This window comes from Rhinolophus sinicus, chromosome 14 (assembly GCF_057876585.1).
Source record: "Rhinolophus sinicus isolate RSI-liver-muscle chromosome 14, RSI-T2T, whole genome shotgun sequence".
Classification (NCBI taxonomy): Eukaryota; Metazoa; Chordata; class Mammalia; order Chiroptera; family Rhinolophidae; genus Rhinolophus; species Rhinolophus sinicus.
Window position 1 is genome coordinate 33,186,954 of NC_142514.1, and position 288,358 is coordinate 33,475,311.

Here is a 288,358-nt window from a genome sequence, read left to right on the forward strand (position 1 = left end):
CCAAAGAGATGGCTGTTGATAAACATACCTGGCGGGTGGACCACCGTCCTGGTTAGACATAGTTACCAACCCAGGAAGCCTGGATTGGTAAGTACATCTAATGCTAGCCAGAAAGGACCAGGTTCTGGAGAATGAAGTCTAAACCACCAGCAGCAGAACTAGGTGGAGAAGCCAACATGTTTGCTGTCCTGGAGTTGACAGGCATTTTTTATACATCAGGTAAGGGGAAGAAAGACGTAAGTTGTTTTGAAAGAGTTTAAATTGCCTATAGATAAAGGGGATGGGAGAAAGTGAAGTGGGGCTAGTTCTGAAATAGGTGCAGAATCTGTTAGGAAGAAATGTTTGCTGTTTTGGATTGGTTGTGGGCAACACCCTGGAAAGTTCATGCATAAGCAAGAAGTGTAGGCTCCTGGGGATCAGTGGTGCCCAGTTATTCTCTTTAAGATAATTGCGGAAGTAGCCCCTTGGAGGTTAATTCAAAGTTTCAACATACACTCAGGAATGTAAGCAGTCTTTGTTGGTTTTTCCCTGCAGTTGTTAACTGATTAACCTCTCTCTCTCTGCTTTTCACCCTCTGGCCTGCTGCAATCAATTGAGGACATCTCAGAATTTTCTCCTTGTCAGTAGAAACCACGAAACTTAGGGTCTGAAAGGTAAGGAAGGCATTACAAGAAACTGGAGGGGAGCAAACAAGGCAGGCAGTCCCCAGGAGACAGCTGTGGTGCAGACCATGGGGTACCATTCCTTCCTGATGATTGTCAGCTGGCAGTTTGTCTCAAGCGACCTCTCACTCACCTCTCATTCCCAAGTCTCTCTGTCCTGATAGTCACTGTGGGCTCACAAAGGCAGACTCAGTGTCCCAGCAGCAGAACACCCACCAGGTGTTCTACAACTAGGACGTTGAATCAGCTAGAAACGGAGGCTCTATTCTGAGTGCCAGAGAATAAGACTGAAGCGTATGGTTTTCCTGTAATTTCTGGGGGTTTAGTTTTCCCACGACCCAGAAATAGGCAACAATGAGAGGTGCGAAAGCCAAGTCAGTGTAGATAGCAAATGTCTTTCAGATCTGAGGCAATTTACATAACAGATCATCTCAATCTGGTTTAAAGAGAGGGAGAAGGGGGAAAAAGGAAGGAAGGAAAGAAGGAAGAAAAAGGGAAGGGAAGGAAAAGAATGGAATGGAACAGAAAGGAAAGGAGAAATTTGGCTCCCCAGAGCTTTTTCAGCATTCAGTTTAAGCAAATATGTGGGCCTTAGGCTTCTTTGTTAATAGGGAAGGTGCTGGGTAGAGGGTTAAAGTAATGATGGCAGAACAACAGGCTCTTTAGAATTTCACAACCGAAGGGCATGTATCAAAGAGGGAAGTGCTGCTCCAGCCACAATGCAGGTTTCGCTCTCACCTGATCTTCCCAGGATCACCTTCATGTAGTCAGGCTCATGAACCATGAGGCTGACCTTGCTTCCCCACGGTCAGTGAGGACAGGCACACGGGAATTCCTTTTCCGAAGCTCTTGTAGCTCCTGCTCCTTTTGGAACTGTAATCAAGGGAAAGACAAAGCAATAAAACCTTTCTCTTTAGGTCCAGGACTTGGAGTGGTAGTTAAGGGTAGGAAGGCCACAGGAGATAGTCTGGATCAATCAGTGATGATTGGGGATTTGGAACTGTTTCTGAGGAGCCGAGCTCTGATCTGATTCTTGCTCCTCACCAAGGCTTGATCTAAGGAAGGAAGGAAATTCCAAGACAAAGACATGAAGGCATAGTGCTTGAGGGAATGGTGAGGAGTTCAGTGCAAGTGAAGGGTAAAAAATGGGTGAGCGGTGGAAAGCAAAGATGGGAGAAAGAGTAGGTGTGTGTGGCATGGAGTCCCAGAGAGCAGTTTCCAGGCTCTTGACCGCACGTGGAAAGGTGCTGGCTCAGGTAGTAGATGGCCATCAGCTGTGACTAGTTGGCTATCAGCTGTAACCAGTTAGCCATTAGACACTAATATAACTGCTGTGGCTATGCTAGGAGTGTTGTTGGTTGGTTGGCAGAGAAGCAGACGCCAGTTTGCGGATCATGTGGCTCCAGCTTCCTGTGTCTCCAACCCAGCCTCCAGTGAGAATATAGTGGTATGACTCCCCTATCTATGGCTCCGTGGGTGTTCCTTTTTGGCCTCACCATATCCTGCATTCTTGTGCGGGGAGCGGGACCTGAGACCCTGCATGACAGCATGTAACTTCTGATGGGCCTTGCATTCCATAATGAGAAAGAGGACTTTTTATAGGCAATATCTATTTAAAACCCATGATGGTTTTGTAGCAAGGTATTGGCATCCCACAGGCCATTGAGTGAAAGATTTCCTGGTGGCAGAGGGACCGGCTCGAAGAAGGTCTGACCTATAACCATGGCAGCAGCATGACTTGAGAGAAGGCGTCAGATGTGAAATATGTCTCAAAGGTAGAGGCAGCAGTTTGTTAGGCAGGACAGGAAGAGAAAGGACCTGTCAACACTTCAGAGAAGTCACCAGTAACCCTTCAGGGACTATAGTGTCAGTTAACTTCACAGGGTACCACTAGGCTCATTATGAAGTCTATGTGGGACCTCGTGAAGAGCCTAAGATTCTTTACAAATACCAAGCACATACCGGAAGCATCCATACTGAGATGGGGTGGATTGAGGGCAAAGGTTTTCTGAGCCCCAAAATAAAGAGAATCGACTTAGGGCTTCTACCCTTACTTTCAAACTATAGGATAATGAAGAGCCTTTGAAACATGGAGGTTGGGTGCCTATTCCACTCTGGAATCGGTGAGATTTGATACTATCTTCATCACTATGCCCTAACTTTCTGCATTGGTCTCGATCCACATCCTGAAGGTGACTTTTTCATATGGGCACAGATATTAGTATCCTTTGTAGATCCTCAGGTGGGTCTCTCTGACTTAAGTAATTTAGCCCCTATCCCAGACATTGAATTTTTTCTGATTTCTCAGCTCAGCCCATTTTAGACTGGCTGACTCCACTCTCTCCTTCCCTACATCCTCCTTTCTTGGCAGCTCATGCATGCCCTCCAACCAGTTCTGAGAAAATTCTGGCCACAAAGGGCTGGCACAAGTGTGAAACAATACTGTTGACCTTAAACAAATAGAAAGCCAGATATTTCACAAGCAAAACGGGTTTATTGAGGAACAACAAATAATTGCAATTTTGGACATGCAGTGCAAGGGTGAAGTCCCAAGAAACAAAGGAGAGGAACCTCTTTTATAGAGAAAAAGAGGAAGTTGGGAGAGCTATTATTTATGAAAAGAGTTCTTTCTGTTGGGCTCTGTTGTCCATGTAGGACGTGAGAGCTCCCCCTTCTGGCCTCCCAACTTCATTTTCAATGAGGTTTCTGTTTATTAATTATTATACTACACAAGCAGGTCCCTTTGTAACAGCTATGAAGAATTGTACACCTGAAATCTATGTAACTTTACTAACAATTGTCACCCCAATAAACTTTAATTAAAAAAATAAAAATAATATAAAAAAGAGCTGAAGCCAAAACCAGGGACCCGGATTTCGTCTCACTTTCACATTTGCTCACCCTGGGGGCTCTCTGCGTCCTTACCTGTGAAATGAATCTTATGTTGCCCTACATTTCACGGAGTGGTTGGGAGGATCAAGCGAGGGAATATTTCTGAAAGTGACATTTCTGTCAGCTCTTATTATTTTCACTTCCTTGTGTTCCAGGTATGGATTTTGTTTTTAATTACAAAGAGTCTCAAAGTCGATCTCTCTCCAAAGTAAGTCATTTTATTTGGAGCAAAAAGTAATTAAAGTCCTTTACTTAATCTTGTTACTTAACTCATTTCTGCACATGTGAACATCCTTCTTTCTGTTAAAAAGCTTTTGGCTATGTCTTTTAGTTCTTTAGGAACACATAAAATAATTTCCTGCTTTCACTTTCTTTCTAGAGGAAAGGCCACCCCACCATTTTCTCAACGGTGGCCTATTGTAGCTGGTTCCTTCAGAGTTTTTGAAAATGCAGGGATTAAAACATTTAAGAAGAGCTTTTGAACCATGGTTAATCATTCACTTAATAAGCATCTACTAGGTGGGAAATATGTGGTAGATAGTAAGCTGCATGACAGTGTCTCTAGCTCTTTGCATATTTGTTTATTGATGGACATACGTATTTGTTTAGTATACATATTATCTATTTAATGTACATTTGTTTAATGACTGAATGGATTAATGACATACCCCTTACTTCCCTTCCCTGCATCTCCCTGCTGGGGCCCTTGTTTCTCTGATAATTACAATATTGAGACATGTCTGGGCTCACCGCTCCAGCACAATGCTCAGTGTTTGGCATTCACTCATTACCTCATTTAATTCTCACAGTAACTGATGATGGTAGGTGCTATTGTCATTTCCATTTTTTACAATTGGAGAAAACGGGGCTTAGAGAGGTTGCCACTTGCTTAAAACCCACATGAATTAGGAGCTATGTTCTGTCCATAGAGGCCGCATATTGCAGGAAGCTGGCCAGCAGTTTGATTTGTAAGTAGATCCGGGACAGAGCAGGATAATTTTTGTAGACATTAATCCACATTTCCCTCTTCCCTGTTCTCATTTAGTTTCGGCTCAATGATTTCTTGTCCTGGGGAATGTTTAATGAAGGGCAGCCAAGGCAGAAAGGCCAGTTTTCTCACTGGCTGAACATATCCAGATTGATTTGCCTAAAAATCTCTCAGATTTGGAAGCATACGTGTTATAAAACATCATTTTTCTTATGCAATTGACAGAGATTACTTAGCAATTATAACATTTCAAGAACCAAACTACAGATGCTGATATATTTGCAGTTCTTCCTCCACCCCAGCTATTTCAAGTGGATGAAAATCTATTACAAAAAAATATAAAGGTTGCAAACAAGAAAAGTAAGCGACCCATCAGAACTATTACCAATTCAATTAATTCTTTGAATAAAATCAGTAAAAATAAAATGGAAAAAATTAATACTTCTGAAAATCTGCTGAGATCATCACAAATATAATATATAGGCAAGCTTTGTAAAATAAGTTCTTCACTAATTTTATTTTGACAATTACCATCTTTGTCTCTATAGTAGAATGCCTTTCTCCATATTAAAAATTAAAAATTATTTAAGTAACACAATGGGATACACAGTTAATAGAGCTAGTACTATTAAATGTGGAAGCCAAAGCAATTGAAAAAATAGAAGTAGTAATACTTATTTATAATTTTGCTAATGTCAAATCACAGAAAAGAATATCTTCATTTTATTTTTAAATTTTAAATAAGCTTGTAAAGACAAAGCATTTCCTTGACTTCATGCTTTGTCAAGTTTTTCTTTAAAGTTTTAAGAATCCATATTTGTTTTGTAGGGTTTCAGTTTATCAAATGGATACCATTTTATTAATAAAGTTATGTGGTATTTACATATGGAAAAATAAGCTCTTTTGTCGTCCATAAAGGAGTTTGGGTCCTGTTTTACAAACTATAGGGACTTGGATATATTTTTCTAATTTTGAATAGGGTCCAGAATTCACTTTAGTTGGAGTAGGTAACTCTGCTCTAAGCTTCAGGAGTTTAAGTCACTTAAGGAATTATGAACAGTCGTAATGTGGAAACATACTCTTAACTTCAACTATTTCGAGTTGGTACATTTAATTTAAAAAAGAAAAGAGAGACTAGGTCTTGAAGTTGTAAAATTGAGTTAATATAATTCAAAACTCTATTATCTGGAGATTTTCAATAGGATTTTCATTTTATTCTATTCTCTGTTATGACATAAAAATACTCCAAAATGTGAAACTCTACATCTGCCCCAACCTTTCCTTCTTCAAGCTCAGTTTTTGCATTACAGATCCCCAACCTCTTTCACTCTGTGAGAAATGGGAGGAGGGAGGAAGAGTGGAGAAGAGAGTCCTGAACTTCCTCCTACTCTCAAATGCCCATCAGGATAGCATCCTAACTCTTCTTCTTCATAGTCAAACATTTCAGAGTTGTTAATACTTTCTCCACAGTCTCAATTAATTACCATCATGTTCACTTCTCAGCCCACCTTATTTTGGCTTCTATATCTATCATTTCAACAGCTCTTCCTATGGTTACAACTGACTTCCTTGACACTAATTCCAATAAACACATTTTAAACTTGATCCTTGTTGTCTCAGGAGCACTGGACATTCACCTTTCATTTCAAGCGACTCAACATGCTCTGCTTGGATTCCACAACACGTGGTGCTCCTGCTTTCTCTCAGACTTCTCTGCTTGCTTTGTTTCCTCTGATGGAGGAGCAACACAATTAGTCACAATCACAGGTTTCCCTGATTCACTGGTTGTGTCATCCAAAGGAACTGGGGAGAACAGCACAATGGGTGTGGCACACAGGTGACAAGGAGGAAAGGAGAAAGGACCTTGGAATTCTCTGTCTGGAGAGATGGGGCTTAGTGCAAGTTGCTTTTCTTTTTTGGATTTAATTTCCTTATTCGTAAGACAGAACAAGGGCTAGTTAATCCATATGGATCCTTCCAATGGTGGCATTTATCCATCGTATTGTATCTCTTTGCTTATCTATCTGTCCCCTCCACCAGACTGTGAACTGTCCCAAGGAAAATCTTACCCTTGGTCCTTCTTTTTTCCTGGCGTTGCCCAGTACTGGCTGGTGTACAAGAGGTAGCAGTGAGGGTGAGGACTGGCTCCGTGCCTCCTTCCTGAACATTTCCATTCTCTTACCCCCAGGCTGTTGAGGAAGAAAATGATGGAACCATGTGCCCTTGTCTCTACATGTAAATTTTACTGGCTTCTCAATATTTCACTGGCTCGCAAACACCCTCAGCATTAACTGTAGAAGTTGTTCCAAATCCCCACTCTGCTCAGGCACTCACTCCTCCCAGCCACTGTCAGGGCAAAATATGCCTCAGAATCCTCTAAGAAAATTGAGGTTATCTGGCTGGCATCAGAGACAAAACTGTCCATTTCCTTCCCCTATCCTGCCTCTTATGCTTCTAACATGTTCCTCCTCCAAAATTACAACTACTGTGTTAATTAACAGCAGCACTAGGTGATCACTACCCAAACTCTCTGTCCCATGGCCCCCTGCTCTCTCTGTTCAGGCCACAACTATATCTTATCTAAATATTGCAACAGTATGAAAACTGCTCTCCTAATTTCAATCTTACACCCCTTATAGATAAATGTTTCCATAAATGTTAAGATCCTGGGACCTGGATTCCCCCAGACTTCCTGGATTCAAAGGTTGATCCTACTTCTTACCCTCTCATGTCCTGTCTGATGTCCTGTCTTACCCTCTGATAGGCAAATTGTCTAATCTTTCTGTGTCTCAGTTTCCGTATATGTAAAACAAGGATAATGGTAATACCTACCTCAAATATTTACTATGAGAATTAAACAACTTACTAGATGTAAATAACTACAAAATAGTACTTGGTATTTTATCTGCTATTATTGTCTTCCAAATAGCTGTCAGAGTGATTTACCATATAACCATGTCACTTTCCTTCCTAAATCCCTTCAGTGGATCCCTATGGCCTTATGTAAAGGCTGAACTCCTTACCTGGGTCTACCATTATCTGTGGTGCTGCGGCTTTCTCACAATCCCCTATCCCCTGTACTATAGCCAAGGAAATTCAATTCAGTGGACATTTGCACAGGAATGACAAGAGAAGGAAGGGATCGCTGCTCTGCTTTTGGATTATTGAGCTGCTTTAAGTATTGAAAGCCAGTCTTTGGCCAGAATAAATAATTTTCTAAATTCCTATATCTCCCAGCAGTGTGCCCTGTTGGAGTAGGTTGTAGAGCTTCACTCTCAGTCAGAGACAGAGGGAACACAGGCAATATGACAAGGAAAGTTTCTACTACATGAAATGGGGCTTGTGGAAAAGTCCTCCTCTTTCAGCCTGATGGACTCAGGCAAGAATTGGCAGAGGTCAGAAAGCCAATGGTCAGGAGAATATCTGCCTTTTACTCTCTAGGCTGAAATCCTGGGATTGAGGATTTGGATAGATTGAGGGAAAAGCTGTGAGCACAGGGGCTTTTGCCTTGCTTCCATCTGGGGAGGAATCTGAGTGAAAATGTCAGGGAAGCAGTGAGGCCTGAGCTAGCACCCTCCAGCCTCTCTTAGGCTCCTGGGTATAGTGCAAGAAGTCCCGAAGTTCCTTTGTTTTCCAAGGAAGGACATGGAATGCAGTGATGGACTGGCCAGGTCTCGAGAGATTAACACCTCCAGCTATAGCCTGAGTGGGACTGGGTCAGCTAAGGAGTCCTCAGGCCCTCCCTCTGCTGAGAGAACTAACTAGAAGTTCACCAACTACATCCTGTTATTTGTCACTCAGCACAAAAGACCCAAGGATCAGACCAAACCAGATCTCACAAAACTGAGCCTAGCCAGGATATCTGAGGTCTTCAGCAGATCACCACCATGCAGTTAGATGAGGGCCAGCATACACCCATCACGATTTGGGTAAGGAGCAGGGCACAGAGGAAGAATCTGAAAAACCAAAATGCCATGAGGTTCCCAGAAGGAACTGTATAAACCAGAAGATTCTGAGACACTGTCAAATGACAACTTCTATTATAAATGAGGGATGAAGGTAGGTAGGAGTTGGGAAGGTTTGGGGAAGAGGGAGCTGAAAGAATGTGTGGCACAAAATGGAATATTCGGGGGCCAGTACTCGGTCCAGATGAAATGATCATCACTGGAGTCAGTCTTAACCATTAACCTGACAAATAAAATCTGGCTCCAGGGACTGGGGTGGGGTCTTGAGGAGTGGGGGGCTGTGACAGGTAGGAGAACAGGAAGTTGTAACAGAGATTGGGTTTATTGTTCACGGCTGTAAACCCAACACCTTACACATGCCTATCTTAGCATCAATGAATGAATGAATACATGTATTGTGGACAATGCCTATAAAAGAGGCTGGGAGTTGGGGACAGCAATTTGAGAAGGCGGGTCTCTTGGATCCTACTTCACCACCTGATAGGTAATAAAAAAACTCATTACTTTCTAATGATTTTACTGCATTTTCTATTATCTATGCTCTTGAGATTATTTATGTCTCTTTTGTCCAGGGCTGGCTTCATGGGCGTGGGACCTGAGCAGTCACACCCAGCCTTGCACCCAGAAAGGCGTGTGCTTGGTTTAATGCTCTGCTGTCATCATCTTGAAATCGTTAGTACATTTTTAACAAAGAGCCCCACATTTTAATTTTGCACCGGGATCTGCAAATTATATGGCAGGCCCTGATTGTTATCTGTATGGTGGAACTACTATACAATGATACACTGCTTAGTATCTCTTCCCCTAATTCAGGACTTAGGGTCCTCTGTTGGCAGCTTGAAATAGGACACGGTGGACATTGGCAAACACTAGAAATCAGAGTGAGCACCAGTTGTAAAATATTTATCAGCATACCGCTGGACAGGCCACACTGTATAAATATAATGATCATGCACGTCCACCCACCAGCCCACAGACCTCTCTGGGTTTCGGTAGAATTTCAGAACAGGGAAAGAAGGTCTTTTTGCCTAGCAGTTTATTATTTATCTATGGCAATGAAGAAAAACGATGACCTCAACCTTGGCAGAATTTCAAAACTGAAATTCAAACCCTTGTGATTGAAAACTGTCATGCTTGCAATAGGACACTCCAGGAGGGTATAAGAAGTCCTCCTGAATGAAGGTTTGCATCCATCGGTAAAGGGTTAGAAGTCCAGGGGGAGCTCGCGCCTGCCTCCTCTGGCCAAGCCTGAGCTGCCTTTCCCACCGCTCTTCCTCCTTCCGGGGGGAAGCAGGAAGCTTCCTGGAGGGCACAGACACGCAGTGGGCTGGGCGCTTCACCCCAAGTGCCGTCTTCAGAAAGCTCAGCCTCTCAGAGACCGCCGGCAATCCTCAGCGCAGAGCGATGGAGTCCTGGCTGGAGACGCACTGGGCGCGGCCCTTTCACCTGGCGTTTGTGTTCTGCCTGGCCCTGGGGCTGCTACTGGCCATCAAGCTCTACTTGAGGAGGCAGAGGCTGCTGAGAGATCTGCGTGCCTTTCCCGGGCCCGCTGCATCCTTGTTCACCGGGCACCAGAAGGTAGATGGAAGGGAGGGGCGAAGGAGAGTGCTGGAAACCTGGCGGGCAGAGAGGCGGCTGTTTCCTTCCCTTCCTCCCATCTCTATATCATACACAGACCACTCTGGCCCAGCTTGTGGCTCTCCGCATCTTTTCAATACTCTAGATTTGCTCCCTCGCAGCCCTACAGGGAAAGAAAGCTTTGGGGGTTGGGAGGGGGCTATTTCCAGAGACTGAATCTGGAAAAAGAAAGCTTGCTGTAACTCAGGTCTGTTCTCTGCTACACCAATGTCTTGCATTTATGTGCTGCATTTTAAAATGCCTTACACATGGATTGCTAAAAAAAAAAAAAAAAAAAAAAAAAGTATTATCTTAATATTAATTGCTGAAAATGTAAAAAATTGGACACAATAGTTGCCAACATTAGTCCCGTCCAACCAGAGAAAATTAACTTTTCTTTTCCTAAGATTCTTGTGAAGTAAGGAGCAGCCCCAGCCAATCACTCAAAAAATACTGATTAAAATTTGTAAGGTAGAGAAATATTGGGTCTCTCCAGTTCTCTAAATCCACTCCCACCCCTGATTCCTTGTTTTATTAAAAACATAAACTAATAATTCTTTTAAATGCATTATTCTCTAAAATCATGTAGAGAACAAAAAGTGAGTTACAGAACTGTTACAATAATGCTACTTTTTATAATTGCTGGTGTATTTCCCTTTATTGGGATCTTTATTTCTTCATATGGCTTTGAGTTATTCTCCAGTGCCCTTTCATTTCACTGTGCAGAACTCCTTTGAGCATTTCTTGCAGGGCAGATCCAGTGGTAGTAAGCTCCCTCAGTTTTGTCTACCTGGGAATGTCTTAATTTCTCCCTCAATTTTGAAGGACAGTTTTGTTGGATATAGGACTCTTGGTTGACAGTCGTGGTTGCTGTGGTGTGTGTGTGTGTGTGTGTGTGTGTGTGTGTGTTTAGCACTTAGAATATATAGCACCTGTCTTCTGTCTTCCAAAGTTTCTGATGAGACATCTACTGGTAATCTTATTTAGGATCCCTTGTATATAAAAAGTCACTTCTCTCTTGCTCCTTTTAAGGTTCTCGTTTTGTCTTTGTCTTTCAAAAGTTTGATTATAATGTGTCTTAGTGTGGGTCTCTCTGAGTTCATCTTACTCAGAATTCACTGAGTTTCTTAGATGTTTATATTCATACCTTTCATCAAATTTGGGAAGTTTTCAGCCATTATTCCTTCATATATTCTCTCAACCCCTTTCTTTCCCTCTTCTCCTTCTGGGATTGTGTGTTGGGCTGCTTGGTGGTATCTTATAGGTCCCTTAGCTCTGTTCACTTTTCTTCAGTCATTATCTTTCTATTTCTCAGACTCAGTACTTTCCATTGTTCCATATTCAAGTTCATGATTCTTTCTTCTCTATGATCGTTTCTGCTTTTGAATCTCTCTGTGGAGTTTTTCATTGCATTTCTTTTTGGTTTATTTTTAGGTTTTCTATCTCTTTATTGGTATTCCTGTTTTTTACATTCCATTCATACATCATTAAAAATTTTTTTCTCAACATTTTCCTTCAGTTCTTTAAACATCTATAAGACAGTTGTTTTAAAGTCTTTGTCTAGTAATGCTGCCTTTGAGTCTTTTTTCAGGAGCAATTTCTGTTGGTTTTATTTTTCTCCTTTGTATGTGCCATATTTATTTGTTTCTTTGTATGCCTTGTGATTTTTTGTTGAAAGCTGGACACTTCAGTCTAATAATATGATAACTCAGGAAATCAGATTCTCTCCCTTCCCCAGGATTTGCTGGAGGTTTTCTGATTGATTGATTGATTGTTGGACGCTCCCTCTGTAACAAGGGTCATCATGAGGTATAAACTTAAGGTCTTCTCAGATCTGAACCTATGCCTTTCCTTGGACATGTGTGGTCACTTTGTAATTTTCCTTGTATATACAATTGAATGTCCTAATCTTTAATGTCTCGCTCTCAAAAGGGAAAAAGAGAAAAAATAACTGGGGGGGCGGGGGGGGGGGGAGAAGGAACCAGCCCATTAAATTCCCTAGAAGTCACTTCAGCCAGTGAGAACAGGAGAGCTTACAACAGTGGGGAGACATGCAACAACAATGGCCACTGGCCTCTTTGTCTGCACCTCTGTGATCAGAAGGAACCAGTGATCAGAACACCAATCCTAATATTTGGAGGACAAGGTACTCCCCCCACCCTGCTCCCACAAGCTGCCTGCAGGTGCCAGTCATGGGGCTGGGGGTGAGGGATAAGTAACCGCTACTGTATGAAGAGTTGAAATTGACCAAAGTTAACTGAAGTATACAGTCCAAGCCTTCCCACTGGAAGTTGCAATCCTTCAATAGATTCCAGAGTTCCAAAATAGGTACATCAGACAGATTATGCCAGTGCAATAGTTGTCTAGCTGGGGAGACAGATTACTGATACTTCCTAGTCTGCCATCTTTCCAGAATTCTTCCACCTTTCTTAATTTTAATCCTTATTATGTGACCCTTTTCTTTTCCTCTAACAGTTTTAAAGTCTTCAATTTGCCTCTGGTATTCTGAAATTTAATTATGATGTACTTAAGTGTGGCACCTAGGCTTTTCTTTTCTCCATTTATTATGACTGACACTTGGCCAGCAATCTTTTTGGTCTAGAAACACATATTCATCAGTTCTGAGAAATTTTTATGTACAATATTTATCTTAGTTTAGGTTTCCCCAGAATAGGCCCTGAGACAAGGATTCAAGAGCAAGTATTTTATTTTGGAGATGATGCCAGGAAACTTTGATAGAGGATCAGGCAGGTGAGATAGGGATGGGAAGGCAATCAACACAGAGTTGGTTCTCAGCCAGTTTACCACTGTGGATACCTGTAGTTTAATCCCACAGGGTCTGGTAGCCAGTGCATGTAACTCAGAGTTATTCTGCCTGCAGAGTAAAAAGAACTGGGGCATTATTAGACTAACTCCTGAGAGTCATTGATGAAACATTGAACCTAGTAGGCATTAAGTTCCCAGCACTTCTGGACTGTATGCAGACAGCAAAGCAGGCGCTGGTGGCCAGGGATAACCCTTAAATTAATAAATGCAGATCTGGTTATGGTAGGCATTTAAGTGGTAAGGATGAAGAGTTAGGGACAGTACACTAATAGTAAATTTCTTTGATACTTTCTCCCCATCATCCTCTCAATTTTTCTCTTCTCTCCTTTTAGAATTTCTATTGGTTTGATATGAACCTCCTGCATTGAGCCTCTATTAAAAAAAACAGATTTTGCTTCTTCATTTTGTCTTCCTACAGTTTCTACTAAAAAAAATTTTTGTTTAATTTGGCTATATAATTTAATTTCCAAGAGTTCTGTCTTATTCTCCATTTAATGTTGTATCAATTACCTTATAATGCATTTTTAAAAATGGTAAAAACTAGTGGCTTAAGATAACAAGGAAGCCAAATTTATCTATATTTTCTTTTATTGTTTGTGCTTTTGTTGTGATATCTAAGAAACCATTGCTAAATCCAAGATTGAATCCTTATGTTTTTTTCCTAAGAGTTTTATAGTTTTAGCTTTTTCATTTAGATCTTTGAACCATTTTGAGTTACTATTTGTATATTGTGTAAGGTAGGGGTCCAACTTTATTCATTTACATGTTGATACCCAGTTATCCCAGCATCATTTGTTGAAAAGACTATTCTTTTCCCCCATTGAATCCTGGCACCTGAGTAAGAAAAACCTAGTCCTCCTCCTGTGTACCTCCTTTACTCTCACATTACTAATCACACTCACACCAGATGTGGCAGTTTTCCCCACACTAAGCAATTCTGTGACACCAGCTGGTGTCAGAATTTAACTAAATTCTGACACTATCTACCTGGAGATAGCATCAGATCCCACAGATTAAAGCTCAATCCATAGAGCTACCCCCAACCCCCTTCAGATGCCAATCGCAAGTCCAGGTTGTTACCTGTGCTTCTGACGAATCAGCTATACATTGGAGGTTTCCATGACCCCCTCCTCAGTTTCGATTCATTTGCTACAATAGCTCACAGAACTCAGGAAAACAGTTTACTTGCTGATTACTGGTTTGTTATAAAAGGATATGATAAAGAATACAGATGAACATCCAGATGGAAGAGATGCATAGGGCCAGGTATGTGGTGAAGGGGCACAGCGTCCACGCCCTCCACTCTCCCAGCACCTCCATGTGTTCATCAACCCACAAGGTTTCCAATCCCTGTACTTTGCAGATTCTTACAGAAGCTTCATCGTGTAAATATGATCAGTCATTAACTTCATTTTCAGCCCCTGTCCCCTCTCTGAAGAATGGGAGGTGGGGCTGAAAACTCTAAGCTTCTCATTATGGCTCGTCTCTCTGGTGACCAGCCTCCATCCAGGATCCCACCAAGAATCACCTCATTAGAACAAAAGACAGTGCTATCACCCAGAAAATTCCAAGGGACTTAGAAACCCTGTATCAGGAACCAGGGTCAAAGACCAACTGTTTGAACAAAGATGCTTCTATTGCTCTTATCACTTAGGAAATTTTGAGGATTTTAGGATCTCTGTGCCAGGAACTGGGGGTAGAGACCAATATATATATGCACATTTTTTCCCCCTATGATCTCACAGCACCTTTGTAAAAAAAAAAAAAAAAAAAATCAATTGACAGTAAACACGAAGGTTTATCTCTGGATTGTCACTTCTATTTAATTGATCTATATGTCTATTCTTACATCAATACCATACTTAATTACTGTTGCTTTATGGTAAGTTTTGAAATCAGGAAGCATGAGTTCTCCTACTTTGTTCTTTTTCAAGACTATTTAGGCTATTCTAGATACTTCCAGTTTCCATATGAATTTTAGTGTCAGCTTGTCAATATTGACAGAAAAAAACTAGCTATAATTTTGATAGGGATTGCATTGAATCTGTAGATGAAGTATTGCCATCTTAACAAGTCTTCCAATCTATGAACATGGATGTCTTTCCATGTATTTAAGTCTTTTAAAATTTCTTTCAACAATATATTGTAATTTTCAGAGTATATGTTTTACACCTCTTTTGTTAAATTTGTTTCTGAGTGTTTTCTCCTATTTGATACTGTTGTAAATGGAATGGTTTTATTTTCATTCAGATTGTTCATTGTATTCATAGTGTTTTAATGTCCATATTCCTCTTGACTGTCACTAAATTATTTTCTGTATTTTAGAGAGGCCTCTATCAGAATTTTGGAGGTTGGAGATGGCTGATATATCAAGATGACTAATATTACCAACCTTGCCTCTTTGCCTTTTTCACCCTTCATCTTACTTTTGATGACTCATCACTCAGACAATCACAAGGAAAGGATGGAACTATTTTACACTGTAACATTTTAGGTACAGTTATAAGGTTTCAGAAGGAAGAGGTATGTGTAGGGGAAATTCCCTACAAGACAACAAGTTTCATTCCTTGCTTTTTTCCAGTCATATAGTCTTCTTGCTATTCCTCAAACATGCCAAGCAGATTTCTCCCTCAGGGCTTTAGATACGATCTTCTTTGGTTGAATGCTCTGCCTGCACTTTATTCAGGCCTTTGAACAAATGTCACTTCTCAGAAAATTCCCTGCCCTTGACAAATCAACATAAAACATGGCCTCCAGTACTCTCTATCCTCTAATTCTGTTTTTATTATCTTAGTACTTATCACTTTTTGACACCATATTGTACACTCCTTTCCTATATACTTCCCTTCTCCCCACGAGCATCTGTGAGAGATCTGTGAGAGAAAGTTCTTTGTTCACTACTATAAACCCAGTGCTTGGCTCATAATAGGTGCTAAATAGCTATTTTGTTGAATGCTCGCATATATTAGGTGTTAAATAAATTCATTCATTCAAAGATCTATTGTCTACAAAGAATGGACCAAATAGATTGACAGTTATTCAGCAGGCCAGTGAACCCCAGCCAGTGTGTGGGACCTAATGTGTGTATATGCAGAGGTGTGTGTGTGTGTGTGTGTGTGTGTGTAATTCAAGGGACGTTTGTGTAACTAAGTAGTAAAGTGCTTGGGCTCCTGAGTTCAACCTGGGTTTGAATCCTTACTACTGGTTGCAGCTGTATGACCTTAGACACATTACTTAACCTCTCTAAGGCTCAATTTCCTCATCTGTAAAATGGAGATTGCAATTGTATTTGCTTCATAGGGTTCCTGACATAAAGATTAAAGAATATAAAACATGGAAAACACTTGGAAGCATCCAACACATAGTAGGGCTTGGTAAACGCTATTACTATTTTTCTGGGGATTAAGCAATTTCCAACTATTTCTGAACACTGTGTCCTGAATATGTGTAATATGTATTTTCAAATGTATTTAATGCTGCTGTGGATGAAACAAGATAAATTCATATATTACATGATTCACAATAGCTTTCTGTCCTTGTGCTGTAGACAGGAATTACTAAAAGTATAACCAAATGCTTGTGGCTGAGGGTGTCCATGACAATTTCTAACCTAAAGAAATAATCCTTATACTAGTCTATAATTTCCATGGGGGCAAATACTTGCCTGTCTTATATTTTTCTGCATCTCTATCACCTCGCACATGTAATAGGCACTTAATAGTCATTTGTTTATTGTTTGCAGATGAATAAATGAGTAAATATGATCATTGTTGGTAAACATCGCTTGTGTCATCAGTGGCTTGATTGTGGGAATATTAGCAAAAAAGAGTCAGCAGCTTTTCAGGAACTAGATTTCAAAGCTTAGAGTCCCTCAGCTTTTTAGGGACCCTAAATGATCCAGGAGGCACTTCATGGGTTAGAGATGCTAGCTCATAGCAGAGGAAATTAGGAGGCAAAGTTTTCCACCTCTCCTGAGGGTAAGAACATACAATCACATGGCAAATTCTGTGTGATTGGTCATACAAGGGAGTTCTTGTCAGTCTTAGGGTGTTTTGCAGGTCACGATTCCTATGGTCATGCTCAAATGTGTAGCTAGGCACACCCAGAAACGTACATACAGTATCCCCCACCGCTACACTTTATAAAAAGCAGATATAAATTAATGTTATTGTCACTCATTTGGTGGAAATATTACCTGAACAATCTGCTTATCAGGCAAAAAGTTCCTTTCTGATGGCAGTATTTGTACTCTGATTTATAAATGTTAGTAGCTGAGAGTTTTGTATATGAGTTTGCATCAGGCTCCATCCACCTGCATAAATGAGTCTTTTACTGTTGTATGGGAAAAGAATTGGATTTTCTTTGTAGATGGAGTTGGCAGTTTTTCGAATGAAGAAGCATTTACTATTAAGGCATGAGAAAGAATCACTTATCAATAATTAGAGAAAGGAAGAGGGAGAGGGAATGGTGAGCTGCACGGTGGGTCATGCTCAACCCACTAACAGTTAGCTTCCCACATAGGAAAAAAATTCTTTTCAGCTTCGAGACGCCATTCCTCATCTAAATGTGTGAGTTAGCAGGTGAGGCAGGGTGTGTGACTTGGTTCTCTTTACCTTCTCAGTTGGGAAAACAGCTCACAGTGTATGTCATTCGGTAGTGACTTGGTTGGGGAGATAACATATTTATACCGAGAAGATAAATACACTAACCTTGTTTAGAATATCATACCCCAAGCTTAGAAATCCTAAGAAAAGCATGTTCACCCACTGCCAGAAATAGGGTCGGGCCCCTCTGCCTGTGTGACCTTATCCAGGCCCTGAACTTGGCTTGTGTCTGTCTGTAAGAGGGGATTTGTCTAGACTGGATGGCATCTGTAATTTCCTTCACTTTTTTCACTTCAGTTACTTGAGGGTGAGAATTTTGAGAAACTTGAGGAGATTGTCGAAAAACACCCATGTGCCTTTCCTTTCTGGATTGGGCCCTTTCAGGCATTTTTCTATATCTATGACCCGGACTATGCAAAGACATTTCTGAGCAGAACAGGTAAGAAAAGTGATGAATCTCAGGAACCTCACCCTCCTAGGAGTGATACGCACAACCCAGAAGCAGGATTCTAAAGGACTTTTGAAGCAAAGATTAGTATTAGGTCTTTGAGAAACACTGGAGGAAGTGTGGAGAGGTTTCCCACCAATCCTGAAGGGCGTTCCCATGTCCCCCAGTCCTTGCTTAGTTCAGACGCCATGGGCCCTTTGAGGTCACTGTATCTTAAAACCCCGCTGGCACCATCTGATCACCAGGGGCTTTCTTTGCCTCTTCTGGTTTTGTGACTTCAGTGTCAGCAATAGCCCCCATCCCAGCCCGTTTCTTGAGCAAGTCTTCAGGGACATTCAGAAGTAGCTCTGCCTGTGCTGGTTCAGCATGTAAACTTGAGTGCTAGATTATTACTTTACCCAGTCTAACCTCTTCATTGTGGCCCAAATTTTGTTTTTGTTTTCTGCACCTTTCTCGACTGTGTTCCTGTTGAGGGCACAACTCCCCCCTCCAATTCTTTTTCAAGGCTTCCATGGTAAATTATAGCACAAAATTAAAATGTCCAGTTTTTGCTCCATCATATTGTAAACTAAGATCTGATATTCTGATGTTTCTTCCCTGTGCCATTTTCTCCATTACTCTTAGCAAAACCTGAGAAAAGATAACAACCTTTCCTGCATTTCCCATTTCCCCAGTTCTCTCCGATTGGTCTCATGTTCACCTCTTAAAGGACAAGAGCTGTAATACACCTCCACATTAGAGTTCACAAGAACCCCAAGAAGCATTTGTACCTCACTTTCTGGTGTTTTCCCGGCCCCTGATCTGAAATTTAATTTGCTTTCCAAAAAGGATATGATATGTTGTCATGTTGTCCCAACTTCCATTTTGGAAACTTTGTGACCTGAGGGCAGCCTCTGTTTCTGTGGAGGAAGTGTAAATAAGGAAATAATCTCAGTTTGTGGACCTGTCCGCCTGGTGGGTTTACCCCACCCCACCTGACACCTGCCAAGGGCTGTAAGGAATGAGCCCCGGGCTCCCTTTTGCTGACTATTTATGGCAAATGAAGAGAATCCTCACTAACTTTGATAATTTTCCTCTAATGCTGTCTTTTGTTTCCTCTGCTTGACTCTGCAGATCCCAAATCCAATTACCTATACAAGTTCTTGGTTCCATCTCTTGGTATGTATATGCAAATGAAAGGATAATCCACTCTCTCACTAGAAGTCCCCTTTCTATGGCAGAGCATTCCAAAGCAACTTAAATAGGAATTCAAAAGTATTGAGAGTATGGTAGATCTACACTGCAAGTTTTCTAGCAGGGTAGGTCACGAGGGAGTGCTAAGGTCAACACAGCACAACTTTGCAGGAATCCTCCTTGTCCATTTCTCTCCCCAAAGTCTCATTCTCAAGCAACCATATATATAAATCGGTCTCATCTCTGTCTTTAAAATTGTAGCCTCACGATCCATATTTTTTATTTTATCCTTTCTTTTTCGTTTTATTGGATCCTTCCCTTTCTTTTTGGAGTTCCTCTGTGTCCATATGCAAATCAGTAAAATTTTGCTCTGAAGTACACTTTGGGAATATTCCGTGAGTACACAAACTAAGCCTTTTAGTCATATAATTGATATTTATATTAGACAAGGAAGGAAATAAATGAAAGAATACAGGTTTTGGATTCAGAGCGACGTGGGTATGAATCCTGTCCCCCATTGACTTGCTGAGTGTGATCTTGGCTAAGTCAATCTCTCTAATCCTCTGTTCCCTCATCTTTGAAAATCTCTGGGTTGTTGTGAGGATTAAATGAAACACTTATGTTCAGCACTTAGTTCAATGGCTGGCATTGTACTAGTTGTACCAGTGCTGGACCATGCGTGACAAGCCTGGTATGTTGTAAGCCCTCAGTGAATGATGGCAGTTATATGTTAGTAAACTTTAAGGTTCTTTTAAAGCCAAATCTTTAATGACCTCCCCAGTAACAGAAAATTGTGAGGCATTAGCCATGATGAGTGTTTTCACTTTGTATCACAGACTAGGGCTCAAGGAGGGGATATGTAGGGACAGAGGGTACACTCTTGTATAGTTCCTTGTGAATTTTGTATTCGCAGTATAGTTTATGGATTGGTTTGGAGTGAGAGAAAATGAATATTTATTGTGTTTCTACTGTGAGCTAGAGACCAGACTAGGTGCCTTATATACACTTTCATTTAATCTGCACAGCAACACAGTGAAGTAGATATTTATTATCACGCTTTATCATTGAGAAAACCAAGCCTCAGGAAGGTTAAGTGATTCACTCAATTATTACACAGGTGGTAACTGATGATTGCAAGATTAGCACTACTCTTATCAGATCAGGCTTCAACACATGAGTTCTTTCTCACAATGCTAAACACATCCATCCCAGAATTAAGCATCAAAACTCACGTCGATGTTAATACGTGACACACTTTGCTATTCCACTGTGTCAGGTGACCTATGCTTCACAGTCCGTGGTGTCTGTGTTCCTCACCTCTCCTTCCTCAACTCATCCAATAAAATGTCATGAGGTTTTGTGTCTTTTATTTCTCAAGGAGAAGGACTACTGACTCTGAATGGACCCAAGTGGTTCCAGCATCGACGCCTAATAACTCCTGTATTCCATTTTAACATCTTGAAATCATACGTCGAGGTGATGGTTCATTCTGTGAACATAATGCTGGTAAGTGAAGGGACAAAAGTGTTCTTGTATGTTGCAAAATTCTTCCAACAGAGAATGAATTAGACATACGAGTATGTTTAGTGGGTAGTGAAAGTGAAAGGGGGATGATTTCTAGAAATTACCCACTGAGCAATAGGTGTTTATGTAAGCCTTTGCTATGGTTCTTTGGGTAATTAAAAAAAGATGAAGATCTGGTTATCTGTCTTAGATATATTTTGAGATGCTCTGACAGTAAACCAGGTACCGAGTAGTACATTCAAATGGTAAGTGCTGTAGGTGACAGGTAAGGAAATCTGGAGCAGCTATAATAGCTTCAGATTCTGAGGAGACTCATGTTTACTAGGAAATATGACCTGGACTTGAATATGTGGATACCATGGAATCTAGATAGACTGAGTTAGCTAGCGCAGAGGTAGGGAGGTTGGAATGGCCTTGCCTGGTGACCACAAATGACCTAGTAAACGGTCAGTGTCTACATTCAAGTCACACACGTGGTTTCCTCCTGTAGATAGCAGAGGGACATTAGGAGCTGACCTGCACCTTTCCGAAGAGCAGGAGGAGGTTGCAGAGGAAGTGTTCCTATGAGCAGTCCCGAATTTATAAATGAGTTCTATTCCAAAACTCCACTTGAACATGACATATTTTTAATTTTTAAATTGTACTTATTTTAAATCAGACAAGTAATTCACTAATATAATTTCATCATAAACACTTCTAACACCACAAAGCCAAAGTTTTCCTCCACCTTCATCTGCAAGCCCATCCCTTTTCCCAAGAGAGAACCACTGTTACCAGCTGATTGACTGGGTTCTCAGCAAGTTCACAGAAGCGGATTTAACGTAAAGTCTGCTGGATTGTGGTAAAATACCCGTGTGAGTTCTCGAGGCAGAGGGCTGGAGGTACAGTTAGAGTGAGATGGGGCATACGCTTCCGATTCTGGCGCTCTGCAGCTTCAGGCACAATTGCATATCAGCCAATGGTGGTATTTGAGTTTATCTCCATTACAATAAATCATTTCTATCTCCCTCACTTCTAAACCCGCATTTCCCTGAGATTCCTCTCACAGCTCCTCCCCCTGCTGAATTGTGCCAAAATGCCTCCAGCTTTGCTCTCATTTCTTCTAAACTCATTTTTTTGTGCTCAGTAAAATTCAACACAATTCAGGATAAAAGCAATTGACTAAACAATTGACCAAAGTAAAAGGCCTTAAAAAGATCTCTTTGCTTCCCCCCCCCCTCCAAATTCTTAGCTCCTAGCTATAGGCATAGGTGCTCAACAAATGTCAGTTGATCTGAGCTTACACACTTAGATTTATTTGTATTTTTACGCAAAGAATGCTTATTGTGATGAATACCTTTTCAACAGGGTACCACTTTGTGGCAGTTTAAGGTAGTGTGAGTATCTCATTTGAGAGGGAGGTAAAGTGGACACAGGCAGCGTTTGGCTGAGAGCCAGCTCCCTGTAGGGGTTCCTGTTCATGGCTTCCCCTATCCCCTACTTCTGAATCAAAAGTGTCATTTTAAATGTTCCAAGTTTATTTTAAGTTCTGGTTATGGTGATTGAGACTAGTGATGGGGTGGGGGTGTCTAGCAGTTTGGGGACTGAAGATGGAGGAAGCCCTGGGGAGACCCCTTATAATTATGGGTATCAGAGATTGTCTGTTTTACTGGAACTCTGGTCTGCTTTAAAGCAGAGTTATGGTAATAATTGAAAGGCCAAAGACACTTAATTCAATCATTTACTGGATACCTGGCTTGCTCCATGCTGTTCCTCACCCAGCAGGGTGCATTTTCCCTCTTCCTCATGCCAAGTAAACACTTGGCTTATTTACTTGTATGACTTACAGCTCCTGCTAGGTCAGGGTTGTCTCCCTTACATCATTAATGGCAGGGTCTGGGAGGAGCTTTGAGATAAAGGCACTTTGATGATGGTGATGTTGTTAAGCTTGACCTCATGTGCCAGGGTAAGTGGGAGAAGATTTGCGGCACTCAGAACACAGTTGTGGAAGTTTCTAAACACATCAGCTCTATGTCCCTGGATGTACTTATGAACTGTACTTTCAGCATGGAGACCAACTGCCAGATAAACAGGTCAGTGACAGGAGGGCAAAAAAGACATTTGTTTGCCATTGCCTAAGCCATTTATTGACATTGCCCCACTTTCTCTCTAGAACCCATGATCGTTATGTAACAGCGATGTCTGAACTCTCCAAAATCATCTTTAACCGCGTGTACAACTTTTTACTTCACTATGACATAATTTTCAAATTTACCCCTGAGGGCCGCCGCTTACTGGAATTAAACAAAATTCTGCATCAGTACACAGGTATTTCTTGGGTTTGGGTTGCCTGAGTGCATAACGGTTTGTGTCTGTGTAGAAGAATAGGCCTCAATGTGAAATGAGGAAGAATTCTTGTTCTTAATGGAGGCTTTATATGCACACTGCGCAAATGAAATACAGGTCCTTGTGAAGAATTTGCTACATCCATAGCAGTAGTCTTTTGAGGAGTTTTCTATATGTTACGCAGTTTTTATTATGTACAATTTTTGTTAATACACATATAACACAAGGGGGCATTTAATATTTCAAAGTATACATGGCATACGGCTTTTCATGCCATGATTGCAGTAATAATGACAAGCTAAAATTATTCATGCAACCTAGGAATCAAAAGGGGAACAGAGGAAACATGGACATACATTCAAAAGAAGGGGGAAGTTGTCCAACGAGTATAAAAGTTTAATTATGGAAGATGAGAAAATTCTAGAGCTCTGCTATACAACATAGTGCCACAGTTAACAATATTGTGTTGTGTTGTGCACTTAAAAATTTGTTAAGTGGGTAAATCTCAGGCTAAGTGTTCTTACCAGAATAAAAAAATAAAGTAAAAGCAGTTTGGTTCAAAACTAAATAGTTTTAGCAAAACAGAGACATAAAAGTTGAAACTGATTAAGCTTTCCAATCAATTCAACATTACTTGTCATGAACACCATAGTAGAGAATGTTTATGAAGTCGTTAATTAATTATTCCTCAGCTCCACTACTTACTAGCAGTGTGACTTTGGGCAACTTACTTACTGCTTTGTCTCAGTTTCATTTGGAAAATGGGAATAAAATGAAAGGTTTGTGGTGATGATTATATTATGTTAATATCTGTAAAGCACTTCAGACAGTTCCTGGAAGTGAATAAATGTTAAATATAATTTAAAAAATATATTTGCCCCAGGAAATTTGCAAGACACACCTACACATGCACACTCATACACAAATATACACACATGAACATGGATATTACATGGAAGACACTCAGATAAGCAGATTAGAAACAATTTAAAATAGCAATGGGCATTATACACAGCAGTAGTTCCCAAACCTGTTCCCATCATGGCCCACACAGAAAATGTTAATATGTATATGGCTCATTGGAGTAAATAGGAGGGGATTTTGTGGCATCTACCTAGGACTTGGTGAAAAGTTCTTTACGTTTTCTAAGTTCTTTACATCAACATTACATAATTATGATGAAAAAAACAAAATGCAAAGGATTAGAGAAAATTTTAAATGTTAAATTTGTTAAGAATAAAACCTCAATTTTTAAAATTTTTATTTAGTAAAAACTATCAATATTTGCCCATTTTTTAAGTGGATTTTTTTTCTTATTGTTGACTTTTGCATTCTTTATATATTTTGGATAACAGTTCTTTATCAGAAATGTCTTTTGCAAATATTTTTTCCCAATATGTGGCTTGTCTTTTCATTCTCTTATGAAAACTCCTGAGCAGACGTTTTTAATTGTAATGAAGTCCAGCTTATTGATTTTTGTTTTCTCTCACGGATCATGCTTTTGGTGTTGTATCTGAAAAGTCACGGCCAAACCCAAGGTCACATATTTTCTTCTATGTGTTTCTGGGAGTTTTATAGTTTTAACAGTTTGGCCTATGATTCATTTTACATTAATATTTGTGAAACATGTAAGATCTCTGTCTAGATTCATCTTTTTTTTGCAGATGAATGTCCAGTTGTTCCAGTACCATTTGTTGAAAAGACTATCCTTTCTCCACTGAATTGCCTTTGATCCTTTGTCAGATAGCTATTGGCTCTATTTGTATGGATCTGTTTTGGGGCTATTTATTTTGTTTCACTGATTTTGTCTCTTTTTTTTTTCACCAATACCAGACTGTCTTCATTACTGTCCTTTTAGAGTAAGTCTAGAATTCGGGTAGTGTCAGTCCTCTGACTGTTTTGTTCTTTAATATTGTATTGACTATTCTGGGTCTTTTGCCATTTCGTATAAACTTTATAATCAGTTTGTTGATAGCCACAAAATAAATTGTTGGGTTTTTTATTGTGATTGTATTGATTCTATAGATCAAGTTAGGAAGAACACCATATTGATTCTTCCTCTTCATGTACATGGAATATTTCTCAATTTATTTAGATCTTTTTTGATTTATCAGGATTTTGTTGTTTTCTTCATATAGGTCTTGTATATATTTTGTTAGATTTATGCTTAAGTACTTCTTGTTTGGTGCTAATATAATGGCATTGTGTTTTAAATTTCAAATTTCAATCATTTATTGGTAGTATATAAGAAAGCAATTTACTTTTATGTATTAACTTTGTATCCTGCAATCTTGCTATAATTGCTTATTAGTCCCAGGAGGTTTCTGTTGATTCTTTGGGATTTTTTACATAGACAATGATGGCATCTATGAACAAAGACAGTTGTCTTTCTTCCTTCCCAATCTATATCTTTTCTTTCTTTTTCTTGTCTTCTTGCATTAGCTATGACTTCTAGTACAAAGTTGAAAGGAGTGATGAGAGGGGACATTTTCACCTTGTATCGGATCTTAGTGAAAAAGCATCTAGTTTCTCACTATTAAGTATGATGTAAGCTGTAGGGTTTTTGTAGATTTTATTTATTAAGTTGGGGAAGTTTCTTCTATATTCCTAGTTTGCTGAGAGGTTTGTTTGTTTAAACAATAAATGGGTGTTGCATTTTGTCACCTTTTTTTCTGCATCTTTTGATATGCTCATATGATTTTTTTCGTTTTTAGCTTATTGATGGGATGGACAACATTAATTGATTTTTGAATGTTAAACCAACCTTGCATACCTGGAATAAATTTCCCTTGATCATGGTGTATAATTCCTTTTATGCATTGTTGGAGTCAATTTTCTAATATTTTGGGGAGGATTTTTGCATCTATGTTCATGAAACATATTGGTTTGTAGTTTTCTTATAATGTCTTTGTCTAGTTTTGGTGTTGGGATAATGGCCGGCCTCATAGAATGAGTTAGGAAGTATTCCCTCTAATGCTATTTTCTGTAAGAGATTATAGAGAATTCATATAATATCTTCCTTAAATGTTTGGTAGAATTCACCAGTGAAGTTATCTAGGCCTCATCCTTTCTGTTTTGGAACGTTATTAATTATCGATTTCATTTCTTTAATAGATATAGGTCTATTCAGATTATCTATCTTGTTGAGTTTGGGTAGAATGTGTCTTTCAAGAAATTAGTCCATTTAGTCTAGGTTATCAAATTTGTGGGCATAAAGTTGTTCATAATATTCCTTTATTATATTTTTATTGTACATATGATCAGTGACAGTCTATTTTCCTTTTTCATATTTTTAATTTGTATCTTCTTTTTTTCTTAGTTAATCTGGCTAGAAATTTGTCAGTTTTACTGATCTTTTTAAAGAACCAACTTTTGATTTCATTGATTTTATCTCTTGATTTCCTATTTTCAATTGTATTGCTATCTGCTCTAATTTTTATTATTTTTTTTCTTCTACTTACTTTGGATTTGTTCTTTTTCTGGTTTCCTAAGATAGAAGCTTAGTTTGTTGATTTTAGATCTTTCTTTTTCTAATATATGCATTCAATACTATAAATTTTGCTCTAAACATTGCTTTCACTGCACCCTACAATTTTGATTAGTTGTATTTTATTTTTACTTAGTTCAAAATATTTTTTCAAATGCTCTTGCGACTTTTTCCTTGGCCCTGTGTTAGAAATGTGTGGTTTACTCTCCAAGCATTTTGGGGTTTTCCAATTATCTTTCTGTTATTGATTTCTATTCCATTTTAGCTTGAGACTATACTTTGTATGATTTCAGTTCTTTTAAATTTTAGGGGTGTGTTTTATGGCCCAGAATGGTGACGGTCTTGGTGAATGTTCTGTGTGAGCTTGAGAAGGAGATGTATTCTGCTGTTGTTAGATGAGGTATTCAATACATTTCAAATAGATCTAGTTGATTGATATTGCTCAGTTCAACTATGTCCTTGCTGGTTTTTTGCCTGCTGGATTTGTCCATTACTAATAGAGGTGTGTTGAAGTCTCCAATTATAATAGTAGATTTATCTGTTTTTTCTTGTAGTCCTATTAGTTTTTGCCTCATGTATTTTGACATTCTGTTGTTAGGGGCATGCATGTTAAAGATTGTTGTCTTCTTGAATACTTGACCTTTTTTTATCATTATATAGTGCCATTCTTTATCCCTAATAATTTCTCTTGCTCTGAAATCTGTTCAGTCTGAAATTAATATAGCTACTTCAGCTTGCTTATGGTTAATTAGCATATCTTTCTCTATTGTTTTACTTTGTAAAAAGTAATGTTGGCATACAGTATTATAATATATTAGTTTCAGGTGTACGACAGTGATTCACATCTATATACGTTATGAGGTGATCACCATGAAAATTCTAGTAATTTTCTGTCATAAACATTTATTATGATATTATTGACTATATTCCCTGTGATGTAAATAAAATCCCCTTATTTATTTATTTATTTATTTATTTATTTATTTTATAAATTTTATTGGGGAATATTGGGGAACAGTGTGTTTCTCCAGGGCTTTTCTTTATATCAGCTCCAAGTCATTGTCCTTCAATCTAGTTGTGGAGGGCACAGTCCAGTTGTCATTTTCAATTTTTAGTTGCAGGGGGCGCAGCCCGCCATCCTTTGAGGGAATTGAACCGACAACCTTGTTGTTGAGAGCTTGTGCTCTAATAAACTGAGCCATCCGGCCACCTTCCCCTTATTTGTTTTATAATGGAAAACTCGTACCTCCTAATCTTCTTCACTTTTTTTCCATCTTCCATATTCCTCCCCTCTGGCAATCATCAGTTTGTTGTCTGTTTCTGAGTCTGTTTCTGTTTTGTTTTGCTTGCTCATTTGTTTTGACCTCAGATTCTACATATAAGTGAAATCATATAGTATTTGTCTTTCTCTGATTTATTTATTTCACTTGGGTAATACCCTCTAGGTCTATCCATGTTATCGCAAATGGCAAGATTTCAATCTTTTTATGGCTGAATAATATTCCTCTGTGTGTGTGTGTGTGTGCGTGTGTGTGTGTGTCACACCTTCCTTTTTTTTTTTAATTGGGGAATATTGGGGAACAGTGTGTTTTTCCAGGACCCATCAGCTCCAAGTCAAGTCGTTGTTTTCAAGCTAGTTGTGGAGGGCACAGCTCACTGGCCCATGTGGGAATTGAACCAGTGGCCTTGGTGTTATGAGCACTGTACTCTAACCAACTGAGCCAACCGGACACCCTATCACACCTTCTTTATCCATTCATTCATTGATGGACATCTAGGTTGCTTCCATATCTTGGCTATTGTAAATAATGTTGCAATGAACAGAGATGCATATATTTTTTCAAGAATTTCTGCGTCGTATGATACTTCTACTTTTAAATTTTTGAGAAATGTCCGTACTGTTTTCTATAGTGGCTGCATCAATGTAGAGTCCCTCCAACAGTACACAAGGGTTCCCTTTTCTTCACATCCTCACCACCACTTGTTATTTGTTATTTGTCTTTTTGATAATAGCTATTTGACAATGTGAGGTAATATCTTATTGTGATTTTGATTTGCATTTCCCTAAGGATTAGTGATGTTGAACATGTTTGCATGTGTCTGTTGGCCATTTCTATGTCTTCTTTGAAGAAATGTCTATTCAAGTCTTCTGCCCATTTATTTAAAATTAAATTTATTGAGGTGACATTGGTTAATTATATTGTATAAATTTCAGGTGTACAACATTATAATTTGACATTATTGTTTACTTATCACCCAAAGTCTAGTTTCCTTTTGTTACCATATTTTTGACTGCCTTTACTCAATTTGCCCTCACCCTCACTCCCTTTCTCCTCTGGTAAGCATCATTGTGTTGCCTGTATCTATGAGTTAGTATTTGTTTTGTTAGTTCATTTGTTACTTTTTAAAATTTATATTCCATGTAATGAGTGAAATTATATGGTTTTTGTCATTTATACCAATATTCCACTTCTTTATCCATTCGCTCATCATTGGACACTTACATTGTTTCTATGTCTTGGCTGTTGTGAATAATGTTGCAATGAACATATATCTTTACAAATTAGTGTTTTCATATTTTGGGGGTAAATACCCAGAAGAGGAATTGCTTGATCATATGGTAGTTCTAGTCTTAATTTAAAGGAACCTCCATACTGTTTTTCATAGTAGCTACACCAATTTACAATCCCACCGGGGTTCTGTTTTCTCCACATTCTCACCAACATTTGCTATTTCTTGTCTTTTTTATACTAGCCATTCTAACAGATGTGAGGTGATAGCTCATGTAGTTGTGATTTGTATTTCCTTAATAGCTAGTGGTGTTGAACATCTTTTCATATGCTTGGAAGGGACTCTGGCTGGGGAAGCAGGTTGGGTGGGAGTATCCACAGGGAAATATCAGGTGGAGCAAATGGTGTTGGAATGGAGAGTGTCAGAAATTAAAAAGAAAGAATAAAGAGAGAGAGAGAGAGAGAGAGAAAGGGAGGGAGGGAGGGAGTGATGGAGGGAGGGAGGGAGGGAGGGAGAGTGGGAGAAAGAGAGAGTGGGAGAAAGAAATGGTGCCTGCCAGTGCTGGGCCAGCTGGTTGGAAGGAGAGTTAAAAAAAAGTGTCACCCACCAGACCTTTTGTCCCCAAAGTTCCAACAGATCCCTTTCTCTCTGGCATTTGCCATAAAATTATTCAATGTATCTCCTTCATATATGACTCAGGCTTTTTTCAAACTGCTGCCTCTGCCCTGGGTCTTGGATCCAGTGAGTTTATATGCAAGCTCTTTAACAGTGGCTTCTTAGTTTCCTACAGCCCATTGACTTCCCCAGATGTAAGCTCTGCTGCTTGTCAAAGCCAGATGTTAGGGGCTCCTCTTCCTGGTGCAGGTCCCCAAGGCTGGGGAGCATGATGTGGGTCTCATACCCCTTGTTCCTTAAGGGGAAACTCTGTGGTTGTTAAATCCCTCCCACTTGTGGGTCACTACACTGGGGTATGGGACCTGACTAGACCACATTTCTGCTTCTCATACCCATCTCGATGTGGCTTTTCTTTATATCCTTAGTTGTAGAAAATCTGTTCTGCTAGTCTTCAGGTTGTTCTCAATGATAGTTGTTCTATACGTATTTGCAGTTTTTGTCCATGGGAGGAGGTAATCTCAGTGTCTTCCTACTGTGCTGTCTTGATCCCCTCCTCCCCTTTTGCTTTTAATCTATATGTATCTTTATAGATTCAAAGTGGATTTTTTATAAATAAAATATAGTTGGGTCTTGCTTTTTAATCCATTCTGACAGTCTCTGTCTTTTAATGGGTGTATTAGAACCATTGATGTTAAAGTGATTGCTGATATAGTTATTGTTTGTTTGTTTGTTTGTCTTCCACTCTTTTTCTGTCTTCTCTGGTTATATTTGAGTATTTTATATGATTCAGTTTTACTCTATTAACATGTAAATTATACTGCTTTTTAGTTTTTTTAGTGGTTGCCCTTGAATTTCATATATATGCATGTATGTATATATTTATGTGTGTATATATATATATGTGTATGTATGTATATATATATAGTATATATATATATATATTCCAAGCCCACTTTCAAGTAATACTTGGAAATACCCTTATAACAAAGTATTTCCAATTCCCAATTTTTCTCCTATACCTTATAACTTTGCTCTTATGTTTTCAATTATCCTTAAGCTGTAATCACTGAATAAGTTATTATTATTTGAACAATCTGTTAGATCAATTAAAATAGGAAAACCAAAATATTTTTTACCTGCATTTATTCCTTCTCTACTGCTTTTCTTTTCTTTATATAGATCTGAGCTTCTGACCTATATCATTTTTCTTCTTTCTAAAGAACTTGCACTGTTTCTTGCAGAGCATGTTTAATGGTGACAAATTCCCTCAATTTTTGTTTGTCTGAGAAAGTCTTTATTTGTCCTTCCCTTCAAAGGGTAATTTCACAGAATTCTAAGTTAATGGGGTTTTCTATCAACACTTTAAATATTTTAGTCTACTCTCTTCTTGTTTGCATGGTTTCTAAAGAAAAGTTCAATGTAATTCTTATTTTTGCTACTTTAAGTTGTTCTCTCTCTCTCTCTCTCTCTCTCTCTCTCTCTCTCTCTCTCTCTCTGTGTGTGTGTGTGTGTGTGTGTGTGTTTAAGGTTTTCTTTTTGCTTTATTTGTTCCAGTTTGAGTATGATGTGCATAGGTGTAGATTTTGGAGAGCTTTCCTGCTTGGTGTTCTCTAATTTTCCTGTATCTGTGGTTTGATGTCTATCATTAATTTTGGACAGATATGTCTTTTATTGTTCCAAATATTTCTTCTGTTTCCTTCTTTTTCTTCTCCTTGGCCCTTTATTTTTATTTTTCTGGTGGGGATAGTTCCTTGATGACTTTCTTTATTTCAGCTATAAAATTAGTCTAAGTTTTCTCTCTCTCCTGGGGTCAATTTTGGTACACTGAATTTTCTGTTTTATTTAAGTTTTAAAATTTATTTGGATAGAAGTAAGTAGTCTCATGATTTTAAAAAAATTTCTATGTGTCAGTAATCATTTTCCCCTTGTCATTTCTTAATTTTTTTATTTATTGGGGAATATTGGGAAACAGTGTGTTTTTCCAGGATTCATCAGCTTCAAGTCATTGTTTTCAATCTAGTTGGGGAGGGCGCAATTCAGTTCCAAGTCAAGTTGTTGTTTTCAATCTAGTTGTGGAAAGTGCAGCTCAGCTCCAAGTCAAGTCCTTGTTTTCAGTCTAGTTGTGGAAGGTGTAGTTCACTAGCCTATGTGGGAATTGAACTGGTGACCTTGGTGTTATAAGCACTGTGCTCTAACCAACTGAGCCAACCACTGCCCATTGTCATTTCTTACTTTATACATTTGTCCTTTCTCCCTTTTCTTTTCATGATTAAGTTAGCTAGTATGTGCCTGTTATGGATTTTTTTTAAGAGCCAGGATTTTGATTTATTAATTTGGTCTATTGTTTTTCTGTTCTTTACCTTATTAATTTTTTTCTTCTTTGTACTCTCCTTTGGTTTATTTTATTGTTTTTCTCTATTTTTTTTAGTCAGGATTTCATGTATTTTTTTCATTATTATAGCTAGTGGGTCCCCCCCCCCCCTTTGGTAATCTACATGTGTGTGTTTACAGTTTATTTATTTATTTTTAATTTATTTATTTTTACATTTAATATTATTTTATATTAACTTCAGGTGTACAGCATGGCAGTTAGACATTTATGTAATTTAAGAAGTGATCCCCCTGACTAGTCTAGTACCCTGGTCTAATAACCTGGCACTATGCAGTTATTACCATATTATTGATTATATTCTCTATGTTTTACATCCTCCTGACTATTTTGTAACTACCAATTTGTACTTTTTAATCCCCTCATCTTTTTCAGCCCACCCCCTAACTCCCCTCCAATCTATCACCCCAATAAATCTAGTACCCATCTGACACCATACATAGTTATTACAATATTATTGACTATATTCCTTATGCTATACCCTACATGACCATTACTACTTTGTAACAACAAATTTGTATTTCTTAATACCTTCCTCTTTTTAACCCACCCCCTAAATCCCCCTTTCATCTGGCAATCATCAAAATATTCTCTGTATCTATGGATTTGTTTCTGTTTTGTTTGTTTATATTGTTCTTTAGATTCCACATATAAGTGAAATCACGTTGCATCTGTCTTTCTATGTCTGACACTCCACTCAGCATAATACCCTCCAAGTCCATCCATGCCACCACAGAGGGCAAGAACCCATTCCCTTCCATGGCCGAGCAATATTCCATTGTATATATGTACCACCGTCCTCTTTATCCATTCATCCACTAATGGACACCCAGGCTGCCTCCACATCTTGGCCATTATAAACAATGCTGCAATGAGCATATGGATACATATGACCCCTTGAAGTGGCATTTTAGGTTTCTTCGGGGGGTGAATACCCAGAAGGGGGATTACTGGATCCTCCTTTGTCTTTTCTTACAGCCTTTGTTTTAAATTATGATTTGTTTAGTATAAATATTGTTACCTTTGTTGTTTGTTTTCATTTTCATGAATATCATTTTTCCATCCCTGAAGAAAAATTCCTTTCAGATGGAAAGGCACACAGAGACTAAAAGTTCAGTCTCGGTGTGCCTTTTCATCTGAAGTTTCTTGTAGGCAGCATATGTAAGGGTCTTGTTTCCTTATCCATTCAGTCACTCTATCTTTTGATTGGAGCATTTAATCCACTTACATTAAAAGTCATTGTTGATAGATAAGTAGTTATTGCTATTTTATTATTCATATTTTTTTATCTTTTTGTCTTAAAAATTCCCTCTAAGATTCCTTGTAATACTCATTTGGTTGTGCTGAACTCTTTTAATTCTTCTTGTCTGGGAACTTCTTTATCTGTTCTTCAATTCTAAATGTATCTTTGCTTGGTTGATTAATCTTGGTTGTAGGTCCTTGCTCTTCATCACTTTGACTATTTCGTGCCAATCCCTTCTGGCCTGCAAAGTTTCTGTTGAGAAATCAGCTGACAATCTTATGGGAACTTTCTTGGAGGTAACTAACTGCTTTTCTCTTGCTGCTTTTAAGATTCTCTCTTTGTCTTTAACCTTTGGCATTTTAATTATGGTGTGTCTTGGTGTGGGCTTCTTTGGGTTCATCTTGTTTGGGACTCTTTGCACTTCCTGGGCTTATATATCTATTTCCTTCACCAAGTTAGGGAAGTTTTTAGTCATTATTTCTTCAAATAGGTTTTCAATTCCTTGCTCTCTCTCTTCTCCTTCTGGTATCCCTAAAATGCAAATATTGTTACACTTGATGTTGTCCCAGAGGCCCCTTACACTACCCTCATTTTTTGGATTCTTTTTCCTTTTCTGACTGGGTGTTTTCTGCTATTGTATCTTTTAAATTGCTGATTCAGTGCTCTGCTTCATCTAATCTTTTGTTGATTCCCTCTAATGTATTCTTCATTTCAGTATTCTTTATTTATAACTTTTTTATGTTTTCTATCTCCATTTTTATGCTTCCTATCTCTTTGTTGAAGTTCTCCCTGATATCATTAAGCATCCCTATAGCCAGTGTTTGGAACTTTGTGTCTGGTAGTTTGCTTGTCTCCATTTTGTTTAGTTCTTTTTCTGGAGCTTTGTTCTGTTCTTTTATTTGGGACATGTTTCTTTGTCTCCCCATTTTGGCTGTCTCCCTGTGTCTGTTTCTGTGCATTAAGTAGAGCTGCTATGTCTCCTGGTCTTAGTAGAGTGGCCTTATGTAGTAGGTGTCCTGTGGGACCCAGTCGTGCAGTCTCCCTGGTCAGCAGAGACAAGTGGTCCAGGTGTGTCCCTTGTGTGGGTTGTATGTGCCCTCCTGTTGTAGTTGAGCCTTGATTACAGTTTGCTTGTCAATAGGAGGGATTGACCCTCAGGCTAATTGATTGTGGAGACTGGCTGTGACTACAGTGGAGGAGCTGTGGTGCAAAAGCTGACCCTACAAAGCAGGGTTCACTTTAGCATGGCTCTGGTACCTGCCAAGTTTGGCCTTTGGGTGTGTCACCCTTGGAAGCAGCCAGGTGATGCTTGAACTTGGTTCAAAGCTGGCCACCAGGCATGCCAACCTTGGGACCTCCTGGGAGGGAACCCACTCAGGTCAAGTTTAGCTGCAGCCTGTGCCCTGCCCAGGCCACCTGGTATGAGACACAAAGCAATCCACAGATGGCCACCACTGGCACTGGGCTTGGAGGTACCTTGAGAGGACAATTTGCGAACTGAGGCAGGCTACGCTAGTGCAGACTTAGGGCTGCTCAGCCAGAGGTAAAGGACACACTGAAGCCAGATACTGCTTGTATGGGTTTTGTGAAACTTTGAGAGATTTTATGTAAGTCCATAATAAAGCCACTGTTAGTGGCTTGAGTCTGCCTGAAAGTTGGGTGGGATGTGGTCTCAGGGGATCACTAGGGTTGAGCAGATGAAAGGTGATAGCCTGCTTGATGGCAACTCAGATATGGCATCTGCCTGCATCTGTCTACATGCAGGGAAAGGAAGGGCTCAACAAAGAAGCAATGGCTTCTGCCAGCTCGTCCCTCCAGGAGAAAGCTGCCCCTCCAGCCCTTACCCTGAGGCTAGACCATTCAGTTCTTCCCCATTAGCCCCTGGTGCCTTCTGAGCTGCTGCCCAAGTGCTGGAGCTCAGAGCCAGTGAGTCCATCAGCAAGTAAGTCTATGCACAGGTCCCTTAAAAGGAGCACCTACTACTGCAGCCACCCTCCAGCTTGCTCAGCTCAATCTCCGCTGGTTTTCACAGCCAGAAGTTATGGGGACTTCTCTCTGTGGCACTGAAACCTTGGAATGGGGAGCCTGGTGTTGGGCTGGGACCCCTCACTCCTCCAGAGAGGACCTCCACAGCCAAGATATCCCTCCCAATTTTTAATGGTCACATGCAGGCGTGGGACCAACTTGTTTCATGTCTCTGACCCTCCTACCAGTCTTGAGGTGGCTTCTTCTGTATGTCTGTAGTTGTAGGGTTTAGTTCAGCTAGACTTCAGGTAATTCTCAATGATGGTTGTTCTGTAGTTTAGTTGTAACTGATGTGGTCCGAAGAGGAGGTGAGCACTCTGCCATCTTGACTGGAAATTGTTTAGGGTTTTTTAAATTGACATAAAATACACAATACATAAAATTTACCCTCTTAGCCACTTTTAAGAGTACTATTCAATGGTATTAAATACTTTCACATTCACATTGTTGTGCCACCATCACCACCATCAATTCCCATGTGTTTTTTCATCTTGCAAAGCTGAAATTCTATGCCTATTAAACAATAACTTCCCATTCTCCCCTCCCCTTGGTCCCTGGCAACCACCATTATACTTTCTGTCTTTATTATTTGGGCTATTCTAAGCACCTCATATAAATGGAATTATACAGTATTTGTCTTTTTGTGCTTGGCTTAATTCCCTTAGCATGTCCTCAAGGTTTCTCCATGTTGTAGCATATGTCAGAACTTCCTTCCCTTTTTAAGGCTGAATATATTCCATTGTATGTGTATACCGCATTTTGTTTATCTATTCATGACTCAATGGACACTTGGGTTGCTTCCATGTTTTAGCTATTGTGAATAATGCTGCTATGAACTTGGTGTACAAATATCTTCTTGAGATCCTGCTTTCAATTCTTTTTGAAAAAAAGGTAGAATTGCTGGATCGTATGATAATTTTAATTTTTTGAGGACCCACCATACTGTTTTCCACAGCAGCTCTGTCGTTTCACATTTTCGCTGACAGTGCGCAAAGGTTCCAATTTCTCCACATCCTTGCCAATGCTTATTATTTTCGGTGCTTTTGATAGTAGCCATCCGAACGGGTATGAGGTGGTATTTCATAGTTTTGATTTGCATTTCCCTAATGATCAGTGATGTTGAGCATCTTTCCATGTGCTTACTGGCCATTTGTATATCTTCTTTGGAAAAATAGTCTAAGTCCTTTGCCCATTTTTGAATTGTATTGTTCATTTTTTGTTGAGTTTTAAGAGTTTTCTATATATTCTGGGTATTGATCTCTTATCAGCTATATGATTTGCAAATATTTTCTCCCATTCTGTGGGTTGCCTTTTTACTCTTTGGATGCAGAAAGTTTTTAAATTTTCATGAAGTTCAATTTGTCTGCTTTTTCTTTTGTTATGTGTGCCGTAGGTATCATAGTCAAGAAATCCTTGCCAAATCCAACGTCATGAAGCTTTTATCGTATGTTTTCTTCTAAGATGTTTATTGTTTTAGGTCTTACATTTAGGTCCTTGATCCATTTTTAGTAAAATTTTGTGTATGGTATTAGGTAAGGGTCCAACATCATTCTTTTGCATGTGGATGTCTAGTTTCCCAGTACTGTTTGCTGAAAAGACTGTCTTTTCCCCCTTAAATGATCTTGGTACCCTTGTTCAAAAGTCATTTGACCATATATGTGAGGGTTTATTTCCGGGTGTCTATTCTCTTCATATATAATATGTCTATCTCTGTGCCAATACCACACTGTTTTGATTTCTGTAGCTTTGTAGTAAGTTTGAAATTAGAGGGTGTGAGTCCTCCCATTTTGTTGCTCTTCTGCAACATTGTTTTGGCTCTTTAGGGTCCCTTGAGATACCATATAAATTTTAGAATGGATTTTTCTATTTCTTACTGCTATTTGTTTTTAAGGCTATAGATTTTCCTTTGTTCACTGATTAAATATATCTCAAGTATTTTGATAAGTAATGCTTCTATTATCTTTTTTTTCAGAAATACTATAATTTCTGTTTGTATTTCCCTTTCATCCAAAAGCTGTTTAATAGAAGGTTCATAAATTTATAGGTGGGAAAAATTTTTAATTTGATTTTTTTAAATTCTAGTTTTCTTGTATTGGCATATTAGAGATTAATATTTCTACTTTATGGAACTTATTAGTGTTTTCTTTCATTTAATATATGCTCAATTTTTGTAAATGTCCCATGTGCTCTTGAAAGGAAGATACATTCTCTATTATTAGGTGTGGTGCTTGATATTTCCCCTTATATGTTTTACCTTATTATTATGTTTAGATCTTCTATATCTTATTTTTGTCTACTGGATCTGTCCTATACTGAGAATGTCATGCTAAAGACTCCTATTACTAATGTGATTCTGCCTATTTTTCCTTGCATCTCCTGTAGTTTCTGCTTTAAATGTGTGCTGCTGTGTTATTTGGTGTGTGTGTATGTGTATAACTCTTATATTTTGTGATATTATGACTTCCAGCCTTTTTTATCAAATATACTTTATCTGGTGTCTGGATTGATTTCTTATCATTTCCATTTGTCTGGTATATTCTTGTCCATCCCTTTATTTTTAGCCATTTTGAATTACTTTGTTTTATGTGTTTTTCTTTCATACAGCACATAGTTGAGTTTTGGTTAATGAACTAATCTAAAAATCTCTTTTATTTTGATAAGCAAGTCATTCCTATTCTTGTTTATTGAAATGCCATATATGTTTGGTCTCAATACTGTCATATTACTGTTTTACTGTGCATATTAGAATTACTGTGTGTATTAGTTTCCTAGGGTTGCAATAACAAATAGTCACAGACTGGAAAACAACACAAATTTACTCTGTCTGGAGTCTAGAAGTCCAAAGTCAAGGTGTTGGCAGGTCCATGATCCTTCTCGAAAACTCCTTCAAGCCTTCTTCTAGGGAAGAACCCTTCTTTGCCTCTTCCTCCCTTCTGGTTGTTGCCAGTAATCCTTGGCATTCCCTGGCTGATGACTGTATCATTCTGATTTCTGTCTGTCTTCACATCGCTGTCTTTCCTCTGCATAGCAATCTTGTTCCTGTTGGGCTGCTATAACAGAATACCATAGACTGTCTGTTAATAAACAACAGACATTTCTTTCTCACAGTTCTGGAGGCTGGGACGTTCAGGATCAAGTTGTCAGTAGATTTGGTGTCTGTTGAGGGCTTGCTTCCAGTTCATAGATGGCTGTCATCTCACTGTATCTTCACATGGCAGAAGGGGTGAAGGGGCTCTCTTGGGTCCAAAGAAGGCACTAATTCTATTTATGAGGGCTTCACCCCCATAACCTAATCACCTCCCAAAGATCCCACTTCCAAATATCATCACATCGGAGATTAGGTTTCAACATATGAATTTGGGGGTACACAAACATTCAGTCTATAGCAGAATCTGTGTCCAAATTTCCCTCTTCTTATAAGCATACCAGTCATTGAATTAGGGCCCACCCTAATTCGATAGGATGTCTCAACTTGATTACATCTGTAAAGACCTTATTTCCAAATAAGGCTAAATACACTGGTTCTGGGTAGACATGAATTTTGGGGGGCCATCATTCAACCCAGTGTACTGGGTTTTTTTCTCTGTAGTATGTCTTCTTTGCTTTTTAAAAATATAAATCTTTTCATATTTAAGAAGGTTTGTATTTTTTGTTCTATGGCTACCACAGTATTTAGTTCTTTCATAGATGCTTAATCTCCTTTCCCTTATTTAAACATCTGCTAACTGGTTTGTCAGTATTTTTCATTGTGGTAAAATACACACAACATAACAGTTATCATCTTCACCTTTTTAAAGCACAGTTCAGTGCTATTATTGTTGTGCAATCATCACCACCATCCATCTCCAGAACTCTTTTCTGCTTACAAAACTGAAACTCCCTACCCATTAAATAACAACTCCTCATTTCACTTCTCCCTCAGCCCCTGGCAACCATCATTCTACTTTTTGTCTCTGAATCTGACTACTCTAGGTACCTCATATGTGGAATCATACAGTATTTGTCCTTTTGTGACTGGTTATGTTTTGTCAGTATTTAATGGTTTCCTTTGACTTTTATTTATTACCTATACAACTATTAGTGATCTTATTGTACTTTCTCCTTTCTCCCTCCCTACTCCTTCTATTTTTAGTTGCATTATTTTCACTTTGAATGTTTATGTGTTATTCTTCTGCCCAGTCCCTATCCTTATTTTAGTCTGAGATCTAGAATTAACTCTATGAAATGTCCACCTCAGTTCTTTAAATGAAGTTTTCCCAGTCATCTCTTGGTTGGATGAAGCTCATCTGCTATAGATTCTTCAGATTGGGCTCACGGGCACAGTATGTTCTGAGTTCGTGCAGGTTTGTAACTTTTTTCATAGACTTGAAGGACAATTTTGCTGAATATAAAGTATTTATCTCAAGGGTCTGATTTCTAGTGACAAAGGCGCTGCTTCAGGTCCTTCTCCAGTCTCACCAGCAACCAGCTGCTTTTCTCTCACGAGCTCAAGTGTCTTCTGTGCCCCTCCTGAAGAGATGCAAGAGATCCACAGCAAACAGTGCAAGCGCCTTAACTGGGTCTTTGTCTTTAATGCAGTGAGAAAGTGAATCAGGGTTCCACTTCTTTTTAAGAGATCATTTTTACTGTTTCTTTCTTGGTTCTCAAATTAAGTAAAACCCGGCTAGTTCTATTTCCCCTGAAAAAAAAAAAAAATTATCTCACACTTTATTTCCTTGAGTTTCTTAAAAATGCTCTAAACTTGCCTTGATTTCATTATTGTTCTAGAGAAGTATGATGCTGGCCTAATTTTCTTACCTTTAAAAGTCATTTGGTCTTTTTGTCTGGATTCTCTGAGTATTTTCTTTTCTCTGTCTTTTATGTTGAATAGTTTTACTAAGATATATATTGGAATTGGTTATTCTGTTCCAATTTTTCCAGGCATAGGGTGGGCCCTTCAATATGTAAATTTAAATTTTCTCTTATTTCCTGAAAGCTTTCTTGGATTATGATTTTAAATATTCTGTTCCATATTTTTTTTTAGACCCTTCAGTTACACACATTTCTTTCCCTGTCTTCCATTTCATTTGATAATTTTTCTATGGAAATATGATATTAGCCTGAGGAAGAAAAGAATGATTGGTCACTTGCACATATATTTGAAATCATCTTAATTATATTATCTGCCTAATTATATAAAGTATATTTTTGGGCTGTTGTGTTTGTCTTTGGAGCTTTGATCAAAGGTTGTCATTGGGTGGGAAAATAAATGTCTCCCAAAATTAAATCTGTTTAAACATGATATACTTAGTTTGATCTCAGGAAATCAGGCAAGATTTAAAGCTATTTATGGGCCATGGCTTTCTCTGTAATTTATTTTACTTTGATTTACTTTGCTGCCACTTTGGTAATGGGGAATTATTATTCTGCCCTAGACCAGATAATCCAGGAAAGAAAGGAGTCTTTCAAGGCTGAGAGGAAGCAGGGTAACACTCAAAAGAAGTACCAAGATTTTCTGGATATTGTTCTTTCTGCCCAGGTAAATCTTTCACGTTTCTGAGCCTGCTCATATATCTAATCGTGAAGGTAGGTGGGTGAGTGGGCAGGATAGGAGATAAAAGCAGTATTGGTCAACTAAATTTAACAATATTTTTGAATTAATGGGTTGGCTCCATAGATTTTTTTTTGTTTTTGTTTATTTTTTTTAGTTTCAGGTGTACAAAACAATGTAATAGACATTTACACCTCTCATAAAGTGATAACCCCCCCCCACAATCTACTATCCTTCTGACATCATATATACCTGTTACAATTCCATTGACTCTATTCCCTATTCTGTACTCCACATCCTGTTTATATATATATATATATATATAAAATTACAGTTGACATTCAATATTATTCAGCTTCAGCTTCAGGTGTATAGCTCAGTGGTCAGGCATGTACACCATCCACGAAGTGATCTCCCTAATAAGACCAATGCCCATCTGACATCCTACAAAATCTTGACAACATTACTGATTATACTCCCCCAAATGTCTTTCATATCCCCGTGACAATATTGTCGCTACCAATTTGCATTTAGAGCTTTCTAATAACCTCACCTTCTCCCTCATCCCCACCCACCGTCCCATCTAGCAACCATCAGTTTTTCTCTCTGTATCTGAGACTATTTCTGTTTAGTTTGTTCATTTATTCTGTTCTTTAGGTTCCACATATAAGTGAAATCATATGGTATTTGTCTTTCTCTGTCTGACTTATTTCACTTAGCACAATGTTCTCTAGGTCCATCCATATTGTTGCAAATGGTAAGATTTCATTCTTCTTTATGGCCGACTAATACTCCATTGTATAAAGGTACCACAGTTTCCGTGTGGCTGCATAGGTTTTGAAGTAAAGATAAAATTCTGCAACTCTGTCACTAGAGAGTCAGATAAGGCTAAGTTTTTTACTGATTTGACAGCATTGGTGACTATCATAAAGATACATGGTAGTTCAGGAAAACACAGGAGAATGGGTCATAGGGTAAGCTGATGAAATGATGATGAGACAGTGCTAGAAAAATCTGGATAAATCTGGCAGGATGGTTGGAGGAAGTCTTTTCAAGGCTTGATTTCCTTATTTAACTTTAGTCCTCCTTAATGATTTGGGCAAAATGTGGCTCATTGTACACATTTGTTGAACTGAATTAGAAATTGAACCTCTCATTGAAAACTCTAATTTCTTCCCTAAAACCATTATTTCGTTGGGGCTGCAAATGTCTATAAACTGACCTTGCCTAAAAATATCTCTACCGTGCTTTCTAGGATGAAAATGGTAACGACTTCTCAGATACTGACGTACGGTCCGAGGTGAACACTTTCATGGTGGCAGGGCAAGACACTGTGGCAGGGAGCATTTCTTGGATCCTCTACCACCTGGCTCAGAACCCTGAGCATCAGGAGAGATGCCGGGAAGAGATCAGGGGCATCCTGGGAGATGGGTCATCTATCACCTGGTAAGATCTGCATCCCTAAACATTTCATCCTACTTCTCATGGGATTTTGCTTTATTCTTTCTTCTGGTACCTTGGTGACTATAGTGCTTCAAGGTATGTGTATATGGAAGCAGAAGAGGCGGGCTACCATTCTGCTGTTTTTCTAGAGGGCCCAAAATTATCCCTTTGCCTTTTGCAAAAGAAGTTCACTCATCCATAAATTATCTGTTTCATTGTTTTTCTAATCAGTGGTGTGTAAATTGTCCTATTTCTTTCTTTCACCCAGGCTCTAATGCATTGGAAATGGGGACTTGATCCCTAGACTTGCATTTAGAGCTTGAATGGTAGTGCTCAAGTGGGGCTCTTCTTCTGAGAGAGCATCTGCATCATGTAAGCTTCCTTGTAGACATTCTCTCCCATCCCCTTGTTCACGCTTCAGGATTGGCTTTGGACTTTGAACATAATACAAAAGGACACACACTGAAGTTGAGTTTAACAAATATAGCTGAGGACATTTTAAGTAATAAGGCACTAAAAATATATGCAAGATTATGTGTGGATTTTGCCCTCAATGACTTCACCCCTTATACAGGACACAGGTCCCCATACAGATAATTAGAGAATAACATGATAAGGGTAACGAGAGAGATATGTACTGGCTACCACAGAGACTAAAAGACAGGTGCCTAACCTGGCATGGGGGGCTTCAAGGAGACTTCCTGGGATATTATACGCCTAAGCTGCCCCTTATAGGGTATGTAGGAGTTAGCCAGGTAGAAAACTTCAACTCCATTTTGCTAGGCTTTGAGCCTATCTTGCTGTTACTGAAGGCCAGGTTATGAATTTTCCCCTTAGACATGCTATTTGGAAAGACCACACATATCCTTGATATAAACCACACTCTTCACCCTAGCTAGATATTTCACATATCATTGTTTTGCTGGTCAACGGGGACAGAAAGGTAAAAATGCTAAGGGCAACCCAGTCCCATGTCTAGGGGGAAAACATCATATTTCAAATGCATAGGGCAACTCAATTAGAACATTTGCAAAGGAAAATTTAAATTTATATGGGTGTAGTAGAGATCTCACTTTTTATAAGAAAATAATAGTCATTTCCTACCATAAATTAAGTGTCTAATCAATACAGCACAAAATGCAGTGTTGATTGGTCATTTTTTATTCATTCATTGAGTTTGGAAACACTGTATACTACCTCTCCAAATTAATTTGATATTTTAACCTTGATTAGGGTAGATATATATATAACGCAAATATTAACCTTTCTTGTTCTTGTTTGGCTTATGTGAAATGTGAGAACAAAAAAGAAATCTTTGCCAGGTGAGAAAACAAAGTCCAGAGGATCTCTTAACTACTCGTTTATTTTAGTGAGAGAAATGGCAATCATGTTGTAGGGAATAAAATATGTTTTTATTCTATAATATGGCTGTGTAGTTACATTTAATGATATTTGTATATAGCAGTCTGAGAATTGATAATATTTTTAGACAGATAATAAAACTATACTGCAAAGAGCAATTTCTGGAAAACCTGGAAAGTTGTTCAGTGTCTCCATTTAACTCCTTGTCAGCCCATTTCTGCATTGGGTTAAAATTCCTCTCATCTTTTTGCACCAGGGCAGCAATGGACAACACTGTTTTTCTTAAATATGCAAAGTGCCAGACTAAGCACAATGAGTCTTTTTATTCTGGGCTCAAAATTAAAATTTCACATTGCTGAATGGCCAAAGTCTGCATTCAAAATAAGTACTCAGAAAAGAAAATAGAAGTACAATAAAGCAAATAGACTAAATACTATATGCAGTCATTTTATTGACTCAACCTGACTAGCTGGGATGCAAATAAAAACCTTATTCTTTTCCTGCCAATACTTCAAACTTGCTATGTGGGGTAGGTTCTTATAATCTCTGGGCTGAGATCTTGAGTGAACCCCATAGTGTTCCCATCCATTTAAATCACAAGAGCAGTCTCATTTCAGTAATTAAACTGTATGATCCAGTGTGATATTCAAAACTTCCAATTCTTATTCACTTGGAGCATCTCCCTCCATCCCAGCTCAGTACTTCTTTGGTCTGGAAGACCATGGTAGGTAAAGGGCTGTGGTTGGCTTCTTCCTGCTGACCAGTTTCTCCCCTACCCTGCTGTTTTAGACTTTCCAAAAATGGTCCCAGGCGGGACAAAGGATAAGGAGAAAGACGTTAGTACTATTATGATCTTGCCCACTGAACTTGGCAGTTATTCAATGCTTCTTTTTACTTTCAGGGGGTATGTCTGTGGGTTTCTCGGAGATTCCCTCACTGGGACTTTGCAGTGGTGATTCATGAGGTAAGGGAATTCTTGTCCTTAGAGTTCCCTTCAAGCTGGTTCAGAGCTCTCTCTCTTTCCGGTTCATTGGTCCATAGGACACACGGGACCATTCTTGCCTTGTCCCTGTTGCTCTTTCCTGCCTCTCCGACTGTTCTGATTCACAGCCTTTCTTATCAGTCCTATGCTTCCCAAACCCCAGGGAGCACATGTCAGATCACCTATGTGATCCTCTTGAAGCCCCTCTTTGCTTAACATGGCAGGGGGCACCTTCCTCCGTTCTCCATAGCATTCCAGCAATGCTCTTTAAAGGATTTTTTTTCTCTCTCTCTCTCAAAACTCTTAAGCCTCCTTTCTTCAATCCTTAGTCATTCCATGTCTTTTCTTGATTTAAGTGATGAGCTAAGGGTTGCAAAATTGGTTTTCAGAAATCTTCTTAGCAAATCCTTTACTGTAACACCTTACTGTATAATGAGGATTTTGGCACCTGTTTGGGTCCTCTTCCTTTGAGACCTCAGCTGAGCCTGAGGCAGAAAGAGTCCCATTGGAACATTCTGTTACATAAACCAATTGGAAAAATAGCTTTAACCTGAGGATGATACTTACCAGGAACAAACATCAGATAGAAAAAGATATATTAATATTTACAGACTGGGTGTGGAGCTGAGTTCCCTGTCCTCCCTCTCTTGTGCTCACAGGGACCAGCTGAGAGAGATGTCATACACCACAATGTGTATCAAGGAGTCTCTCCGATTGATGCCTACCGTCTTTTCCATTTCCAGAGAGCTCAGCAAGCCCATTACCTTCCCAGATGGACGCTCCTTGCCTGCAGGTCTTTGATTTCTTTTCCTAAGTAGTTTGTAGAGACTGTGGGATCCTGGGGAGAGTAAAAAGGCCAGGGGATTTCTCAAGTCTTGGAGAAGTCAAAAGGCAATCTTTACGACATCTGGCTTAAGAGTGGGTACCTATTAAGTAAAAGCTCAGTCGGTAAAGCCTTGATCAGATGTGGGTTTCAGAGACTTTCCTAAAGGCACATAGCCATTTGCAGCAAAGCTATCCCCAGAACCTGTGTTGCCAGAATCAGAATACAGCGTTTCTTCCACTGTGGGACCTTATTTCTAAGATAATCTTTGTTTGGCTGAGTTTCAAACTCATGTGAGACTTCATGGGAGGTAAGCACTATTATGTTTATCTAGAAGACTCAAGGAAAGTCTTTGGCTTCATTATCATAATAATATCACCCTAATAAGTGTGCAGCACTTAATAGTTTACACAGAGCCTTCCAACATATTATCTCAATTTTACCCCTGGAACATGATCTTAGCAGATACTTATATAGTGCTTTCAAGTTTACACAGCACTTTCAAATACTTTTGGTGTAGCCAAAAACCCACGTGGGGGACTCCAGTGTGCAGTTTGCAGTGAGCAGAGCTAGACCTCACTCAGAGGTCCCATGCCAGAACCCAGTGCTCTTGAGAACAACACAGGTTTCTGAGCAGGATGAGTGGGATGCAAAGGGGTCACGTGAGACACCTTCACTTATCTGCTTCAGTGTTCTATTAACTATTGCCATTGGAAACAAGCTAACAGGATTGCTTGTAGCAAATACCAACAACGTGTCACTTACTGTGACTTTGTTGACAGACCAAGAATTATTTCTGGTAACCAAATCATCTCAAATTGTCTCTTCTCTGTCTTTTTTAAATATCCCCAAACTACACGGCTATTTGCCAAAATTCCCTGCCCTCTATGAATAAACAGCACCAGCAGAAACTTTTCACTCAATTTACACAATGGAATTACGCTTCTGTTCTTATGCACCCAAACTATTTGGAGTGGGTGCTTTATAGTGAATTAATAGATGTAGAGTAGTCCCCCCCTTATCCACTGTTTTGCTTTCCATGGTTTCAGTTACCCATAGTCACCCGAGGTCCAAAGCCCTTTTTTTACTTAATAATGACCTCAAAGCACAAGAGTAGTCATGCTGGCAATTTGGATGTGCCAACAAGAAACTGTGAAGAGCTTTCTTAAAGAGGAAAGGTAGAAGTTCTCAACTTAACAAGGAAAGAGAAAAAAGTCTTATGCTGAGTTTGCTAAGATCTATGGTAAGAATGAATCTTCTAGCCGTGAAATTGTGAAGAAGGAAAAGAAATTTGTGCTCGTTTCGCACCTCAAACTGCAAAAAGTATCACCACAGTGCGTGATAAGTGCTTACTTAAGATGGAAAAAAGACATTAAATTTGTGGGTGGAAGACATGAACAGAAAACACATTCTGACGGACAGCAACGTGTTGTACCAGAAAGCATTGAGCCTACATGAAGACTTCAGCTAGGGATCCCCTATAATGAGTTACACCGAGGCATTTACTGCAGTCAGGAATGGTTATACAGATTCAGGAATAAGTTTGGTATTTTATGATCTCACATCATCACAAGAAGTGTGAGTACAGTACAATAAGATATTTTGAGAGACTGTAGTCACATAACTTTTATTACAGTATATTATTATATAATTGTTCTATTTTATTATTAGCTGGTGTTAATCTCTTACTGTGCCTAATTTATAAATTGAACTTTATCATAGGTATGTATGTACAGGAAAAAACATAGTAGATACACGGTTTGGTACTATGCATGGTTTCAGGCATCCACTAGAGGTCTAGGAACATATCCCTCATGGATAAGGAGGCACTACTGTATAAATAATTTCCAGAGGTAGCAGAAAATATACGCATGGGTTATCATTTTGACACGATACCAATAGCTCTTTATGATAGAATCATGGATTCAATAGATCACTGCTTTGAAAACTAAGGAGACATCAAACTGCATCCTCCCATGGCTCCTTCACTGCTGTCATCAGCTACAGCACACAGAGGTCTGCCAGCAGCTAGCTCTTTCCCTTCAGAAGAGAAATCTTTCTGAAGAGTGGTATCACAGTAGCCGACTGCTTGTTCTTTCTCCTGCAATCTCCTATGTTTCTTTCCTTTCTCAGGAATAACAGTGGTTCTCAATATTTGGTGTCTTCACCACAATCCTGCTGTCTGGGAAAACCCAAAGGTATGACTGTCTTACACGAAAATACTTAAAAGAACCAATGCTGTGCAATTGACTTTTTTTTAGCTGTGCTTGGAAGTAGCAAATGATACAGCCAACAAAAATAAATATAGAAACCAAAAATGTAAGACTTTTCCACTAAAGAAAAACTGTCCTTTTCCCCTGTTCCTACTTTATCTTTGTTTGAATGAATAAACTGGCATAATGCCACACAATCTGCTCTAAATTGCCATAGTCATTTACTTAAGAAGCTCTACCAAGCACTACCTAGATATCTGCAAGAGTGTAGAATGTCAATAGTAATTCAGGTAACTCAAATTCCCTTTTGCTGGATGTAACAATCAGGGTTCTGGCGGGAAATCAATGACACACTAGAGTCGAGCAATTTGAGATGTTATGAAGGAACTATTGACAAAGGTATCGGTTAGGGTTTTGGAAAAGCAACATGGAGCAAATAACTATGGAAGTGCTTACCACTTCTAGGCCTGATGGGACAATGGAGAGAGGGTTAGAAACCTGGAGAGAAGAGCTTCCAGGAAAGGCCATGAGACAGGAATTGTGGCCATTAGTAGAACATGCAGCCAACCTGAGATTGCCTGGTAGGGAGGGGCTCAGGGAATAAATACCCCAAATGCTCTCTCCTCCCACCCTACAGATCTCCTATCAGTGCCTTTTCTTCAGTCAAACCCAACAGAACAACATGTGGGTCAGCTTCTTGGAGCCCAGAGCAGAGCAAATTGGAAGGGAGGAGAGAGGGTCTGGAGAGGCACAAAGAAGTTACGGGACATACCTGAGTTCCTTGATTCAGTGTCCTCTAAACTCTAAACACAACGTGTACAAACGCTTCCTTTTACATAAGCCGCTAGGGTTTAACATCTGTCACTAGTAAAAGGAAGTTGGACTGCATGTCTCAGTAACAACTGATCATATAATCATTTGGGCTTGACTTCTAAATAGGTCCACTCTTACCTCCAAAGTGAAAATAATACCACTGGCCATAGTATTTCTGCTTCCTTTTACTTAGTCTGGGTAACAGATTAGTCAATTGAGAAGCCAGCCAAGGTCACAGGTGTAGAGTTGCACGGCCCAAGATGGCAGCCATTAACCACATGTGACTATTGAGCCCTTGAGATGTACTAGAAATATAAAATACACACTGGGTTTTGAAGATGTAGTAAAAAAATGAAATATTTTCTTAACTATCATTTATATTTGGTAGATATTGGAATATTTTCAGTTAAATAAATTATATTATTAAAATTCATTTCACCTTTTAAAAATGTGATTACCAGAATATTTAAAATTACATGTACGGTTCACAATATATATCTGTTGATCGGTGCTAAGCAGTGGCTTAAGAAATGTGTTAATGGTGTTTGGGGGTATTGCCCTCTCATTTCAGGTCTTTGACCCCTTGAGGTTCTCTCTGGAGAATTGTAATCAGAGACACTCCCACTCCTTCTTACCGTTCTCAGCTGGACCAAGGTGAGGACAACCTGAACTTGTTGAAAAGACACAAAAATGTGTACCTGGGGACAGCTTTTTTCCTTTAGCCCCTCCATTCTATAAAGTCTTCCATGGAACCCCACCTTCTCACATGACCATGAGGTAGAACTTACTGCCTATCCGAGCCTCTGAGAGGGGCAGTTAGTTTCACAAAGGACAGTGCCCTTCTCTGTCACATTCTATATAGCCATGCCTCAGAACACTATCCCATGATGCAAGCTGTTGCTCATAGGCTCAATGCAGTCCTCCCCAACACGGGCAGGCTGCGTTTATTCTCTAAAACTAGAAAAAAAAATATTATGTTTTTAAATTTCAGCTTTATTGAGGTATAATTGACAGGTAAAATTGTTAAGATCTTTAAAGTATACATCGTGATGGTCTGATAAACATGTACATTGTAAACAAATTTCTCCCCAAAGTTGATTAACACATCCTTCCCCTCACACATTTATCTTTGTGTGTGAATGAGAGAGATTTAAGTTCTACCTCCTTAGCAAATTACAATTATACAATACAGTGTTATCAACGTAGTCATGTTTTACATCAGGTCCTCACGGGAGAAACAGTTCTATGTGCGACTCCAGGTGCCACCTTGTTTAGCAAGGGCATCACACTGGGAACTCCCAGCTCATACTCTTGCAGGGAACAATGCAAACCCAAAGTACAAAAGTTTGTATGGCACAGAGAAAGAAAACATTGTTTTCCTGTGAACATCAGACTTGTTATTCTAGCATCTTGTAAAAGACTCAGAAGGAACACCATTTCTTCAGGTGTCTCTTATTTTCTCTTGGTGCCTACAGGAACTGCATCGGGCAACAGTTTGCCATGATGGAGTTAAAAGTGGCCATTGCTTTGATTCTGCTCCGCTTCCAGTTGACTCCAGATCCCACCAGGCCTCTTTCTGTCATGCCCCAGATTGTTCTCCGACCCAAGAATGGGGTCCACTTGTACCTGAAAAAACTTTCTTAGTGTTAGAGCCCAGGGTACAATGATTATATATATTTTGTTTTAACGTTAAATTTACAACTAATGGTCCAAGAAAATGGAGAGGAATCAAAGTATGGTGGGAAGGTTAGGGGTAGGTGGTATGTGGGGGTCTCTGTGGAGCTGCATATTATCCAAAAACATTTTGGGGTGACACTCTGTATCACCTAGATCTGTTTCTGTATGACTTTCAGGACTTTACTGTTTGATTTTGGCTACTATTAATGCTATAGACCGACAAGTTTGCTAGATGACATTCATATATGTTCTGTTGTTTTTAAAAATAACTTTTCAGAATTACTCAGTAATAGATGAATGTATTTCCAACAGTAGAAAAACATGTAGAATAAAAAGTGAAAATCTCATTTCAGGTCGCGTATCCCTCCTTCCCTGACCAATCCTATGGCTTTTCCTAAACACAGAATAGTTTGGTGTGCATTCTTTCAGACTTTTTCCTGTATACTTCATATGTATGTATGTATTCTTATAGATGGGATCAAATCCATATTGTTCTTTCCTTTTTCACTCAATAAAAATACATCTCATTCCGAATCATGGCTTCATGATATTCTGTAATATGGATGTACTATAACTTAATTCGTTTGCCATTATGGGATATTTAAGTTATTTGTAGTTTTAAAACACGCTTATTGGCTATTTGTGTTTATCTTTGTTTTGTTCTCTATGACTTGCACATCATCGATTTTTCTTTTCTATGGAGCTGTCTTTTTCTTAATTCCCACAACACCCGAATGAACTGGGAGCTACTAATTATTCATTAAAATATTTAAATAACTGAATGGTATCCTATCTTACCATATATTGTTGAACATTTTGTTTGCTTTAAACACTTTCTTTTAAACAATTTCACTTGTAATTACAGATATAGATTATTACATACCAATATGCCAATTTCATTTATGGATACAGATGTATATACACACAGATACACCCAGACACGTATACACCCACACATGTATACACACACACAGAGACACATACATCATTATGAATTATATTTTATTCCAGGAATGCAATAATTGTTCAAAATTAATTAGCAGATTGACAGATAAAACACAAAAGATGATATTAATATATGCTGGAACACACTGGATAAGAATCAACATTAAATCTTGATTTCAAAATACTTTAGGAGCTGGTGCTTGCAAGAATTTTTTAAGTTTTATAATTCAGAACCCTAGAAACCTGTGGCCTTCTTATTTATCAGTGACTACTTCAAAGCATGCCCCCAATAGTCCATCCAGACTGTGGCAAGGCTGTTCTGGATACCATTGAAGATTTTAAGAAAAGAAAATGAAGAGACACACATATTTGAAAGGAAGAACAAAAACTGTCATCATTAAAGCCAGGAGGAAGTGATTGGGATTAAAGCATGCTAAAATATATGTATCTTTTGAGGGCAGGAGGATTAAAATACCAAATAATTTTAGACTTTTAAGCATGCAAGATAAAAATCTCAAACTTAGACACTAAAGAATAGAAATAAAATATATAAATTCTAAATCTGTAGAAGAAAGCATGGAACAGGAAAAAAATAGAATATAAAAAATTCAACATATTTCCCCCAAAAAAAAATGCAAGAAAGGAGGAAAAAGCATAGGAAAGGAAGGATTAGCTGAAACCACAAAGTAAGATGATAGGAACATGTGCAAATATATCAATAATCAATGAGTGTGAATAGAAGGAACTCATGAGTAAAGACAGAGGTTGTCAGAGTAGATTTTTAGAATATAAGACATTCCTAAATCATTAGGCCACAGAATTATTGAAAATAAAAGGATGGTGTATATAAGCCAGGAAATTGGAGTGGCTATATTAATATTACAAAATAGATTAAGTAAAATAAAACCATTATCTGGGAATAAAAGAGGCATTACACTAAAAAGAAAAATATTCAACACAGTAGGAAACTATAACAAGTCTAAACATGGAAGCAAAATTTAGAAACCTCAAAATACATATCAAAAGATTTATAAAACTACAGAGACATATTAACAAACCCATACTTTTGGTGGGACCTCTCAATATACCAGCTCAAATATTAGTAGACTTTTAACATTTATAATTGTAATATAGTAAAGACAGAAGATTCTAACTAACATTTTTGATTTAATGAATATACAGAACTCAGCATCTAAAAATTAGAAAGAATTCATACTTATGAAAATACAATGGACATTTACAAAAATTGAGCACATGCAACACCATATAATAATTCTCAAAATATTTCAAAGAATTAATTTATTACAAACCATATTCTCAGACAACAGTGCAGTTAAGTCAGAAATCAATAGCAAAAGGTATTGCGTGTCTAGACCCTATTCGTCCGTGCAACTGCAGTCCTAAATTACAGTTTATACAATGAACAATCCCAACAACCAGGTCCAGCACGCCAGCAGCTCTCCTGGATTAGCAATCCGTATATGACAACCCCAGCTAGACCCTCACTGATCTCCAGCTAGACCCTCATTGATCTCCAATGGACACATTTTTTCAGTTAATATTTCAAGGAGCTTCACTATGGGTCAAAAGAGAAAAGGAATGAAAGAAGCATGTAAATCTACTTTTGACACATGCAAAATGTACTATCAACTATCATAAGGATACCTCACACCCATTGGCATAGTTACTATAAAAACAAACAAACATCAAATAGAAAAGAACAAGTGTTAATGAGGATGTGGAGAAATTGGAACACTTGTGCTCTGTTGGTGGGAATGTAAAATGGTACAGCCACTATGGAAAACAGAATGATGTTTCCTCAAAAAATTAAAAATGGAATTACCATATGTTCTAGCAATCCCACTTCTGGGTACATATTTGAAAGACTTGAAAGTAGATATTTGCACACCCATATTTATAGAAATTTTATTAACAGTAGCCAAGAAGTGGGAACAACCCAAAGGTCCTTCAATGGATAAATGGATAAACAAAATGTGCTCTATACATATACTACGTGTTATATATTACATGGAGTGATCCATATAATAATGGGGTAGAGTTGGAAATATCAGTATGAACTCATGTTTAATTTAATATAGACAGTTACATATAGGAATTTATAGATATGAGTATATACCTAGGTTAGCGTACAGACATATATATCTTTGCTCTGTCAGCTAACGGGGCCTAAAAGAAATGACACCCCAGTAGCAATGACCACACCTAGTGCTCAGATATTGCTTTCTAATACCCTTCTCCAATATATGGAACCAAAGATCCCTGAAGAAATGGCTGACTCCAGAATTGGGGCAGAAAATATATGAGATAAGCCTGGCATATCTTGTGCCAGAAAATAAGTTAAACAAAAACAAAACAAGCACTGACAGACTGATATCAAAGAAACACATGAGACAGCTGAAAGAGTTCTCAATAGCCAAAACCAGAACAAGTTGAACAAGATAAATAAGGTTGTATTGCATTATAACCCAAAGTATAAAATAAATTCCCAATGAGTGCATATTGACATACATAAATGGGTAAATAAATTAATAAATGGGAAAAAGAGACAGATCCCCCTTGCAGAAGAATTCCAAATAATTTATGTAGATACTCTGTCCTCAAGGAAGGGAAATATAACTCTCTACTCCTTAGGTATGGGCTGTGCCTAATGACTTCGTTGTAATGAAATTATAAACACGACTCCATTTACAATAGCCCCCAAATTCATAAAATATGTAGGAATAAAGTTTACAGAAACATGTTCAAGCCTATAGACCCAAACTATAAAACTTCGCTAAATAATTCTATAACTCCCATTTCTCTCTTTTTTATAGATCAGATTATTTGATGAAATTTTCCAAGTTTTTCTCTATATTCTAAAACACATTAATTATAGTTATTTTAGTGTCTCTGTCTGGCTTCTCAAATTTGGATCACCTGCAGGATTATTTCTATTGTCTTTTTCTTGTTTTCTTTTGCTTTTTGGTCAATTGGACTGTTTCTTGGCATGTCGGCTGAGTTTTTATTAAATGGCGAAAGTGGTGGTTAATGAGTTGTAGAGACTCTAGTTTGTGTTATCTTTTTTTTCCTTTAGCTTTTATTTACTTTCATTGTTTTTCCAGGACCCATTAGCTCCAAGTCAAGCAGTTGTTTCAATCCAGTTGTGGAGGGCGCAGCTCTCAGTGGCCCATGTGGGGATCGAACCGGCAATCTTGTTAAGAGCACCGCGCTCTAACCAACTAAGCTAACTGGCCACCCTGGGTCTGCGTTATCTTAAAGAGGGTTGATTTATCTTCTGGCAGTCACGTGGAATACTGGCAGAGCCTCATGAGACAATTGAGGGGAAGTAGGCAACTTAGACACAGCATTTCCTTTCAGGGGTTTGCAGGTTGCTTTGCTTTATAGTAGTTATAATTATAACGTACAAGTATTTTGAACCATTGCTCCCTACTATGGAGCCCAAAAAGCTCTAAAGGCACGTACAAAGGTTTGAGGGCCAGGGACATGTAGAGAAAGGGACCAATAGAGATGAGCGTATATAGGATGTGATCCTCAGTTTTCTTTCCAAGACAAATGGGAGAGACATATTATCCAGAACCCATATCTGAAATTCTTTGAACACATTTCCCAATGACCTTGGACACCATTAAGAAGTGTGCCTTCAGTCACCAGGGTAGTGCCCAGTGACTAAAGGACAGGGAGTAAACTCATTCACCATGAGCTATTTCATCCACGAGCGTGCTGTTCCACTTCTTCTCTTCTGATACCTCCACATCCTGCCTGGAAGCAGAGTTTAACAAAACCAAACTCATCCTCCCTGGTCAGCACACTTTCCTGCATCACGATGATCTGGTTTACAGACTCAGCCATCAGAACATCCATTTTAATAAATATTGCCTGGTGGCCCATGAGCACCCAGGTTTGTCTTGGGCTTTGCATTGCCTGAGACCTCCGTAAAGCAACCAGTTGCCTAAGATACAAACCCTGGTGATGGATGAGTCCTCTGTGGTGGTTGGACAAAATGTAGCATACAAGTTGTCCTCAAGAAATAAATGTTAAAAAAAAAAAAAGAAAGAAATGTTACTATATTTCCCCAAGAATAAGATCTAGCCAGACCATCAGCTCTAATGCATCTTTTGGAGCAAAAATTAACATAAGACCGGTATATTATATTATATTACATTATAATATAATATTATATATTATATTAATTATATTATATTATATTATATTATATTATATTATATTATATTATATTATATTATATTATATTATATTATGACCCAGTCTTATATTATATCAAAAGGAGACTGAGCAGGACCAGTTTTAGAATGCCACACACCTAACTTCCAGCCAGGGCTCTCTCTACAAAGGCCACCTCCCCCATCTCCCCAGGGACCTCAAATATGGCCACTACACTCAGACTCCCAACCTGGACAGTCTCTCCTCTCTGCTCTGGAAAAGGAGTTGCTGCTGGTCCTGCGTAGATCTTCCCAGAACTGTGCAAGACCTGTCATCTGGTGGACGTTCACGATATTGCAAGCAATAGAGAGAAAGAAAGAACGGACAGATGGTTGTCAAAAGAGATAGTCCTATACTTCGTGAATGACCTTTTAGAAAGTGTTTGGCCTCGAAACAAATAGGAATCCACTGACACGCGCGCACACACACACACACACACACACAATTTACACAGACCTTCACCCTGACCCCAGACTGAGCTGGGACATCAGGAACGGGTGTGTGGAGAAAAGAAGCATGGGCTTCAGGGATGGAGGCTGAGGCAGTGCTTTCCAGGCGAATGGGAGCCCACCGGACTCAGCTGATCCATCAACCAAGCCTAGTGTCACCCAGCCCAGCTGGCCTGCAGACTAATTCCAGACCCTACTTGGTAAAGAAGGAACTTTGGGAAGAAATGAAACCATTTTTAATACCCTCAACAGGGCCAGGTGACAGGAGCGGGTCTACGGTGGGCAATAGCTGTGAACAACGGGAATGGGCCATTGTTGCTAGGCAGGAGGCTGTGTATGGTGGCCTTGGGTCTACAACATGCCAGGTCTTATGCCAGGGCTTTACCCTGGACTCTTACCACAAATATGAAGTAGACCCTCTTTTTAATGTTCATTTAAGGAAAACAAAACCAAGACCCAGAGAAGTTAAGTGATTTGCTCAAGGTCACACAACTGATTTAAGTGGCTGAGCTGGGACTGGCTGACACATATTTATTCATTCAACAAACACCAAGAACTTATTCTGTGCAGGGACTATGCCAGACGTCCTGGGGATGTTCTGCCCTCCAGAAGCCTCCAGACCTAGAGCATAGCCCACCCAGTGAGCACATGGAGGGAAAGAGGAGGCAGAGGGCCATCCTGAAGGAGGTGAGTCTGGCAGAGGAAACATCCTGGGCCCTGAACAAGAACAGCACTGAGATGTGAAACAGCGTGGGAGGCGAGGGACGGGAGGTGGGAGTAGGCGCAGAGTCTCAGAAGGCCTCCAGTGTGGCGGTCTAGTGGCTGCTCAAGATACTGCAGGCAAAGCAGAAAGGCAAAGTATGATGGCTGTCGCTAACACTCACTGAGCATATACTATATGCTTTCTGTACATACATTAACTCACTTACTCTTCACCACAAACTTAGATGACTGGCATCATTTCACCCTTAGTTTTCAGATTCAGGCGCTGAAGTACCTTTGTTACTCACTTACCCGACCTACACTAATATGAAATTGGCAGGGTGGGATTTGCCCGGGGAAGTCTAGCTTCAAGCCCCTGCCCACAGCCACTAAGCTACACTTGCCTGGAGGAGTGAGGTTTGTCTTGCAGGTGTGAAGGGCTGGATCCTGGTTAGGTCTGTGTTTGGGAAAGGTCTGTCTAGGGGCAGTGTGGAGGATGGTTTGAGTGTGCAGCAAGAGTGAAAATAAAACATCTCCATGTAAGATGGAGACCCGAAGCAAGGGATCTGGGAATGGGGGTAAAGGAGGCGGATTCAGTATGAACCCCACCTCTGGCCTGGGTGGATGGGTGGTGGTGCCACTAACAGGAACAAGGGAATCAGGTTGGTGAAAGATAGGAAGTCCATTATGGACCCAAGGTGTGTGAGGGTTTGTGCAAGAAGCAACTTCAGGGCATGGAGCTGAAGGTGCTGATTTGGAAGTTGATACTTCAAAGGAAGTGATGTAAAGAATGGAGTGGATAAAGTCCCCATGCCATTCCTTCAACAAAAATTTACTGGGGACCTCCCGTATTCCCGACTTGTGCAAGACACTCTACGATAAACAAGACAGGTGTAGTCTGTGTCTCATGGAGTTCAAAGTCACAGGGTTGTTCAGAGAGCAATGCTATGACCAACATGTGAGCCTGGTGAGCTGAGCGTGGGTGGTCAGGAACAGCTCCTCAAAGAAAACGGCTATTCCCCATTATGTAGAGAGCAGAAGGATCACATCAGCCATTGTATCTTGACACAAGAAGTTGGGACTATGGAGCAGTGTCTGCAGGGTACTGGGGGTGAAAAACATTGAGGGGTGAGTGGGAAGGATGGAGGCAGACACAGCAAATGTCAACCACTTCTCTTAGATACCTGAAGGGACGCCTCTCCACTTTCCCACATGTATCTTTCCAAATGGACTGTAGGCACTTTACTGCAATGGCAAGCTTTCTCTATTCTTCCCATTCTCTCTCTCTCTCTCTCTCTCTCTCTCCCCCTCCCTCCCTCCCTCCCTCTCCAGAAAACCCTGTGCTGGAGTGTAATTAGCCATGGGTTTAAAGTCAAAAGACCAGTGTCCAATGCCACTAACTGGCTATGTGAGTTTGAGCAAGTCACCTCCCTCTGAGTTTGCATTTTCTCCTCAAGGCAATGGGCCCAGTTATACAACCTGACAGGAGCTACAGAATGAGACTCTAATCACAAAGCATCCCACAAACCATACCAGCTTACGTGTAAAACCTACTATCACCACCGTCACTGTGCTTGGGTTTGAGGAAAGGCCCTCCCCAGTCTCTTGTTTCAGCTATTTAGCTCTTGGGGCCTGGAAGATTCTTCCATCAGTTTCTCCGACCCCTCTTTCTCTCTTTCCTCTCTTCTCACTGGAGCTCCCTCTCCTCCTTGACCCTTCCCCCTTTGCCATCACCTGTCCTCACAGCCCCAAGCTCACAGCTAGAACCAGTCAAGAGCCAAGTTATTCATATGCAAAGTCCATGTACAGAATTGTAGCTGCCTCAGTAATGCAGAAGGAACCTGTGTAACTAGCCCCGCTGTGGTGATGCCTCTAGTGGTCCAGGAGAGCAGTTGGGTCTAGCATGTTCTGTACCCACCAGCCATGCAGAGCATTTAGCCTGCCTCTCGCCCCATATTGTTACATGACTTGGTCAGGTGCCATCTCCTGCTTGGGCTTCAGATTCCACAATGCAATGTTAGTAAACTGGGCTTAAGGATTTTGCTAGCTGACACACTGTGGTCTTGCATCCAATTCAATTTATCCTATAATAATAATAGGAATTTTAAAAATAGCTAAATTTATTGTGCACTAACTGTGTGCTAGGCACTGTGCTGTGTGTTATGTGTATTGCTTCTTTTAATCTTCACAACATCTTTTATTAGATACCTTTTACTTCCCTCAATTTACAGATGAGTAAACCAGAGTTACTCGAGTGGAGTTGATTTACCCACCGTCACAGATACTAAGTATCAGGGCAGAGTGGTGCTGTATCTGGGCTGCCTGACCCAGACCTGGGCTCTTAACCTCCCACTGTGCATCCAACCTGAAGGCAAAAAAAACCTGGCTCCACTACTAACGGCTCAACTGAGCTTCAGACCTGAACTGTGCACCCAAATGTCCTCCTCCACCCCCTGTAGATATCCCACAGGCTCCTAAATGCCACATGTCTACATAGATGCATCATCATCCCACATATACCCCTGCTTGTCCCCTAGCAACTGCCATTCTCAATGCCACTCACTCGGCTATGTGAGAATCAGAAAAACGTGCCCTTCCCTGCAGGCTGTCACAGGCCCACGCCAGCTGGTAGGGCCTGGTGGAGGCGCCGTCTGCACAGCCTAGTGCAGTGTCCCTGAGTCCACCATCTTCCACATTGCTCAGGACCACACTGGGACTCATCCTTGACCTCTCTCTCTCTCTCTCTCTCTCTCTCGACCTCTCTCTCACTCACTTCTCCAGGGGGCTAAGTTCTCCAGAGAACATGGTCCCAGAAATGGTCATTCCTAATCCTCTGAAATAATGCCCCAGGGTAAAAGCCACTGGGTTCCCAGACCATTTCTGAGAGAAAGGAGGTGTGTCATCAGGACCAGGATGACTAAACAACCAAGAGCCTGGCCCCACCATGCATGGAACCTGAGATATTCATGGCCTTGGCCTCTGGGGCCACAAGGAGGGGGCACTGGAGGCCTGGCTGCCCTTGAAGCCCACAGGAATACGAGCAAGGAGCTGGCACAACCTGTGGGGGTCCCAAGGGACATGCCATGGGAAGGCCTCTGGTCCCAGTACTTAAGGAGCAAGAACCGCACTTGAAGCTCAAGTTCAAAGTCTCTGATGACTCTGCTCTTCCTGCTGGGTGTGCAGCCACCAAATGGCAGCCAATGTTATAGGCAGAAGGAAAGCAGCACCCTCCCCTTCCACACCCCACCCCTCAAAAACAACAACAAAACAAAAACTGAAGGCCACATGATGTGGGCAGTGATGTTCAGGAGGGTTTGTCACTGATCCCAGGACCGTCAACCAGAGAGAGAATCTGAGTGCATGTATGTAGATGTGCCCACGTGTGTGTCTGCCTGTGTGGCGCTAAAGGGTGAAGACAGACTTACAGCTGGACAGGTGACTGAAATTGAGTCCCTTCCTTTAGGTCTCTTCACCACCTCGAGGGTGCCCCTTCCCCTGAGTCCAGCCCTGTCCTGGGGGCCAGTGACACGGACAGGGAAGTGGCCCTACGCCTGCCCTTGAGGAGTTTCCAGGCCTGGGCTGGAGCTGGACACAGACAATTAAACAGACAACAAGGTGAGATGAATGCAGAAATGGCTAGACTAGCCCAGAGAAGCACCTAACCCGGTGGGGGAGGAGCTTCCCAGGGGAGGGGCTTCCCGGAGGAAGTGACATCGAAGCTGAGCCTACAGGGCCTTCTGGCAAGAGCCAGGTGCAATTATAACATATATTACCTCTTTCCTCCCAGCAGCCCTACAGGGAAGACATGACAACCAATTTTACTGACAAGCGAATGGAGTATCTGAATGGTCCCACAAGCAGTGAGGAACACAGCTGGAATTTGAACCAGTTTGCATGATTCTCAAGATCAAACTCTTGGCCACTGTGTGTACTTCCAGGAACTGACAACTGGGGGTAGAGCTGAGCTGGGGGATTCAGGCCCTGGGCCAGATCTGGAAGGGAGGCCGTTGCCTCCTGTCCTAGTCTCAGCAAATCTGATGGCTCCAGCCATCTGACTCACCTGTGAGGTTGGTTCACGGAGACAGAGCAAAGTGTGTGTGACTTGGGTCACACCCCCGTCCCAATGACATTCTGCACCCTCCACCCCACCTCTACCCTGAGCTGGAGGAAATTCTGCCCAGCAGTAGTGGCGATCTGATGGCTCCTTGAAGCACAATAAGCAGCATTTCTGCTCATAATACTGAGAATGAGTAAAGTAATCATGAAAATTATCTTGGTCACTTGACACTCTGTCCTTTAACAGGTGACATTTAAGATAGAATTCCACAGCCTTTTTTTGAAATCAACTCCAGGCTGGAAGTTCCTCTTCAAGTCTAACTGAAGTAAGCTGTACTGCAAACTGTCTTCAGGTCTGCAGTTCCTGGGTGGCGCCTTCAGTCCCTGAGTTTGGGTGTGACCTACGATGTAACCCTGTGAAATTCACTCGTTTTGGGTAGGAGGGGGTAGAAAAAGGAGCATGCGTGTCCTATAGCAGTAAGAGAACCTCCTGGTCCTAGAGCCAAGGCATGGGCAATTTGAGCAGGTGGAGGGATGGGGACTTTCCTGGCCAAGGGTGGCGTCAGGGCAGTTTATACAGGTGTGGAGAGCAGGTGAAAGGCTAACGGGGAGAACCAGGTGGACATAGAGAAAGGATGTAAGATGAAAGGGGACGGTGAAAACTCGGCTCTCGTGGAGAAAAGAGGGAGCCGGGACAGAGACAAGGAGATGGAGATAAAAGCAGAGGCCAAGAGATGCACTCGGAGACAGAAAGAGTGACAGGTCAGAGATCGATAAAGGATGGGAGGGCCTGAGAGCAGACCAGGACTGGGTTGGGAGGTCCTGAATGGGAACAAAGTGCGGGGAGGGAGCCGGAAGGCACGAAGGAGCAGCGGCCATTTGGGAGTTCCTGCGGGCCCAGCTCCGCTCTCCCCGGACCGGGGCCCTCCCCCTCATCTGTCACTCTAGGAGCTCAGAATCGCCCCCACCCCCACCCCATCCTGGCCAGGGGTGGAGAGCTCACCTCCCGCCCGGCCCCAGCCCAGAGGCTCCCGCTCCCCAGGCACTCCGAGAGCCGCCCCCTCGGGACTGGCTGTGCAGCCCCGATAGATGGTGAGGGGCCCAGCTGGTGCGTTATCAGCCTCCTCCAGGAGAGAACCTGAGCCACTCAGCGGCTGCCAGTCTGAGATTAGGCCCCGGGTGGGTCATTAAGCGCCGCCCTGGACCTGGACCTGGCCCAGCCTCCTTTCCCTCCCTCTTCTGACCAGACCGGCAGGTGGGAACTAGCGATAAGGATTGCGGGCTTGGGCGATTCTGGGGCCCGCAGCTTCATGCCCCCTGCCCCCAGTCGGGGCAGGAACATGGAGTGGGGGGAGGAAGGTCAGTGCCAGCCCAGCACCTGCAAGGACCCCCAGAGTTCCCACCATCTTGGTCCTGACAGCATGGGGAGGGGGCTGAGGAGGCCCAGGCAGGGTGCTGGGGGACCGGCCCCAGGAACCAGGGTAGGACAGCAGCTGCTGCAGGCGCCTCCTGGTAAAACTTCACAGGTGAGGAGGACTGGCTTCACTCGCTGCAGGAAGACAGAGGGACTGGGGTGGCTCTGCCTCCAAGCAGGCAGGCTGATGAGGGGCCAGACCCGAACCTACCCCCACGTCTCAGGGACAGATGGGGGCAGCAGTGGGAAGGAATACAGCTTGATGCAAGGAGAATTAGAGCCAGGCAGCCAAAAGTTCCAGACTAGGAGGCTGGAGAGGACGAAAGGGGTATTTGTACTTTAGCAGAGGCCCTTTAGGAACCTCCATCTCTCCTTCAATAAGTGAGAGGCTGGGCTGGCCGGTCCCCTGGCTCTGCCCTCTGGTCTAATCAAGGAAGACTTTCTAGAGGAAGAGGAACCTTGGCTGGGCCAAGAAAAAGAAGTTTGCAGAGTTTAAACTAGCAGAGGTGGGTGAGAAGGCATCAGCCCCTATGAGCAAAAGCCTACAGTGGGAATCACAAGAGCTACAGCCACCATGCACTGAGCTGAAGCTCAGAGAGGGGAGGAGACTTGCCCCATGTCACACGGCAGGGCAGGGGTAGGCCTGAAGCAAAAAGCCTGCCATCCCTCTGCTCAGGGCTCTTCCCCCTGCTGCAGACTGCTAACTAGACCCCAGGGAGGAGAGAAGGGATTATTGGGAATGCAGGTCGGTCTGCCCGAGGGGTATTTTAGTAAAGCCTGAGAACAGCAAAGGAATGGTTGTAATGAAGTGGGAGTGCTGTGACAGGCTAGGATAGGTGGCAGAAGATGTTGGGGGCAAGGTGGACGGCCTCCTACCCTCTACCCCCACTCCTCTGCATCTGGCAGTGCTCTGTTGTCACTCCTGAGACAGAAGCTATTCCTGTAAGAACAATAGTCACAGAGGTGACGGGCCTCCAGGGTCAGCCAGCCCCTAAGTCATGCCTCTTCTCTCCTCTCCTTCCTGCTTCATTCCCACTGGGACCCAGTTCACTGACTGACTCCACCCCCACGCAGGACTGGGAGTCAGTGGTATCGGTGAGTCAGTGGTATCGGTGAGGACGATCCTACACCAGCTCTGGGGTGAGACTGGCCAAACCCTCCACAGAGGGGAAGCTGATCTCACAGAGGATGGTGACTCTACCAAAGTCACACAGCAAGCCAAATCTGGGCTTCCTGAGTCCTAGCCCAAGACCCTTTCCTGGTGCTTCCTATGCCCAAAAGCCCAGAGAAGCCAATGGGAGGGTGATCGCCCTGGATGGATAAGTGAATGAACCCACCGCAATGCCAAGCAGTATGGAGGCAAGAGGAGAGGAGGTGGGTGCTGCCTGGAAGAAGGGCGGAGTGGGTGAGAGTCCCTGGCCCCTAGGGATTCCCAGAGAGGGCTTCCTGGACAAGCCTCCAAAGCCACCATGACAACACCTTTGGAAGGTGATTCTCCTGATTCAGAAAGCAAGGCATGGCTGCATGGGAGCCTGGGGGGGTGGGGGTGGGGCTGCATGGGAGCCTGGGGGCTGTGTCTGAGCCCTGGGAGCCTCAGCCTCAGAGGTACAAAACGTCTTTATTTCACAGAAATAAGGGCCATTTCCACAGTTGTGGGGAGGAAATGTGAGGCAGGATGGGGGGTGCAGCTCTGACTGTCTCCTTCAGAAGGGCCTTCTGAATTGAATTAGGTGGGAGAACCCAGAGCCACAGCCGAACCCCAACCTAGACAGAGCTTGAGTTCTGACCTTGGCTGGGACAATTCAAGGGAGGGTAGGGTAGTGTGGACTTGGAGGAGTTGGCCCCTTACTGAAGATTCTTGCACAGAGAAAGAGTAGCATTGATCACAAGTGCGCTGGATCGACACTGGAGGCCACAGGCAAGGGGGGTTACATGGGGGTGCTCCGGACCTTGCCCTCCTCCTCGGTAACATTCTCATAGGCGTTCTCATGCTCACTGGACCTGAAAGAGGATGACAGCGGTCCTGGCACCTTCCATCCCATCCCCTTTTCCCTACCCCATACTTGTGAGGACAGTATCTTTCAGAATAAACTTTGAATCCCAGAAGGGGATTCCTGACCACATATGATCTTGTGCACCTGAGACTGGAGTCCTCTCAGCACCACCTCCCCAAATCCCACCTCTCTCCCCCCACTGATCCCTCTCCCCTTTCTGAGTCCCTCAACTCATCCTATCAGAGTCCCCTTCCCTCCTTAAGCCCTTTTTCCCCACAGCACCCCTCCCTGTGAGTCCCAATCCACCCCCTGAGCCACTCCCCCCACCACATCCCCATCCCGTTCCTGGGCCCTCTCCCCAAACTGAGGCTTCATGTCCTCATGGAGCCCTGCAGTCCTCACAAAGCCCCCGTCACTCACCAGCCCCTCCCTCAGTAGACCCTCTCTCTTCACTGAGCCCCTCCCCACCCTCACCCCCCTCAGAAGCACCTGGTCCTGAGGTCCCCATAGGTCCCTGAAGCACAGGGCAGTCAGTCCTATACTGACCAGCACCTCACCTGAAGCTGGCAGCCATCGAGGAGTACTTTCCTTCTGTTCCTACTAGGATCCCATCTGCCTTGTTTCCAATGGTCACGACCGTGCTCATAGGCTCCCTGTGGACAGGTCTCATCAGTAGGGCTCTCTGGGTCCCCTCCCCTTTTGCTCCCCCTCCTCCCCATCGTCCAGTCAGGCCCTGTTCTGGGCTCTGGTTCTTGCAAGTCAAAAGCCCCTCTCCCTTGCAGGGCTCCTGTTAGAACCTCATTCTGGCCCCTCCTCATGGGCCCTCACAGGCTTCTCCCTGCTCCAAAGTGAGGACCTCAAGTCCCATCCGAGGCCTTACACTGGGAACCTCCCAGCCACCCTCTGCTGTTCTCTTCCTGCCCTCAGCTCAGTTTCCGGAGCGGACCCAGCAGGACTCAGTGTCTGCCTCCGATTTCCACAGGGCTTTTACCACGCAGTAGGAGCAGCTGTGGTCAACAGCCACTGAAGACAAACTGGGGTCAGTGGAGAAAGGAAGCATTTCCAACAAAAAGCTCCTGACCTCTTATTTATGTTTAAACCCTCTGAGCATGGCCTCTGCCACCACCTCCCTGGAAAATACTCTCACAAGGGTCACAGGGACTCTTATGGCTACTCATCTTTCCTTGGACATCCCACAGGCTTCTCAGACTTAATATGTCCGAAGTTAAACTCAGCAGTAGTCCCAGATCTGCCTCTTGTGTTCTGCGTCTCAGGGCGTATCCCGTCAGAAGCCTGGACATTTCTCTGTCCTTGTCCCTCCTGCCCTCTGCTGCCTCCTCCCCCAACTCTCAGGGGGTCCGCCTCCTTGACAGCTTAAACCTGTCCCCTCTTTCCATCCCCTCTGCTGCCTCCACTGTCCAGACTCTCTGCTGACCTCACGCTCAGCCTCCTCATCGCTGTCCTCACCTGCAGACTGCCCCCTAACCCACACATCTGCCATGGGGCAGCCAGCATGATTCTGCTCGGATGCACCTCATTCCAGCTGACAAAGTTTCAGTAGCTTTCTCCTGCTCTAAGGAAAAAGCCCACAGTTTGGGGCATTGGTGCACAAGGGTCCACGTGGCCTAGGACCTGCCTTCCTCATCAGCTTACCTGGGAATTCTCCATCCCTCTCTCCACCTATGAGATGCTTGTGGGCCATGCAGGGCTGCTGCTTGCACCTACGCACCAGGCTACCTGTGTAAGAGCTGGGGGCAGCTGAGCCTTGCCCCAGGGTCGGCAAGTGCAGAGTGGGCCATATTTCAGCCCACCCCCTCTAGTACCTCAGTGCCCTGCCCCTAACTCAGGACCCCTAACTCAGGTGTACTCTTCCCTGACTGCAGCTCCACCCTGTCCTGAGACTGGCTCCTCCTCATTCTTCAGGCCTCAGGAAAAAGGTACAATAGGAGGCCTTTTCTGACCATGCAGCCACCCACACCACCCACGCGCCAGCAGGTCAGGCCTGCACTGTATTCTGTACTCCCCTTTAGCGTACATGCTTGCACTTGTGATGGCTGCCTCCATGTCAGCCTTCCCTTCCAGTCTGGGAGGCCGTATAAGTGCAGGGATTGTGTCTGTCCCCCTACCCCTCTGGACCCCTACATGTGGCACAGCAGCTGACCCTGAGGAAGGATGGGGACTGTCATTTTCACAGAGGTTTTCACAGCCCCCATCACAGACTGGGCAGCTGTCCCAACTATGCAGATAGAAACACTGAGATTCCAAGAAGAAAAGACATTTCCCCAACCTCACAGTGATTGAGCACCAGAGCTATAGGGCCATCAGAGGCAGGTCTGGGAGCCAACAAGCTGGCACCCTAGTCCCCAAGACATCAGGCCTCAGTGTCTCTTCCACACAGTGAGAGGACTGGACTCAGGGTTTCTTAGGCCCTCCTCACTGCTGCTGGAGCAGCAGCAGTGGTCCTGGGGCTGCCGGGCCCTGGGGCCCCAGGCAGTACTCACGGCTCTTCTTGGCACCAGAAGTGGTTGACAGCAAAGGCAATTGCAACGAGGACCAGGAACACGGCCATGGCGATAAGGCCTTGCATCCAGGGCTGCAGGTTCCCCCGGCCTGGAAAGGGGAGCAAGGGAGTGCTACAGTCGGCTGGGCCAGAGTGGGGGCAACAAACACAGAAAGGAGAGGGACGGCCTCAAACCCCAAGGGCTGGCGCTGTGTTAGAGGCCATCAGCCAGCTGCCAGAACCAGAGGAGACATTCTGGGGTGGCAGGGGTGGGAAGGAGCACCCATCTGAACCCCAGTGAGCTCAAGAAAGGGATGATGGTTTAGAGGAAGGGAGATAGGCATTCAAAGACGGAATGAGGAACAGAGGAAGGAACAAGCCTCAGAATGCTGTGTCTGAGGTCCAAACAGCCTGAGCTCCCACCCCCACCTCATGATGGGTCACATGCAGGGACCCACAGGGAGTGTCTAGGCCAAAGGGCAGCCCCCTGGACAGCCGGCCTAGGTCCTGCCAACAGGGGGTGGTTCCCCTCCTCTCTGGCTCTCAGCAAGTGGGGCTGCCCAGAGCTGATCTGACTGGGTTGGCATCTGGAAGATCCTGTTCTGTAACAAGAGGTTTCTCTGGTGCTGGGTAGGGTAGGTCGGGCTGCTCAGCTAGGGGTGCCAGGGTGCCCAGAGAGAAGGATGGGACAGGACTTCTTTGAAAGGCAACACAGAGGGAATCTGCTCTGGGTCTTGGGGGCCAGAAAGGAAGTTTCAAAACCTGGGCCCTTTCAGCTCCTCCAGCTGGGTGCCAGGGGCCTAGGCCAGAGACCCTCGAGGTAGAGGCCCCATTCATGCACGGTCTCTGCCTTTTGACACTTAACCCTTGACGCCACCTCTAACCCTCAGTTTCCCAGATGTCTCTGCCCTCAGCCACTGGCAGCCCCAAAGTGCTCTTCTTTCCCAGGGTATCACTGGGCCCCCATGAGCCCGAGAGCTCAGCCCTACAGAGGACATGCACGCAGCGGCAAGTACAGGTCTCAGGAGGGAACAGAGGCCAACAGGAAACTTCAGAGAAGTCCTGCCTCCAGGTGAAAACACCTGCATCCCTAGTGCTGTCTGTATTTTGAGGGGCCCAGCTAGGCATCAAAAACCTCATTCTGCCTCACTCCCACTCAAAAGTCCTTGAGTCTACCCTAAAGCGCTCCTGCTTCAGTGAAGGCCCTGCCTTTTCTCTGAGCTCTCTCTGAGCCTAGCAGGTATTGGGGAGGAGGGAGGGGTCTCAGAACTCTCTGACCTATGGCCAGGTCAGATCTTGCTTCTCTCCTTGGGTAACAGAAGATACACACTGTGGTTACCCTGAGTTCCATACTTGCCCAAAAGCAATGTCTTGACTCACCATTTCTCCAAGAAACAATGGTTCAGACCCATTGTTTCCTCACGTCAGTGATGGCTCTAGGATCAGGAGTTAGGGCTCAAGCCCTGGGAGGCCCCTCCCTGCTTCCTCCAAACCCTGCAGCCAACTCCCTCCAAAGACACCAGTGACCACAGTCCCTCTCCTTCCATGTGGCTCTAGGGAGAGCACACAATGCAAGGGGCAGAGTGTGGGGTAGAGGAGAGTTGATCTGAGTCCTGTCCCTTATTGCTCTGCTGTGTGACCCACACAAGTTATTCAACCCCTCTGAGCTTCAGTTTCCCAGAAGGCTTCCAAGACCTGGGAGACAGAGTTGAAGCAGATGTGCATGAGAGCTCAGGACACCTGCAAAGGAGGGGGTACTCTGGAAGCATCTTTGCCAGCCCCCTCTGGACCCAAATCCCACCTGCAGAGTCCCCAGACTTTGGCTGCAGATGTGGCCTCACAATGCAGTGCAGATACCAGATTTTAGGGTGTGGTGCCAAGCCCTTCCACACCCCTGACATGGCAGCCGTCCTGGGAGGTAGGCAGGGCAGGTTTATTGTCCTCATTTTAAGGATGAGAAAACTGAGTCTCGAAGAGGGGCAGTGATTTGCTTAAGGCCACAGAGCAAGACGGAGGCAGAATTGGACAAAGAGCTCAGGTACGTGGTAAGAGCCACACGGGGGAATTGTCCCCTACCAAAACCCAGGAAACTGAAACAAGGACTTAAGCCAAAGCCACAGGTAAACCAGTGACAGCTCTGCCCCTCCCCTGGCACAAGTGGTTCAGGTCCCACTCCCACCCTCCTGGTAGTCCTTGACCCCTATTCTCAGGACCCATCTATCTCCAGGGAAATTCCTGCTCCTAGAGCTTGGATCTCAACTCCTCTCCCCAAGCCTAGACACCACATTTCCCCTGCTGTCCCCATTTCTCACTCGTGGAAAACAAATCACAGACTGAGGTCTCTGCCTTTGGTTGTTCCTCCCAAGTCTCTGCCCCCCCTCAAGGGTGGTGAGGGAGGCAAGGAGACAGCCCCCCACCCATGCCTGGGTTGCCAACACCCAGCCCGCCCTCCTCACCTCAGCCTTGCAGGCCTATTTCTATGCTACCTTGACAGCTGGCAGGTGGCGCTGCCATGAGCACACCCAGAAGGACCAGCATGAGAGGTGGCATGGCTGGAGGCAGCTTCTGGACCTTCCCTCTGGCTGCAGTTATCGGCTCCTGAAGCAGCTGTGAGGCCTGTCGGTGTGTGGTGTGTGCTGAGATCAGCCCGAGCTCAGTCTGGCTGTGGAGGAAAGGAGCTAGTAAGGAAGAAGGTGCGGGAGGAGGGAGGAGGGAAGGTGGAGAGAAACTGCCCTCCCTCCCATGGTAATGAGCTGCCAGGACTGGCCTCCCTGGCCAGTGCCCAGAGCACTCGAGTTGGTATTTAAGGTCACATTTCAGAGGCTGGTTAAGGAAGTGGGTCTTTGGACCAGGTGGATGTAGGGAGTGTTGGGGCTTCACCTCTAAGCCCCAGGCATCCCCAAAGGTTTTCCTTCAGCTCCCCTTTCCTGGCAGTGGGGCTGGGCTCTGGGAAATGGAGTGATGTGACGCATTATTGTTCCTGTCTCGAATAAGCTCAGCAGGCGGGACCTCTTGGAAGGCTGACAGTGAGATTAAGAAATTTACTGGCTGGCTTGGGGGAGAGTGGGGAAAACCCCAGAGGCTAGGGGAAGGTCAAAGCTGCCCCTCCCACAAATCCTAGCCTATTTCCTGTTCTTCTTCACCTGTCCCTCCTCAGCCAAGTCCCAGTTGTGGGACACAGTCCTGGGACACAGCCCTGGCTTCTGTTCCTTTACTCCCAGCCCAGCTCAGCAGCTCTCTAAATCTACCCTCTCCCGTGGGGGTCAGGACGGACAGCCTGAGGTTCCCAGTCTCCAGCCTTCCCTACCCACCCCGGCTGAGCTGGTTTAGTTCAGCTCTTCCCCTTGCCCTCAGATGTGGTTCCTGGAGCAAGATCTGGGCTTGGTCAGAAGGCTCTACACATACCTCCGATCTATCTCCACCCATTAGAGGAAGAGAAGTGGGAGGGACACAGCCTTGCTGCTCAGGGCAAAGGAAGACACCCTCAGGTGGCAAGGTCCTATGTGGGACCCTGAACCGCTGGGCCCACAACCCCCAGGGTCACATGGACTCCATTGGGCTCTCCAGCTCAGGAACTGAGAATGACCCAAGTACGTGTTGAGGCCTGGGACAAAGGGTCATGCTGGTTCTCCTTGCCCCACTCCTCCCCAGCAGCACAGGAAGCCAGAGATGCTGACAGTACAGCTCCATAGACCCCAAGAAAGAAGAAGACAGAAGACCAAGGGAAAGTCTCAGAGATGGAGGCTTCCCAGAAGCTAGGGTGTGAGCTAGAAGCCCCTCCACAGCTCCCCTGGCCAGAAGCCACCAAACTGCTGCTCACAGGACTTCCTGGGCAGCTCTTTGTACTGCAGAACAGGCCTTCTAGGAGCAATACTCTGACATCACACCTCATCCCTGTTTCGTGTGTGTGTGTGTGCGCACGCGTGTGTGCATATGCCAGTGCAGTGGGCCCATTACCATCCAAAGATGGGGTGTTTCAAGGTGATCTAGGGGAAATTGGCTTGGAGTCAAGTGGCACCTCCCATACATGTATGTCCTGTTCTCCCTCCCTATCCCTACTCAGTGTTCTCAGAATCTTCTGGCACAAAGTTTAGCTAGAGTAGGCATCATACGTGTTAATGAACAGCCACAGAATTACTGACTGGAATGCAAGGAACGGGGTTGAATTTAACAAATGTCCATAATGCCTTCTTGAAGGGTTTTAAGCAGGGAGTCACGTGGTCAGATTAGCATTGGAAAAAACACCTCTGGACAGAGAGTGGAGAATGAAAGAGGAATGCAAAGGCTGGAGAAAGGGAGACCATGGGGACGCTACTACAACAGCCACAGAACCAGGGCTGCAGCCTGCACCAGAGGGGTGGCAGTAGGAATGCATTTGAGCCTCATTTAGGGGTAGACTAGACAGGACATGATTGCTAGAACATAGTCACTAGCTGGGAGTGGGTGCTGAGGGACGGGGAGGAGTGAGGGTGACTCACGGTTTCTGGCTTCAGCAGCTGGTAGACGGTAGTGCCTAAGAAGGGGCTGGAACAAGTTTCAGGATGTGAGGAGAAACGGTGAGCTACAGGCTTAGATGTATTGTGCTTGTGGTGCTTGTGGACCTGCCAGAGGGAAACATCCAGAAGGCAGCAGGACCCCTGGTGTAGAGATCTAGATCTAGGAGCCATCTGTGGCACAGCATTGGTAACTGAGAGCACATGGTCCCCCCCCAGGACGTGTGTGTGTGTGTGTGTGTGTGTGTGTGTGTGTGAGAGAGAGAGAGAGAGAGAGAGAGAGAGTTGAGAGGAGAGCAAGGGAAAGGAGAGAAGCAGGCAGGGGCCAGGACACAGCCCTGGGTCTTTCACAGAAAAAGAGTCAGGATGGAGCTGGAGAAAGAAACTCCAGAAGAGGGGGTGTCCCAGAAACCCAGACGTAGAGACCCAAGAAGACATGGACAGAGAAGTGACTGATGTGACCTCCCCTTGAGCCGGTGACACCCCCCAAGAACACCCCAGCCTCTCCTATCAGTCCCTAAGTTCCAGGTCTTGCCTCCCCCATTCAAACAACTCCCCCCCCCCCCCCGCCACTACCACCTTCCCTAAAGAACCTGGGGAAGGACAAGGACTCCCTGGGCCATGCTTTGGGGGTGGTGGGGGAGGGGGATGAGCAGGAAGGACACCGAGTGACCAACAGGAGGGAAACACACCTCCCAGGTCAAAGTCCCAAGCTTTAGAGAAAAACAAGTTGTTCAGGAAAAGGGGGGTGTGGGTGGACACTGACTTTGAGGCTGGTCCCTGCTCTCTGGGTGTCCTCATCCAGCTGAGGGGGTCATCTCCCCAGCTGTATGGACACAACCCTGGGTCTCCATGGCAACAAGGTGGGCCCCCTGAAGGTCTGGCTTGGACCCAAGATCTGGGCTCAGGCCTCAGCAGCCCCAGGGGCTGGACCCTGTGTCCTCATTTCTGAGTCCCTGTTCCATCAATGCTCAGTTCCGCCCTCCACTTCCCAGTCCAGCTCTGCCACCCTGAATCATTGGGCTCCCTTAAATAGGCCTTCCATTTAGTTAGACCTTGTGTGACCCTTCAGCAAAGCACAAGTGAGCCTGCACTCTTTCCAGGAGTCTTTCTCCCCACTCCATCCTACCTGACATTCCAGTTATTGCCAACAGGTGGCAGAGTGCAGCTCCAGTCCCAGATTGGTTGGAGAGGGCAGGCAGAGAGGAGGCCAGTTCACAGCTAAAGATTCTGCAACTTCCCCTCCCTTCATTCCCCTACTTCCGCCCCCTTCCAGGGGTGGTTTGGAGGAAGGGAGAGTAGGCACCGACATGTAAATTCTCAGTGCATATGGCATGCTCAGGGCTGTGCTGTAGGGAAGCATGGACGACTAAACTGTTAAGGAAGGCATCCTGGAGGAGGTGATGCTAAGGAAAAAGTTAGCTGAATTGTTGGACCGACCAATGGAGCAGAAAGACAGCTCAGGGAATGCATCCAGACAGAGGGCTCAGCCTGAGGAAAAGCAGAGAAATAGACTCAAGAATGGTGTTTAGAGCACAGAAATAAAAGCTTTTTTCACCCTCCTTACAATATTTCATCTGGTTAATATCTTTGCTGCAAACCTAAGAGCTCCTGGAAACTTTGTTGTATTCATTCAAACAGATCCTGCTTAAACCCCTTAAGGGCTTCCAGTAGCTCTTAAGATAATATGCAGACTTCTTAGCATGGTCTTGAAGACCCCACAATATGCCCTTACCCTCCTCTTCAGCCTCATCTGGCCCCAGGGCCACCTGTCAACCCTAACAGTAGCTAAGCTCTTTCCCACATCAGGCCCTCCTCCACACTTGCTCTCCCTTCTGCCCAAACCGCTCTTCCTGTCCCATTTATCTGAGGATGTTAACAGATTCTCTAAATCTTGCCTTAAATGCCATATTTTCTATGGGGCTTTCTTTCACCTTCCCTCTCCCCCATCTGAAGTCACTCTTTCTGTGAGTCCCCCCCACACACCCTTTCTCTTCACAGCCATTATCACAAATTGCAATTACATATTGATTTATGTGTTTACTCATTTAATGCCTGTCTCCTCCAGAGGGAAAGCATCATGTCCTGTCACCCATAGCACCTAGGACTGAGCACCATGACTAAGCACATACCCAGCAAATACTTTATGAAAGTAGGTCTCAGTATATCCAGTGCCAAACTGGGCCTGGCAGACAGCAGAAGCTCAGAGAATGATTGTGAATCAATAAAGCATTTTAGCTCTAGTTGGGTCCTTCTCTTTCTCTATCTTCTAGCTGTGGAGACAGAGCCTGGGTCTGATTCACCTCTGTGAGACACCATGCCTCAGAGTGGTGGGACCTGTCCAGCCTCGGACTGAGAGTGAGCTCCCCATCCGTAGAGGTGTGCAAGCAGAAGTCAAGAGCCAGGTCATTCAACATGGGAGTCTGCAGAAGGGGTTCTGGCCCTTACAGCTCTAGAAGCCTGTGATTCTGTGACTCTGTTAGCAAATGATAATAGATTTTCATATTTTCATCAGGTTCTGAGGAAATAGACTGGTGAGGACTCTGTCTCTTCTCAGACTCAGGATGTCACTCACCTGGCTCCTCTTCACTGAGCAGTCCCTTCACAAGGGTCCACGGGCAAAACTCAGGGGTTCATGAACTTGTATGGGGAATACATTACATCTGTATCTCACTAACCACTAACTGAAATTTACCGTTTTCTTCTCTTAGGAATGAAGGCAGCAAACCATAGTGCCTCTGATATTTTCATGTCAACATACAATTGTGGCAGATATCTGGAGATGTCATTTATGCTCATCATTACGGAAGCATGACAGTCACTGGACCTTCCACTAGATCTTGATATTTAATACCTTATAACGATACACATAACTTACTATATTGCAACTTATGTTTTTAATATTTTGATAACTGTATTTCAATATAATTGGTTTCCTTTGCAATGCTACACATCTTATTGTATGCATTTAAAAAGATTAGAAAGGGTCCATAGGCTTCCCCAGACTGCCCGAATCACAAAAAGGGTTTAGAAGTCCTGACTCACCGGGAGCCTGGGCAGGTCTGCTGAAAGCAATGCCACGTGATCTCAAGGTCAGACCTGAAGAAAGATGGGCACTCTCTGAACAGAGGTTTTCTGGGACTCAGAGCTGGGAGCTATGCTCAGATGGAATGAGGGCTCACCCTCATAGGGAGCCCTGTGCCTGGGCACTGGAAGGGGCAGAAAGCACCCCTCAGAGCCAGCCAAACCAAGGAATGTGCTGGCTCTGACTCCTAGCTCCTAGGCGGCCCCACTGGGCGGTGAGATTTCTGGCCAGGACCGCTCAGTGGAGGAAGATCAGTCACCTCCTCCTGCTGTCACTCACTCAGCCAAGAAACTAAAGGGCTGGCCCTGTACCCAGAGCCTAACCTGCCAGCAGAGGTCCCAAATCTTCTCCTAATGGTTCCAGCACAGTCCTGCTCTCTGCCCAGGACTACAGGCCGGCTGGGGGGCTGGTTTCTAGAATCACAGTCTCTCCTGGCCTAAAGGCTCATCCTGAGTAGCGTGATCTTGCTCCTCACTTTTCAGCCGGGAAACTGTGACCCAGAAAGAGATTGTCACTACCTGAAGGTCATACAATAAGTTAGTAGGAGAGATAAAGCTAAGCCCCAGGCATCTCTATGTCTAGCCAAGGGCTCAGTCCCTCGGTCAAGCACCTACTTCTTGGCAGCTACCCAGATAGCATTCTGGCTTGCTTTCATTCGTTTATCCAACACATGTTTGGTGTCTACCAAGGGACTGGAAATACAGGAGTGAACAACACAAACCTTACGTTGTACAATTACCTAATTATATCAACTGTTTCAAAGGAGATGGAAGGGTGCTGAAAGTATATGAATGGAGATGCCATCTAGTGTAGGAAATCCAGAAAAGGTAATAGTGAGTCAAAGTTCAATCATTCAACAAATATTTATTAAATGCCTCCTATGGACCAGGCACAGTTTGAGATGCTAGGGATACAGCAATGAACAAAACAAAGCCGCTGCCACCACAGAACGTACATTCTAGAGGGCTCAGCCAGGAAACAAACACAGAAATAGATGAAATAGGTCATGTGGCGATATGGGAAAGACAAGATAGGATCGGGAGAATGGGGTGTTGGCAGGCCAGGGCGTGCTATTTTATGTAGATGTGTCCATGAAGGCGCCTCTAAGAGGCAACATTTGGGCAGCAGAGAGCTGAAAGTGAGGAATCAACATGTTCGACTGTGAGAGAGGAGAGGCTCGTGGGCAAGGAGAAGAGTAAGTGCAAAGGCCCTGAGGAAGGAGCCTGGAGGGAGTGTCAGTGAGGCAGAGAGAGGGAGCAGGAGAGGAGGTTTGAAAGGCTGTGTGAGGCCCACTCATTTCAGGCCTTGTGAGCGACTGTAAGGACTTTGGCTTCTAATCAAACTGAGAAGAGAAACTATTGGAGGGCTCGGAGCACAAAAGCCATGATCTGGCAGCTGTGTTGAGAGGAGACCACAGAGAGCAAGAAGAGCAGAAGCGGGGGACCAGTTAGGCGGCTACTGCAATAGTCCAGGCAAGAAGTGACCGTGGCTCCGGTCAGGGTGGCAGCCGTGGAACTGGGGATTCATGGTCTGAATCCAGCTGTATTTTGTGGGTGAAGCCAACATAATTTGGAATGCGAGAGAAAGAGAAAAGCCCAGGATGATGTCGATGAACTGAGTCTGCTCAGTCAGAATAGACTGAGATGGGAACGTGCGGGAGGAGCAGAAGCCACCGTCTAGCGTGCGGATGCGTATGTGAGTCTGGAATTAAGAGGCGAGGTCCAGGCTGGACATGTACATTTGAGAGATGTTGGGCAGCAATGAAGGAGCTCCCACAGGACCCAGAGAGAAGATCCGAAGTGCTGGGCTTGGGGAGAAATGTGAAGAGCACTTCCAGGCAGGGGAAGAGCAGATGGAAAGACACACAGGCAGGAGGAGCTGATGGGAGATTGGCCGGCTGGAGAGCAGAGGGCGGTGGGGAAATGGGTCTTTAGGGCCTTGCAGGACCTGTGAAGAGGTTTGGTCTTTACCTGACCGATAACGCCGAGCCATCACTGGGTTTTAGGCAAGGACGTGACACGGGCAGTCTTGCATTTAGCAAGATCTCTCCAACCACAGCTGGAAGAACGGGTTAGACAAGACAGTGAGACTGAGTGGGCCTAAGTTTTTTGGGGGGAAGGGGTGCAAGAGAGAAATGGTGTGGCTGGGGTTAGAACAGAGCACAGGAAGAAGTGGGAGGGTGGGAGAGGTATTTAAGGGGTACAGCTGGCAGGCTAAGGATGTGGGGAGCGAGGCATCAGAAAAATAGGGTCAAGATGCCACCTAGTCCCCCATCTTGGACAACGCTTGGATGTTGGTGCTATTTTTTTAAACCGTAGAATATGAGAAGAGCAGCAGGTTACAGATGAAGAGACAGCACATATTCATTCATTTAACAAAACTTTCTGATGTGTCTGTTCTTGGCCAAGCACCGTTCTAAGCACCACAGCTCCATAGCCCTTCCCTAGGGGAACTCACATGTTAGTGAATGAGACAAGCAATGAGTAATGAGCCATACGACGGCTTGTAGTGCAGGTGGGCTGAGTTCAGACAGCTCAGTGTGTCAGCCTGGCATTCCTGGGAGACAGCTGAGCTGTGCATAGAGGCTTAGGATGCAGCAGCTTGTGGATGGTGACTGCAGCTTTAGACAGGGATGGTATGGCCCGGGAAAGGGAAGGATGAGAAGTGGGGCTAGGACGCAGCACGAAGAAATGCCTGCTTAAGTGGTCTGAAAGTGGATCTCCATCTGAACTGAAGGGAAAATAAAGAAGCAACACACATCGCCTTTTACACCACTTATGATCAAACTGCAAGCATCAGGCCTGCCTCACGTATCAGGGCCTTTGGCACTACGTAACAGATTTTATGTCCTAAGTAAAACTGTTTTCATCCCTTGCTATGAATTTTGCCATTCGTGTATTAAATATTTGGAGAAGCTGAGATGTTGAGCCTGAAAAGGAGCAGCCTTGGGATCTCTGTCTCCAAATATCTGCACGGCTCTCCCAGATCAGAGAGAGAAGGTGTCCTCTGTGTGCTCTGAGCATGGAGCTGGGGAAAACAGATGAGTCATAGAGAGGCTGGTTTTGGTTCAGTAACAGAAAGGCCTGTGGGGAAGAGCTCTCTGCAGTGATGACCCTGATAGGTGGTGAGCTCCCCACCACTATAGGTGTGCAAGTAGGAGCTGTGAGCTTGCAGAGGGAGGTAGAGCACAGCAAGGGGCAGAGGAGGGATGCATGCACTCAATGCTGGAGTCCCTGGGTCCACACAAGCGTTAAGCTGGGGACAAGATCCTCACCCACCACTAGCTGTGTGACCCGAGCAAGTCTCTTCACTTCTCTGAGCCTGTTTCCCAGTAATGCTGCACGGAACTGGCCGGAGGATAATGTGCCTGAATGCCTTGTAGCCATGGATACTTGGTAAGTGTTAAGAGCACCCAGATCTAAGCAAACCAGGGCATTAAGTGTTTGAGCCACACTGCCCTGTCCCAAACCAGTCCTTTCTCAGAGCAGAGGCCCCAGGAGGGCTATAAGAAGCATCATGGTTGGCCAATATGTTCACCATCGTGAACGCAGTCTAGAAGAAGCCACACCCATGTCATCTGACCATTTCACTCTTGGAACTTTTGTCTGAAAGGTCAGACTTTGACCTTCACCATGAAAATGACTTTAAAGGCTAGAGCTGCTGGCTTGAGTTAAACAAAATGCAAACAATTTACCTGTTGGAAAAAAAACAGGGATTTTCTTCTAAAAGGGAGGAAGTACAACAGAACAATCACTGGTGACCTGGACTATGTTTGTGATTTTGTTGTTTTTTTTTTTTCTCTTTCTGCTGTTTACAGCATTTTTACAACAAGGAATATTTGCTGCGGAGGGGGTAGTGGTTTGGGGGAAACTTGTAGTTTAAAAATTAATAACAATTGTGCATTAAAAGGCAAAATCAAGTCACTTTTCCACATACCTACTAGTGCTCTTAAATAGCTCAAAAGTTAACCCTCAGCCTCTCTTTGCCGAAGAATCTGTCCCTGGCCAGGCAGGGACATTAGGGCCCTTGGCAGAGCCCAATCTGCCTATTTTCTGGCTCATTGGAGGTGGCCCCCACCATACTCTTCTAGAGCGGACTCCCAGGTGCCAGGACACATCTCGGAAGCATCTGGCTCAATGCATGGTGACAGAGAGACATGTGACTTCAGCAATGCTACCACTTCTTGAAGGAATGCTTACTATGTACCCGGCATTGTGTGCTAGGCACTTCAGGGTCACAGCTTATGTAACCCTCACAACAGTGTGAGCTGACTGCTATCCCCATTTGAGTGACAAGAACACTGAGGTTCAGAGAAATTAAACTCAGTAAATGGATCCAGAATTTGAATCCACATCTGTTTGATTCTAAAGCTCTTAAGTCTCACATTATACTTCCTCCTCATATTAAAAATATATATCAATTACTAAAAAGCATTGAATACTGTGAAAAAGGTATACAATTGGATCCCCAAGGAGGGAGCCATTAAACTCCCCTGCAGGAAGGAAATATCATGGAAGATTTCCAGAAGAGGTGACATTTGAGTTGAGATTTGAAAGATGACTGAGAATTTACCAGCACTCAGCATGACAGAGTGGATATTCAGTACATATTTTTAATTGAATCAACTAATAAAGATTTTAACTGAATGTGTAGATGAAACAACACGATGTTTGGGATTTGCTGCGTACTAATTCATTTCAAGGATAGGGAGTGTGGATATAGATGAAATAAGATTACCCATGTGAACGATTATTGAAGTTGGTGATGGATTCGTGTTATTTATATTATTCTCTCTCTCTCTCTGTCTCTCTGTCACTCTCTCTCTCTCCATATATATGGAAATGTCCACAATACAAGGTTAGTAATGATCCATTTGTGCCCACTCACTCTGAAGGTTTGGTAAAATAACTCAGTAAATATTTACTGAGTACCTCCTTTGTGCACCCACACACACTGGGCACGATAAAGCCACCAATCACCAGGGACACGCCATGCCAACACCGACCAGCTCACAGGCAAAGGGAGGTGAGGCCAGGACCCAAATACGGGCAGATGACAAGCAGCAGCCAGATATAGTTCAAGGGCCTCTGTACGTTCAGAAAGAGGAGAGACTCCTGTCCAAGGTGGGGAACCAGCTGCCTCAGCATCTGAGTGAGATACAGCTTAACATACAGAACTGTTACTGTGGTGGGAGTCTGCAGGGAGGCACCTCAGGTATGCAAAGGCTTCAAGGTGGGAAAGTAAGGGATGATGGATGTGGAACACTTGGGGCGCTCAATAGTCCCTTAAGAGAGGATGGAGGAGTAAAAATGGGGTACTACGTTTCACTCTGATCTTGGACTAGTGTGAATTTTTAAGACACTCCCTGGAAAATGGAGGTAAGGGCACAGGACCACACTTGCTCTCCCTTCCCTCCCTGAATCTCTGTCCACACCCGCAGAGCACTGGGAGCCATCAAGGTGAGTGAAGCAGGCTAATTGGGGCCACTTGGGTCTGAGGGGGGCCCCTGTCTCTCCCTGAGGACCCGCCAGCAAGGTCAAGTGCAGGACAAAAGCAGTGTCTCCCTCTGCTCGCCTGTCACTGTCCTCATTAGCATCATACAGAAAGCCTGCCCGCCAGGCTCCCGGTTTCACGGCAGCCCAGCAGCTGGACAGGCCAGCCCAGCTTTGGCAGAGCCCCAACCGAGCAGATGTGGACCCTGAAGGGCCCTGTGGCCAACCTTGCCCCTCTCCCCCCAAAATAGCTAAACGATTGACCACCAACCTGTCCTACCTGCCCATAGCCTCTCCCTGCATTGCCACACAGAGTCTGCTGCAGGTGGCAAAGCCAAAGGGAGGCAGAGAAGCTACAATCCCTGAATGGTGACTCCTAGGGTGATAGAGGGTCTCAGAGATCTTAACTCTTCCCTGTCATTAGACCCACAGAGCCAAATCTTAGCATCACAGACCAGGGCAGTCCCAGCGTGTTGGCCCTTTATTTAGACTGCTGCTTTACAATGTGTCTTTGCCAAACAACAGAATCGCAGCCTTCCAGGACTTGAGTCTTGGTCAGGATAAGGCCGGTAGCACATCAGAGCGAAGAGGTCCCAGGCCATCCTGAGAGAGATTGCCTGGGGGCTTGGGGCTGGGAGTCCCTGTGTCTGTCAGATCCCACCTATTCAGGGGTAAGGGCAAGGGGCGTGAGAGTGATGGGGAAGCCTGATAGCTCATTGAACATGCAGCTCCCAGGGGACTGCTGGAGGCAGGGCAGGAGCTCTCAAAGGAAGCGGGAACCACTGCCAGCCTATGTGGGAACAGCCAGAGGGCAGAAGGAACCACTGCCAGCCTATGTGGGAACAGCCAGAGGGCAGAGGGGACAACACCTCCCCTTCCCCCCTCTCCACCACCCTGAGATCCTGCAGAGCCTGGGACCCAGAAGCACCACAGGTCCCAGGCTGCATAGAGTAGCTGGGAAGGGCTAAAGTCTCTGGTCTCCATGGTCTCAGCTGGCTGAGCTGTCACCAGGCATGAGGTGGGAAAGGGCTTTCCATCCTGGTCCTATGGGTCCACTGGGTCTCAGGAAGGCAGGGGTCTTGTGGAGGGGGGCTTAGTTATGGGATGGCAAGGGGGTGGGGCTGTGCAGGGGGAAGGGATGTAATCTTCAGGTCGCCATCTGCATAACTGAGATCAGACTGGAGGGATGGCGTCTTCTCCAAGAATCAGAGAACTCGGAAATAACAAACCTCCCTCCCTCCCACAATGTATGGCGGGGGTGGGTGCTCCTCAGATTTCCCCGTGGAGGGATCCCGTCCTGAGGTCCTGGGTCTGTGTGGTCCTTCTCTGCAATGATCCTGCCAGAGCTCAGGGCTTCACCTGCTATGGGGTGAGAGAACTGACTCCACACACGAGCTGGGTCAGAATCCCAGCTGGGCTTCTCTCTTAGCCCCTTGACCTTGGGCAAATCACTCATTGGCTCTGACCTCTGTGTTTCCCCACCTGTAAAATAGGAGTGACTGTCCCCTTGCACTGGGTTCTTGGGAGGTGCAGGAGGCCAGTCAGCAGAGCTGAAAGCGTAACCCTTTGGTATAAGCTACAGACGCTGACCAGCTCTGCCAAACCCTGCTCTTCACAGAGGATCTGTGTAACATCTCTTCACTCTCCCCAGGGTGGGGATGGGGTGGGGGGTGGGGGATATTTTAATAGGTCTATATTTGAGTTAATTCAAATTAAACAAAATGAAATTTTCAGTTCCTCAGTTGCACTGGCCACTGTTCAAGTGCTCAAAGGCTGCCTGTGGGTAGTGGCTACCACCCCAGACAGGCCAGACACACCACACGTCCATCGTCACCAACAGATCTATCGGAGAGCCCTGGCTGAAAGGGGTGAGAGCTCCTGGATCATGCTGAGTTAGACAAGACCCTTTGCTTGCGGGGGGGGGGGGGGGGGGGGGGGGGCGGGGGGGGGCGGGGGGGGCGGGGGTCCCAGTTTCCCTTCTGTGCAACCTATCCCTCTCCTTGCGCAAGGCAGAGCACCGTCAGCACTTGACAGAGACCTTTGGATTGATTCTGTTACCCCACTGCCTTCGGTCAGGACCATGAGGACTTGGGGAAATAGGTCGGTGGGTGGAGCCTGCTGATGTGGAGGCTGAGGAGCCCACCTGTCAGCCCCAGGCTGCAGCAGCTCCAGAAAATACCATGGAGCCCAGAGCTTGTCATGCAAGCTTCCCTGAGACTCAGTGTTCAGACAATTGTCTCCAGGCAGCAAAACTAGAGCCAGGAGGGCAGGGGGCCAGCATGTACCTCTCTGTGGCTTACATGTGTCTGAGTGCAGCCTGAGGATCCTGAACTCATCCCTCTCAAACCCAGAGGGAAGCATGGGCAGGGCCTTGGGGAAGAGGCCGCCTCAGGGGCTGGTCCAAAGGGGAGGGGAGACGTGGAGAGTCAGAAATGTGCTATCAGCACTGCCCGTCCTCCCCACTTCCTCTCCACGAACGGATCACATCCTGTTATTGTGTGGACAGAGAAGGCCAGGAGCTGGGGAGGGAGGCAGGGCTCGGACTAAGTGAGTGGGGAGAGAAAGGAGGAGCCAGAGAGAATGTCACAGTGGGAACTGGGTAACTGCAGCAGCCCAGCCCTGCCTGACCCCAGGTCCTGGGCAGGAGTAGGGCACCCAGGAGGGAGGACCAGTATCCTGGAGCAGCTCACATCTGCCATTGGGAGAAGATGCTGGGGCTCAGAACACACTGTGCCTCCCTGCAAAGACCCCTGGAAGAAAGAAAATAGCACCTCCTTCAGGATGCCTTCCTCAGCATCGTCCTCAAACATTGCCTCTGGCCCTCCACTGCCAGAGCCAGGTCTCCCAGAGCCACTGGGCCTCTCTCACAGCGCTTGCTTCCAGCACTGTAATGCTCCGTATCTGTTCCCTATACCCCACTTCCACCCCGCCTGTGAGCCCCCTGCAGACAGGGACAGGGAAGGAAGGTCCCTTGCTGGCTCCTCAGCATTGCCCAGCGTAGGGCAGGTCCCGAGGAATTCCTGCTACTCTGAATGACTGATGTTCCCTCTTCTCACTCTGCCCTCTTTTTCTCTTCAGCCATTCCCAAGTAGAGCCCTATCTCAACCCCTTTCCAGCAATCGGGTTTAATAAGGCTGCTTTCTATGAAGCAAAAGCACTTTACATATATTATTTTGAAACCCCTTGACAGCCCTGTAAGATGGGTTTTAATATCTTCATTGAACACATGAGGAGAGGGAAGCTCAGAGAGGTTAAATGATTTACCCAAAGTCACAAAGCAGGTCCAGTAAGCGGCAGCTCTGGGTCTTGAACCCACATAAGTCTGACCCCAAAGACCTGGGTCTTTCTGTGGCCCAGCTCCTTCTCCTTCTCAATCCCATCCATGCTCTGACCTCTCCCTCCCGGAGCTGACACCACATCACCTGTCCTCACTGCCCAAGAGCCTGTCTTTGAGCTGAGCCCGGTTCTGCACGCAAGCTCTCCAAAGCCCACAGAGCTGGTGGCCCTGGGCAGATGGCTGGACATGCTGAGCTGCTCTCTCTCCCACAGCACAGCACAGCACAGGCCTACCTGCTCTGAGAACACCAGCTCCCCACTGGCAGTATCTTCTCCCTCTGCTGAGGGGCAGCGAGCACTGGCTCTGGACTCAGACCTGAATTCATATCCTGGGTCCCCTCGCTGAAGCCCCATCCCCTCACTAGCCCCCATTGTCTCCTTTGGACAATGGAGAGGATGCCCTGGGAGACCTGACTTACTCCTTTGCTGACTCTGACTCGTGATGCCCGAGCCTCTACTGCAGGACACTGCCCAGCACCGTGGCCTGTCCCGACCAGGCTGGTTAGAGGTGCTTGCCTGACTCACACAGGGCCACATGGGACCTGCTGGTTGTGGGGAACAGCCCAGTGTTTCTCAACTAGGAAGGTGGTAGTGGGTAACATGAAGTGGCAAGTCCGCTATGAGTGAACTAGATAAACACCTACCACTTCACCCCACCCAGGTCCAGTACGATAACCAGGCTGCCGGGGCCCAGCGTGAGAAAGCGCATAGCGGCTCCCCTCCACCTCCTGACTCCTCCCAGCAACAAAAGCAGCCCAAGGCCCTCTGCAGCCCAAGGCCCTCTGCCGCCCAGGGGACAGAGCTGTCCACCTGCCCCTTACCAGCTCAGGACCATGCTGTTAGGTGGGGGTCATCAGAGCTGGCATCTTTGTAGAAATGATCCTGTCTCCCTCCTATCTACCCCTTCCACCCTTATATGCCACCCTCAAAACCGAGCTAGAAGATTCTATACAGAGGACCCTCTTCATTCAGCAAATGCGGAAAGGCACCTGTGCCAGGTCTGACACAGGACACCAGAGGTGAAGAGACAAATCAGACATGGTGTCACCTGCAAGGAGCTTGTGTTTGAGTCAGGAGGCAAACAAGTGGACAAACAATAGGCGGCACCGAGGGAAGGAAGGCCTGTAGGGACAAGGAGGTGGCTGACCCCATAGAGTCGGGATAGTCACTTGGATGCTGAGGACACGTTAACCAGATGAAAGGAAGGATCAGACGACGGGTAGAAACAAAAGGTGCAAAACCGGACAGTCATAAAAGGGAAAAAGTGCAGCCTGGAACAGAAAGGATAGTACCATAGGGGCAAAGAGAATGAGGGTGGGTTGGTGAGAAGTGAGGCTGGAGACATCAGCAGGCCATGCAGGCACGGCCCTGGGTGTGGTCCCTTCCCCGTGGTGGACACAGGCTGTCTTGGGAGGCAGGCGGCCTGGTCCTGCCCTGCCTGCCACTACTGCCACTGTTCATGGGACACATGGCCTGGGAAGACTCCTTTCCTCTCTGGGCCTCCATCTCCCCATCTGGAGATGGGGACACTGGCCGAGACCGTCTTCAGGGCCCGGTCAGCCTGGGTATTCGATGCCCTCATAATGTCTGCCTTGGTGACCACAGAGCTGATGGGCTCTTCCTGACCTCTCTGGGCATGGATAGCCTCGCCCTCTCCAGGGAAAGGAACTTCTGGAAATGGGTGCTCCTCCCTCCCCACTCTTCATCCATGACAGTCAGGCTGCTGCCTCTTCCCTCCCTGACGCTGTTCTCACCAGAGTCATCAGTGACTTCCACAGGGCCAAATGCAGCCAACAGCTCGGGCCTTCTCTAGCTTGACTCTCAGCGGCATTGGGCTTGGCTGACTACTCCCTCCACCCAAACCCCATTTGCTTTTGAAACACGACACTCTCCCAGTTGTTCTCCCACTTCTGACGGCTGCATCTCAACCTCCTCCCGGTCTCTGTCGATGTCCTCTCTTTCTTTAATCCTTTCCTCTTGCTCCTTCTCAGGCCTGTGAGCACAGGCCAGGCCCTGGGCCCAGAGCCCACACACCACTACTACCACCAGGGCCCCACTGATGTCCCTGCCCCAGGGCTTAGTCACCACCCCAGCTGCCAGGGACCTCCTAGGCCTGGGTCAGGGTGATGCACATAGGCTTCCAATAGCCAAGGCGTTTCCCTACAGGGCCAGAGCGTGATCCCAAGCACTGTGGTTCCTTTGCCCTCTGAGCCTCAGTTGGAAGCTCCCAGAACAGGGGCAGCCAAGATCAGAGACTGGCAAACTGAGCAAGGCTCACCCAAAGGAACAGAGGTTATCTGTGGGCCACTTGAGTTCCCTTCTTGGCTCATCTATTTCCTTAATACTGATCACCTTCCAACTTACTATATAATTAACACATTTATGATAGTTGCCTGTGTCTGTGTTTATGAACTCCCTGCTAGAAAGCAAGCACCACAAGAACAGGTGTTTCTTTTTCTTCACGGCCGGATGCCCAGTACCTAGAACAATAACGGGCTCACTGTAGATGCTCAATAAATCTTTGTTAAACGAATGACAGAAAGGAGGATTGGTTCTCTCATGGAAATGCCTGCCTGACTAGCTGAGGTCCCTGAAGTTCCAACAGTCCCCAAGCAGTGGCCTCCCAGAACCCAGAGTCCCCGCCTCTGAATAGCATTGCCATTCCTGAGCCTCCCCTCACTACCTCCAAAGCCTTGGCCTCCGACCCTTAACCCCGCATGAGGCCTGTACCCTGCTCCCTCAATCCTCAGAGCCAGGCACAGAGCTTCAGCCTCCACTGAGTCATCAGGAACTTGGGGGCCTCCTCTGGGGAGACCTTAATCTGTCCTGAATCTTCAATAAAAGCAACTGTCCCAGCAATGGATGCTAAACCCAACACAGAGGGGAATGTCCGTGAGGCAGCCCTGAGCAGAAAGCGCAGATGTACAATGCTGAGAAGTAGCCCCTTCTGTGAGGTGTGGCAGGGGGAAAAGAATAGAAACCCTAAGGGGGAAGCCTCAGGGTAGGGGTGGGATCTCACCTCAGAGGACAGCTGAGTCCTGGAGGCCCCCATTTCAGGGGAGACAGATTCTTGCCATGACTTTCCTCTTAATGTCCCAAATCTCAGGCCTAGGAGTGCAATATGCAAGCACAGAGTCCAGCCCCCTTTGTAAAACTTTTATTTAGAAATCTTCCCAATATAGCCTTATATATATACACACACTTCATCACCACATGGGTTTTGTCGCTAAAGAGTCACACGCCCACAGTGTTGGCCTCTGGGCTGTACAAAGGTCACAGTACCTGGAGCGGTCACTCCTCTCCTGCAGAAAAATGCAGAGACCAACGCAATTCATCAATTCATCACGTACAGTACAACATTGAGGGAAAGTGCTGGGCCCGCCCACAGGAACACCGCACTATGTACACGGGCAGGGGGCACGCCTTCAGCAGGGGCCACGTACCACTGACATCACAAGTACGAGCAGACCACCCCCAAAGGCCGAAACAGTTGTCAGCTGACTATGGATGCTGTGCCCTGGGTTTTGTTTCTGGAAAAGGATAAAGGTTGTACCATGTTGTCGTTTGCACTACAAATAATATAGGAACTTTTCTTAAAAGATGGGAGTTCCTCCGGTTATTACAGTCATCTTTGTCTCCTCATGGTCTTTCTTTCTCTTTCTTTCTTTCTTTCTTTCTTTCTTTCTTTCTTTCTTTCTTTCTTTCTTTCTTTCTTTCTTTCTTTCTTTCTTTCTTTTTTTTCTTTTTTTCACCTTTACGTGTTTTCCCTTTTGTACAGATATTATTGGGGGAATGTTGCCATTTCTTAATGTGTGAGGAGGAGGCAAAGGAAGGCGAAGGGTATAGTGGGGCGGGGAGAGGTTTTAGAAGTGAAAATAGAATAATGGATCTTGTAGTTCTCACAAAGACCTGGAGCTTTGTGCTTTCCTATCCAGTCCCATTTTGGGTACCAGCATCATGTTTTATATGTTCTCCCCATGTTCCCATATCTCTTTTCCATTCTTAGTCCTGGTACCTTGACTTAGAATGAGACAGAAATGACGTCAATCTAGAGAGATGGGGACAATCTAAGTATTTCAGGCAAAAGTGGCTTAGAACCGAAATTACCCAAATGCTGTGTAGTCAGGCAGCCTGGCCCACGCCCAGGTCCTGGACTCAGGGTGGGAACCCCCACTGCACGATTGTCATTAAGGGCAACAGAGTTCTCTATGGTGTCAAAATGCTTCTACTTTCATGATTCCATTCAGTCCACAGCCTAGGAGATGGACAAGCCAGGATATTGATGAGAAACTGACACTTGGAGACAGAACTCATCCAGTTCACACTGTATATCTGAGAGAATACGGAGCCAGAAGCTTGAGTTCCTGATAGAATGTGTGACCCATCTCTAGAAACCTATCCACCCATTCACACCATGGCCGCTTTTTACTCCCAAGTCAAATTAATCCACTGGGAAGCAACACAGCCTTAGGACCTAGGACTAAGTCTCCATCTTTAGACAGATGGGATTCCTCACAAGAGCTGCCAAGTACTGGAAAGGAACCCATCCTAATGTTCATCAAAATACGGTTTTGGGAAGCTGACATGGGACGGAGGGTGAGAGTCTCCGAGGGTTAACCATATTGCTCCCATCCCCAAGAACTGGACCTCACAACTGAACAGGAGGGGCAGGGGCGAGTGATTATTCCCTGTGTGCACACAGCTGTACTCGGCTGTACTCAGGGCCCCGTCACAGTGAGGGAAGTCCTGGGCTGAAACCCAACATGTGTGAGGGCGTTTCCAACAGCCACAGCGCTGGTTCTTCCACATCGTCATGGACAGGGCAGGGCCCTGGGCTCATTTCCCTCTGACCTGAAAGGCAGAACCTGGTGGGGGATGGCTGGGGTAACTTGAGGGTACAGTGACAGGTATGTACGACTTGTGTGCCGTTTGTTCCAACAAGGGGCCAGTGGTCCACTCTACTAAAGGATTCTTCACTTACAAAGGACTTGCGGTAGTATTTCTTTAAAAGATGAAGGATAAAGATTTGATTTACAAAAATGTCATGTACAACTTTTGGAAGCGGGCACTCCTATTACACTAAGCCAGCCTCCCCTACAACGGTGACGACTGAAAGCTGCACCGTTGAGGGGTGTTTCAGATTCTGCTAAGTGAATCTTAAACTGGTTTCTGATTGGATTCCCCATGTCCTAGGATTGGGGTTGGATTCTGAGTCATATCAGGACCTAAAGATCTCACAAATCACTGCAGTCGAGCAAATCCCAATGCCAGGAAAAACTCCCAAATACCTGGATTTCCTAGGACAGAATTTGTGCTCAGTTCAGTTCGGAACACAGAGCAAACCTTCAACAAACAGACATCGTGCAGCAGGGAGGTCCCTCTGAGCATCGAGCGGAATGCACAGCTGGGGCTCACGTCTACTCTCAGCATCGGCACACTGGTTTGCTCACCACAGGAACGGTGACGTGGAGCCGAGAGTACAGGCAGGTCGCTTGAGACACCACCCGGATTTGAAGCCCATGTGGCCCAAATAGCTCTTGCTCATTTTCCTCTAACTGGTTTCCTTTTCTCTGCCTTCACACAAAGCCCAAAGGGCACGCTCACAGCTGCAGACTTGGTCCCCACAGCCACAAGGAGTAGGAAGACAAGTTTCAGTGGAGAGAAAGCAGAGCTTCAGTGCACAGGGCAAGAAGTAAGGGCTACTGGGTTTTCGGACCCTCTGACCCAGCTAGTCGGGAGCAGGCAGTCCACTGGCCATCTTCTTCAATCAGGCCCTGAAGAAAGCACCTCGAGGTTTGTGACTCTGCAGTAGCTGGCAAGCTGGATGGACCAACACTGGCCTGGGTGAAGATGGGGCTCAGGAAACGGGCAGCTATTGGGTACCTATATATTTGGACAGAGTGGCCACAAAAGCCACCCCAGCCAGCTTGGGAGGGGCTAAAGGCAAGGCAGAGGCTGCTGAATGCCTCAGGTGAGAGCTGACAATCCCAGGTCTCAGCAAAGACAGGGCTCCCAAGCTCCAGGCCGAAAACAGTGCCACTCGAGCCTCTTATTTGAGAAGTCTTAGGGGTTTGAGGAAGGGAGAAGACCGTGCCGTCTTCATGAAAAGTACCTACCACTTTACTCCATTTTTCTGTTCTCCTACTGAAACAGGAAACAAGAAAGCCAGGCCCAGGGGCAGTTTGGGCTTCCCAAAGTTCAGACATCATAGAAAGCTCATCAGTCCATTGCCCTGCTTCAGAGCTGCCCAATCTTCACCCACCTGACCTGAAGCCCACAGTCCCAGCGGCCTAAGGGCATCCTCCTGGCGGTTTAGGATGGCCCCAGACCCATCACCGAGGGCCAGCTCCATCAGTGGCGGGCAGCATGGCAGGATGGAGACTGCGGACCGTGTGCTTGGGTGCAGGCTCTTCTGTATAGCTGTCTGGGCTGGCTGCCCCATCTAGCGAGCTGCCACAGCTGGAGTTGGGGGACAGCACGTCCTGCAGGAGGTCGTCTGGAGGTGCACCACCCCCTCCACCCCCACTCCCTCCACCAGCCCCCACCACAGGGTCCTTGCCAGGCTTGGCCCGCTGGGTGCCCTCCTCCTCCTGGTCATTGAGCAGCTTGGCCAAGAAGTTGATGTATTTCATGGCCAGGCGGAGGATTTCATTCTTGCTGAGCTTCTTGTCTGGCGGGTGCGTGGGGATCAGCTTGCGGAGTTCAGCAAAGGCCCCATTCACATTCTGCTGCCGCCATCGCTCCCGACTATTGGTGAAGATGCGCCTTACTACTTTGGTGTGGGGACCTGGAGGGCAGGGGGACAAGGGTTAGGAGAATGGGTTGGAGATTGCCCAAAGCATCTTCTCCTGTGGGGAAGGAGAGAAAACATACACTGGGAAACTTGGGAAACCTAGAATGCCTTCTTTCCTTTTACTTAGAAAACTCTTACTCATCCTTCAAAATCCAGTTCATCTGTTTCCTCCTCTCTGAGGACTTCCCTCAGCCCCTCCAGAGAGATCTAACCAACCACGACAGCCCTATAATCCTGGATCTCCATCACTTGTGAGCACTGCTGTGCTTCTATGCTTCTCTCCCTCTCTCTCTTTCTCTCTGTCTGTCTCTCTGTCTGTCTCTCTGTCTGTCTGTCTGTCTCTCTCTCTCTCTCTCTCGCTCTTTCTGGGCTGTGAGGCATTTGAGTACAGGGACCACATATTATTCATTCATTCATTCATTCATTCATTCATTCACTCACGCACTCACTCACTTGTACCAAGAGCCCACACAGCACTAGTTACAAAGACAGACTCTGGAGCCAGACTTTCTGGGTTCAATTCCTGACTATTACTAGACAGTGACTCTGGGCAAGTTACTTAAACTCTCTCTGTCTTCCTTCATCATCTTTAAAATGGAGGTAATACAAGTCACTCAAGTCATAATATTATCACATGGTTCTAGCAACTAACACAGGCAAAGTACTTAAGACACTACTTGTTTCAGGTTAAATATTCATTCAATAACTATTAGCTATTACTATCCGTTTATCAGCTATTTCCTAACAACCAGGCACTGTGCTAGGCACTAAAGAATAATGGTGAACAAAGCAGATGGAGTGCCTGCCCTCGTGGAGCTTACATTTTAATGGAGATGACAGATGATGAACAAGTAGCAAGCAGATAAACAGACATGAGGCCGAATATAAATAAAAGATGGAAAGGAGCTACTACATTTAGCTGAGGTGGTTGGGGCCGGGCTTTCAGAGGAGGTAAGACGTCTATAAGGTAAGAATTTAAGGCTGATGAAGAGCCAGCCAGGCACAGGAAGGGAAGAGAGTGCAACATTGTGCAAAGACCCTCAGCTGAAAAATGGTTGAAGCCAGCCTGGCTGGATTCATGTGGGTGAGATGAGAGTAGTCTGAGTTCAATCCCATAGGGCCCTACAGGAGGGTGTGGGATTTTATTCTCAGGGTGATGGAAGGCACAGAGTGAGGGTTTAGTAAATGTTTGCTGACTGACTGATCAGGCTGGCAGGTGGGGGAATGGAGGAGAGAGCAGAGATCAGAGGAGAAAGGATTTACACTGTGGGCTCTCTTCCCGAGGAGAGAAATGGAGAGACAGCCAGGCCCAGGCTCAGCCTGAGGTTCTAGGCAGGCATCTGAGGGCTGCCTCAGTCTCTCCATGTCTACAATGCACTGAATACAGACTGGACTAATATTCACTAGCTTTTGTATATTAAGACTTGCGGAGCAGGGGCAGACACCAGAGTGAATGCATCTAGCACCTATGGTATGCAAAGCACTGAACTAAATGTCCAAGCCTGGCCTGGGATTCCCAAAACCAGAGAAGACAGAGGTGGGCCCTGCTAGCGTTCCTGAGCTCCTCCTGGCCTGTGGTGGCAGCTTCCCTCCTCAACACTGAGGCACAGAGCCAGGCTCCCAGCAGTCCTTAGGAATCTCTGCACAGTGAAGGAACTGCCAGTCTGGGCATATTTGTTTGCTTTCTTCCAATGACCCCTGGATCCAGATCTCAGAATGTGGAAACTTGGACAGGGGATAAAAGTAAAGGAGAAGACAAGGCATGACCTAAGATCCACTGCTCATTTGAAAGCTAAGGAGACTGAGGTGAGGACAAAGGCAGACCGTGCCTTTGAGGTCAGTCTGTGATCCAGCTCACCTGTGCAGACACTTCCTTCTTGATTGTCTCTCTCTCCTACATGTGCATGTGTGCACTTACGCACTTGCACTTACACATTTACACACACACACACACACACACACACACACACACACACACACTTTCCCAGAAGGATCACTCATCCTTTGCCACAGTGCCTCTGAAGCTGTCTTTCCAAACCCCAACAGGTCCCAGCCCAGCTGACTCTTTGCCAAAGGCCAGACCCAGGCTGGGAAAAACACAGCACACCTGCTGGGCAGTCCTACCCTGGGAGCCTCAGAGGAAATAACTTGCTGTCCTCTGGCCTCCAAGCCAGACAGAGGGGAGTCCCTCAGCTGTGGCATTAGAGACAGCCAGCCCCTGCTCCACGACTAATGCTGACTGATGTTGAGAGAACTCCTAGGTGGGGAGGGGGGCATTATGACTGCTGTCATAGCTACAACTAGACAGGCTCCAGAAGGAGCACCTACCCTGAGCCAGGCCCCAAAAATGCTTTACCACATTCTACACTTTCAACAACCTGTGAGGAAGCTATTACTCTTCCCACTTTACAAATGAGGAAACTGAGGTGCAGAAAAGTTCAGCAACAGGAACCACATTAAGTCCTAACTTTAGATCTGGCCTTAGTTCCACTTCTATGAACTCTTTTTAGTTAAACATCTGATTTCAAAGTCCGTGGATTTATCTGCACCCTTACACTCTCCCCTTCACCCCCATTTCTGCCTCCTTCCCAGAGAACTACTCACCTCTCCCCACCTTCCTCTTTCCTGAGTCTATCCAACCCTCTATGTCCTCTTTCTCTGGCCGGTCACTGAGTAGGTGCTTAGTAAATATTGGTAATATTATGGGTAATGGCTTCCCTGTCCTCCTGTACTCCCCCCAAGCCCTCACCCCTTCCCATCACCTCTTTCCTCTCCTCTGTGCTTGATTTCCATTGTCTCTGCATTTTGTAGAAAATGCCTCTTCCCTGGGGAAATTCATGGCTGGTTCTGCCTGCTTCCTGTTTGGTATACCCACCTCCCTTCTCTAACCTAGCAGCACTAACACCCCAACACACTTCCCTCTTGACCTTATACCCCTGTGCCCCCGGCTGGTTGGGTCTTTTGAGGCCTGTTTCCTTGTCCAGACTCCAGCCCCTTTCCTCTCCAGAAGACCAGAGAGGACTCCCAGAAGCTCCAGCTCCACACACATTCCTCCCATTGGCCCCTTGCATAAATCCCAGCCTGGCTCCAAGGCCTCAGGTACCCTTCCTTCCAGAACCCAGGTCCCAGCCAGGCTGAGCACTGGGAGCTCCAGGGATTTTTCCATGTTCCTCAGCTCTAGGAGCCTGCTCTCCTGCTCCCTGGCACTGGTCCCCATTGGCTACATAAGGTCAATCTTGGGAAGAAGGAAAGGGTCTTCCAAATTTTCCACTCATCCAACCCCTTCCCCCAAGTTCGGGGCCAAAGACTACTCAAGAAATTCACAATAGCAGGGCTAAGGCTCTTTGGGGGGAAGCGAAGAGGCAGCATAGAATCTGTGATGTCAGGAAGGGAACTCCAGGTCTCAGTCCTGAGTGTAGAACAAGAAGGCCTGACAATGCAGGCACTTGGGAGGAGACCCTTGAAGGTACAATTCCAGCAGGGAGCAGACTACCAACTCCAAAGAGGACTTGCAGGGAAGTGTAGGGAATCCCTGAGGGTCAGTGCTTAGAGTAGAGGCACCTTGTGTTTCTCCTCCTCCTCCCTCCCCGCCCCCAGGATCCTTGCCAAGTATAGGAATGGAATCAGAGTGCGGTCAGCAACAGACCCTAGAGATTTGGGCTAAGCACCACAAATGTGTCTTCACTCCCATGTCCCCTCTTACCTAGTCCCATGGAGCCAAGCTGCAGTGTGAGAAACTTTGGCAGTTTGGTGTTCCAAGGTAGCGCACCCATCCATGTGAAACACCTAGGAGTAATCCCCCTGATCCCTTCTTCAGAGGATTCTAACTAGCATGAGGGGCAAATAACAAAGGCGGGGGTGGGCAGACTCACCATCAGTAATCTCCATCTCATAAGGGGAGGGTCTCCTCTTCACTCGGTTGTTGGTGGCAAACATAGGAAAGGCATCTGGCTCCCCAAAGAACCCACTGTGGGAGGGAGCAGGCAGATCACACCATCACATGCAGGGTGGAGGTGAGACAGAGGCTCCTTAGCGATCCTCCTGCATGTTCTTGAGCCCCCACCCCACCCCCAGAAAAACAAGGGCAACCCTGGTCCCTTCACCTCTGAATTGGAGATAGGAGCATGAACACACACACACACACACACACACACACACACACACACACAGAATCGGAGGTGAACATATGGAACAAACACAAAAATGAACACACACACACTCTACAGACAGACATACTCCCCTCCCCCAACACAAGTACACAATCCACAGGCAGCCTCCACTCCCAAACAGGTGCTCTCACAGGCAGACGTGGCCTTCACACCTAGTGGTGTGCAACTCTAGCACCATAAAAGAACACACTGTCCCCTCCTCCGCAACTTCACCCCAACTTCACCCAGGCATTATGGGGTCCTGTGGACAGACAACAGACAGGAAACCCTGACTCACCGCCACTGGCATGCCACCCCGGATCACCAACCCTGGGCTCTCTACAGCTTCCTTCTCCAGTCTCCTGCAGACTCACCAACTGCCCCACACTGTGTCCCTGCCTCATCTGCCTGTCCTCCATCTCTCCACCATTTCAGTAGCCTCAGCAAGGAAATGGACAGCCTCACATCAAGGGGAGGAAAGGCTTGGGGTCCAGAGACCATAGCTAGGGGCAGAGGGACTGGGGAAAGGAGGGAGGGATCCACTCCCCAGGAGGGCTCTGGAGCAGAGATTCGGAAGCAGAAGAGCGGGCACACTCCCTACCTCCCTCAGATCTTTATCTCTTACCTGTCCACAGCGGGCTGCAGTTTCCAACAGAATTTCAGGGCGGAGTGCAGTCAGACACACTCTTGCCTGGTCCTCACACTCACTCAACTCCCTTCTTGGTACCCTACCCTCTAATCACACAGCACGCCGTGCTTCTGCTCACACCCAGCCGTCTGCCTGCACTCCCCCTCCTGGGCTTACACACAGCGGGGTGCGCCGCAGTCACAAGGGACCCCCACATCTGCCCGCGCGTGTGTACACACACACACACACACACACACACACACACACACACACACACACTCATACAGGGCTACTTTCTCATTCGTACACGTGGACCCCAGCTTCCAGGTTTTGACGCCTGAGAGTTTAAAACAGCCCCTCCCTCTCTTCCTGCGCTCCAGCGGCGCATCCCCGAAGTTCACTCGGGGAGCCCTGGGAGCCCATGGCCGCCTGCACCCCCACCTCCGCCCTCCCGCCAGGCCCTGACCTGCCGAGCGAGGCCAGCGGCTGGCTGAGGCTGTAGAGCAGCGTGCGGCCGGGGGCGGCGGGGGCCGCCAGCGCGGGCGGGCTCAGCTGCACCATGCGGCCGTCGCCGGGCAGCTCAGCAGGCGCCGGGGCGGGCGCGGGCGCCGGGGCGGACCCCGGAGGTCTGCACAGCTCGGTGGTCGGCACCCGATGGCGCGCTTCGGCCGCGGCCGCGTCGCGGCCCTTTAAGTCTCGCGCGGCGCCGCCTCCACCCGCGGGGCCGCCCCCCGGGCCGCCGCGCGCGCCCAGCTCGATGACCGGGAGCTCGACCGAGGCCGTGCGACTCGTCTCCTTGGCGACGCCGTTCAGCAGGACCAGGTGCGGGGGGGCCATGCGAGCCTCGGCCGCCTCCCGTCCCTCCAGTGGAGGGTCACTTCGTGCCGCCTCGCTCGGCGGCCGCTCCGTCATCCTGCGGGCAGACAGACAAGCGGAGGCCCGCTCTGACAACCGCCCCCAGCGCACCGACGTGGGGAGGAGTAAGGAGGTGAAGGGCAGAGAGAGAAACTCACGCTCCCAGACGTGGGAAAAGGCAATAAACTTAGAGCCACGTGGACACACACTCGCCCTCGGGGCCTAAAGCCCTGGCGGGGCTGGGGCGGGAAAGAAAGGGGGCCTCTGGTTTGGGAGCAGAGGGGAGGGTGCCTGGGATACAGAGACTGAGAGCCAGAAGGACAGACATGGAAAAAGACTACAGAGACATTGGAAGAAAAGGAATATAGCCAGCGAAAGAAAAACAGAAGGGGAAAAAGGAGGAAGGAACTGTAGAAAGAAGCGAGAAAGAAGTATCACTCCGTCCCCTTCTCAGGCTGCAAGGGAAGAGGAGGGAACAAATCCCCGACCGAGTTCCTCCCGCCTCGTCCTTTTGGTTTTGGCGGGGAATCGGTCCCGCGGAGGTGGGGTGCTTTTCGAACCCTCACCTCTCAGCAGTACGCGCCTCAGCGTACCGCTGCACACATTCACCCAGAAACCTGGTGGGTTGCAAGTAGGGAGTTTAGGGAACGGAGGCTCCAGGACCTGGGGTCCCATTCGGCGAGCTGCCAGAGAATTATCCAAGGGAACCAGCACCCACATTCAATATATATTCTCCCCCTGCGGGGGTGTCTGTCTACACTAAGCAAATCCACCCTGTATTCTGTGCAGCTGCTGGAAATCCTAGCGGTCCTTTACTCCCACCTGACAGAGATGAGACAGCAGGAGGGAAAGCTGCCTCCCTGCACACTCCACCTCCTTCTGCTCAGCTAGACTCAGAAGTGAAGTGGGGTCTGGCAGGGAATCCTGGCTGAGGCAGTATGGACGCTGCGCATTCAAAGGGTGCCCCGGAGGCTACGGAGGTCTGAACTTTCATTCTTGCATGACAGGGGAAGGGGTGTCATGAAAGCCTTTGAACTCTCCCAGCATTCCCTAATCCCCACGCCTCGGTGTCGTCCTCTGGGAAATGGGAGGAATACCTCCTTTATACATTTAAAAGCACTGCAAATGCTCAAGTAAACATTATTATTGACATGGAGACTGGGTGGTCGAGGGGACTACTGCCTTGCCCAAGGTCAAATACAACGATTTTCGATTTTCAACAGAGCAGGACCAGAACTCCGATTTCCCTCTGTCTGCACTATCCTTCTTATATGCCCTCCCATATATACCCCCGGAGCCAAGGACACTCCTCTCCTCCACAACCATAATCCAGGATGACCACACGGGCTCCACTCCCCAGGAGCACTTGCTCAGGTTCTTCCATCACCCTGCTTTCTTGATGATGGAGCCAGGCTCCATCAAAAACTAAAACAAAAAAACCATGAGACTCTGGGTCCAAAGGTGGGGGATGCTTGTAAGTTATTTTAAAAAAAATAAAATTAAAATAAATATAATCAAATTGACAGGCTTCATAAAATATTCAAAATAAGGTTTCTGCTCTCAGGTTATATAATTGGGGTATTTTTTTGTAGCAGAAAATAAATACACAAAATTCCAATTCGGCCCCAAGCAGAGTCCATCTAATCATTCAGGGCGACCATCGATCTCCCATTCTGTTACTGCACCATCTCAGGACCAGAGTCGGCCTAGGCACCATCTTTCCACCTCAGAAGAAAGACCGGACTTTCTGAAACCTCCTCTGGAGCTCAGCTCAACAGCAACCAAACACACAAGCTGATGGAGAATCGCCATTCAGATTGCACTCCTTCCCTAGGTCTGCCTGCCCTGCGGCCCGGCCCGGAAACAACAAAATTCCCCAAGACTTGGTGTACACTGAGCTGCAAAGGCAGTAGGTTCGCAATGCTTCGCTGGAAGCGAGTTTACGATTATGGCGGAAACAATAGATCTGTATCCACAGAATGGGACTGCCAACATACTTCGGCTGCTAGAAATGTACCCAAGGTATACCAGTCAGGTCCTCCTGACTCCCCTGCTGCAGTGAAATGCACCAGAAATATACCATCCTATGGCAAAATAAACAAACTCCAATGTGCTGGCTCCCTACCTTACTGTCCCAATTTGTGGTATGCCCAGTGACACGTGCTTCAGCCCCAGTTTCTAACCGAGTGACAAACGGTGTGCACTGCAATCGCCGGATTGAGCTCAAGCTCTCCATATGACACATTTATACCTTCTGATTAATTTCATGGCTCCCTGGCTCGGCGAAGGACCGGATCCTCAAGGGGCAAGGAGAGCACATATTCCAGATGAGTTGACCCTGGACCCAAATGCCCTCTCCAGATGTCTATAAATATCTATATCTCTGAGGCTTTCTGTGGGAAACCTATGATTGGTCCCCAGGGTCTGTGGCCCAGCACTCCCCGCCCCTCCCTGGACCTCAGGAAAACCCGGCGGGCTCTTCTGCAACCAGGATCACTCAGACCAGGGGCCCAAGCTCCGGAGGAAGCCACTGGAGGAATCACATGCACCTTCAGTTGTTGGTTTTCAGCGACTAAACCCCATCACTTGGCTTTGGTTAAGATTACTAAAAGCAAAGCCTGAGAAATTTTTGTTTATTTGTTTTTATTTTGGGGAGATGAAGGAAAGGGGAGAAGGTTTCAAACTGAATGGCGCTAGGGTATTTGACCAAAGACAATTTTTCTTTGTGTGGCCAAGACCCAGCTCACGGCCCCCAACACAGATTGTCATCTGTTGCCAACCGCTAGAACCTTTCTGTGTGTGCCTGAACAAGGCAGGAGACCCCGGGAGCTCCTGGGGGGCAGGTACCAGGTCTCAGGCAGCTCCAAATTCCGAAATGGAGAATTTCTTCTATGAAAACAGCTTCTGCTGTGCCTGGGGCTAGAGCCACCACCTAAACCCGGTCTCCGGTCCTCACACTGCACCCACACCGGCAAGACCCCCTGGGGGAGCCCCAAGCTTGGGCAAGAACCAACATCCCCAGGGAGCAGAACCACTTTCCCCTCCGCTCTGGGAGGGGTGGGGGGGAGGAGGATTACAGCACGGCCCCGCCCTAGGCCTTAGGCCCTGGTCAAGGCCCACCCGAGTTGCGGCTGTCCTAGTCAGGATGGCTGCGGCCATCTCTCTGCTGCCGGCGCCCCTGGCACACGCAGCCTGCACCACCCGGATATAGCCGTTCCAAGGTTACGAGCCTTGGGAAGCAGTCCCCAGAACCAGGACCGATGGGAGCAGCCTAAGGGAACTAAGTCCAACTAGCTGTTTTCACCCAAGGTCCAAAAAGGAAAGGGCCACAGAGTCACAGAGGCCAGTCTGCCGCAGAGTAAGATCCCGGAATCCCATTTCTGGGTTCGTCCTCTCCTCCCCTTCCATCTGAGACTGGACTGTCCTCTGTCCTGAGCCTCCTCCACCCCAGACCGGAATCCGAGGCCTTCCTGGACACAGTTTCCACTGATACGTTCCCTCCCCCCCAAACTCACCTGGGGCATATTTAGAGAGATCGGCCCTTCTCCATAGGATCTCCACTCCTCCACCAGAGAGAGGCGGAAGCCGAGGTCCAGGTCGTGGACGGGGGTCTTTGCTTCCCCCTCTCCCGGAGAGACCAGCAGTCAGGCCGCAGTGTGGTCCTGGGCGGTCTGCCGCGCCCAAAACGAGTTTCCAGGAAAAATGGGGGTGGAGAGAAAGAGGGAGGGCGAGAGGGAGGGAGAGAGAGAGAAATGGGGGTCAATGGCTGGGAATTACCTCACGTCCTCACCAACCAGCCCGGGGAGTCACGAACAGCTTTCCGCCCCCAACCTGCAGGTGTTTGAAGCCTCCCCCACCCCATAAAAAAGAACCCTACACATAACCAATCAGGAACAACTATTTAGTCCAACAACAAGAGTCCCGCTGTAGGCTGCCCGGAGCATTTTGGGACCCTCTAACTGGGCTGTCTGGTTCAGTGTGACCAAGCGTGTTTTCTAAGCACAGACATGTCTACGTGCTTGGCTCTGGAGACCGTGTGAGGCCGGAGCTGCAGCCACAACGTGGAGCCGTCCGCAGCCTGGGCGGGTGTGGGGATGTGTGTCGGAGATCAGGAGTCCAGTCTGCAAACCCGAGTCCATGGGGCAGAACCTCCGAGCCCCCATTCTTTCCATGACCCCCACCTGCCTAAAGCGAAACCAGAACCTAATTCAAAAGGTGCTTTCCCGCAGGAATGGAGTCGGAACCGCACGGATCCTAGAGGATGGGGGGGTGGATATCTGATCTGTCCAGCTCCCTTTTTTCCTATTGATTGACTGAGAGAGAGAGAGAGAGAGAGAGAGAGAGAGAGAGAGAGAGAGAGAGAGAGGAGAAGGAAAGGAAAGGAAAGGAAAGGAAAGGAAAGGAAAGGAAAGGAAAGGAAAGGAAAGGAAAGGAAAGGAAAGGAAAGGAAAGGAAAGGAAAAAGAAGCCTCTGCCTTCCCCTCAACCATCGCTGCACAACGATTTTTGATTTTCCGGGGTTCAAACCCGCACAGAAGGGGAGAATTCTAATAATTCCTCGCAGCAATAAACCAGGCAAAGGGAGGGAAGGTAAAAATAAACCCATTACTACTTCCCAGAGTGTAGCGGTAGTGAAATTTAGGTTGCTTCCCTCCCCACCCTCTGGAGGTTTTAGTTTAATTTGTTTTGTGTAAATCATCCAGGTTATGATCACACATGGAAATCTTGGATTAACTGCAAAGGCGTCCTTTTTGCCCCGACTTTGGTGGAAATATAGGCGTAATTCTTCCCTGCTGTTTCAATCCAATGCGAGAGATTTTCTTTCTCTTCTAATCCACGTGGGGGGAGGGGTGGGAAGAAAGGGAATCCACTCATTCTCCGTGTTTTAGGTCGGAGTTAATTTTTGCTGTATGACCGAGTCTCTGTGTCCGTCTCTCCTCCATTTTCTCTTCTGCCCTAAACCCAGCAACTTAAAACTAACAGAGCTGGTTGGCGGACGCAGCGCTGCTTTGTTATCAATCCAGGCTAAAAGGGAAAAGCCGCTTCGCTCCTGGACGATCATTTTAGTTAAAATAAAATGATGATGATGATAATGATGACATTAGCAACCACAGTAACTGGCAAAACAAAATCCTTTCTTCCTGAGCTAGGGCAGCATTGATACCGTCCCTCGGATACCGTCCCTCGGAGCCCGGCCCCGGCCACCGATGCGACGGGTACCCGACCCACGCGGGAATGTCGCTCACCCGGGGAGGGGGTGGACAAATGTTCCTTGGAGATGATCCCAAGGGTCCCCACCCGAAGCGCGAGGCCTGGAGACCATTGTCTTTTCCGGGCCTCTCCCGCGGACCCCGGCGGCTGTACCTCGGAAACTGACCAGAAACGGACGAAGCCCGAATGCGGTGGGAACCGAAGCCGCCGCTATCGGCTAGAAGACACCGGCCTAAGCGAGCGCAGCTCAGCTTGGACCGTGGAAGAGCCTCCTACTCACTAGCAAATCCCTGAAACACCGAGGCACGGACTGGCCTTCAGACAGAGCGGCCGCTGATGCGGCTCCGTCTGCCCATCCGAGCCAACACTGGCTTCCAAATACATCATAATTTGGAATAAAATGTGAAATCCCTCTCCCTGCCTCCATGCCGCCTTCTCCGCTTGCCCCTCCATCTCTTGTTCGCCCTCCCTTCCACTCCCCAGCGATGTTCAAATGCACTTCCTAAGGACACCAGCACTCAGGCACGCAACCCAGAGGACAGGACCACACACGTCCAGCCCCATAGAAGGGAAGCCGAGTTAACACAACCCAACTCTGCCCCACAAACCGACTTGGTCAGGCCCGCACATTGTCCAACATGACAACGAAATCAGTCAAACGCAATCTCTCACGGACACACAGCCCCAGGTAGTCAAGATCACACACGCCCAACGCAACAACGAAACCACCCAAACACAATTGCAAAGACCGCATAACCCCACACACGGAACCAGACCCATGTCAAGAAAGCAAACTAACAATTATATACAACTGTAAAACCGCAGAAGGGCGGCGAAGAATCAAAATCTACACCCCCAAGCAGCGCAGACACCATCCCACACGGACCCACAACGGATCGCCAAGAAGACCAGACTCGGAAGAAGTCAACACTCTCCACCGCTCACACACGCACTCTCACAAGCCCACCGCATGCACACAACCACCAAGAAGAAATGAAAACCAACCACCGCCTCGCGCATTTCTGTATATTGCGTAAGGAAAAAGGGGAAGGAAGGAAGAGAGTCTCCGAGGCGGGAGGGGCGGTGGCGAGAGCGACGGCGCCCGTGGAAAATGCCCCCCATCGAAAGAAACCGAGGGAAAAGGAGCGAAGAGCTCTTCTGCGAGTCGGGGAAAAAGAGGGAGGAAATTAATGGGGAATTCCGTGGGAGGCCGCAGGTTGCTTGCCCCTAGAAAAAGGCCAGAATGCTCACATTTTGCCGCTACTGGAGGATGCATATGGCCATTTTGAGGCCTGGTTCTTAGCGCGGAGACCTTACCCCGCCCGCGATCCCCCGCCCGCGCGCGGGCCGCACCCGGCTCCTCCACCAACGCGCTCTAATCCCGCTCACGTCCCAGGCCTAGTTAGCATGGGCCACGGCGCGCCGGGGCCGTGTGCGCCGCGGAGATAAGGCACTGCCGCGGGTCCGCTCGCCCCTGATAAGCGCCTCAGCCATTATGGGCCAAATGATTCATTTTAATTTGGCAATTTCACCGGAGGGAGTCGGGACTGGTTCCGCGGGGATGGGACCCGCTCGGGAATGCGCCGCGCAGCGTTGGGCGCGCTGTCTAGGACCCGGTGGATCCAGCCCATTTCTGATCCCGAAGCCTCTCGGGTACCGGGCTCCCCCCCACCTCAGTCCCTCCCTCCGCCTTCCAGACACCTTTCTTCAGCGACTCTCACCCCAGCACTCTGTCCCTGCCTCTGAAGACCATAACACGAAAAACACCACTCCTACCCTCACCCCCACCCCCATTTATTCTTTCTCCAGTGTCCTAGACACCGGATTGCAATGGGCAGTTGCTCTTATCCTAGAAAGCTCCCCAGCTCCTCCCTGGCCCCCACCTCCTTCAGCCTTGGCTCTTTTCTGCTCTAAAATGGAGCCTGCTTGCCTGCATGTCATGGACTGAACTCACACGGGGGCCTCTATGGAGACAGAACTGGTGTCAGTGGAGAGATTACAATGTCCATTCTTTTTCCTTTTAATAATTTTTTACTTTTCCATTACAGTTGACATACAATATTATATTAGTCTCAGGTGTAAAACAGTGGCTAGACATTGATCTAACTTATGAAGTGATCAGCCTGATCAGGCTAGTAGCCATCTGCACGCCCTGCAGTTACTACATTATTGACTATATTCCCTGTGCTGTACTTGACGTCCCCATGACTATTTTGTAAATGCCGATTTGTACTTCTTAATCCCCTCCCCCTTTTTACCCATCTTCCCAACCCCTCTCCCATCTGGCAACCGTCAAAATGTTTTCTGTTTCTATGAGTTTGCTCCTGTTTTGTTTGTTTTGTTTTTTAGATTCCATATATAAGTGAAATCATAATGGTATTTGTCCTTCTCTGTCTGACTTATTTCACTTAGCATAATACCCTCTAGGTCCATTCACGTTGCTGCAGATGGCAAGATTTCATTCTTTTTTACGGCTGAGTGATATTCCATTGTATACATGTACCACTTTTTCTTTATCCATTCATCTACTGATGGGCACTTAGGTTGCTTCCATAGCTTGGTTATTGTGAATAATGCTGCAATGAACATATGGATGTGTATGTCTTTTTTAATTAGTGTAAAAAGTCCATTCTACTACATTTCAAGCTGAGCCCAGAGCCGGGAATATCCCTCCTCCCATAATATTTTAAACATTTTAATCTTGCTACTGAAGCACTGTTCTCAGCACTCTACAAATATTAACTCATTTAGTTCTCATAAACAATCCTAGGAGGTTGATGCTATTATTATCTTCAATACACAGATAAGGAAACTGAAGCACAGAGAATAAAAGTAACTTTCCCAATGTTATTATGCATATCTAGTGAGAGGTGGAGCCTGGGTCTGAAGCAAATTGAACACTGGAGTCCTCTCTGGAGCCCAGCTGTTGAAGAAGGCAGCTAGAGCCTAGGCTTGGAGGAGGGATCTGGGCTCAACTCATTGCAGGGACTGAGATCTATACTGTGGGGGAGAAATCTGGGTTCAAGGAGGGGTGGGAACTGGGGCTCAGCCCATGGACGGGATCTGGGTCATTTTTTTTTTTTATAGTGCAATTGAAATAACACAGGCTCAAATCTTAGAAGTCACTTAGCTCTGAACCTCAGTTTCCTTACCTGTAAAACGAGGAGATAATATTAATATATACCTCACAGAGCTGTTGTGAGGATGAAATAAAATGATCTTTAAAAGGTGGTGGTGAGGTCCATACTCTATGAAACCTCACCCAGCCCAGAGCTCAGGATGACAGCATATGCACTTGCATGGAGGTTATCATTATAGAAACAAAAATAAAAGATTTGGAGAGATGTGACTTGGCCAAAGCTTACAATGATCTAGAGGAAAAGCCAAGACCCAAATTCAAGTATCCAGTTTCCAGTCCATAGCTCTACCCACCATGCCAGGCTGCATCTTTGGTTTTGAGAATTAGGGAAAAGCCCGTTGCCTGGTCCCAGACAGAGTCCCAGTTAAGGACTGAGCCCAGAGCGTGACTGCTCTCTGAGTCCGGGCCCCTCCTTGGCCATCAGGATAACTCTGTGAAGATATGGTTAATTCGGTGCAGCCTGTCCCCTCTGTTCCTCTTGTGCTCCCTGGTGGAAGTCAGGGTGCCATGTGGATGTGGGTAACTTTTACAGAACCCCATGCGAGACGGGCACCCATGTCCTGAGAAAAAGAGTCTAATTCCTGGACTTGCCACCAGCCCCCACTCCCCGCAGCTCCACTAACTGCTCAGCAGCGACCCTGAGGAGGGGTTCCATCTCTCACTCTCTCCTCATGGCTCCAGCCCCACCTCACCCCCTCTTATCAAATCAAACTCTCCCTCCATTGTGCCTCCTTTCAGCTGGTCCTTTTGCCTTATTGTCCTCTTCCTCTCAACCTTTCTGCCACTTCCTGCCTGAAGCCTCAGTGCAAGGGGTTGGCTTTAATCTCTCCCTCCTCTGGTCCTCCTTGCCTTTGCTGGGCTGCGTCACTTAATAAGAAGGGTGGGAATCATAGCATTCTGAGTTCAAAGCTCGGCTCTGCCACCCTTGGGATGTAGCACCGTGGAGCCAGTCATTTCACATTTCCAAGCCCCTGCAAAAAAGGGGCTTGGCCATTCTGATATCAGAGAGCCCAGCCAGGGAATGCTTCCCTGAGGGAATGGTGCCTGGATTCAGGTCTCAGAGTGGGATCTGAGGAGGAATGGGAGAAGTGTGAGCATTGAGAGCCTTCTGGGTGGGTCAACAGCTAAAGCAGAAGGGCTTCAGGTTCGTGAAAGGAACAGAGAAGAGTCCAGTATGGCTGGAGTAAGCCTGTGGACGATTTGAAGGATTTTTGGAGGAATCATTTTATTTGGTTTGAGGGTGGGTTGAGTGTCCTATGGTGGATCAGAATTGCATTTCTAGGAAGCTCTTTGGCTGCAAGGTGGAGAAGAGGTGTGGGTGGGTGGGAAGGATGTGGGTAGATCAGTTCTGGGGCCAATGCAGTGTCCCAGGAGAGAGACTGGAGCATGGCCGGGGTGTTGGCAGAAGAGATGGCAAGAGACGGAGGACGATGACATGCATTTACGATACAAATGGGTTTGTAAGAATTTTGGAGGGTGAGGGGGAAGAAGAAATCCAGGAACCCTCAGAGTTTATGCCTTTTCTTTTCCTAGATGGTGGCCTGGAGGTCAAGGGACAAACGGAAGGATTCTGCATTTGGTTTTGAGTCCCTTGACTTCAGGTGCCTTTGAGGCACACACGGACTGCTGTCTTATCTAACAGGGCAATGACCCTGCCCAAAGGCTGTAGGGAAGAAACAGGGACCCAAGGCTTTTGTCAGCCCAGCTGCAGAGCGTGCCCAGGCATCTGTTCACGGGGTGGGGAGGTAACGTTCACCATCCCCCTCTAGTCGGGTATGCCAGCCCGTTCTTGACCTGTCCCCCTCCTGGGCTGGGGCTCCTGCTCCTGACGTCTACACCCTCCCCCTCCCCTGTTTCCGACAGTCTGTGGAAAAAACGGAAACTGCTCTCTAAGCGGGGCGCCGCCCGAAATAGCATCTGGTGCCTGTCGGTCAGCGCTGTCCAAGCGTCCAGGAGCTGGTGACGCTGCCTGAGGCCCCGCCAGGAAATGCCACCCCTCCTCCACCCGCCCCAAGCAGGGACCTGGGCGGGCAGGAAGCCCAGCTTCTAGGTTGGGGGTGTCCTGGGGGAGGGGAGGTTGGGACCCAGACTGGTGGGTCTGAAGTCTGGTCCTGGAGTGGGGCAGCCTGGAGAGAACAGCCTAGACAGGCTTTGGGCCTGAAGCTACCTTGCCACTTTCGGACCTGTGCACCCCCCCCACACACACCGCCCCCCAACCCCGCCATGCACAAAGGCTGAGTTCTCTTTAAACCTCCCAGATTGGAGGTTTTCAAGTATTTCTGCCTACCCTGACTCTGGGTACAGGAAGCTCTCTGAGCTTTCTTCTCTTGAGTCTGTGCTCGGGAGGGATGAACTGTGTGGGCGCTCTGATGGGCACCCAGGTTGATTTCCAATCCATACATTGTATGGCGGCACTATGTGTTAGATGCTGACCTGACTACTTCATAAATATTAATTCAGTAGGTTCTTACAACAACCCAGTGAAGTAGGGACTACCATCCCCTCTATATTGTAGGGAGTCAGCTGAGGCACAGAGAGGTCAAACAACTTGCAGAGAGCACCCAGCTGGCTGGCAAAGTGGTGGAACCAGAATTCACAGCTCGGGCAGTCTGCTTCAGGCTATGCTGCTACAAGGGCAGCAGGATAAGTGCAATAGTCAGGGACTCCAAGTTCCTACCCTGCTCCCCACTTGCCAGCTGTATGTTTCCAGAAAAGTTATTTAATCTCTGAGTTTCACTTTCCTCATCTGTAGCCAGGAGATACTTGTCCATATAGCATAGCATTCTTAGGATTATTTTTAATGGTAAAAACTCTGATTTGAGGAGATGTCATTGTTTCCCCTTCCGCTTCCATATGACCATTGCCTCCATTTTTGTCCCCATTCTTGGCCCTGGAAGAACATTTGCCCCATTGGTAAGCAGGCCTGAGCCCAGAATTCCAAGCCTGAAATGTGGGGAGAGTCAGCTCTGTGCTTCCAAACCCCAGCGCTGCCATCACCATTCTCAGGATGGAAAGGATTTCAATCTAATTCAGTGGTTCTCAAAGTGGACCGTTAGCCTCAACTGGGAGCTTGTTAGAAAAGCCAATTCACAGGCCCCAGCCAGGCCTGCAAATCAGAAACTCTGCGAGTGAGGCCCAGAAATCTGATGTCCAGGTGATTTCTGATGTGCACAATAATCTGAGAACCATTGGTCTAGTTTATAACTCTCATCTGTAGCAAAGGCCAGTGTAAAATAATTGAATGTATTAAGAAAGCACTGTTTCCAAAAGTATTGAAGCCATTTCCTAACCCATGCTTCTTGCAGGAGCATACCAAAGACCAAAGCTGCTCCCCAGACCTAAGGGACAGACAGTGCCTAAGCTTGTCTGTCGTCACAAGCAAAGAAGCCCTGACAGCTCTGCCATCAATGGTTTTGCTCCCAGAGCTGCCAGAAAAGCATAAAATGTGTGTGTGGCCACCAGCCCTCTGGCTAGCATAGTTGCTGGTGGTCACTCAGTCAGGGCCTTGGCCCTTGTGTACATGTAAATACTCGTAGACGGGCCCCTGGAAGGCTGAAGGGGACTATATGTACTGAGCACCTGCTATGCATGCCTGTACTACTCCAGGCTCTGTTCTGTCATTTCAGCCTCCACAATAACACTGCCAGGCTGCTAGTGCGACCCCCACTTTAGATGAGGAAAGAGGCTCATCTCAACCAAGGCCACTCAGCTGGGTGGCACCTACATTGGTTTGGACCCAGTGTCCTCTCCATTCCTGCTGGCTATAATGAAATATTTGCCACGTTGGGAAAACTACTTCAAAGTTTTGGAGACTTTGGATAGCACTGTGATATGTCCTGGTTTAAATCCCTTGTGACCGTGTAGGAGATAAACATATAGCCAAAAATCTCATGAAAAAATGCTCAAACTCTCATCAGGAAACGCAGATTACGGTGATGAGGTAACTATGACACACCCACTAAAATGGTTAAAACCTAGAAGACTGACCATACCAAGTACTGGTGAGGATGTGGGGCAACTGGAATTCTCATATGTTGTTAAAGGAAAGGTGAAAATGACTCAACCACTTTGAAGAACTCTTTGGCAGTTCCTTATAAACATACAGTTTATAAACACACACTTACTTGGGAAAATGGAAAAACATATATGCAATATGCACAAAAACTCTTGTATACAAATATTCATAGCAGCTTTATGCATAATAGCTAAAAACTAGAAACAATCCAAATGCCCATCAACAGGTGAATGGATTAACAAATTGTGGTTCATTCATGCAATAGAATACTACTCAGCAATGAAAAAGAACCAAAGTACTGATCCATGCGAGAATATGGAGTAATCTCAAAAACATTATGCTCATTGAAAGAGGCCAGATACAAAAGAGTATGGATAACTTCTAGCAGACCAGAAGTTCCTGCCTCCAGCTCCTTATCCAGTGTCCCTTAAACATCCCTCCAACATGGTGCCGACCACACATAGCTGGGTGTCTATGTACCCCACTGAACTTCTCCAAGACAGGGACCGTGTCTGGCTTGCCAATGCCCTAGCATGTCACAGACACAGAGCAGGAGCACCATAAATGTATGTTGAAGAAGTAAGAGTGACAGAGACTGAGTTGGAGAAAGAAATTGAGGGAGAGGGACACCACCCAGCAGGAACCTGGGCCATGAACTTAGAGGAAGCTGAAGTGGCCAGCTCTCCTCGTCCTAGAAACCAGCCACAGAGAACGTGCAAGTGCCTCCTTTACGGCCCCTCTCAGAGAGAAATGATTCCATGAATACACAAGCTGTGAGTGGCAGCCCCTTCCTGGGGTGACCCAGGAAATGCAGACCTTGATGGGGGTGGGGGTGGTGGACTCTCCTTATCCCCACTGACATTGTCTGTGCTGGGTGGGGAGGGGAGTGCAGGAATGGGGCTTGGATTGGAGAATCACAGCGCAGGTCCCTCTAAGGTGGTTCTTGGGGTTTGGAGCCAGTCAGGCATCAGGAATGACTCAGCTATGGTCCATGTACTTGCTCCACTTCCAACCAGCGTCTATGACCCAGTATCACTTCACCAAAGTAGGAATATCAGGCTGTAGGGAACTGAAACACATACTTACCACAGGAGGAGAAAGGAACATGGGCTCTGAGGTCGGACAAGTTCAAGTCCTGACTTCACCTGTGTGACCTTGGGCATGTCACTTCACCACTGAGTCTCTATTTCCATTCAGGGATAATCCCAACATAATGCTCAGGTTAAGAGCAAGGGCTTTGGAGTGAGACTGCCAGAGTTTGAATCCTGGTTCTTCATATTGGCTGTGACCTTGGAGAAAATTACTTAACCTCTCTGTTCCTATTTTCTAATTCACAAAATAGGGGATAGCAAAACTATACCTCATATACTTGCTGTAAGGTATAGTTTTCCTATCCCCTATTTTGTGGATTAGAAAACAGGAACAGAGAGGTTGCTATCTACCTCATATAGTTGCTGTAAGTGTACAAATGCACAGGGCTTAGAACACAGTAGGTGTGTTCAGTAGATGTTAACTGGCATTATCACTTCAGTGAGTTGTTACGATGATGATGAGAGACCAGATATGATCGCCTATGATCCTAATGAACCACAAGGCAGCAAACAAACAGTACTGGCTCCAAATAAGTTGTTTCTGATCTTCAAAAAGATCTCGAAGCCAAATTTCATCTTCCTTTCTACCAATTTGTCCTCATTCCACGGTCCTGAACCAGGATCCTGTCACTTGTTGCAGGTCTCCTCATCTAATTTTGTCCCGATTCTCTGTGGCTGTGCGTACTTCTATGAGTGTTTGCAAGTGAAAGCGCATGTTTGTTTCTGTTACTTCACAGGGGGACTGTGAGGTCTAAATGAGATTCTGAGTAGGACTTTGAGAAATTTCAGACGAGTGTGATTCTGCAAATATGTCTGTGCAGAAATGCATGTTTCCCACAGGGCCTAACAGTGCCAGCTCTTTCTTCATCGTGCTCCCCAGGATCTAGCACAAGGCTCCAGACACAGCCGGCACATTCAGCAGAACTTGTCCCTGTGACTCGTCATCAGACAAGGGGGTTATACCTAGTCCCTCTTCTCAGGGTGCTCCCAGCCATGAGCACACACAGCCACCATACTAACTGCTTGTCATAAATCTGTAAGAGGACAAGAAGAGGACCAGAAAGGGTTATGGAAAATCAAAGGAGGAAAATATCATTTCCACAAGAGGATTCTGGGAAAGTTGCTTGAAGGATGGGAAGGGAATGAGGGTGGGGGTTGCCTTTAAGATTTGAAGGGTACACAGGGTTTTGAACCCATGAAGGGTTTGGAGGCAAAGGAGCAATGTGAGCAAAGTAAGAAGGCTGAAAAGTGTGTGCATGCGTGTGTGTGTGTGTGTGTGTGTGTGTGTGTGTGTGTGTTGCCTTTTTTCCTTACGGTATAAAGGAGAACAGGGCAGGCCTGGGTTTGATGGCTTGATGCTAATTTACTGACTCAAATACCATGGCACATGATTGTATGGTCTGGGAGGTTAGAATCCTGAGTTCTGTGCTTAACAATCTGTGTGAATTTGAGCAAGTCCCTCCCCTTCTTTGGGCCCCTGTGTCCTCATTTGTACAACGAGCAGCAAGTAATTTCTGAGGGCCCTCCAGCTTGGATACCTGACGTCATCTTTTCCATTATGTTTTTAATTAGTCCCCCTTGCCCTCCTGGTCTCAGACCTCCTGGGAAGAGACAGGACACAGGGCTCTCCCCTAATCTGTCCTTTCCTGGAGTTTAGCCTCTGACCAGGAAGTGGGAAAGCAGGATTTCCTCTGAGGATGTTCTCTGTGACCCAGACAGTTCTGGGTTGGGAAGCAGAGAGGAGATAAGGAACATCACCCAGGCTTCCAAATCCTAACGCCCCTTTCTGTGGGTTTGATGTTTCCTTCTATAGAGGACTTTGAGCTTCTTAAAAACAGGGAATGTGTAATTCAGAGCTGGAGAAAGATATGTTGGTATCTCTTTGAACAGATATTATTATTCAACATTTTGGTGGGGAAAACTGAATACCCTTTCTTTTTAAATTGCGAACTACATTACACATTATAAAAAGTAGGAAAATCTCCTTTTTTTCATCTATGCCTATAAAAACCCTTCAAAGCCCAACTCCAACGCTCTTTTGCAGAAGCCTTCCTCTCCTCTGGACTTGTAAACCACTCCTCACACCCTATTTCTGCATCGTTGGTCATACAATCACAGTATGTCAGAGTTACATGGCTAACCTCTTCACCTCAAAAACTGGGACACGAAAGCCTAGTGATGTGAGGTGTCTTGCCCAACGTCACAGAATTGGGGGCAGAGTGATGAGAGGAACCCGACAGTTGCTGACTTCTAATTTAGTGTTCTTTCTACTTGTTTACCCTTTTCCTATCATTGGTTTCCTACCCTCAACTCCTTCCTCCTATGCTGTACCTATATATACCTCCACGTTTTTCACCAAGCTCTTCCCTCTGTCAGAAATACCACCTCTTCCCCATTGCTCCTACAAGATTCTGGAAAAATCTAGAATGTTTTCAGAACAACTCTCCTCCCAGTTTCTCTTAATATATTCTCCCATGTTATATAGTTTTACTATGAGCACTGACTTCTCTGTGTTGTTGTTTACATGTCTCTCTCCCATTAGATCAAGTTCCTAGGAACAGACAGTTCTAGTCTAGTCAGACAGGTAAGTTTGTCTTGTTCATCACCTTATGCTCAGCACCTAGCTCAGTGCCCAGTGGAATCACTATTAGTTACCTATTGAATAGAAGTAAAAAAAGGTGCTGGTGGGGAGAGGAAGAGTGGCTGCATCTGGGCTAGATGCTAAGGAAGGACGCTAAGTTGTTAACTATAAATGTGTGACCCTGGCCCAGTTATACCTTATCTGTATCTGTCTCATCGTCTGAAAAAAAGGGGGTTAATGATGCTGCCATACGTACTTGAGGTTTGGTTGTATTACACGAGGAAATATGTGGGAAAGCATGCTTTGAAAAGTGTGAAGCAATCTGCCAACCTAAGACATTATCATCAAATTTATTTTGCAGGCATAGAAAAGACCTCTCAGTTCATCTAGGAGGCTAGGAATGGTTCTGCCCTTATGAGTGAGTAATGTCTAGAAAATAAGGGCACAGAAAAATCTTTTGTTCCTCTAATTTCCCGGAGCCCTTACAGTAGCCGTCAGTAGAAGATTACCACGATGAAAATCACTGGAGCGAACCCATTAACACTGGCAAACTCGTAGATCACTGCTTCAGGACTCGGGCAAAAAACAGTTTCTGGTCTTGGCCAAAGGGCAAGGGGAGTCCTTCTTGGGTGAAAACACACTGCACAGAGGCTTGGAGGACAGTATATTTGCAGACAGCATTGACTGTAGTATTCAAAATCCTTCATTCAGCTCAAGATCTGTCTCTTGTAGGACACTCTTCTTGAATTCCTCAGGCCTCAGGGAACTTGTATTTCTCAGAGGCTTCAGAACTTGAGCTCTGGAGTTATACTTGAGCAGGAATCTCTGGTAGCAACTTACTTGAGTAAGTTACTTCCCTAAGGCTGTTCCTCATCTGTAAGAATGACCATCACCAGCTGGGTTCAGCCAGGAGGCTTAAGCGAACTAATGCAAGTGAAGTTCTCTGCACAGCGTCCTATGAGCATGTGGTGAGTCCTAAAAAGATGGAAGCTATCACGATTACACTGCTGTGGCTTCTTACTCCATGGATCACTTATTTTAGATTTTCATCATTGTCATGCAGGGTGTCATGCAGGGTCTCTGGTCCCGCTCCCCACATAAGAACGCAGAGCATGGTGAGGCCAAAAAGGAACACCCACGGAGCCATAGATAGGGGAGTCATACCACTATAGTCTCGCTGGCGGCTGGGTTGGAGACACAGGAAGCAGGAGCCACACTATCTGCAACCTGCCATCCGCTTCTCTGTCAACCAACCAACCTCACTTGCTAGCTGCAATCCGCTCTTGCTAGCTCAGCCACCATCTTCTTGCTAGCCCCCATTTGCTGCGAGCCTAGCCACGGCAGTTATATTAGTGGCCAATGGCTCACTGACGGCCAACTAGCCACAGCTGATGGCCATCCAATCACAGTTGATGGCCATTTACTACCCGAGTGAGCACCTTTCCACGTGAGTGCGAGAGCGTGGAAACTGCACTCCTGGTTCTGTCCCCACAATCATACACTGTTGTATGACTGTTTCCAGGGTGTATCTGCTTTCCCTAGTCTTTACAGCTGGCAAAGGCTTGTCTAACATGCCTACATCCACTTCTGCGGGTCTGTAGCACAGGCAAAGCAAGGCAAAGGACAGTGAGCATGCCAGCAAGGGGCTCAGAGGTGAGGGAGGGGACATTTGGTGGGGTGGTGGGGTGCCAATTGGCTAGAACCAGACTAATTTTTCCTGGAAGCTAGATAATAGAAGTTCCACTGTTTTTCCTTATTCCATTTGAAGTAGCACCCACATGGCAATTAAGTTCGTGAACTTGCCACCGTGCCTTTACATTGGCAGCACTGTACGAACAGCTCAGTAAGGTTTCATAACCTTGGTATATCAGTGTCTCACAGCTGTGTTCGTGTTGACGTGTGGTGGTGTCTTGCTGAGTGGCGTTTATTATTGTATGTTTTTGTGTGCTGTCGCAAGAATGTCTGAGCTTGAATTAGAGCAATGAACAAACATTAAATTTCTTGTTAAACTTGGCAAGAGTGGAAATGAAATCAGGGACGTTAGTCCAAGTTTATAGGGATAATGCCATGAAGAAATCGGCAGTGTACAAATGGATTAAATGTTTTTCTGAGGGGAGAGAACACATCACTGATGAAGAGAGATGAGGGCAGCCAGTAATGAGCAGAACTAACGAAAACATTGCAAAAATTCATCGAATTGTGCATCAAAATCATTAGCTGTGAGAAGCATAGCAGACCAAATAAAGACTAATACAGAAACAGGAAAATCTTAACTGAAAATCTTGGCATGAGAAAGGTGTGTGCAAAAATGGTCCCGAAGGAGCTCACTGATAAACAGAACCAAGGAGAGTTGAAGTTTGCCAAGACCTTTTGGAGAGGCAAGATGATGATGTTTTGGGCCCTGTTATCACTGGTGATGAAACATGGGTGTACCAATACGACCCTGAAACAAAGCGTCAAAGTGCACAATGGAAGTCAGCCAATTCTCCATGACCAAAAAAGTTCCGTCAGTCCAAATCAAGAGTCAAAACGACATTGCTAACCTTTTTTTTTGATATCTCAGGGATTATTCATTATGAATTTGTACCAACTGGACAGTTAACCAAATTTACTATTTGGAAGTGCTGAAAAGGCTGCATGAAAAATTTAGGCAAAAATGTCCTGAACTTTTCTCCAACAATTCATGACTCTTGCATCACGACAATGCACCAGCTCACATGGCATTGTCTGTGAGGGTTTTTAGCTAGTAAGCAAATAACTGTACTGGAACACCCTCCATACTCACCTGATCTGGCCCCCAATGACTCCTTTCTTTACCCAAAGATAAAGCAAATATTGAAAGAAATACATTTTGATGACATTCAGGACATCAAGGGTAATTCGACAACAGCTCTGATGGCCATTCCAGAAAGAGTTCCAAAATTGCTTTGAAGGGTAGACTAGGCACTGGCGTCGGTGCATAGCTTCCCAAGAGGAGTACTTTGAAGGTGACCATAGTGATATTCAGCAATGAGTTAAGTAGCACATTTTCTAGGATGAGTTCATGAACTTAATTGTCAGTCCTCATAAACAGTATGTCGGGGGTCTGGATGAAAAATTCAGATAAATGTCATTTGAGAGGCAATAATCTCCAAAGTCTTTTAATTCAATTTTCCCAGTACTAATGGTTTTTCCAAAGATGCCTAAAAGCTATCATAGCAACTAATGTGCCAAATAACTTCCCATAGTAAAACATTCTTCTTTGAGAATTTTCTAGAGTAGGTTTCAGCGATGGTCTCTCTTCTCTGGACATATATTTAGTAGAAAAGAGATTTGTTCAATTTATCTGCAGTCTAAATTTAGTCTCGAAAACTGCTTAACCATCTTATCAGAGGCCTTAAATTAGATGTGGTAACAGAAAGTGATGGAATTAGATTTTGCCTAAAAAGCCTCAGGTAGTTTTTGTTGTTCAGATAGAGGTTCTTATTTGGTGTGAAAATTACAGGGTTCCTAGCGATAATGGTAGTTATTGAGGCTGTCAGTTAATTCAGTAATATTGTTTTTTCAGTAATGTGTAACACAAATTATATCTACACTCACTTCTGGGGTGAAACACTGAGGGCTAAAGTTAAACAGCGCATACTTGAAGAGGCTTTGACAATTCTGTCAAAAATTTACTCCAGTGAAATGTGTAAGTGGACTTCTACACTATTTATTAAAATAACTAACCACTCAAACAATGCCTATGGAAACAAAGGGAAACAAAATCATCACTGCCATTTACTCGTCTTTATTTTAACCTGAAAGAGCAATGCTGCAGGGAAAAATGCACAAACGGGTCCTTGGCTCCGGTGGGGAACAGCAGAGAACCACCACGTTACTATACTCGGGCTTGCTAACTATAAACTGTTTTATCAGATTATCACCTCAGAAAGCCCCAGCTAGGTTGGAAAGCATTTAGAGATCCAAAGTCCATTTCTTTCCAGTTTATATATCAAACTTTGATATAAACCGACATCTTAATTTAACTTCAGAAGAGCTTTATCTCTCATGTGAATGACTTTTTCATTTATATTCCGTAATAATTAAAAACTTAATATCTAAGAAGGTGGAGGAAAAAGGGGAGCAACTATTGATAAACCCAACAACTTGAGATACATTCCATTTATGTTAACAATCTCATGGTAAAATTAAGAATTTTAACATTCTCAAAATGAGAAAAACCCCAGTGACAGAGAACAGACCACTGGTTGTTAGGGGTTAGGGTTGGAGGGAGCACTAGAGAGTTTCTTTGTGATGGAACAGTTGTGAATGCTGACTGGTGGTGGTTATGCAAATCTATAATAAGTGATAAAACTTCATAGAGCTATACACCAAAAAATAAATAAATGAGTGTAGAAACTTGTGAAACCTGAAAGGTCTGTGGTTTAGTTACTAATATTGCACCCAATGTCAGTTTCTTGGTTTTGATCATTTACTGTGGTTATGTAAGATATTAATTATTATTGGGGGTCGCTGGGTGAAGGGTGTACCTAAACTCGGTACTATTTTTGTAACTTTCTAGGAGTCCAAAAAGTTTTTTTTTTAAGTGGAAAAGGACATGCTATAGCAGAGAACAAAGAAAAACAGTCAATCTAGACATTTTTATTAAATTTAATAGACATTTTAGTTCTATTAAAAAATTAAAACATCTGAAAAACTCACAAAGTTTATAAAACACACTCATACCCAATGTTCTTATTCTGTGATAGTGCTGTATGTTGAAAATGTTACACTAACATCAACCCACTAGAATGCAAAGGTTTTTCTTCCACAGAATTTAACAAATATGCATCTTAAGAGGACATACACACTGCTTGTATAAAAGATCTTAAATTAGTTTTAAAAATTAACTTTCCCCTTCATTTCAATAATGGTTGATTTAGCCAATTTAGTCAGAGTCATGATAACTTTATGTTCTTTCAGGTGATCCTGGGTAGATGCAGAGATGCAACATGCTAGAAAAACAGACTTACTTTTCAAAATGTACAGTATAAAAGAGCAGTTCAGATTCTGTGCTGAATAGAGTCTGTTTACCTAAATTTGTTGAAATAACTCATCTCAGGATTTGTTTTTTAAAAAAGCTTTCAGTGATGTTGACCAGCTCTATTGGAACAAAGAGAACTTAACTTAGCCCTCCTACTAGTAGCCAGCCATTGCATAGACAATCAGGTCACTTGTTCAGCTCTTTGCAATCAGCCACTACCCAGAAACAGGCTGATCCCTAGAATGATTTGGAATCCCAAAACTACTGAAAGGCTCTGGCTTCTCCAAGTACCTTCAGAAGACACCCTTTCCTCCTATCAAGAGCGCAGGGCGTTAAAGGTTTAAAATAATTTTGGCAACTGTCTGAGACGCTTTACATCTAAGAAGGCGCCTATGGAATTCATACTATTCATTTGCTTTAAAGTTTCAGGTTTCAAACTTTCAGAAAATATTGGAGTGTCCCTTTTATTTTCTTTCTCAGGATGTTGGGTGAACTCTGCCTTTCCAGTTCGGAGCTTCATTGCAGGACTTGGTTTTACGTTTGTTAATAAGAATGTTGGGTTTTCATTCAACCGCTGTGTTGTTTTTGACCGAACAACTTCATTTGTAATATTTCTCAATACGGGTGTATCTGTGTGAGTGGCCACGGATTCACAGTTGTAACCATTAATCATTTCACAGGCACCCCTGGACGACTCCTTCTGATAGTCAGGCTGTTCGGGTATGGATGTGAGGTTCTGAGTCAGTAAATGTTCACTCTTGCTGTCTGAGTTGGTCAAAGGCTCCTCTTCATCTTCACTATTGTCACTGCTTTGTATGAGTCCATATCTCTTCATATATTTTTTGGTTGCAAGTGACATGTTGTTTGGTGAAATTAAACTAAGCCCCACTGTGCTTCTGTCTGTATTTATATGTAGAAAACTAAAAGATGAGTCACAGCTATTTTGGTTTGATCGTGAGAGAGACAGTTGTGACAGCTGATTTTCATTTAAATATTTCAGAGCTATAGCATTTGCCTCCATGCTCAAATCCACACCATTGGGGCTTAAGCCACTCATGCCAACATTAGCAAATGACATGTAGTTTAATCCAGAGATCACTGCTTCAGGGCTGATGCATGCCAACACACTGAAAGACACAATGGAGTAGGCCATCATTTATCTTATTTTTAAATACTAAATAGTGTTATTCTAAATGTGTTCCATTCTATGAAAGTAACAAAAGGTTTTCAACTTTGAGCCTCATGGTGCTTTTTTATCTGAGTGCTCAGACATTAAAGTCTTGATAATCCAGATACATTCAAGGGATAAATGTGATAACCTAGATGGTAATGCATGAATTCACAGACTGAAAGTGAAACAGAAATTAATTTTCCTAAATTTAATACATCCGTCATGGTTTTAAGACAAAATACAAGGCCCCAAAATGTAAAAGTCATTCAATATTGGGAAAGTAAAACAAAAATAAAATCAAACAGAAGACACATTTGATAATATAACATTACAAGCTTTGGTGAGTAGCTCAGAATATTAAATTGCTCATAGTTGAGATTTTATTTGTAATGAATGAAAAACATCAGCCGTTCTCTGGATATGGAGTACTGTGTGAATACACTGATTTGCTTTCATTAGATATCAACTCACTTTGGCTGGCGTTATTAATGTCAATTAATTGAATTGCCTTTCCCTTTATATCATGCATGCAATAACAGCTGCTAATTTTTATGGTTGCCATATCTTTGCCAGGCACTCTGCTAAACATATCTCATTTAATCCTCACAGAAACCTTTCTCAGGGAGGTCATCCCTATCAAATATTTCAACTTTATTCTCTACTTCAATACTTCACATTTCCCTTCCCCCACTTTTCTGTTTTCTTAACACCCATGGCTATGTATATATTTAACTTACATTCCTTATTTATTGTCTAGCTCCCTCATGAAAGCCCACTAGGGCAGAATTTTTGTCTGTTTCTTTCCCCCACTGCAGTATCCCTGGTGCCTGGAACAATGCCTAGCACATAGTAGGCACTCAATTAATATTTACTGAATGAATAAAAGAAGTAGGTACTATAATTATCTTTATTTTACAGTTCATAAAACTGAAGAATAGAGATTTTTAACTAATTTCCGGGCAATGAGCATTCAGAGATACATAAAATACACAATGTTGTGGGAAAGGCTATCACAGGAACATGCTATAATCTATTAGGAACAAGGTATTCTGAGACTACAACATATCAATGTTCTGGTGAGGGGTCCAGGAAACCTTGACAAAGGAGGTGACATCTGAGTTAGCTTTGAAGGATAATAAAATTTCCGGCAGCAGAAAGGTGAAAAAGAGCATCCCAAATAAAAGTAAGAGCAAGGAACCTTGCAAATGCCAATGGTGGGTAAGCTAGAACTTGGGAGAGAGTGGTAGGAGATTATACTAAAAAACTAAGTTTAAGACAAACTGTAACACAATGTGAATTGATTATGTAGGCTTTAGACAGTCGTATGTTTGGAGTATCCTCTTAGCCTAAGATAACTGACAAATAAAAATTGAATTCTTCTATATTTTGGAGAAATAGTTTCAACGCAGTTTCATTTTTAATCACTGTAATATACAGAACCCATTAATAATCAATGAAATATAAATATAAAATAATTTTTTTGGATCTAAATTAGCACAGATCTTTTAAAAAGGCAATTTTAATATAGGGTAATAAAATAGTATGAACATGTTGCTAATGTTAGGTACCTCTCTTATGTGCTTTCATAGCATGTATCAGAATACATAATAATTGACTGTATTTGTGCATCTTGCTCATTAAATTGTAAACTCCATGAGGGCAAAGATGTCTTTACCAGGTTATTTTGTATACCATGATATCTCTCATAGCTGGTTCATAGTAGAAGCTCAATACATATTTACTGAAGCAAAATGAGTGAAAGTATTGGTGAAATAGTAATACATATCGTTGGCAGGAATTCTTACTTTTTCAGAAAGCAATGGAGCAACAGCTTTAAAATTTTCTTACCATTTTGAATTAGCCTTTCCACTTTCAAGACTCTATTCTAAGGAAATAATCTTAATGATAAAAGATGCAATCTTTGCAAAAAGATGTTCATCATAGCAACATTTAAAATAATAAATTAGAACCGACTTGACAAGTTCTTTTCAGTTCTGACAAGGGAAAGATTAGGTAAACAAATGCTATGTCCCACGTATGGATTATATGAGGTATGATAAAAAAATACGGTGAATGTTTAAATTTTTAAAAAAATTTATTACATTAAAAGACACACTGCCATTAATCACAATCAAAATACTTTCCCTTGCTTTGAATATACTTATCCCATCATTCTTGCCACTTTCTGAAGCAGTTCTGGAAGTCCTCTTTTATGAGAGTCTTTAGTTGTACCGTCATGGCTGCCTTGATATCCTGAATGGATTTAAAACATTCACCTTTGGTGGTCATTTTGACTTTGGAGAAGAGCCAGAAGTTGCACAGTGCTAGATCAGGTGAGTCAGGTGGATGAGGGCACAACGTAATGTTTTTATTTGACAGAAATTGCACTATTCCAGAAGCGATGTGTGACACAGAATCTTCCATTGTGACCACAAAATACGGTGGATGCTGCTGCTGAGTGCCATCCAACGGAAAGGCAGGGATCTTCAATACAGGAAGTGGCACAAGGAACCTTAGTAACTGTGAGACAAGTTTCAACTTGTTTGGTGCAGTCAGTTGGATGTGAGCTACCGTTGAGAGAAGGTATGTTTTAAGGTGTGTTTTAAAGTGTGCCATAAATCATCCTCCATCATGACAATGCTCTATGTCACACATTGCTTCTGATATGGCAATTTCTGTCAAATAAAAACATTACGGTGTGTCTTCATCCACCTGACTCACCGGATCTAGCACTGTGTGACTGCTGGCTCTTCCCCAAAGTCAAAATGACCACCAAAGGTGAACGTTTTGAATCAATTCAGGACATCAAGGCAGCCACGACAGCACAACTAAAAACACTCACAAAAGAGGACTTCCAGAACTGCTTCAGAAAGTGGCAAGAACGATGGGATGAGTTTGAGGTGATGGGGAGTATTTTGAGGGGGATTAATGGCAATGTGTCTTTTACTGTAGTAATCTTTTAACATTCACTGTATTGTTTGATCACACCTCATATATCCCCATTAAAGATGATGCTTAGAAGGGGTTACAACAACTTGGAAAACATGCTTATTTCCCAATGTAAAGCCAAAGCCAAAAAAAATTTTTTTTTTGGTTTGTACAGCATGATCAAAACACAAAGCAGGACATATACACCACTATCAGAACCCACCAAAAAATTAAACAAGCAGTAAGCAGTATAGCAAAATAGTCAATACCCCTCCCCCCAGCAAACAAAGTTATGAACTTTGGAGTTAGAGGAGATAGATTTAAATTCACAGGTGTGGGGCCTTGGGCAAACTGTACTTGATTTCCTCATCTATAAAACAATAACAACAATAGTATCTATCACACAGATTATTTTAAGGATTAAATGAAACAATGCTGCATAAAACTTTAGCATCATTCCTGACACATTATGAGCACTCAGTAAATGGCTGCTGCTAAAATTTTTTAGGAAAAACAAACAGGAAATACAAAAGCAAAATATTAATAATTGAGTTTGTTGCAAATATGGGGTTTTTTTGGGTCTATTTTTCCAAATTTTCCAAAATAGGCCTGTATTTCTTTGACAATGGAAACAAAACAAATATTAAACTCTATTTCCAGAGTTCTACAATATTTTATATAACAATTTATACCATATAATAAAACCTTAAAAATATTTTTCTTCATATAAAGATATAGCTACGCTATTGTAAAAAGTTTTCCAGCTTACCCCTTTATGGAAATACTTGATTCAACATACTGCTTTAAACTGAAAATGATTTTTTTCACATCTGTTTTCACTTCCTTCAGAAAATTATCTTATATGAAACTAAAATCCTATCTATGAATGGGTATCTATGAATTTTGCAACTCACAGAGATAACCGAATTTTAAAAATGGGTAGAGCCCCTATTAAATGAAAATGGCTATTTTATAATGTTACATAAAGAAAAACAAAATTGTACAGATAGTAAAACTATAACTGTTTCCTAAAAAGCTGATTTTCTTTGGGTCTCAACAATTCAGGTGACATTTTCTTCATTTTAAAAAATTCTAATCCTGAGCATGTATTATTTTCATATTATAAATTTATAACATAAATTGTTACTTAAATTAAGAGGAAAACAATCTTGATTAAAACAATTTGACTATCCCACACTGATACACCAAGAAGTCTTTACTTTCTATTTCATTCTAGGCATTTAAAAAAATGAATCAAGTTCATTATACACTAAAATGCGTTAATTTCAATGTTTCACACTAGAAACATTAAAATAGGGTGGCCACTGTGAAGAAATACATTACCTAAAAACTATTCCCCAAAGGCAGCCACACTAAAATGTAAGGGTTCCACATAGATAGCAGGGTGATCTGTGCATTTCAACAGACATTATATAGCCTCTATCTCACAGTATTGAAATTTAACCTTCAAAAACACTAGCCTTACTCTCCGACACTGTTGGGAGGAATACAAACTATTACAACTGTTTTGGTGGGGAATGGCAACATTTACCAAAACCTTACAAGCCCATATCCTTTGATCTTGTCCACCTGTAGGAATGTATCATGCAAAGATACTTGTGCAAGTTCACTTAGCACTATCTGAAGTAAGAAATAAGAGATTCAGCCTAAAAGGTCATTAACAGAGGACTGGCGTTCACTATATTATAGTACATGGATACAATAGAGTATTATGCAGCTTTTTAAATGCATGGCAAAGAACTGCATATACCTATAAACAAAAGTAAGCTATAAAGCAAAAAAAAAACCCAAATCATAACACTTATACACATATTCATATATACTCAAACATTTCTAGAAGAATACAAAAGAAATGGGAAGTAACCTTGGAGGAGTCAGATTGAGGACTTTGGGGTATAGGGAGTTTTGAATTTTATCTGATATTCTAGTGTATTATTTGATACTTTTTTAAAATCATGAGACTGTATTACTTTTGTAACTAGAAAACAGCAACAAAAATAATTAACAGAAAACAGGCTAACTTTAATAATATATTTTCCAAATTTTATCCTCTTTAAAAACAAGTATGTGCTACAGTCATCTCTGAAGAGGAATCTGAACAGAACATGGCTTGCTGGAACTGGTGAGTAATGAGTAAGGTTCATGTAACTATTATTCTTCAAAACACATTCCTACAAAAAAGGAATGTTTTTGCCTTTTAGATGGCACGACTGCAAACTGTACATCCAGGAGCTGGCGCAGACACTGTCACCTCCAGGAAGACTTTCCAGACACCAGGAATGAATAAAAGCTCATTTCTCTTTCCTGACTCCTAGAGCATTACACTGGCATTTTTACCCAGGAGACACTGCACAATATCTCTCTAATTACTTATGTATATAACCCGCTCTCCTACCAAAATGAAGAATCTAAAGGGTAGAGATGATTTCTTATTCATCATACATAGAGCAGGCCCTGAATAAATGATAAATCAATTGAACTGAGTGGCAAATTTATACTTTTTCTCATGAGACTGCTGCAATATATCTAAAATGTATTCATTTTTTAAAACAAATTTTAAAGTTACCTGGCATGATCCACTTTATGTGCATTTTTCTTCACTTTAGTGGGAGAATCAATTTTTACTCCAAGGCTTCTTAGTTGCTTAAGGGTTGCATTAAGAACATAGTCTTTGTCCACTGGTCCTGAATCATGTTTTTTTTTCTTCGTATGGTAAACATTTTGGGTTCTGGTGCATTCATGGCTGATAATTACTGCTTTGGTAGATGGTTGCTCAGTTTCTTTAGAGGAGTTATTTAACAGGTGGTTCACTTGACCCTGATGAAAATAAAAAGGACATACTTTTAAAATCACTATGTGACAACATGGATAAACCTAGAGGGTATTATTACGCTAAGTGAAATAAGTCAGACTGATAAGAAAGACAAATACCCCATGATCTCACTTATATGTAGAATCTAAAGAACAAAATAAACAAACGAAATAGAAACAGATTCATAGATACAAAGAGCAAACTGATGGTTGCCAGAGGGGAGAATGGTTGGGGAGCTGGGTAAAAAAAGGTGAAGGGATTAAGAAACACATTTTGGTAGTTACAAAATAGTTACAGGGATAAGTACAGCATAGAGAATATAGTCAATAATGTTGCAACAACTATGTATAGTGGCAGGTGGGTACTAGACTAACCCAGGGGATCACTGGGTAAATTCTATAAATGTCTAACCATTACGCTGTACACCTGAAACTAATATAAAATAATATTGAATGTCAACTGTAAAAGGAAAAATCACTATTAACAATATTAGGGAAAAAAACAGTATTAGGAAACAAAAATGTAAATAATAGCATAAGGGAAAAGCAAAATAGTATCTTGCCAAATTCTACAAATTATCAAGTACATTTGCAAGTATTATGGAGTTTTTATAAACAGCTCATCCTAATGATTTCATCAGACCCCAGAGAAACTTAGAATGTTTGTTCAGAACTTGTTTATTTTAAAACCAACAGATTTAAAATCATTTGAGTAATACGACCTGTGATACTATCTCTGCCTTCCTGACATTAAAGTATATTTCATTCCCCCAGCACACAGTTGCTTGCACCAGTCTAGGACCTAGCAGGCAAAAAAAAAAATACGCGTTCATTGATGAATACTTAGGGCCCTATGCTTAATTAGCCTTCAATTTTAAACAAAGAAATCAAATGTCCCAAAGTCTACAATTTGGAAGGAAGTGACAGCCAGGGTCTCCAACCTTCAAATCACAGTTCACATTCTAACTTTTCTAAAACAACTATTTCCTCCAAACTGAATTATCCCATTTTATTCTGTGCTACCTTTGCTTACAGCACTTCTCAGCCCGTCCTGTAATTGTTTGTTATTGGTATTCATGAGCTATTTCCCCTAGGTCTCAAGCGCCGAGACTGTCATATTCATCTTTATATTATCCACTTTACTTAGTTCACTTTGCTAGACAAAGCTAAGTATTCAATAAAAATCTGCTTACCTAAATTGAAATCAGTAACTATTATCATAAATATCATACGTCTTTCCAATGTTCAAACTTCCTGCAACCTCTTGGTTGTTTTTTATGGTACCAACTTTAGTTTGAATTTGGCATAATATCAACACTTAAATTTTTAAAATATGGTGCTTTGCTTCCTGGCTATCTAAGTACCTGATAACTGGCATGCTTACAGTAAATTACTGAATTTAGGTTATCATAATTTAAGAAAAGCTAAAAGAAATAAATGATATATCATTAATTTACAGAAAATCTTTTTATATTAAGGTCCCAGTCAGTTTAAAGATAGGAAAGGCTTTACTAGTATACCCTAGACTAAATAACCATTCCACAAAAGATGAACTGCTTTACTTTTCTTACCAATAAATCCTGGTATATTTTCTGGTTATCTGATGGTTGTTGATGAGGCAAGCGTTGCATTACTTGCTCAATTTTTGGTTCCCCTGATGTTACAGAGTTGTTACTAGCACCCTCTGTTGGTCCACTCTGTAAGCACATGCTTACATGCTCTGCCAGCAGGGAATTCGGAAGGAGCAAAGGCACATCAGGTTCTTCACTCACAAGTGGAGAAGAGCTGCTTGAAAGGATATATACAATGTAAATGTTAGTTATCATGGTACCAAGGTAACTATATTTGAAGTGCAGTAACTTTGGAAGAAAGGTAAAGACTCAAGTAGATTCTGGTTTGTATTTTCAGCTCTTAAGTGATGAGCATCTCATCTTGATAGGCTGCATATAAGTTGGATTATGATACCTTTTTGAGTTATGTTATTTATAATATATTCAGAAAACTTTCTCTGAAACTTGGAAAGCAACCCTGTTGATTTCTCCTGAACTTGGCACAAAAGAAATTTATAGTGTATCTAAAAATTTTAAATATATTATTTGTTGTTCACTTCAAGTTTTAAAATATACATGTAGTTAAAAACTTTGTCATATGAGAGTTCATAAGTTGCCATTTCTAATCACATTATATACTTGGTAAAATTTTTCTTCTTTATGCTTTTATGTATTTTGCAAATTTATACAATGAACATTTATTATTTTCAAAATTAGAATATACCGTACACTTCCCCCAAAATAAGACCTAACCGGAAAATAAGCCCTAGTGTGATTTTTCAGGATGCTTGTAATATAAGCCCTGCCCCCAAAATAAGCCCCATAAAGATTGTCAGCCAGATGATGCATTTAGTACGTCTGTTGCAACACACGACAGACGTATTGAATTATAAAATAATATTAATATATAATTAAATATAAATATTATTGACATTAATACTTAAAATAAATGATAGTACCCAAGCGGGCACCTTTGGACGAGAGGTAAACACCTATGTAAACAGATGAGCTCAAGACTTATTGCCGAATGACCAATTGGAGTACAGACACAACACACGAATAATGTGCGCACTTGGTAACGAATGGACGTGGTTGTGTCTAATATGAATCTTCATAATTCAATACATCATGTGTTGTAACGGATGTACTTAATACACTCGTGTGAAATAAAGAAATGTTTTCTGAATTTTGGTGCCTGCAATGTTTCATTGCTTTTGTGTGGCCCATAATTCTTAACTGTCATCATTTTTGTTGCCATGTCTCATAAGTCTTCAATTAACACTTGATTTAATGGTAAATTTAAAGGGAATAATATTTTGACTCCCAGACAAAAACAAAGAGCTATTCCGTCGAGTACAAGAAAGGAATCGTGGAGGACTCCGGGGGCAAGAATCTTACGGTTTTCTGCAAAGACAAGAAGTTGGATCTCCGAATGGTCCGAAAATGGCAAGCAGAGTACGATAACCTCAGTCAACAGGTGGATGAGGGAAATGCTAAGAAGCGCAAATATGGATCAGGACCATTATTTTCTGAGCTGGAAGACATCATCTGTGAATGCATTGCTGACAGGAGAGCAAAGGCTTTGGTTGTGCGCAGGGCTGATATTCAAGCATTTGCCCTTGCAATGGCACCACAGTTAGAAATATCCCCAGAAGAATTCAAAGCATCACAACACTGGCTGGATGGCTTCCTTCAGCGATATGAAATGTCTCTAAGATCGACAACACTGTTCAAGCTGGACGAACTGAAGTTATTAAACGTGCACTTGCATTCAAGTCCTTTGTTGATGGCATCGACTTTTCTAAATACCAATTCTCCAACGTGATTGCTATGGGTGAAACTGCATTGTTTATGGGCCAAGGATCTCAAAGGACAATTGATCAGAGGGGTGCCTCGTCAATCTACATTCCCTCCACTGGTTATGAAAAGTGCAAGTGTTACCTATATTTTGGCAATTCGTCAAGATGGAAGGAAAGCCCCACCTCTAATCATCACTATGGGCTAGAAAGATAAGGTTGAACGTGTTTCAGGCATTTATGTTCTTGAAACTGAAAAAGCCTGGTGCACACAAGCAGTTATAAGGAAGTGGGTCGATTTAATGCTGCCACTTGTTTTGAGAGGTGGCCAAAGAGGTCTGCTAGTCTGGGATTCAGCCAGCACTCATCACGCTAAAGACATGAAGAACTTCCTTGCAGAGAGAAGAGTAGATCAAATAATGATTCCCACAGGAATGACTGCCTGTCTCCAGATTCTTATATTGCAATCAACAAGCCATTCAAGGACCATTTGCACATAGAAATCGATGGCTACACTGAAAATAGAATGGAGAGAAATCAGCGTGGAAACTATGAAGCCTAGCCTGCAAGAGGCTGTGACTTGGGTGAAGAATTCATGGGATAAAATCACTGACAGCTGTGTTGCCAATGCACTACAAGCAGGCTACACGGACAAGAAGTGCTCATTTAAGGAGAGTTCTATTGCTGGACATGAGAGATTGGGGCCAATGGTTCTACAGGAAATGGAGTAACAAGAATTCAAGCCGGAATTTGGGGTTTGGAGAGTTATGATGATATTCCAGAAAAGGATGACATGACTGTATGTGAATAAATGTAGATTTTTGTACATGAATAAATGCAGATTGTAGTACATGAAAAAATAAGACATCCCCTGAAAATAAGCCCTAATGCACCTTTTGGAGCAAAAATGAATATAAGACCCGGTCTTATTTTCAGGGAAATATGGTAAATATATATTTAAAAAATAACTATGGAAAGCAATATTTAAAAACATTTTTTGTAAGAACAGTCATCTGTAGCTATTGTAGAAAACAGAGAAAAGTTATAATAAATTTAGCTAGCAGAAAGCTTATTATGTATGGGGCAAGCACTGTTTCAAGTACATCATCTTATATAATTCTTACCAGAAAGACCTATGAGAGAGAAAGCACATATTATCCCTATTTGACAGGTGAGGAAATTGAGCCACAGGTGTTAGGTAACTGCTCAAAGTTATACCAAGAATAAAGAAAATAAAAGTCACAGGTAATTTAATATCTAGAGATAACTACTGTTAACATTTTTGAGGAGTTCCATCTCTGCTTTTTATATAGGTATGTATTTTCTCTAAAAACTGTACCACATAGTTTGGGAAGCTGCTTTTTAAAATCCAATATTATATCACGAGTACCTTCCCATTTAATTAAATATTCTTAAAAGCAAGTTTTAATCTTTACATAATATTTTATTTTATAGATATGGTATGATTTTTCTAACCATACCTCTTCTTTAAAACTCAGCTTATTTTCAATTTTTTCCATTTGTTTAATTTTAAATTGATATGAAGTGCCAAGCACTCATTTGGTACATGATAATCTCAATAAATATTAGCTGAACTGAATCTTTGTAAAACACTAGTCAAGATATAATTTTAAAGAAAAAGTCAATAAATGTGACTACTAAAGTAAAAAAATCATTACATGGCAAAAAACATCAAACAAGGTCAAAAGACAATTGACAAACTAGAAGAAAATATTCACAACATATACCAAATAGCCAACATCTCTAATATATAAAGAACACTTAAAAATTAGGGAGTCAAGGACATAAAACTCTAATATAAATTGCATAGGAAAGACAAACAGATAATTCACAAATATACCAAATTGACCCTCAACATGACAAACTCATTCATAATTTTAAAAATGAAAATTAAAACAGTACCAAGGTATCATTTATCACTTATCAGACTGGTAAAAAAACTTTTTAAAAATATCGCAACATATTTTGTAGGCATGGCTGTGGGGAAACATAATGTCATACATTGCTGGTGAGAATGCAAACTGGTACAACCCTTTTGCAGGGGAATTTGATAATACTTAACAAAATTACATATGCACTTAACTTTGGATGCAGGAACACCACTTCTAAAACAATTCAAAAATATGCACGCACAAATAAAGTAATTAACTATAGCATTATTTGTAATTGAAAAACATTAGAAACAGTCTAAAGGCTCATAAATAAGAGCATTTCGTTAAACTATGGTATAACAAAATACACAATGAAATAATATACAGCTATTAAAAATGAGAAAAATCTCTAGGAACTGATTTGGACTGATTTTCAGTATACACTACGAAGTGAAAAGAGAAAGGCTCAGGAGAGTACCTGTGGTACTCATACTACTTTTCTACACTTCATGTAAGAAAGAAGTAACATAAGAAAATACAGACATACGTGCTCATTTGTACAAAAGAAATACAGGAAAGATAAACCAGTAACTAAAGAGATTGGGTGGAAAAAGAGGTGGAAAAAGGAGAATCTGGGAACAGGGTAGCAGGGAGGAGAACAGAACAATTCTTTCAGAATATATCTTTTCATATAGTTTGTGGTCTGTTAGAACCATAGTGATGTTTCACACACCAAAAAAACAAAGTCAACCAGAATATGGAGGGACCCCAAGATGGAATACAAACAGTAACACCTAATGGCATTGCATACAAATAACATAAGCACATAAGGGAACAAAGAAGAAAAAAACTAACCTAAATAACTTTGAAAAGTATTTTTGTTGGATGTTGTAAGGCTAAAGATAAAAATAACTACAAACAAACATATTCTAGTAAATGTGTTTCAGAATTCTTGGCAATTCTGAAAACTACTTTATGTGTACACTAGGACTGAACAAATGAGTATATTGTACATAATGAAAGCCAGGCTTATCAATGTTGGGAAAAGAAGTTTTAAATAAGAAAAAGGGGAGAAGGATTGGAATCAGAAGATTGGTATGAAGTCAGGATTTTCAAATATATTCAGATACATACGGAAATAAATGTAGATACATATGTATGCATGGGTTTGTATGCACATATGAGTCAGAACACCAAAACAATATTAGAATTTAAAAAGAAAAAAGGAAGTAGGATGAATATTCAATCAAAGAGACCTTACTTGGATACTGAAAGTGGCTGGCTGAATTCTTCTTTGACGGCAATGTTGCTGTCTTCAAAACTGGGAATATCAACTGCTTTTAATGAAGATGCACTACCTGGAGGACTTGTGACTTCATTATTAATATCAACAGAAAAATTCATGTCCTCACTGGAAATCTTGGTATCATCTTGCTTCAGCTGAGATTCAGGCTCTTGATCATCACCTGCTGCATTCCAAAACAAGCTGGCACCTGAAGGTCAAATGTTTTAACAAACACTGAAACAGATATTCCACTATAAAAATAATTCTGACAAACCATTAAGACTAGCTATATTATATTAACACAATTACCTAGAACTGCTTTCAAATTATATTTCCTCAGAAATATCACAAAGAGGTAGGTGGAATATGAAAAGATAGAAAACTGGGGTACAAAGAGAAAGGGGATATTCTGGGCTCTGATTCTTCAAGAGTTGTGGCTCTCAAATGATGTGTTTCACATACTAAAGTTCTGAACACAATTTGGGGTGTGTGTGTGTGTGTGTGTGTCTGTGTGTGTTGAAAAAGCTGTTCTGAAAAACAGCAGAATTTTATATAAAATATAAATCACTAGGCTCTCTGCTTTTGATCCTTACATATAATATTTATAAGGCTATATTAGGAATGAATCAGACATACGTATGAGGCATGATCAAAAATATGGTGAACACTTAAGTTAAAAAAATGTATTACAGTAAAAGACACATTGCCATTAATCCCCCTCAAAACATTCCCCTTTACTTTGAACACTTATCCCATTGTTCTTGCCACTTTCTGAAGCAGTTCTGAAAATCCTCTTTTGTGAGTGTCTTTAGTTGCGCTGTCGTGGCTGCCTTGACAGCCTGAATCGATTCAAAACCTTTACCTTTCATGGTCATTTGGACTTTGGGGAAGAGCCAGAAGTGCATGGTGCCAGATCTGGTGGGTAAGATGGATGAGGATACACCATAATATTTTTATTTGATAGAAATTGCCATATACCAGAAATGATATGTGACACAGAGCATTTCTGTTGTGATCAAACCATACGGTAAATGCTGTTGCCAAATGCCATCCAACGGAAAGGCAGGAATCTTCAATACGGGAAGTGGCGCATCGAACCTTAGTAACAGTGTGTGACAAGTTTCAACTTGTTTGGTGCAGTCAGTCAGGTATGAGCTACCATTGAGAAGGTGTGGTTTAAAGTGTGCTGTAAATCATCCTCTATCATGACAACGCTCCATGTGACACATCGCTTGTTACACGGCAATTTCTGTCAAATACAAACATTGCTGTGTATTCTCACTCACCTTATTCACTGGATCTAGCACCATATGACTTCTGGCTCTTCCCCAAAGTGAAAATGATTCAGGACATGGAGGAAGCCACAACAGCACAACTAAAGACACTCACGAAAGAGGACTTCCAGAACTGCTTCAGAAAGTGGCAAGGATGATGGGATAAGTGTGTTCAAAGTGACGAGGAATATTTTGAGGGGGGATTAATGGCAATGTGTCTTTTACTGTAATAAATGTTTTTTAAATTTAAACATTTACCATATTGTTTAATCACACCTTGTAATATCAGGCAAGTATTTAAAAATGAAATGTTTCCCCAACTTTATGGATCAGTTGCATAAGTATTTGCTGAACTATTTGCATATATTATTATTTGCTTGCTATTTTTCTTTAGCTTACCACATTTTTACCTAGCTTCATCATTTTTATGAAATCATAGATTTAATGTGCCATATTTTTTCCAATACTCCTAAGAATAAATATATCTACAAAATATAAAATATTCATCTGTATGCCCCCCCAAATCATCTTTTGAACTAGAGCAGTATGCATTCTACAATTTGGGAAATACTGCTTACTGCTTTATATAATGATTTAAAGAAACAAATAAAACCAAAAAGTAAATCCAATTCAAATGGTTTCTATATTGAGGGTCAATTTGGATGATTTTAGGAAAATAAATTAATAAAAGCATAGTTTAACATTGTATTCACTTAACATTTAAAAACAATTTTTTAAAAAGAACAATTTTGAAAAAGTTACATAAGTACTGCTACTCTTCCTGAATATATATCAACACACACACACACACACACACACACACACACACACACACACACACGGGAATTAAGTATAATTACAGAATAAATGTGCTTCTAAGAGCCATTTAGTTCAAATGATTATTCATTTTTCTGCATATAATAACTCTGAATATGAATCTATGAAGTTTCAAAATATTTTAATTCTATATGGGGGTGCCAAAAAAATGTATACACATGACTTGTGTTCATCTTTTGTTATCGGTATATATTGAGTATTACAATTTTAATAGTTTTTTTCTTTCTTAAAATGTGTATACATTTTTTTGACACCCTCTGTATATCATGCTTGAAAACTTATTTCAAATAATTTCAGAATATCAGTTCAAATGTGAATAACTTCACTCAATCATCATTTACTCAGCACACATTGGGTTAGGCATCAATGTTACGTAGGTAATGAAGATACACTAGTGAGCAAGGCAGTGTTCCAGATCCCAAAAGCTTAGTCTAGTGACATACACAGATGATAAGCCACTGTAATACAGTTACGTACAGAATTTTACAGGAGGACGTAGGAGGAACTGTACTTTTTGGTATGTTTATTTAGCTCAAAATACCCACAGCTCCTTCACCACCACCCCTCTACAACTTACTTCTCTCTCTGTCTCTGTCTCTGTCTCTCTGTCTCTCTCTGTCATCCCTACAATAACAAAGGTAGGACTCCAGCAGATACGTCCCAATTATGTGATTCTCAACCCCCTTACAATTGAACCAAAGAATAAAACCTAATCCAAACTTGGCCATTCAGGTTCTCTACAATATGAAACTGGGAATGAAGGATAGTAACCTGGTTTGTGCATATGGCTAGAACTGTGCAACACATAAACTTTGGAACTCTAGGTGAGCTGTATTTTACAATGTAAAGCGATGCAGACTGCAGAGAGTTGAGTAAAACAGCCATGTAGAATAACCGAGTAGTCTTAACGGTATTTCAGTTTCTAGTTCTTGTTTTTTCCTGCAGTCGAGCCCCATTCTTGGCCTTGGCTTTCAGGAAACATTCCCATATCCTTTCAGTAAATTCCCCTTCTTTGAATTGATTCAAAATGGTTTATCTTCGCAGTCATAGACTCTTAAACTAACATTGAGTAATATCTGAATTTGATTTATACATGTGCATGAAGTTCTTGATACCCTTGCTTCTTGCTCCTTTCTACATATAGTTCAGAAAAATACAGAAATCTGCCTTCCTTATTATCTTTCTTAAAGTTTTATTCTCCAGTCTCAAATCTTCATCTGTTACTTTTGTTAAGTCTTATGTCATCAAACTACCTCCACTCTTCTGACACTTGAGCATTACCATCTTCATTTCCAAAAGTAGATCTGAACAGATTAGACTGAACTTATCCTTTCTCCTCTGCTTCTCTAACTTACTTACTTCTGTTTAATACTACCACCATTCCCTCTTTTTTCCAGGCTTAAAATCTTGGAGTAACTTATCTTCAAATTTAATAAACTCTTAATTGTGAAATAATACTAGATTTATGGATGATAACACAGAGAGTTCCTGCATACTCCTCACCCAGTTTCCCTTGATGTTAACATCTTACTTTACCATCATGCATTTTTCAAAATCAAGAAACCAATATTGGTACATTACTAGTAACTAAAACTATAGACTTTATTTGGATTTCAGCAATTTTTCCACTAATGTTCTTTGCTGTTCCAGGATACAATCCAAGGTATCACATTGTATTCAGCTGGAGTAACTTTTGAATTCTCCCTCTTCCTCAACTGCTACATCCAATTAGTTATCAACTCTTATCAACATCCTACTTGACTCTTCCACATTCTCATCACCACTATCCTATGTACTAGACATCTTGCCAGACCCTGGGGACACACAGATCTCATGGTCTGATGGTGAGTAAACATGTAAACAAGTATGTCATTTACATTATTAGTTGATCTTTTAAGGCCTTCTATGTTGCTCACCAAACAAAGTAGATATTCCATTGTGGAAGATGTAATGAAGGCTCTCTATAACATGGCAAAGTAGAGTTCTGAACAACTCAGAACCCTGTGTTTTCTGAGCCCATACATATTATTTTCTCTGCCCAGTCTGTTCTACCACCTCTCAATTTCATCTGCTAAAATCCTACATACCCTTCAAGGCCCAGAGTCAATAACACTGCATAGATGAAACCTTCCCTGATCCCTCAAACCACAGATGATTTCTCTTATTAGAATTGGGTCCAGCCTGGGAAAGTAGCAAAAACAATGCATTATGTTATGTAGTTTCATATCTGTTTTCAGGTATAGTTTTATTTCACAAAGAGTAAACTTACTCTAAGACTTAAAATTGTTTACTCTCAACACCTTGGTTTTGGTTCTATTTGTACAATTTCAATGTAAAAAAAAAATTAAGTAGATATGAAAAGCAATTTTAAAAAATTCCTTACAAATTAAAAAAAATTAAATTACCTGTGCTCACAGCAATGCTTACACTTTTTCTCATGTGCAAACCAGAGGAAGACTGCGCTTCCACAGAAACCAACTCCATTTGTTTTGCAGCTTGCCCCGTGTCTTCAACAGTGGTTGTCTTAGGGGAACAGGGCTGAAGAGACTGTGCTTCCAATAAACGTTGAATCTGTATCAATTAAAAACATACCTTAAACTGACAGTGAAGTAATCAACAAAATTGGCAGCAGAGTTTAAATATGAATTACAAAGTACCCCAGTTATAAATAACTGACCTTTAACTATATTTTCTCACATTTCAACTAAATAATACCATAAAACTTAATCAATGTAGAAAATCATTATCATTCATTATTAAGAAGCACTTTGGCCTATGTGTAAATTTAAAAGTGAAAACATACAAGTGTTTACATTAGCATTCATAAATTGACACTCATAGAAAAGTCTGAATGTTAATACTTCAAACCAATATTTCATTTCTATTTCACTTAAAAATCAAAAGTAAGGTAGGAGGTATACCCTGACTCCATGTACCAAATATTGGACATTTTTACACAAGATTCTTCTTATAAAGGTTAATCAGAATTACCCATGTTTGGCCATGCTGAAACTGAAAATATTAACAATAACTAACAGTTACTGAGTGCTTCCTGTTTACACAACACTATGCTAAAAGCTTTCAGGTATAATTTTATATAACCCATGAAGAATGTATTACTATTAAATACATTTTACAGATAAGGAAACATGAGGCATTAACAATTAAGTTATGTGCCCAGGTCACATAACTAACAAGTAGCAAAGCCAAGGCTCAAACACTGAAAACTTCCCCTCCTCCTTTTTAAATTGAGATGTAATTCACATACCACAAAATTCATCCCTTTAGAGTATACAATTCAGTGGTTTTTAGTATATTCACAAAGTTTGCATCCATCAATCCTCCAAAGACCTCTGTACCCATCAGCAGTCACTCTCCACTGCCCCTCTCTCCAGCCCCTGGCAACCACTAATCTACTTTCTGTCTCTACAGATTTGCCTATTCTGGACATTTTATATAAATGGAACCATATAATATATGGCCTTATAGCTTGCTTTTTTTCACTTAGCATAACATTTTTAAAGTTTTCATCCATGCTGTAGCATCTATCAATCTTTATTCCTTTCGATAGCTGAGTAATATCCCATTGTGTGTGTTATGACATTGTGTTTATTCCATTCATTAACTGGTGGACATTTGGAGTGTTTTCGTTTTGGGCTATTATAGTGTTGCTACGAACATTCGTATACAAGTTTTTGTGTGAGCATATTTTTCCATTTCTCTTGGGCATATAGTTAAGAGTGGAAGAGCCTCCCTTTTTTAAATAATGTGATATTCTACTTCCCTATACATTATACTATTGTGTTCAACTCATCTCATTAATTTTAGGTTAACTTTATTAATACAGGAAAATTAGTATTATCGTTAAAATCAGCAGAAATTTAACCTGCATTAATACAAAACAGCACATGTACTTAGTGGTTTGGGGCACTGGTTTTGGTGTCATAAGGACATAATTTTAAATCCTACTCTACTATCTTTTGGAAAAGCGATTTAATCACTATGAGCTTCAATATTATGTAAAACTAAGGTTGTTGTGAGGATTAGGAGATAAATAAAATAGCTCTAATTTGCTGAGTTCTTACTATAGCCAAGCCCTACACTAAGTATTTATATACTGGGGATGCCAAAAGAATGTATATGCGTGACTTGTATTCATCTTTTGTTATCGGTATATACTGAGCTTTACAATTTTAATATAGTTTTTTCCTTTCTTAAAATGTGCACACATTTTTTTGGCACCCTCTGTATGTATACACATACATACATGTACACATATGTATATATTATACATACATGTATACATATATGTATACATGTATCTGTACACATACTCATTTAACCTTCTACATATACCAATTTCTGCTCAAAATTTACAGATAAGTGAGGTAAGAGGGGTGAGGGGTGGTAGATGAGGGTAAACAGGATCAAATATATGGTGATGGAAGGAGAACTGACTCTGGGTGGGGAACACACAATGTGATATATAGATGATGTATTATAGAACTGTACACTTGAAAACTATGTAACTTTACTAACCATTGTCACCCAAATAAACTTTAATTAAAAAAAAATGAAATCTTACCATTAAAAAAAAAAAGGGAGGTTTGGAACACACAGGAAACACTTGATAGGAAACTTATTATAAAGCTATAGTGATTAAACTGAATGGTACTGGTGCTGGAATAGATAGGCAGATCAATGGAGCAGAATACAGTATAGAAATAGATGCAAACACATGATACATTATATAATAATGCATTTATAAATCATTAACAAAAAGATATATTATTCAATAAATATATGGGGCCTGTCACCTGAGGATTAAAAAGGAAAAAGTCTCTTATCTCATATAGCAAAATAAAATAGAAGCAACAAATATAATTTTGGAAGGGAAGATGAAGAATAGATTTTTTAAAATTATCCTGAAGGGAAGAAAGGCTTTTCTAAACATAACACAAAATCCAGAAAGAAAATGACTGGTAAATTTAACTATATCCAAACTGAAATATTCTGTACAAAACAAATGGTTATTACACAAAACACTTAAGACAAACTGTAATAAATATCACATATATACATGATAAAGAACCAATTTCCTTAATATACAATGACCTCTTAAAAATTAGAAAATGACTTAATAGTAAAGTGGGTAAATGATACAGACTTTATATAAAGAAAATACAAATGGTCAATAATAAAATGGTCAATCTTAATGATAATACTATGCAAATCGAATAACAACTATTATAAGACTGATAATTTAAGAGTTTGATATGCCTGATTTGAAGTATTGAATTGGTATAACCTTTCTGGTGGCCATTTTCACTCATTCAAGTCATGAAATATGTATTAAGTAGCTATTATATATGAAGTACCATCTAAGGTGCTAATAGTGATGAATCTTGTAAGCATCCTCCCTAGAGACAAAAACAAAAATATCTAATTAAGGCCTGAATGATGAGGAGCTAGGCTAGTCATTAGAAGAACTAGAAGAATGTTTCAGGTAAAGGGAACTGCAAGCTTAAGAACCTGAAGTGGAAACACATTCATGTTTTTGAAGAAGAAAAAGTATACCACTGCAGCTAAAGCGTAGTGAACATGGAAAAAGTGGCAAGAGATGAGCTGGGAGGGTGGAGACAGATACCAAATCCAAAGGTCTTTGAGGGCCAAGGTAAGGAATCTGGATTCTATTCTAATTGTAAGGGAATACCATTAAGTGTTTTCAGCAGGCACCCTATGAGCTGGCTAGAGCTTTAAAAAGATGGCTGTGGTGTTTCCAACTGCAGGAAACCTGAGGGGACAGTACTGGAAACACCATGTATAAGAGAAAAATGATAATTTGAATTAGGGAGGTAGCAGGAAAGACAGTAAAGAGTAGTTCAGTCCAGGATATATCTAGAAAGTAAAGCCTGGGTTCTTGATGCCTGGGATTTTGGCCGGAGTGACAGGATGTCATTAACTGAGATGATAATGAAAATGATAGTAACAGCTAACATTTACTGAGAACTAACTATATGCCAGGCACTATTTTAAGCCCTTACCTAGGAACTCATTCAATCCTTAATAATCCATGTATATATGACTTCTCTCTCTAATCGTCATTTTACTTATTTGTAAAACAGTAAGGACTAGAAGTCAGTTTCCAAGGTTCCTTCTAGTTCTAACATTCTACGATTCTACTCCATAAACTGTAATTACTGAAGAGTTGCCAGTTATTTTTAAGAAACCATCTTAACACCAAGAATTTAAAAGAACTAACAAAGCTCCCAGCAAACCTGTGCCTGAAGTAGTCTCAGCTGTCGGTCTTGCTCTGTGAGGAATCTATATGCATCCGGAGACAGTCCCATCATTCCATTATCTGACCCAGTCTTGGTTGTGTGTAGGCACACTGCACAAGGCCACAGGTTACAGGAGTCCCCATGAGAAGGTAGTCTTGCTACAGGCGACAGTTCTACATTACTGTGGGGAGAACCACCACTCATGCTTCCTTGAGGTCTCAAGGGTATAGGACTACTTGAAGAACAGAATGCATTATGGTACAGAGCTGGACATCCACTTGCGTGAAATAGTGAATGTTTTTGAAGGGCTTCAGACTGGGGGTCTGGAACGGATCCTACTGTATTCATTCCTTGCCAAGAATTTAGTGGACTATAGTGAACATGGCCATGATGCTGACAACAGCTGCAAACATTTGTGGAATAGTAAGATGGTGGTGGGGGAGTAGGTATCTGAAATTTCATCGGTTTTTCTGAATTATGGGGTGAAAAAACAAAATTGTGTGGGTGGGACTCTGGGGCAAGAGAAGATTGCCTGGAATTAAATGTGGAAAATCTTATAGGATACTCTTCTTTGTGTACATTTCCAGAAGAAACTGTTTGAAGCTTTTCAGATGCATCAGGAGATGGCCCATTAAGAGAAGATGGTTTAACACTGTTCCTGATATGGGGGCTCCCATTCTTATAGGTAGGTGGCTGTCTTACTTTGCAGTGTCTCAAAGGAGTAGTGCCCTGGTTTAACTGTTTTGGTAGCCCTTTCAAGGAAGGCTCTCCAGCTTCAACTTCTGGGCTGTGTTTCTCATCATAAAGCTGGGCTTGCAATGGCTCCAAGTGTTCGGAGTGGTTAATCAACAAAGGAGGGTTTTCATTATTCACCATTTCCAAAGGATTAGGTAGCTGGTTTGAGTCTATGAAATTGCTATCCAACACAAGTGAAAGTTCTGGAACTGATGGTTGGATCTTAGAAACCTATAAATGGGGAAGAAGTGAAAGAGGAAAAGTGTTTTTTAGCAGAAAGATATATGCTTTACTTTCCTTGGACCAGATTTCCCAAATTATGTCTAGCTACTTATTTAAAAGAGTTTATTCTTTATCTATACAGTTGATGAATATTTTCTGGGCATCTTCTATGTGCTAGGCATTAGGAACACAATTGTGAGCAAAACAAACAAGGTCCTTGCCCTCAAAGAATGGAACATGTAATGATGGAATTCCTTTTATTGAAACACTGATTAAACACTGCTTAGATCATAGAACACAATGAGAAACTGTTTTACAATAGACTTTTTAAACCCTATCTCTGCAAAAAAATTATCATAGGCAGAATGCTTCAACATATTTAGCAGCAAATACTTTCTGAATCTTAAATAATAATCTTCCAATAAGTACTTCAGAATATTTTTCCACTAAGTGATATTATTCCCTGTTATTCTTTCTTCTGATACCAACTAAAAGAGTCGGAAGAGAGTAGAAAGGGTGAACAAAATATTCACTGTGGTGAATTTGGTTATAATTTGATATTAATTTTTAAAAATCATTCCCATTCCTTTTTCTTCTAATAAGTAATTAGTCCAATTAAGGTACAATTCTAAAATAACCCACTGGTTGGCTACAATCAACAAATTTGGGGATTATTGCAATTAATCTCCAAAAGTAAATAGAATGTTTTCTCAGAATATGGTAATAAGAACCAATGTCAAGCTCTGGTGATAGTACAGAATGTTGAGTGTATATGGGTTAAAAGCACCAGATTCTGAAACCATACTTCCTGAATCAGAATTCCAGCTTTATTACTTACTAGTTGTGTAATCCTGGGCAAGTAACTTAACCAATCTGTGTCTCAATTTTCTCTGGGGATAATTACATAAATATACATCTGTGAGGAATATATATATGGCCATATAGATATAAATAGCTAGATATATCTTAGAATAAAACTTCAGTAAGTTTTAGGTTATATTATTGAGTGCTTTAACATGAAGTGACTTTTAAGTTTCTAACCATAAAGGTGAGTACTTTTTAAAATCAGTGAGTGATACCTTCTGACTCACTGGATGAGGACTAGGAATTGGTCTTGGAGAAAAATCTTCATCTTCAACACCAGAGTCATGGTCATTTATTGGCATTTTCCCTGGAGATAACTTTTGGGAAGACCTAAAAGAGTAGATGAGGAGATGAGGAGACAAGAAAAGTCTTCAGTAATCTAGTGTTTGTTCTTTCTTTTGAAATTGAATAAAGTCCTTTAATAAACCACAGTAGTATTTGGATTATTTCATTTAGTATCTGACAACCACAAATTATTTTTCAGGACAATGTTTGTTGCCAGGGGCAACAAACTGATTGGGACAGCTGGCCCAATCAGACTCATGCTGAATAAAAGACCCTCTTTGCCTGATCATTCCAAGTTTAACCCACTTATTCTTTTTTTTAGCAAAGAGAAACCATCTAAATTTTATTCTTTATACTACTGGCATGATTTAACTTTGGTACATAGTATTACTATTTCTCCTACTTTAGCAAGCTCTAGTTTTCAAGGTTTCCCCCAACTTTTCTGGAAATAAACATTATTTCCAACCTTCAAATTAAAATGTTATCCTAGCCAACATTTTATTTCCTATCCAAATTAAAATTTCCAACCTATCAAATTAAAATGTAACGGATTGGTATATTCACATATATCCTTTCCAATTTCAGGCTAAGCAAAGACATGCATTCTTTAATCAACAATACTAATAGCAAAGAATAGAATATAAAATAAAAAAAGGAAAAAGAATGCCAATGTAGGTACATTAAAATGAGAAAACAGTAGAGTTCAATACAAATAGCATTATTAGAAATAAACTGGGCTATTGGTGCTAAGAATGTAAGACTCTTATTGGCTCATTCATCCTTGTGATTTTATAATTTGATTGTCGAAACATGATGGTATATCTTGTACCTTCCATTGTTGCAGCAAAGATTAAAGCTTCTTCTGTCTTCCTGAAATTTCTTTTCCTTTTTTCCCCCCTCCCCCACCCCTCCACTTCCACCTTCTTCCTTCCTTCCTTCCCACTTAACCTCATCCCCTTTCTCTCCCCCTCTTCTCCCAACCCTCTCTCTGGGGTAGGAATGGAGTAGGAATGAAAATAATTAAAAAGTACACAGATAAAAATAAATCTTTTACCTCTTAGTTGAAAGATTCTTGGAAACTTTGTTGAAAAACTCTCTTTCTGCATTTTGGCTTTCAGCACTCAGTTCAAAACAGATCAGATTCTTGTCAGAAGGTTCAACATTCTGAAATGAAGTAGGTCATACTGTGAGATTTGACTTAAATTAAAACATCAGAGAATTCTATTTAGATAAAAAGTAGCTCTGAGACACTGGTGGGAGAGGCACTCCTGATTTCTATAACTGTAACCTTAAAAAATATTTTTATTGAGATATAATTGAAATAACATTAATTTCAGGAGTACAACATAATTATTTCATATTTGTATATATTGTGAAATGATCACCAAGTTAAGTCCATCCATCACCATCAGAGTTACTGTTTTTTTTTCTTATGATGAGAACTTTTAAGATTGACTCTCTCAGCAACTTTCAAAGGAACTGATCCCCACCCCACCCTAAGCAGGTGAAAATCCATGTGTAACTACAGTTGGCCCTCTGGCATACAGATTCCCAACCTTAGAGTTGACACTTGAACAATGCAGGTTTGAACTACACATGTCAAATGAAAACAATCTGCGTATAAATGGACCCATGCAGTTCAAACCAGTGTTAAGGGTCAACTGTATACAATATGGTATTAACTGTAGTCACCATACTATACATTACATCTCAAGGACTTAGGTATTTTATAACTGGAAGTTTGTACCTTTTGACTACAGTCACCAATCGCCACCTCTGGCAACCACCAATCTGTTCCCTGTATTTGAGTTATCTTTTTTTTTTTAGATTCCATATAAAAGTGAGAACACACACTACTTGTCTTTTTCTGTCAGGTTTATTTCACTTAGCCTAATGCCTTCAAGGTCCATCTATGTTATGGCAAATGGCAAGATTTTCTTATTTTTTAAGGTTGAGTAATATTACATTATATATATGTACCACATTTTCTTTATTCATTCATCTATTGACGGACAGTTAGGTTGCCTCTACGTCTTGGCTATTGTAAATAATGCTGCAATGAACATGAGGGTGCAGGTATCTTTTTGAATTAGTGTTTTCATTTCCTTCAGATAAAAACCCAGAAATGGAACTGCTGGATCACACGGTAGTTCTATTTTTATGTAACCACCTGTTGTATACTGTCCATGTCCTTGCCACAAAAGTCAAAGTAAACAAATCAATCAACTGTATTATGTAAATCACTTGATAACCAGGGATTCAGTTAAAGTAATAACTTTGAACTGATGATACCACCTTAAGAATAAAATGAGTAAATGATATATGTCTCTAAAATAAAAATAAATTAGATTTCATTTATAATGATATTTATAATTAAAGTGCAAAAACTTTATTCATGAACTTATACAACCTATAAATAAAATGAAACAAAAAAATAAGATCTGAGAGGAAACATGGTTATTCAGTTATTCAATATTTTTGTAATAAAATACAGAATTTTTTTATTATTGGTCCGAGACATAGGACAACTAACCATTTTACTGAAAACTGTCTTTGAATGTTTTTACACAATGACACTTGTGTATTTTTATGTATTTTATTAGATATAGCAACAATCTATTCTGATCCCTAGGATTATATATTATTAACACTGACTTTTAAGTGTGAGAAACCATTTGCTAAACAATAACAGCTGAGGGCAAAGAAAACACTAAAACCACAAATTAACTCTCATGGGCTGGTCTGGTGGCTCAGGCAGTTGGAGCTCCGTGCTCCTAACACCGAAGGCTGCCGATTCCCACATGGGCCAGTGCCAGATGGCTCGGTTGGTTGGAGCGCGGGCTCTCAACCACAAGGTTGCCGGTTTGACTCCTGCAAGGGATGGTGGGCTGTGCCCCCTGCAACTAGCAACAGCAACTGGACCTGGAGCTGAGCTGCACCCTCCACAACTAAGACTGAAAAGACAACAACTTGACTTGGAAAAAGTCCTGGAAGTACACACTGTTCCCCAATAAAGTCCTGTTCCCCTTCCCCCCCAAAAAAAAACCAAAAACAAAAAAAAACAAATTAACTCTCAATATCATAAAATGATTCAACATATAAATTCTTGATATATTCTTCAAAGGTTTTAGACAGACATTGGCAAGATATTCTGTGGATAACCTCTGACCCGTATTATAATTTGATTCTGGGGATGACCTAAAATTTATGAAACAAAATTAACCATGAATGAAGTTTATAATCAGTAATACTGATTATAAATACACAAAGCCTAATGGTTTCAGTTACTATTTTTTTTTATTATAAATTTTATTGGGGAATATTGGGGGACAATGTGTTTCTCCAGGGCCCACCAGCTCCAAGTTGTTCTCCTTCAATCTAATTGTGGAGGGCGCAGCTCAGCTTCAAGTCCAGTCGCCATTTTCAATTTTTAGTTGCAGGGGGCACGGCCCAATGGCTGGAAGCTCAGCAGCAGCTTGTTGTCTTCAATCTAGTTGTGGAGGGCACAGCTCACTGGCCCATGTAGGAATCTAACTTGGCAGCCCTGTTGTTCAGAGCTCACGCTCTAACCAATTGAGCCATCCAGCTGCCCGTTTCAGTTACTATTTTAAAGGGTAAAGACCACTGGGCTTAAACAGCCAACATGCAACCCTAAACAGTCATTAATGTACTAGGTAATCAAATCACTTACTTTGAAAAGATGTAATGTTTCCTTGCTGGTTAGTAGCTGGAACTGAAGGTCAGGTAACCTGCCATCACAAGGGAGGCACTGATAAAACTCAGGATCCTTGTGTGTCACAGAATAGAGAACTATAATGAAATTTCCAGATTCTGAAAAAACCCTGGACAAAAAAAAGTCATGTAATTAAAATTTACTGTGGATAACAAAATTTACTGAAGGTAACATATTTTTAACAAAAATGAGTCCTACTATCACACTATTTGCAATTGCTATTTCTTGTTTGACTACCCTGGTTTTCTTTCCATGTCACTATTCTATATTACACCTCAGACCTCCTTATTCTTTTTTAGTGACACCAGTATTACGATTTATAGATGTGCCATTATTGATGCTCCTAGACTTCTAAAAATGGATATTTAAATTACAGTATTTACAATATTTCACTATTACAAACACTGATAAAATGAACATTCATTTTATTATTCACTACATAACTCAACAAATATTTGTAAAGTCATCAAGAGGTTTTTAAATTATATATTATTTAAAACCAACTGTCTAAAACTACTTTCAGTAGTTGTTTCTACTTTGTAAATCATTGAATGAAAAATATTTTGGGGGGCCAGCCCGGTGGCTCAGGCGGTTAGAGCTCCATGCTCCTAACTCCGAAGGCTGCCGGTTCGATTCCCACATGGGCCAGTGGGCTCTCAACCACAAGGTTGCCAGCTCGATTCCTCAAGTTCCGCAAGGGATGGTGGGCTGCGCCCCCTGCAACTAAGACTGAAAGGACAACAACTTGAAGCTGAACGGCACCCTCCACAACTAAGATTGAAAGGACAACAACTTGACTTGGAAAAAAAATTCTGGAAGTACACACTGTTCCCCAATAAAGTCCTGTTCCCCTTCCCCAATTAAAAAAAAAAAATTACTAAATTAAAAAAAAATGTTTTGGACACACATTACAATACTAACAAAACAAAGCAGTGGAGGATGGAGAAGCATAACATCTATTCTGCTTAATTCCTCTCTGTGGAGTCAGACAAAACCACTGTTCTTGTCTGAATGTTATCAAGTACCAACCTAGGCTATGCTAAGCAGTGCTGACTTCTTTCTGGTTCAAACCTCCCTTGACAGGGTTGGCAGTAATTAAGAGTTCAGGTATCAAAGAAATTGCCTAATGCTTCAGACTGGACACAAACTGAGAGAGCTTCAAAATTAATTTTATTGAGCATTTATTGTCAATAAGAACTTAAAACAAGACCAGTCACTGATAATAAAACAACTGTACTAATACCCTAAAATGAACATTTAATTTGTTTTATTGCAAATAAAACTAATTGTCTTGTAAAGCTGAAATAAAATGTAAAAAGTAGAACTTTAAAAACATCTGAAAAAAACACAAGAGATTTTTTTTATTGCAATAAATACTCCTGGAATGGGCAAATCCTTTCTAAGCAAGATAGAAACAAAGAATGATAAATATGATTTTAAAAAGTCTGTTTGAGAAAATTATCATTAACCAAAATTAAGTGAAATGACAATCTGGGGGAACAAAGCTTTGCCCATATATTTTTAGAAATATTATTTCTCCATATATTTTACATATTACATATATAGATATATATACAGTCATGTGCCACTTAATGATGGATACATCCTGAGAAATGCAGTTAGGGAATTTCATCGTCATGTGAACATCACTGAGTGCACTGTCACAAACCTAGATGGTATAACCCACTACATATCCAGGCTGTATGGCACCCTCGTCTATATGCGGTCAGTCACCAGAACATTTGTTATGCGGCACATAACCATATTGAGTGAGAAAAAACTCTTTCAAAGCAATGTGAAAAAGATGCACAATCCAAGAGAATGGAAAGAAACATCAATAGGAAGTTCCCAGCACAGGGTTATAAAACATGGCAAAAGACCATGACACGACCTCTCTGAGGCCTTGCTACTTTCCCTTTTCTTCATTCCTCTCCAGCAACACTGGTCTCCTTGCTGTTCCCTGAAGGTGCAAGGTAATGTTTCACCTACAGCCTTTGCACTTAATGTATCCTCTGCCTGGGACTGGCCCAGACAGCCCCATGGCTTACTCCTCACCTCAAGTCTTTGCCTCCCTGACCTCCTAAAATCTTAACTTTACCTGCCACTACCATCCAGACACACAACATCCTCCTCCCTGTCTTATTTTTCTTCATAATATTCAATACCTTATAAAACATTACTTATTTTATTTATTTGTTCTGTTTACTGCCTATCTCTGTAGGACCTTTATTTTATTTACTGCTTGTACCCAATATCACAAACAGTGCTTGGTATATAGTAGGTGCTGAATAAATAGTTGTTCCATAGTGTAAGGAGGGAGAAAACAGGCACTGTCAAACACTGATGGAAGGATTATAAATGGGCAGTCTTTTTGAAGGGCAATTTAGCAAAGTCCACAAAAATTTAAAATTACACTCTTTGACCATAAAAAATATATTTAGGAATTTAGTCTACAAATATACTAGGATATGCACACAAAGATATATACAAGAAAATGACTAGTTTTTAAAATAGTATATATTATTTACTATTCAATTGCAAAATGTGTATAAAATCTGTGCATACCAAGGTGTAATGACCCAAAAAGAATAATGATATAGAGAAAAAAGCAACATACAGCAAAGGAAGCACAGTATGCTCCCATTTGTGATTTAATTTTTACAGGCCAGGGGAGGGTGATATTTGTCTATGCATTGAATATTGCAGAAAGGAAGCTCAAGATGCTATTTAACAGTAACAGTGATTGTCTCTGGGAATAGTGTCTGGGGAAATGAGCTGGAAGAGAGACTTATTTTTATTGTGTATCTTTATTTATGTCTGATTTATTACCATGTATTTGCCCTGTCTGTTCAACAAAGTTTTTTTCTCAAGTGTTTTACAGCCACCCAAGGTAGACAGAAAGAGACCTTGGAATTTTCACTTAATAGATGAAGGGGCAAATAGTGATATCACATACAAAATTTAAAAATTAAATGAGGAGTTGAGGTTAGAAATAAAGTTTCCCTGTTAGTTCCAATGTTGTGCTTTAGTTCCAGGAAGAAAATTAAACATTTCATCTCAAATATTTCTTAGAGTGCTAGCAGTCGCACTGTGTAACTTATTTAAATATTTGTAAGGTAACAAATTCAAACTCATTTCAGTCATTTCACTGAAAATGAAATCTCTTTATTTACAAAACAGAATCCCAGTCATAAAAAGTGTATCTTCTGTGTTATATAGCTCTATGGCTAGGAAAGTAAATTCCTTCATATTTCCAAATACAGTGCAACCTCACCTTTTTTTGGTCTGGTGTTATTGTAAGGTTTTTTTCTTCACATACTTGTCCTTCTGCTTTATAAGTATTATAAAAGGTTAAAGCATCACATGGATTTTAAATGACACCAATAAAATATGAATGAGGTAAAGATCAACATAAAATACTATAGAAGAAAATATCACTTGCCTTTCTTGAATAGAAGAACTGAACATGTACCGCAAGCAGCAAGCCCATACCTGAGGACTATAGATATGTATAATGCCAGATAGCCAACTAAAAGAAAAAGCAGAAATTAAAAACTATAGTCATTTACAAATTAATACTTAATATACTTTAGATTACGTTCTCAGAATAATATGTGAGATTTTTGGCATTCACCAGCAACATATTAAAAGTGTCATAAATAAGAAATCTATTAACACTAGACCATGCTGATAATTAAGAGGGAGAATAGATATAGATATGTAGATAGAGAGATCTTTATCGGTCCCCTCTTCTGCCTGAGATGAAGGGAAAATGGAAAATGGTGGGAGAGAAAATGATTCACAATAGAGGTGAAAGCAGGAATCAATTACAATCAATTAGCTTGGACTGAAAAGAATAGGCTGAATTAGGGAAGCATGAAGTCAGCAGCCTAAAACCATAGTTATTGAGAGGATTAAATGCTGTAACATATACAGGTAGCCTGAAACACAGAGGGCTCTTAATAGATATTCACTTAGCATCAGAAGACCAATACTAGGAGCCTAGCGAACAGACTGTAAGTAGATTTCATGATCCACAGAACATTTGTACATTCTCATTTTTTAATTTTGTACATACTATTCCCTCACATGGGTTCCCCCTTCCCCAGAATCCTCCCTCCTATTATCCAAACACATAAAGGTTCAGCTTAAGTTTGCTTTCTCTAAGAAAATGTCCCCATCATCTCTCTTACAAGTACTGACAGTGTTCACTATCGATATTGCTCATTTCATAGCAAATCATGTACTTCAGTATTATATATCTTTCTACATGTGAATATTTGTATATTTTATCACCTCACCTTGATTATAAATTCCTTGCGGAGCTTTAAATCCCAACACAGTACCAAATATAATACTATGCATATGATAAGCACTCAATAAATACGGAATATAAATTTCTGTCTAAATAATCTGTCTAAATATCATTAACCACTAACTCTAAAGAGAAAGCCATTAACTCTGAGGGGAATTTCTGGAAAATTGCCTGACAGTGAATTTTAAACAGTGTTATTCTAGCCCTGTGTTCTTCAAGGTGCCTTAAGGACAGTGGGTAGTAAAGACGGTTAAAGCAACATGACTCTAATGCTTCAACTTCAACCAGAAGAATTCAACTTTATCTGTTTTATGTGCTGACATTCTTCCTAAGATTGGACAAAATTTTGTTTAACAGATTCTGCTGTTAAAATGAAAAAAGCTTAATCATTGGCCTTTGAGGCTTCATTAGGTGATCTAAATATTAATTATATATTCACAGTACAATTAATTCACATGCTTATCACATACATTTGAATACACGTGACTGAAAAGGTTTTCATAAATAATGAGACACTTACATTCCCACTAATGGTAGAGAATAAACCTTAGGATCAGATTCCAGCAAAAGTAACAATTTGCGAGTTTCATCCATGGTAAGATATCTAAATAGAAGACATTCATGTAAAAACAATTGAAAGTATGTTCTTTTTACCTTTAAAAGAGATCATATGAGTGTTAAAGAAGCACATTTTAGACAGGGAAGATAATTCAAGTGAATATTTTCTCTCACACACATGCACACAAAGAAAACAGTTCAAACTATAAGGAAAAAAAAGATTCCAGTAAGAGGAAGAGATTAAAGAGATTCAATATCTTAAAATTTCTATTAAAATAGTCATTGAAAATTACACAACCTTTAAAAAAGTTTTGTTCTAAAAGTGTCAACAACTTATTTTAATCAAAAGTATTAATATCAAGATTAACAATTTCAGAACCAAATAGGTTTCCCTGGGAGAAGTGACTTTCCTATTACTGTAAGTGTTCAAGTACCCAGGTGACTTGACAAAAATGCAACAGATTTGACTTCTCACTGAAGGAATCTGAATTAGGTAAGGAATATTCAACCTTCCCTGTACTATACTCCTCCAGCCACTATCAAAGAACTTTGGAACCCAAAAGTTCACTATTCCCTAAAAGGACATTATACTACATTTATACTTTGTTATTATGTTTATTATTGACAGTAAGTCCTAAGAATATGAATAACTGCTGTGGAATTGTACAGAGTTAACTTCATCGTTATGGCTTTAAAATACAAAAATAAAAACAATGCCATTCGTGATATAAAGTCTTGATAGTCCCACTGAGAATGTATTTTATGGCTATAACCCTAAAATACAAAGATAATGAATTTAATCAGACCATGTGACAAGATGATTAAGCCTGAGTTGGCAGGAGATTTATGTATCAACAATGACACTTGCACCTGTTTTAAATGCTCTTCTGCCTCGCCTACCTGGTAAATTCCTGTTCTTTAAAAGAACCAGCTCTGGCTTTCCATGATTTTCCCAGGCAATTTGGACACACCTTCCTGCTTTTCCGGCACTGTATATAAACCCCCATTATCTTTATCTACATCATATTTACATAATATATTTAATGGACAGTAAGTATGCTTTTTAAAACTCTATTTAATTCCACAATCTAACACAATACCTATTCCATAATTGATCCTAATAAATATTAGGGTAAACAAATGAATGTGGTCAAGGAAAAGGGCCAATGTCACAAATTTAAGACATAATTATGGGTAAGAAGGGACAAGGGAAATGGGCCATTCAATAGAACCATTCAATAGAACATCCTGGGTTACAACTACTAGCACGCCAAGGGATCACAGGACAATGTAGAGAAAGATAAAATTATGCTTCACTAGTAGATGGGCACGGGTACTAAGGAAAACAAATTAATATTTTGGTTAATTTTACCACAAATTCCCATGTCCCAATTGAGAAGCATTTTATTACTCCAAGAGAATAAAATGTTCCACTTAATTCAAACATTTTTTTGATCACCATCATGTTTGCCCATTCCATGATTTGGGAATATACAACACTTGTTTTTGTGCCACTTCAACCAGAAAGGTGTTCTGGTTGGCATGTGGGACTCAGAAGGGAATGATTCTTGTTATCCCACAGATCCTCTGAAAAGAAAATCCTCTCTTTTCCTTATCCATTTTTGAAGAGGCATTTTTTTAGAGGACAGGACTTGGAGTTGAGTGTACCTTGGCAAACGTTTTTGGCTCTAGAGACCTAACAGGAACCAGGGTGGAGTCCAGCGAGAAAGATGGCCAAAAGTGAACTGCTTAGACTTTAAAGCACAGGGTGTTGACATTGTCTAACCTAGCTCAGTAGACAATGGATAAAGACAGTGGATGAGGATTCAGGGAAGCAGCCCTGCTGAGGAGCAGAAAGCATGCAATTTGGCTTACATTTCCTAAGAACCTAAGAGTGGTGATAGGAAGCTGGAAAGGATGCTAGTCCAGCTATGTGAGGAAACTCCACCCTCAAGTGGCTGACAGTCTGGTAAGCAAGAGTACTATACATTTTTATTTATCTCCTTTCTCTACCTGCAATGCTCATTATTCATAATTAAAATCTGCATATAATATAAAAATTCTCCAGCCTCTTTAAGACTCATAATTAATCAGATTATAGCAGGGGAGAGGGGAAAGACACAGACAAAAAGATGATAACCTAAAACCTAGGCAGAATACAAAGGGCAAAATGATATAGAGGATAATTTCTCCTTATATTTTCAAATCACAAAATACAACCAATCTTAATATAATTTTACCACTAATTTTTCTTGAGGTGGTGTGCACAACTCTTTGTAAGAAAACTATGTTCAGCAAAAATTAACAACTTCATTTTTCACCTTCCTTGGTTATTTACCTAGCCACTGCAGATCTCTGGCATGTAAACTGACTGCACAATTATTTCGTATTACATGGATACCATGAAAATATACTAATGGGACCAATATTTAACAGTTTGGGTGAATAGATCTTTTTACTTACCCATATTTATAGGTACCTTGAACATGAGAAATATTCAGATGACTGCTCAAATTTCTTGCCAGAGCTGTTGGAATAATGGGGATGGGCTTCACAGGTGTACATTTAAAGGTATTTGCTAGAGTTACTGCTGCCCAATGCAAGTCAAAATCCAAATTGTCCAAACTTTCCCTGGAAGTGAGATGAGCTCTTAGGGAAAGCAGTTTACCATAATCCAAGGAATCTTTGCTACATACATGGTGCTGCAGAGCCTGAGGAATCAATATTATATAATTATTTTAAAACTTTAAAACTTGTCCACATCTCTAAAGGCTTTATTTCATACTGGTGGATATACACATGTATATCTTGCACTAACAAAATTAAACAATTTCGGACTAACAACATTTCAATGATCTCATTTCTTGCATGTGACCAAAAGGTTAGATGAATTTTTGTCATAGCAAGTAAGATTTACTATACCAAGCTTCATCACATACCGTGTTTCCCCGAAAATAAGACCTAGCTGGACCATCAGTTTTAAGGCGTCTTTTGGAACAAAAGTTAGTAAGACCCGGTCTCATATAATTTTATATATTTTAATATAAGACTAGGTCTTATATAAGACCAGGTATAATGTATTACTTATATTAATTTTTAATTAAGTGTTAATATAATACTTACATTAATTATTCCTCCAAAAGATGCATTAGAGCTGATGGTCGGGCTAAATCTTATTTTTGGGAAAACAGGGTCTTTCCACCTTAGATGTCTCAGCAGTATTTCAAATTCTTATTGGAGAATGTCACTTGCAATATTTATTACATGGGGAAAAATGGATTAACTCTGTAAATTAACTAAGTAAATTTTAACTCTGACTCAAGTCTCAGAAAATCTAAACCCATCCTCTTTGAGTCTTTCCTTATTATCCCAAATTGTCAAGTAACTTCTTCCTCTGTAGTTGCTCATGCCCACTGTGTCCTGTCTAGTCTCACTGCCACCACTCTACTGCAGGCTACAACCCTCTCTAACACACACCTGAATATTGCCGTGGCCTAACTACTCTCTCTGACTTCAGTCAGCCTGTCCTATCAGATTAATTACCCCAGTCTTATCAAAAACTTTCAGTGACTGTACATGGCCCATATGACAAAGTTCAAATTCCTTAGCTCAACAGACAAGGCTCTCCATACTATGGCCAAACTAATACTTCAGTCCAAGTGCCCACAAATCCAGCAAAAACCTATACCCTTAATATCACCCTGAGTACATCTTACACTTTCCTGGTCATACTGTTTCCTGTTCTGAAATGCTACCCAAATTACCTACCTAGGATTTCTGCCCTCAGAAACCACATTTAATTGCATTTTAGGTCAACAATCATTCAATCAGAAATTATTATGAATACTTATTAAATATGGGTTTATTAAAATACGACATAGTACAGTTTGATTCTTGCATTGAATTAAGAATAATTAAGTTATCAACAAATCTCACCTTAAAAGCTGAACTGAAGTCATCTGCATTATGAACTATCACTTCTCTTGAGCAAAGTCCTTGAGTATGAACTTTGCAAGGAATCACAAAGTCCCCAGGAAGAGAAGCAGTAGGTATTCTTTCTAAGCATTCAGGTACTTCTCGACCAGGATCAAAACGATCTACTGTCAATATCACACTTTCTTCATCTGAAGATCAAAAATAGCAGTTATTATGTAGCATGCCAATTAAAAATGTAAAATCAACCAAGCAAGCATACATTATAGCAAAACATTGTGTTCATACTAATAATATACTAAATGACTTGAATATACATTCTTCCACCTGACCAGACTGTGAAGCCTATAATGGGTAATGTCAAGTTTTACACATCTTCATAACCTTGGTAGACAGCAAAGAAAATTAGCACAAAGTATATTACAATAATTGGCTGACTCGGTAAACATAAGTTCTTTATAGGCATAAAAGTATGTTTTAAGTGTATTACCTTCATCTACTGTGAGAGAACCAAGTAAAAAGCATGATGTGTTTATTTTATTCTGTTTAGCATGACGACAAGCAAGTCGGATGGTCTTTTCAGTTACCACAACCTTTGGATTTCTGAAAAATAAAAATAATTTTTAGAAATCTAGTGGATCAACATCCTAAAAAATCTTCCTGCCATGAAATGCTGCCAAAATATAACACACATCTTTTAAAATGTACAAAGATTATTGTTGGGAACTCCTAAAGTCAAAGGTGGTGGTCGGGGTGGGGGACTTAGGGGAGTAGGGAGAGCTGCTTGGAAACCAGCACTACAATAGGCAGACACTGAAGTTATAGTTGTTCTCCCAGCCATGTGCTTCATTTTATGAACCAGAGCAGGAATCGAGAAACTGAGTCCAGCCTATTGTTTCTGTAAATAAAGTTTGATTGAAATAATCATACCCATTTGTTTACATATTGTCTATGGACTTCAGATACTAGCATTAATGAATAGAGAATATAAATAAATGATTCAAATGTTTAAAGAAATATAAAAGGGACTCTTAAAGTATGAGCAAGGAACAAGATATGATCAAAAAAGAATAGGCAATGTTGAAAAAGAACCACAAAAAACTTGTAGAATTAAAAAATATAATCAATAAAAAACTCAATGGATTATATCATTAACTGGGAACAGGTACACAAATGTTTATTCTTATTCTATAAGCTGTGCAAATATGTTATAAACAATCTTTCATATATACAGTATACTTCCACATTTAAAAAACCTAAACTAACAAAATAGATGGCAACTAAGCACAGCTAAAAAGAAAATTACAGTTGAAGCAATTACTCAAAATATGGCACAGAAAAATAACAATAGAAAATATAAAAGATAGTTTAAGAGACATGAAGAAAAGAATGAACAAGTATGACAAATATTATTAGGTTGGTGCAAAAGTAACTGCAGCTTTTGCAATTGTTTTTAACCTCTTAAACCACAATTACTTTTGCACCAACCTAATAGTTGAACTTCTACAAGACTCTGTTTCTATCAATGCTATCACCTTTCTCTGCCAACTGGTTTAGAACTTAAATACTTTTTGACTTGTATCTTTCCTTTAGTCCCTCTATTCAGATCATCAAATGCTATCAACTGTTTCTTTAATGTTTCTTCAAAGAGCACCTTGTTTCATTCTTTCCTTTTGATCCCAATATTGCTACACTGATCTAAGCCCTTATAGTAGCTACCATTTGACACTTTGTTCCTGGTTCTGTGCCAACTGCTACTTTATAGAGTCTGTCTCACAATCCTCACAAGAATACTATGAAATGAGTATCATTATCTTATTTTATAAATAAGGAAACTGATCCTGGGCTCTTTTACTGAGGTCACATAAATAAGAAGTGGTAGAATCAGGTTGACCCTCTAGGCAGTCTGACTCCAGTTATAGCATCTTAAACCACTATGGCATAAATCTATGTTTCTTAGATTACAGAAAACCATCTTGCAGCTAGGCTGACTCTAGGCTCTCCCCACTGTGATCCATTCTTAGAATTCCGCTTTTAACAAGTAGCTCCCTCATATAAAAAAATCTCAATGCATCTTTATTTTCTATTACTTTAAGCCTAAGTTTCTATGTCTTTCTTTCAAGACAGAAATTTCTATGTCTGGCATAACCATAATATTTTATATTCCTTCTACGGTCTTCACTCAAAATCAGTTCAATCTTCTCAATGCTCTATAAAGACATCATACTGAAGCATGAAAAACCCTTTCAATTTTTATTATTTTTGTCTCTTTTGAATTCTTATAATACTTGGAACTTTAGGTTTACAGAATATTTTAACTGTGAAAGTAAGATTATTTCTCAAAAGCATGAGGACCAGATTTAAGCAGCAGCAGAAGGGATTAGTTTGTCTGAGGGAAGATTCTGAATAGGAAAGCAAAACAAAAAATAATAATAATCATAGCAATCAATTTTGCCTTATACATTCTTTTGATTCCTGTTTATACTGGTTTGATTTAAAAAGAGAAACATCTTATACCTGTAGTAATTAAGATGTAAGTAGATGAAATCTCCAATTGGCATTGGGTTCCAAAGTGCACATTTTGATGGAGGAAAGTAAAAAGGTACCATCCTGCTTGAAGGAAACCTTAAAAAACAAACAAACAAACAAACAAACAAAAACAAATCAAAGCACAATGAAAAGCAAACTTAGTAGAAATTTTATAAGAAATAGTTTAACTTTAATGATGGAGCTTTTCAGATTACTTTTGCAATTTTAGAAGAGTTGAAAATACTTTTAAAAAATAAAAGAAAAAATCACTTGTAACTTTACTATCAAGAGAATAAGCACTCAAAATTTAGGTACAATTTTTTCCTGTCCTTTTTTCCTTATGCATACATAAATTTATATACACACAAGCTTTTTAAAAAAACTGGAATAGTAATCCTATGAAATCCTTTTTAAGTAATAGAAAAACGGGTATAAACCATGGATTTACATTTAAATTTAAAACTAAAATCTATCACTCAGAACTAATTTCTAGATAATTGTTTGATAATACCTAATAAAATTATGAAAAGCACAAAAACTTTAATAGTCTTCATTTTTCAGTATTTCCAAAATTGGTATCTTGGGACCTATCACATAAGTTTAATTATTGAAGCATAAAAAGGACATCTTATAAATAATTCTCAACAAAGATCCCAGGAGCAGTGTAAAGGTTTCAATATTAAATCATAAAAGGTACCATCGCAAAGTTTTTAATTTACATAAGTAACATGAGAAAACCACAATAAGGAAAAAAACAATGAAAAGGACTGAGGAGAAAATATTAGCCAGAGTTGCATGTAATTAAAGCAAGAAAGCTCTGACAGTGAGCTACCTACAACCATGTACTTACATGGTGGCATTGTTAAATAGTTGAACTGAAAGAACATTTATCACATCATGCACTAAGAATACCTTGTTCTATATCTTATTTTCATGTATCATCTGATTTAGTTTCTTAACTAAAATACTAGCTCCACGTTACTGATCACCTATGTTATGAGGCATTCTACTGAGCACTTTACATACACAATATTTCTCACTAAAACTGATGCAGAAACACTTTATTGTCTACTTTATAGATAACAAACTATAACTTTCCTAACTTCACACAGCAATTAAGTAGCAGAGCTGGGATTTGAATCTGAATTTCAAAGTTCATACTTCTAGAAGCTCAATGGTATAGTGCTTTAGAGCTTCGGTTCAAATTCTGGCTCTATCACATTCCTAGCTGTGTGCTTTCAAATCCTTGTCTAATTTGAGCTCATATCTATAGGAAGGAATTCTTTTTTTTAACCTTTTTTAAAATTTTATTTTAAGTGTGTTTTTCCAGGACCCATCAGCTCCAAGTCAAGTAGTTGTTTCAATCTAGTTGTGGAGGGCGCAGCTCATAGTGGCCCATGCGGGGATTGAACTGGCAACCTTGTTGTTAAGAGCACTGCACTTTAACCAACTGAGCTATCCTGCCACCCTGTATCGGAAGGAATTTTTAATCTCCCTGTTTTGAAATAAGGACATAGTCTGAGACTAAGAAATTTGGTCAAGGTCACAAAGCTAGTGAGTGACAAACTGTCAGTTTATCTATGTCTCTATGTCTAATATATTTGTCATTTACCGATTGGTGAGAGGCAATATGGTGTAGGGGTTAAAAGCAAAAAATCTGGAGATCAACTGTTTAGGTTTGAAACCTGGCTTCAATTTGCTAGTCGTGTGACCTTAATGAAGTTAATGTTTCTGTACCTCAGTTTCCTCATCTATTAAACGGGATTATATCAGCATCTCTGGGTAGTTATAATGAATATTAAATTAGTCAATATATGTAAAGTGCTTTAAAAAATTCCTGGCTTATTGTAAGTGCTCAGTGTTAGCTGTTTCTTTGTGCTCTCAGCAGGCCATAATATCTTTAAAACCCAACCTACACTACTTCAGGTTTACTTCCTTGCAGTATAGAATAGAAGTCATACAGGTTTAAATCCTGGCTATACCACTTAACAACTGAATAACTTTGGGTTGGTTAATCACTCTATGCTACAGTTTCCTCATTTCAAAAAAAGAGAGGGATAATAGTATTTATATATCATAGGTGTTGTGAAGGTTAATTAAGAATAATGCATGCAGGGGGCCAGTCAGTTAGTTCAGTTGGTTAGAGTGCGGTGGTCTTAACAAGGTTGCCGGTTTGATCCCCACATGGGCCACTGTGAGCTGCACCCTCCACAACTAGGTTGAAACAACTACTTGACTTGGAGTTAATGGGTCCTGGAAAAACACACTTAAAATAAATAAATAAATAAATAATGCATGCAACACACCTGGCGCAGCAAGATTTCAATAAATGCTGTTACTAGTCTTTTTCTTATTCTAAGGTATACAGGTAGACTTTGGAGGCAGGGGAGACACAAACACCCTTAAATTGGATGTAAAACTTTTCATGTATGTATATAAGTGCTTTTTCTTAGGAAATGAGATTCACGGCTATCAGATACTCAAAGCATTCTGTAACCCCAAAATAATTCAGAACTGCTGCCCTAAAGCCTATACATTACTGAAAACCCAAGGTTTCAGTTAAAAAAACAAACAAAAAACTAGAGTAAAAAATATGAGTAAAACAAAACAAAAAACTAGAATTGAATATACCAGCAATAATCAGTTTAAATCACATGGGTGTAATGTATATTATCCTACCTAGAATGTAAGGAATAAATTTGACCCAATGATAAATTTGAAAAGAGAAGAACAGAAGTTGACAAATTTTCAAAGAATAAGAGGTGGCAGTAGAACAGAAGGGCCAAAATTAAGCAAAAGAAATATGATAGCCTCTTTGGGTCATATTTCCCATTGTCTTCATCAAGAACATCTGGCACAAAGAAAACAATACAGAGAATAAAGGTAACTCATGGATGCAATTCTAATTCAGAAAAAAAACCCACACATTCACATGTCACCATTAATTGTTCTTCCCTAGGGGAAAAAAAAGAATAAGAAATGATCCAAAGAGACAACACAAGCCAATTTGCCTGGTTCCCACAGTACTGACAGACTGAGAAAATTAGGAGACAGGTGGCAAGCTCCTCCTTCCTACTCTGCATAAGAAAAGACTTAGGGACACTTAAGGATACTTGGCATATCCAATGTGAAATTTTTCCCATCAAGGAATTAGTTTAGAAGAAGGAACCCAACCAACCCAACCACTTTCCCAATTGTCTCAGATGTAAATAAATATGTATATAATTTTTAGCCTTAAGAGTTCAAGAACTATTTTCCATCAATAAAACGGTTCCCTATGAAACTAAAATAAGGGAATGAGGGAATAAGACTAAAATTTACCACGGAGTGCCTTCTATGTACCAGACCCTTTAGTTTAGTAATCTTACTTAACCCTTCAAAATAATCTTCTGTTAAATACATTATTATCCCCAATTTAGAGATGAGGAAACTGAGGCTTAGAGACGTTAATTAACTTGATCAAGGTCACTCACCTAATAAGTGGGAGAGCTGCGATATGGACGCAGATTTTCCTGATTCTAAAGTTTTTTTTCTTCTATTCCAATCTACCTTCCCAAGTTAGGTAAGCAACTGTGAAAAAAAATTTTGTAAAAATATTTCTATACCTGGTATTCATCTGCGGCCCTGCAAGAGGATACGGAGTCTCCATGATAGTTGGTGAATAATTTATTCAATTTCAAGTGCTCAGTATCCTAAAGACAAAAATATTACTGAGTGGTAAAACACAAAAAATAAGAAACATGATTTAACCACATATTAACAAATTACATACAAATTAGGTTATATAAAGTTTCTTCATCTATAGATTAATAAGATAAAATGGATGTGGGTTTTGATCATTTTCATACTTTATAGCTATTGTGCCTATAAATTATTGTTAACATTTATTCTTGGCAGCAAAACCTACCAATATATCTTTTCATTAAGGAAAGCACAGATTCAGCCCCCAAGATCACTGTATCAATTAAATGAGCTGGGTAGGGCAGGTAGTATTTAATATATGAGATTTTGACCAAAAGCCCCATAATATTCAAAAAACCACAAAGCAGCAAATAGGAACAATTGAGGCTAGATATTTATTGGGTCTATAATGAAGTCAACGAATCTTCAACCTTGTGAAGATGGAAGATAAACACTGCATCCCCACAAACTGACTTGTATCAGTGCAAGATCAGTGGTGTTTGTGGCTCCACATGCCCTCCTCTAGGGATTCTTATCCACTCCCATTGCTTCCGCACCCATCTGTACACGGCAAACTTTCAGCTTCCACCTCTCTTCTGAGTTTAAAACTCATATTTCTAATTGCCCGCTGGCTGTCTCCATCTAAATATTATCAAAGCAAAAAAAATACAGACCTCGAAGTCCTTTCTGTATAGTTCAGTATTTCCTATATCAAGTTCTTTAAGCCCTGTACATTCCATTTCAATTCTAGCAAAAAAGGATTGTCTGAAGTAAGATAAGGGAGGAAAGAGTTATTAATGCAGGTGCAGAAGTTATTCAGAAAAGATTTTTAGATAAAGTCTGAGGCTGGAAATATTTACAAGAACAAAATCCTACTGAAAGTGCCCTTGTAAACCTGACTAAAAAGTCCCTGTTGGAGATACCTGGACTTCATGCAACTTCTATGGATGCAGGTTTAAAACTCTAAAGCCCTTCTATGCCACCTGGTTGTCATGGGTAATGATATGCAGCTTGATAACTGTAACTCTAGTTAGTATATAAAGTGCCATTTTTCTTCATTAAACAGAAGAGTCTTAAAACTCCATATATGTCTCGTCTTCCTTCATGCCTTAGGGTAAAAAGATAATGTTGATCCATTTCTCATTTTAAAACAATACACGTGGAACAGCTTATTCTGACAGCATCATGGAAGCAATTAAAACTAGTGAAACTAAAAGCACACAATACCTATACCTAGCAAAACATATTCTCCTTGGATAATGGCATCACCGTGTATCAAATGGAAACCACCAAGTGATTCTTACCTCTCCTTCCCTCTTCCCCCATAAAAATTCTGTCTTTCCATCTCCACTACCTTAGTTCTCTACTTCATCAACTCTCACCAGATTTAGTGAAAAGTCCCCACAGTGCTGCTGGCAGGGTATTTCTATATAAATCTGATGTAATTATTCTCCTGCTTAAAAAGTTGATGGCTCTTCTTTATATACAGAATAAAAAACCATCACAATCTGGCCCCACCCTATTATCCAATCTTATTTATCCCTTATCCACTCATCCTACATTCGAATCAAAATGAACTACTTGCATTCCCCGAGTTTGAGTATCTTTGCACAGGTTGTGTTCCCTTTACTTGGAATACCCACATCATCCTTCACAATCCAACTCGAATGTCACTTCCTCTATGAAACCATCTCCTAGATACAAGGGTGATGCTACTACCGCCTGTGTTCATACACAGCATTTTCACACTTTCTTGTTTTCACATTACTTACAGTAGACCACGAACTTCAAACATTAACTGATCTCCTCCTATGTAGCTATCTGAGCTAGACAATGTGAGGAATGCAAGAACGAGCACACAGGGTTTCAGTCTTCAACAAATATTTACAGTGAAAACTATAAATGGCACGTTATTGACTGAAAACCTCTTTCGCATATCTACGCAAAAATGACGTCCAAGAAATTCGTGGTCCGCTTATTCCTCCCACTATTTCCCCTTCACGTCATTAGCCCAGGCTGCCGGGGCGCTGAACCCCCTAGAAGGCCCTGAATGTTGCTCACCGTTCTTTCCCGGGCCCCGCTGCTGCCTCTCAGTGGAAATCGAAACACAAAGGCCCACTGACCACAACCTCCGCCGAGCCGGGGTCTGTTTGGTGGGCAGGAACACAGATCGGCTCCAAGGAGCGCCTCCGCCAACTCCGCCCTGGGACGTTAGGGTCGCGGGAACAAAGGCGGCAAACACAAGCCCGTGAAACCGAAGCTCGCGCCGCGCCAGCTGACTGGTCAGAAACCCGACCCATCAGGAAACAGGGGAGGGGTAGGAGGAGTCACGCACTGTCTCCGCGACGTGCTGTTGCGCTAGCCAATCAGCACCCTGCATCGGTCCCGCGCTCGACCAATTCCAAGCCTCCTTGAAGAAATGAGTGCGCCACTGGCGCTCCGGGATCAGAATCCGGAGGATTTAAATACTTGATATTTCGACAACGGTTAACTTCCGGGGTGGGGCGGGCCTTGCACACGCGCAAAGAGAAGCCCAGTCTGGCTGAAGTGAGGATGGCAGAAGCAAGAAGTACGCTGTCCTGGTTGCTCCACGGCTAGAAGCGGGTGAAACCCTTTACTTGAACGGCCAAAAGAGAAGGAAAGTTAGATTTCTTCCAGTTTTTTTCCTAAGAAGCGTCCTCTTTCTTCAATAACAAACATTTTTAAAAATTGTCTTCATATATATGTATATATATTGCATATAGTTTAATTTTGGCGTGATAATTTAGTTATCTCCACAACTAATGTTGGTAATTGGGCCTTCTCTGCCATTATCTTACATGATTGTCCTAACAGCCAAAGTAGAGAAGTATTATCCCTATTCAACAAGGAAGGAAACTTAAAAATATCACACAGCTAGTTAGTGCAGAGTCAGGATTTGAAATGCCACTTACCTTCCTCTAGATTCTACTTTTGGTAGTTTCCTGAGCGATATGGGAGTCTCTTAAGGTCTGAACTGCTCAAAACTGTAAAAGTTATCAAAAATAAGGAAAATCTAAGAAACTAGCCAAGAGGAACATAAAGAGATACAACAATCTAATGTAATGCGGTATCGTGAATAGGACCATGGAACAGAAAAATGACACTAGGTTAAAAGAAGAAAATCTAAATAAACTGCGGACTTTAATTAATGTACCAGTATTGGTTTGTTAATTGTAACAAATGTACCATACTAAATAAAAGATGTTAATAACAGGGAAAACTGTGGAGTATATGGGAACTCTGTACTATGTTCTCAATTTTTCTGTAAATCTAAAACTTCTAAAAATATATAGTCTGTTAAAAAGGAAAAGGGGCAAAAGGAGAGTTGAAGTAGTTAGAGGAGCTAATTTTTAACAACAATAAAGTATCTTTTTTTTGCTTAATAACTCAAATACCAAAAAGAACTTTAAACAATTTATTACCACTGGACTTACAAGCAAGATATACATTTATACTATGCATAGAGTAGATACCGTGTTCCCCTGAAAATAAGACCTAGCCAGACAATCAGCTCTAATGTGTCTTTTGGAGCAAAAATTAATATAAGACTATATGTAATATAATTAATACATTAATTATATTATACCCAGTCTTATAGTAAAATAAGACCAGGTCTTATATTAATATTTGCTCCAGAAGATGCATTAGAGCTGATTCTGCTAGGTCTTATTTTCGGGGAAACACGGTACTTTTTCCTCCCTCCTCCAGCTTTATTGGATAGTTTAAAGTTACATTTCTAGTTTTTAGGACTTAAGTTACTTTTTCCATCTGACTTTTAAAAACTATTACAGCAAACGAAACAGTTATCTTAAGTGATATAGTATACAACAATAACATTTTAATTTCTGTGAAAATGCATTTCTCTGCAATTCCTGAATAATTCCAAATTATGCTAACTCTGAGCATACATGGGTTTTAGATTTAGTCTGTAAAAAAACCCAAAAAAACAAATGTGTTCTAAATCCTCGCCATCACCATCTGCATATCCAGCATCAATGCTGTGAAGTTGTTCCTATTTAGGCTTTTATCTGGATTTTTCTCACATAGACATCAACAAGTATGTTTGTCTTTTTATTTTGTTTACTCCCACTCAACTGTATGTTCTATGTAGGGCCTGATACAGATGTTACTTGATGTTATTTGATGGCTACTGAGGTCAGACAATCCAAGGCCATCACTATGCTAAAATTAAAGTTGTTTATGGAAGCTCACAGAGACTTCCAGAATTGGTTTTTACCTCCTACATGGGTACATAGTCAAGAAACCTAGAATGGGCTTACTGGTTTCACTCAACTCTTCCCATTCATCATTCCCTATTCAGCAGTGGCACTGAAACGTGGTTCTTTAACAAAGCATTATACGTATCAGCTATACCAAACTAAACATAAACTTTTTTCGTAGCGAAATGCAGAAAGTTGATTTTTTCCCCCACCCCTTTCTTCCTTTTACACAGCAAGCAAACTCAGTGGTATGGGCGTAGCCTCTATCTGCCAACCTTTGGCCAGGCAAGAGTGTTTAGAGAAAATAATATAACCATCAATCAGGAAAAGGAGGGGCAACAAAGGAAAATAATTAAAGCCGTGGCCTCAATTCCTGTGCAAGGTGCCCTGACTAACCACAGCAATAACCACAATTGACTTCACTTAACGCTGCTGCAGTTGATGGCTACATGACCAGTTTCACTACTCCTATAGCACTTAACTTTGGTGCAGTCTTTTCTAATGTGTCCAAATTATCCACAATAGTATTTCCGCTCATCTGCTCATCTGCAGCCACGAGCCAGATGGCTGGTTTGCCACAGTTGTAACAGTATTGCTCTTGGGCTCTTTGCAGCCCTGGCAATGTAGCCACCTCTACCTCAATTATAGCAGGCATCCTCCTGAAGATCACAGTCCTTGGCAAGATGACCAGACTCACCACAGCAATAACATGACTGGAAGATTAGATGAAACAAATGGGAAAGCTCTATCTGAGGCAAAACCCCTCTGCGAGGGCTTCTTACTCTTTAATCATGGCCTCCACTACTAGGAGGACATTCCCAGGCCCAATGGCCAGATTGTTCACACCTGAAGCACTCATTGCTGCTCATGGCTGCAGTCAGATCTTAAGTGTCTGAGAGGGCCCAAAGAGGCAGACTGGGACCAAGTAGATACTTTTTTAATTGAATGTAAAGTAATCTTTATTTTAGGGTTGGAATGACTCAGCTTTATATTTAGTATAGCTTGGAGATACCTAAAGCACTTATTCCCTAGCCCTTTGCTGTAATAAGCATTGGCTTTGGGGATTTGGCCCCAATTCTGCTGTTTAAGATTGATTTTCCTCTTTTGCATATTGTATTTTATCATAAAAAAGATTGAAAGCATAATGAGTATGAAAGTTAATTAAAAGCTGCCCATATATTATTATTAGGCCAGGTGTATTAACAATTGACAGTGTTAATAAATGAGCAACACATTCATAGAGATTAGGGAACTGATTTGATAAATTAGAAAGAAAATAAGCTTAGTGAAATAAAATCTACAAATGCTATACCAAGGACCTACTACAGACTAAGTTTTGTGCTAAATGGTGTGGAGAATTGGAAGAACATGACAAGCACAGAACAAGGAAGGCACAATTTTATAGGTGGGGTAATAAGAGGTAATTATCCAAAACAAATATGAATTATTGTTAGATTGCAGGCCAGTTTAAATAGACTGAATATATATAGTATGCTATTCTTTAATCCCTATTTATATATATTTGTGTCATTTCAGGACACTATGGAATTGCTGTGGTTATTGGCTCTAACAGAAAAGCTACCAGTCTTATTTTTCAAATTTGCAAATACTTTAATTTTCTTCACAAAACGACTTCCAGTATGTCACACTTTTTGAAAACGTATGAGTTTGTTGCATAAACAATACTATAACAAGAAAAATACTGTAAAGGGGGAAATTCATCCAAGTTCTGCATCCTAACATACCAGTTGTCTTCATTTTCACTTTTTCCCTTTCAATCCCTGTGACATGGTCTTTATGATTAGACCAGGTAAGTGTTCAGTATTATAAATGTTGACATGCCTGCTAATAGGCTGGCTGTGGGAATAAAGAGCTAGCTATTGTTACCACCAGGAACAGGGAAGTTGGAATCAGTTATCAGTTCTGTTACTTATTTACTACATTTCTCCAAGCACCCAGCTTTCCCTTCCTTTATTTACACTTCTGAACTAAGATGGACTGTTGCTTTTTAAAAACAATGACAGTTTCACTTTTAAGGAACATCAAATTTTTAAGGGGATTGCTAATCTGTCAACTTAATCAAAATTCCTTTAAGATTCTTAAACCTTTTGTTAGAGGTAATAACAACAATTTATATGTTATGTTGACTTATTTTTCAAAGCTTGGATTGTTTGGAATGAAGAGAATAATCAACACATACCAGTGAATTCTCTGAAAGTATTTGCTAATGTACCATCATCCTGATTTTGCATTCAAGCAAACTAGCTCCTTTGTCATAAGTTAATTGACCATATCTACATGGGTTTATTTCTGTGCTCTCTATTCTGTTCCATTGATCTATGTGTTTGTTTTTAGGACAATACCATACTGTTTTAATTACCATAACTTTGTAATATAGTTTAAAAGCAGGCAGCATGATGCCCTCTGCTTTGTTCTTTTTTCTCAAGACTGCTTTGGCTATTTGAGGTCTTCGGTGGTTCCATACAAATTTTAGGATTGTTTGTTCTATTTCTGTGAAAAATACCATTGGAATTTTTATAGGGATTATATTGAATCTGTATATTGCCTTGGGTAGTATGGACATTTTAACAATATTCTTACAGTCCATGAACACAGAATATCTTTCTATTTATTTGTGTCTTCTTCAATTTCTTTCATTAATATCTTATAGTTTTCAGTATATAGATCTTTCACCTCCTTGGTGAAATTTTTTCCTAGGTATTTTATTCTTTTTGATGCAATTGTAAATGGGATTGTTTTCTTAATTTCTCTTTCTGATAGTTTGCAACAGATTTTTGTGTATTGATTTGTGTATTGATTTTGTGTATTGATGTGGGGTTGCAACTTGACTGAATTTATTAGTTCTAACAGTTTTTTGATGGAATCTTTAACGTTTTCTATATATAATAATCATGTCATCTACAAATGGTGACAGTTTTACTTCTTCCTTTCCAGTTTGGATGCCTATTTCTTTTCTTGCCTAATTGCTCTGGCTAGGACTTCCAATACTATGTGGAATAAAGGTAGTAGATCATGGTATATGATCCCTTTAATGTATTGTTGAATTTGGTTTGCTAATACTTTGTTGAAGATTTTTGTATTTATGTTCATCTGGCATATTAGCCTGTAATTTTCTTTTGTTGTGGCATCCTTGCCTAGTTTTGGTATCAGGGTAATGCTGCCCTCATAAAATAATTTGGAAGAGTTCCCGCCTCTTCTATTTTTTTGGAGAAAGACTGGTATTAATTCTTCTTTGAATATTTGGTAGAATTCACCAGTGAAGACATCTGGTCCTGGATTTTGTTGGGAGGTTTTTGATTACTGATTCAATTTGTTTGCTAGTAATCTGTTCAGATTTTCTATTTCATCATGATTCAGTCTAAATCTTCCAAGAACCTTGGAGTTTCCTTAAAAGAGTGAATCATGTTGTAACAATAATACATTGTCCGTATTCAAGGAACTCTAAATCTAGTATGGATATACACAATACACACACAATGCTACAAGAGAAGTAAACAAGGGACGGAGTAAGTGTGTGTGTGTTTGTGGGGGTAGAAGCACAAACGGGGGGGGGGGGGCACCTAAACCAGTCTTGGGAATTTAGAGAGGTTCCTGGAGGAGATAAAATCTGAGCTGAATCCTAAAAAATGAATAGCACATACCAGCCAAGAGACATGATCAAGAATGGGAAAAAGAAAGTGTGAGAACAGATGATCTATCTCCTAAGGGCAATTATAATAAAGAGGACAAATAAATGGTGACAAGGTTCTATTTCTGAAGCCCCTAGAGAGTTCAGTAGGAAATTAACTATACCCTGGGAATAGTATGCATGCACTGAATATATGCCCAAAAGACCTAATATACTTGATGATAAACAAACACAAATGGGTAGGAGTGGGTTTTGAGGATAGCTCTTGTTACACACTTTCTGAGATCAGTGTTCTCATCTGTAACAGTACTTACTTTGAAGGGATTTTGTGAGTATGGAACTTTTTATCTCATAAGGTGTCAATACTGTAGAGAAAGAATGCAGATTTTGAAGCCATACATGCTGAGTTTGAAATTCATTTTACTATCTACTGCTTGTGTGGTCTTGAACAAAGTATTTCCACTTCCTGGCCTTGTTTCTCCATCTGCAAAATGACAGTACTAATTTCACTACGTACAGTACTAACAACATTATGAGGATTTTATAAGGCAAGGCTGATATTTAGCCAACACACAACTGGTAAGACTTGATTGGTGGTTAAAAAATTGAATTATTTTCATATGAGTTGGTATATAGCGACTCCCCTGAGCACTTCGAGTACCCTCCACCCCTCTCCTGGGACACCAAGGATCTTCCTATGATCCAACAATGGGAAGCTTGATGCCCCGCACAGCAAATCCTGGCACAGAAATCTACAGACATTCTGATTGTACTGATCACTAAAAAGTTTGAATATCATCACAAAATAGGTAATGTTAAGTGAAATGCCTGGAACATAGTAGATATTCATCCAATTTATTTAATCTATGGATTCAATCTGTGGGTTTAGATAGGAAATTGGCCTTTATTGGGTGACACCCACTTATTCAACATATATTTATTGAGGCATATTATTATTGAAGGTCTGTTGTTTGCATCCAGGTTGGAACTCATTGCTTCTCTACAAACTCCAAGGAGTAGGAACACTGATATAAGGCTAAGACAAAATGAATTTTGGTGGGAGAAATTAGGACCAAGTTGCTAAAAGTTAGACCGTTCACTGTGGACAAGCAGAGGGATTAAATGTTCAAGCATCAGAGTAGCGTGGTGTATTTTATGAATCCTAGCCTCCATGGCTGGGCACGTGACTACCTGGTGTAGTTAGGTAGGTGTTTTGGAAAAACTCTACCACGTGTCTCCTCTGTCTACTACAGTACAACTCACACTGAACACTTCTGGTCACCAAATGTATTTGTGTTAGGCGGAGGGAGTGAGGGTCCCACACCAAGCATTTCTTGTTGTAAGCCATTAAGTTAGGGGGTTGCGTTGTTACACAGCAATAGATAACCAAGACAGACCCAAACAGCCAATAAATAATAAACTGTTCTTTTGCCTAACCTTGTTCTTCCTGGAAATAACTCCCTTGGCAGAAATGGGTATCTGTGTTTCACTTTTTAAAGTATCTTTTCACATTAGTATTTTCCTTAGTAGCCTGGTTGGCAGAAAGAAATGGGCGGGGTACAGGACTGTAAGTACTCAACCTACTGTGGTCATAGTTCTCCTGGGAGACCCCTTATTCTATTGTCTTCGTTTCCGTTTCCTCATCTCCTATCTACTCTTCTTTCAATCTAGCTTCAAATTAAATATAGTGCGTGATCTGCTTTGAGTTCGTAAGTCTAAAGTCTCCCTGTTGCCAAATCCAATTTATCTGTACTCATCTGCTTTTAACACAACATTCACCAACTACATCACATCACCACAATTCCACCCCAAATACTCTCCTCGTTGCTTGGACCACCACATGCTTCTGGTTTTCCTCCTACCTTTCTGGCTCCTCCTTTTCAGGGTCCTCCTCCTCTCTCCAACTTTTAAAGATCTGTGTTCACCAAGACTCATTCCTTAGGCTCCATTTCTTCTCTCTTAAGACTTTTCCTTCATGCAGGGGGCAGGGAAACGGAGTTATAAAGGGCTTCCCATTGCAATTAGAATACAATTCAAACTCCTTTCCATTACCAAAGGGCCTGAATGACCTGCTACCAGCCTAACTCACCCACCTTCCATTCTCTCCTTCATTCACAGAGTTCTGGTCTTACTGGTCTTCTCTAACACAAGCTGGTTCAGGGATTTTGCACACTTCTGTTTTTGTGGGACACTGTATCCCAGTCTTTGCCTGGTTTTGCTCTTTCCTATCTTTAGATCTTGGCTTAAATGTCACCTCTGAGTTGGTCTTCTCTGACTACCTTATCCAAATTACATCCATCCCTTGTTATTTCTTTTTTTTCCCCTTCAAAGCTCATATTGCTGTTTGTATTTATTTACTTATTCGTGTGTTGATTTATTCAGGTCGCTGCCTCCCCGCTAGGATTTGAACTCCTTGTGAACGGAGACAATGGGTTCTCCTCTCCCGTGTGTCACGTCCCAGACTCCAGCGCAGGCCTGACACAAGAAGGCGCAGAATAAAGGACCTGCGGACTGAACGAAGAATGAGCCGGCAAAAGAGCTGGGAGGAAAGGGGGTGCGGCCTCGCATGGGGGGTCCCCAAGCACCGCCGCCGAACGAGCAGCGGAAGCCCCTCCCCTTCCGGCCGCGGCGCGGAGGCCTTGGCAGCCACGGCGGCGGGGCCGCGGCGAGCGCCCGCTCGGACCGCCCCTTTCTCGCCGCCCCGCCCCGCGCCTCCGCCGGCCGGGTTGGTATCAGCTACTTCATCGTCCCGCCGAGACCCGGTGTATGCTGAGCTGTTGCGGCCTCCGGCTGCTGCACGTCCTGGGCCTTAGCTTCCCGCTGCTGACTCGCCGGCCGCTTTTCCTCTGCCCTCACCGCCTCATGAAGCCGCTGGTTGTGTTCGTCCTCGGCGGTCCTGGCGCCGGCAAGGGGACCCAGTGCGCCCGCATCGTCGAGGTGAGGCCTGGGCAGTTGGCAGGCTCCTTGGGCTTGACCTGACGCCGAGCCGACTTGTCCCGTTGCGTCCGGCCGTCCGCGCCCCCTGGTGCCGCGGATCCACGAACTACGAGTCCCGGCGACCATCGCGTCGCCCGCGTGGCGGTGGTCGAGGGTCTGCCGGCGCGCGGCATGTCGGGACTGGTAGTCCATGACTGCCCACTTCCAAGAGCGCCAGGAATGAAGGGGAACCGTTCGTTTGGGGTCGCTTTGTTCCTGCGCCCCTTGTTCCTTATATTTTGGGGACCAAGTTCGACTAGAGAGTGGGCTGGGAGAGGTATCTCAGGAGGGTCAGCCTCCGGGGGCTGCCAGCGCGCAGAGGTCAGTGTGTCGCTGGGTGTGGAGTGAAGGCAGCAGGAGCACAGATTTAGGTCAGAGGCGGTGTACGCCCACAGCTGCTTGCCTGAAGGGGAGACGGGATTTTCCTCTCTGCCCCTTCCCGCAGTCTCTCTAAATTCCTAACTTTAACCGATCTTTACCTCAGAAAGGAACCCCGGCAGAACAGGGTGTTATGTGATCTGCCAGTAGCGCTTTCTGGCCCCTTCAATGTAGCACCAGCACTGAGGCGCAGCCTAAGTTTGTGTGGTTGTAAAAGCCGTAGAGCCAGTTACTGAGGTCAGGCTTCAACCACTGGCCCTGCTGCCAACTCACGCTTTGTTCGTGCCTAAGTCACTTCCTCTCTCCGAGTCTCAGTTGCCCCCTCTAGAATATAAGAAGAGGCTGTGCATCCAGTTTTAAACTCAATATAAAATACCTCCCAACTCTGAAATTGTTACTTTTTTTTTTTTTTTTTTTGCTTCAAGGAGTGACAAGGTTACCAATTCAATTCTGTTAACAATTTTCGAATATATTCTTGGTTATCTGCAGTGACACTGAGGAGAAATGCTTATTAGAGCGTATGGGGAAAATTAGGGAGAAAAGGAAAACAAGATATGTAGAAACAAGAGGTGACCAGTGGTGCTGTAAAACACCCAAAGAATCCCTGTGAAACTGGGTCACCAAAAAAGTTTTGACCCAGAACTTCTAAAATAATTCCCTCTTTTGCATTATGTGGCTTATATTCGCTTTGGGCTTTTACTTCTCTCCTTTGTTCATACAATCCACTCCTGTCTTATATTTTGTTCTCTAAAGAGCATTCAGAAAAAGTCGGATGGTAACATCTACTTCATTATGTGTTCTACCGCTGTAGTTATCATTATTGATCATTTTTAGGGCTAAAAGTGGAACTAATTCAACCAAAAATAAGTAAATGTTTTCCAACTCATTTTTGTTGGTTCTTTTAACTTTTTAAAAGACAAGTGACAGTTGGATGATTCCAAGTTTTTGTTTGATGTATAGAAAATGACTCACATATGTAAATAGCATGATAGAGGAAGGAGCAAAGACTTTAGAGTCAAACAGATATGGGTTCAAACCATAAGTCTACCATTTACTATTTCTTTAGTCCTAGAGAAGTTGTTACTTTTAGCTTGAGTTTCTCTGTAAAAAGGGAGAAATATTACTTATCTAATATGGTATTTGTGAATATTAAATGAAGTAAAATCTGGCACACATAGATGCAAATAATTTTTTTCTCTGTTTTAGACTTCCTGTTCTTCTTTATGAGATTGGTTATTTTTACTTTGAAGTAGTGTTTTTAAAGATTGGTTTAGGACTGTTATATTCTAATGCATTTAAATATTTTGTTTCTGAATCATAACGTGGCTTTAAATGTCCACACCCAAACTAACAGTACGCATATTATTCTACTGGATTAAAAATAATCTACACATTCTGTAACTAGTTTTATTCTTTGTTCAGTAATGGCTGATAATATTTTATTAGGTTGGTGCAAAAGTAATTTCAGTTTAAAAGGTTAATAATTGCAAAAACCGCAATTAATTATGCACCAACCTAATAAACATGTTAATTATCTATTAGATTTCCATGATGAGATATGATGTGTTCTATAATGTATTCTTATTCTCTAAGATTTCAGTGATTATATGAGCTTAAACTGTTTTAAACTGCAGTCTTCCATGAAAATAGTTAACTCATGATTCCAGTTACCATAAACATTAACTTGATATCTACAAATTCTAAATAGTTTATAATTTAGCAATTGTTACCCCCTAGTTGACTAGATAAGCAATGGAATGTCTATGGTCAGTTAAGTTGGAGGGTTTTTTTCTTTGTGAGTCTCTTGTGTTTTGACTCAGGATTATACAGGCAAACATTAGCTGAATCTCAAAAGACTGTAATTTTTGGAACTAAATTTTTTTTCTATAGGGAAAAAGTTGTATAAATCAAGGTTAAATTTCCCAACTGTCATGCCATTGCTAATTTAGCTCACAGGGTACCTGAAATGTGTCTGAAATAGAATTGTTTCTTTGGGAAAATTACATTGATTTCCAATGCTGTCTGCCATAAGAACATCTTAGGGTCCTGGCTACAGAATCTGAGACTACCTGGCCTTCTAATATCCTGGGGCACTGCTTTTAGGAATGAGGGTGGAATTGGATGGAAGATGGTACTTGGTTTTTCTCTCTGGAGGCGAGTTCTACCCTGCTGCTTGCTCTCCCAGACCTTGAGGGAGAAAAGGCAAATCTGATACAGTATCTTTCTGAAAGTGTTCTGAACTGAGAAGGAAAGGTTTGAGGGGGGTTTTAAGGTTGACTTTGCTCATTTATTTGTAGTAGTCATTTGCAGTTTTGTTTTATTTTGTTTCTATTTTGTGTCCTCTCATACTCAGTTTGTTTTTGAAAATTAGCCATTTTCTAAACCAGTGCAATCCTTTGTTAGAGTTCAGCTCTCAGGGTGGAATTATTGTGGAATAACTTGTTACTAAAAAATCATGATGGGGATACTGCAGCATTTTTGAATTTTTAAAATTATGCTTTCTTTATATTGTTTTGGCCCAAGAAAAAACATGATGCTGTAACCTAAACTTGTCTTTGAGAATAACAGCTATAATTTTGCATGTGCTAGCTGGAAGGGATATTTAAACATCTTCATTTTTAAAGATGGTGAACATTTTGCTTACATAAACAAATTATGCTAAAACTTATATCCATTCCAGATTGCTTTCTATAGCACCCAAAAAGCATTCTTATCATTTCTGTGTCATAACTGCCTCCAGTGTTTGTATGGGTAACTCATACTTTGGCTATCCTACCTACTGTGCTTAGTTAGAAAGTTTTTGGTGACATAGACTTGAAGCATGTAGAAATCAGAAACTTGATTTTACTTATCGTTGTGTCTCAAGTGTTGAATATTGTGCCTGGAACATAGTAGGTGCTTAATTATTCTTTGAATGAATATTTTTAGAGGACACTAGTTTGTCCTAAAGATGTTAAAAAAAAAAAATTACATTTGATCCCCAGGGGGCGCCCAAGTAGTAGCTCTCCCAATTTTCAGGACAGAAGTGTTTGAGACCTAGCTATGTCTTACTCAAATTTTTCATGTAACACTTCTGTTTACTCTCATTGAATAAATGGTATGGTTGTGATAATCTGTTGAGCTCCTAATTACAAATCCACGAAGCAGATTACCGCTCAGAGAAGAAACTAGATAGGACGATCCACTAAACATCTTATAAGAATAGGCCTTTCTCTCTCCTTTGGATTGTATAGGGTGGAGTAAGAGAATGTTTGTTTGTTTGTTTTAATAAAAAAAAGAAAGAAATTATCTGTAAAAGAGATAGTCCACAGAATTCTTGACTTCTGAAGCACTACCATATCATTAAAGGTGGTGACAGCATTTTCTTTGTTAAGAAATTGGAGGAGGGGAGATTATATTTGGATGTTACTATCCTTTTGAAACCTTCCTTATTTTTTTGCCTATCTATATTTTAAGTTACAAAAGTTACAAACTTATTGGGAAAAATTTAATCTTCTCTAATCCTGAGGTCACTAGAAGTAACTGTCTGGTATTAACTTCTTCCCCCTCTCTCTTTCCTAATATTCTTACAAATGAAAATGCAAAAATTCTTTTTCATCTCCAAATGGGATTATCTGTTTTCTACTGAATGTATCATGGATATCCTCTCAGGTCTTTGCATATAGATTTAATTCATTCTTATTAGTAGCTGCAGAATCTTCTATAATATGGATGTTACATAGCATGGTTGTACCATTCCCCTATTGATGAACATTTAGGTTAGTTTCCAGGAATTACATTGCTACTGCAAACAGTGCTTCAGTAAACTTCCTTGTAAATATAACATTGCATATGGATACTTTATTTTATAAGTGATGTTCCTAAAAGTAGGTGTGTTCCTAAACTTAGGTCTTGGTTGCCTTTAGCTCAAAATAATCTGCATACCACAGAGGCACACCTTAGGGTGACTTGCTCTGAATCCCTACATAGGATTGCTGAATCTGAGTATGGGAGCATTTTTAATTGATAAGTGTCAGATTACTTTTCAAAAACATTATTCTTGTTCTATTTCTTTTTCTTTTCTTTTTTTAAAAAGATTTTATTGGGGAAGGGGATCAGGACTTTATTGGGAAACAGTGTGTACTTCCAGGACTTTTTTCCAAGTCAAGTTGTTGTCCTTTCAATCTTAGTTGTGGAGGGTGCCGTTCAGCTTCAAGTCCAGTTGTCATTGCTAGATGCAGGGGGCACAGCCCACCATCCCTTGCAGGACTCTAGGAATTGAACTGGCAACCTTGTGGTTGAGAGCCCACTGGCCCATGTGGGAATTGAACCAGCAGCCTTCGGAGTTAGGAGCATGGAGCTCCAACTGCCTGAGCCACAGGGCCGGCCCCATTCTTGTTCTGTTTCTATCAGCAGTGTATGATTCTTTATCAGCACTGGATGATTGTCAATCATTTTCATTTTTACAAATTTGTAAATCTAAAGTTTTTCTGAGTAAATTCCTCATTTTTTCCTAGAAGTCCATTAAGGTGAAATGGCATAATTAGACTTAAAAAAATTTTTTCCCTGCACTTGTCATTTATTCAGTAAACATTTTTGAGTGCTCGGCACTGTAATACCGTGTTTTCCCCAAAATAAGACCTAGTTGGCCCATCAGCCTGTAATGCACCTTTTGGAGCAAAAATTAATATAAGACCCGGTATTATATTATATTTTATTATTTATATTATATTATACTTGGTCTTATTTTAATATAAGACCGGGTCTAATATAAGACTGGGTATAATATAATATAATATAATATAATATAATATAATACCGGGTCTTATATTAATTTTTGCTCCAAAAGACGCATTAGAGCTGATGGGCCGGCTAGGTCTTATTTTTGGGGAAACACGGTAGTTGTTGAGATGAATAAGGCACAGACTCTGCTGTCAGAAGTTTAGGGTGAGTGGGGAGACAAGAAGTTAATTATTGACTACTACAGGATCTAGTGGTAAGTCCTATGATAGAAATATACTGTTTGGATAAGGGACATTTAAATTTCCGGCCAGTGGGTCAGAGAATTCTTCCCAGGGAAGGTGATATTTATGAGCTCAATTTTGAAGGACAGTAGGAAAGAAGCAGCTGGGAAATGTGGGAGAGTGGAGAACACTCCACTCTTCCAGGGATGTAGGCTTCTAGGGTTCTCAATTTAGAGTTGAGATAGACACACACTTAATAGAATCTCATAAGAAAAGATATGAAAGGTTTCTGTAAATATTAAAGTTTAACATGAAATTGTTTTAAAACTTGTTATCTTTTAGTTTTGCCTCCCTAACTAAATTGTAATGTCTTCAAGGGTGGGGACTTGTCTTTCCTGTGTGTTGTTCTTCTACTGCATGGTGTTTGAAAAACCTACTTATCCTTCAGATCTCAGCTTAATACAGAGATTCCCAAAGTTCTTAGTTCATGGTGCCATTAGCATCACAAAGATAACGTCTTCCAAAAAGAATGTGCCATGATCTAAAGTTGAAACTGTGACCTGAGCTGCTAGTTCACAGGATACCTAACAGACATCACGAATTGTTCTCATTAGAAATTTAAACCTAGGGCTGTGCTCCAGGCACTTTGACATACAGTTTGGGAACCATGAGTTTCAATGTTGTTTCTTCAGTGAAATGGGCCCTCACATGTTTAGACAAGGTCAGATTTCTCTTCTATGTGCTCTCAGAGCACTTCATCACATTTATCAGTTTGTAATTCTGTTGTCCTTTATAACATTTATCAGTTTGTAATTCACCTTTATTTTTATGATTGTTTGATTATCTCTCTGTGATATTGTGATTTATAAGAAAAATATATATTTGGTCATTCAGATGACCAAATATTTCTCATTTATACAGTCATGTGTGCATAACGACAGCACAGTCAGTAACACCACATATATGGTGGTGGTCCCATAAGAGTAGAATGGAACTGAAAAATTCCTATTGCCTGGTGACGAGCAGTCCTGACTCACATGTTTGTGGTGATACGGATCTAAACAAACCTACTGTGCAGCCAGTGTATAATATTTGGTAATGATAATAAATGACTGTGTTACTGGTTTATGTATTTACTATCCTATACTTTTTATTGTTATTTTAGAGTATAATATTCTTATTTATATAAGAAAGGGCTTGCTGTAAAGCAGTGTGCTGTGTTGTGCCAGCAGCAGCCTCCTACATATCGTTTTACCACATCTTTTGTGCTTGATTTAACCTCATGTTGTTTTGCAAATTTACTGTAGCCTAAGTGTGCACTGTTTATAAAATGGACAGCAGTGGACAGTGATGTCCTTGGCCTTCACATTCACTCGCCACTCACTCACTCACTGACTCACCCAGAGCAACTTCCGGGCCTGCAGGCTCCATTCATGGGAAGTGCCCTGTACAGGTGCACTGTTTTTTATCTTTTATACTGTATTTTTACTGTAGCTTTTCCTTTTCCTGTTTAGGTATATTTAGATACACACATATTTACCGTTGTGTTACAGTTGCCTACAGTATTCAGTAGTGACGTGCTGTACAGGCTTGTAGCCCAGGAGCAGTAGCCTGTGCCGTACAGCCCCGCTGTGCAGTAGGCTGTACCAGCTAGGTGTGCAAGTGCTCTCTGTGATGTTCACACAATGACGAACTCGCCTAACGAGGCATTTCTCGGAACGGATCCCCATGAAACATTTCTCAGCATGTACCCCTATAGTTCAGTGGCTGTATTTAAGCGTGACTGTATTTGGTCTTCATCCACAGTTCCTGACCCACAGCTCCCAAAACCCTTGACATTTCCTGTTGAGAGTGACAGAAGTGTTTCTTGTTATGTAAATGAGGTGCTTTTTGGACCCCACCATAGGAAGGGGTTTGCTTGCCAGGAGAACCAACCATGTGATTAGGGGGTTGGAGCTTTCAGTCCCACCTCCACGCCACCGCTGCAGAGGAGAGGATCTGGTGGTTAAATTGGTCACCAAGGGTCAGTGATTTAATCAATCATGACTGTAATGAAGCCTCCATAAAAACCCAAGAGGACTGGGTTTGGAGAGCTTCCAGGTTAGTGAACACGTAGCGATTCATGGAGAGAGGCACAGCCCGGAGAGCATGGAAGCTCCCCTCCCTTTCCCCATACCTTGCCCTAAGCATCTTTTCCATCTGGCTGTTCTGAGTTATATCTGTTTACAATAAAGTGGTGATCTAGTAAGTAAAATGTTTCTCTGAGTTCTCTGAGCCATTCTGGCAAATTAATTGAACCCAAGAAGATGGTAGTGGGAACCTCTGATTTATACAGCCGGTCAGAAGTACACACATTACATCCTGGACTTTCAACTGGTGTCTGAAGTGGGCGGGGGACAGTCACAGTCATAGGACTGAACCTTTTACCTGTGGAATCTGATGCCATCCCTGGGTAGACAGTGTCACAACTGAGTTGAATTCTTGGACACCCTGCCGGTGACTGAGAATTGTTGGTGTCGGGGGGAACCATCCTCCATATTGGAATTTGCTCCAGGAACCAAACCCAGAAGACTCCCCCATTAGACCAAAAGCTCCATAAGGGTGAAAACCCTGGATTTCTAAATTTACTCTTACATCTTTAGTGCATAGCACAATGTCTGGCACAAATTAATGTCAATGAACATTTTGTAAGCAGATTTAAAAGCCAGTCAGACCTGGGTTCCTGCCTCTTGGTGAGTTATTTAAATTTTTCATTTCTTCACTGAAAATTTAGAATACTAATCTACTTTGCAGGGTGATTGTGAGGATTAACCAAGAGAACTCATGAAATAAAATGTCTAGCACAGTGTCTAATACGTGCCAGGTACTTCATATATGTCAGCATTTACCCTGCCCCCCTTGCCTGTTCTATGCTTGAATAGTCAATGAAGGAAATGTGTTGAGTAGTGTAAATAGCTACACTGTGTTAGGCATTCTTAGTTACTAGAAAAATTGGTTTGAAAAGACACGAATGAATATTAAAGTGTCATACCTATGTATTGTGTTATTAGGCAATATATAGATTCCAGAGTCAGATTGTCTGGGTTTGAATCTCACTCTAAAATCTACTATGTGACCTTAGCCAAGTCATTGAATCTCTCTATGCCTTAGTTTCCTCTTCTATAAAATGGGAATAATAATATATAGTATCTACCTCATAGGGATTTCGTGAGGATTAAATGAGCTAATATATGTGAAGTACTTAGAGCAGTGCCTGGCATATAGTAAGTCCTATATAACGTGAGCTATTATTGGTATCATCATCATCATCATACCATTTTTCTGTGTGAATTTTACCTACTCCCCCTCCCCCTTTTTTTGAATTGAGATCTCTGCCCTCCGCCCCCCCCTTTGGAAGTTGTACAGTCTGTTTTTAGTGGTTACCCTACCCTACAAATTTTAAACACACACATTGTTGAACTTAAATCTAATATTAATATTTTTATTCTCTCCAAACAATACAAATACCTTAGGACAGTTAACTCTATTTTTTATCCTGTTCTGTTTTCCAGGATTTTAATTCTGTACTGGCTTTTTAAAAATTCCCACAAATGATACATTAATGTTTTATATAAAACAAAGATGTAATGTTTGTTTAGAATAGCTCACATGCATACCAGTTTCTTTATTCGCCATTTATTTTTGTACCTCAGATCTTCCTTCTGAAATCATTTTCTTTTTTCTTCAAGTATATCTTTCAGAAGTTTCTTTAATCAATATGGACTGTGGTTAGGAATTTTTCCTGTTTTCTCTGAATGGTGGGTTTCTTTCTTTCCAGTTCAATCACTGAAGATGTCATCCTTCAGGGGTCCAGACTTTATGTGGAACTCTTTGATCTGACCTCTAGTCCTATTTAGACCTTAGTCTTTGTCCCTTCCCCCAACTCTGTGGCTGATCAAATCAGGCTGAGCCATCAGTAATTTGGGGGTAGGGAATATCCCTCGGGGCAGCCACAACTCTAGCACTTACTCGTCTGGATTTGTGTTTTCTTGATTTATCTAAATCTGAGTTACTCCTTTAATTTTCTGCCAGCTCAGTCATGCATTTAAATACACACATCCAACTACATGGGTGTGCTGGGCTGGGAGGGTTTTCTCTGAATGTGTGTATATATTCCAGCTCCATCAAAATTAGACACCTCTGCCTAAGTCTGCCCTAGCTGAAAGGCCCTCTTCAATATCGGTTTTTCCCCTTATCCTTACTCCCTTTGAAATCTACTTGATTTATACTTGATTAAAGTTTCAGTGACAACACTCGGTTAATGTAAACACTGTGTTTAGATGCTAATGGGAGAGGACTGCTGTCACTGAAGACCTCCCAAAGTCACATAGGAGTATCATGATGTAATGGTTGTCCTTCTGAATTGAAAGTCAGCATTTCAGAGAAGTTGCTCTTGTAGTGGGACTTGTAGACCAGATAAGAGAGAAAGTGTGGACACCTGGGATAACCATCTTATTCTTAACCACGTTAGCTTCATCACACTGACTGTTGTTAACCTTACAGCTAATATTTTTAGCCCAGTTGCCATATGCAAATGTATTTGCTCTAACATTTCAGTTGCTTTAGCCTGAGAAATCAAGAACATTTTTACAGACTACACCTGTGATAAAAACATTTAGAACTTAATAAAGAATAGGTGTGACTGAATATATTTATTGTTTGCCAAGAGTTTTATGCTGCCTGGTGAACAAAGCTAACAAAACATCACTTTGGTAAAGGGAAAAGCACCAGTTGTTACCTACCATTCTCAGAAACGTTCACTTTGAGGGACTGGGTTCCAGGAAACATGTTCCATGCCTTGTTTCTATTAGTCTTCTCCAGAAAACCCCTAAGTTGGTTCTCTTCATCATTAGGATATATCCTGTATCAACAAGCTATTAAGTATGCCTAACTTGCGGCTAGAGAAGACTGCTTCTCTGCCCACTTTCTGTTTGGAACTTCATAATGTATTACCATGTTTCCCCGAAAATAAGATCTACCCCGAAAATAAGCCCCAGTTAAGATTGTCAGCCAGACGACGCATTTAATACATTATTACGATGTTCCAGAAGAAGATGGCATGACTGTATTTTACTAAATGTAGATTGTTGTACATGAAAAAATGAGATATCCCCTGAAAATAAGCCCTAATGGAGCAAAAATTAATATAAGACCCGGTCTTATTTTCGGGGAAACATGATAGTCATTGATGTTTGCTGTTGGAAAGTATTGTGTTTAATTTGACCTATAGGATTTACCTTTATAGTTATGTATGGTTTAGGTAGATAATAACATGAATTTCTATTTTCTTGGTGTCTACTGGGAGTAGAGAGCCCAGATGATGTTTGATTATGTAATTGGGAATTGACTTAATGGTTAATTTAGGTTTTTAACTAAATAGTGGAAATTTTTATTTGCTACTTAATTACTGATTATTGAGAGAGACAAGTAGAAATAGTAATAGTGTCAGAAGTGGAGAAAGGCAAGAATCAAGCAAATCAATCAAGGATGGTCAGAATGTGGCTGAATTGGTAGGTCAAATATGCCTGGCTCTTTGTTTATGGAGTTCCTGATCTCATCTCCATGCTAGAACACAACAAAATGATAAAGTCCATCAACTTTGAGTCTTCTTTTTAATATCCACCAGCAGGTTCTGTATTCATAGGCCATAGTAGCTTGAACGCAAACGACTCTATATCCATGTCTGTTACCTAAGAATTACCCCCAGGGACCCACTGTGGAATAATAGAGTCACTGAGGATCAGACCTAGTTTCAAGCTCCAGTTTCCTCTCCACTAACTGACAAGTGAGCTTATCTCAGTTTCCCCTTCTGTAAAATGAGGAAGGAAGATAATCTTGCCAGCCATAAAGCAGATCTGCATCCCCAGACATCAATGTTAAATCCAATACAGTCACACTTAAGAGGCAGATTATCCAAATCACTGTGAATATGTGTACCTTCATTGTCATTCTATGCTGTGTATAAATGAAAGCAACAAGGAATTGTATTTATAAATTCCTGCTGTATTTCATGTTTATGTAGAACTTCAGAATGGTAACAAAGAATGTCTAAAGGCAGGCAAAATAGCTTTTTGAATTAAAACAATTGTGCATTTATGTGTTTTTTTAATTAAAAATATTTAAGAAATGGGATATTAGGCCTTTGAAGTGAGATGTTTGTTTGAATCTCAGTCTACAATCTATGGCTATACTGCTTAACTTCTGATTCTGTGACTTCATTTGTAAAATGATAATAATGCCAACTTCACTGGGTTGTTCTAAAGATGAAATGTTTAACCTTTAAAGGAATTGTCTGACTTCCAAAGTGGCTGCACCATTTTTCATTCCCACCTGCTGGGTATGAGGGTTCCAATTTCTCTGTGTACTGGCCAACTCTTCTTATCTGTTGTTTTAAACGGCCACCCTAATGGGTGCGGAGTGGAATGTTATTATGGTTTTGACCTGCATTTCCTTGATGACTAATGATGTTGAGCAACTTTCCTGTTTACTGGTCATTTGTATTTTTCCTTTGGAGAAATGTCTGTTTGGATCCTTTGTTCTCCCCCCGCCCCCCCCATTTAAAAAGTTGTCTTTGCTCATTTCTTAATTGGTTTATTTATATTTTTATTATTGAGTTATAAAATTGTTTATGTATTTTAGATACAAATCCCTTATCCAGAAACATGACTTACAGATATTTTCTCCATCCTGTGGGTTGTCTTTTCATTTTCTTGGTAATGTCCTTGGAAGCACAGAAGATTTTAATTTTTTTTTTTTTAAATATTTTATTGGGGAAGGGGAACAGGACTTTATTGGGGAACAGTGTGTACTTCCAGGCCTTTTTTTTTTCCAAGTCAAGTTGTTGTCCTTTCAGTTTTAGTTGTAGAGGGTGCCGTTCAGCTTCACTTCAGCTTCACGTTGTCCTTTCAGTGTTAGTTGTAGAGGGCACAGCTCAGCTCCAGGTCCAGTTGCCGTTTTCTAGTTGCAGGGGGCACAGCCCACCATCCCTTGCGGGAGTTGAACCGGCAACCTTGTAGTTGAGAGGATGCGCTCCGACCAACTGGGCCATCAGAGAGCTCAGCGGCAGCTCAGCTCAAGGTGCCCTGTTCAATCTTAGTTGCAGGGGGCGGAGCCCACCATCCCTTGCGGGACTCGAGGAATTGAACCGGCAACCTTGTGGGTTGAGAGCCCACTGGCCCATGTGGGAATCGAACCGGCAGCCTTCGGAGTTAGGAGCATGGAGCTCCAACCACCTGAGCCACTGGGCCGGCCCCAGAAGATTTTAATTTTGATGACGTCTTTATATCTAGCACATTGTATACTTTCTATTGCCTATGGTGCAGAGATTAAAAGACTGATAAGTGAATCCAAGGCTACCAAAGAGGTATAACTGGTAAGTGTCTGTATTGTGCCTGGGACTGAGAGTTGGGGATGAAAGAGAGAGGGGATAACGTTCAGATGGAAATGAAGAGTGGGAGTAACAGATTCTTATTACTTCCTTGACTGATTCTAGAGTATAATTGGGTCTGCATTAAGTCAGACTAGTGGGACAGCAGAAGTTGCCTGTTTCACAGAATGGTTTCCAGCATTCTTCTTGTTGTGTAGTCATGGCAGGAAAGAAAAATTTCCATACAATTTCCCCATAAGGTTACCACTTTTAATGAAGGACATTTCTCATACATGAAGAAGTTAGGCTCTAATCAAGAACCAGGGGTCTCTTACAGTATTCTCTTCTACATATAAATGGGTACAGTTACCTGTGGCCAACAGTAAATTCCAGGCTGGGCTGTGCCCATCAAAAATGTATATTCTTACAGTGACTTTAACTTTAGATTCAGCAAAATGAATTCATGAAGGTAAATTTTATACCATTGAAAATAAATGTACTGTTATACTTTTAAAGCCAAATGATGATTTTTCTCATGCTTTCTTCTATTAGCACAGGTTGGTGAACTAAAAATTAAGATAATTGTTTGTTTCTAAGCAAGATTAATTTTCTCTAAAAAATTAGTTGAGAGAGGTTGCTTGGCACAGTTAAGTTCTGAAAGTGCTCCAAGGGGTTATTCTGGAGACTAGAAGTAGTGTGGGTATATTGCCCTTGCCATGAAGGTGTCTTTTCCAGAAGATCTTGCTTATAATTTTGACCTCTACTGTCTAGAGTAGGACTTCATTGAAATATGTTTCCTTTTAAACCTTTGCTGCGGTGCCTTTTGGATCCTCCAACTGAGTGTGTCTCTAAATTTCCATCTGGTTCTAGGCTATAAAGCTGGACTGCTTTCTGTCTCCTTCTGTACTCTTGACTTCATGCCCATGCAGTGTGTTTCTGAGTTGCTATATTATACTTTTGTTTCTCCTTTGTTTAAGGAATGGGTGGCTTTCCAGAGAAATTTTTATCCAAACATTTGAATTGATTTTTGCTGCTATTGTCTGCAGTGACTTATTTTTAAATTTTAAATAAGTTTTTGATTGTGCAGGTACTGTTTCCCTTTTTTCGTGAAATCAGGTGATGTTTTCTATATAGGGATCTTTATCCGTAATGTGAGGATACTTTGAATTTTATTTTGCTATTCTCTTAGCATTTGCTATTAATAAATCATTTAAGTCATTAATCTTGCTTTGTGGTATTTGCCATGTAAAGATGTGTAGATAGTATATGTGCATTTTAAATTAAAGCTTTAAAAAGTTTAAATGTGTATTGTAAAAGATTCAAACAGTTTGAAAGTACATAAAGTAAAAAGTGAGTTCTCCTTAATCAAACTCAGCCTATACTCCTTATGTAATCACTTATCAGGTTTTTTTGTGTGTGTGCCTTTCTGATCCTTTTTTGATGTATTTATACACAGATGTAATGCATGCACATATGCAGGCACATACGTTGCCTATTATTTTGTGACTTGCATTTTTTTTGCTTAACAGTGTATCTTGGAAAGCTTTCTGTATCATAACATGTAGATAGGTCTACTTTATTCATAATATGTACAATCGTCTAGTCATTCCTATATTGGTGGGCATTTAGATTTTATGTTTACAAATGGTGCTGATGTAAGCATTCATGTACTTACCGTGTTTCCCCGGAAATAAGACGTAGCCGGCCCATCAGCTCTAATGCGGCTTTTGGAGCAAAACTTAATATAAGACCTGGTCTTATATTATACCCAGTATTATACTATATTATATTATATTATATTATATTATATTATATTATATTATATTATATTATATTATATTATATTATACCTGGTATTATGCTATATTATACCTGGTATTATGCTATATTATACCTGGTCTTATATTATGTAAGACCTGGTTTTATATTAAAAAAAGACCGGGTCTTATATTAATTTTTGCTCCAAAAGACACATTAGACCTGAGGGTCCAGCTAGGTCTTATTTTCAGGGAAACACGGTATATCTATGCACATGTACAACTATTTCAGTAGCACAACTCCTAGACATGGAATTACTGATCTAAAGGGTGTGTAAACCTAAATGCCAAATTGCCCTCTAAAAGGCTGACCAATTTACACTCCCACAAAGTATGAGGGTGCTAGTCCCCCCCCCCCGCCCCTGTTCCCCCCCCCCCACATATCCCCCATCCTTGCCATAGCCAGATATAGCAGTCTTTTTTTTAAAACAATCTGATGGGTGGAAAATGGAACCATATTGTTTTAATTTGCATTTTCATGATTACCGGTGAAGTTGAGCATCTGTCCTTTTTTCTCTTATGGGAATTGTTTGTTCTTATCTTTTGCCCATTTTTGTATCAAGTTTTGTTCTTTATTTGTTAGTAGCATCTCTTTATATACAATGTATATTACCCTGTCATGTTTGTATGGTGAAACAATTCCTTCCAGGCTATTGCTTGTCATTTGATTATATTTATGATATATTTATTTGTTCAGAAGTTTTTTATTTATGTGGTCAAGCGTAATTCTTAGCTGTTTCTGTTCTTGTTTTAGAATGCTTTTGCCTATCGTAAGGTTATTTTCCTCTAGAACTATCATAGGGTGTTTTGATTGTATTGTGTTGATTTAGAACTGTAATTCTCTTGAAATTTACTTTTGCATGTGGTATTGTACAGGGATCTACTTTAATTTTTTCCCAGATGGGTAGCCAGTTGCACAAGTATCATTTATTAAATAGTTCATCTTTTCTCCATTGATTTTGAAATGCCGATTCTATCACTTATTGAATTCCCATTTATACTTGGGTCTGTTTCTAGACTGTGTTGAGTTTCATTGTTCTATTTTTATATCAGTATCAAACTTTCAATTACTATAGCTTTATAATATTTTATATCTGGTCGTACAGTATTTATGACTGGTAGGACAAGTTCCTATTTGTAGTTGTTACTATTTTCAGTTTTGACCATCCTCTCACATTTACTTTCTCTGATAAAGTTGAGAATCAACTCACCTAGTTTCATTAAAAAAAATTAACCCCAGTCGAATTTTGATTGAAGTTGCAATAAATTTATAATTTGTAGGAAATTTAAATATTTACAGTATTGAATCTTTCTCTCCAGGAACACAGTGCCTTCTTTTTATGATACTGGTTTTAAGTGTTTCCAGTTTCTTCATACAGTTCTTACACATCTCTAAATTTAACTCTTTATTGTTGTTTTGAATAGGATTTTTAAAAAATTTAGGTATAATTAAGATCTTTTAAAACATTTTTTCAAGTAATCATTTTTAGTTGGTTGGAAAACTATTGATCTGTTTGTTTATAAAAAGATAGTAAGCAAGGTAAATTCTTGTTAGTTCTCATAAATTTTTTTAACATACTCAAATATATCCGTAATGCCAATTTTTGGAGCTTCTCTGAGGCTATTTGCATAATGAGTTGAATTTTCATGTATCATACTCTCCTTGTACTGTAGTTATTCTTTCACTTTGCTCTTTTCTTGTATACATTTCATTTGCTGTTGAGCCAATTTGGTAGTTCTGTTCCTGTATTCATATGTAATTTGTAGTTTAGCCACTGATTATTTTGGACTTTGCTCCAGGAATGGCCTGTATGAGTTTGTCTAACTCCTCCCTGACCTGTCTTGAGTGCTCTCATAGTAGGTCTTGAATCTAGTAGCTTAGACCACGTTTTTTAGGAGACTATGTTCTTCAGAAGATGCTTCTAATTGTTACAGCTAATGATGATATTTACTGTGTAGTACAAATATTATTTCTGGTAGTGTAGATATTATTTCTATTTTACAAATGAAGAAACTGAGATCTAAGAAAGGTTCAATTTCCCAGTGTCACACCGAATTGTGAGTGTTAAGTTTATCTCTTAACTTCCGGTTCAGTGTTATGAGTATATGACTTCTTGTGATCCTTGTTGAGTTTTGTGTTTCTCTAAATGCATTTCAGCATTAGTTTGATAATTTTGCAGATGCTCAACTTTCTAATATATGTTTGCATATATTATTGAATTCAGAGTTTTGTGTCCTTTGCACATTTTTCTCAAGTGTTGATTTGTAAATCCAAATAAATTGTAGTTCTCAAAGAGAACCTGAGCTATTAAAATGTGGTTATTTTGTGATGAGGCTCTTTACAAATTACATTCTCAAGTAGTTATATCTCTTAGAGTGACTTTCTTTTGGTATGCTCTGGGTAAATGATACTCTCATTTTGATATTATTTACCTTTTTAAAATAAGAAACAAATACAGTTGGATCTGCTTAGTGTTTAAGAGACCTCTCTTTCATAAGGTGAAAGAGCAGAGACAAGGGCTACAGCTGAGTTGTTTGATGTATGTCTTCCAAGTGTTCTCACAGGAACTGAGTTAACTGAATTCTAGGCTTTTACACCACCTGCAACAATATTTGGGTTGTAGTGACATGAGTGTGTAGCTTCTGGCTCTACAGTGACTGTAAGAATTGAGCATTTAATTAACAAGATCAGATGAGTGTTTCCTAAGATTAACAAGACTTCTGTGTCTGTCATTCATGTTGGAAGTTTTCTAATTATTACCTCTGAGCTCCTGGAATTCCTGGAGGTTTCTGGGCCTGGTCTTAATCTTTGGCCATTTTCTGTCCCCTTCTAATGTGGGGAATGCAGATTGATTCAGAAGGGCTGAGATGAATTCAAATAAAAATACTGGAAATGACCAACTGGAATGAAATTGGAATGTGAAAATTCCAATTCACATTTGCTGTAGGGGCCATTCGGTATGTATATAAGACACCAAAATCCTCAATTATTTGGAAAGCCTTTTGCAAAATGTTAGAGGGATATCCAGGCCTACACAAATGAGGAGACAACATGTTGGGTGGCTTCTGACTCATCCTTTCTTTTTTTTAAATCCCATTGTGTGCTCACCACCCAGAGTCAGTTCTTCCATCACCATGTATATTTGATCCCCTTTATTCTCTTCTACCATCAACTCATCTTTTCTTTACGTTTTATTTGTTGTTCCGTTTTCTTGCCACTGCCTCTGAAGAATCAACTTCTTCCCCAAGTAGGCAGTGCTGGTAAAGATTGACTTCCTTAGGAAAGTTAGGCAAATATGAAGAATCGCCTTTATTAATTAATAGTAGAGCTCAAGTCACTTTATATATGCAAGTCCCTTGCATATAACCTTTTTACCCTCCCTGAATCAGCACATTGCCGGGCGCCTTGTAGACACTCAATAAATGTTTATGGATTTAAAATAAGTTCCAAGTATTGCCTGAATTAAGGTTTTTTTTACATGAAGCGCAAAACATTGAGGAAAATGAAATAGTGCTGTAATTATCTATAGTTGAATTGATTTATATCTTTCTTCTTTTCTCCTTTACAGGATGTAAGCTTTTAAAATATCACTCTTTAATTAGAAAAAGAAGTATGATTCGTGTTAATTTGGAGTCTATCTGCTAAAGCTTTTTGCTTAAGAATAGGTTTAGCTGGGTTTATAACTTCCATAGTTTATATTAATACGTAGATTTGCAATTAAATAGGCATGGTCAAATACAGTGCACACATTTGGAACTACAATAAGGGCAGACTAAAAATGAGATTGAAAATCTGCTAGCAATTTAAGTCAAATGTTACACTTAGCTTTCCTCCCATCAGATAGTCTTTATGTTAACCTTTCTTTAATGGTGATTATAGGAAAAACCTCTTTGTAACCCTCAATGGGTGAACTGGAAGGAACCCTAAACAGTTGACCGGTTTTAAGTACTGTTTGCACACTGTGTAATTGTTCTTACAGTCAAAGAAAAGTAAGTTTCCCAAATCCTTACCAGATATCTCATTTAGCATAATTGGAAAAACTTCTATTGGAAATGCCTTTGAAATAAATGACAGCCTTACATGAAGTGTTGCTGGGCTGCTACAGGCTCTAAAGCTATTATTTGCAAGAAGTACCACACTGGTAAGTCTGGATGGCTCCGGACAGTGCCTGCAGCATTTCCAGGTGTTCTGCTGAAGGTACATTTTTGGCAGTACGTAACCAGAATTTAGATCTTAAGTTTCATTAATCTTATAGGGAATGCAAAGTAAACTTAGTCTTAAATGCTTCATAGTTGTGTGAACTGTTTAAAGGACACCCAATAGTTTTAACTAAATTGGTTGCTTTAAAAATATATTTGTATCTAATACTGTGTTTCCCCGAAAATAAGACCTACCCTGAAAATAAGCCCCAGTTAAGATTGTCAGCCAGACGGATGCATTTAGTACGTTATGACGATGTTCCAGAAGATGATATAACTGTATTTGAATAAATGTAGATTGTTGTACCTGAAAAAATAAGACATCCCTTGAAAATACGCCCTACTGGAGCAAAAATTAATATAAGACCTGGTCTTATTTTCGGGGAAACACGGTACCTCCGTTAGTATGTTTCCTCTATGTCATGCAGGGCTCAGTAGCGGCCCCTGGCACTTTGTAATTGTCACAATAACAGGAGCAGCTGCCTGGCCTGTGCATCACTTCTGGCCTCCAAGGACTTCCTATTTACGCATCATTTGTACCTTGAACTCTTTATTTTTTGTCGTTTTATTTTTGTTGTTTTTGTTCACGTTGTTGTTTTATTTTTGTTGTTTTTGTTCACATAGAGCCACATTACCTAAATTTAGAAAGAAGGAAAGACAATTGATAAGAAGAGAAGGTCATTTGAGACTTGATACAATAAAATTGTCAACATTTGCCTAGCTGTAGTAATATAGAGTGCCCTTTTGTGCTTTGCTGAGAACATGGTACTTTTTTTCTCCCTCCAAATTTTAGTGTGTAATTCATAAAAGTTATTGAGTTGTTTTTCAACTTCTTAAAGGAGAAAATGAAAGTAAAACATTTAGAAAGTTACTCCATATGAATTGAGTTTATACGTTTGTCACTAGAAAACTACTGTTTTTAGTTTAATAGTAGCTTGTAATTGTAATTATTGTGGTTTATAGTATTTATAACCTGCTGCGGTTTTGAATGTTGCTCTTAAGAGTGTAGTTAGTGACCCACTAGGTTTTAATTGCTGGGAAATTTCAGAGAATGTGAAAAAGTTTTGGTTAAGCCTGGGAACTATCCATTCTTGCTTTCCTCAAAACTGGCAACAGTGACTACTTAATGATAGCAGAATGCTTTGAAACCATGTTCTTTAAAGTGTAGCTGTTATTAAGATCCCATAATAACTAGTATGTAACTGATAGTTGCTTTTTTGTTGTAGAAACTCTGTGGTAAGAGGAAAGCTTTAGCAAAATCCTTAAGAAAATTATAGTATAAAAAAGTAACTGGTGAGGGTCGGCCCGGTGGCTCAGGCGGTTAGAGCTCCATGCTCCTAACTCCGAAGGCTGCTGGTTCAATTCCCACATGGCCCAGTGGGCTCTCAACCACAAGGTTGCCAGTTCGATTCCTTGAGCCCCGCAAGGGATGGTGGGCTCTGCCCCCTGCAACTAAGATTGAACACGGCACCTTGAGCTGAGCTGCCGCTGAGCACCCGGATGGCTCGGTTGGAGTGCGTCCTCTCAACCACAAGGTTGCCGGTTCGACTCCCACAAGGGATGGTTGGCTGCGCCCCCTCCAACTAGCAACGGCAACTGGACCTGGAGCTGAGCTGCGCCCTCCACAACTAAGACTGAAAGGACAACAACTTGAAGCTGAACGGCACCCTCCACAACTAAGATTGAAAGGACAACAACTTGACTTGAAAAAAAAAAAAAGTGACTGGTGAATAGAAGATTTGAAAAAAAAGTGGAATGTGGATGAGAAATAGAAAGACATTTCTGTATAGGTTTGACACGGTTATATTTGTTTAAATTCCTTGTTTCCTTGAACTTTGCAGATAAGGTTGTGTTCTCTCTTTTGACAAACTGTGTAATTGTTTTTTAAAAATATCATTTGTATACCTCTACAGTTTACAACTAGTTTCTCTTTTAAAAAAGTGATATGCCAAAACCCATTTTAATGCAATATAAAGCTTGCAAATTTGAGCTCTGCAATGCCAGGAAACAGTGTATATACTAATTTCTAAATTGCTAGCTGTACTTCTAAATGTCTATGTTGTTCATACAGCAGAGGCAGTCCATACAGAGCAATTTGTATTTTTGGTGTTTCACTGAGCTTTTGCCATTGTTTAGTACTGTTTGTTTCTGCAGTTGTTCAGTATTACCATCTGCTGTCATTTCTAGACAAGATGAGAGCATCCAGCAAGCATAGACTTCCAGGCAGGAGCCAAAGTAATCAGTGAGAAATGAAACTGCTATAAAATTTTGTAGACAGTATATGCAAAACGCTTTTTGAAAATTGTACATCGTCAATGTGAAAGTAGGTCATACCTCATTTTTTATAAAGTCTTTTTTACACCCATCTTTCAAGAGTTTGCTTATACTGGTGATCAAAGTAGGCATTGAAAAATAATGTGGTATGGAAATAATTTTTAAATAATAGTTTAAAGAATTAAAAACTTGTATTTATTTCCATTTTCTGTAAATGATGGGAATTTTTTTAAAGGCCTATTACAACAACCAAATATACTTTTCATCATTTCTTGTACTGGAAGGAGCTGTATGACTAAGAGAGACATGAGTGATACTATGGTTTGTGTTTATTCTCACCAAATTTTAGACCCAATTTTAGTCAGTAAATAGTTTAGAATTTAATTTCCTTTGCTGACTACCTTACTGTTAGCTTACTTTAGTAAGCAAGAACAAGTTTAGCCAATAATTTTTAGAAATAAAAAAGAGATAAAAAATATATGGCTCCTGCAATCCAGAAAAAGAAAAAACTCACTGGGAAATTGAAAGAGTTTTTATAAAAGGTGTAATTGAAACACTACTTTAAAAGGGAGATAGGAATGTGGGCTGTGTCAAATCTTAACATTGAAATTAAAGATGAAATATAAATTATCAAATATTTATTGTACACTTACTATGAATAAGATAAAAACCCATTTAGAGAGTCTTAAAAATTAACTGAACATTGAATATACTTCTGAGTGCCCTGATATTTGAGAGTAAAGATATTTTAAAAATAGATTTTATGGTTCTTTCGGTTTAATAAAAAGGAATGTACAAGTTCATGTGGGAGAAAAAGCTTTCCAGTATTCAGAAAATACTGTCTCTTAGATTTGTATTGTTTTCTCATTTCAGCCTTGGGGAAATAGTAGAACAATCCCATAGCATCTTATATGACTTAGCTCCACTGTTACCGTATACCCTGACCTAATACATCATTTGTAAGTCCTTAATAAGAATGATCATCACAAGAATACTATACTACTGACCTTTCGTAGGATAGTCATATCTATTATCTCTATTAAGCCTCTTGATTAGTCTGTTGAAACAATTAAAGTGAATACATACACATTATAATACAAAAATGGTGTGTGTGTATACATATATATATACACATATATAATACAAAAATACTTCCAGATTATTTAAGATAAATGTCTGCATGATGAGAAGGAGGTAGTTGATGGCTTTTATCACCTACTATGTGTCAGGCTCCTTGGTATGCAATTTCTGTGTGTTATCTAATTTAATAATCATCACTGACTTATAAAATAGGTAACTGTATTCCCATTTCAGTATGAGACCTCTCTAATCGCAACTAGAGAGGTAGGAAATGGACTTTTGAGAGTAGGAAGGAAGATTCTGGTCTAGGTGGACAGGCAGTGATACTCTAAGACACTATTTGATTGTGTGACCACTCTCCAGAACGGTCAGGAAAGCTGATTTTGTGGAGGTGGAAGGACTTGTGCTGTTTACTGAGAAAGGAACAAAACAGAAGAATGGGGTTTGTGTAAACGCTGATGAGTTCAATTTACATGTGTTGAGTTTAAGGAAGGGAAGCAGAGATTTGGGTACAGCCAACAGTGGTAAGATTTTTTTTTCCCTTAAGTTGTATAAATTTTTGTTAAGCATTTCTTTGAACGTTATTAATAGCATTTAAATGTTGATTGTGTTCATGGAGGAATACAGGGAGGTGTTAATGCCTTCGTTACTGGAGAACAGACCCTTCTCCGTGTGGTGTCCAGGTTCTTGGTATCCCAAACAAAGAATTGAGTGGGACACCAAAAGGCAGTGGTGAAAGAGCAGTTTGTTAGAAACGAAAGTACACCCCAAAGAGATAGGGGTCGGAGATAGTGGGCCGGAGCAAAAGAGTGGCTCAAAAGGTGCTGACTGGCAAAGACTTGGAGTTTTTATTTTCTTTTTTCTAAAATGGACTACTCCTCTCTAGGTGTGGGGCCATTGACATCTGTGATTGACAAGAGGCTATTACCTCATCTTTTTAGACTGCGCATGTTCCTTCCCAGAATTCAGTGTGTTATAATGATATTAATGATATTAATTCAGTGTGTTATAATGATACAATATGCATGATATTATAATGATGGTATAATAAGGCTGAGGTAAGATGAAAGTCATGTAGCCTTTATTGCACAGGTGTGACTGACCAGTCTAATCTAGTTAGTAGTTTATGTCTTCTAAGTGTCTTCACAGTGGCTAATGGTTATGGCAGATAAGGGAAAAATTTGGGCGTAGAGGAGAGGTTTTGGGAGGTCTCTGGGCGGTTCACCATAGGCTGTGTGGAACGTACAGGAGTGTCTGGAGACCCCATTCCTATCTCTAACTGCCTGCCTTATTTCCCCTCAGAGGTGTGATCCCTATAAATCTATGGGAAGTTGAGGAACAGGAGATGTCTTCTTCCGTGTCTGCTTCCTGCTGAATATGGCTGTTGTCCCTGCCTGTCGGGGATTCATGGGACTCTCGCCCTATCTGATCTTAGATGAGGGGAAGGGGTCTTGAGATCCACCTGGAAGACCGTGTTGGCCTCCTTGGTTGGGGTGTACTGGAAGCCTTGCAGGGGCATCATTTGTATCCTGATTGTCCCTAGATGAGGAGAGATACATTTTGATTCATAGATTAAAAGCGCTGACCCAAGGAGTGGGACTCAAGCTACTGACGCAGGGTGAAAGTCCATCTGACTTCATACTAGTTATTCAGGTCGCCTTGTTTACCCAGGGTCTGGAATGGCCTGGAAAGAATGCTGGGCCACAGTGATTACAGTCAACAAGCTTAAATCTCAGGCTTCTGGGTAGTTATCTGAAGCAGAGGATGAGAGACATTCTATTCTATGATTTAGGCTAGGAGCAGTCTTTAGTTTAAGATTAAGATACTGATTTAAAAAGTGAGTAAAACCAGGGACTAGGGAGCTAAAAGAAACTAGGGAAAAGGAGACTTAAAATTCCTATAGTGAGGGGGCTCTCTCTTATCACCTTGAATGGTTAGATAAATTTTGGGATCATGTCATGGCTTGTGGACATTGTAGGTAAAGGACATTTTTAAGGCAAATTGAGAAATTGTATGGAATGTCTCTCAGATTTTTTAATTGTTTATTTAATATACAAGCAAAGCTTTGTTAATGTAAGAAAAGTTAGAATATAGAAATTAACACGAATGGAAAAGAACCGATAGTCCTGCCGCTGGGTTGCATGTGCTGATTTTCTTTCCTATGTGTTGTTTCTTTCAGAAATATGGCTACACACACCTTTCTGCAGGAGAACTTCTTCGTGATGAAAGGAAGAACCCAGATTCAGAATATGGTGAACTCATTGAAAAGTACATTAAAGATGGAAAGATTGTGCCAGTTGAGATAACCATCAGTTTGTTAAAGAGGGTAAGGAGTGTGAGTCCCAGCCAATTAAAACCAGCAAGGAAATGAGAAATTAAATCTAGCTTTTCTTTGAGTAATGAAAAAAATCAAAGTATTGAATTTCTTGCATGTAGAAGGTGGTCATAGTATTTGAGAATGGAAATTCCACTTTTACCTGGGAAGAAATTAGACAGTAGCAGGCATCCTCTACCTTGGTCTAGGATCAGCTACTGCTCAACTTAACATCCATATCAGTGCACTTTACCCTTCCCAATGTGCAGACAATCGCTTTTGAATTTCTACTTCTTCTCCTTTTTCTTCTTCCCCCCTCCCATCTTCTTTTCCCTTTTCTGTTTTCTTATAAATTTCCTCTTCTCTCCTCTCCCTCATCCCTCTCCCCCCTCCCTTTCTTCCTCTCCCATGACCCTCCCATTGTTGCTGTTCTCTCAGTCCTGATACCTCCTTTTCTGGTGCGTGCATCACCATCTTGAGGGTGAAATGCTAAGACTAACAGCTGTCAAACTAAAATATGTCTCTTCTAAAAAACAGATACCTTGAATTTTCATAACTGCACACTATTGATTCCCAAGACATAGTCACTAATGGGTATTTTCGCATATAGGAAATAGTGAAGGAGAAATGCAAGAGTGGAAACAGTGAGATGTAGTTGAAGACCAATGAGAGCATCTAGATGGAAACAGAGAAACTTGAAAATGAAGAGCTCATTCACACACATTCTTTCCTCTTGTCTCAGAGATTGGAGTAACCTGCTTCTATTCCAGAATAAATAAATCCTCTCTTCTTATTCTCTGGTTATAATGCCCTTTCCCCACTTTATACCTAAGCATTGTGAAAGACTGGTTTATATTTTTTATTTTTTCACTTTCTGCTCATCAGACCTTTGCAGTCAGGTTCTATGTCCATCTTCATTGAAACTATTCCTGCCGATGTTACCAGTGATCTTCTCTATCAAATCTAGGGGATATTTTCAGTCCTTTTTCTCGCAGCATTTAACTCTACTTACTGTCTTTTTGAAACTCATTCTTTGTTTTCTGTGACACCATTTTTCTTGGTCTCTAACTACTTCAATGACTGCTGTTTTTTAAATCGTTGATAGTTCTTCTGCAGGTTTCCTAAACCATATGCTTCAAGGGTTTCAGTCTTGGCTTTCCTCTCATTTTATATATTTCTTGCTGGATGGTTTTAGCCACGCCCAAGGCTTTCACTGCGCTAATGATGCCAAAATCTATAGCTCTAGCACAAATCTTTTTTCTGAACTCCAGACTTATATTTCGAACTAACTACTGGGCATCCATCTGAATGTCTTACAAGTATCTCAAAATCAACATGTCAGAGACTGACTGTATCATCTAGAATGTGATCGCTTTTATTTCCTGTCCCAGTTAATGGTTCTACCATCTACCCAGCTGCCCAACCAGAAGTCTGGGTGCCGTCCATTTCTCCTTCACGTCCCCAGATTGATCCAGTGAGCAGATCCTTCCAGTTGTCTTCCTCTTAATCCTCTTCTCTTAGCCTTTTTTCTCTGTCACCACTGTCACCTTAATTCAGATCCTCTTCTTGACCATTGCTAGAGCCTCCTCGTTAGTTTTTTTACCTTAAACATCCTTGTCTCCTTCTGATTCATCTTTCATGGTACAGTCAAGATGATTTTTTCTAAAAGGTGATAAGAACATATTCTTCTGCTTAAAATCCCTCCGTGGTCCTTTATTGCTTCCAGAGTAAAAACCAACTCCTTAGTGTGGCAATGAAGTTCTTCATTACTCTTGCCCCTACATGCTTCCTAGTCATATCTCCCACCACTTTCTACATACATCATAAGGTTCCGCTATAGCACCTTACTTCAGATTCATAAAAGCTGTTATGCTTTCTCTTTTCTGAGCCTTTATACGTCCAGTTTACACCATCTAGAGTACCAGTATCCCTTTCTACCTTCCATTTCAATATTCAGGATTCAGCTCTGCTTCCACCTCTTGAGTAAAGCTTTCTCTGAGTTTCCAGGTAGTTTGTGCTTGCTTCTTTGTTTTATCATAGCATCTGTTCATAGTTCATACCTCATCATAGAACTTAGCACATTTAACTTACATATTTGTTAGCCCTGGACTGTGAGCTTCCTTAGGGGCCATGACCTTGCTCTTTGTGTTCTCTGATAGTAGGCCTCAAATAAATATGTTTAGTGGGTAGAATATTGTAAATATGTTTAGTGGGTAGAATATTGATGTACGTCTTCAGGTATCTTCTACTACCATAATTAGGGTAGAAATGCTTATAGCAGTAGCCCAATAGTGTCTGTGGAAGTTTTGTGAATATTAGAGAAGCTAGATGCTGGGATAAATGAATAAGGATCCTGACAGCCATTGTTCTTGAGGGACCGAGAAAACAGTTTGAGCACAGAGAAGACTAGATATCAGTTTCTTTTGGAATAGAGGCTGCTTTGGAGTTTGTCAAAGTCATGCATCCATGGTGGTTGATAGTGGTAAGGATTTGGAGATTAGACAGCTATCTGCATCTCGTGTTCACATATTCCCACATTCTACCTAAATTCAGACTTTGGAAGAGGATGGTGAAATGTGTTTCTCTTCGTCTCTTTCTGAATGTATTGTTTACTTTCTACATATGTTTTGGGGTAGCCAGTGGCATTTAGGTTTAATTAGCTTCAGTTAAAAAAAAAAATTAACTCACACTAATAATTCATTCTAGCAATCTCTTTATATTTGTCCAAAGTGTTTTTGCAATTAGATTTGAATTATTGCAGAAGACTTATGGAAGTAGCATACTTTCCACCACAGCAGAACACTTGGGAAGAGGAAAGGGAAGGTAAGATAGGGTACCCAGTGACTAGAGCAAAAATAGGCATTATTGGCATTATTTTTGCTGTTTATAACTTTGTGAATGCTTATGTGAAAGAATACGTGCTTACTATAGAAAATTTAGAAACTACAGGAAAGAATTGTGAGTGTGTGTATATAAAATGGGGGAGGGATACATACCCATAATTTTACCAACTTGAGGCAACCATGTTAATACATTGGCTCAGTTCCTTAAAGTCGTTATTTCCCTATGATTCCTTCACTCTTATGATTTAAAGAATAATAATAAAACAAACACCAATATATCCACCACCCTGCTTAACAAATTACATTTTGTTAATATAGCGTTGACCCTAAATCTTCCTTTTCCTTTAGGAAATAGATCAGACTATGGCTGCCAATGCTCAGAAGAATAAATTCTTGATTGATGGATTTCCAAGAAATCAAGACAACCTTCAAGGTTGGAACAAGACCATGGATGGGAAGGCAGATGTATCTTTCGTTCTGTTTTTTGATTGTAATAATGAGGTAACAAAAATCTTCATTCGCCCTTTACTTATGTTAGTATTTACATTTTATGTTGGCAGTAGTACTTTTTTGAATTAGAACATTGGATAGACAGAACAGCACTGTCTTGCTGTTGGAGTGTTAAGCACTCTTTGGCATCCACAACCTCGTTGACCTAAAATTTGCTTTTATTTTTCTAAGTAACAAGAATTTATTTCATTTTGCTTTGGTTTTAAGAATTGATTAGCAATAATGTTAGGTAATGAAGCTGCACTGTTACTTCTTAGGTATGCACTATTATCAGAGAGTATCTTGCCTTAGGATGGTTGTTTACTGGAAGAGAAGCACATTTCTGGAAAGTTGGGAAAACTTTCTGTTTTAAGGAAACATAATAGAAGATAGCCTGATTTGTCTTCTCGGAGTAAGATGATCTTGAGAAAAGCAAGAAAGTGTTCTTTTTCTTTTCGGCTCTTCTAATACCATGCTCAGACATACCTTTGAATAACTAAATGAATTTCTTAGAATCATTTAGTTAAAAGGCCTGACTGTTTGACACCTGTCCACTTCCTTAAATGAATCCCAACAGCCTGAAAGAAGAAGAATCTGAAGTACTGCCTTGAAGGAAGCTGACTATTCTTAGGTTGAATTGCAAATATGCCTTGGAGGAGGGACTTGCTGCATCCTTTGAGTTGTTTAAAAATGTAACTCTCTTCTTCCAACCCCCAAAAATATGTTTCCACTTATTCTTCAAAGTTAACTTTAGAATGTTACCACAGCTTTATAACTAAGGAATGTTTATTCACGATTAACAAGGGGTACTTTATTCAAATGCAAATATGTTGATTCTTAAATATTTGGGTATTTATGGAATTATCGAAAAGTAAGCAGAAATAGAACAAAGCTTGAGGTACGTAATTCATACCTAATAAGTTAATAATATATCCTAGATGAAACCATACACATACAGATCTTCTTTTTATTGCGGTTTGAAAAAAATACACAGGAAAAACTGAGTCATGAATGAATTATTATGCTCTATACTTATTTAACCTAGTTTATATAAATTGAACCACATGTTTAAATTTAAAAGGACTTTGCATGTTGATTAATGAATTAGACACATTGGGTTTCATGCTGTTTTTCTTTTTTTTTTTTTTTAACTCTTCAAACTTTATTCTCTTTTCAGGTTAAAAGAATGTCAAATTTGTATCTTTCCTTTGTAAAATAACTTTTTATTTCTCTTTTTAGATCTGTATTGAACGATGTCTTGAGAGGGGAAAGAGCAGTGGTAGGAGTGATGACAACAGAGAGAGCTTGGAAAAGAGGTACTTGGCAGTTTTTATACATAGCCATCTCAATCTCAGAACTTGAGTAGCAGATTAAATGCTTGCCTCATTTTGGTCCAGAAAAACAAAACATTATGCTCCAAAATGTAAAATGGCTTGTCTGAGAAAATGATAAAAAAGTCAGTTGGGTCAGATCAGAAACAAAACATTATGCTCCAAAATGTAAAATGGCTTGTCTGAGAAAATGATAAAAAAGTCAGTTGGGTCAGATCAGTTGTCCTCTCAGCTGTCCTGTAACATGGGGGAATGGATGCATACTTCGAAGCTTGCAATATTTGCTTCTTTTGCAGAATTCAAACCTATCTTCAGTCAACAAAGCCAATTATTGACTTATATGAAAAAATGGGGAAAGTCAAGAAAATCGATGCTTCTAAATCTGTTGATGAAGTGAGTATCCCTAGCCTGCCTTACAAAAAAAGTCAAGTAAAAATGTATTTTTGGGTCAAGGATTAGGCATGAGAAAAAGAAATATTATGACACTTTAGTTTGCTTTCCAAAACATTGGAGACTAAATGAAAAATTAGGCTTTTTCTCCTGTTTTGAATACAGTCTAAAATGGGTTTTACACTTTCACACTTGTTCTTCATAAGAAATGGGTAGTTTATTAATTCTAAACCTCTTTTCTGAAACACTGGAAAATTGGCACTTTGACAACTATAATTTGGACCATAATCATTTTTTAAAAATCTATAACCTGAATTTCAAGTCATCTAGCTTAGGAGCCCTAGGCTGCCTCCATCTCTTCCATCACAGAGCATGTAGCTCCAGAGGTCCAGCATTTCCTTGACTCAACACCCCTCTCTTCCTTCATGAATCAGTGGTCTCAGTATTGTGGTTTACAACCCCTCAGTGTCTAGCAACTATTTCTAGTGCCTCTGAATTCACCTAATCTTCCCTGATTCCCTGAATCTTCTTCCTCTGGATCTTTCTTTTTTATTATATAGTCATTTTTGGTTTTTATCCATTGTCACTTCCTATAGCAGTGAGGTAAATATATCAGAAAACTTAAGTGTTTTAGAATCAGATCTAGGAAGATAAGCCACTTCAGTTTACATTTTATCAAATTATGGGTAGCCTATCAAGTTTTGTCCTAAAAACACAATGAAATTTAATGCAACATGTTCATAATTTTATATGTATTATTTATATTATATTACTGTCTATAGTAAAATAGATGAAACTAAGAAATCATAATGTTTTTAATGGTCCATTTTGAAAATTAATATAAAATTGACATATTTTTAAGCCATATGGTATTTTAACAATCTCTGCTTTTTAAATAATATTATCTTTTTCCCTTTACAGGTTTTTGATGAAGTTGTGAAGATTTTTGACAAAGAAGGCTAACTGTAAACTTAAAAGCATCCTTGAAATCATGCTTGAATATTGCTTTGATATAGCTGCTATCACAATCCCTTTTTAAGGCAATTTTAATCTTTCATAATTACATAACAGTTAATGGCTAGAAAGTAAGACATTAAATTTTTTATCTTTTTTTTTGGTTATAGGAGTAGTCAGTGAATTCGGGTCTAACTTCATCTTAGCTGTGGTGCTCACAAAACAAAGAAGGGTATTAGCTAGTTCTTTGTTTTTATTTAAAAAAGAATATCCCTTTTATTGTTTGTGCCTTCTGTGAGCATAACTTTTTAGTATATGATGTTTCATTCTCTGATGTTTAGTATATGTGTATATCCCTTTAGTTATTACAACATGTCAGGATTAGGGATTCCTTACTTCCTCTTTTTCTTGCAGGTTTTAAATTTCCAACCTGTTAAGTGAATTTGTGGACCAAATTACAAAGGAACTTTTTGTGTAGTCAGTTCTTGCACAATGTGTTTGGTAAACAAACTCATACAATGAAGTCCTAAATGTGTTTTCATACTTAACAAATAACTGACCATTTCCTATAGAAAGGTAAGAAAACTTAGGCTTCCTTTTACTACAACTTGTACAAAGTTGTGTGACGGGGCATAGTCTTTGCTTCCAGAGATTTGGGATGGTGACAATGGGGGTTCAGAGCCTGGCAGAATTGTCAGCTTTATTCTGACATAAATCTGAGGTTAAGGGGCAAGGATCACATTTAATGACATGTGTTTCTTATGCTCTATTACATAGTGTTACTAATGATTAAACTGATCTTAACAAAATTCCTAGCAGTGGAACCTTGAAATGCATGTACTAGGTTTATGGTAAAATGGGGTTGTTTTTGTTTGTTTTCTAGGCTAAATATAAGGTTAGTATAAAGTAGAAGCAATCTAACGGTTAAGTTTCCCATTTGTATTTTATTTTCTTGAGTACTTTTTTTTTCATAGTTATTTGTCTAAGAAGATTTAAAAATCATTGCACTTTGGTCAGAAAAATAATAAATATATCTTATAAAGGTTTGATTCCTTTCCTGGCTACTTTTATTCGTAAATTCTTTTTTTTGGCATCATGTTGAAGTATGGAAAGGTATAGAATAAAAAGAGAAGCCTATAGAGTCCAAAAGAATTTTTTCTTAACTCTATTCTTTCTTGAAAAATCTCTGACAAATTTGTTTTTTCCTTTCTTACCTTTTTTCTACCATCACTAATGCAAAATGGTATCCAAGGTTCTTATAAGATTTATTAAAATGTTTCTCATCTTCATCGCTTATACCATTGGGTATACAGGGTTAAATCAGGCAAGGAATTTTTATTTTGTATAATTAGAGTTTATATTTAAAGTCATTGGGGATAGTGAGAACAATTTATGGATGTCTTATATTGTAATAGATTCATTTATTTCTATGTGTGTTATGAAATTCATTTATTAATGAAGAATGTTCAATATACTTGCCATTAGAAAACAAAGTATCCATAAGTATTGTATCATATTAGCCACCAAAATTTGTATTGACATTATGTTGGTTTCTTGGCAGCGACTGTAATGAATTCTTATCTAGTGATTCAGTCCAGCCAATCCAGAGGGATTTTACTGGTAATTTTATCAAACAGCTGTAGTATGAAGCAGGAGTAAAGACTTAATATTTTGAGTGCATTACTAGTCACATAAGTGAAGAAATCCATCATATCAGGATCTGAATATTTATATTGATATTGTGAAAGCATCCTTAATTTAAGGTTTTTAAGAAGACTGTTGAGATTAGGTGCTTTGCTTCCTTTCATCAAATATCTTCTGTGGCATTTGAAAACAAAAACCAAGAAACATAGTAATTACTAAATTATGAAGTTTTGCTTTTTGTTTGCTTAAGTAGAAAAATATGTTAGCAATATTGAGTTGAGGAGCTAATTGACATACATTTGACTTCACTAGATTGGTCATTCAATTTGTTAAAGATACAGTCACCAAGAAGTGTTTTACTTTTTTGAAAGACCCCAGTGGAAGCCTTGCTGTTTATTTTCATTCTCTGATGTTGGATATATATGAATTATTTAGTAAATAACCCCAATAAATTTTGTGCTACGGCCTTTTCTGTTTGCTGGTTCAGATTTCTGTTCTCAAGCATATTGAAGATCAAGAAGTAACATCTTTAACATGTGGGTCTTTGCACACATGGCAAAAGCAGAGTTCAGGATCCAGGAGAATTTGCTGCTCTGTGTATTATGTTTGTGTGTCTTCAGTTAAGCAGAAAGCGTGACTTTATCCCATTCCTTCAAGAAGTAATCTGAATTGAGGCACAAGTAGCCTATTTCATTCCCAGCCTGCCGCATCAACTCTTCATCTTTTGGAGGGGGAAATTGGCAGTAGGCAGTGTGTCTCAGGATGCAGGGTTTTGGGGGTTTTTGGCTTTGTCCATGTAATTCCAATGGTCCCTGGAGATAATAGTGGCTGAAAGTATTGGCCAGACTAGGTCAGCATCTTTTCCTTGGAAGTTTGGTCCTTCATTTTCAAACACATATTAATTGCATAAGCCATAGTGCTACAAACACATTCTCTGCCTTCCAAGAATTTTCTATTTAAAACTAACACTCTGGTGTGGATAGACCTTCAGATAGACCATTCTCTGCTTTCTGCGAGTTTTCTATCTAAAACTAACATTCTGATGCGGATAGACTTTCAGATGTCTTCTGTTGACTAACTTCCGTCATTCTTATATAGCCTGTTGCACTTCTCCCTAGCCTACCTGCATACTTCAGCTGAATTAAGTACTCCTTCATTCTAAGCATTTTTTTAAATGAAAGAGAGGGAGCTCATTTATTGTATACCAAAGGAAAAAGGTAAAAATCGTCCTAATCACCTATCCCTTTATCCCTCATCTCTGACTCCAATGTAAGCACTCTTGGACCCAGGTCTGCTTTCCTCTGAATGAGGCTGGTGGTTGTGATTGTGATGCATTTCATTCTGGACAACATCGTTCATGCCCTGGGGAAAGCTGAAGGACTAAGCTGAATTTCTGGCTACCACCCTGTGCCCTATGCCAGCCATACTGACTGCAGGCTCTCACCAGGGCTCAGACTTGTATGGATCCCTGCTGTCCCTGTTCATCAGAGCAGAACCTGCCTCTCTTGCGTCCCTCTTCAAAGAGGCTTTTCTTTCATGAACTTGTCCTCCCTAAGACTCTGGCATGAGAGAAGATGGCTTAATTATTTTGTACTGTATAGGGAGACAGGGTAACAAATTAACATTTCTCCAGGTGAGGTTCTTGCAGCCACAGAAAATTGTTTTCTATTTATGGTACATTTTGAAGTAACTAGGCAACTTCCTAACACTGGCCTTTGACGCCCTAACCAGCCAGAGGAAAAGCATGTGCAGAGGTAGCACTACATTCGAGCTAATGGTAGATAGTCCAAGCAAACCAAAAACTGCCTTCTGCACAGTGGGATCAAGCAATTAAGCACCGTACCATATACCATGTTTCCCCGAAAGTAAGACCTAGCTGGACAATCAGCTCTAATATGGAGCAGAAATTAATATAAGACTCAGTCTTATTATACTATAAGACCAGCTTAATATAACATAATAATATAACATAACAATATAAATATAATACAATATAATACCAGGTCTTATATTAATTTTTGCTCCAAAAGACGTGTTAGAGCTGATTGTCTGGCTAGATCTTACTTTCGGGGAAACATGTAAATAGCAGATGCATTCTCATTTGGTTGAATCACCACATTTAAAAAGAGAAAGTATCACGTGTATACATTTTTTTGGCACCTGCAGTATATAATCTTTACGTATTTACCAACTTTTTAATTAAAGATCAACTGTCCCCCCCAAAAAAAGAAAAAGAAGAGAGAAAGTGAAATTCTAATAAAGCCATGTGTGTGAGTTTTGGGAATGCTCATGTACTATTCTTTAGAAAGCTTCCTGGAAGAAATATACTCTCAGTAGCTGCTTCTGTAAAATCAAGGGGAGAAAAATTGATACAGTGGATTTAAGATGGACTTCCAAGAAAACCCCTGAATTGAGTAAGTTGCCTTGCTAGTTTGTACACCCTTGCAATCCTTTGAGGACTCTGGATTGAACTGGCCCTCTCACAGCCACCTGGCTCTGTGGGCTTCCAGAGCCGGAGGGAAAAGACGTTGAATTAGTTCAGTTGGTTAATACTTAGAAGCACAAAGCTGTTGTGCCTGGCTCGCGCTAAGTTGTTTATTAGTTTTATACAGAAAGTCTCACTTAACTTTGAGATGATGTATAATGAAACCAGATTTACCGTAGGATAATTGATATAAGCCAGTCAAGTTCCTATGGCATCTCATTGTTAATGATGTTGAATGAAATGTTTCGAGGGTCTGGTGGCTCCACAGCAGCTTTGAGAACTTGGCCCAAGTATCTATGATCGTGATGAGCCTGCATCAAACTAGCCTTGTCAAAATGTAAACCTTTTTTCTTTTTAATTACCAGGTAATTTGCACAATAGGCACTACCATTACTCTGTCCTCTACTGGGATAGTGGTCAAGGTGGACACATTATTTGGGGGAAATGTTAAAATTTTTCCCCCACTTCTTCCACCTGCACGCTCCCCTCCGGTTCAAGCTGTTGTTTCTCAGTCTAGTTGTGTAGGACACAGCTCCCTGGCCCATGCTGGTATTATGAGCCTTGCGCTCCCCCAGGCTGAGGCAGTCACCAGTCCTTGGTCGGCCACTCACAGCAGCTCACGGCAGCTCTCGCCAGCTGCCGGCCACTCACGATGGCTGCTGGCCACTCAATGCTGGCTGCCAACCACTCACGCTGGCCACCGGCCCCTCATGGCAGCACACAGGAAGGAATGCTAAAATTTAATTGATTGATGGAAATGGGTTTCAGGAATGTGATTCCCTTAACACCATCTATCTTCATTTTCTCTTAACACGTTGCATACGGCGGGGTTTAAATCCCTCGTGAAGATTCTTGTGATCCGTACGCAACGTGTTAACTTGTGGTTTGAGTAATTCTATGGATATTTCTGAGTTTAGCTTGTGTATTTGATTTAAGAAATTAGCTGTTTGTAGTCATCAGCTAAATCGTTTTATATAACAGTATACAGATTATGGTCAATTGTTGAAATAATAGGTAGATGCATATAGAAGGCCTTATTTCAGGCTGTAATCACATTCATGCAAGGACCTGCTATCTTAACTGAGCTAACTGGTCACATCACAATTGCAGAGACACTAACCTTGGGACAGAGATCAGAGAGTTTGTTACAGAAAATCTATATCTTCCTTAGACAATGTGTCTGTTACCAGATCAGGAGATGAAAATAACACTAAAACGATGATATTACAAAAAATTGGCTGGCCATTCATTCAAAATACGTTTGAGACAGATTTATTAGGGATACAACAATCTAACACACAACTCTTGCCCTCAACAAGTTCACTAGTTAAGCTCAAGTCTAGTGGTTTCTTAACTGTATTGTGTTTTTGTATAGTGCTTTTAATGCTTAAATGCAAACATTTTCACCTCTGTGATCTCATTTTGTTTTCCCAATGACACAGGTTGAGATGGTGATTTTCCTGTTTCATGGATGATTAACTGAGGCCCAAGGAGTCCACGTCAATTGCCCCACCTGCCGACTTAAGCTAAATTAAGTACTCCTTGATTCTAAGCATTTTTGTTTAAATGAAGGAAAGGTCTTTACAGCTAGATAGTTATGAGTCTGGATCTGGAACCTATATCTCTGGGCTTTATTAGATCTGCCTCCTGTCTTTGTAGTAGCTCATGCTGCCTATCTGTAATAAAGCCCAATTTCGAAGTATGACCTCTAATACTCCACCATCCTTCCTCAGTCACTAGCCTATTAGCGTCATTTATTTTCTCTATTGCACACATGTGCAATTTGTGAAGTTACTTTGTTTACTTATTGTTGATCTCCCTGGCTAGGTTATAAGTGCCAGGACAGCAAAAGTGTCTGTGTTCTTCATCTCTGTTTCCCAGTGCCTGCAAATAGTAGGCACTCAGTAAGTGTTGAAAAAATTAATTGAAAAGGAAAATTATTTTTGTCTGTTGCTGCAGGTGGATCACTGAATTTTGGATCCTAATTGGGTCTGCTCACAATCTCCTTAGGATTCCTTTTTCATTCCCTCTGAAGATTGGAAGCTGATCACCATAATTCCTGGGGATGGGATGGGACTTGAATTTTTGACCTCATCAGCCTCACTCTACTTTTAGCACACAACTCACAGAAAGATTTAAAGTGTGACTATCTTGGAATGAAAGCAAGGAGAGACAGGGACCAGAAAACAATGTTTTGGTGAAAATCTGATCCACAGTTCAATCTAATTGATAGATTTTTGACCTATTGTACTTCTATTTCAGTGTTACTGTGTTATGACATAGAAAATCTCTGCTTTATGAAGACTTTTTACAGTTTCTGGTTCATGTTACAGATCTGAATCCGTTCAGTATGCATTTCAACTGGAAGCCTTATAAGACTACAGGGTGTACTCAGCACTTTCACTGACTGTATTGAATTGGGAAAGAATGAAGTGAGATGCTTTCAGCCTGCTTTCTCCTTTATGGTTATGCGTTGTAGCTCTTGATCAATAGAGTCTTTGGGAAAGAGGTTTTAGAGGTGTTAGTTGTAGTTCTCTGTTCTCTTAATGACATGGCACAAAGTAGATTCTTAATACACTTTATTATCAGTAAATTATCTACATATTTTATTGTATATTGAAAGAAGGAGAGTGTCCTCAAAGCCATGCAGACAAGCAGAACTAGGCAGCATCCAGCTCTCCTTTCTCCCAGCTCCATTCCTCAACACCAACACGCTTCTACCTCATTCCTAACAAGGACTTGGAAACACAAAGCAGTATTTTGTGATGCTCCAGGGCCATTTCATTCAGTGTGCGGAGCATGTATTTTACACCACATTCAGAAACAAACCAACCAATGCTTCAGGCTCTATCCCCAGAAATTCTAACTTAATTTTAAAGGTTCTTCAGGTGAATCTAAACCAGTGGCTCTCCGACTTCGAAGTGTATCCAAATAATTTGGAGGGCTTGTTAAACCAGATTGCTGGTCTCCCGCAGGGTTTCTGGCTCAGTACATCTGGGATATGGTCCAGGAATTTGCGTGTCTTACAAAGTTTCAGGTGATACTGATAGCGATACTTTGAGAACCACTGTACTAAACAAAGTGACCAGCGTAGATATTTGGCAACTCCCAACCTTGCAACTTCATGGGCAAAGGACCAAGTCTTCTTCGTCTTCGTATCCAGTGCCTAGCGTAGAGTAAGTAGTTAGTGCTTGATAAACTGATAAATTGGTAACAACTTCAGTGAAAGCCCACTGCGGGGACAGAGTCCCAGAGAGCAGTTTCCAGGCTCTCGGCCTCCTACGTTCTTGTGCGGGGAGCGGGACCGGAGATCCTGCATGACACCCACTAATCAAACAGTTGCCTAGTTTACCATCCTTGCAGCTCATGGGTTGCGGTAGGAGAAGTACTGCAAGAAGATCACAAATGTTCTCCCACTAAAGAAATTGTTAAATGAATACCACTTGACATAGTAGGGCTGCTTTCATCTCACTTGGCATCTTAAAAGAGGAGAGCCCAGGGGGCCACTGTGAGTCTGCAGAGCTCTGAAGGGAGATAGAGTAGATGTGGTCACGTGGGCTTGAGGGCAGAGCTAGAGCAGTGGCAGCAATGCCAGAAAGACCTTTTAAAGTTAGAGCCACCCAAGAGTGAACTGGGCTGCTCGAGGACAGACATGATGACTTCCCCCATCACTGGAGGTGTGCAAGCAGAGCAGGACGTTTTAGAACCTAGCCTTGAGATTCAGTGGTTTGGTACCATTTGTTCAAGTTGTCACTATCTAAATCTGAAGTCCACCTGGGACCTCAGCCACATTCTCTGGGCCCTCTTGAAACCCAGGACACAAAACAGTTCCCTGTCCACAGAGGTGGGAAGAAAGGCTAAGGAACATCACGAGAGTCTTCACCTTCCCATGAGAACCCAAATACTGAGAAATTTCTCTAAGCTTCTGTTTTTGCCTACTGGCTGCCCTCCCCAGTGCCTGGGATGGGTAGGTACTCAAAGTTTGTTGGTGGCCATGCTTCTGGTGGTCAGGAGGTGCCTGGTTTGTACTGGAGGGGAGGAACAGTGTATTCTGGGAGAATAAAACAGCAACAGGGAAAGGATGGCAGTGAGGATGAGTGAGGGGTTGGGGAGACCCACTTGCTTGGAGGGGTGGGAGACTATGTACTAAATAATGGGATTGGAGTATGCAGAGATAAGGTGGGGAAATATATTTAATAGCAGGTAAAGGAATGTCGGTTTGTCTTGTATCTGTTTAGCCGGCCCCAGACTAGAATGCTAGGTAACTGCTAGGTTGGATGAGTCAGTTTGACAAAGCCTTCTCAGATTTTGGAGGCTGTTCTACTCCCCCCCCCCCCCTTTATTCTCCTCTTTCCCTTCCTCACTGTAAGCTCTCCCTTGAGTTCTATTCTGAACTTAATGGTTTTTCCATCTCACTACGGACAGTTTGCAAACCCTCCCTGGTTTGGCCTGGGTGGGGCTGGGCCCAGAGCCGGCTCAGGCGAGATGAGGAGAGTAGGTGGTTCCCAGCAATAAGCAACCCACAGAATTTTGTCTGTTATTTAAGAAAAGTTTCTGGGTTTTCGGCTAATTGCAAAAATACATAATGGATGCTTTTCTCATCTGCTAGTTATTCTGGAACAGGCCTGCATCCAAGAGCAAACTTTAAACAAACAATGAGATTATGGAGCTTAACTATTTCAATGTGTAACAGAAAAGAAAGCCAAGGCCCCAAAAGTTACATTAACACACATGCACTCAGACACAGGCAATCACACCAGCAGATACATATACATACAAACATACAGATGCACATTTTGGCACTAGTGCTCACAAATGCAAACTAGCACCTAGTACATACATGCATGCACGACTTGCACACGTGCCCAGTCACTGGTACCAGTATAGATAACTCTCAGACACAAAGGCACACGCATACACTCATAGACATGTATACACCTACACAGTTGGGTAACACAACCACACATACACACAACCCCAGGCACGTGCATTCTCACAAGCCATTTTTACTGCAACGAGTGATCCTCCTTGGTGGGAGAGTCGGTCCTCCCAGTCCTGAGGTCAAGTGAAGCATTCAATCAACTGGGCATTGTCTGTGTCTGGGTGGTATCAGGTGCAGTTACCCAGTGTGGCCACCAAGGGGCACCCAGGATCCATCCTGCAACCACCTTTCCCTGGTTCTGCCAGCCGGTCAGTTGTTTCTGCGCCCCACAAGCCTGTACCTTCCTGTTGCAGATCGCAGCCCAGAACTGGAAGGCTCTTTGCTCCCAGCCCCAACCTTATAAGATCCAATGTACTCATTTTCACCTTTTTCTTCTCCCAAACCACTGAAACAACCCCAACTCCCCATCCCTTCTTCCTAGCTGAATGCATACATGAGGGCTCCTGCTCAGTCCTGAGACTGCTTCTTGGAGAATTGGGTCTGTCAGGTCTTGATCATAGTGTGGCCTTCACCAAAACTGCTCTTCCAGGAACAGCTGCCAAAATCCCACCTATTTTTCAAAGTCTATTTCAGCATCTGTCAGTGATGGACTGCAAAAGTTAGTAACAATACATGTTAAAATAGTCGAATGAGTGAGTAAACGCCCAGTTCAGCACCTGACTGCCTTCCCCACTAACCCCAAGCTAGAGAGGTCTCTCACCCTCCAACACCTGCGTCCCAGCTCTTTTTGTGTGTGGTTCTATGAAACAAATCCAGGCTTCAAAACACAAACTAGGATAGAAAGACATAAATGTCACAAAATCAGTCCCTTCAGCATCCCTGACAGGTAGCTACCCTAGTAAGAGAGAACGCCCCTCCTAGAGCAGTCCGCCTCACTGGGTGGCTCAGACTTCTAGAAAGTTCCTCTATGCTCCTTCTCCACAGACTTTCTCAGAACTTCTCCTTCATGACAGGGGCTGTGGCAGGCTCTGAACAGACAAGACTTCTGCCCTTCAACAAGCTAACAGTCTGGTGAGGATCCTTTAACCAGTACAGCATGTGACGACAGTACAGCGAGCACAAAGTGAATGGGCGGGTGTGAGGAACTTTCTAGAAGAGTAAGGTGGGGAGTCAGGGAAATATTTACAGAGGGAGTGAGAGCTGAACAGAGACTTAAAGGATGAATAAGAACAATAATTACAGTTTCGTTTGTTGAAAGTTTACGGTGTTTGTGACTGCTAATCCTCATAGAGGAAAAATTCTAACCCAGGTCTGCCTGCCTGCAGGCTGAGAGCTTACCCACTAGGCCAAAACACCTCTTGTAACATAAACAAAATAAGAGCTTGGAGGCAGGCATGGAGGGAAAGGGAATGCCAGGTGTATTAGTTTTGGGGTTTTTTTCCCCTTCCACCTCCCACCCCCCACTCTGGTTTAAGCCGGTGTTTCTCAGTCTAGTTGTGTAGGACACAGCTCCCTGGCCCATGCTGGTATTATGAGCCTTGCGCTCCCCCGGCTGAGGCAGTCAGTCGCTGGTCGTAGGTCGGCTGCTCACAGCGGCTCTCGCCGGCTGCCGGCTGCTCACGCTGAATGCCAGCCACTCACGCTGGATGCTGGCCACCGGCTGCTCCTGGCAACACACAGTAGCCCACTCCGACCTCCAGCTGCTCACCACAGCCCAGCTCCAGGGAGAGCCATTGTTCACAATCTTAGCTGTAGAGAGTGCAACTCACTGGCCCATGTGGCAGTCGAACCGGTGACCTAGGTGTTAGGAGCACAGCACCCCAACCACCTGAGCCACCAGCCTGGCCCTGTATTAGTTTTCTATTGCATAACAAGTCATCGCAAACTATGAGACTTTAACACCCACATGCTGTGTAGGTCAGAAGTTGGGGTTCTCTGCTCACAGTATCACAGAGCTGAAATCAACATGTCAGCTGGGCCGGCTCTCATCTGAGGCTCAGGAAAGACTCCACTTCCAACCTCATCCACACTGTTGGCAGAATTCAGTTCCTTGGAGTTGCAGGACTGATGGTCACGCTGCTGGCGGTCATGTTGCTGGTGGTCAGGAGGTGCTTGGTTCGTATTGGAGGAGAGAAATGGTGTATTCCAGAGCACCAGCGTTAATGGGGTACTCCTGGCACTAGAGGCTGGGTTCAGGTGCTTTCCACGTGCCCCCTCCATTTTCTGGACAACAAAGGCAGATGGAATCTCCTCATGCTTCAAATCTCTGACTTCCTTTTTGTCACTGATTGGACAATCAAGACTTTTGTGCTTTGCTTATAGATGCACCCAAAAAGGTGGAAACTAATAAACTATGTTTTCATGTAATTTTGTTAGTATTGTTCACTGAAAATCTGGTACTGTGTTTCCCTGAAAATAAGACCTAGTCAGATCATGAGCTCTAATGCGTCTTTTTGGAGCAAAACTTAATAAGACCCAGTCTTACCTTAATATAAGACCGGGTATAATATAATATAATATAATATAATATAATATAATATACCTTGTCTTTGTAATATAATACTGGGTCTTACATTAATTTTTGCTCCAAAGGACACATTAGAGCTGATGGTCTGGCTAGGTCTTTTGGGGGAAACACGGTAGTTACTAGATTGCATTTCCTTTCTTAAGCCACTTTTTTCTTTTCCGCAGTTTGTGCCTTTATCTTTCCTCATGTTTATCCAGTCTTTCTTTTGTTCAGTCTCCCTCTCCCCAGAGACCTCCTTCTAGTCTGGTCTGCTAGTGTCCAACCCTGCTGGACATATGTCATCCTGACTTCCTTTCACAGCTTTCTGCGTGGGGTGCACTCTTTTCTGAAACTCATGTTTTCCTCTTTCATCATTTATTTCCATGTTTCTTTAGAGCACACCCTCCAAGTAACCACCTAAGGAAGGGTGCATAGGACATAATTATTCTTACTCCTTATATGTCTCCATAGGTCTTTATTATATCTTTATAATTTATAGTTCGGCCTATGTGGAATTCTAGATTGAAAACTATGTTTTCTCAGCACTTTGAAGCGTTTTTCTAGTGACTTGTAGCACCCAGTTTTGCTGAGAATTCTGAAGGCATTTCGGTTATCATGCTGTGACCTTTTAAATTTTATTTTTTTCATTTTTCTCCCCTCTGAAAGCTTTTAGATCTTCTCTTTATCCCTGTGTTAAAAAATGTCAGGATATTATACTACAATGTGGTCATTATTTTTTTCCATTTATTTTGGGGGCATATATTGGACTCTCTTAATATAGAAACTTTATGAATTTTGTTTATGGGGAATTTTCTTATGTATCATTTAAATAATTCTGCATTTTAATCTGTTTTGCTGGAATTTCCATTTGTTGGATTTTTAACTTCCTTTATGTCTCACATTTTCCCTTGTATTTTCTTCATCTTTTGATTTCTTACCTCCTTATCTTTTTATTTCACTTTCTGAAAATTTTCTTAACTTGGAAACATTCTATTATCTATTAATTTTTAAATCATATATATATTTAAATTTTCAAGAGCTTTCTCTTGTTCTCTGGTTGTTTCTTTTTTCTTTATACCATCCAGTTTTTAGTGATACAATAGTTCCTTGAATCTCTGTGAGGATAGTAATAGAACATAAAAAATTTTTTTCAGTTCTTTTCTGTTTCTTTATTTCCATTTCCTTTGAGGTCATTTTATTTGTTTGTCTTACTCTTTCAGTTTGGAGTCTCTCCTCAAATGTGTGGTAATCTTTGTCCATTTATATTTAAGAATGAAGAACTTAAAAGCTTGCTGATTAGCTAGTACGCCTTAGGTTGACCAGGCATTACTATAACTGGGACTTCCTTCTCCCACTTGCATCCAATGCCAGAACATGAAGTTCTTTCTTATGGGGACATGAGATTTCTCCAGAAACCACCTGATCTCCCATCTGGAGAGTAGACCCTGGTGTCTTTGTGCTCTGCATCCAGGGGTGAAGAGAGACTGTCAAATGTACAGATTAATCCATGAATCCCTGTTTTTAAGCTCTGTGTCTTGCTGGTTCTTCCAACGCTTCCTTTCTTGGCTATATCTTCCTCTCTGTACATGCTGCACAAAGGCTTTCTCTGCCCTGCTTCATCAGTTGCCACTTCTCCATCTGTTTTCTATTGCCCTGAAACTCGTTGTAGTATCTTGTCTACTGAGGCTACTTTACCCATTATCTTTACTGTTGTGGGTTTATATCCTTTTTATTTCTTAAGAGTCATTTTAGAAGGCTCTTAAGAAAAAGGGGAATGAAACAGGCAGTCAATTTATCATCCCCAGTGACATGTCAGCCTAAGCTTTCTTCCATCCTTCTCATTTCCACACTGGCCCAATCATTACATTGTTTCAGGACTCTTGTGCTCACTCCCTCCTCCCCGAACCCCAGGCACCTTTTCCTCACCTTTCAAGGCTATCTCCTCCTCAGGAAAGGACTGGAAACTCCTGTACTCTGAGAGTGCATGTCATGTGAGGACTTCCAGGAACACAGTCCCTACTGGTTTAAACTGAAGAAATGAACAGAAAATAGTGGGATTTCAGTTCTAGGACTGGGTTTGGGGAAGCTATATCTCAGGCATGAGCACAGTTCTTGTATGTCCTGAGCCCATAAAATGACCCCATGTTACTCATTGGTGATAACGGCACAAGAGTGATTCTCCTGGCTGAGACAGGCCTGCTGTGGCTGGACAGAAGCTGCTGCTACTCTGCACTACACCCTCCATCCCAGGCCTGGACATGTGGCCTGTGATCACTGAGGGGCTGTGGTGTCCCTGACCTATGAGACTGTAAAGACTGGATGCCCTGGAGGTGGCGCTGTATCCCAGGCCTCCATGGGACCGACCTTCTAGACCTGGGTGCTATCCCCAAGACTCGCTCACCCTGTATCCCAGAGTCCTGCAGGGCTCCACCTAGAGGATGTCCTGCCAACAGGATCTGACCAACTGTGAGATTTTCAGTGCTAAAACTGGAAGGTCTTGGGCAAACTGGGAAGAATTAGTCACCTTACCTGCAGAGAACTAGCCCCTGACTCCTACCCACCCTGCCCCAACCTCAGACAGGTTTCCATAGAGGAAGGTTTGGGGCCTCACTGACTGTTCTAAGGTGATTGCCCAGGGTCCCAACGAGGCTCCTCTCACCAGTTCCCAAATACAGGCTCACTCCCACCTCTTCCCCATTGCTGAGCTATAAAGGACAGTCCAGCTTCTCCCTGGGCAGAAGCTCCTCTGCAGCCTGTCTTACAGGGCCCCTCAGCTCTGCTTGTGCCCCCAGAGATTGAAGCTGGGCACATCCAGAGCAGCTATGTCCCTCAAAACTTTCCTGACACTTCCCCTCGATGTCCCAGCAATGACCTCAGGAGTCACACAGATCAGGTTGGATTCCTCTTCCTCATCTCAATAACATGATAAAATAATCATGATAAATAACATTTACCAACCACTTATTATACGTCAGGTCTCATGCTAAGCTCTTACTATGTATCATCTCATTTAATCCTCAGAACGACCTTAGAGGCAGGTATTATTATTCCTATTTTACAAAGGAGGAAATTGAAGTTCAGAGAGGCTAACTTGCTCAGTCACACAGCTAGTGGAAATTGCCAAAACGGAACTCAGACCTAGGAGCGTCTGATGGCACAGTCTAAGAATTTTAAATGATCTTGAAATGTCCAATTTAAGTCCCACCTCCTCCAGAAAGTCTTTGACAGAAAATCCAACTCATAACGGCTTAACTCTTTAGGGCATTGTTTTTTTGTGGTTTTTTTTTTTACTTAAGAAATCCAGAGGGGGTAGTCCCAGGGCTGGTACAGTGGCTCATAGATAACAAGGACCATGGCTCTTTCCATCTTACCACATCTTAGTCCTTGGAGTGTGGGCATGGCGTTTTTCAAAGACAGATGTGATAATATCTCCCATACTGCTTGCTCTTCTGCAATGTGACCTTGCCATTGGCTCATCAAGAGGTAGAGTGTAATTCTCTTCCCCTTGAATCTGGGCTGGCCTTACTGACTAGCATAATCATAAAATGCAGTGGGAATGACATTGTGAACTTTCAAGGTTAGGTTATAAGTCTTGTAGCACCTGTCTGGGCCTTTTAAAATTCTTAGTGTTGAAAGATTTTGCCCTTGGAAGCCAGCTATTCAGTTGGTGCAAAAGTAATTGCAGTTTAAGAGGTTAAAAATAATTGCAAAAACCGCAATTACTTTTGCACCAGCCTAATACCATGCTGTAGGACACCCAGCCCACAGGGAGAGGCCATGTGCAGGTCTCCTGGTCAAGAACACTAGCTGAGCTCCCACTGGACATCCAGCAGCAGCTAACTGCCAGCTATGTGAGTGGGTCATCCAGGTCATCCAGCCCAGTCACCTTGAGGTGAATCCTGCCCCATCCTCCATCAGACTACATCCACAGAAGAGACCTTAAGTGAGAACAATCTAGTTGAGCCTGGTTAACCTACAGAATAATGACGGGTAATAATAAATTGTTGTTTTAAGATACTGAATTTTGGGGACGATTTGTTAATGCAGCAATAGATGATTCGAACAGCTGGCTTTCTTCCTCTAGCATGTTGCCTCAAGTTACAAGATGTCTGCCTCAGCTCCAAGCACCATTACAAACAACCTTATCTAAAATCAGAAGTAAGGGAGTGAGTATGGAGCAAAAGCTTTCTCCTTGAGTGATTTGAAGGAGGAGGAAAATCTTACCCAAAAGCCCCCTAGCAGAAACCCCCATGTATCTCATTGGCCAGAACAGGGTCATGTAGCCTCTCCTTACTGCTAGAGAGACGGGATGCAATCTCCTTAGTGGGAGGTAGGCAAAAGAAAAGGATTCTGGGAATGACTGTTGGGTGGGCAACCAACCATGTCTGCCATACTTGTTGATGTGGTAGTTGTTCTAGGAGACAGAAGAGTCAGGTGGGAAAATGACCTCACGCTAAAGAAGGAGCCTTCACTGCTCCTTCCAGAAGTGAATCCGTCTCAATGGGCACAAGTTTATTGAAAGCTCCCTCTTTAGATGGGAAGCATGGTTTAGTGGCTGGAGTCTTGCCTCTGGGAGGCAGAATGGGGCTCTACTGCTTGCTAAGGGTGCAATACTGGTGCGTCAGTTCCCATCCTGTGCCTCACTTTCATCATCTGTACAATGAAACTATTCCTTCCAATTCCTTCAGGCCAGGATAAGCCAGGTCTGAAGGGAAGTGCTGGATATTTAATGTGTGTGGAGGATACGCATTGCCCAAGTCAAGCTCAGCAGAGCCTGCCTGTAGCCACAGATGTTGGGATTTGCCAAACAAACCCTAATCACTTAATGAGAAATGAAAATGGTGTCTGGTTCCTCCATTTAATTGCCCCTTTGAAAACAACACACAGGAGGTTTATAGTAATCACCATAATCGCCTCATAAAACCCTGAGAATTTGATGACTGACACGCCTCATTTCTGGGAGGAATTAGAGGCAAAATTAAGGCAAGGAATTCCTGGCCTGCCTTGGCCTTGGCTCCCTGGAATCCAGGACTTTGCCCACAGAGAATCTGCCACACTGGACAGTTTCCTGGCCACTGCCAAATATCACTACACATGTTCTGCTGCCAATGTGCCTTCTGAGGCCTGCTCCCTGGGCCTCTTCTGTCATTGGTACTGCCTAAGGCGGTAGACCAGATGTACCAAGAAGGGCCACCATTCCTTAGGGTCAGATGGAGGGCCTGACGGAGGAGACAGAAACCTTGCTCAGTCTACTTGTAACATCTGAGCCAGAGAACAGGAGGAGATGTCGGGGACACACAGGCTGTCCCTGGCCTATGGAAAGCCACAGCTCATAGGTTCTCCTGAAGCCATCCAGTCATGACCTGAGCATCTCCTACAAGATGTTATGACCTCCTGGAACTAAGATACCCTGAGAGCAAGGAGGTTCACACTCTGCTCAGCAGACATTTCTTCCCTTTCACTTCCTCATAACTAGACTCAATCACTGAATGTTAAGGTTAGAAGTGTCCTCTGGGTTTGCCTCTCCAACTTTCCCTCTTGATAATAATTCCTTTCTCTCTTCCTTTTCACTTTCCTCTGCTCATTCATTCAAAAATATCTCTTAAACCCCTAATGTGTGTCAGAAACTATCAATTCTTACCACAGTAACCAGAGTGGTCCTTTTCAAACCTAAATCAGATCAAGTTACTCCTCCATCATTCTTCAGTAACCTCCCAAATCAAAGGGAAGGCCGTGCCCTTCCAGAATCCTGCACAGTTCTCGCTCCCTGCTCTTCGCTCACTCTTTTCCAGCCATGCTGGTCTCTTTGCTGTTCCTGCAAAATGCCAGGGATCTTCCCACCTCAGCACATTTTTCCTTGCTGTTGCCACTGCCTGGAATGCCCGTCCCCCAGGTACACAAAAGCTTCCCTCCCTTACTTCCTTCGAGGCCTTTCCTGACCTCCCTATATAAAATTGCACCCCCACCCTCTCTATTATCCTCCCCTACTTATTTCTGTCAATCATGCTTATTACCTTCGAAAACGGTAAGATTTGCTTATTGTTTGTCTTTTTACACTAGGAGGTAAGCTCCAAAGGGCAGCAATTTCTGTCATTCTTGTTCTCTGTTATATCCCTAATACCTGCCACAGTGGCTGTCATACAGTGGGTGCTCAGTAAATATTTGTTGAGTGGATACAAATGGGGATAGAGTGGTGAAAACAATAAAGCCCCTCCCCTCAGGGAACTTACAGTGTGATGGTAGAGGCAGACGTTAGGCAGACGGTCACCCACAGGACTGAGAACTGCACGGTGACAAGAGCTGGAGGGAAAGTGGCAGGTGTTCTGACTGGGCTGCGGAGCCCTGGAGGGCTGTCTGAGAGGACTGGGCATGTTGGGGTCATGATGCTTGGGAGGAAAAAGTGCTGGATGAAGCTCAGGTTGCCACGCTTAGACCCTCTAAAGGCAATGGGACGTCACGATGAGAGGGCAGTCATCTGCAAATGGGGTTCAGGTCCCCACTCTGCCACTTCCCAGTCATTCACCCTGGAGCAAGCCACCTCAGTGCTGGAGCGCTTGCTTCCTTATCTATAAGACAGAGAAGGGATAACTATTTCATAGGCTTATTGGGAGAAACAGATGAAATGTTTGTCTGAGCTGGAACCTGTAGGTGCTCAGCAAGTGCTGGCTCGTGTCCTGCTCCTTCCTCTTTTGCCAAACCTCATATCATCCAGTCTCTTTTCATGTGGCCCCTCATGAACCTTGGAGAGTGGTATGAGGAAGGAGAGCGTCTAATCAACCTGAATGTAAAACCCAGGGGGTGAGGTAGCTCCTGCCTCTATCTCTGTCTCTGTTCTTTCTCTTCCCGGATGGGTGTTATCTGCCCCTCATCAGATGAGGGAAGACATGACTGCTTACAGTGTCTGACAGGTCCTGCCATGTGAAAAGAATCTCCAAATTCCCAAGAGAAGGGGATTGGCCCAACTGAAGCAGGTGTCCAACTCTGGCCCAGTCAGCTTTGGGAAGGGGAGTGGTGGTCACATAGTACTAACATGGTTGCCAAGCTACTCCTCTGGGGGTCATTCTCCATAGTCATGTGGATTGGTGGTAGGGGGCTGTTCTGAGAGAAGAGAAATTGTCATGAGCATAGCAGATACCTCAAAGATGCCTCTTACATATCTATAATGTCATGTGGCTCAATGTTCATGAATTCCAGTCCCAGATTATTCTATTGACCTACTCTGTGACCTCAGGCAAGTCTCTACCCTCTAGGGGCTGCAGTTTCTTCATTTGCACACAGAGGAGACTGGGACTAAGTGCTCTGTTGGGCTCCTAAACTCTCTGGAACTTTGGGCCACTTGCTTACTTTCTTTGAGCCTCAGTTTACTCATCTGTAAAATGGGAGTAATGATATTCAGCTCACAGAGTTATTGTAAAACAACAGGCATGAAAATATGTAACATGAGTTGGGTACAGAGATGCTCAAGAAATGTTAGTGACTTTAGTAGATTTAAATTGGGATGGCTGCCCAGGTCACAATGATTTCTCCCAAGAGTCATGGCTGTGATACCCCCATATGTTTGGGCGAATTGCTCTTCCTCTAATTGGGAGCTGCCATCCTCTGACAGCCATGTGTCAAGGGGTGAGCATGGGTCTCAGATTAGATCACTCAGAGTCCTTCTCTGAAGCTTTTTTCCCAACTGCAGCTCTTTTGTATCTGTTTGCAGAACTGTAAGGACAGGAGCATGAAGCTGCTAATAGCCAGGTCCCCAGCCTCGTGGAGAAAGTGATCTGTGAAAGGGAAGCTGACATGAAGAGGATGTTTGAGTACTTGCTTCCAGATATTTCTAAATCCAATTTCACCTTTGCCATGATTTATGAGCCAACACCCCCTCATTTTTCTTGTTAGTTTGAGTTGGTTTTCTGTCACTTGCAGCCAATGACTCCTGATAATATCTTCTCCCTTCCCTCACTAAGCTTCTGCAACCTGCCCCTTTTATCTCTGATGCTCTGTGTTTACAGTCATCAATTTATTCATTCCATCAATTAGTGTCAGCAACCACTGTGCATCCATTCTGTCCCTGGCCCTATGTTGGATACTGAGACTCTTGCTAGAGAAATAATTCACATCCCCACTTCTCAAGGCTCGCAGAGTTAGACAGGAGAAGGAACTAAGCAAGCATTCAGCACTGTGTATGGTAAACGGCTGTGACTGAGGGAAGCACAGGAGCTTTGGGGAAGTCAGAGAAGGAGATGTATCTCCATTTGGAAGGCTCCCTGGAGGAGATGGCATGAGCTGAGGTTTTCAGATGCGGGTGGGTGTGGAGAGAGGACGAAGGGCATTCCAGGCAGAAGAACCTACCTTTGTAAAGGCCCAAAGGAGAATGAGAGACTGGCAGCCTGGAGCCCAGGAGAGGGGGCACAAGAGATGAACTTGTTTGTATTTTCCACCCATGTAAACTTCTGGGGGAAAAAAACAAAGCCCTCCATTTTTTAAGCTTGGCAAGTCCCCAGGGTGGAGTCTTTGAACAGGGATGAAAAGAAGTGACTCTTGACCACAGTAAAGCACTGGAGCGAATGATTCTTCCCCCAGTAGGCTGCCCACTGATCCTCTGTCCCATCAGGGAAGCCACACTCACAGCAGCTGGTCCTGTCTGTAGGACCCGTCTAAAAATAGGAAGGCCGGAAGCCTAACACCAAGCAGACAGCAGCAAAGCAGCCCAGGAAGGCCTGGGAGGAGCGTACATATCCCCCCTTTGTAGGAAACATACTCATTACATTCTGAGCAAAGGCAGTTCACAATGCACCCTGCAGAAAATATGCAGTTATTGTCTCCAAACATGCCAAAACCCTACTAATGACTGCACGCCTGCTCCAAAGGCATAAACTGTTCCAGATGCTACTTGCCAAAGAGCTCTTCCTTCTTTCCGCCTAAGAGTTCTGGACTCTTCCTTGTGTTCTAGTGCTTTGGGAGACATATGGGCAGCTGGGGGTCTTGGGATTGACCTCTGTGGGCCTCCTCGGGGCACCCTAAAGGACCTTTGCCCTAAGGGACTGCTGTAGAGACTGCCTGCCTGCCTGTCTGGTGGGGCGGCCGGAGAAGGGTGGCAGGCAGGAAGCCAGTGCTTTAGGTGACTTATGGATGAGGGAGGTGGGCTCTAAATTTGAGTGATTTTAGTTTCTGTATCTATCAAACAGTAATGAGTCTGTAGGGAAGTAATTGGCAAACTCAGAGCCCCAAACGCACTCAGAGGTCGGACAAGCATTGCCACTTGAAACTGTCTTCTGGCCGGTGACTCTGGGCGTCTCCCTCCACTTCTCTGAACCGCCATTCCCTCATCTGTAAATTGGGGATAGCTCTGCAATTAGCATTTCCCCCCTCTGGTTAAATAACTCATGTATGCTTATTTTCTATTTTTAAAAATGTAATCAACTCATCTTTGAATAGGTGATACACTCACAGGATTCCAAGTTCATAAGATGTAAATGGTAGAGTTAAAGTCTCCCTCTCCCTCTCATTCTGGTCCCATAACCACACCATTTTCTTCCACTGAGGCAACCGTTGTTAGTGGTTTCTGGTGTGTTAAATATGTATAACATTTTAAAACTTTTTTATTGAAGTATTAACACATAGGTATACAGCAAAGTACGCATGTCTTAAGGGCACATCTCGGTGAACAATGTTCACTATTTTAATTCCTAAAAAGAAAAAGGAAAAAGAGAAAGCATCCCAAATTCATCCCCTAGAGATAAAAACTTGATATTTTGGTAATTTTTCTTCCCTTTCTTTTTCCATGTACGTATAGATACATAAACATGGACACCGTATTGTACAATTTTTACCCTGTTTTTTTAATATTTAACATTATATCATGAACATTTCCTCATGCATTTAAAATTCCTCAAAAATTTCTTCTTTCAACGTTTGCCTAATGTTTCAAGGAAGGAACCCAACCTCAGTGCAGGACAGTAGGTTCGATTTTCCCCTATTACAAACAACACAGTGATGGGCGTCCGTCAACATGCATCGCTGAGCACATCCCTCAAGATGAATTCCTCGCAGGGGAATTGCTAAGTCAAACAGTATGATCTGTAGTATAGTCATGTACAGCGCAATGGCGTTTTGGTCACCGACAGCTGCATATATGACAGCAGTCCCGTAAGATTATCCTGGGGCTGAGTTTCCTGGAAGGAACAGAAGGATATTTGGTTCAGGAGGAACTTTTTTTTTTTTCTCGGACAGGAACAGTATCTGTGGGGTTTGGCAATGGATTCCTTCTCACTCACAGCACCTCGATTTTGATTACACAGATGGTGACATCCCAATCAATCAGCCACTGGCCTGTTCGGCACAGAGGGGCCTGACCCCCCCCCCAGTGCTACGTATTTAGAAGGTGCTATAGTGATCCCAGATCTACTCGATGGTCTTCAGAGTACATTGTTGTAAACTCTTTGTGCAGTACTATCTACTTTGTGCAGTAGATACTGCACAAGGACACAGGTCCATGAGAGCTGCCTTAACAAGTAGAAAGTGCCACTGTCACTTTAGTAAAAGCTTTCTCTGGTTGTGTGCAGCCAGCCTGTCCCTAAACTTTGGAAATACTTTCAGGTTGTAATGACGTAAAGTATAGATAAGTTTTATTTTATCCATAAAACCAATGCCCTTTGCCACATAGAGTCCATGGAACCCGAAACAAATTTCCAAAGTCAAAATATCGAGTCCTCAGTTCTACACACTTTTCGTGTTAAACACCCTCTTTTTTTAATGAACACCACAAAATTCCTTAATCTGACCACTGCTCCAACATGCAGGGGCCAAAACCACACTGCCATGACAACCCCCTATGTTCTTTTCTCTCTCCATCTTGGTTTCTTATTCCTACTGATTCTCAGGTCACCATTCCAATCCCTCCTGACAGTCACTGTTACGGTGATCTAGGCCGGACCCAGCCGCTTTCTCCTCCATATTTCCAATCAATCCAGCCCACTCCCAGTTCATGGAGCTGCATGCACCTCTTCAATGATCTGCTTCTGAGCCTGTCAGAAGGAAGCAGGGGGAGGGCTTGTGGGACACTGTTTATAAAGGGGACAGCAGTGGACAGTCCTGTCCTTGGCTTGCACACTCACTGACTCACCCAGAGCAACTTCCGGGCCTGCAGCCTCCATTCATGGGAAGTGCCCTGTACAGGTGCATTACTGTTTATCCTTTACACTGTATTTTTACTGTAGCTTTTCCTTTTCCTGTTTAGGTATGTTTAGATACACACATATTTACCGTTGTGTTACAGTTGCCTACAGTATTCAGTAGTGACGTGCTGTACAGGCTTGTAGCCCAGGAGCAGTAGCCTGTGCCGTACAGCCCAGCCGTGCAGTAGGCTGTACCAGCTAGGTGTGTAAGTGCTCTCTGTGTATGATGTTTGCATGAGGACGAACTCGCCTAATGCCGCATTTCTCAGAACAGATCCCTATCTTTAAGTGACCCGTGACTGCATTAGAACCAGGATGAAACAGGGAGGGGCAAGCCTAACTCGTAGAGCCTCTGTGTTAGAGATGTTATATAAGGCTCTGGCCTAGTGCTGGTCACAGACATAATGATCCATGAGTGTGAGCTAAGGGGTCCCAGAGAAAGGACAGGAAAATGACCGGCTCTTCCTCCTCCGAGAGGCCCCGTCCTCTAGGCGCTCCCTCCCTGGAGCCTCCTGACAGCCACAAAAGTGTGTCTCGGTCTTGTCTGAGCTTTAGTATTTGAATCATTGGAGTATTGCCAAGTGGTAGGCTGGTGACTATTTAACAGCTAGATCTTGGGGGTGGGGGGAAGTTCTGATTTGTAGTGTTTGTAAATTTCTGTGGTGTAAAACCTCCCACTATGGCTGATTTCAAACTACCAACATGTCTCCAAAAGTAGAGTTTGGAGATGCACATAATCTCATGAGCTGGTCAGCTCTGGCTCCAGCACCCCAGTTCTTGTCTTTCGATCTGCTCAGTCTCCCTCTTCTTAACCCTTCCCCAGTCGCCCCCCACCCTGAGGCTCACCCAAGGTGATAGAACACAGATTGAACATTTCGTGAGAGGTGACTGTTCCTGAAGAACAGGATCATCCTCTCCCAGTTCTCTGAAGGAGAAACTGAGGCTCAGTTTGGTCAAGATGATTGCCCAGGTCACCCAGCCAGATGACCTTTCACAGGGTATTATTCACTGGTCCCTGCTTGGGGCACTTCTCGGATAGGAACCCATGCTTCCTACTGTGGAAATACCTGTCTTTTCTAACCACTCAAGGACTCTTGCGCCTGGATCCACAAGTGGATGAGTCCCAGGCCTTGCCCTTGAGGAGCTAAGAGCTGAGTGGGGAGGCAGACATCTGTGAGCGGTTTATACAAGGCAAAAAGGTAAGCACTCTACAGAATCTGCCCTATTCCAGTCTGGGCTGCCAGCCTCCTCTCTTCTCTCTTTGTAGCAGACGTTGCTGAGGGTTCTTTCCTCCTTCCTAAGGGAACCTATTTTTTCCGGTGTCCACTCTTCTACACAGCAACCTGCTTGATGGGAAAGTGACCCACCCCCAGTGCCAGGAGTACGTAGGTTCTGATTAATCCTGGTCAAACCTGTAGCTCTTTCCTCCTTGACACTGAATTGGTTTAGGAATGGGAAAGTGATCTAATTCTGGCTAATGAGAGCTGAGGAGACTTTGGGGTGAAGGGAAGGGGAGCTTTCCTCTCCTAAGAAATAGCTATAGAAAGAGACTCCTCTTTCTTCTGGATACTTGGAACTCAGGCACTGTAGTTCTGGGTGCTGTAAGTATCTTGTCACCAGCCTGAAGATGAAGCCAACCCATGAGGGACAGCAGAGCCAAGAGAATCCATCCTGCCTCTGACCTTCTTGTTAGGGAGCAATTATATTTCCCTACATCCTAACTTGCTTTGGGTTGAGGCTTTCTGTTAGTCGAATCCAAAAATGTCCTAAATGATAAAACCTTCCTGGTCCACCGTCCATATTGCAAACGCAGTGGTTATTATACAACAGGAGTCTTATCACATCACTCCCTGATTCCAGCCCTTTGATGGCTTCCTTTAGCAGTTAGCATACAGTCTTCGTTCAATGTCTCCTCTCCCTGCCTAATACCTATCCCCTCCTACACAAATGTCAGCCCCTGAGGGCAGCCCCTTGGTCTTCATCACTGGTTTGTAAGTCTGCCACAAAGCAGGTACTTAGAAACACTGCTCAATAAATGCAGAGAAGGAGGAGGTTGGGAGCCAGAGCCCTAGGCTCCACTTTTGGTTTTTCACTGACTTCCCTTGGGATTTCAGGCAAGTTGCTACTTTTTCTGGACCTCAACATCCAAAACTATAAGACAGCATATTGGACTAAAGCAGTAGTTGAAGAATGGGGATTAAAAAAAACCTCTCAGCTGCTCCATATGATAGTAGTTATGCGTTTAGTATCCACTGATGGATTAAAAACAAAAATGACTGCAAAGCTGTTACACGTGGGCACTTAGCAGTCATAGCAGCACTGACTTCCATTCATACCGTGTGTGTGGGACACATCGTGCACGCCTTTTCAGACAGCCCTGGGTGCTGTGTGGTTTCCAGATGCTGGCTTTCGCTACAGCACCTGTCGGTTGGGATTCACTGGCCTAGATCACCTCAGAGTTCTTCAGGCACTAGAGGCTGATGTGTCTAATGTGGGCCCCAGGAGTTGTGCAACTTGCTCAGCATCGCAAAGCAAATGAGTAGTGGATTCAAATGCCGTTTCCTCCAGTCTGGGCACCCTTGGCTCAGCCAGCCTGACAGTATCACTCCCTCTCAGCCTCCCTGGAAATGAGAAGCAGGGAGGCCTGAGAGCTCTGAGATTGCCTAGAGTGCAGGCTGACATAGATGGCAGAACACAGAATTCTGACAGCCCAAAATGACACAGAACATACTTCAGATGCCAGGTGTACGGCTTAGGAGCAGCTGGAATTACACCCTCAGGGCTGAGCCAGTGTTGTCTGAGTGTGAGTCTGGACTCTGCTAAGGCAAGGACCGGATGGGGGGCAGGGTCTAAGCCGTGGGCCACAGAGCTGAGCAGGGAGGCAGTGAGGGCAGGAAGCAGGCTTCTAGCTGGAAATTAGGCACAGGGACCCTTTGCCTTTCCAGCCACATGTGGGCACTTTTTAGCTCACTCATTCATTATTCATTTATTCATTCATTCAGCAAGGTAGTCAGTCACTTAACAAATGCTCAGAGCTGTGCAGCTCTGTGATCTGGCATCGGGTCCAAGGACAAACTGGGCACAGAGGGAGGCAGACCAGAGCATGTGCTGACGTCTCTCTGGGTACCGTTGGGCCTCAGGTGCCAGCGGACCTTTTTCCTGGGAAGGAGAAATTTGGAAATGTTTTCCAAAGTGGTTATTTTCTGTGAACAGTTCTCAAAGGACAAGGAGGAGTACACCAGGCAGGTCAGGGAAAATAGGAGCTCCTGGCAGAGGGGCAGGTGGGAGAAAGGGTGAGTTCCTTCTCTGCGTCTGGATGGGGAACCCTCAGGGTTTTCTTTTGCTTGTTTGTTGTTTGTTTGACAATCTGGATGTGGAATCTTTCAGAGGGACAGATTAGATTTCTTGTTAATGACGCTCTTAGGAGGTCGAGGTGCTGGTTGGAAAAATAAATGAGACTGTATTTGTATCTAAAGCTGGCGAAGTGGGTTGTGCTCATTTGGATTAGCAAAAGCTCAGAGTGGGAGAGGACCTGGCCTTTGGCTGAAAGTAGCTCTGTACAGGACATGTGTGTGCTGCAGGGGAAACAGGGCACGGGAGTTGGTGAGAAACGACGCAGGTCAAGTAGTGTGGCACCTGCCAGCCGTGTTAATGGTTTGCTCTGACTCCTGAGGTGATGGGGAGCCCTTAAAGGTGTTTAAATGGCAGCAACGGATGAGACATCATGCCTGCTGTTGAGTGGAAAAGGGATCGGAGGAGGAGGCAGGGAGCCCAGCCAGGAGGCAACTGCAGTCAGCAGTGTGAGATCAATGGCCTGAAAAAGGCCTGAGACAGGGGGCAAAAGAAGAGAGTGGATTTGAGAGAAATTTCTGAGAACTGACAGGTCTCTGTGGCTGGAGGTGGTCGGAGAGAGAAAGGAGTGGAGGATGATGGCCAGTTCCTGGACTGTATGACCTTCGAAATTTAAACCATCTGAGATGGACATGATCATGTCACTACCCTGCTGAAGAATTTTCACAGGTTCCTTGTTGCCTCTAGAAAGATCTGAGCTTCTTTGTTTGGCAAATAAAGTCATCTACAATCTGACCCTCTCTACCTTCTTTGTCTCAGTTCCTTGACCCTCCACATTAGCCACGGCGAATAATAATAGTAACTAAAACAACAGTCTCCACTTACACTGCATTGATACATGCCAGGCAATGTCCTAAGAACTTCACAGATATTAGCTCATGTCATTCTTAGGGGAAACACTGAAAGTCTTGCACTTCCCAAAATGGACCACATCCTCTCTTGCCTTCAGACGTTGGCACCCACAGATTTCTGGTCCTGATACCCAGCTGTCCTTCCAGCCATCTGATACCTATTTACTGACCATCAACTTGTGCCTGGCACTACACTAAGTAAGACACATATGCCTTCAATGCATACAGAGTCTATTGCCAGAGATAGACACACGAAGAGTCAATAAGGTACATGCAGTGACAGAGATGTGACGGGAACACAGAGAATGAGCCCGTACTCCAGCCTGGGGCCTGACCCACATAGTCAGCTGGAGCTTTCCTCCTCCAGGAGGCCTTCCTGACTTTACCATGCTGGATGAGGCCTGGCAATCTGTGCTCCTGCAATCCCTTCTCTGCCTGTAGCACACACTGATTACTCTGGACGGGGAGTGACTGCCTCCTGAGCACAGAGAAAGCAGAGAACAGTCTGACTCATCACTGACCCACACCCAGGGCAGCCTGGACACAGGTCCTTAGAATTTGCTGAATGGAAGCTCTTGCGCAATGAAGAGTCACAAGGAGGAGCATCCTCCTCCTGGGTTGTTCCCTGATGCTCTCCCCAGAATCAGGTCCACGGTTGTCCCCTTTTTTGAGCTGGGCTCAAGCCCCTTGGTCTAGAGGGTTCCCCACAGGGGAAAGGCCCTGCAGATAAGGACGTGACTGTTGCTTTCCTCCCAAGTTTAGGAGCATCCTGGTTAGAAAAGTCTACACAAGAATGGGACCCAGCATCCCTGCCAGAGTTCTGGAGAGGCAATCATCCCTCATAGAGGGGCTGCAAATTTTGGGGCAAGAACCAGACCTGACTTTCAGCCCCAGCCCCCTCTCTCAGGTAGAGTGGTTGGGAAGCTCTGGCCCCCACCTCTGTGCTCCTTGCCACGAAGCCCATCTTGCTGTGGTGCCTCTGTAGAGGTGGGGCTGGGGGGCAAGGAGCCTTGCGGGCTAATGCTAACAGCTTTGCACGGGGTGGGAATTTCCACTCCTATCTAGGGAGCCATCAATGCTATGTGCCCTGACCTGGGCCTTTGGCCTCCAAAGGGCAGTAGGAAGGCTGGCCCCAGGGGCAATCCCTGGCCATTAATCCCTCCTGCCAGCCTGAATATCCACCCGGGATGGTCAGACAAAGGACTGCACAGCCCAGACACTGTGTTCCTCCCGCCCCAGGGGCTCCACTCAGACACTGGGCCGCCTGGAATCCAGGCCCATGAGAAGGGGGCCGCCTTCACTGGCAGTCTTATGCCTCGATGCTCAGCCGCATCCCATCCGGCCCAGGGCCTGTGAAAGAGGGCCCAACCACGCTGAAAATATGGATTAGCCCTTGGGCTACCCTCTGTCACTGGCCTGCTTGGCTCTGGGAAGCAGTCCCAATGGAGGGGGCCAGGCAGGCACAGAGAACTGGTAAAGTCTGGGTTCTCACACCTTTGGCCCAGCTCCCTGTTCCCACTACCCCCAGGATTAGCTCGGCCAACCATACATTCAGTATCATTTATTGAACAGATACTATGTCCCAGGCTCTACTCATGGACCAGAAAATTGAAAGTACAAGAAAATTGCAGCCTGCCATGAGAGATAATAAGAGCTACTTTCCCCCCACCCGTAATCTGGAGGTGTGAGACAGAGGCTGTGGTAGGGGGCTTTGGAGGGAAGGTGGGAAAGACGCCTGCTCTGGATCTGTGCCTAAGTCTAGTGCAGGATTATGCTGCACCTGGTTGAGTTAGTTGAGAATATGCAGGCTCTGAAATCACTTCTCTGGCTCTGCCTCTTCTTTCCCTCGTTTAATTCTGGAAATGCTAGTTGTGTAGTAGGAAGAAAACAAATAAAGTGCCAGTGTGGGCCAGGCCCTTTCATACATGGTCTTGTTTGAATCTCATATACCGTATTTTGCCGTGTATAATACACCCCCGTGTATAACACGCACCCACATTTTGGGCCCAAACTTTCAGGGAAAACATCTTTCATTTTAATTTTTTAATTCAAATTTTTATTTATTTACATTTAGGTATTTTTTTATTATAAAGGAATTTTAGCATTTATTTTTTTAACATATTATGGTACAAGAACTTTTGTGTAACAAATAATTACAAAACACAAGAACAGATACAAGGTACAGGAAACTTTATGTACTGGTAACAAATTTACAATATTTACACATCATAGAAGACCAAGAACTCTTCTCATTGCAAGTTCGTCATAAGTTCAACAAAACTGATTGTCATATTCCAGGGTATTATTTTGCATATGGATATTGTTATTGATTTCTAGAGTTACACTTTTATCTCATAAGCATAAATTAAAGAATGAAAAACATTTATGTAGATATCAATTAGTACTATGCATGTATAATGCACATCCTTATTTTTCCATCACAAATTTGGGCAAAAAAATGTGTATTATACACAGCAAAATATGTAACAACGCTGAGAGGGCTCATTATTGTTCCCATTTGGCAGGTGAAGCAACTGAGATGCAAATGAGCAACTGGCTCCAGGTCACTCAGCTTTGGGAGCAGGATCCCCTGCTCTGCACTTGCTTGGCTTGCTTCCTTCTCTGTTCATTGTGATAGCATTGTCTTGTGTTCTCTGTGCTCAGGCAGTAGCGTGCAAGGTGAAGGTATAAGGTGGGACCTATTTGTGTATAAACTGAGCTTACTCTTCACTCTTGCGCTATGGGTGATTGTCTCTAGATCTGCGAGTGTCATCTTCTCCTTCCTCTCTGCTTATACAGCCCCCTCCACCTCCCTCTCTCATAGCTGTAACAGTCTGTGTGTGTCCTTCTCTCCACCAGACAGTGAGTCTCTTCATCTCCATCTTTCCTGGCAAAGGGCCTGGCTCAGAAGTGCTGGGTGGCTGCTGAGGCAGGAGAGCTGAAGGAGGGATGGACTTGGAGTGCATGTGGAATTGACAGGACTTGCAGGTTGCGTGGATGTGGGGAGTGATGGGGAAGGGAGGAGCCCAAGCTGATGTCCATGTCTCTGCTCTGAGTGGTGAGGGACAAGGGGTCCTTTGCTGAGAAGGAGGGGAAGCAGGTTGGGGTTGGGGGATATGCTAGGTTGAGGGTGATATGCAGTGGACGCTTGGATATGCTGACCTGGAGGTCAGGAGAGAGGCTAGGCATCAACTTTGTAGCTGAAGTTGTGAGGCCTGGAAGAAATCTAGACTAAATTATTTTTAGTTTCAGCTTTAAAATACGGTGTTCATAGAAGAGTCATGGTGCTCTGAACTCTGGGTTTAATTCTAGCTCTGCCAACTACCAGCTGTGTGAAGTCAGGTAAGTCACTTAACCTCTCAGAGCCTTAGTTTCCTCATCTGCAAAGCAGGGATAATAATAGTACCTGCCTCAGAAGGTGTTCGCACTTAAGTGAGATAATGGGTATAAAGTGTGTCCCATATACAAAATGCTCAGTAATGGTGGCTGTTATGTTATCCGCTGAGACTGGAGCTGGGAGAGTGGGGCCTTTGAGCCTTGAGTTTGGATTTTGAAGCCCTAGGCCACAGGCCTACTTACCCAGGGGCATTCCACATCAGGCCCAGAACTGAGGGTAGGTGTCCAGGGCCCCAAACTTAAGGAAACCCTGGCTCTCAAGTACTGACCCTGCACTTGCACCACCCCTGAGACTGAGTGCCCCCTTAAATTTAGGCCTTAGGCACTGCACTTGTCTGAACTACCTCTACCCCTGCTCCTTTGACCTTGCCTGTCCCCAAGACAAGTCTCTTTAAGAGGAGGCTCCTTCACCCTTTGGTTCCCTCCAAGCCAGGGCTGGCTTTCCTGTCACTTTGGAGAAGTTTCCCAAAATAGACTCGAGGTGGCATCGCCTCTGGATGGTGGTGGTGGATGGCGTTTCCCAGAGTGAGTTTTTAATAAAAATTGCTAAGACCCACCCCCACATAACCTCCTCAGTCCCAATGAGATGTGAATGTAGCATTTCTGTGTCAGTTCTCTGAGACCTCTAATCTTTGAAAGCACTTGGGAGGTCTCTCTCTGACCCAGTAACTGCTCCTTGGAACTTTGGGCTGTGAAGCCCTGTGTTCTGTGCACCTTCCCAGTGTGCTTGCTGCGTGAGTGAGTGTGTGTGTGTGTGTGTGTGTGTGTGTGTGTGTGGCGGGGGTAGGGGGGATTCGAAGGGTGGGGGGTAAGGGAGCCCTTTTTCTAGAACAGAAGAGACATGGAGAAGAGGCAGCCAGAAAGGCAACTCCAAGTTATGGATTTTCTGGGAGTTCTTCTACCACTTTTCAAGGTTTTATTCTTTCAAAGGATGCTCACAAGTGCCCTGGATGGGACAGGGTTGTGGAGAAGGTAGGAGAGAGAGGAGATGGTGACTCTGTAGCCACCAAACATCCTCCCCTGAGACAAAGCTGGCCTGTTTGCTCTGCTCTCTCTCCCACCCTACCCTTCTCCATTGCCTGACCAGCACGTTAGGATGCTGAGGGCTGGCAAGGTGTCCCTGGGCGGCTCTCATCTCTGCCCCAGCTGGGGTTGGAAGGACAGGGAGGAGGCTAGGAGAGAAGAGTAGGGGACAGGACTCGGTGGCAGCAGCGGGAGACGCATAATGGGGAGGGGGCCCAGAGAGCGCAGAGGGGATTGATTTGTGATTGGCACTGACCCAAAAAGGAGGAGGTTGAGGAAGGAGTGGAAAGGGAAGGGAGCTGATTGAAGCCGGTGGGATGTGGTCAGGGCTAGGGCCAGACCCAATGGAGATAGGGAAGGAATCAGGCTGAGACTGAGAAAGATTGACCCAAAAGGAGGACACTATGGGAGGGGCAAAATGTAGGGCGGGGGAGTAGGAGCACGATAAGGGGATAGGAAAAGCCAATAAGGGGGGTGGTGCCGGCCAGCCCGGAAGGTCCGAGGCCTCTGCCCTGGTCAGGGGGCAGGGGAGGGGAAACTGTGTTCATATAAGGCGGGTCAGCGGCCCCTGCTTTCCGGGCAGCGTGGGCAGGGACTGCTGACTCCCAATGACTGGGCGCAGCGACATGGAGCCGCCCACCGCTTTCTCGGACTTCCCGGCCCTGCCCTCGGTCGCGCCGTCGGGGCCGCCGCCGTCGCCGCTCGCTGGAGCCGAGCCCGGTCCGGAGCCCGAGGAGGCGCCCGCAGGCCGCGGGGAACCCGAGCCCCCGCCCGCCCCCGCCCTAGGCCGGCGGCGACGGCGACCCCTGCATCGCGGGAAGCCCCCCTACTCGTACATCGCGCTCATCGCCATGGCGCTGGCGCACGCCCCCGGACGCCGCCTCACGCTGGCCGCCATCTACCGCTTCATCACGGAGCGCTTCGCCTTCTACCGCGACAGCCCGCGCAAGTGGCAGAACAGCATCCGCCACAACCTCACGCTCAACGACTGCTTCGTGAAGGTGCCCCGCGAGCCGGGCAACCCAGGCAAGGGCAACTACTGGACGCTGGACCCGGCGGCCGCTGACATGTTCGACAACGGCAGCTTCCTGCGGCGCCGCAAGCGCTTCAAGCGCGCGGAGCTGCCCGCGCCCGCCGCGCTGTCCCCGACCGTGCTCGCCGCGGGCCCGCCGCCCTGCGCCTACGCTCCCTTCGCCTCCGGCCCCGGGCTGCTTGCGCCGCCGCTCCCCGCCACCCCCGGGCCCGCTCCGCCCGCGCGTATCTTCAGCGTGGACAGCCTGGTGAGCCTGCCGCCCGAGCTGGCGGGGCTGGGCGCCCCGGAGCCGCCCTGCTGTGCAGCGCCCGACGCCCCCTTCCCGCCCTGCGCTGCTGCCGCCTCCCCGCCACTCTACGCGCCAGCCCCGGACGGTGTGGGGCTACTCTCGACGCGCCCTGGTCCCGGCCCGCTCCCCGCCGAGCCGCTGCTGGCCTTGGCAGGGCCGCCAGGCGCTTTCGGCCCGCTCGGCCCGGGAGAGGCCTACCTGAGGCAGCCGGGCTACGCACCGGGGCTGGAGCGCTACCTGTGAGCCCTTCCCCACCGTCAGGGGCCGCCTGGGGGTCCCGTAGCACCCAGGACTGGGCGCTGCCTGGGAGCGCCCCCTGTCTCTGCTCCCCCCACCCCTTGGCTGGGACCCACCTCTCTGCCTCTGGGACTGAGCACACCTGATACCTCTTTCTCTGTCACCCATCCCAGGGGAGACTCCCACCATCTTTCCACTGGACTGAACCCTCCACCCACCTGGATGTGTGAGCTCAGTTCTTCTCCCTCCGCTGTAAGCCCCCATCTGTGTGCTCCTCCAGCGCCGTTGTTGATCCCATGTCCCTGAGCTGGATCACCACCGCCGGTGAGCCCCTAGCCCAGGTTTCTGGTGAATTCCAAGCCTTCAGAAGCCAGACCTTAGATCTCAAGCCACCTCCCCAACTGGCTCCTTACTTCCTCAACCTTCCCTCCTGGTTTTTACATTAGCGGTCAGACTCCTGGGTTCGTGACTCCCTCACTGTCTTCCCTTCATTTCCCCCAAGTGCGTCCAACCCACTTGCTGTCTGTCCTCAGTTTCTTACTGGGAAGTTGCCCCCCTTCCGCACAGACACACCTGGCTGTGCTGTTCCAAGCCTTGAAGACAGCTCTTCATGATTTCTGAGACAAGCAGCCTCAGGGGCTCCGGACTGAAAGGGGAGTTAGTGGGCTACACACCATCTGGAAAACTTAGGACTTGTTACATTATTATTTTTTAAATTAAAGCTGGTTTGATTAAAAAGAAATAAGAATCTCCCCCTCAGCTTGGTGTGCTGGCTGGTGACTTGGGGGAGTGGTCTGGGGGAGACAGTGGCTGAGCTTTGTTCAGTGTCTTGGGTTGTCACATGGCGTGAGCCTCTTTGTGAGCTGTCAGGCAGAGGTTCATGAAGTAGGATTAGGATGGGATTAAACCATAGCTGTATATATACAGTAGTACTTTGGTTTTCGAACGTCTCCGTTGACGAACATTTTGGTTTATGAACGCCATAAACCTGGAAGTAAATGCTTCGGTTTTTGAACACGCCTCGGAAGTCGAACATGTCACACGGCTTCTGCTGAGTGCAAGATCCTGAGGCCTAGCTGTCGGCGGTTTTCGAATGTTTCAGAACTCAAATGGTCTTTCAGAACAGATTATGTTTGAAAACCGAGGTAGCACTGCAGTAAGCCTAGTAAATGCCATCACCTGCTACATCCCAGAGGCTGGTAGAGATGAGACGTGGTGTGCACATGATTGTGTTTGGCCAGTGTTTGTCTGCTGTGTGGGATTCCTCGCAGCTTCCAAGGATAATTGAGCGTTGGCCACTCCTATAACAAGTATGTATTGAATGTGCCAAGCACTGTGTGAGACAATGGGAATAAATACATCACTAAGCAAATGCGCAAGATCCCTGCCTCACGGTGCTTAGGGACCAGTGTGGAAGACATTACCAATCACAGAGAAAGGAGATACGGTAAGTGCTCTAGAGCCTTGCACTCAATGTGCGGTCCATGAACCTTTTCAAGCTCCTGAGATGAAATGCATCACCTTGTTAGGAGTGCAGAATCTCAGGCTCCACCTCAGACCCACTGAATTACCAGATTCTGCATATTAACAAAATTTGCAGGTGAGTACTATGCACAGCATTCTGGAAGAAAGGCACTGGGCCAAAGCTGGGGACTCAGTTTAAAAGGCTAAAGCTCCCTACTTAAAGAGTGGGACCAGACTGCAGAACCACACATCCCTCTCTGCACTAGAGCTGGGCACTGCACCATCAGCTATACCCGTCTTACCTCCTTTGCTAGATTGGGAGCTCGGGCAGCAGGGACCTGAGCCGATTTATGACTGTCCCCAGCACCAAGGACAGGGCGGCACTGAGCAGAGACTTGGAGGTTGTGGTATGAGAAGGGAGTTGTTGGCCTTTAACCCTGTCCTAGTCTCTAGTGCTGACTCAAATGCTAAGCATAAGGCTTTGCCAAGCTCCTCTGCCCCCCCCCCCCTTTTCTGGTCTAGTAGGACCTGGATCAGCTGTGGGGAGGGGCGGGGGAGGGGAATCAATGTGCCTTGAGTCCAGTGTGAATGTGATTTGCATATTGGACATGCCTGATGCACCTCTCTTAGATACAGGAGTTTAAAGCTCTTGGGTGGTGATGCAGGGTGAGGGTGGAAAGCAGGCAGCTCATGGAGGAGAATGGTGCAGGAAATCTGAGGAGGCAGGGAAGGCTGTCTTTGGAGGTAGGGCAGTCAGTATGCATAGTCTGGTATGAAATGCCCTGGAGAGATTCCCTCCCCAGGTGTTAACCCCTTTGAGCAAGAGTCCGATCTCATTTGCCTGATGCATAGTAGCCCTTCACTTAATATTTGTTGAATTACTGGCTAACTGAATAAATGCCTAGTGTCTGTCGTGCCTGACTTACTAAATAATGACTGGATTGACAGTACTTTGGCGGATTCTTTATTCTTTTTCATGCTCCTTTTAAAAAAGGATTTTTATTAAAAATATAGCCAATATACAATATTGTATTAGTTTCAGGGGTACACCTTAGTTATTCAACATTTGTATACCTAAAGAAGTGATCACCATAAGTCCAGCAACCCTCTGACACTGTACTATGCTATATTATTGTTATTGACTATATTCCCTATGCCGTATATTACATTCCCATGACTTGTTTTATACCTGGAAATCTGGACCTCTTATTCCACTTCACTTCCCCCCCTTTTAATTTTCCAATTATAGTTGACATTCAGTATTATTTTATATTACTTTCAGGTGTGCAGCATAGTGGTTAGACATTTATATGAGGAGTGATCCCCCTGACTAGTACCCACCGGACACTACACATAATTCCATATCATTGACTTTAGTTCCTATGCTTTACTTTACACCCCATGACTATTTTGTAACTACCAATTTGCACTTCTTAATCCCTTCACCTTTTTCACCTTGTGCCCCAACCCTTCCCATCTATCACTCCAACAAATCTAGTACCCGTCTGACACGATATATACTTATTTCAATATTATTGACTATCTTCCTTATGCTATACCCTACATTCCCATAACTACTTTTTAACAACCAATCTGTATTTCTTGATCCTTTCCCCTTTTTCACCCACATCCTCAACACCCCCCTACCATCTAGCAACCGTCAAAGTGTTTTCTGTATCTATGAGTGTGTTTCTGGGTTTTTTGTTTTGTTTTATCTATTTTGTTCTTTAGATTCCATATATAAGCAAAATCTCATTGCATCTGTCTTTTTCTGTCTGACACTCCACTCAGCACAATACCTTGCAGGTCCATCCATGCCACCACAGATGGCAAGAACCCATTCCCTTTCATGGGCAAGCAATATTCCATTGCACATATGTACCACCTCCTCTTTACCCATTCTTCCATCAACAAACACCCAGGTTGCCTCCACATCCTGGCCATTGCACACAATGCTGCAATGAACATATGGATGCACACATCCCCATGAAGCAGCGTTTTGGGTTTCTTCAGATAAATATCCAGAAGTGGGATTATTAGGTCCTTTTTTTCTCTTATTATACCCATTGTTTCAAAGTCTATTTTGTCTGGTATAAGTATTGCTACCCCAGATTTTTTTGTTTCTTTCATTTATATTTTCATGAAATAAATTTTTCCATCACTTTACTTTCTGTCTCTGTGTGTTTTTCAATCTGAAGTGAGTCTTTTGTAGGCAACATATATAAGGATTTTGTTTTCTTATCCATTCAGCCTATGTCTTTTGATTGGAACATTTAATCCATTTACATTGAAAGTAATTATTGATAGATATGTAGCTATTGCCATTTTATTCTTCATAATTTTGATTTTTTTTTCCATCTTAAAGAAGACCCTCTAATAGTCCTTGTAATACTGGTTTGGTGTTGATGAACTCCTTTAGCTTTTTCTTGTCTGGGAAGCTCTTTATCTGTCCTTCAATTCTAAATGATAGCCTTGCTGGGTAGAGTAATCTTGGTTGTAGATCCTTGCTTTTCATCACTTTGAATATTTTATGCCAATCCCCTCTGGCCTGCAAAGTTTCTGTTGAGAAATCAGCTGACAATCTTATGAGGGCTCCCTTATGAGTTACTAGTTGACTTTTTCTTGCTGCTTTTAGGATTCTTTCTTTGTCTTTAACCTTTGACATTCTAATTATAATGTGTCTTGGTGTGGGCCTGTTTGGGTTCATTTTGTTTGGGACTCTCTGTGCTTCCTGGGCTTGTGTGTCTATTTCCTTTGCCAGGTTAGGAAAGTTTTCAGTCATTATTTCTTCAAATAGGTTCTCAGTCCTTTGCATTTTCTTTTCTCCTTTTGATACCCCTATGATGCGAATGTTGTTACACTTGATATTGTCCCAGAGATCTCTTAGACCATCCTCATTTTTTTTGGATTATTTTTTATTTTTGCTGTTCTGATTGGGTGTTTTCTGCTCCTTTGTCTTCCAAATCACTGATTCGATCCTCTGCTTTATCTAGTCTGCTTGTGATTCCTCCTAGTGCATTCTTATTTCAGTTATTGTATTCTTCACTTTTGATTGGTTCTTTTTATGGTTTCTATGTCCTTTTTTATGCTTGCTATCTCTCTGTTGAGGTTCTCGCTAAGTTTCTTAAGCATCCTTATAACCATTGTTTTGAACTCTGTATCTGTTAGGTTTCTTGACTCCATTTCGCTTAGTTCTTTTTCTGGAGTTTTCTCCTGTTCCTTCATCTGGGAGGTATTTCTTTGCTTCCTCATTTTGGTTGCCTCTCTGTATATGTTTCTATGTATTAGGTAGATCTGCTATGTCTCCCAGTCTTGACCAGGTGGCCTTATGTAGTAGGTGCTCTGTGGGGCCCTGACACAGTCTCCTTGGTCACCTGCTCCGGGTGTTCCAGGGGTGTCCCTTGTGGGTTGTGTGTGCCCTCCTGTTACAGTTGAGCCTTGATTACTATTGGCACATGAGTGGGTGGGATTGATCTTCAGGCTGACTGGCTATGGGGTTTGGCCACGTCCACAGCTTATGGGCTGCTGTGAAGGGGGCTTACCCCAGTGATTGGATTCTCCCCAGTAGGGTCTGGTGTTTGTTGGGACTGCGCTTTGTGTCTGCTACTTGTGGGGCTAATTGGGCAGTGCCCTGTGGTGGTCTGAAGCCAATCTCCAGATATGCTGGTACTGGGGCCTCTTGGGAGGGGCTCTGGTGCAGGTCCAGGTCAGCCACTGCCTGTGACTGGCCAGGGACTACCTGATAGGAACTACAAAGAGATCCGAGATTGTTTGCTGCCTGTGCTTAAGTTGGAGGCATGTGGGAGAGGACTCGCAGTGAACTGAGGATGGCTGCCACCAGTATTGGGCCTAGGGCAGCTCTACAAAAAGCCAGGACATCCCAAGGCCTGCTGCCACCTGCCAGCTCCCTTAAGGTTTAGCCACTGATAAAGCCTCGTGTGGTGAGTTTCAGGGAATCAGTGGAGTGGGAAGACTTGTGGTCACCAGGTTAATGTAGACTCTGGTTTGGTTTCAGTGCGGAGCCTGGAGCCACTCAGCAAATGCCTCAGAGCACACCGGAGGCCAGTAGCCACCCACCTGGGGCCTGTGGACTCTGATAGTTTTCCAAGAAAGAGTGCAATGCGTGCAGAGCTGGCTGCTCAAGGAGAAAGTGCCTCTGGCATTGGGGTGTTGGGTGGGGTGGGGTCCCAGAGGAGCTCTCCAGGCCAATCAGATTCAGATTTGGCCATTGGGGGAGGGCTCAACACAGGAAAGATGGTGACTTCCTGCCTGCTGCACAAGAGAAGGACCCCACACAGGGAAAATGCAAACTGTCCTTCAGCGCTTGCATCGAATCCACACACTTCTGTCTGCCCCTTGTATGTCTCTGATGACCCCAAGTCACCGTTCCTCTACTGGAGCCCAAGGTGAGTGCCTGGGAATGAGTCTGTTCGTGGGCCCTTTAAGAGGATGTCTGGGTTTCCCATAGCTTTTCATTCCACTTAGATGATCGGAATCCCCACTGTTTTTCACAGCCAAATGTTGTGGGGGCTCCTCTTCCTGGCACCAGTACTCCTGGCTGGGTGCCTGGGGTGGAGCTGGAGTCCCTGGCTCCTCTGGGAGAACCTATGTGGCCAAGATATTCTTTCTGATTCTCGATTGCCACATGAAGGTTTGGGGCCAGCCCGTTTTGCGTCTCCATCCCTCCTACCAGTCTTGACATGACTTCTTTATATCTTTAGTTAAAAAACTTCTGTTTAGCCAGGCTTCAGATGATTCTCCAGGTTGACTGTTCTATAATTTAGTTGTAATTTTAGTGTGTTCACGAAGGAAACATTCACAGTGTTTATCTACTCTGCCATCTTGGATCTCTCTACTTTGGTACATTCTTATCCATTCTCACTTGCAATCCTAGTTGTCACCTGTAAAGAGGTGGAGGTGGAAGCTATTTCCCCATTTGTTGATGAGAAAATTACCTCTCCCTGGGGCCCAGCAGGTAGCAAACATCTAGCCCCATCCTTTAAGGAGTAGACCTCTGCAAAGATCAAACACAAACATTCTTCTGTTCTAAATGGTGTTACAGCCTCTCCTCCTGCCTCAGAGCACCTGTTGATAAAGTCCTCTCAAATCCAAGAAATTTCCAGGGAAGGAGAGGACACTTTTCACTGCTGAAGCCAGGAAGTGTTTCTTGAGCTCTGAATTTTATTCTTCCCACCACCCTGCAGGTCTCTGTCCCTTGGTACATTGAGTTCAGGGTGGGAAGTATCTGCATGGAAATACTAGAAAGGTCACTGCCGAACTGGAAAATCACAAAGATTTTATTTTCAAATGTCTCTTTAATTTTCCTTCATTCAACAGCATTGAGGGCTCACTGAGTGCCAGGTCTTGTGCTGGGCTCTCAGGCCCATACAGATACAAAATGTGACTGTTAATGCCCTCAGATATCATTGTCTGGAAACCTACATGTCATAGGGTGCCCTAAGAATTGTGACACTTGGGTAGATGTTGAAAACACTAAACAGAGCCCTACTCCAACTCTGTCTTACAAAGCACTAAGCACTTTTCATCTAGAAGCAAGATTTCAATATTAATCCCATCCCCTCCCCTTTTTTGTGGGGGGAGGAGAAAATAATTGAAACGGAATCTTCAGAAATATTTGCCCAAATACTTGCCCTTTCATTCTTGTAGAAACCTAGAAGTCATCTTTACTCTGAAGACACATTGTTAACACTTAATTTTTGTTTTTATTTAATTGAAACAAACATATAATCTAACAAGTCAAATAACAATGAAAGGCTTTTAATGGTGTCTTGTCCCATTCTCAGGACCCTGAGTTGTTCTTAGAAGCATCTACTTTCAATTCATATCTCTCTCTTTTGGAACATACTTCTATATTTCCATGCTTATACTCCTCTCTTGAAACAGTAATCACTAACTTCCTATTATGATAGATAATCATTTACCTCTAAAATCTCCATCTTTTCCTATGCCCACCCAAATTACCAACTTTTGGTTAAGTTAGTTTTTAGCATTTCCGTATTATCGCTATATAAATATTATTCTCTGATAAGCTAGTAGTATTTCATGACTACAACTCCTTTCTTTTGGGGGGGTGCAATTTTTAATTTTCCCCAATGTTTAATGCCTTATTTTTTTTTTTCATTTGCTTGCCTTTCTTTGTACTGATGGTTAAATCTTCCTGTATCTTCCAATATCAGTGTGGTACAATTTTCACTTATTTCAAACTTATCAGGAAATTTATCATTACTTCTGGTGGTTGTGTTTTCCTTTCCTGGGAACACTTTTCCCCTAGCCCTCTGTCCTCCAGCCCCACTCTGGGCTAATTGCTCTGCATGTCTGCTGCACAGATGTGGACTTGTAATTTCCCCTCACTGTTTTCTTTGGAATTTCTTGGAATTCCCTCCATCTCTATACTATGTTGGATTCTCTGTTTCCTGGATTCCATATCTTCCTTTTTCTTGGTTTATTTCTTTGTTTCAGTCAAGTTAAATTTGCGGGGGAATTTTGCACATCTGAAATTAAAATGATTATTTCAGCATGAGAAGCTAAGTGTACACTTTGGCAATGAAATGGTTGAGTTAAAGCTGTATTTTTGTAGCCTTTTATTGGGTGGGGGGAGGACTGAGGAAGAGAATAGGAGGTTGTTTTCTGGGTTCAGTGCGCACTAACTCCCAGGAAGCTAAGCTCAGTGTTATGCAAATGATAGGTGCGTATTTTGGCAGGAGGATAAAGGCAGGGGACGGGTTCTTTATAGGAGTCAGTGAGCTGAGGGAGCTGCTTCCTAGCTTTGGGGGACCTGGAGCACAGGAAGGATGGCTTTGGGCCCAGGATGGTGCTGAGCTGGTTAGAGGGCCTGCTGAAAAGTGGCCAATATTACCCTGGCACATGGAAAATTGAGTACATAGGAAAGTGACATCCTTGGCAGGGACCCTGGAAGCATAACAACAGACAGAGAGGCTCCTTCAGGCAATTCTGAGGGCTGTGGGCTTCACCTGGGAAGGGAAAAGGAAAAAACAAGCCACTTGGAAAACCCTCCACTACATTGACTGTGTTGGTTTTAAGCCTCTGTGAAGTACTTCTGTGGCAGATCCCAGAAATGTGAGGTTGGGGGAAGGGTTTTGCAAGATATAGGAAGCTAAAGTAGTCTCCTTTTAAAGGAAAAAAATTCTGTGGACCTCTAGTATTGACTTCATTTTTATTTTAATTAAAAATGTCATTTAGTATGGGCAGGTATAAATTCCTTAGCTTTGTATCTTTTGCAACTATAAAACAGATTAAAAAAATAAATTAAATTCAAACAGCTACAAAACAAAAATTCAAATTCATATCATTAATCAAATGTAAAAAAAGACACTGTTTTACTGAAACTAAATCACTTGTACCTTGAATGACTGCTTCATCTCAGGTCTTTTGGGTTTGGTATGCCTTGAGCTTTGTGATGATTAAATTCATCCACCATTGTTTTTCTTTTGAATAAACTGCCAGCATTCCTTCATATAGCAGGCCATGCCACCAACTGACCCAAATGCAGCAGTTACTTATAAAATCCACATTGTGTTTTGCCTTATCTCAAGGTTAAAGTAGCCCTACTTGATAACAAATGCAAATGAAGACACTAAATGTCTGGTTTGTGATATTTATGATATCAGGAGGTCATCTAAGTGATCCAGAATAATGTTTATATAAATGTGGTTATAACATTATTATTGCAATGAAAACAACATTCAAAAAATGTTCACAAATTCCTATATGCATAAGAATAAGTCCTTGGATCACATTTTGAAGTAAGCCCACTTGAAAATTTTAAAAAGCGTACCTACATAACTCTTAAGTTGCAGGAAAATTGAAGTTATAGACTATTTATGAATTAAGAAAAGTGAGAACAATACATGTTAAGATCCATAGGCTGCAGTCAGAATTGGGCTCAGACAAAATTTCATAGTCCCAAATATGCCATTAGAGGGAACCTGGAGTGGAGTGGGGAGACCAGTGAAAAGGCTACTGCAGTATCCAGGCAGGAAAGGATGGTGGCTTGCTGGACGTAGTGGTGGCAATAGAGAAAAGCAGATATTCAAAGGTAGAGAAACAATCAGTCATTGGTTAAAAATCCTCCTGTTCTACAGAGATTACAAATTTTTCCATTTAATCATAGCCTCATGTCACTGACCCTGAGAGCTTGGGAGCGGTCATTTGGCGGGTAGACACCCTGGTCTGGTTTGACTGATTTAAGGAGTAACTAATCTTAATAGACCTATTAGTACAGAGCAAACAGAAAACACTGTCAGAGACTATTCCTCCATCAACCCCACCAGAGAGCACCTCGGCCAGCTGGTTTTACCTGTGAATTTTGTTAAACCATCAATGAACTTACTTTTCTAGTTATATAAATTGTTCCCAAACACAGTAAAATGGAAGTCATCCCAATTCTATCTATTTAATCAAGACCTGATAAAGGAGGGTTAAGCATACAAAATCTAGCCATTCTCACATATAGAAGATGCTGAATTCTTTAATGAAATATCAGCAAACTGAATCCAGTGGTGTATTACAAAAGTGCATGATCAAATACAGTTTATTCCTGGAACGCAAGGTGGCATTATTAGAATTATTAGCTCCATTTTATGGATGATGAAATTGGGGGCTCACAAAGGCTAAGTGACTTACCCAGGTCAAGATACAAAATGACTAATTCAGAACTCAATCCAAGGGGGCCTGACTCTAAAATCATTCTCTTTCTCTGAGGAAGAGGCTAGTGGAGGTGGAAACTTGGGTGGAGAGCTCCAGGTACCAATAAAATTCCTCAATTCTTTCCAACATTTCCCCACCCACCACACCCACAGTTCGGATCTGGAAAGGTACCTTTTCTAAGCCAAGTGACAAGTTTTGGTTTCCTTTTTCTTTCAGTTTTCCACTTCCTCCCTGTTCCATGCTTCCTCCTCTCTTGGTCCCCTTTCTGTGTACTCATTGCTCCCTGCCTCTGCTCATCAATTCTGTGGAGACAAAAGCGCCACCTATTGGCCACCTATGTGCACCTGATTTGAGCAGGAAATCAGTGGAATGAAGCTAGGATCCACTTGGATGCTATTTTGGGCTGGGGCGGCTTCTCCTGGCTGAAAGGCCCTTGTTCCAGTGTGGAACCCAATTATTTGGTGTGGGAGCGGAAAACTGGCTGCAGTTCCCACCTCTCCTGGGAAGTCCTCCCAGATCTTTTGTCCTTCCCTCTTCTTCTTGGCAGCCATTGGTAGCTGCCCCACTGTAGACAGGGTGGAATGGGAGTGGGGTGGACAGAGAATTTATCTACTATGTAAGAGGGAAATAGAGGAACGTGTGCTGGGCTGGGGTCATGAAACCTCAGGTCTAGTTCTCAGTCAAACATTTAAGCAAGGCCTTTCCTTTCTCTGTCCTTCACAGCAATTCACAACTCTCTCTAAGCAACTTGATTACATGCCCCTCTCCAGCTGACGACTCAGAGATGCATCAGACACTTACCCTGCTCAGGCAGTCAAATATTAGTGGGTGAGAGTAGTGTGCAGAGTGCCGACAAGATGAGGGAACTATTAGGTTACCTTGGCCACTCACGAATTCAGGCCTCTGCGGAGCTCAGCCTCAGCCTCCTCTAAAACAAGGAGAATGTGCCCTGTCCTCTCTGCCTGTGTGGGATGGCCTTTGTAACTGCTAAACTCATTGTGAGAATGGGTCAGTTTATTCTACCTTACCCCGCTGGCAGGTGTGCCAGGACAGGGCCTGTGTCTTCTCTGTCCACTGTCTCCCTCACTGGGGAGCCTGGCTGGGCTGGGCACATCAGGCTTTGGCCTAAGCTTCTCCTTGCATGGAGGCTGGACATGGGGTTTAGGGGGTGAAGAAGAATTAGAGACAAGAGGCCTGGACTCTGCTTGAGGGAGACACGGGCCCCACCTTGGGCATCAGCTTATCTCTCTGAGTTGTGGAGAGGCTAGGGGCTTTGTGGGCTTCACGAGGAAGACTTCCTGAAGAAGGTGAGCTCTGGTTTAGGTTTTGAAGGAAAGGAGCAGAGAGCCTGCTGCTCTAGTTCCTATGAAACCCCCTTTCCTCCATCCTAATCCCTGTCCAGCTTGGCAACTTGGCAGACTGAAAAAGTCTGACTATTTCCAAAGCAATTTAGGTGGGACCAAAAGAGGAGCCAAAGAAAGAATAACAGAAGGTAGAAAATCTGGGGTCCTAGCTGGCAGACTCACCTACTTCCCTGCCTGAAAGGCAGCAAACCAAGGCTCACAGACACCCACGAGGTCGAGCTTTCATGGCCCTGCCTTCAACACGACAGCCGCTGGCCCTATTTTCAGGTTGGAGCCCATAGAATGTGTTCAGCATATAGTAATGGCTCTTATTTTATGTTCTGCACACTCAGACTCTTTTATTCGAATGATTTCATTGTTTCTTTTAAAGTATGTATTTAATTGTTGACTAAGTAATACATTCACTTAGTTGTAAAAGTATAAGAAAGTATTCAGTGAAAAGTTTCTTTTCCATTATTGTTCCTCATTTGTCCCAACAGATAATCAGTTAGTTTTTAATCACCCTCCTAGATATTTTTCTTGTATGTACAAACCCAAGCAAATATACATTATTTTCTCTTTTAAACACACACAAATTGGAAGCATAATGTTTACACTGTTATATATCTTGATTTTTTTTTTCACTCAACAATAGATCTTGGAGTTCTTTCCAGATCAATATGCAAAGAACTTCTTTATTTTATTTTACACAGCATACTGTTCGCTTATAGAGACGTGCCATTATTTGCAGAACCAGCCCCCTACTGATGGACATTTACATTGTTTCCAATCTTTTGACATTACCAAACTAGCTGCAATGAGACCTTGTACATATATCATGTGTGCAGGTACATCTGCAAGAAAAAATTCCTAAGGTGTATTTCCACGCATCCTTTGTCAGGACACCAAGCTCCCTGTGTGTTCACACTAACATTTTTGGCAGCTGTCCTCTTTTATTTCTCAAAGGGACCTTTGCTGACCGTGGTCTGAATTTCACTTTCTCAAACCTCACTACCTTCCCTCCCCAGTGGCCTTTCCATCAGAGTCTCTCACCAGCTGTTTTGGCCACTGGGTCTGGCAAGCCTGGGCACTTGCCACCTCCATCCTGGGTGGGGTCTGTGCCCTTGTCATCAACCAAGGTGATGGCTCCTTTTGCCTTCTACTCCACAGCTCTGGGCATCAGTGGCAGTTGAGGTCAGAAAGAACTCCCTCTTCTGACCTCAACTGCCAGGCCTCTTGCCAAACGCTGCCATCTCCTCTTCCCTGCCTGCCCCATCCAGGGCCCCAACTATGACTCCCTTCTGCTGATCATAGAATCATGTTCTAAGATCCACTCCTTCTGGCCTTGGGTTTATCATTTTATTGCCTCTAATTCCCCAAACCTGAGTGGCCCCTGCTTTGTGGGAGGAAATGGATCAGTGGACAACAAGCAGAGCCCCCTGTTAGAGGCATGCATGTGACGAAGAGGGAGGCAAACCTCATGGCTGCAAACAAGGCCCTCAGCAGCCTGAGAACCTTTGGGTTGACCCGGACCTGTGATGTCAGCTGACCTAGGCCAGGATGAGCGGGTGCCCAGGCAGGGCAAGGCTGTGCAGAAACATGAGTATTATTATTGCTGTGAATGGCAACTGACCCATTTGGAATTGTAGGTAGGGCACAGTAGTTAAGAGCCCTGATTCTGAAGCCAGACTGTCCAGACAGATGATATACTTCTCACAGATGAGGAACCTGAGGATTGGGACGGGGCGGGGGGGGGGGGGGCAGAGGCATGTCTGAGGTTATATAGGAAGGAAGAGGCAGAACTGGAAGTCAATCCTGAGCCTCTCAATTCAGGCTCCACCGCTCCTCTCCAGGTATATGAACAAACCAGGGGAGGTGCATTCTCCTGGCAGGTTGGAGCAGGCACCCTCAAAAATGTCAAGGTTGGAGAGGAGACTAAGGAACTCACCGAGGCATGCTAACCCATATTGGTTTTAAATAGAGTACTAGGTCTCACAAGTCCCTGTGAGGTGGCAAGCTAGGAAATGTCCTTGGTCTCTGTCTCCAACCCAGCTATCAGTACTTTACAAATGAGGAAACTGAGGCTTAGAGAGATTACTTGTCTGAGAGTAATGGTGGAGCATAATTTGAACCCATAAGACCTATGCTCTTTCTGCTGCACCTGGATGCCTCTAAGATTCCTACCCAGCGATTCCCTAGCCTCTAATCACATATTCCCTGTGGTGGGGTGCTCACTACAATCAAGTAGACTATTGCATCTCTGAGAGACAGCCCTGTTGGAATGCTTTCCTTCAATGGAGTCACAGAAATGGAGTCTCGTTACAACTTCAGGCTCCCTTTTGCTTTGCTCTCTCTGCTCCAGGTCAGCCCTGTACAGATTTGGAGATGGTGGACATGTCAACACAGCCCTTTATTCTCCAGGCTAACAACCCCAGACCATTCCTTTGTGTCTATAGATATTTTCCCATCCCGGCCTGTACTAATTAGGGTTAAGTTCAATTGTGAGTAACAGACTCCACATACCTCTCAAAGAGAATTCCATAACAGTGGCTTAACCAAGATTAAAGTTTATTTCCCTTTCACATAAAAGTCTATGCAGGCAGTTCAGGGTGGTATGCCACTTCAGTAGTCTCAGGGACCCAGGATCCTTCTCTCTTGTGGCTCTGCTGTTTGTGAAATTCAACTCAAACTAACAGAAACTCAATTCAACCTAACTTAAACAAAATGGGGAATATCTTTAGAATGTCTGGAAAAGCTAAGAGTTCTAGTTTCAGGCAAAGCTGGGGGATTCAACACTGATATTAAGCTCTGTCTCTCTGAGGCTGTTTCCCTCTGTGGTTGGGCTCTGATGTCAAACAGCACTCTCTTTTTTTTTTTTTTTAATTTATTGGGGTGACAATTGTTAGTAAAATTAAATAGATTTCAGGTGTACAATTCTGTATTACAGCACTCTCCACATGGCAGGAAGGATGGCTTCTGGGAGCTAAGCCTGCGTGCTTATCTTCTGATCCAAAAATAGAAGCACCCCTCCCAGAATCCATATATCCGGGTCCCAGAGGCCATACATCAAATCTTGTAGGAGTGATTGGCTCAGTTTAGGTTACTTACTGCTGCCTCAACCAATCACTGGGCCTCAGACTTGGAGTGCTATGTTTAATCCAGCCAGTTTACCTGACTGCTCCTGGAGGTAAGTGTGAGAGGGACAGAGATTGGACATTCTCATCAGGATGACACTGAATACGGGAGGTCTTACCCAATAGAGAGGTGGGACACCCCAAAATTGTAAACATGTTCAGCTCACCATACTAAGGAGATTGAGTTTTATCTTATAAGCAATGGGAGCTCCTGGAAGATTTTGGCAGGGTTTGAGTGGTACAATTGGTACAAACACTTTATTTTTAAACACGTTATTATTTTTAATTATAATTGAAATACAGCATTACATTAGTTTCCGGTATACAACATAGCGATTCAACATTTATATACCTTACAAAGTGATCACCACAATAAGTCTAGTAACCAAAGTTATTACAAATGTTATCAACTCGATTTCCTATGCTGTACATTACATCCCCATGACATATTTTACAACTGGAAGTTTGTTACTATTATTTTAAAAGAAGGAAACTGAGGCAGAAAGCACAAGAGAGAAATTCAATGATTGCTGGGGTCAGGGACCATAGACAAACTCTCTCTGATAGGGGGGCATGCTTTTCTCCCTTCAGGGATGAGGACTGATATGGGAGAAACAATGTCTGTCCTCAGAGAACACATATTTCTATTGATGATGTAAGCTAGCTTTCTGGGCAATCTCAGACAAGAGGAAGAGATATGTCACACCATTCATTCATTCATTCATTCATTCATTCATTCATTCATGTGACCACATGAATGAATTATTGAGTACCTACTATGTGTTGGGTTTTGTGCCTGGCAGAAGGTAGAATGATTAATAATGATGATGATAATGATGAGAAATATTTATTGAGCTCTTTCAAAGTTTCAGGTGCTAGGCTAAGTGCTTTATATACATTATCTCATTTAATCCTCATAACCACTCAGTAACGTAGGTACAATTCTTTTTCCCATTTTGTAGAGGAGGAAAGATGAGACCTCTGAAGGAGCTCACAGTTGACAGAGGATGACAGACTTGAAAACAAATCATGACAACAGAGGGAGTTGTCTTTGGAAGCAGAGGGAGGAGCCCCTCACAGCCTGGCCAGTGTGCAGTGTTGGGGGAAGCAGCTCAGAAAGCTTGACATTTGAAATGGACGGAGGATTAGTAGGAGTAGGCCAGGCAGGAGTGAGCCTAGTGCAAAAGTGAGGAGGTGAGAAAGAGCAAATCAGGTGTGAGTGGAGTACAGGGGTTAGAGGTAAGGCTGGACATGCATGCAGGGGCCAGGCTGCCTGGTAGCCTGTGCAGACAAGCACTAGAAGCATTTCTGAGAAGCCTTCAAACTGCAGGGCAGGTATCATGCAAATTACATGCAAATAACCCTCAAAGCATCTCCCTTAACTTTATCATTGCAAGAACAAGATGGCTTCATCAGGCTGATCTAGCATCTCAGCAGTAGCTTCTGAGTGTGTATTAGCAGCAGAGGTTTCTCAGCCCATCCCTCCCTTCCCATGACAGAGGGGAGGGTGCCATTTCCCTGAGTTGAGGCTGTTCCCAGCCTCCAGTTGACCTGCCTGTTGATATTAAGACGTTCAGCCAACCCCTGAAATTTGGAGCCCTTCAAAGTAGCTTGCTCTGACCTGGATCGGGAGAAGGAACAGTCTGACCTCCTGGTGAAACTTCTCCCTTCCTTACTGCTCCCATCTTAGAGCAGTGACACCCCCCCCCCAAGTTCCCTCCGGCATTTCCCCTCTCCTATATCAAAACTCCCCCAACCAATCCTCACCCCTTAAAATGAGCCCTCCCCTACATTACTTGCTCCCCATCTAGGTGATATAGAGAAGACTGGTTTGGGAAACAGAAGAGTAAGGATCTAGTCCCACCTCTGCTACCAATTTTCTGTATCGCCTTGGGCAAGTCAGCCTCCTCTCTGGGTCTCAAGTTCCCCATATGCAAAACAAACTTTGAAATCTACTGTCCCATTTTGGGATAAACGACTTCAGTCTTACTTTATTGGGGGTGAGGGGGAGCAGCACACTCAATGCAATGCAAAGGGTGGGTCGAGTTGATGGATTGTCTCTTTGGGGAAGGGCAAGGCAGGAAAAGGTCAGCTCTGCAGTGCAGGCTGCGAGCACTGGAGTTGAGGGTTCCGGTTTTAGGTTCTGAGATGCTCAGAGCAGGAAGAGGGGAATATGGGTTGGGCTCTTGAGAAGGCTTCTTTCTGGAGGAGGGACTTACGCAGGGTTTTGAAGGATGGGTACAGGTTGGGAAAAGAAGCAAGCATGCGCAAAGAGTGGTCCGGAGGTTAAGAGTCTCCGGATGACTTTGCCAAAGGGGTGGGGTGGGGAAGGGAAACTCTGGTCCCAGAAGTGGTGGTTCAGTTCCTGACTCTGCGTGGATGTGCGGCTCCTCCAGAGGGCGCTGTTCCCCAGGAATCCGTCACTAGCGTCAGCGCGGCAAAGCTTAGACTCTTCGCCCGGTCCCTTGCTCTGCTTCTGTAGGGCTTACGCTGCTCGGCGTCTCTCCCGAGGGCTCGAGCAGCCTGCAGTGTTTCCCCGCCCAGGCAAGCCTTACGGATTACCCTGCCTGGGGCTCCGAAAGGCTAAAAGTGACGGCGTGTGTGTGTGTGTGTGTGTGTGTGTGTGTGTGTGTGTGTGTATGTGTGTGTGTGTGTGTGTTTTGCCTAGGGTGCCGGGTTCGGACGGATCTGCCCCCTCCTGCCCAGCTCTAATTCAAGGCTCTGGAAGGGAGTCGGGTTCCCGAGATTTGCTGTTCCAGTAGGCGGCGTGTAATTGGTCGCAAGGAGGCCGCTGCTACAGTCCGCCTGGCTGTCTGCAGCACGGTCCCTGTACGCTCTCCCCATCGCCCCCACACCTCTCTCGGCATCGTCCCAGACCCCTACCCAGGCTCGCACCCTCACACCTTCTTCTTCCTTTGCCTGGATGTCGCTGCGGGCTGGGAGAGGGTTTGCAGTTCCTCGAGCAGGTCGAGTCTCTTCAGGCCCTGGGGTAAAGGCGAGTCCTTCGGGGCATTCCCCGGCACAGATCGTGCATTCGGGCGGGAAGGACTCAGGACTTGCGCCGGTCGCGCAGGGAAATACTCAGGCATCCAGACCTACTGTCTTCCATATGGGCAGAACCACAGCACACACACGGACAATGAAAAAGACCCTCAGACCGGGAAACCCAGGACGCACTTAGACCTCAGGGGCACTTAGACCTGATGCTCCCTCTCCAACGCACTTGGAAGCATCCCCTACTCCCCTGCCCCCTGCACGTCCCCCAAGAGCGTGGAGCCTGCTCTGCCGCGGTCGCTGCGAAGCCTGCCCCAGATCCGGCGTTTTGGGAGCTGCGCTGCTTTCACCGCCTCCTGAGCCCTCCACCCTCTTCCCACCAAGGAGAGTCGACAGGCCCCGCAGCTCGCACTGGTCTCAACCGCCACGCACTGCTCATGCGGCAGGGTGCGAGCCCCCCACCACGTAGTCCCCGGGTAGGTGGGGCTGGGAGGGGTCCGTGGCCAGGTGGAATGGAAGGAGACATTCCTCCGAGAAGTGGAGGGTACGCAGGTGTGGGGGTTGCTGTAGAGGTGCCCGACCCATGAGGGTGGGCAGGTGGACTGGCGGTGAAGGCGCACACGGTGGAGTCCCTGCCAGTGCTGTGTTTGCAGAGGGCCCGGCCTCTCTCTGAACTTTGATGCGGAGTCCCGCTTCAGGAAGCCCGACTGCCAGAGGCTCGCCGTGCAGGTCATATGATTTGGAGTCTCCCGCCTCGCAGCCGGGCGGAAGGCGCCCATTGCTCTGCAGCAGGCGAAGATCTGGGGTTGGGCATTGTGGCGGCTGCAGCAAACAACCCGCTGGCTCCAGAGTTGCAGCCCCGTAAATGGGAGGGAAGAGGGGGCGGCTGCGCAGGTCTCGCCGCTTTCCCTGAGGCTGGCCAGGTTTGTGGAAAAAAAATGAGAGAAGGGTGCGGGCCTGGTGTACCCCTGCCCAGCTCAGGCCTCGCCGTGCAGCACCGAGGGGCGGACCTCCGCGCTAGCCGAACTCCAACCCTAGAAAGGCCGCGTGCGATCGGTCCGCTCAGCCTCCGCTCTAGCTAGCTCAGTGCCGCTCTTCACCAGTTTCGCGACTGACTTAATTGTATTCTCATAATCATCTGAGAGCTCTCATTTCCAACCGAGAACAGCACGCCTACTGGGACTACAAGAAGGGAAGGGAGGAACCATACTGGGAGGGACGCCACTAATAGCAACGCATCTCAATAAACACGCAACAACTCCCCGGTTATCCGAACGTACTGGAGTAGAAAACTCCCCAAGCGACATCCCCCTCCCGCTCAAGGTAGGTTGCCAAATAGTGAGGCTGACTAAGGAAGAGGCTGGGCACGACCAGTGTGGGACGCTAACCAACATCAACTGAGCCTGTTGCCTCCTGCTTCTTGGAGACTGTAGGCATGCGTGCTAGACCCAAGCTTCTGGGAAAGCGCCGAGGTTTTCACAGAAGGGAGTTGACAGGCTCACGCAGTGTCGCAGAGGCGAGAAAGGCTGGAGCCACGGAGAAAAGCAGAAACTAAACGAATTCTGACTCTCCCTTCTCTCAGCCCCCAGCTAATTTACTCCTGGCATTGTTCAAAACAAACTGGCCCAGAACCTTGGGAGGGATACGAGGCTCCCAGAAACACCTCTCCTAGGGCAAGAGTGGAGCTGGGTAGGGGCTACGCAGTCATTTGGATAAACAGATCAGGTCTGGGCTGGGAGTCCCCACACCTGGGTCCAACCCAGCCCCGGCCCTTCAAAAGCCTGGCAAGTCAGATGCTTTCCTGGATCTAGATTTCCATTTCTGTAAAAGTGTGTGTTTGAAGGGTCTGGATGATTCCTTAAGATCACGCCCCACCCCCATCTTGCACAACAGGGGCTGGGTGGGGTCAGGGGGTGTCTGTATCCCCTTTCACCAACCTGCGTCTCAGCAGCAACAAAGTTGGAGATCGGCCAGGCAGAGACAGGGGCTGACGGCTGCAACTGCTCTGTAGAGCTCTGCCTGGAGCATTAGAACCAGGATATCTGGGCAGCAAATGCTTCAGCCAGTCTTACCATGAAGCTTGGCAGGGGTCTGGAGCCTGGGGAACCAGGAGAGCTCTGGCAAGGAAGGAAGCTACTTATTCATGTTTGATATTTTATAAATGAAGACATTTTGAAGGCGAGATGGAGTAGGATTGTGCGAGACCTGTTTTTCTCTCCGTTTACTTAAGACACTAGCAGAGCTGAGCTGGGTTGGGGTTGGTATATGGTAGACTGTGGAGTGTCTGTGAAGTGACAGAGATCTTCACATAGTAACAAGCAAGCTTGGGGTATGTGTAGAGTTGCCAGATAAAATTAATCTGCTAAATCAAGCAACCCTAGGTATGTGAATTTATCTGGACTCATTAAGAGGAAACTTCTCTCCAAAGCCTTTTTTTTTTTTCTGGAGAGCTCTATCACCTAGGAAATTCCAATTCCATGGCAACTAGTCCCTGCCCAATTTCTTATCCATGGCTTAAAGACTGGACCTCTTCTCTTTTTCCCAGGGACAGTGTTTATGCAGGCCCAGCACACTAGTTGGATTCTCTTGGTCTGGGAAGGTGGGGCAGAGGATTTGCTCTCACAGGATATGAGCAACCAGACCTGCCTTCCACCTTACTCTGGCTGGGGAGCATGGAAAACTTTATCATGAGGATTCCCTGACAAGGGTTGCACCTGGCCCTGCTCTGTCTAGGCCAGGAAAGTCCCTTCCCCACTCTGGGCCTCTGTTGCCCCACCTGTGGAATGGGAGAGTTAGATTTACATTAGATTATTCCACAGATTAGAGGCTGCTGTTAGATGAAAGGGAGAATTCATTCACCCTCACATAAACTCTTGCTGAGATACAGCTTGCAGGGGCTGCAAATTCCCTCCCACTCTGCTCTCAATGCTTATTTACAGGGGACCTAATTCAGCACAATGGCGGGAGATGGCAGTGGTAAACCAGTGGGGGACTGGACCAGGGCTTGAGATCAGGTGGGAGACTACACCATCCATAACCGCCTTCTCTCTTGCCAAGAGTCTATAAAATACTCCAATACCCTCTTCAAAAGTAGCCGAGTGATTTAATTACTTACTTTTGCATATTAGTCACGACAAAGATGTTTTTAATCTCATCTTTACAGAGTTAGAAACAGAGGCACAAAGGGTTAAGAAACTTATCCAAGGTGACAGAGCTGGTAAGTAGTGAAGCCAGGATTGGGACTACAGCAGCCTGACTCCAGGGTCCCAAATCTTTACTACTATGCAGAGCAGGAAACTGAGGCTGGGAAGGGGAAGTAACCTGTTGACTGTCATACAGCTTTGTGACCGTGGAGCGCAGCTGGGTCTCAGGCCTCGCATGCCCGAGCTTTGACCACTGCGCGGCGCTGTCGGGGCAGCAACCCGTCCATCTGCTCAGTTCTCCACCGCGTCCAGTGCCCATCTTCCCTTTCCCCTCCCTAGAGGTTGAGATGGGCCCAGTCTGTACTGGTGCTACTCGTTGCTGGGTTCTTGGAGGGAGACCAGGAGAAGAAAGAGGCCTAATGGGATGGAAGGAACCCAGATGGCGAGAAAAAGGGCACAGGACCAACCTTGTGTGCCCAGGATCCTGAGATGAAGGCTAACCTGGTCCCGGCTGTGGTCAGGGTTCATTGAGGGAGGTCTCCGTGGGGGTCCTGCTGCCTGTCTGTAGAGCCTGCAAGTCCCGCCAGAAAGTTGGGAGGCAGACCTTCAGTGCGACTAGGAGTGGGGGAGAGGGGAAAACTGAGCGAGGGATTCCCAGACCCACGAAAAGACATCCAGGCAAATGCAAGGTTTCCACAGAAAACGGCAACAAAGATTCACCGAGGGCGAGAAAGACACAGAACTGGAGACAAATGGATACCAAGACAGAAAAAGGTTGGAGTACAGGCAAATTCAGAGCGATGGCCAGGTCCACGCTCCTGGAATGCGGGTGCCGCAGAGAAGCTTCGGGAAGGGGGCGACGGGTAGGCGGCGCACTCCCCGGGTCTCCCTGCGCACACTGCCGCGTCCAGAGTCCTGCGGCGCGACAAGGGGACTGGTGGTTGGGTCTCGGCCTTGGAGGGAGGAGCGGGGAGCGGTCGGAATCTCTCACCTCTCCGAGGCCCGAGGAGAGCTCGAAGTTTGCTCCTCGCGATCATTCAAGTGCGTCTCCCTTGGGCCGGAAGCCGCTCCGGCTCCGGCGGGCCCTGCTCCCACGGTGTTGGTCCGGACGCTGCCTGGGGGAGAGACGAAGGGTGGGGGCTGTCGCTCCTTCTCTCGGCTCTGGCTAGCGCCCGCGTGAACCTTAACATCCAGGTGCTGAGCGCACTGAAGGCAGCGGCTCCAGGGAACAGAGGATTTGCGGAGTCTGCGGGGAAGAGGAGGACCCGCCTCCGGCCACTCGAGCCGAGCTCCCGCCGCGGCAGCTGTTTGTTCCCGCCGGGCCCCTCCGCGGAGGCACTCAGTCAGTCCCCTCCCGCCCGCCCCACCCCGCTCAGGGAGCTCCGCCCCGGGTTCGCGTTCTTCCGCCTTAGGCAGCAGCTAGGCGGGAGGGACAAGTCCCCTGACCCCCCCCAACCCGCCTGCCCGCCACCTCAGGGGGGACCCGGGGCCGAGAACGGTCAGGGTGAGGGGAAGGTCTCAGCTCCTTCCGCCCGCGCCCCGGGTGAAGGGCCCGATTCGGGCTCCCGGGGCAGCGGAAAGAGCCGCTAGTCGGGTGCTCACCAAGAGGTGAGAGCGGCCGATTTGGGCCACGAGGGGGCGCTTAGGAGCTGGGGGACACCCCTCCCTGCCCGCCTCAGTCCCCCGCCCCCTCCCCGCCCGCGCGCAAAACACTCGCCCCAGAGGCAGCGCAGCGGAGCCCTAGCCGCGGCCGGAGCTGAGCCGGAGGACGGCGGTGGCGGCGGCGGCACCATGACCCTGGGCAGCTGCTGCTGCGAGATCATGTCCTCCGAGAGCTCCCCGGCCGCGCTGTCTGAGGCCGACGCAGACATAGACGTGGTGGGCGGCGGCGGCGGCGGCGGCAGTGGTGGCGGGGAGCTCCCTGCCCGCTCCGGGCCCCGCGCCCCCCGGGACGTGCTCCCGCACGGCCCCGAGCCTCCCTCGGAGGAAGCCGAAGGAGACGCAGCTGAGGACGAAGAGTCTGGCGGCTGCTCGGATGGCGAGCCCCGTGCTCTAGCGCCCCGGGGGGCGGCGGCCGCAGCAGGAAGCCCCGGGCCAGGCGCGGCGGGGGCCCGAGGCTCAGCGGGGCCCGGGCCGGGACCGCCGTCGGGGGGCGCGGCGACGAGGAGCCCACTGGTGAAGCCGCCCTACTCGTACATCGCGCTCATCACCATGGCCATCCTGCAGAGCCCCAAGAAGCGCCTGACGCTGAGCGAGATCTGCGAGTTCATCAGCGGCCGCTTCCCCTACTACCGGGAGAAGTTCCCCGCCTGGCAGAACAGCATCCGCCACAATCTCTCGCTCAACGACTGCTTCGTCAAAATCCCCCGCGAGCCGGGCAACCCAGGCAAGGGCAACTACTGGACGCTGGACCCGGAGTCGGCCGACATGTTCGACAACGGCAGCTTCCTGCGTCGTCGCAAGCGCTTCAAGCGGCAGCCGCTACCGCCGCCGCATCCACACACGCACCCTCACCCGGAGCTGCTCTTGCGTGGCGGGGCTGCGGCGGCAGGGGACCCCGGAGCCTTCCTGCCGGGCTTCGCCGCTTACGGCGCCTACGGCTATGGCTACGGGTTGGCGCTCCCTGCCTACGGTGCTCCCCCGCCAGGCCCGGCCCCGCATCCACATCCACACCCGCACGCCTTCGCTTTCGCCGCTGCAGCCGCGCCTTGCCAGCTGTCGGTTCCCCCAGGTCGTGCCGCTGCGCCTCCACCCGGACCTCCGACAGCCTCGGTGTTCGCAGGCGCAGCCTCTGCACCGGCCCCTGCGCCTGCCCCGGGCTCAGGGTCGGGCCCGGGTCCCGCAGGCCTGCCCGCCTTCCTGGGCGCGGAGCTGGGCTGCGCCAAAGCCTTCTATCCCGCGTCACTGAGCCCTCCCGCAGCCGGCACCGCGGCTGGTCTGTCCACCGCACTCCTGCGCCAGGGCCTCAAGACGGACGCGGGCGGTGGTGCGGGCGCCGGGGGTGCCGCAGGCGCCGGGGCCGGTCAGAGGCCTTCTTTCTCTATAGACCACATCATGGGCCACGGTGGCGGCGGGGCAGCACCCCCGGGCGGAGGCGAGGGCTCGCCTGGATCGCCGTTCGCGGCGGCGACGGGCCCTGGGGGTCAAGCCCAGGTCTTGGCCATGCTGACTGCCCCGGCCCTGGCTCCAGTGGCCGGCCACATCCGCCTCTCGCACCCCGGGGACGCGCTCCTGTCGTCAGGGTCCCCGTTTGCCGGCAAAGTCGCGGGTCTCAGTGGCTGCCACTTCTGAACTGCCTCGTGCTCAGGGCCACTTAGGCCCGCACTCCTCAGTGTCTCCCGGGAACTGCGGTCCCAGCGGAACTCAGGGAGTCTATTTATGAAGAGTCTCCAGACCTTGGGCCGGTGCGCGTGACTTGGCACATCAAGCTCCAAGCTCAGAATCTGATAGTTGGGACGAAGCGGGCTCCATCTCTCAGGGAGAGGCCCGGGTCTACGCGACGAGGTCGCAAGCCATGATCCCATTCCAGTTTGAGCAGTAAAGGGGGGAGGGGGGAGTCTTCGCTTTTTCCCAGCCTCTGCGCCTCTGGTAGCCCCGGAAAAATGCTTTCCCGGAGAGATGCCTGTCCGGGCCCTGAGGATCCCGCCAGAAACACCAACTGCGCCAAGAGGTCTTCCTCTCTGCCTCTCCCTTCTTCCCCGACTTTGAGGCCCTGCTTGTTCAATATTATAATTTAAAGACACCTACTATTCGCTTCGTGCTTAAAAGAAAATTTCAACTTTTTTCCCCCGCTGTTTTCCAAGAAAGTTCGTTCTCTCTGAAGCCTAAAGCTGTATCTACACAGGCGAAGCTGAACGGAGAGGTGAAGCCAGGGGTCTCCACAATCCCTGCGGCAACCCTGGATCTCACTCCACTAAGGAGCATCCTCTTTTATGTTGGGGTGCTTTTGAAGGAACTTTTCCCCTTCCCGTGGCCGGCTGGGTCCAGCCAACCAGGGCCAGCAGCCCTCTCAGCGTTCTGCTCTGTCCCAGGCCCTGGGATATTTATTGTAGCTAAAGGCAATGAGGTTGGGGTGGGAGAGGAGGGTCTGGGTCAGGGACTGGAGAGGTGGGGGTGGGGTGGGCAGGGCACATCCTGTGGCAGGGGGTCCTGTAATTATGTGTAAATATCTGTACAGCGGGCTGCTATCTGCGTTCTCTGTCCACTGGGTGTGCATCGATTTAGACTTCTCCACTACAGGGAGACTCTGTGAAATCGTCTGATGGTTTGTGTGGAAGAAAAGAAAAACCTGTCTCGCCCCACTCCCTATTGGTGTCAATTGAATAAATGTATGTGAACTCCAGCCGTCACCAGCTCTGTCTGCTTGCCTGCACTCCTCTTTTCCCAGTCAGGGCTCTCACAGAAGATCCCCAGCTTTGGGGCAGAGGTGGACTGAGGAAGGGCCCTGAGCAGCCCAGGCAGGCAGAGGAGGTTCGGGGCTTTTCGGGTACAGGGTACACTATGGTCTTGGCCTTCGCTGTTAATGGGCCTGGACTCTGGGAGGCCTGTGACCCCTCCAGCACTTTCATTTTCGCTCTGCTCCAGGAAGGTTTGCCTGTGGTTCCTCAGAGAGGTTTTGTTTTACCTGCGCCTGGGGAGTCTCATCTCCTTCAAGTTTAGACTTCAGCATGGCCTGGGCAGATCTGAGTGTCCAGTGCTCATGGACACTACACCCTTTAAGTACAATTTAAATAACTGTGTCTCTTGATGCATTTTCCGTATGCCTCTGTGTGCTTCTGTATGTGGAGGCTTTTATGGAGCTTGTGATTTGTTTTTGTTTGTCTGGGTCATCACTTATCTGTGCCTTATTGTCCTTTTTTTTTGGTGGTGGGGGGGTGAGTTGTATTTCAGGTTATCTATGTGTTTATTTCTATGGGTGTCCATGGACGTGTGTCGCTGTGATTCTCTGTCACTGTCTCTTTCTGTGTCCCTAAGAGGAGAGAGGTTTCTCTTTGGCCACTGTGGGGCCTTCTTTGATCCTCTCTTTCCTCGTCTGCCCCATGAAACAGTCAGAGTGAAAGGCCTGAATTGGAGACTGTGAAACCCTTCTCTTTTCTAGCCTGAGGGGTAAGAGGTGCAGTGTGTGCTAAAGGAGGGAGTGTGGTCAGTAATACTCTCTTAGGGTAAACCTCCCCAACCCTGGAGCCGTGCTCATGGCTAGAACCTATTGCCTGAGTGCAAAGCCATTGGACTGGCTGAGTCTCCCATAAGTCCTTTGAGCCTCCCAGTTCGCTGCCTGTGCGTGGGACTCCCAGTAGCCAGGTTTGCAAGCTTGTTGGGTGAGAGGTGATGTTTTGGGTAAAACAAATATGGTTACTGTGTAACTCTGTACATTCAACTGAGGTCATAGGAAAAGAGAAATGGAGGTGCAAAACAGGCAGGTAAGCCTTCAAGGAAAACAGAAGCAGAGGGCAAGCGCTGGGAGACAAGTGACAGAGAGAAGGAAGAAGACATGTAGAGAGCTTGAGAGGGTCAGGCTGAGAGAAGCCATACAGGTCTCTTTAACCAAATTCCTAGGCATTACGGATAGTAGAAATGGAGGAGGAAGAGACCGAGTGCCCTATCATAAGTGGGTCAGATTCAGGATCAGGGTGGGAAGAACACTCTAGGGCTGAGGAAGAGTGATTGGGACTCCTAAGTCTCAGCCCCTTCCCCAGTGGAGGAGAGACAAGCTTCGAGGTGCATATGGTAAATGCAGCTCTTCTGCCAGAGGTGAGGTGCCCTCTCCTCCATCTTGTTGAAAGACTGGAATGGAGGGAGATTGAATGCAGTGGGCCACCTTCCCACGATTTTATTAAATAGTCCAAGATACGGCTAGATTCGATGGTAAAAAGAGGGAATGTCTGTTGATACTGGGATCAAGGTCTGTGACTGGCTGCTTAGTTGACTTCTGTTGCTGAGTTTGATTTAATTTCTTTTCACTTGAGGAAGGTTGAACGTGACCGTGTGTGTTTGCCCTCAATAAAACACTTTGTGGCTTACATGATCTCATTTACCATTAATATGTCACTCCCAGATATTAGGTTGAAGCTTCAAGTAAAACTTTTATCAGTTGGTTTTTCCTCTCTATAAGAGAGAAAATTAAATCAGCCACAATTTATATCTGATGATGGATAGATACTTCCACAATTGCTACTTCCAGGAGGAAAAGCAGCAGATCTTTCTGTGTTCCTCAGTGTGACTTTGTGAAAATGTGTGTGTGTGAATTTATCTGAATGTATTGCTTGGTGATTATGTGTGTGTCTGAGGGTCTGTATCAGGAAAAGGTAGAAATAAGAGGACTGGGGAAGAGTGAGATGCACTCAGGTACTTCTAGGGAGCTTGAGACCTCAGATCTATAACTCAGACCTGAATTTCCCTGGGGATCAAGAAGGACAGATATGGGCCAGATATAATTATGGCTGAGGCCTGGAATCAGAAAGAAGCCATTGATGCCCAATTGGCATTGTAAAATACCAGAAAAAGTTCCTGAGAGATCTGGGTGCTGAAGGCAGGGGAAGAGGGTGTTTGGAATTTGGTACTCCTTTCGGTTGTGTGACCTGTTCATTAGGAACTGGCAAAAGCCCACCTAGGACCCGTACTGTAGGGAGGAGCAAGGAGAGGGATGAGGGAATTTCAGATTTGTCTGGTAGAGTCCTCCAGCTTTCTTCCCCCTCCCCCCGGACCAAAGGTCCTCTGTAAGTGGTTCCCTCCCACCTTGTGGGTGCACAGGGTGGGTGTTCAGTGTAAGATGGCTTAGTTAGGAGGCCAGCCTCGGGAGGAGAAATAGGCCATCCCATCGTCAGCGGCTACTGTGGGTTTCCTGGCTGTCTACGTGGAGATAGCTGAGCTTCTGCCCCTGTAGGCCCCAACAATCGGTGACAATAATAAGAAAATATCCAGGGCACACCTTCATCTCTCGAGGTGAGAAAAAAATGCTAGGAAATCGGACTGGGGTTCAGAGAGTGCTGCCAAGAGCGGGCAGTTTAAAGGGAAGAAAATTGGCGAATTTCACTGGTCAATTTCACTTCATTTCGTTCAATTTCGTTCAATTTCATTCCTTTTCATCCGGCGCCGGGAGGCCCGAGGCCACAAGGAGGGGGATGGGGTCTTTCCGGGCAGAATTTCTCCCATCTTGCAGATTTACTTTCTATGGCTGAGAACAGCTTCGATTCTCAAACTTTGACATTCTTCTTTCAGCCACCGCTAAGGGCAGTTATTTTATTTTATTGAAGGGTATTTTGTTTGGGTGATCGAGGCACATCGGTGAGCCCCTTCCCACTTCTCTCTTGCAGCCCAATTAAAGTGGTTAATTCTTTTCACCGCCGATTCCTCCCCATCTTTCTTTCTCCTGGGGCACCCCGGACCACCCAGGAGCGGGAGTTGAGGTGGGGGCGGACACTTCCCCTCCATATCCAATTTGTTCTCGCCACAGCAGGCGCGTCTTCGTGGTTACAAAGCGCTTTTCCCCTGATGACTTTTTTCCCCTTTTCAAAAACACTTCACTCTCTCCCCTGCAACTAGCAACCCTCCCCAGGCTCACCCCTCCTCCTTCTCCGCTCGGGTTTATTTAAACTTCGCCTCCTCCAGCGCCGCCGCAGCGCGCACTTAATGAAGTTGAAGGCTCGGTGAGCCCGGGTGAAGAGGGTTTGGAATCTGTTGAAAGGGGCGTTTTGTGACACTGATTGCGGCAGGGGTGGGGGCGGTCTCGGACCAGACAATGACCGATCAGGCGGGTTTTCCTCCGCATAGGGTCAGGCGAATAAAGGCGCCGACGCTGTTTAAACGAGAGACCCTACGGGAGAAAGGGAGAAAAGATTTTGAGTGTGGAGCGTGCCTCGTAGGATCTCGAGCTTAGGGGGCAGTGGGAGGAGGCAGCTCGGTATAGGTCTTTACAGACCTGATTCGGAGTTTAATTCAAACCCTGCGCATACGACCAAAGAGAAGCTAGGAGAGTTTGGGTTTGCGCCTAAATTATTTGGATACGTGGTTCAAAAGATTGTTTAGGTTGGGACGTGGAGATGTGTCCAGAAGGACCATGGATAGATGAGATACTTCTATCTCAATTGACACTCAGCTCACAATTGTCCTGGGGCTGGCACTCAGATTTCTGGAGAAACGGTGAAAGAGAACTGAAAGTGGGAAGAAGTCACACAGGATAATTTGGCCTCCTAAACTTTTCGTCTATCAGGGTATTTGAGAGCAAAACAAATGTTAATTGGAGTTTTGGGGCGGAATTACTCTGTTCCTTAAGGTCGGCACAGACACGTACCAACACAGAACGCTGTAAAGGAGGACAGAGGTTCCCTGCCCTGGTTTCGGGAACGAATTTTTCCGCCAGCTAGTGGGCGCGGCGCGGGGCGGAGCGGGCACCGCCTCCTTTCGTAGCCGCTCAAGCCTTGAGGCTGGAGGCTGCGGCGGCTCGGGAGGCCCCGAAGCTTTGGACTGCTGAGGAAGGAAGGCGGTCTTCTCGGGTGCCTGCGCCCCAGGGCTGGACTGGGCGCGGAACCCCCGGGGTTGTTTCGGACCCCCGCTCCTCTCCCAACTACGAGTCCTGGGTCTCTGCGGAGCGCTCTCTTTTCGCTCCACACGGACTCCAAGCGGAAGTTGCTCGCGGTCCGCACCTTCGCTTTTCTCCGTGCGGCAGGGGTCTGCGCCGGGTGCCCTCCTCCCGGTCACGCCAATCTCGTCGCCGCAATTTCGTCCTCCTGGAGGGTGTCGACAGGGTCCCGGTCTTCACTCGTCCCGTCCACCCCCCTCTCCCGCCCACCTAACCGGACCTGCGCAGCTCCGGAGGGGTGCACGTCAGACCTGCACGCGCGGGTGGCAGGGGAGATGCGTTTAGCTGCTGCTACAAGGAAGGGTCCCGCTCGTTTTGCCGTGAGGAGCCAGGGCCTTGTTTCTCCCAGCTTGTTTTCCCGATGTTGGAAAATCGCTTCAGGCTGGCCTCACCTCCGGGGCATTTCTGTCTACGTAGTTAGAAGTATCTTTGGAATTGTAGTTGCACGGATCTTAAGACTGAAAAGGACGAATTATTGGGGGGAACAAAACATTTGATTCGTCTGTTTGATCTCTAAAAATCACCGCGGCCCTGAAAAGCGTATTTCAAATGATCTGTGTAGACATTGCCAAGTGTGTGTGTGTGTGTGTGTGTGTGTGTGTGTGTGTGTGTGTGTGTCGGGGTATTGGGCGCTGAGGGTACAGGCGAGTAGGGGTTTTGTATAAATTAATGAGAGGCCGCTTACGGAGGGGCCTCGCTTTGCGCCTCTCTCCCCCAGCAGGTGTCGGTGCCATTAGGACCCCCTGTTAGATGCCCCATCCCATTCAGATGCAGACGTGCCAGGTGTGGGGAAACCCCATCCCTCCACCCTACTCCCGCTCTGCTTTCCCTCGGGGCCGCCTCTTCACTGAGCCCTATGGGTTCGTGTCTCAATGGCGAGTCCCATGCAAATGTCCCAATCTTTTTTGAGCTAGTTCTTGCTTGCACCTAGTCACCCCAGTCAAAGAGGGCAGCTGGTGAAGTTATCGTTTAAATTAGCCTCGGACCTAGATGGCAGCAGCCTACAGAGGCTTAAAGACCACATGGCTCCACTTTCTGCTTTGGATCGAAAGGGACCAGGCCCAGATCACACAGCGGATCGGTTGTGAGTCTGGGGAGTTGATCCAAGAACCTGGACTCTCGGTACAAGGAATTGGAAGGCACTGGTGGGCCGGCTTTGTGCCAGGCTCCTGGCGTCTGGGCTCCCCCAGCCAGCCACACTTTGTGGAGGCCCAGGCAGGCGGGAGGATGGAGGACTATGCCAAGTGTCCTTTTGCAAACCCCTGGATCTTCGATATAGCAATGTGAGGGCAGACGGACTGCGAGGTTGCTTCCGGGTTCTGATTCGCCCCAGGCAGCTGCTCTGGCCTCTGAGCTACACCTTGAATCTTGGTCCCTCTGTCCCTCTGTTGACCATCTGAAGAATGTGAGGCCAGCATCAGGGCTCAGTCTGTCCAAGAACACTTTTCCTGTCTGAGGAGTTACCTGGTAAGGATCAAACACAGGCAAGTTAATTTGTCTCTGGAGATCTCTTTCCTCTCTGGCTCCTTCCTTCCACAAATATTTATTGACCACTTATTTTGTGCTGGGCATTTTCCTGGAAGTACAAGCAACAAACATCTGCCTAGCATCATTACAAGTAATCTAACTCCAGTAGTTGAGAACTGAAGGAAAGGTAAAATAAGTGATTATCACTATATTTGAGGTGAAAAATGTTTGGTGATTTACGGGTTAAGGATGGTAGGTTTCCACTTTATGGTGATGGTTCCAAGTATCACAGTCCTCAGGTGTATATGTACTTTTTGGGTATTTGGATATTTGCGACTGTGTATATGTCTGTGTGTGGGGGACCGGTGTGTGTCATTATGTGTTTGTGATTCTGTTTGTGCTACTCATGTGTATTTGTGACTGTATTAGTGTGAGTCCGAGTGTACGGTCCCCTCTCCTAGGGTGGCTGGGGCAGAGGCTGGAGGGCTGTGGGTGTGGAGGACTAGGGTGGAATGGTTAGGAAGGGGTCTCTGGAGGGGTGTAGAGGAGGAGGCCTGAGTTCTGAGCCTCTTCCCTTATTCTTCTAGCAAAGACTGGGACCTGTCCACCTTCCTCCTCCTTCCTTCTCCACTGCAGACAAAGCTGAGAATGCAGAGCACCCAGTGAAGGTGCTGAAGGGCAAAGTGACTTGGCTAGCAGTGGAGCAGGCTGGCCTCTTCCCATAGCTCCTGCTTCCTCTCTTAGCCTGCCTTGGGTTCAGGATGGATCCAGGTTGCGCTAGAGTGGCCAAGAGTCTCCATTGTCTGGCCTCTGACCTGCTCTCCTGCCAGGTGCTGTGAACCTCCTCCCTTCCAGCCTGCACACAGAGACTTGGTCAGTGGTCCCAAGGGGCTTTGTAGCTTTCCCTCCCATTCACAGTGAACGAGGGAGGGGTGCAGTTTGTAACTCCAGAACTTGCAAAGTTCTGAGGGTAACACTGAAGGATGGGAAAATGGGTCTGGAGGAGGGGTGAGGGTAGTTTGCCCAAAGTTGCTCAGCAGCGTGCAGATGGAAAGTTGCAGCCTGAAGCCTCTATGTACCAGCACTGATAATTAAAACATTTGGCTAGATATTTTGAGGAAAATAAAAACCGAGCATCTCTCCTTGTAGAGAAATTTTAAGTGTTGTTTGGGCTATGGATGCTTCTGAATCCTCCTTCCTTCCCAGTGGCAGGATGGGAGGAAAGTTGAGATCAAGGTGTGGAATAGACAATTATCTGGATAAATCAGGGCGTGAAATAGGTCACTCTTACGTGAGCAAGGTGCTGGCAGCAGTTCAGAGGACGGGGGTAAGCAAGAGCATCTTGCCCTCCACCCTACTCTGGGTTCCTGGGCTGGGGAAGGCAGCTGAATCCTTCCCCCTGCCCCAGGTCACCCAGAAGGTTGGTTACCAGCTTGTCTTCCAGAAAGGGCTTGGGGGGCAATGGTCAGAGTTTGTGAGTAAATTGCCTTTTTCCCTTCAGTTCTCCCAGGCAGTAGCACCCCACCCTCCCGGCTTCTGTAAGTCTGCTATGGGCGAATCTGTCAGCCAGTTCGCTTACCCAGCTACTCCAAGCCTTACTTTCTGTGCCCCATCTGACTCTAGAATTTTCGCATAGTGGAGAATAAATGAAGAAAATCCAAGCCATCAAGGCTTGAGGCTGTCCCGGCTGGGGCCATTCCTTCCTGCGTCCGGATGTGCTGGTCAAGCTTTAAGGCCTGAAGGGATAGGCTGTGGGGTGTAGGCCAGTGTGTGTGTGTGTGTGTGTGTGTGTGTGTGTGTGTGTGTGTGTGTGTGTGTGTGTACGTACATGCGTGCATACGCACACCATGGGAATTCTGAATTATACTTAACCCTGGATGGTACCAGAGCTTTGATGCCTCTTTCCCCTTATCAGTCTTCATTTTAGCACCTACCCTGAAGATGATTAATTATCTAATACTGGGAGCAGAGAAGGGAAGGAGGGGAGAGGATTCCTGATTCTAGCTAGGCTGCTGGCTCTCTGTGACTTTGGCCCAGTACTTCTTACTCTCACAGAGCCTCAGTTTCTCTGTGAAAAATGGAGCTGTAATATGTTAGCCTGGATTTACCTTCCTGGTCTGGGGTCAGTGACTTCTCCCAGCTCCTTTCTCTAGTCTGCTGAAAAATTCTCACTCCTTCCTCAGCTCCCTCTGTCGTGAGGGTACACCATAGGACAGTGATGGCCTGCCACAGGTTGTGCTGTGACTCAGGAGACACAGCCCAGGTGGCTGCCTCAGGGCTTCCACTGCATACAGGAGTGGTGGGGTAGCTTGGTTCCCTCCTTTCTGGACCCAAGGGACTTCTACCCCTGGCCCTGGGATTTCTCCTTCCCCAGCAGGGCCATAGAGGGGTGGCCAAGTCTCTGTGGACACCTTGGTTCCTCAGTTCTGTATGAACCTGTCTCCTTTATGGAGGATGGAGAATGTGGGCGAGCATTAAGGTGACTTGCCAACTGGCAGCCTGCGGAGCTCTCATGTTGCCCATTTGTGTCCCTGCGATGGCACTGGGATAGGGTGGTATGGAGGGAAGAGGCTGGCAGAAATGTGAAAGGGAGACTCTACCTGAGCTCCTTTTTACTCCTATCTCTTCACCCTACCCCACCCCCTTTATGGGAAGCCCTGGGGAGTGTTTGAGTATTTAGGGGGAGATGAGAGGCAGGGCACTTCATAGAAGCTGGAGTACTGCAACCTATGTAGGTGGTGGTGGTCATGTGCAGGAGAATAGTCACCAAGCAGAGTGGGGAAGGGTGTGTGACTGCCTTCTCTCCCAATGTCGCCTGTTGTCTTAGGACAAACTTGAGAACTTCAGATTTTGTGGGGTTGTTTGGGAAAGGACCCAAAGCCTGGGTGTAGGGTCAGACCACCGCTCTCAGAGACAAATCTACAGAGTGGGTGTCCACAGATGGACCCAGGGGAATGGGGAGTGAGGGAAGGGAAGGACCGGGCTCTGTCGTCCCTAACCCTGGAGCTGGGGCTGGAGTTTCCCCAGTGACTTGTCTCCTCTCCGCCTTCATCTGGGATTCTCGGTCTCAAATGTACTCGCGCATCCAGTTGTAGTCTGTGAACAGAAAGAGCACCAAACATGCATGCAAAGCAATTCGGAAGCAGAAGCAATTCAGGAAGGCCGAGGCCCGGGACCGGGACCTGAGTTCGCGCGACTCCCTGCGGAGCGTGAGAGGGCCGAGGTTCCTGAAACCCTCCCGATGAGGATCCCGAGCGCAGGCGGGGCCCAGCCACCTGGGGGCGCCGCTGGCCCCAAAGTACCCGGAGTTTACCAGCGCCAAGCGAGGTGACCCCGCCCCGCCTGGTCTGACCCTCAGTTTAAGGATGGCTGTGCAACCCAGGATGCTCTTACTCCAAAGCGGGCAGACCTAGCGCTAAAAAGGTGACCCTGCGCTAACAGGCGTGCCCCTGAACTGACCCTGGCACATCCTTGCTAACGGGATGTGTGTGGGCTAACCGGGCTGGCTCTGTGCTCTCGCTCTCAAGGCTTACCTGCACAGACTAGGTGCTGTGGCCGTTCAGTCCTTGTGGTAGGCCCCCAGATCTGGCACGGAAACAGGACACCCCACCATAACCCTGGGCGCTGCCCTACCCCTCTGCCATCTGTCTCTTTAGGCCAGTTCTGGGACTTCCGTTTGAAGAGAAGACTGCATGTCCTGCAGCTCTAGGACAAGTGGTTTATACCATCTAGAAGGTGGCTGAGGTCAGGGAGGGAGAATTCCTAGAGGGAACTGATTCTGTGGAGGCTGGGGCATTTGGGGGGCCAGGGCTATGAGTGCCTTCCTGTGTCTGTGTCCCCACCCTAGCAAGAGGCCCTCGTCCCTCCCTCTCCCTTCTTATACATTGGCACCTCTGTCTGGGAGCAACTCCGTTCTCCCTTGGGCCCAGTGTCCCTCCTTGTGAAATGAAATGAGCATATCAACCAGGAGCTGGCTGCTCCTTATTTGCTGGAATGCCCTTCCATATCCCCCATCAGTCTCAGTTCTTTTCAATAAGTCTTTTATTACCCACTTTGGGCCGGGTCTCTGCCCTACACTGAAGAGACAGTGGTGGATAAAGCAGATGTTGCTCCTGGCCTCAGGGTGGTGACAGTCTAGTGGAGGAGAGGACTAAACACACAAGTGCATATCTGATTAAAACTGATACGGGCTTTGAAGGAAGAATAGCTAGGGGTTTGAGAGAGAATAGCTAGAAGATGTAATTTAGGAGGTGAATCACTCCCCGACTCTGGCAAGCTGGAACTTGTTGGGAAGAGGGGCCATTACCCAAAACTCCATCCTGTTTGACTCTGACGCCAGTCAACAGCTCTGACCATTGGGCTTACCAGTCACTACAGCTTCAGGGAGCCAGGGTCCCCTCCCTGTGCCATTTTCTGTCCCAGAGAGTTCCTGGAACACCACCAGGAGGAAGTCACCTTTCATTTTGACACAAAGGACATCTTCAGACCCCTTCTCCCCAGGTTCTTAGAAGCAGCAGTCTGGTCCTCAAGTGCAGGTTATGGAGGCCAGGCTTGTTTTGGGATATGAGATCCCTTCAATTCTGAGAGCTCTTTACCTAGCATGGCAGCTGGCACAGTAAATAGTTGTTCATTAAAAGAATGATTCTAGGAGTCAGAGTCTGGCCTTTGATGAGCCCAAGAGACAGTGATTCTGTGGTGTATGTATTAGATTGTCCCTTCTCCCCCTTTCTAACTGGTTCACTCCCAACTCAGGTGTCACCTCCTTTAGTAAGCCTTCCCTCCTCTTTGCCCCCTTCCTCCAAAACCTTGGGTTAGAGCCTGTCCCCTGAACTCCTACAACCACTGGCACTTTTAAAGAACTTATTGTGGTATTTAATTCTGCTTACTACCATGTTTCTCTGAAAATAAGACCTAACCAGACAATCAGCTCTAATGCATCTTTTGGAGCAAAAATTAATATAAGACCTGGTCTTATTTTACTATAAGACCACGTCTTATATAATATAATGTAATATAAGACCAGGTCTCACATTAATTTTTGCTCCAAAAGACACATTAGAGCTGACTGTCCAGCTAGGTCTTATTTTCGGGGAAACGCGGTACTCTACCTCCTTCACCAGACTGGGAGCTTCTTGAAGGCAGGAGTTGAATCCAATGCATTACTCTGTCCCCAGCACATGGACAAGGCCTGGAATATGAGTGAATGAATCAACCACGGTTTCGAAGTGCTCCAGAAGTGTGTTGCATTGCCCAAAGACAAGTGGAGTTAATGTTATTCAGGAGTTTGACTCTTAATAAAGCAATAATGGTCTCTGGTACCGGGTGTGGTGGGGAAGAGGAAGTGAGCACAGCAGTATGCAGGGCAGGGGCCAGGGACTGTGAGCCGAAGGGTAGCAGGACAACCTGAAGGGAGAGAGGGGCCTTTAGTCAAGCAAGTCCATCTCCTTTCTTATCTCCATTCCAAAAGGAGCTGGTGAGCACCCTCTGAAGAAGGGGGCCAGAGAGCCACCTCCCCAACATCCCCACTTTCCCATGGTGCAGTAGTTGTCCAGGGAGCAGACCGGAGTTTCCAGAGCTGTGCAGAGAAGATGAGTGCTCCCTACCCAAGGGCAGAGGCTCCAAGTGCTTGTAGGGGGTGGGGCAGGGTCAGAGAGGAAGGGGGTGGGCAGAGGGAGTGGCGTTCAAGGGGTGGGACAAAGAGGCTGGCTCAGCTGGGACCCACAGGAGGTATCTTTCAACTGGGGTTGGAGAGGATTGATTCATCTTGTTTTTAACTCCTTCATGACTTCCAGTCTTGCCTACAGAGACCTAGAGGACAATATATATTGGTTCGAAATCCAGACTGGGGCAGAAATAATCTCAGAGAAGGAAATCGAGGCCCCAATGTGGGGAAAGCACTAGTCTCCCCCCCCCCCCTTACATCGTATATTTTCCTTAAACATGTATACTCTGCGTGGAGCTGAAGCAGGTTGTCAGAGGGGGTAGAGCTGAATCAAACAGTTTCGTGACTACCTACCTGCCTCCATGTAGCAAACATTTATTGGCCATACTGTGGTTGGGCATTCCTGGACTAGGCTCACCGTAAGAGTGGGGAACAGGGAGGGAATTTATCCAACTTCCTACCCCTGGGGAAGCTCACAGTCTGATGTTGCTAGCTCTTGGTGCTTCAGGTAAGGAGCAATAAGTTCTGTGATGAGGAAGTAGGGAAAGGAGACTTCCTGGAGGAAGTGGCAATTGAACTGGGCCTTGAAGGTTTGGGAGAGTTTGGACAATAAAAAGTGAGGTGTGGGCACCCAGGGCATTCCATCCTTTGTGAGCAAGAGAATTTAGGAGAGCGAAGAGTGAGTTCAAAGTTAAGCTGAGAGGTCTACCCTGCATTCCTCCTGTAGTTTAACAAATTAAGATTATTTTTCATCCATCTCACAATGCAAATGTTGGATCAGTGGTGATGGTAATGGAGATGGTAAAGACTTTGTTCCACACAGTCTTTCAGAAGCCCAGGGCCTTCCAGTAGGGGCTCCATCATTCTCTAGGGGAGGCGTTGTTAATCTTGTTTGTGCTGTGGACAGATTAGTGAAGCCTATGGGCCCTAAGGGTAAAGATTTTTTCAATGCATACAATCCAGTTCACAGGACTACAAAGAAACCAGTTGTACTGAATTTCAATGATCAAAATACTTAAAAAATTTTGTAATATAATGTATGATAAAACAATAGAATAAATTTGTGATGTAATAATAATGTAGTAAATTAAATAAAAAATAGCAACAGGATTACCAGCACAATTGTAGTTCAATATAAATGGCCTTTGGATATTTCTGCAATAACTTAACATGATATAGAAAAATACCTGTAATTTCTGTGGGTGGCAAAATTACAGGTATAGGGAATACTGCTGTGGTTTGTTGCCTCCCTTAGTAATTGAATAAAATACTGAATTTCAGAGGTTCATAAAAGTAAAGGAAATCCACTGATCCCTTGGGGGTTGTGGACCCCAACTCTAAGCTCTTGGCATCCTCCACTGGATGTGCCTAAGTCAGTTAGCAGAGGAGGAGAGAGAACAGAAGATTCCAGGGGAGATTTTTTTTAAAGAGCCATATCTGCAGATGGTAAATAGTACTTCCGACCACTTTCTGTGGCTAGACCCAGTCATTTAGCTCCACCTAACTGCAAGGAAGATTGGGAAATATTGTCTAGCTGTGTGTGCAGGAGGAAAAGTAATGGCGTTTGGTGATCACACAACATTGCGTCTGCCATGCCTTCTTCTTGAGTCTTCTGTTCCATTCAGTGTTTTAAGGATGGATCCACATGAGAGACTGTGACTGGCTTTTTTGGAAAATACAAAGGGCATCATCCCTATATCTTGAAAAGGAGAGGAAGGAAGACAGAGAAAAAGAGAACTATTCCTTAGTTCGAAGTCCAGTAAGTCCAGTTCAGGAGGCACAGAGACCTCTGGCTCCAGCCTGTGCTGAGTGGCTGCTGGAGCCAAGTATCCCTCTCCCCTCTCACTGCCCCCTCCTCTCCTACTATGTCCTACCTTAGGCAGAGAGTTGACTCAAAACAGCCTTGGCTCCCAGCAGGCTGTCGGATTCCCAGGTGGAGACTGGCCTATGCACCAATACTGTTCCATCTGCTCCGCTTTCAATCTTCACCAGGATTTTCTGGGACTGACCCTCCTTTTGGAATGTGGCACATGGGTACATGAAAGAAGCTCCCATGAGTGTGTGTGTGGAAGGGAGAGAACAAACTTACTTTGCTATACCTCTATGCCTGGGTAAAGTTACTAGAAATCAAACATTGTAGATGTTTAGTAAATAAATATTGACTTGAATGAATGAATGAATGACCTTCTTTCCCTGGAGGTCTCTTGCCTTCTTCTCACCTCTGTCCATCCATCTGTCCTTCAGTTGGTTTGTCAGTGATTTTTTCCGCCCAGCCAACTCAAATCCTTTGTGGGATGAGGCAGGCCACACAAGCATACATAAGTATTAATAATAAAATCTCCATGTGGGCAGGTAACTGCTTCCTGTCATCTCTACCTGAATCTCCTGACTTCTCCGCGACTGGCAATCTCTTGATCAATGAGGAGGCTCACAGATCTCAACAGAAAGTATTTCCACTCCTGTTGTCTTATTTAGTCCTAATAAGACTAAATACTAAAAAATACAGTGCCCTAGCGATGGGCATTGTAGCCACTATTTTCCTTATGAGACTTGGTGCAGTTCCATGGCCATGGCAAGCTTACACTGTAAATAACAGTATCAGGACTTGAACTCTGACCTTCTGACTTCATGGATCCCCTTGCTCCCCTGCCCCTACTTGAATGTATTCTTTTTTTTCTCTCCCCCCACCGGCTTCCTATTCCTCCCTGGGCCTCCAGTCAGGTCCTGCTACAGGGTGGCTGAGGGAGGTATGCTCAGCCCTCCCCCTGCTCTGCCTGGTCCCGGCCAGGAAGGCTTCCTTAAGGACTTAGCAGCAGGCCCACTTCTCATCAGTGGCTTGCAAAGGTGGCAGGAGAGACCTTGGTCCTGGGTGCTTTCATGGGCTCCTGCTGCAAGAGAGTTTTTGTCTGTTATCTTTCAGTCTAGCCCTGGTCTCCTTTGTGCCTCAGTCTCCTCATCCATCCTACTCACATTCTTTCTCCTCTCTCATCCTCCTCCCTCCCTTGTTCATCCCCCTCCCCCCCCACCATTTATCTTTCTGGCCTATCTGGGTGCCCAGTCTGAATTTCCTTGTCTCAGGAGGCCCAGACCTCCACAAACGGACAGTGTGCCTTCTCAGTTCAGGCTCACTCTGCGGCCTCCACCCCATGGAACCTTCTAGGCATTCCTACCTCAGCACCTCCAGGAAGGGGACTAAAGCTGATCCTTGCCCTTACAGACCAGGGGACTCAGGAGGGTTCCAAACAGGCTAGAAACCTGTGTCCACGTCAACCTTCCACTGCCCTGGGCCATCTCCTCAGGGATTACAGATGAGCAAGTGTCCTGAATCTATTCTCCTCTGGGCTGATGGGCCCCAGTTTCTTCCTCTGCCCTCATGGCCCTCACCCTCCTCCTTCCCTCCCCTTATCCCCTGCTCCCTGGCCTTTTTCAGAACTGCACCCCATTGCAGCCTTTTTCAGAACTGCACCCCATTGCTACATTAATGGGAGGGGGTGCGGGTGGGGGGATCTGGTTTCTATGTGTTTGCTCTTGGATAGTTATGCAGCGGGCAGCCCTACTCTGCAAAGACTCCCTGGGGAGAGGGCCTTCAACTGAGCTGAAGTGCTGGGTCTGCTTTGTACAAACAGACACACAGAGGCAGATATACTAGTGTGTGAGCACATGCACACCCCTCAGCCCTCCGCCTCACCCCACAACACACACAGGCACCGACACACAGATGTAGAGTCAGGAGTTTAGGTATACACACCAGGATGAGCATTTTCCAACATATGCAGAAATAGAACAGTACAGTGAACTCTCTATACACCCACCACTTAGATAAAACAATGATTACATATAGGTATATCCAAGTGACAGCCATGTTTAGCACAAGTAAGTGAAAATATATATTTAGTATTTTTCTGGTTATACACTATTGCAGAGTTAGCAATGTAGATAATTTTTCCATAAATAGTTATGTGGGGAGAGCATATTTTATGGAAACACACATGGGATGGGCATTACTAGCAACCACTCACTTGTGCAAACTGCTTTACACAGAATATCCTCAACCATTGTCTTTGTCGTGTCTTGTGTGTTGATAACAAGAGGTGTGTGAACTGGGAGAGTTGGGAATCTGTGATACATACAATGTGTGTCGGTGTGTGTTTCCTGAACAGGGAACTCGGATCATTTTGTGATGGGAATTGTGAGGCGGTGTCTGTGTGATGGTGTATTTGGCATGTGTGCATATGTGTGCACACGCCTGGGGTCAGCAGGAGAGGTGTGCAAGCATTGGGAGCGGCTGAGAGCCAGCCTGCCTGGCTCTTGGGAGAGACACTCATGTATGAAGAGCTCAGCGCTGGAAAGCGGCTGTTTAACAACTTGAGCATCAAATTATAGCCCACGTGGACAGAGGTGTCAGCGGTCGCTGGTTGCTGTAAATACTTCAGTGCAATTGAGGATAGCTTGTGGAGGGCTAAGTGAGATGGGGAGGGTGCAGAGGGAGTGGCAGCACCTCCAGCAGGGAGTCTCTGCTGGATCCAGTGCTGCTGAGAAGGAGGTATGGGGCATGGAGCAGTGGGTCTGTAACGGGGTGGGCTTCTGAGCTAGACTGGTTCTAATAATCCACTTACAGCTGGATATCCTTATGCAAATGACTTAACTGCTCTGTGCCTCAGTTTCTCTATCTGGAAAAATAAAACAACCAACAGAGATCATAATACCCTGTGAGATCTTTGTGAGGAATTATAGGAACTTCTTTCATCTGAAAGCACTTGTGGTTATATAGACCCTAGATTTTACTGCCTTGTGCAGGATGATGCATGGGAATTAACACAGTGCCTCTTACAGAGGAAGCCCTCAATAAATGATCGCTAATGTTGTTAGCCTATTGTTACTGTCTTCATGCTGGACCCATAGCTGGAGATACCACAGCCCTTCCATATATGAATGGAAAAAAGACTTCCCAGAGGGCAGCCAGTGGGTCTTTGTGGGTTTTCAGAGAAGATGTTTTTAGTCTCCAGTCTTTCAGAGAATCCTACGCCACAGGATCTAAGAGAGTCTGCCCAGGGAGCTCTCGCTGTAGACCCGCCTGTCTCCATTAGTGCCTTGGCTGCTGCGTTCTTCAAAAGTCATGTGTAAGTGGTTTTCTGCAAACTCAATCCCCTTTAAAATGCACCAGGAGGACTGAGGGCTTAAAGGGACCCTGTGGTGAATTCTTTTGTAAAGCAAAGACTCTCCTGAATATATCTATTTTGTAAAATACAGATATTTATAAAATAGTAACAATCAGGATGTCTTGAGTGCCTACTATGTGCCAGCATCTGCTATTTAATGTCACAATAAGCACATGAAAGACAATATCTTAATTTTGCAGTTGAATATGCACAGAGAGTCCCACACATGTACCCACTGTCACACAACTAGAGTGTGGTGGAGTTGGGATGGGAATTTGGTCCAGCTCATGTAAAAGCTCATGCTCTTTCTGCTGTACCCTCCCCTGCTTTGCCCTGCCTTCCCTTCCTCTCCTCCCTTTTCCCCCCTCATTCCCTCCCTCCCTTCTTTCTTTTTTTCTGCAAGTACACAAGAATCTTTATTTTGCATTTACTATAAAGAGGATAGTTCAAGCCTAGTGTAGTCAACAGTCGCCTAAACCACAAAGACTTCAACACTGTTTAAAAAGTAGGTGCATTGGCTGTATCAGGCCTCTGAATTATTTAGACCACTCGTTAAAATCTTTTTCTTATAAACCTTTTCAAACACATGCAGATGTAGAGAGAACAGTACAATGAATTCCGTATAGACTCACCACTTAGAGTCAACTATTATCAAGATTTTGCTTCATTTATTCTCTACAGTTTTTGAGATGCTGTTTCAATTTTTTGGGAGATGGATTACTGCATCGTCTGTACTGAGATAGTGATTACCCTCTGATGGCAATATTGTAGCAAACGTCTTTTCCTACATTTCAGTGAAAAGTTATTACAGGGTCCTCTAGGTCTTGTGATTGTACTGCTTTTATTGTTGGCCTCCTTCTGCACCATGTTAAATGTTTTTTTCATCAGATACACTTAAGGAAGGAGGCTCACAGAGAAATGGAAGGGACCATGTTCTCCAGCAGCCTCATTCTCCGTGGCTCAAGTTATTTCATGGTCAACAGAATATTAGCTTTCTTTTGGAAGGATGCAGTGAATCTCTCTGATCCTCCTCCTCAAGCTAATATTGTGATAACAGTTAATAATAATAACCGTGACTTCTACAGCTTTCCATTCTCTTCAAGGATCTCTTTCTTAATGCTCTTGCCTGTGGTCCTACTTCTCTTTCTTTCTTTCTCTCTCTCTTTTTTTAAAAAAGATTTTTATTAAAAATATAGCTAACAGCCAATATTATATTAGTCTCAGGTGTACACCATAGTTTTCAATATTTATATACCTAAAGAAGTGATCACCATGATAAGTCCACCAACCATCTGACACTGTACTATACTATCACAATATTATTGGTTATATTCTCTATGCTGTATATTATATCCCATGACTTATTTGTTTTATACCTGGAAATTTGGACCCTTTATTCCCCTTCCTCTTCCCCTTTTTAAATTTTTCAATTACAGTTGACATTCATTATTATTTTATATTAATTTCAGGTGTACAGCTTAGTGGTTAGATATTTATATAATTTAAAAAGTGATCCCCCTGACTAGTCTAGCACCCACCTGGCACTATACATAGTTATTTCCATATTATTGACTATATTTCCTATGCTTTACTTTACATCCCCATGACTATTTTGTAACTACCAACTTATGCTTCTTAATCCCTTCACCCTTTCCACCCTACGTCCCAACCCCCTCCCATCTATCATCCCAACAAATTTAGCACCCATCTGACACCATACAGTTCTTACAATTTTATTGACTATATTTCTTATGCTCTATACTACATCCCCATAACTACTTTGTAACAACCAATTTGTACTTCTTAATCCCTTCCCCTTTTTTCACCCTCACCTCCAAACCTCTTCCCATCTGGCAGCCATCAAAATGTTTTCTGCATCTATGAGTTTATTTCTGTTTTTTTGTTGTTGTTTCTTTGTTTTGTTCTTTAGATTCCATATATAAGCAAAATCTCATTGCATGTTTTTCTCTGTCTGACACTCCTCTCAGCACGGTATCTTACAGGTCCATCCATGCCGCCGCAGATGGCAAGAACCCATTCCCTTCCATGGCCGAGCAATATTCCATTGCATGTGCTCGTATATCTACCACCTCCTCTTTATCCATTCTACCATTGACGGATGCCCAGGCTGCCTCTACATTTTGACCATTGTGAACAACGCTGCAATGAACATATGGATGCTCACTCCCCCTCGAAGTAGCGTTTTGGGTTTCTTCAGATAAATACCCAGAAGTGGGATTACTGGGTCCTTCTTTGTCTCTTACAGCCTTTGTTTTAAAGTCTGTTTTGTCTGGTCTAAGTACTGCTACCCCAGGTGCTTTTTTTTTTCCATTTTTTCCCCCCATTTTTATGAAATGTGTTTTTCCACACTTTCTTTTCTGTTTGTGTGTCTTTCAATCTGAAGTGAGTTTTTTGTAGGAAGCATACGTAAGGGTTTTGTTTTCTTATCCATTCAGCCCTCCTGTGTCTTCTGATTGGATCATTTAATCCATTTACATTGAAAGTAATTGTTGGTAGATATGTAGCTATTGCCATTTTATTCTTCATAATTTTGATCTTTTTTCTATATTTAAGAAGTCCCTCTAACATTCCTTGTAATACTGGTTTGGTGGTGAACTCCTTTAGCTTTTTCGTGTCTGGGAAGCTCTTTATCTGTCCTATGATTTTAAATGATAGCCTTGCTGGGTACAGTAGTGGTTGTAGATCCTTGTTTTTCATCACGTTGGATATTTTGTGCCAATCGCTTCTGGCCTGCAAAGTTTCTGTTGAGAAATCAGATGACAATCTTATGGGGGCTCCCTTATAAGTTACTAGTTGCCTTTCTCTTACTGTTTTTAGGATTCTCTGTTTGTCTTTAATATTTGCCATTTTAATTATAATGTGTCTTGGTGTGGTCCTGTTTCGTTCATCTTGTTTGGGACTCTCTGCACTTACTTGACTTGTATGTCTTATTTCCTTCACCAAGTTAGGAAAGTTTTCAGTCATTATTTCTTCAAATAGGTTCTCAGTCCTTTGCTTTTTGTTTTTCTGGTACTTCTATGATGGGAATGTTATGCTTTATGTTGTCTCAGAGGTCTCTTAGACTATCCTCATGTTTTTGGATTCTTTTTTCTTTTTCTGTTCCTATTGGGTGTTTTCTGCTACCTTTTCTTCCAAATCACTGAATCAATCCTCTGCTTCATCTAGTCTGCTGGTGATTCCTTCTAGTGCATTCTTCATTTCAGTTATTGTATGCTTCACTTCTGACTGGTTCTTTTTAATGATTTCTATGTCCTATTTTATGCTTGCTATCTCTCTGTTGAAGTTCTCAATAAGTTTCTTGAGCATCCTTATAACAGTTGTTTTGAACTCTGTATCTGGTAGGTTGCTTGCCTCCATTACTATTTTTTCCTCCCCCTTCTCCACCCCCAGCCTCCTCCCCTCCTGCTTCCCACCCCCCTCCAGTTTTTAAGCTCCAGTGAAGGCCCAGGTCACCCACTGCCTATAACTGGCCAGAGGCTACATAGCAGGAGCTACAAAGTGATGCACAGTTGTTCACTGCCTGTGCTAAACCTGGAGGCAGGTGGGAGAGGCCATGCTGCACACCAAGGATATATGTCACAAGTACCAGGCCTGGGGTAGCTCCTCAGAAAACTAGGACACCCTGAGGCCTGCTGCCACCTGCTGGCTCCCTTAAGGTTCCGCTGCTGATAGAGCCTCATGCAGTATGCAAGTTGAGTGAGGCAGGGTCTCAGGGAATCACTAGAATGGAAAGAGTTATGGTCACCAGGTTAATGTAAATTCTGGTGTGGTGCCAGTGCTGAGCCTGGAGCAACACAGCAAAAGTCTCAGAGCATACCAAGGCCAGTTGCCAGCTGCCTGGGGTCTGCTGGACTCCCATAGTTTCCCAAGAAAGAGTTTAATGTGGATAGGGCTGGCTGTTCAAGAGAAAGTGCCTCTGGCATTGGGGGAGTTGGATGGGGCGGGGTCCCAGTGAGTCAGCAGGGTGGAGCAGTGGAGCTCACCAGACCAATCAGATTCAGATGTGGCCTGTGGGGGTGGGCTCAACACAGGAAAAATGGCGCCCACCTGCGGGGTGCACCTGTGGAGGATCCTTGACAGGGAAAATGGCGACTGGCTTCCAGCCCTGCCCTCGCAGCCACACACTTCAGTCTGCACCCCTTGCACCCTCCTAGTCACCATCCCTCTGCTGGAGCCTAGGGTGAGTACCTGTGAGCGAGTGAGTCCGTGTGTAGGCTGTTTAAGAGGACGTCTGGGTTTCCTGCAGCCTTCCGTCCCACCCAGATGAGTCAGAACCCCCACTGTTTTTCACAGCCAGATCTTGTGAGGCTCCTCTTCCTGGCACCGGTACTCCAGGCTGGTGTGAGTCTGGTGTGGGGCTGGGGTCCCTCGCTCCTCGGGGCGGTGGGGAACCTCTGTGGCTGGCTGAGATATCCCTCTTGATTCTCAACCTCCACACGGAGGTTTAGGGCCTGTTCTACACCTCTGCCTCTCCTACCAGTCGCGATGTGTCTTCTTCTTTATAGTTTTAGTTATAGGACTTCTGTTTGGCTAGATTTCAGATGGTTCTGCAGGTTGATTTTTGTATAATTTATTTGCAATTTTAATGTGTTCGCGGAAGGATGCAAGCACAGTGTTTATCTACTTTGCCATCTTGGATCTCCCTACTTCTCTTTCAATTACTGGCTTTTGCATGTTGAATTCACTTATGAAAAGTCCTGCCTGCAGTGATGCTATCTTGGACAGGTGCTTGGTTGGAAGAAGCACGAGGAGTTCTTCCATCTTAGAGGACTCCTTGGTTTCTAGGTGTTTTCTGCTTCTCCACAACTTCTGTACCTTTGGTTACAGGTCCAGAAGTTGGGTGAGTCTAGAGCACCCTCTGCATGTAGATAAGGGTGTTGGGAATTCCAGGCACAAGTGTGCAGAGGGAGGTGAGTCCTCAGACCGTGAGACCTGCCCTTCTGATGTGGTATCAAGTGCTCTGCCACCTAGAACAGTGGCTGATAAAGCAGTTGGTTGAGTGGAGCCGATCATCCTCAGAGGGGCGGATGGCTGACTGTGCATATCCCCTGCAGCTGCCTGGGTGGTCATCTTGTGGTATCATCAGAGGACAATATGGTGGGCTGGCAGCAACACTATACCAACACTCCACTCAGCAGCAAAGCCTTCCCTATTTCTCAGCAGTTCACATACCCATCCATCCTGTTTAAAAGAGGGCTGGGCAGGAACCTCCTCTGAGGAAATAATACCCCAGGTAGATTGAACCGTTTCTCCAAGGATCTTGAGACATGATTGCATCTTGGTCTGGCTTTTCATGATCTTTGTGAGCTACTGTCACGCTCCTTAGTGCCTGTTGTAATTACAGAATTTGATTTAGCTTTCACCCCCTTTTAAATTTATTCTGCAATGAACACTGCCTTACCCTGATTTGACCTTTTCCTTACTGAGCTTACCTTGACCTACCAAATTATTTTTGAACAGTAGTCATTAATGAAAAATTTTCGTTGTTCCAATTCCTGAACAATTCTGCGGATAGTAAATGGCAAGATGATTTTTGCTGGTTGAAGATGTATCTGTTTGCCACACTGTGTTTTGTCTGTTAAACAACTCACTTACAAATTATTCAAAAGATATTTTTTAAAAACTATCCAAGATGGTAATTTTGAGCAAAATAGAAAAATTAAAAATGACCTGCCTTTAACCAGAAGAATGACACTGCTCAGTACAGACTTCTAGATCTGTGCAGTTCATAATCAAATATTTAAGGCTTGTCCAGCAGCATATTGTGACATCAGATGGCCCCTAGAAACATCATGGCTTCACGGATGTGCTTCCAAACCTTGCCACAAAATGGCATACATAGAACATCATGGTCTTTGTTTGGCACACTGAGGTAAGTGGAAGGGGATTGTACTCAGAGGCCCAGGGGCTGATCACACCCTGTGTAAGTGCAATGATGAGATTCAGGGCTGCCCGCAGAAAGGGTTCACCTAAACCGGAAGAGGGTAAATTCAGAGGAGGGAGTGATTGCATCTGGACAGGGGGATTCTGGAAGGCTTCCTAGAGAAAGTAGGCATTTGTTGAAGGCCTTAAAGGTTTAATAGCATCACCATAAGTGGAGATGGTGGTGAAAGGGAGAAGCTGACATTATTTTTGAGCACTCCCAGGTGATGGTGGCGGCACTCCAGGCAAAGGAGATATGAGCAAAGGTGTACCAGGGAACGCTTTTCATCATTTGCAATTGTGGAATTACTTTTTAATGACTATTTTGAGAGCAAGAACCCTACCTGCTTTATTTGTCACTGTAGCCCCAGCATCAGCACATAGTAGGTACTAGTCTCCAGCAGGGCCTTGAAAGATGGCACATTTGGATATAGGGAGAGGAGAAAGGAGGGCATTCCTGGAGGAGCAGTAGTGTGGGCAAAGGCACAGAGGTAGGAAAGCATGAAACATATGTGGAGATCAATGAGGAGCTTGGTTTGTCTGGAAAAAAGGGCTTGTGCCAGGGAGTTGCGGCGATGAGGTTGGAAGGTGGGCAGGAATGCTACATTTTCCAGGTTGGGCTTGAGGCCGACACAGTAATTCCCTGCAGAAGGGCAGGGGAAAGGATTGGGCAGCAGAGGGGTTTGCTGTGTGGCCCATGGTGGGATGGAGTGGGTGGGCAGGAGGCTGTGGCCGCCTCCTTGAGTTTCTGTCCAGCCCCTTGTCTCTTCCGGTGTTATGCAACTGGGAGTTGAGGGAAGGGCCAAAAATGTTCTTCTTTTTTTTTCCTATGGGCACACACACACACACACACACACACACACACACACACACCCCAATCCTAAGAATGAATTTTTTTTCCATTTGTCAAGAGCCAGAAAAAGGCTGAAGGTATAAAGTTCAGAACTGGAAGGGCGGGAGGGCGGACAGAAGGGCTGAGGGTGTCTGAATCTCATCAGCTGCAGCAACAGTTGGGAACTGGGGAAAAAAAGAAAGAATTTCCATGTAGCCTCCGCAGTGGCCTGTGGACAGCTGGGTGAAGTTTCTGGAGGAGGGGGCATGCTCTCTCCTCCGAGCCGTGGCTATGCTGGGAGTGGGCATCTGTACCCATCAAACGCCTCTTGGGGCTTGGAAGATGAGGTCCTACGTGCCAGGGCTGGAAGCACCGGCTCCTATCTCCAGAGCCTGGGTTCAGATCTTGGCACCATGATCTGTCAGCTCTGTGACCTTGAGCAAGTTATTTAACCTCTTGATGCCCCCCCCCCCCCCCACACACTCCCAGCCTCCTGCCACTTTCTTTGTCTATAAAACAGGAGTAGCAGCATTCACCTCCCAGGGTTAGGGCAATTACATGTGCTTACTTGGAACAATACATGTGGCAAGTTCTTAATAACTGTTAGTTATCATTATTGAGAAAATAGAGGTCAGATAAGGAAGGGATATGATGAGAGAATAGCATTCAAGCCAAGCTGGGATTAGAATGGTTGCCTCCAGGCATTAAGGAAAGATTACATGACTTTCTGTATATTCTGATTAAGAAGTCAGGGAAAGAATATCATATTTTTAAAGAACAACTTCTAAGAATGATTGATTTTTTTTTTTTTTAAGTTGATGCTTAAAGCTGTAGCTAGGCAAAAGCTCAGGTATCTGGAATAACGTATTTTATCAAAGGTTCTAGATAGAAGTTTCATTTTATATATATTTAGATATGTGGCAATTGGGCACACATGATAATTAAAAATGGAATGTCAGCACTGTCAACGTCAGGAAGATGGCATACAAAAGTCTTTTCTCTAATATAAAGGCCACTAGATTTGTAGACAAAGGATATGGGTTCTGGCTTAGCAAGTAATTGACTTTGTGTGTCTGGAAGAGTAACCTAGTCTTCCTGAGTCTAGATTTCTTCATCTGTAAGAGGATGACAATAATCCATAGTCAATGATGACGATGGGAACAATAAGAATCACTATAAAAGAGATTCCTCGCAAGAAATAGCAAAACAGGAAATGCTCCTGTTTAATTTTAAAGTGCTAAACATTTCTCAATTCCTAGGTATAATTTATTGTTTCAAACTTTAGTTTTCCTATCTTATTAAATAAGTAATTCTTATTCACTGTAAAAGTATTAAAAACTTCCGTGAGCAAAGAGAAGAGAAATGAAAAATCAGCAGAATGTAATTATGTCGTATTTGGTTTTTACTGAAACATATTTTAAAAAACCCTGTTTACCTTTAATAGATGTACTGTAGGTAACAATTTGCATTTTATTTCATTCTTATAAGAGCCCTGTGGGGCAGGCAGGGATGGGATTATTAAGTTTGTTTTATAGGCAAAAGAATTGAGGCCCAGAGAGGTTTCTGACTTGGATATAGTCACACAGCTGACCTTGTTTTTTCTGGAGGGAGGATACAGGAATTCTTTCCAATTAGGCCGAGAGAGCTGGGGAGTGTGGGCAGCCAGGAGTGCTGACTGGGAAGTCTGGCAAAGAGAAAGAGGGGAAGGCAGCTGAGCTGGCCCAAGACGTGCAGAAAGACATGAGCTCTAGCAGAAGCCATGATGTGAGTGGCGCGTCCCTCCAGCTGTGGGTTTGCTTTTCCAGGGCACAGTCCCTGGTCACCCTTTACCAGTTCATCTTTGCCCTTGGAAAGCTCGAAGGATGAGAAGGCTTTTAGGTAGATAGAGCAGATGGAAAGAAGGAGAGGAGGTGGGTCTATTTGGTGGCAAGTTCAGTAGAAGCAGAAGTGTGGACAGAAACGACATCAGGATCAATTAGTCGATAATTGATTTTATAATTTCCCAACTCTATGCCCCTCAGCTTCCTCTGCCTCTCTCATCCACCAAACTGCTCCTCCTCTGGGGTTCCTGTCTCAGCAAAAGGCGCCATCCTTCACCTAAGCTTGGGTGTTACCTCTTCCAGGAAGCCTCCCCAGTTCACTCTGCCAGGCTCTGGTCATGGCAGGCTTACCCGGTCTGGCCCCTCAGTGTGGCCTCGGCCTAGGGGGTATAAGTGTGCCTCTACTTATCTTTTCATATACCCTCATCACACACTACACTCCCTCCTCCTCCCACCCACCTCGTGAACCACCCCAGAGGGTTCTTGGGGTCAGAACTTTACTGTCACTGACTGGTTGTAGCCTAAAACCACACTGACAGCCACCACCACTCCAAGATTCTCCAGTACGATACCTGTGTCATATATTCCATTCTGTTGTCACTCTGTTACCTAGAGCTGGAGTCAGCCAGGTGTGCTGAATTTCAGTGCAGAAAATCCTGTCACTATGGCCGTACAACCTCCAATTGAGGTAGTTACAGGGCATCAAACCAGAGCTTCACAGTTTTTAAATTTTTGATGAAACAAAATAAATATGCAGGTATTCTTTGCAAATTTAACAATTATCTTTAAAGGTAAACTTTCACCATTACCATTTCTATTTTTAATAGGGTCTCTATATCTCCCTCAAAGTGAGAAAGTAACTCCTTTATCAACCTGGGGGTCTTCTCTTTTCCTAGATCGCCTTATAGATGAGTAGGTTCCTCTCCCAAAGCTGGGTCATCCATTCACCCACATTCAACTCTTCAATAAGACTGCCTTCCTTTGTTCCTTTTTTGTCTCCTTTCTTTTTCTGCTTTATTCTCTCCTTTCCTCTCCATCATATATGCTGATCCACCCACCAGCAATGACCCATTCACCAGTTTAATCCATCCAATATTTGTAAGATGATATGCTAGATAATCGATCTAATTTTCTATCTGTCCGTCCGTCCGTCCGTCCATCCATCCATCCATCCATCCATCCATCCATCCATCCATCCATCCATCCATTCATTCATCCCTCCCTCCATCCTTGTTTCCTTTCCATATCATTTCTTCACCTCAGCTAACCCATTTCTCTGAGTGGACTCCTCAGTCTCCCAGACTTCCAACTTAGAAATGTCCCTTTGAAGCTGTGGATACCTTTCACAAAGCATCTGTAACCATCTTTTCTAACTCAGAGTGGTTTCTATGGACTCTGCAGTGGTCCTTCCACTAGGGACCTCCTTGGCTAGTTTGCTTTCCAGAGTTTCAGTATCATTGTCTCTTTCTCGAATTCTCCCTTTATGCCTGGCTGTCTGTATTTCATCCATACCTTTATGTTTTGTCTCAGATGGTCATTTCTTCTGATTCCTTATTTCCTCTGGAATGTTCTTTCCCACACCCTCTCCCATTGGTGACCTTCTATTTATTCTTTAGGACACTCAGTTCAAACATCGCTCTCTTGTGACACTGTCGGTTCCACATCACCTTCCCCAGGTGAATTAATAATCCCCTCTCTGTGCTCCCACAACAATTTGTACATCTCTCCAGCATAGCACTCACCACTCTGCATTTTAATTAATTGCTTGCTTGTCTGTCTCACTGGCTGGAGGGAGCATGCTTAACCCATCACTGCACTTCTGGTACCTGGCACAGAGCTGGGCTAGCAGTAGCATCTGTCTATCTGTCTGTCTATCTGTCTGTTCATCATCTTCATCATCATGATTATCATCATCTTTCCATCATTTATCATCTATCTCTGTATCTATTATCTATCAATAATTTATCTATGTGCTATCTATTATCTATCTATCTATCTATCTATCTATCTATCTATCTATCTATCTATCTATCATCTATCTATCCATCCATTCATCCGATTTGTTGAATGAATCATGAAGTCACACTGGGTGAATGGCCTCTGCCGCTCACCACTGTGGGCTCCATTTCCCTATTCACATCCTGCTTTTCCTTGAAAGCTTTGCTCAAGTACTTGCTTCCTGAAATCTTCCTTGATTTTGTCACCCTCATCAGAATTTCTGCTCCCTGTTCTGATCGTCTCAGTACTTGGCTGACAGGGGACTTAGAGAGGGGAAGTGGGAAGAGGTGGCATGTGGAGACTGACGGCACCTCCCCTCCCCTGCCGCCTCTCCTGGGGCTCTATCGTAACTGTGTGTCCTCATACAGGGCACTGGCCAGCCTGGCAGGCTTGATCCTTGGGAAGCCACCCCGGACCCATGTATCAGGTGAACTAGGTGGGCTAAGAGAGGTGCCTTCAGAGGTGCTGAGACAAAGCTAGCTCTTTCCAGGACAGGAGGGACATATTCCCCTAGATGGGCCCAGGCTAGGGGATTTATGTAAATCAGAAGCAAATCGAATGCAAACATTATGCAAATACACATGTGGTTCTCCTGATTGCTCCCTTCAGTGGGAGGTGGCCCTTGGCAAGCCTCTTGCCTGGGTCACTTGGAACACAATGAGCAGGGGCCCTCCCCCCACCATTCTCTCCTTTCCTTCGTCTCTCAAGTCCCATCATCTCTATCTGTGACTGCCACTACAGCCATTGTTTTTGAGTGTGGGGGGCTAGATTTCCTAGCACCCTCTCCGTAGGGTGGGCTGGTTGTGTCTCCTCTGTCAGACTGGGGGATCCCTGAGGAAAAGTAGGGGCAAGAATGCCATTGGTTTATCACAACCGTAGCTAGGTCCTGTGAGGATGTATATAGGAAGAGATCCTTTTCCACGGCTGTCTCAGCAAGGACCAGTTTCAGGCCAGGGAAGGATCTAGATCTTTTCAGTAAGGCCACATAGATCCAGCTGTGTGGCGCAGGGAGGTGAGGGGGTAGGGAGCTGGACAGGGAGGAATGTCCCCATCCCTACAAAGAACAAGATGAATTGAGGATCCAGGGGAGCAGGAGCGAGGCTGGTGACCTGGCAAGGCTATTTTCAATGTTAGGAGAACAAATTACCTATAAGCTACAGGTAAAGAAGAACAGAGGTGCAGTGGAGGTGCCAATCATGACTTTTTAATAAAGACATTAAAATTTGGTCACTCCTGGATGGTTAGTGGTTCACTGGGATAAAGACAGCGGAGTTTAGCTTTAGTTCTCCATTTATCATTCATTCATTCTGCTCATTCATTCACGTTCTTATTGCATACTGAGTCTGTTCCAGGCATTTTGCTGGGTGCTAGATACCACTTTGTCACTCTTGAACCCACTCTGCAATTCTATTAAAGTGACTGACTTTTATACACACGACACAGAGCCTGGCACATAGAGCTTCTGGGAGGAGGGAGAAAGGTATTTCTAGCTGAGGTAACAGCAGGTGGAAAGGCACAAAGATGGGAAGCATGAAACGGGGGAGCTACAAAACAGATGAGTGTTACTGGGCACGCAGTGTGATGGCATGTCAGGAGAGACAGACATGTCCATAGGATCTGTCAGGCTGCGGCAGCTCTTTATCTCATCCCTCAAGGGTGTGGGGAGGCACTGGTGCTTTCAGAAGAGAAGAGATTTGCTCAGACTTGGGCTTTAGCCCAATCACCGTAGCCACTAGCCCCATGTGAAGGGTGTATTGGAAGCCCAGAGGGGATGTGAGGAAGTGCAATGCAGTGTGGCAGTGCCCCAGGCAAGAAGCTAGGTTGCAAGGGCTAGGATGGCAGGATGGCGTTGTTAGGGGGGAGGGAATGGATGGTTTTGGAGCTTGTTGGAGTTTGAATTGACAGGACTTGAGGACCAATTGGGCGTGGGATGTAATGCAGAGCGAGAAGTTGAGGAGGAAGCTAGGGTTTCTGGCTGAGGTGATTGGCAGGACAGTGGGGAACCCTGTGGAGACACACGATATGTTCAACTTATGGGCTGAGCTTGAGGTATTTGTGGGACATCTGGAGGGCTCCTAGGAGGCTGGAATTTGAGGCCTTGTCTGGGCCTCCCCAGACTAAAGATGGTGGTTTGGAAGAGGGCAGGACACCACGGAGCTGAAGCGAAGGGGGTGTCTGAGGCAATGGGCCTTGGGAAGGGGGTGATCCACCATCTTCTAGGACATGTCATGGGCTTCTGGTTATGGGAGCTGCAGTTTTATCTGAGGTATCCTGTCCTTTTATGCCACACTGTCCCCATAGCCTGTACTCCCACAGAGGAGGGAGACTCAGGGAAGGAGACTGGAATGAGACTTGGACTTCTTGATTTGGAATTTACAGCAGAATCCTGTTTTGTTTACTACACACACAGAAAAACATTTTTTTCCTGAGGGGAGAAAAGCTCAAATCATTTCCATAAAAAGGTCCACCTCCTCTCTTGAGCCAGAGCGGACTCCTTAGCAGAGCCTGGCTCATGGTCTGAGTGTAAATGAGTCAGTCCCCACTGGCTCGCTCCATAATCCAGAGCATGTCTTTAATTAAGGGGACAATTGCTTGACTCAAGGGCAGGGGGCTTCCAGCCAGCAGGTCCACCCTCTGGCAGACGCAGATGTCCTGTGAATCTTCTCTTGGCCTGTCTCGAATTCAGGACTCTTTCTTTTCTTTCTTTCTTTCTTTCTTTCTTTCTTTCTTTCTTTCTTTCTTTCTTTCTTTCTTTCTTTCTTTCTTTCTTTCTTTCTTTCTTTCTTTCTTTCTTTCTTCCTCTCTCTCTCTCTCTCTCTCTCTCTCTCTCTCTCTCTCTCTCTCTCTCTTTCTTTCTTTCTTTCTTCCTTTTTCTCCTTCCTTCCTCCCTCCCTCCCTCCCTCCCTTCCTTCCTTCCTTCCTTCTCTTTCCCCTCCCTCCCTCCCTTTCTTTTTTTCTTTCCAGAAGGGACAAGAC

General features: G+C 43.3%; 8 protein-coding genes and 1 pseudogene across 21 annotated transcripts; 4 read left to right on the top strand and 5 right to left on the bottom strand.

Moving 5' to 3' along the window:
* Positions 1-3,808: 3,808 nt before the first annotated feature.
* Positions 3,809-50,671, top strand: CYP4X1 (cytochrome P450 family 4 subfamily X member 1). 2 transcript variants are annotated; one of them, XM_088791124.1, is made up of 13 exons: positions 3,809-8,991; positions 9,080-10,085; positions 17,852-17,993; positions 19,116-19,160; positions 20,554-20,681; positions 22,644-22,771; positions 22,852-23,006; positions 40,709-40,812; positions 42,080-42,270; positions 45,271-45,404; positions 47,568-47,632; positions 49,032-49,114; positions 49,936-50,671. In XM_088791124.1, exons 2-13 carry the CDS (start codon positions 9,912-9,914, stop codon positions 50,102-50,104), a joined length of 1,518 nt encoding a protein of 505 aa, XP_088647250.1. In that variant the 5' UTR covers positions 3,809-8,991; positions 9,080-9,911; the 3' UTR covers positions 50,105-50,671. The 2 variants fall into 2 exon arrangements, with proteins under 2 accessions (XP_088647250.1, XP_019604930.3); XM_019749371.3 differs by having other exon boundaries at positions 3,809-10,085.
* Positions 50,672-63,543: 12,872 nt separating this feature from the next.
* PDZK1IP1 (PDZK1 interacting protein 1) lies at positions 63,544-69,101 on the bottom strand. The gene is made up of 4 exons (XM_019749343.3): positions 68,926-69,101; positions 66,441-66,549; positions 64,497-64,592; positions 63,544-63,946 (listed from the first exon to the last, which is right to left on the bottom strand). The coding sequence occupies exons 1-4, from the start codon at positions 68,987-68,989 to the stop codon at positions 63,874-63,876; spliced, it is 342 nt and encodes a 113-aa protein (XP_019604902.1). The 5' UTR covers positions 68,990-69,101; the 3' UTR covers positions 63,544-63,873.
* A 16,885-nt stretch (positions 69,102-85,986) lies between these two features.
* On the bottom strand, positions 85,987-102,058 carry TAL1 (TAL bHLH transcription factor 1, erythroid differentiation factor). Of its 9 annotated transcripts, none has more exons than XM_074334676.2 (5): positions 101,797-102,058; positions 98,785-98,940; positions 94,881-95,327; positions 93,511-93,605; positions 85,987-89,632 (listed from the first exon to the last, which is right to left on the bottom strand). In XM_074334676.2, exons 3-5 carry the CDS (start codon positions 95,324-95,326, stop codon positions 89,178-89,180), a joined length of 996 nt encoding a protein of 331 aa, XP_074190777.1. In that variant the 5' UTR covers position 95,327; positions 98,785-98,940; positions 101,797-102,058; the 3' UTR covers positions 85,987-89,177. The 9 variants fall into 9 exon arrangements, with proteins under 9 accessions (XP_074190777.1, XP_019604981.1, XP_074190778.1 ...); XM_019749422.3 differs by having other exon boundaries at positions 101,731-102,058; XM_074334677.2 differs by lacking the exon at positions 101,797-102,058 and adding an exon at positions 101,485-101,662.
* Positions 102,059-115,919: 13,861 nt separating this feature from the next.
* STIL (STIL centriolar assembly protein) lies at positions 115,920-168,897 on the bottom strand. Of its 4 annotated transcripts, none has more exons than XM_019749411.3 (19): positions 168,764-168,897; positions 161,945-162,016; positions 161,135-161,628; positions 158,936-159,022; positions 155,319-155,426; positions 153,292-153,404; positions 152,805-152,992; positions 151,332-151,579; positions 148,831-148,914; positions 147,438-147,524; positions 143,954-144,104; positions 141,317-141,426; positions 140,193-140,307; positions 138,154-139,122; positions 134,281-134,446; positions 129,741-129,972; positions 124,813-125,029; positions 122,997-123,247; positions 115,920-117,437 (listed from the first exon to the last, which is right to left on the bottom strand). In XM_019749411.3, the coding sequence occupies exons 4-19, from the start codon at positions 158,977-158,979 to the stop codon at positions 116,651-116,653; spliced, it is 3,870 nt and encodes a 1,289-aa protein (XP_019604970.3). In that variant the 5' UTR covers positions 158,980-159,022; positions 161,135-161,628; positions 161,945-162,016; positions 168,764-168,897; the 3' UTR covers positions 115,920-116,650. The 4 variants fall into 4 exon arrangements, with proteins under 4 accessions (XP_019604970.3, XP_074190783.2, XP_074190782.2 ...); XM_074334682.2 differs by having other exon boundaries at positions 124,813-125,026; positions 161,073-161,628; XM_074334681.2 differs by having other exon boundaries at positions 161,073-161,628; positions 168,764-168,872.
* Positions 163,605-168,872, bottom strand: LOC109456853 (uncharacterized; annotated as a pseudogene). The gene is made up of 2 exons (XR_016018424.1): positions 168,764-168,872; positions 163,605-167,385 (listed from the first exon to the last, which is right to left on the bottom strand). The product of XR_016018424.1 is annotated as an uncharacterized LOC109456853 (transcript).
* Positions 168,898-169,522: 625 nt separating the features above from the next.
* Positions 169,523-201,342, top strand: CMPK1 (cytidine/uridine monophosphate kinase 1). Its single transcript, XM_019749416.3, has 6 exons — positions 169,523-169,838; positions 194,154-194,300; positions 197,480-197,632; positions 198,860-198,936; positions 199,248-199,344; positions 200,263-201,342. The coding sequence occupies exons 1-6, from the start codon at positions 169,668-169,670 to the stop codon at positions 200,302-200,304; spliced, it is 687 nt and encodes a 228-aa protein (XP_019604975.3). The 5' UTR covers positions 169,523-169,667; the 3' UTR covers positions 200,305-201,342.
* Positions 201,343-232,202: 30,860 nt separating this feature from the next.
* FOXE3 (forkhead box E3) lies at positions 232,203-234,116 on the top strand. The gene has a single exon (XM_019749354.3). It carries the CDS (start codon positions 232,207-232,209, stop codon positions 233,161-233,163), a length of 957 nt encoding a protein of 318 aa, XP_019604913.3. The 5' UTR covers positions 232,203-232,206; the 3' UTR covers positions 233,164-234,116.
* Positions 234,117-253,904: 19,788 nt separating this feature from the next.
* Positions 253,905-255,716, bottom strand: LOC141572317 (uncharacterized). Its single transcript, XM_074337053.2, has 4 exons — positions 255,669-255,716; positions 254,915-255,342; positions 254,684-254,838; positions 253,905-254,538 (listed from the first exon to the last, which is right to left on the bottom strand). The coding sequence occupies exons 1-4, from the start codon at positions 255,714-255,716 to the stop codon at positions 254,441-254,443; spliced, it is 729 nt and encodes a 242-aa protein (XP_074193154.2). The 3' UTR covers positions 253,905-254,440.
* On the top strand, positions 255,340-258,016 carry FOXD2 (forkhead box D2). Its single transcript, XM_019749349.3, has one exon. The coding sequence runs from the start codon at positions 255,715-255,717 to the stop codon at positions 257,212-257,214; it is 1,500 nt and encodes a 499-aa protein (XP_019604908.2). The 5' UTR covers positions 255,340-255,714; the 3' UTR covers positions 257,215-258,016.
* The last annotated feature ends 30,342 nt before the right edge of the window (positions 258,017-288,358 follow it).

What these genes read in the sequence shown, in the direction of transcription:
- CYP4X1 (XM_019749371.3), top strand. Translation starts at nt 9,912, where the DNA reads ATGGAGTCCTGGCTGGAGACGCACTGGGCGCGGCCCTTTCACCTGGCG. An exon ending in GTTCTTGGTTCCATCTCTTG is followed by an intron (nt 19,161 to 20,553) that starts GTATGTATATGC and finishes TTATTTCTCAAG; the next exon opens with GAGAAGGACTACTGACTCTG. An exon ending in ATTCTGTGAACATAATGCTG is followed by an intron (nt 20,682 to 22,643) that starts GTAAGTGAAGGG and finishes CTCATGTGCCAG; the next exon opens with GGTAAGTGGGAGAAGATTTG.
- PDZK1IP1 (XM_019749343.3), bottom strand. Translation starts at nt 68,989, where the DNA reads ATGCCACCTCTCATGCTGGTCCTTCTGGGTGTGCTCATGGCAGCGCCA. An exon ending in TTCTGGTGCCAAGAAGAGCC is followed by an intron (nt 64,593 to 66,440) that starts GTGAGTACTGCC and finishes ACCTGTCCACAG; the next exon opens with GGAGCCTATGAGCACGGTCG. An exon ending in TCGATGGCTGCCAGCTTCAG is followed by an intron (nt 63,947 to 64,496) that starts GTGAGGTGCTGG and finishes ATCCTCTTTCAG; the next exon opens with GTCCAGTGAGCATGAGAACG.
- TAL1 (XM_074334672.2), bottom strand. An exon ending in CCGCTGGCCTCGCTCGGCAG is followed by an intron (nt 93,606 to 94,880) that starts GTCAGGGCCTGG and finishes TCCCTCCCACAG; the next exon opens with TGGGTTCTTTGGGGAGCCAG. An exon ending in TGAGATGGAGATTACTGATG is followed by an intron (nt 89,633 to 93,510) that starts GTGAGTCTGCCC and finishes CCTGCCCTCCAG; the next exon opens with GTCCCCACACCAAAGTAGTA.
- STIL (XM_019749411.3), bottom strand. Translation starts at nt 158,979, where the DNA reads ATGGAGACTCCGTATCCTCTTGCAGGGCCGCAGATGAATACCAG. An exon ending in CAAGGTACCTATAAATATGG is followed by an intron (nt 148,915 to 151,331) that starts GTAAGTAAAAAG and finishes TCTTCTATTTAG; the next exon opens with ATATCTTACCATGGATGAAA. An exon ending in CTCATCCAGTGAGTCAGAAG is followed by an intron (nt 139,123 to 140,192) that starts GTATCACTCACT and finishes CCCCATTTATAG; the next exon opens with GTTTCTAAGATCCAACCATC.
- CMPK1 (XM_019749416.3), top strand. Translation starts at nt 169,668, where the DNA reads ATGCTGAGCTGTTGCGGCCTCCGGCTGCTGCACGTCCTGGGCCTTAGC. An exon ending in AGTGCGCCCGCATCGTCGAG is followed by an intron (nt 169,839 to 194,153) that starts GTGAGGCCTGGG and finishes TGTTTCTTTCAG; the next exon opens with AAATATGGCTACACACACCT. An exon ending in CTTCTAAATCTGTTGATGAA is followed by an intron (nt 199,345 to 200,262) that starts GTGAGTATCCCT and finishes TTCCCTTTACAG; the next exon opens with GTTTTTGATGAAGTTGTGAA.
- FOXE3 (XM_019749354.3), top strand. Translation starts at nt 232,207, where the DNA reads ATGACTGGGCGCAGCGACATGGAGCCGCCCACCGCTTTCTCGGACTTC.
- FOXD2 (XM_019749349.3), top strand. Translation starts at nt 255,715, where the DNA reads ATGACCCTGGGCAGCTGCTGCTGCGAGATCATGTCCTCCGAGAGCTCC.
- LOC141572317 (XM_074337053.2), bottom strand. Translation starts at nt 255,716, where the DNA reads ATGGTGCCGCCGCCGCCACCGCCGTCCTCCGGCTCAGCTCCGGCCGCG. An exon ending in CCGGCTCAGCTCCGGCCGCG is followed by an intron (nt 255,343 to 255,668) that starts GCTAGGGCTCCG and finishes CCTCCCGCCTAG; the next exon opens with CTGCTGCCTAAGGCGGAAGA. An exon ending in TCTCCTCGGGCCTCGGAGAG is followed by an intron (nt 254,839 to 254,914) that starts GTGAGAGATTCC and finishes GTCGCGCCGCAG; the next exon opens with GACTCTGGACGCGGCAGTGT.